Source organism: Callionymus lyra, chromosome 2 (assembly GCF_982586985.1).
Source record: "Callionymus lyra chromosome 2, fCalLyr1.hap1.1, whole genome shotgun sequence".
NCBI classification, from domain to species: domain Eukaryota; kingdom Metazoa; phylum Chordata; class Actinopteri; order Syngnathiformes; family Callionymidae; genus Callionymus; species Callionymus lyra.
This window is the reverse complement of record NC_141819.1, coordinates 40,314,503-40,599,933: the sequence shown is the minus strand read 5'-3', so window position 1 is coordinate 40,599,933 and position 285,431 is coordinate 40,314,503. Positions and strand designations below refer to the sequence as shown.

At 38.0% G+C, this 285,431-nt stretch overlaps 22 protein-coding genes and 1 pseudogene across 34 annotated transcripts; 12 read left to right on the top strand and 11 right to left on the bottom strand.

Moving 5' to 3' along the window:
- Positions 1-8,122: 8,122 nt before the first annotated feature.
- LOC148087023 (E3 ubiquitin/ISG15 ligase TRIM25-like) lies at positions 8,123-8,852 on the bottom strand (annotated as a pseudogene).
- Positions 8,853-11,109: 2,257 nt separating this feature from the next.
- Positions 11,110-12,652, bottom strand: LOC148087022 (tripartite motif-containing protein 16-like). The gene is made up of 2 exons (XM_087785223.1): positions 11,370-12,652; positions 11,110-11,296 (listed from the first exon to the last, which is right to left on the bottom strand). Exons 1-2 carry the CDS (start codon positions 12,650-12,652, stop codon positions 11,194-11,196), a joined length of 1,386 nt encoding a protein of 461 aa, XP_087641349.1. The 3' UTR covers positions 11,110-11,193.
- A 25,772-nt stretch (positions 12,653-38,424) lies between these two features.
- On the bottom strand, positions 38,425-50,586 carry LOC148087021 (histamine H3 receptor). The gene is made up of 3 exons (XM_087785222.1): positions 50,138-50,586; positions 49,606-49,772; positions 38,425-44,362 (listed from the first exon to the last, which is right to left on the bottom strand). The coding sequence occupies exons 1-3, from the start codon at positions 50,373-50,375 to the stop codon at positions 43,508-43,510; spliced, it is 1,260 nt and encodes a 419-aa protein (XP_087641348.1). The 5' UTR covers positions 50,376-50,586; the 3' UTR covers positions 38,425-43,507.
- A 4,278-nt stretch (positions 50,587-54,864) lies between these two features.
- impact (impact RWD domain protein) lies at positions 54,865-92,469 on the bottom strand. Its single transcript, XM_087783079.1, has 12 exons — positions 92,449-92,469; positions 92,314-92,379; positions 85,108-85,236; positions 84,978-85,030; positions 84,798-84,860; positions 84,597-84,682; positions 78,795-78,914; positions 78,637-78,731; positions 77,936-78,009; positions 75,196-75,286; positions 59,159-59,293; positions 54,865-55,181 (listed from the first exon to the last, which is right to left on the bottom strand). The coding sequence occupies exons 2-12, from the start codon at positions 92,356-92,358 to the stop codon at positions 55,122-55,124; spliced, it is 951 nt and encodes a 316-aa protein (XP_087639205.1). The 5' UTR covers positions 92,359-92,379; positions 92,449-92,469; the 3' UTR covers positions 54,865-55,121.
- Positions 92,470-92,739: 270 nt separating this feature from the next.
- Positions 92,740-129,923, top strand: osbpl1a (oxysterol binding protein-like 1A). Of its 4 annotated transcripts, XM_087785227.1 has the most exons (31): positions 92,740-92,977; positions 93,774-93,812; positions 93,887-94,039; positions 96,554-96,683; positions 96,741-96,826; positions 96,888-96,962; positions 97,024-97,135; positions 97,223-97,308; positions 97,684-97,828; positions 97,905-97,972; positions 98,046-98,090; positions 99,646-99,719; positions 99,815-99,878; positions 99,937-100,038; positions 101,302-101,427; positions 101,493-101,574; positions 101,822-101,928; positions 113,373-113,535; positions 115,910-116,087; positions 116,995-117,070; positions 118,683-118,817; positions 118,885-118,982; positions 119,066-119,248; positions 120,477-120,584; positions 120,671-120,760; positions 123,107-123,233; positions 125,321-125,428; positions 125,500-125,623; positions 125,691-125,781; positions 127,700-127,720; positions 129,312-129,923. In XM_087785227.1, the coding sequence occupies exons 4-31, from the start codon at positions 96,560-96,562 to the stop codon at positions 129,412-129,414; spliced, it is 2,901 nt and encodes a 966-aa protein (XP_087641353.1). In that variant the 5' UTR covers positions 92,740-92,977; positions 93,774-93,812; positions 93,887-94,039; positions 96,554-96,559; the 3' UTR covers positions 129,415-129,923. The 4 variants fall into 4 exon arrangements, with proteins under 4 accessions (XP_087641353.1, XP_087641351.1, XP_087641352.1 ...); XM_087785225.1 differs by lacking the exon at positions 93,887-94,039; XM_087785226.1 differs by lacking the exons at positions 93,774-93,812; positions 93,887-94,039.
- A 12,913-nt stretch (positions 129,924-142,836) lies between these two features.
- cts12 (cathepsin 12) lies at positions 142,837-145,495 on the bottom strand. Its single transcript, XM_087783030.1, has 7 exons — positions 145,382-145,495; positions 145,200-145,319; positions 144,297-144,461; positions 144,015-144,236; positions 143,164-143,332; positions 142,998-143,103; positions 142,837-142,936 (listed from the first exon to the last, which is right to left on the bottom strand). The coding sequence occupies exons 1-7, from the start codon at positions 145,493-145,495 to the stop codon at positions 142,837-142,839; spliced, it is 996 nt and encodes a 331-aa protein (XP_087639156.1).
- Positions 145,496-150,148: 4,653 nt separating this feature from the next.
- ankrd29 (ankyrin repeat domain 29) lies at positions 150,149-155,870 on the top strand. 2 transcript variants are annotated; one of them, XM_087785209.1, is made up of 10 exons: positions 150,156-150,285; positions 151,539-151,652; positions 151,731-151,829; positions 153,285-153,383; positions 153,463-153,561; positions 154,219-154,317; positions 154,395-154,493; positions 155,363-155,458; positions 155,522-155,620; positions 155,682-155,870. In XM_087785209.1, the coding sequence occupies exons 1-10, from the start codon at positions 150,274-150,276 to the stop codon at positions 155,763-155,765; spliced, it is 900 nt and encodes a 299-aa protein (XP_087641335.1). In that variant the 5' UTR covers positions 150,156-150,273; the 3' UTR covers positions 155,766-155,870. The 2 variants fall into 2 exon arrangements, with proteins under 2 accessions (XP_087641334.1, XP_087641335.1); XM_087785208.1 differs by having other exon boundaries at positions 150,149-150,285; positions 155,363-155,620.
- A 618-nt stretch (positions 155,871-156,488) lies between these two features.
- LOC148087016 (vacuolar protein sorting-associated protein 4B-like) lies at positions 156,489-162,350 on the top strand. The gene is made up of 11 exons (XM_087785206.1): positions 156,489-156,662; positions 158,366-158,477; positions 158,552-158,696; positions 158,880-158,938; positions 159,006-159,125; positions 159,536-159,692; positions 159,778-159,926; positions 160,818-160,899; positions 160,979-161,198; positions 161,357-161,497; positions 161,571-162,350. The coding sequence occupies exons 1-11, from the start codon at positions 156,645-156,647 to the stop codon at positions 161,670-161,672; spliced, it is 1,305 nt and encodes a 434-aa protein (XP_087641332.1). The 5' UTR covers positions 156,489-156,644; the 3' UTR covers positions 161,673-162,350.
- Positions 162,351-163,849: 1,499 nt separating this feature from the next.
- plekhb2 (pleckstrin homology domain containing B2) lies at positions 163,850-167,740 on the bottom strand. 4 transcript variants are annotated; one of them, XM_087785213.1, is made up of 8 exons: positions 167,590-167,740; positions 166,989-167,034; positions 165,948-166,100; positions 165,759-165,861; positions 165,609-165,648; positions 165,393-165,479; positions 165,161-165,275; positions 163,850-164,217 (listed from the first exon to the last, which is right to left on the bottom strand). In XM_087785213.1, the coding sequence occupies exons 2-8, from the start codon at positions 167,023-167,025 to the stop codon at positions 164,081-164,083; spliced, it is 672 nt and encodes a 223-aa protein (XP_087641339.1). In that variant the 5' UTR covers positions 167,026-167,034; positions 167,590-167,740; the 3' UTR covers positions 163,850-164,080. The 4 variants fall into 4 exon arrangements, with proteins under 4 accessions (XP_087641339.1, XP_087641342.1, XP_087641340.1 ...); XM_087785216.1 differs by having other exon boundaries at positions 165,393-165,461; XM_087785214.1 differs by having other exon boundaries at positions 166,989-167,094; positions 167,590-167,699.
- A 139-nt stretch (positions 167,741-167,879) lies between these two features.
- On the top strand, positions 167,880-172,862 carry ing5a (inhibitor of growth family, member 5a). Its single transcript, XM_087785210.1, has 8 exons — positions 167,880-168,035; positions 168,644-168,715; positions 170,568-170,734; positions 170,819-170,921; positions 171,258-171,357; positions 171,453-171,588; positions 171,806-171,867; positions 171,946-172,862. Exons 1-8 carry the CDS (start codon positions 167,999-168,001, stop codon positions 171,983-171,985), a joined length of 717 nt encoding a protein of 238 aa, XP_087641336.1. The 5' UTR covers positions 167,880-167,998; the 3' UTR covers positions 171,986-172,862.
- cep19 (centrosomal protein 19) lies at positions 172,801-173,594 on the bottom strand. Its single transcript, XM_087785220.1, has 2 exons — positions 173,349-173,594; positions 172,801-173,279 (listed from the first exon to the last, which is right to left on the bottom strand). Exons 1-2 carry the CDS (start codon positions 173,476-173,478, stop codon positions 172,933-172,935), a joined length of 477 nt encoding a protein of 158 aa, XP_087641346.1. The 5' UTR covers positions 173,479-173,594; the 3' UTR covers positions 172,801-172,932.
- A 269-nt stretch (positions 173,595-173,863) lies between these two features.
- On the top strand, positions 173,864-175,308 carry pigx (phosphatidylinositol glycan anchor biosynthesis, class X). Its single transcript, XM_087785212.1, has 6 exons — positions 173,864-174,180; positions 174,284-174,374; positions 174,442-174,577; positions 174,648-174,861; positions 174,933-175,024; positions 175,099-175,308. The coding sequence occupies exons 1-6, from the start codon at positions 174,087-174,089 to the stop codon at positions 175,237-175,239; spliced, it is 768 nt and encodes a 255-aa protein (XP_087641338.1). The 5' UTR covers positions 173,864-174,086; the 3' UTR covers positions 175,240-175,308.
- Positions 175,309-176,539: 1,231 nt separating this feature from the next.
- On the top strand, positions 176,540-184,108 carry pak2b (p21 protein (Cdc42/Rac)-activated kinase 2b). Its single transcript, XM_087785204.1, has 15 exons — positions 176,540-176,740; positions 178,550-178,869; positions 178,944-179,050; positions 179,645-179,795; positions 180,318-180,349; positions 180,425-180,535; positions 180,599-180,734; positions 180,807-180,870; positions 181,554-181,602; positions 181,770-181,882; positions 181,952-182,069; positions 182,137-182,236; positions 182,313-182,509; positions 183,640-183,777; positions 183,865-184,108. The coding sequence occupies exons 2-15, from the start codon at positions 178,680-178,682 to the stop codon at positions 183,949-183,951; spliced, it is 1,593 nt and encodes a 530-aa protein (XP_087641330.1). The 5' UTR covers positions 176,540-176,740; positions 178,550-178,679; the 3' UTR covers positions 183,952-184,108.
- A 1,052-nt stretch (positions 184,109-185,160) lies between these two features.
- rpp21 (ribonuclease P subunit p21) lies at positions 185,161-186,515 on the top strand. The gene is made up of 5 exons (XM_087785221.1): positions 185,161-185,288; positions 185,383-185,483; positions 185,763-185,845; positions 185,938-186,072; positions 186,229-186,515. Exons 1-5 carry the CDS (start codon positions 185,232-185,234, stop codon positions 186,315-186,317), a joined length of 465 nt encoding a protein of 154 aa, XP_087641347.1. The 5' UTR covers positions 185,161-185,231; the 3' UTR covers positions 186,318-186,515.
- On the bottom strand, positions 186,509-188,525 carry aqp12 (aquaporin 12). The gene is made up of 3 exons (XM_087785211.1): positions 187,931-188,525; positions 187,144-187,260; positions 186,509-186,699 (listed from the first exon to the last, which is right to left on the bottom strand). The coding sequence occupies exons 1-3, from the start codon at positions 188,523-188,525 to the stop codon at positions 186,578-186,580; spliced, it is 834 nt and encodes a 277-aa protein (XP_087641337.1). The 3' UTR covers positions 186,509-186,577.
- Positions 188,526-190,443: 1,918 nt separating this feature from the next.
- Positions 190,444-200,953, top strand: slc35d1a (solute carrier family 35 member D1a). Its single transcript, XM_087785207.1, has 12 exons — positions 190,444-190,720; positions 193,360-193,393; positions 193,450-193,536; positions 193,608-193,675; positions 193,740-193,811; positions 194,962-195,030; positions 195,151-195,253; positions 197,001-197,093; positions 199,124-199,191; positions 199,258-199,336; positions 199,393-199,475; positions 200,277-200,953. Exons 1-12 carry the CDS (start codon positions 190,611-190,613, stop codon positions 200,380-200,382), a joined length of 972 nt encoding a protein of 323 aa, XP_087641333.1. The 5' UTR covers positions 190,444-190,610; the 3' UTR covers positions 200,383-200,953.
- A 1,031-nt stretch (positions 200,954-201,984) lies between these two features.
- On the bottom strand, positions 201,985-208,291 carry LOC148087007 (transmembrane protein 205). The gene is made up of 4 exons (XM_087785219.1): positions 208,209-208,291; positions 207,684-207,805; positions 203,463-203,626; positions 201,985-203,394 (listed from the first exon to the last, which is right to left on the bottom strand). Exons 2-4 carry the CDS (start codon positions 207,781-207,783, stop codon positions 203,092-203,094), a joined length of 567 nt encoding a protein of 188 aa, XP_087641345.1. The 5' UTR covers positions 207,784-207,805; positions 208,209-208,291; the 3' UTR covers positions 201,985-203,091.
- A 963-nt stretch (positions 208,292-209,254) lies between these two features.
- Positions 209,255-217,960, bottom strand: dhcr24 (24-dehydrocholesterol reductase). The gene is made up of 9 exons (XM_087785203.1): positions 217,603-217,960; positions 216,376-216,531; positions 213,436-213,541; positions 213,042-213,160; positions 211,858-212,121; positions 211,660-211,803; positions 209,996-210,193; positions 209,755-209,933; positions 209,255-209,690 (listed from the first exon to the last, which is right to left on the bottom strand). The coding sequence occupies exons 1-9, from the start codon at positions 217,831-217,833 to the stop codon at positions 209,537-209,539; spliced, it is 1,551 nt and encodes a 516-aa protein (XP_087641329.1). The 5' UTR covers positions 217,834-217,960; the 3' UTR covers positions 209,255-209,536.
- Positions 217,961-219,383: 1,423 nt separating this feature from the next.
- LOC148087005 (uncharacterized) lies at positions 219,384-221,367 on the top strand. Its single transcript, XM_087783078.1, has 2 exons — positions 219,384-219,725; positions 221,119-221,367. Exons 1-2 carry the CDS (start codon positions 219,409-219,411, stop codon positions 221,354-221,356), a joined length of 555 nt encoding a protein of 184 aa, XP_087639204.1. The 5' UTR covers positions 219,384-219,408; the 3' UTR covers positions 221,357-221,367.
- Positions 221,368-221,941: 574 nt separating this feature from the next.
- Positions 221,942-228,047, top strand: LOC148087004 (uncharacterized). Of its 2 annotated transcripts, none has more exons than XM_087785197.1 (4): positions 221,942-221,959; positions 223,272-223,596; positions 223,670-223,977; positions 225,866-228,047. In XM_087785197.1, exons 3-4 carry the CDS (start codon positions 223,721-223,723, stop codon positions 226,080-226,082), a joined length of 474 nt encoding a protein of 157 aa, XP_087641323.1. In that variant the 5' UTR covers positions 221,942-221,959; positions 223,272-223,596; positions 223,670-223,720; the 3' UTR covers positions 226,083-228,047. The 2 variants fall into 2 exon arrangements, with proteins under 2 accessions (XP_087641323.1, XP_087641322.1); XM_087785196.1 differs by having other exon boundaries at positions 221,943-221,959; positions 223,686-223,977.
- A 906-nt stretch (positions 228,048-228,953) lies between these two features.
- On the top strand, positions 228,954-232,090 carry bsnd (barttin CLCNK type accessory subunit beta). The gene is made up of 3 exons (XM_087783077.1): positions 228,954-229,169; positions 229,426-229,496; positions 231,878-232,090. The coding sequence occupies exons 1-3, from the start codon at positions 228,993-228,995 to the stop codon at positions 231,981-231,983; spliced, it is 354 nt and encodes a 117-aa protein (XP_087639203.1). The 5' UTR covers positions 228,954-228,992; the 3' UTR covers positions 231,984-232,090.
- Positions 232,091-234,036: 1,946 nt separating this feature from the next.
- On the top strand, positions 234,037-250,758 carry pcsk9 (proprotein convertase subtilisin/kexin type 9). Its single transcript, XM_087783076.1, has 12 exons — positions 234,037-234,333; positions 244,269-244,460; positions 245,417-245,549; positions 245,613-245,746; positions 245,808-245,949; positions 246,011-246,207; positions 246,273-246,456; positions 247,428-247,598; positions 247,653-247,801; positions 248,761-248,926; positions 250,157-250,323; positions 250,380-250,758. Exons 1-12 carry the CDS (start codon positions 234,163-234,165, stop codon positions 250,548-250,550), a joined length of 1,977 nt encoding a protein of 658 aa, XP_087639202.1. The 5' UTR covers positions 234,037-234,162; the 3' UTR covers positions 250,551-250,758.
- Positions 250,759-251,849: 1,091 nt separating this feature from the next.
- On the bottom strand, positions 251,850-284,460 carry usp24 (ubiquitin specific peptidase 24). Of its 5 annotated transcripts, XM_087785202.1 has the most exons (68): positions 284,043-284,139; positions 282,421-282,526; positions 280,824-280,992; positions 280,490-280,557; positions 280,248-280,391; positions 279,612-279,737; positions 279,308-279,343; positions 279,167-279,232; positions 278,166-278,231; positions 277,962-278,036; positions 276,613-276,771; positions 276,434-276,548; positions 276,255-276,358; positions 276,055-276,162; positions 275,866-275,961; positions 275,265-275,426; positions 273,496-273,588; positions 272,857-272,964; positions 272,632-272,781; positions 272,029-272,160; positions 271,324-271,435; positions 271,164-271,240; positions 270,874-271,014; positions 270,706-270,759; positions 270,314-270,429; positions 270,163-270,229; positions 269,991-270,101; positions 269,815-269,913; positions 268,860-269,033; positions 268,702-268,787; positions 268,434-268,563; positions 268,217-268,372; positions 267,810-267,907; positions 267,608-267,703; positions 267,300-267,522; positions 267,065-267,227; positions 266,319-266,480; positions 266,180-266,250; positions 265,948-266,108; positions 265,819-265,880; positions 265,460-265,651; positions 265,194-265,308; positions 264,064-264,208; positions 263,878-263,997; positions 263,689-263,814; positions 263,209-263,307; positions 263,049-263,131; positions 262,814-262,955; positions 262,625-262,744; positions 262,333-262,547; positions 261,224-261,348; positions 260,946-261,087; positions 260,718-260,868; positions 260,544-260,639; positions 260,337-260,440; positions 258,973-259,086; positions 257,216-257,423; positions 257,060-257,149; positions 256,850-256,952; positions 256,667-256,785; positions 256,477-256,590; positions 256,334-256,399; positions 256,193-256,259; positions 256,040-256,118; positions 255,239-255,314; positions 255,060-255,146; positions 253,912-254,022; positions 251,850-253,804 (listed from the first exon to the last, which is right to left on the bottom strand). In XM_087785202.1, exons 3-68 carry the CDS (start codon positions 280,951-280,953, stop codon positions 253,742-253,744), a joined length of 7,569 nt encoding a protein of 2,522 aa, XP_087641328.1. In that variant the 5' UTR covers positions 280,954-280,992; positions 282,421-282,526; positions 284,043-284,139; the 3' UTR covers positions 251,850-253,741. The 5 variants fall into 5 exon arrangements, with proteins under 5 accessions (XP_087641328.1, XP_087641325.1, XP_087641326.1 ...); XM_087785199.1 differs by lacking the exon at positions 282,421-282,526 and having other exon boundaries at positions 284,043-284,460; XM_087785200.1 differs by lacking the exon at positions 282,421-282,526 and having other exon boundaries at positions 268,434-268,542; positions 284,043-284,460.
- Between the last annotated feature and the right edge of the window lie 971 nt (positions 284,461-285,431).

The window sequence follows — 285,431 nt, the reverse complement described above, 5'->3', positions numbered from 1 at the left end:
ACCAACAGGCCGCAGTATGTGAGGCTGCAGGACTGCAGGTCTGAGGTGACCATCTGCAGCACCGGGGTGCCTCAAGGGACAGTGCTGTCACCTTTCCTTCTTTCCCTCTACACGGCGGACTTTACCTATGACTCCAGCAGCTGTCACCTCCAGAAGTTTTCTGACGACTCGGCCATTGTGGGCTGCGTGTCTGGGGGGGGCGAGCTGGAGTACAGGTCAGTCATCAAGGACTTTGTTGACTGGTGTGAGAGCAACTACCTTTGCTTAAACACCGGTAAGACAAGGGAGATGGTGATTGACTTCAGGAAAAAGTCCCCACCACATCAACCGGTGAGCATCCAGGGCTCGGACATTGAGCTGGTGGACAGCTTCAAATACCTGGGTGTTCACCTCAACAATAAACTGAACTGGTCCACACACATCAACGCCGTGTATAAGAAGGGCCGAAGTCGCCTCCACCTCCTGGGGAGACTGAGGTCCTTCGGAGTGTGCAGACCACTTTTAAGGACCTTTTATGACTCTGTGGTAGCCTCTGCTATCCACTACGCTGTGGTCTGCTGGGGAGCAGGCAGCACGGACCGGGACAGGAAGAGACTGAACAGGCTGGTCACGAGGGCCGGCTCTGTCCTGGGCCGCTCGCTGGACTCGGTGGAGGAGGTGGGAGAGAGGAGGACACTCTCCAGACTATCCTCCATCAGGGACAACGCTCTTCACCCACTGCACCTGACCGTGGAGGAGCTGGCCAGCTCCTTCAGTGGCAGGCTCAGGCACCCCCAGTGTAGGACGGAGCGTTATAGAAGGTCCTTCATCCCAACTGGTGTCAGGATATTTAACTCTCTACTTTAAATATCCTGATGCTAATCCGTAGTGTGTTTTCCGTTTTTTATTCTATTTTATTTTATTTTTATTCTATTGTATTTTGTTAATAGTGTCAAATTTCTAATTTTGTAAATAATTTGTATATTCTTAAGATCGTTTTTATTTTGTATTATCTCTTTATTATTTCTTTTTTCCTTGCACTTTATTTTTTTCAACTGCGCTGTTGTGAAAGTGTGTTTCCCCTCTGGGGATGAATAAAGCTTTTCTATTCTATTCTATTCTAACACCTAGGCCTTCTTGCAGGCGTCCTGTGACGTCGGCATTTTCCCGTCCTTTGATTGGATGTTCAGAGAAATACTAGTCAGAGCATCTATAGCTAGCGGCACGAACTCAAATATTTTGCAAGTGGATTTTATAGCTTTTTTAACAACCCACAATGGCTGACGGAGGAGAAGAAATTGATTTGGTCGCACTTATGCTCACAAAACCATTTTCAAGAAGGACTTTTCCAGAAAAACTGGACATTGTGAAGAACGGTTGGCAGACTCCGAAGCTTGCAAGTCTGTCCCAGTCGGGAAAAGGGTTTGTCCGCCATTTTCAATTCAGCAACTACGAGCGGTACCCTTGGCTCACAGCCTCTGAGCATCACTGCAAATTGTCTGTTATTTGCAACTGATTGACTTGGTGTTCGGAGCTACCGTGGGTTTTCAAACTTGAGTTGTCTAACCAAGGCAGCAGGAAGACACGAAAGTACGGCCGGACACTTAAAAGCAACGGTGCTTTTGAAAACTTTTGGGGAAACCCGAGTGGATCTACAGCTCAACGAACAAGTGCACAGGGAAACGGAGCATCACAACGAAAAGGTGAAGAAAAATAGGGAAATCTTGAAAAGACTGATAGATTGTGTCATATTTTTGGGTAGACAGGAACTTTCATTTAGAGGACACGATGAAAGCGCGGGATCCACAAATAGAGGCAACTATTTGGAGCTTCTTTCTTTCCTTGCTGAAAACAACACGGACTTGCATTACCACCTGACCACTAATAAAGTGTTTAGTGGGACGTCAGGCAAAATACAAAATGACCTAATTAGTGCTATTGGTGAAGTGATGAGAGAAGAGATAAAAAGGGAGGTTAATCAAGCACCGCCTGTCGTTGTTATGGTGGACGAGACGACAGACGCGAGTAATGCAGCGCAGCTCGCACTGGTCCTGCGTTATGTGACGGACTCAGGTGTCAAGGAGCGGTTTGTCAGTTTTGAAGATGTAACTAGTGGCAAGCGGGCCGATGACATTGCTGCTCTTATTCTCGGTTTCCTGGAGGAATATGAATGTCTGGATAAAGTTGTGGCACAGTGTTACGATGGCGCAGCGGTCATGTCATCTGGATTAAGTGGGGTGCAGTTAAGGAGAGGGCTAAAGTTAAGGAGAGGGCTCCTATTGCCTTATTTATACACTGCCATGCACATCGACTGAATCTGGTACTAACTCAAGGGGCCTCAAAGCTGAAAGAATGCAAGATCTTTTTTGCCCACCTCAATGGCCTGGCTGCATTTTTCTCCAGATCCCCTAAGCGCACGCAACTACTGGATGATATTTGCCGGCAGCGTCTTCCTCGTGTGGCACCAACGCGCTGCCAATACACATCGAGATTGGTCAGCACAGTGTTTGAGAAGAGAGATGCCCTAAAGGAGCTGTTTGACCACATACTGGAAAATCACGACGAGTACAATGAGGACTCTTTGCGTTCTGCTGATGGATTTAATGCACGTCTGAATGATTTTGAGTTTTGTTTTTTGCTTCACACATTTAATGGCATTTTTGAGCATTCAGATGTGCTTTTTGCAATACTTCAGAGCAAAACATTGGATGTACAATTCTGTCTGGCAAGGGTGAAGGAGTTTTGTGACACCATTGAGCGAGAGAGGAGCCGGTTTGATGAGATCTACGAGGCCACTGCGCGCATCTCAAGCGCTCCGAGCGCACGGAGGGGCCCGGCAAAAGGAGACGTTTGCGCACATTACCACCAACTCCACAGCAACGTTCTGGACAACATTATTTGCCAGATACGGAATAGATTTCAAGACCACGAACAATTGATGTTTCTTTCTCTCCCAGCAGTTCAAGACATACCGGAAAAATTTTCCGCACACAGCCTTCTCCAGCTTAACGCACAATCACGGAACACTGTTCGATCTGTCCCGGCTGAAAACAGAACTGACTGTAATGTATGCCATGACTGGTTTCGAAGGGAAAAGTCCCACTGATCTCCTTGATTTCCTTCAGAACAAAAATCTGGGTGAGAGCATGGCGCAGCTGTACACATTGGCATGTTTGGCGGTGACCATCCCGGTGTCCACTGCTTCTGTCGAGCGGACATTCTCCGCCCTGAAGCGAATAAAAACTTATTCCAGAAACACGACTGGACAGACTAGACTTTCAGCATTAGCCTCCATGGCGATAGAAATAATAAATAAAAAATAAAATTCATCATTGTAAACAAGGAAGACAAATATTTATTTAAAATACTAGTGGCAGCCGCTAAGAAGGCCATTACCAAAAAATGGCACAATACGAAGCCACCAACAGTTGAAGAATGGACTCACATTGTCAAAGGAGTTTTTGAAATGGAACTTTTAACCCACAGGATAAGGACACAAGAAGACAAATTTATTGAAAAATGGAAAAAGTGGACTCTGTTTACACAACGACACCTGTGAAATACTTGGACTGTATCAGTGTGTACTTTATATATTGAAAGATGCATGTAAGAAACATGAACATGTTTTTTATTTTCTGTGATGTATGTGTGTTTGCCTTAATGTGGAAAACTCTAATAAAACTTAAGTTTGAAGAAAGGGACTTATTGTTGGAAATGAAACGCACAGATAAACTGTACAACAGAGCAATCGAACTCTTCTTGAGGAAAGAAAGGAGGATGGACTTTGCTTAAAAATAATCAGAAGTTTTGGTGAGTAATGCATTTTATTTAAACGTTTTAATATTTTTGTCATTTGATTAGGTTAATATTGATGTTTCTGCTGATGCAGATGATGTATGTATGGCAGTCCTAATTGGGTTTCTTGCTTTGGTAAAGACATTCTTTCTTACATGAGATACCGTTCTGTGATGCAACGCCTGTTATACTGCATTTCTGTGTTATATTGATGGTTTCTATAGCCGTGGAGTCATAATGATGGCATTAAGAGTCTGATTAGTTCATGTTGGACACCAGTGAAGGCCTAGGTGTGAAATGCACGGCCCGCCACTGGTTTCGTTGCATTATAATTCTAGGATTTCATTTTATTTTCCGCGTTTGTGATGAGTGGGTGGAACATGTCTCTTTGTTCAGTCAGGGATGAATGAAATGAAATAGATATTATGAATATGTAATTGTCATCAAGTTGATATTGATAAAGTAGGGATAGGAGAAGAGTTGGGCCTCTTTATGTTGTGGTCACAGCAGTCTGCTGTGTTTTCCTCCTCCTGGTCTGCCACTCCCCCTGTCGTCTCACCTCACACCTGGTCCTCATCTTCAATCATGCTCACCTGGTCTTGATCCCCAATCAACCCCCTTCTTAAACCCTTGGATTCCCCGCGGTCGGTGCCAGATCATACTATGCACAACCTGAGTTCTTGACCAGCCTGGTGCTTAAATCAGATAAAGTGATTATTGTTGGTGACTTTAACATCCATGTGGTTATGGTCCACGATAGCTTAGCTAACAGGTTTAACTTTATCCTTGAGTCATTTGATTTCTCTCAGTATGTACATGAACCGACTTTTAAGCACACATTAGATCTTGTCCTAACATACGGACTTGATATTAAAAATGTAATTGTCTCTTCTCAGGATTCACTTCTTTCTGACCATCGATTAATAAATTTTGATTTTATCTCAAATGACCCAAGTCTACAGAGCAGCTGCACTCTCAAAAGATGTCTGTCTGAAAGTGCCATAACCAAATTTAAGGAAACAATTCCCTCAGTGCTCAGTAAAATGTCTAGCCTCAGTGTGTCAGGAAACTCTACCCATAGTCACCATGACATTGATAACATTGTGGACAGTTTCACAGACTCGCTACAAAACACGCTTGACTGAATTGCACCACTAACTCAAAAGACTGTTAACAGAAGTAGTCGTTCTCACTGATATACTCAGGAACCAAGTAAGTTAAAACAGGATTCTAGAAGTCATCAGTTGTCATCAAAAAACTATGAATTCTCTTTTCTCTGGTTCTTCATGTCTTTTGTATAATATGTCATAGTAAGAAGCAAATGCAATTTATTTAGGTTGTAGTAGTATTATTGATGATTTATCATGATTATTTTTAGGACCTTTAATTTTGTGCACTACTCTGCTGGCCTGAGATTTACGTAACTGGTAGGCCAGCAGACGACCTGCTCTGGACTGGTCCCTTAGTTGTCTTATGTATCCAATACATTTTCTAACTTGATAGGGCCAGATGCCCGATGTCTCCTGGGCAGAGGATGGTGACAGTTCCTCCCGGGGTTCACACACCGAGTGTGAGTCTGCAGCTGTTGTCAGGTGCACTTAACAGTCGCTGCGCTTGAGGAAAGAATTCACTTTCAGAGCTGTCATAAAGCTCCGTCAAAAAGTGAAAAGATATAAACGTCAAAGTCATCCTAACTATATCACAGTGAACTACAAAAGTTTTTAAACTCTGCATATCCGTTTTGAGGAAAGAGTGATCACTCAGGCTCCTGGAACAAGGCTTTAACATTTGTGCTTGTCAGCACCGCGGGCCTCGCTCCTCGTCTCCTCCCGGCTCTGCTCCATGAATCGCAACCGCTCAGCTCCCGCTCCATCCAGTCCCTTTCGTCCTCTCGCACCTGAATGTCAAGTTCCTGCGGCTCTGGGACGGCATCGGTGAGTGAAGGTAAAATCTTCTCGCCGTCGTCCGTTGACATCTTCAGCTGTGCGGGGTGGATGCACCTGGCTGTGACGTTTTTGAGCTTCAGCTGTTTGATCACCGCTCACACGCTTTCGCTGCACCTCGCGAATAATCGTGGTCAAAAAAGATCGGCTTGTTGTTGTACAGGACACGTCTTTGACTCCAAGCATGTTTAATTACAACTTCTTTGGTAGAGAAGTCCAGAAACCTCACCACTATCGATCTCGGTACAGCGTCAGGGTCGCTCGGCTTGGCAAATGTCGCTTGATTTTCAAGTTCTTGTCCAATTTGTCTTGACGACTTGTTCCCTTTCCTCTGGATGAGGTTGCCATGTTGTCTTTGTTTTTTTGCTGAGTTAATTCTGTTTAGTTAGGACGTTTTCTTAGTTTTAAGGACGGAGCTGAACTTCTACGCTGCTGCTGTGTCATGGCACCACCAGAAATCCTCTGTGCCTCAGATTTTTAAAGTTGCAGTAATTAAACCTCTGCTTAAAAAGCCCACTCTTGATCCAGAGGTTCTCACTCACTATAGGCTTATCTCTTATCTTGTCTTCATTTCAAAGATTCTGGAGAAAGTGGTAACAAGTCAGCTCTGTGATTATCTCCATGACAATGATCAATTTGAGGTGTTTCAGTCTGGTTTTAGGGAACACCACAGCACAGAGACCGCCCTGGTAAAAGTAAGTAACGACCTACTGATGGCCTCTGATCAGGGCCATGTTTCAGTTCTTGTTCTTCTAGATCTCAGTGCTGCATTTGACACTGTCGACCACCAAATCCTTCTACAGAGGCTAGAAAACCTTATAGGCATATGTGGAAATGCTCTTAACTGGTTTAAATCCTTACTGTCAGATAAAAAGCACTATGTACTGTCTTCTGTCAGGCTGTTCTAAAAAGTCTCAGAACTCTTCAGCTCATTCAGAACTCTGCAGCTCGTGTCCTGACTAAGACTAAGAGGCACAGACATTTCCCCTGTGCTGTCTTCTTTATATTGGCTTCCAGTAGAATTAAGAATACAATTTAAAATCCTTCTCTTAACCTATAAAGCTGTACATAGTCTAGTACACAACATGCATAAAATATCTAATTCAAATTTATCAACCTTCTAGGACCTTACGATCCTTAAACTCTGATCTATTAGTTATACCACAAATCTCTAAATGTACATTTGGAGCCAGGGCCTTCAGTTTTCAAGCCCCTCTGCTGTGGAACCAACTACCGGCTTCAGTCTGGAGGGCAAACACCCTCTCTATGTTTAAAAACAATCTTCAAACCTTACTTTTCGATAGTCTATAATTAGGACTGACTCAGGCTCTACCTAAATCAGCCTTATTTGTTTTTCTTAAGTTGCTTTAGGCTTACATTTCTGGATGTAAGCCTAAAGCACTTTAGACACTGAGCTCTGTATATCCTTCTTTTCTGCATCACAGTCATCAACTGTGCAGTTTAAACCCGCACTTTTTATTTCTCTCCCGGAGCCCCAGGGCTCCACCTCCAGAGCTGCTTCTGATCCAGGACCTCCACCATGTTTACAGATACAGAATTCTCTCCAGCACCTCCATGGACTCTTCTATACTCTCCACCTTTTTTTTTCTCTCACTGTATCCTCCCTCACTCTTCTCTCCGTCCATCTGTCTCCCCATCCTTCCTCCCAGCCGGTCACAGCAGGAGGCCGTCAACAATGAGTCTGGTTCTGCTCGAGGTTTCTGATTTCTAAAAGGAAGTTTTCCTCACCAACGCCACACTGTGCTTTACTCATTATTAAGTTGCTGGATCTGTTTTTACTTTCTCCACTATAGACTTACTTCAACTGTAAAGTGTCTTGAGATAACTTTGTTATGATAAGACACTTATATTAAATTGAATTGAATTGGATTGAATTGCCAGAATTCCTTCGGGAGGACCAGTGAACCAGGATGAAACAAATCAGGAGAGTGAGGAGGCAACACGGTTGAAACAGAATCATTAAATATTAATACAAGTTTTGAAATAATCGATTGATACTATTCTTCCCACTGTGGGGGCATTTCAGTTGTCTTAGCAGTCTCAACATACACACTTTATATTAGGACATACAGTACATGTATTATATGACATTAATACAAATAAATGAAAATTTATTTGAATGATAATTTAATGATAGATACACAAAATCATAAAAACACAATAAATAAAAGAATAATGAATATTTTATATTTGTATTAAATTAAAGCAGTATAGCATGACTGCAATATTGATAATATCACAGATGATATCCAATGAACATGAATAGGAAAATTGCACTTGAGACAATAAGGTATTTAACACTATCTAGTTACGTTGTGGTTTGAGGAAGACTAATGGGGACCTTCTATGACTCTGTGGAGGTGTCTGCCATCTTCAATGGGATAGTATGCTGGTCAGGGAGCATCACAACCTGAGCAGCACCTTCAGAGTTCTTGTAGGAAACTGCTACTTTAACTTTTCCTGTCATCTCCATCTCAAAGTCACAACGTCAATACAGAGTGCAAGCCTCAAGACCTGATGTGTTTCTTAGGAGCTCTAAAGGTCACAAGCTTTCTGTTTTTTCACAGATGACCTGCTGGTCTTTGCGTCAGAACATCTTCTCCTCATCATGTTCAGAGCAAATGATCTCCTGGAGCAGCTTGGATGGGGGGACCAGCTTGTGCCTTCTGAACGCCCGAGCTTCTAGATGAGTCTGTAGGTGAAATTCACAGTAGGAGACCTGACACACCAGACAGGACTTGAGGGCTTTCAGCTTCCTCCCAGTGCAGACGTCACAGGCCACATCTTCAGGTTCAGCAGCTGCTCCAGTCTTCATATTCTCTACCACCGCTGCTAACAAGAAGTTCTTTTTCAGGTAAGGTCTATCTCTGAAGGCATGTCTGCACTGAGGACACTTGTAGATCTGCTTGTCACACCAGCAGGTTTCAACACAGATCTTACAGTAGTTGTGTCCACAGGTAAGACTGACTGGTTCCTTCAGTAGATCCAGACAGATGGAACAAGCGAAAGAATCACTGCTCAGAACAACTCTGGTCTTATCCATGTCACTGCTAACTGACGACTGACCGATGGATCCTGGTCAAAGTCAAGGTTGTTTGTTGTCAATTCGGTAAATATAGATATAAAATATAGATGATTAAAATGACTGTATTGAAAAGTGCTCACAGTGCTTCAAAACCAAGACTTGTAATGACAGAAAACAAGCTTTATTTATAAAGTATGTAGTATATATAAAGGCATTCAACATGTAAAGACATCAAAGATAAAAACAACAGAGTTCAAAATTACATCGTATGTAGTAGTGGGAAAACATTTAAATAGATGAATGTCAAGTTATTGATTATATTGTTAAGCCAAGCAATTATTGAACAGGTGATACAATACATCAGATTATCAGAACCAGTATTATCAGACAGGTCTTGTGAAGACCATTCTAAATATAATTTCAATCAAGGGAGTTTTGTCGAGTAAAAATTTGAAAGATGTGTTTGTGTTCGTCTGTACTGGATCAAAATGTAGATATTCTTGATAAACTAGGACATGTGTCTTAGGTCATCAGTATTATTGTATTGTGGTAGGTACAACTATTTCCCATGAACGAGGAATTCCCAGTAAGCGCGGGTCATAAGCTCGCGTTGATTAAGTCCCTGCCCTTTGTACACACCGCCCGTCGCTACTACCGATTGGATGGTTTAGTGAGGTCCTCGGATTGGCCTCGCCGGGGCTGGCAACGGTCCTGGCCGGTAATACAGCGGTTAGGCAGGTATTCAGTTTGTGTGATCAAACGTGAAACATGCTGATGACCACTGCCGATATCCAGGAAGTGACAAATACACACATGCCTAATAATGGAATCTTTATTCTTTCTTTCTGTTTGTTTTGGGTGTTGTTATATGGTTACGTCCACTTTGAATGGCGTTTGTCCATGGTATGGTGTTTTCCACCAGGAATCAGTGTATACCAGGTGTGGAATTAAATGCCAGGGTTACCAGTGCATCAAATAATAGTTACCTCTCATGTGCAACCTCTACATCGTTAAAAGAAAGGGGGGAAAGATGGCACAACACAATGTTCATCAACTTAACAAAAGGGTGTTACAGGTTGTTCTAACATGGGATACACTCAACAAGACCACAGTAGCTGAGAGATGTGATGCTTTCTGTACCTGGTGGATATATGTCATGTCATTAGGAACAAACAATGTTGGTGAGTCACATCATCATCTGTATGTGAGAACAAGTCAATGTGCTAAATTCCTGCTTCCTGCTTGAACAAACACCACAGACAAAGTGTATAATCCTCCAATATACTCTAACCAATCAGAGTTTAAAGCGTTTATTTTTCAGCGAGTAACATCAGAAATTACCATGGAAACTATAGTTTTCAATTACACAAACAGATTCTCTCTAGTCTTTTCAGGAGAGGCAACTGGTACCGTAAAAGGATCGCAGAATAAATCATCCAGGATCCTAACATCAACTATCCAGTTAACACCTTGTAAAAAGCGAGACACAAAGTCTCCTTAGGACATGATCTCACTCCCATCTTTTCCTTCCAAATACATTTTTAAGTATAAGGGTCAGATTTAATTTACCTTGGCAGACCATAATAAGGAATCTTCGTCAACTACCTTATCACTTGAACTGTTTATTCAGTTCTGGTAAAAAAAAAAAAAAAATCTAGAAAAGACAAGAATACCTTTCATTTTCTATCGCTTATTACCTTATGGTAGTCACAGGGGTCTGGAGGCTATCTCAGTTTCTTTGTATGAAAAGGGGGGGAAATCCTGGACAGGATGCCAGTGTGTCACAGGGAACAAAAAGACCAAGTAGACCTTAGGTTGTTCTGTGGACAAGCCTGGCTCTCCAAAACTGTATGTTCATCAACTACTTTTAAATTTAAATATGGATGCAGATATTTATTTTAAACATTACTAAAGAAAATAATCTTCCTGTCACTGACTGTTGAGCTGGACATATGTTATGCAATCAGATTATATTTTCAACCAAATGTTCTTCCTTTTTTCTTTCTTGTTAAAGTAGCTAGATACAAGAATAGTTTATCCCCCCTTTTTCCATTCCAGGTTTATTTTTTGAATAAATTTGACTAAAACAACCGATGTGTGTTTGATTTCTTCGTTTCTTAAAGTTGTTATTTTCTCTGCATGTTGCATGACCTTCTTGTTCTTTTTTTTCACTTCCTTTTCTTCCTTCCTCTCTTTTATTTGCCTCTTCACACCAAAATATGAGATACCTTCTTGTTCAAACTTTTTAAAATATATTTTAGGGTATGGTTACTGAGCTTTTCACATTAACAACAATCACACAACATACACAAATCATATGTAGACGACAACACACTCAACAGTTCAGATTGACAAACTCACAGGAGGTAAACACTTGGACTCCAGCATGTAGAGGCTGAGTGAACGTGGTCTGGACTCTGTGGAGGAGGGTCATGGTCTCAGAGATGCTGTAGAAGGACAGAAGACCTGCAGACTGATCCAGGTACACTCCCAATCTGGAGGATTCATCACTGGAGAATCCAGTTGTGACTTTGTTGTGTGTGAATGCATAATTACATTTGTTACAATGTAGAGACCAAGATTGGTCATTAAATCCAAATCTACCTTCTGGTCCTGATATGCTGATGTTCTTGTATGAAACTGCTACTCTAACGCTTTCTTCAATCTCTACCTCAAAGTAACAGCGTTCATTCAAAGTCTCCTTACTCAATGCCTGGGGATACTCACGCCCCGATGGATTATGAAGAAGATACCGATCTATGCTCATGTTGTCAACGTTTCTGTTTCCTTTAGACAAGTTCAACCTTCGGTCTGCAGAGTTACGGTCCAGGGTTATGTACTGTGAGTATTTTAGGAACTGGTCTCTAGTCTTTGGCTCTTGGGCAAACACCAGTGAGATGTTGGTCCACAATGTCCTCAGGAGATCCGGTTGCTGGTCTCTGCAGGCTGACATGGCTGCTGTTACTTCCTCAAAGCAGTGGTGAGGAAGGACGTGGGTCCTGGATGAGAGTGTGTCTTCGCTGACCTCTGAGATTGAGGTCAAGTCCTGGAGGAAGACGGTGAGAAGGCCATCAAGTGACAGCTTCTGCAGATCGGCATCTTTCTTCTTCAGGTCAGTGATCTCCTGCTCTAGCTGCTCCTGAAGTCCTCGGACTTTAGCAGCTTTTTTCTGCTTCTGAGATCTGATCTGCTCCTCCACATGAGACATTCTTATCTGGAGGATCTGGATCATCTGTTTGAGGGTCTCACGACAGTCCTTCACTGCTTTATCACCAGATACATTGATGTCCTCCTCCTCCTGCTGGAGCAGCTTTACTTCTTCCTCTCTATCCTGGATCCTCTGCTGGATCTTTTCTCGACTCTGATCGACCTCTTTCTCTCGCTTCCTCCTCTCTGCTGTGACCACGTCTTGGTCTTCGTTTTGGTCCACAGCACAGAACATATTCTCATTGTGTTGAGGGCAGATGATCTCCTGGAGCTGGTTGGATGGGGGGACCAGCTTGTGCTTCCTGAATGCTGGAGCTTCTAGATGAGTCTGGAGGTGAAAGTCACAGTAGGAGACCCGACACGACAGACAGGACTTGAGGGCTTTCAGCTTCCTCCCAGTGCAGACGTCACAGGCCACATCTTCAGGTCCAGGAGCTGGTCCAGACTTCCTCAGATTCTTCACTATCTCTACCAACACAAAGTTCGTCATCAGGCAAGGTCTCTCTCTGAGGGTATGTCTGCACTGAGGACACTCATAGATGTTCCTGTGTTGCCAGCAACCATCAATACAGATCCTACAGTAGTTGTGTCCACAGGTAAGACTGACTGGTTCCTTCAGTAGATCCTGACAGATGGAACAAAAGAAATATTCTGTCTTCAGATTTACGCCGGTCTTCTCCATTTCTCCAACGGCTGACTGCTGGAATCTGGTCAAAAGAGGTCAAAATAATTTATTGCTAATTCTGCTGAATGTACTAAAAGGTTTAAAACGACAATAATAAGGAAAGAAAACAAACTATACTTATAAAGTAAAAAGGTATAAAGGTATTCTAAATCTAAAGACATCAAAGATAATAGATAAGCAGCATTGTGCAACATCAAAGATAAAACAAGAATGTGAACATTACATGGCAGTATGTATTGGAGTGCAAAATATGACATGAAATAAAAACAATAATGATAATAGGAAGAAATATTCCCCAATGACTGATATGAGCAGTGAGACAAAAACCCATGATGGCAAACAGAGGTGGAGGGAATCTTGCAACAAAACATCAACTGGTAACTAAGTGAGGAGTCTTACCAAACATAACGTTTTATTGCATGGGTTATGTTCTGAGACGACTGCAATAAACCTCCCGCAATCAGCGAAATCTGCACAATAGTAAGCATTTAATTTTTCACTATTCAACTCTATATTAAGACTACCAAACTTCCATTAACATTTTACACATTCTTACACAGTTCATACAAAAACCTATATCATTGTAACAACATTAGCTTCTAAATGATTACTGAGCCAGTAAAAATTTGTAGCGATGGGGTTTAAGGTTATGATTGGTTTTCGGTTTACAGTATTTCATAGGTCAGTTAAGAAATAAGCGGCCATTTTGTGTTAAACCTCTCAGCAAGTCTGTTGCCCATTGGATGGGTCCCCCATAAGATACATTTACAAATGGGCTCTTTTATCTGAATTTATTAAAATGCAGAAAAGAAATTCCAAAATTGATGTGCTACATGTTTAGCTGACCAAAGACGGAATGTTTAAAGAGCAGTAGAAGAAAATCTAATTGTGACACCATGGATGTTGCTAAATAAACAACTAGCTGGTACAAGTTCAACCGAAACAGTGTCTTCAAGGGAATGCATGAGAAATGATAAAACAACTGATAAAAACGTTTATGATTTGTCAGCTGATGTCAATGACGTCAAAACACACCGCTTTAATACGGATTACATCAACTCAATAGTAAAATGGAATTCATAAAGAAAAACAAGATAAACAACTGACAAGAATAAAAAAAATACAAAAACAACAACAAAACAGACTAAACCAATAGATAGATATAAAACCAAACAAACAACAAAATCAAAATTAGGAAAAGGAATAAGGAAAAAACATGACTAAAACCAGAAATAACACACACAAAAAAGTAAAACCAGGAAATCAAAATTCAAAGCCAGAATACGAAGAAAATAACAGAAAAAAATAAAACCAAGATTTTTTTTTTTTTTGAAACAACAACAATTAAACCAACAAAAAAACCCCACCAAAACAAGAATGAAACCAAGGAAAAAAACTAAAAGCAAAATGAACCTAACCCAACAAAACAGGAGAAAAAAATCACAACCAAAAACCAATTTCTCAGATCATTTCAAATCAAGACACACAGACTTTAATGCTTTCAAAAGGGGATGACCTGAGCATCTGAAGTTGCACCAGCAACACAGCGAAAGACAGCCGTACATGGTTAATGGTATCACTCTCCATCCCACTGCAGAAGAATCTCTGCAAGGACACAGTACAAATAAACATTCTTTGAAGGACAGATATGTTCAGTAAAATAAGGAGCTCTTTTCACTTCTTTATTACGATTATAAGTCAGACTTCAGAGGAGTCAGTGCCTCACCAGCCATGAACTTCTTCTGGTTATCCATCTGCTGGAAAGCACTTTTGGTGAAATGACATCTCAAGAAGCTCTTAAACTGCGACCAGGTTTTATTTTCTTTCATTAGTTTTGCTTCGTTACAAAGTTTGGCCACAGGATGACAAAAGTTATGATTTATTAATCACATTAGTGGGAAACTACTGCGCTGGGACTCATTCTGTGCACTCAACACAAAAAGTAACGTGTGTTTTATTCTTTTGTTGAACTGGATAAAACTCTGCTTCCTTCAAATCTCTCAGGCACAGAGTGTTTGGAGGAGCTGCAATGTGATGACAATGCTTGCTTTATGACTCATGCTGCATATTGTTTAGAAGCCTCAACAAGTGAGAGTTAGTTTTCGTTTGCACAAAAAGGAGGTCGATGCAGGCTGCCTGCTGATCTGGAATAGAAAGTAAACCATTAGACTCTTTTGTCAGACTTGTCCTACATAAAGACAGCAGAGTAAATGATGATTATGTGAATTAAATGTTCTAGATCTAGAACATCTGGCCAACAGTTCTGATGAAAGGTGAGGTGATGATGAAAGAATTGTTGCTGATTTGATTCACAAATAATTATTGTATGGCTACTAATATGAAAACCCAACTCACCTGACATGTTTCAAATGTTGAAGTCTTCCTCTCCAAGATGCACTTAGTCCCTTGTCATGATAAAGTTTTGGAGTTCTTACTATATAGATTTCCACATTTTGTCTGAAATCTTGGCAAAAGAGAAGAGAGCGGAGCCCATTATAACAGAAAATATGAAAACCAAGACAAAAAGAAACACAAGATATAAACCAATAGATAAAAAAACATAATTAAAATCAATCAATAAAAACTGGATCTTCACTGGGGTTCTAGTAAATAATAGACAGTCGTCATGTGGTATATGATAACAACACTTATCAACATACTGTTGAAAATACTTTAAAATAGCAATACATTTTATATTTCACCACATTTCATAAAGTGACAATCTAGTCATAATTTGACATAAATACTTGACCATTGACCATTCTACTAACATGTGTATATTGCGGATCAAGGTGGGTTGTAAGAAGAAAAAAAAATCTAAATAAAACAAATAAATCGCTAATAGTGACTGCCATTGTCCACTTTCTAAGTATTTAGAATCTGGCGATTATTCATCATTTCGGTTAGATCTAAACTGTATTAAAATCATATTAAATATTTAAAAGAAATATTGTTGTCCCTGGCCCATTATTATTTGTTATATAGCAGCCCTGGCGACTCCAATAATGAAACAAGATAATGAATGAATAAACGATTCTGCGAGGAACTGGAGGTTTAGTCCATACATGCACTACGATGAGTGATGGTGTTAGGGTTTGAACCTGCAACCATCCGATCGATAGCTGAACTCTTAACAGTCCCTGTGATCTTATCTAAGTGAATCTAATTGCGTGTTTAAATTCTCCTTCACAACTCTGGCCCGATGCAAAGATCTTGATCAGTGTGAAGGTTAGAAAATGTTTTAAAATGTTTTTGCTAGTGTGATGGTGCCACACTAGCTGAGCTTGTGGATTACTTAAAAAGTTTAGAACTGTTTCTAGCTAGCTAGTCGATTACCCTTAATGTTGTTAGCATTACTATATGACCTGAGTGCAGGATCAACAAAAGAAACCATGTGGACGGCGACTGAGGAGACAAATATCTGGGAGACTCCGGAGAATGACTGAAGTTAGAAAGCAGCAGACGGAGCGATTAAAAGGATTATTGATCGACTTCCAGAGATCGCGCTGCTTCATGCACTTAGCTGAGCTGCCGTCGGATCGTTGGGACTTTCCTTTTTTTTTTTTGAAATCATACAGAGATGACCCTTATAAGAGTTGTTTCAACAATCAAACAGTATTGATTATCTGGACCCATCCATTCCATGCACAACATGTGCGGCAGCTGTCTGATCAGCTCCATCTGGAGTTGATTGGTTCCTTCACCCGGGAGAGTGAGCTCTGTTAGATTCTGTGGGCTGGCGCTAGAGGTGATGCGCGTCGACCGCGACGTGAGAAGCTTCTATATTTGTGCTCTCAGAGCGTTTTATTATGTAAACCTCCATAGATCAGACGGTGATGAGACAGCTTAAGTAGAAGGTTTACTTCTTGTCTGATTCATCAGCAAGTCAGGAAGTTTAAGAGCGACGTGAGAAAAGTGTGATCGTTGCGTCGCGTTGCGAGGCTGAAATCTCACTGATGGATTTTTACTGTGACGTTATCCTTCAGCCAGAAGAGGGGCTTTTACGATCCAATCATGGATTCATCTCTGAAGAGGAATTAGAATGGAGGTTCAAAATTCACCAGGACGTTTAGCAAAATTACATTTTCCCAGCTAAGGTGAAATCAATTCAGTGATGCCAAAAAGGCAATAGGTGGATTTATTGGCAATATTGTTGATGTTAAATCATTTACGTCAATGTTGATTCTCTTTCTACCTGTGGTTAGTGATTAGTAATATGTTTATGAGGCTTCATGAAACAGCTGAAGAGGTATCATGATACAGTGTCTTCATTTTTACTTTCAGTTTAAAAGTGATGTCAGGTTTTATTGGATTAAAAGATCAGCGCCAAAGATTTTAAACAGAGTGACATCTAGTGGTCGTTCAAAATGATCATCAACTGTTTCAAGAAGCCTCATCAACACATCACTAATAAAAATCCTTCTTCTTTTTAAGCCTGAAATTAGATTTTTTAATAAATAAATATATTAGAACAAAAACAAACAAACAGATATATAGATCTGTGTGCTTCTCAACAAATTGTTCTTGTTTGAAGCTAAAACCACTTGCTGTAACATTTAAGTTTTTGCAAATCTTTTTAAATAATACAAAGATTACTCACTTATACACAGATAAATGTTGAATTTGCTATCTTTGAAAAACTGTTGTTGGACAATGGATACCTCACGACAGGATGAATACAATACTGTTATACCCTTAGTTTTTCTTATATCTGTTTGGAACTGGTGAAGGTATACTTCTTTTACTTTTACTAGTTAAAAAAAATAGATTTAAGTTTTTGCTATAAATTAGATTTCGAATGCTAAAAAAAGAAAGTTAATGTTATAATGTATATGTTAAATGTTAAATTTACTTTCTATTTTCTTGTATTCTGGCACTGTAGGTTTATGTATTTTATTATTATTTATTTTCCTATTTTACCAACTTTCCTCTTGTATTTTTTTATATCATATTATTATTAATTTATTTTTACCGTTTTATTGTTATTAAGTTAGTTCCATAAAATTACTGACACCTGTGGTTGTATTTCAATGATTGCTAAAAGAGATATTTGAAATGCTAAAGAATACATGATATAGAGCAAAATGTTGGTTTTCAAAAAGACAATATTGGTTTATATGAGTAGCTTGCACTAAAATATCGACATTATCAAAATTCAATATAAGTATGGAACAATTTTAATCAAAGATAATAATTTAAATTTACTTTCCATGTTTATTTGTATGCTGGCACTCTGTATTTATTTAATTTACTATTATTATATATTATTTGTAATATTATCTTTTCCTCTCGTAATTAGGATGTTTTTTAAGTCGTTTTTTAAAATGTATTTAGTGATGTTGTTTTTCTTTACGTGTGGTATATTTATGTCTGTAAATGAAAAACATAATTTGTCTTTTAGCTAAAGTTGGGAGCAAATGCCAATTTTTAAGCGCCAACAAAGCTAAGTAAGTCTGGGCTCACTGACAATTGGTCAAAGGTCACAGGGCTATATGAGAAATTATCCTGACCTTTTTTTAATTGGCCGGATGAGGTTTTGATCTGGCAAAATCTTCGTGGGGATCAGGGACTCATAAATGAATCTTGTGGTTGTGCCCGTGATTGATCGATTTTGAATTACCTGCCACTTCGTGTGAGTCATTTAAGGTCTTCAAAGATGTTCTCCAGTAGATAAAACTATTTAATGCCAGTGGTTTCTGTTGTGAAAATGCTGGTTAAATACCCAATAGAAGATTGACATGATTCACATGGGGTCTGACGTATGCTAGATGGAGTATTTTGAAGACCAGTACGGACTAATATAAACATTGTAAACTAAAAGGTATTCTTGCTAGCCGAACTGGTCGATAACTGTGCTAGCTGCAGTAAATCTCAATCTTTTGCAAGAATATGTCAAAACATTACGTATTATGATATATGGATAACAACAAATAAATATAAATAATAAAAAAATATATATTTTGTTTTGAAAACAAAAATATTTTTCAAACATCTCACCCAAAAAACATGTATTTAGTTGTTTTCTTAACAATTAACATGCAAATATTTACAATTAACATGCAAATATTTACAAAGATTGTTTTTGTTTAGCATGAAACTTCTGTCATTACGTCCTCCTCAGCTGGAGAATTACATCAAGCTCCGCAATGACTGAGGATGAGAGGATACAGTCGACTCACCTCATCAGCTGTTTCCTGAGGCCTCATCAACACATCACTAGCATCCACACTAATGAAATCTTATAAGAAATCTCTTGTGTGACTTTTTAAAAGTATTATTATTACAATAAAAAATTAATTAAAAATACGTTTTTAGGATGGTTGAATTATACAATTTATAACAAACACCATGAGCCAAATTAAATCTGAAGATGGGATAAAAAATTGACCATCAGACAGACTTTGGACAAGCATAAAGTAAACACTGTGATAAAGAGAATGGCTTTGAGGAAGATGTATTTTATAGATGGTGAAGATAATAACTTTTTGGATAAGCTTCAGGGTCATAATCTCCTTCAGGTGTGTGGCCCTGGTGTGAACGTTGTGTTGAATTTGCTGAATAATTAATGGATTGTAATAACATAGTCCATTATCTCTGCCTGCGCTTGTTCCCTCTACAAGTTCAGTCGGAAACACAAGTCCTATCAAGCGGTATCTCCTGAAACCTTCCAAGGGATTGAAACCTTAGAAACGAGAAAATGCCATTACCTTTGGGAGGAAAATCAATATAATAAAAAAAAGAGCGGGAAGTTTTCTTCGTCTCTTTGTTTGACCTTGCTGAAAGTCAACGCTCGGAAAGAGCAATTTGTTTTTGTCTTCTTTTATGCAGCGAACTGCTAGCCGTGAAGGATCCAAACTCCCCTCGGTGGCGTCTACGCCGGCGAGATGATGATGAGTCTAATTCCTTTTATCGAAATCTGTCACCTTGATGGTAGAAATGTTATTAGTGTTGGATTGAAACATGCGAGCGGCATCTAAACGTTGTATTTGTGGAGGCGCGGCGATAAGTCGTACATATAACGGTGATTTACAAGCGGACAAACAGTGTTACTATGATATTATCATGTCAATAACTCAGAGCCAACATTAGCGTGCTCGTGGGGAGGGAGTTGCATGCGCCGGTACTATCAGAGGCTTCCACTGATCCTGATAAGTGAACATGACACCCCCCACCACCACCACCACCACCACCAGCCCAACCCCACTGACACGACGTGTTAAAGGGACAGATGGCAACGGCGACGAGATAGGAATGTCATCACCCAAACATCATTTGGCGATTTATTACGTCTGAGCGTCCCGGCCATTGGTTTTTGTTTCTCCCGTTGGCTCAAACCCCACGTGAGGCGGAATTTACATATAAACGAGGTCAAACACAATCAGGCTGCAAATAGAAAAGCGTCTCGTGACAGTGAGTGACACCCGGCAGGTGAGTCAGGGGTTGATGAAGAGCTCCGGAACATCAGACAACCATGAAGGTTTTCCAAAACCAACCAGCAGCTGGGATTTTACATGAATAGTCAGGGTTGAAGACTCTATTTAATTTTGCTCAGAAGAGTGATTGACAACACAAAGCCTGTGTGTGGCACCGTTACGACCCCGAATTCTTATGCGACACACATTTCGGTTTAGTCGTTATTTTGAAATTCAGGGCACTTTCGTTTGAGAGGGGCTGTGAAGTGTGACGATGCTGCTTGTTGTCTACCTGTGATGGAAGAGGCAACTTTTTATGTGCCAAAGACTTAATGAGACGTTGTAGGTCAGAACTGAAACCAATTTTGATAGATTTGGGTAAAAGTACAGTTAAAGGTGGGTTTGGTTAAACATAGCATCACCTGGCCACTGGCACTATCCTACCTTATACTAGTGATGTGTTGGCGAGGCTTCATGAAACAGTTGATGAGGTATCATGATACAGTGTCTTCATTTAGAAAGACCACTAGATGTCACTCTCAGTTTGACAATGATGTTGTGTTTCATTGAATTAGTAGATCAGAGTCAAAGATTATAAAGTATAGAGTGACATCTAGTGGTCTTTTATAATGAAGACACTGTTTCATGATACCTCATCAGCTGTTTTATGAAGCCTGATAAACCAATCACTAGTTAAGGTAAGGTAAGGTAAAACTTTATTGATGAAATTGTTTTTCCCAATAGCCAATACATACAGCAATTTTTTATAAAAAAAAAAAAAAAAATCAAAATAAAATAAGAACAAGAGAAATAAAAAGAAAGAACACAATTACACAATCTAAGTCTAAAGATAAAGTCAAAGGATACAAAGACTAACATAGAGAACACACTAACTAACTAATTTACTCTACCTAACATGAAAGTTAAATGTCCTAACATGAAAGTTACTCTTTGTAACATGAAAGTTACTCTTGCTAAGATGAAAGTTACTCTTGCTAACATGAAAGTTACTCGTCCTAACGTGAAAGTTACATGTCCTAAGATGAAGGTTACTCTACCTAACATGAAAGTTAAATGTCCTAATGTGAAAGTTACTCTTGCTAACATGAAAGGTACTCTTCCAAACATCAAAGTTACTCTTCCTAACATGAAAATTACTCGTCCTAATGTGAAAGTTACTCTTGCTAACATGAAAGGTACTCTTCCAAACATCAAAGTTACTCTTCCTGACATTAAAGTTACTCGTCCTAATGTGAAAGTTACTCTTGCTAACATGAAAGGTACTCTTCCAAACATCAAAGTTAATCTTCCTAACATAAAAGTTACTCGTCCTAATGTGAAAGTTACTCTTCCTAATGTGAAAGTTACTCTTGCTAACATGAAAGTTACTCTTCCTAACATGAAAGTTGCTTCTTCTAACATTAAAGTTACTCGTCCTAATGTGAAAGTTACTCGTCCTAATGTGAAAGTTACTCTTTCTAACATGAAAGTTAATCTTCCTAACTTTAAAGTTACTCGTCCTTATGTGAAAGTTACTCGTCCTAATGTGAAAGTTACTCTTTCTAACATGAAAGTTACTCTTCCTAACATGAAAATTACTCTTCCTAACATTAAAGTTACTCATCCTAATGTAAAAGTCACTCATCCTAATGTGAAAGTTACTCGTCCTAATGTGAAAGTTACTCTTCCTAACATGAAAGTTACTCTTCCTAACTTTAAAGTTACTCGTCCTTATGTGAAAGTTACTCGTCCTAATGTGAAAGTTACTCTTTCTAACATGAAAGTTACTCTTCCTAACATGAAAATTACTCTTCCTAACATTAAAGTTACTCATCCTAATGTGAAAGTCACTGATCCTAATGTGAAAGGTACTCTTCCTAATGTGAAAGGTACTCTTCCTAACCTGAAACTCTCTTGCCCAGGCGAGAAAACCTGTTTACTTTTTAACGTAAAATTAATTTTATATGTTCAGATTTTTTTCATTATTTTTTTTTTTTTCTCCAACACGGATGATTTTTTGGCTAAGATGAGAATCAGCTCCTCTAATCCAAGACCATGGTCCTCAGTTGGAAAGAATGCCCCAAGATACTGTTTAGGTATCTCAGTGTCCTGCTCACAAGTGAGGGAAGAGCGACAGGTTGATCTCGGGCAGCAGCCTCAATCTGTATGTCTTGGTAATGAAAGAGCTAGGCAAAAATAATATTATTATCAACCAACAAAAGCGTTGTGTAGTGACCATAATAAGACCACGGAGACACAGGATGTGCTGACTAATGACCTAAGATCAGGAAATGACCTTAGGAGGTACTCAAAGTAGAAACACCTCTCCTCCCCATCGAGAGAAGCCAGAAGAGGAAGCTTGGACCCCTTTTGTGAGATGTCTTCTGGACGCCTTGGTCTGTTCAGGCATATCCAAATGGGAAGAACACTCAGGGCAGACCCAGGACCTACATCTATTTTATCCCATAAGAGCTGGACGAGGTATCTGGGGAGAAGAAAGTCAGGATCTCTTTGGTCTAAGTGAGGTAACAGATGGATAGAAAGGTTTCTTTTAATAAGTTATAAAATTGCCACTGTGTCTTTTAGACTATTCTTGGATTTAAGTTTAATGTAGCCCCTGACAAGCCCCTGATGGTTTGTTATTTTTGTATGTTTTTGTATATTTTCTTAATCTTGATTAAGTTTCTTTCATCTGTATTTTTTCCCTGCTACTCCCATGTGTGCAATTTTTTTTTTTTAAATTAACATCTTCATGTTTTTCGGGTTTGAGAGGTAATCTGAGTCCCCCCAGATGAAACATACATAACATTTAAACTCCATACAAGAAGTTATCGCCCTCAATAAAGTGCCCCAAATTTGGTACAGTCTATAGATCAGATGCCACACCAATTATGGTTTAGCCAATCTAGAAGATTTTCCATTAAACGATGGCAAATATTTAAGTTCTACAGAAGCAAAACCAGAGGAAATCAGGGTATCCTTGGCCTTTAAGCAAACTTCTGTTCGCAGTGGGTCTGAAAAAAGCATTTTCCCACCATTCAGCACTTCAATCCATTATTTCCACGATCACGTTTGACCTTCACAGCTGGTGTCTTTGGAACACAGTTTGGATAATTTCGATCAAAATTCTTTGCTCAAGCATAGATGGTCACATGACGGAGATGAAATAAGTTGATAATAAAATAGGACAAGGTCGATACATATAAGAAATAAATCTTTGCATCCACATTTGGACTCATGAAAATGGAAACAAGCGTAGTAACTGACTGGATTAGAGTCACGGCTTAGATACCATTTCGCATTATTAATCATTCTTTTGACTGAAGGTTGTGAGGTTTTTTTAATGTGCGCCAGAGATAGTTTTAATGTTAAATTTAGATTGAAATATCCCAGAAAAAACATTGACCCCAAATCACCAGAAATGCCTACCTGACCTTGTGTTAGATTTATTGATTTGGATATTTTAGGGAGAAAAGTACATGCAAGTTGTAGGTTACATCATATCCATTTAATTAGCTGTGTTTCCTGTGTCAATATGGTGTTTAATTGTTTTTTATCCAATCATGTTTCAGCTAGTGTGTGATTTCACTGACAGTAAGCGGACCACATAGAGTAGATCCATGATGGTGAGTGCAAGCGATTGAATTGGTTATTTAAATATCTTTTGATGTTTAATTTTTTTAGTAATCGATTAATGAAGTAGAAATAAAATTATTTAAAAAAAGGGAACAGCTGCATCCACAGGTTTAATGGTACTACGGCTGCATTGTCATCCGATTAAAACCAAATAAAAAACATTTATTTTTGAGATTTTGCAGATTCGTCCGTGTTATTGATTTCTACTCTTAATGGTGAATGTGAGCATATTGAGTGATCATCTCTGGAAAAAAAAAAGTGTGGCTTAAACAGATGTGTAAGTGTGATGTATGATTCTCTAGTCATGGTTTCATATTGATGCTACTATGAGGTGGATTCATTTAGCTTGGCCTAGGGCTGAAATGCTGATATTATTTATAACCTGACTAGTTGCCTGGGTAATCAGGAATGTAGTTTTGCTATAGTAACAGTCAGCCCCCTTTGAGCCCCCCTGACCTAATTGACTTGATCTTCCGCTAAAACACATACGTGCATGTGTGACACACACAGACTCACAAACACACAGGCTAACACATACAGACTTACTCATTTAATGTATAAATAAATATAAAAATGTAGCTTCAAATGATATTTAAAAAATGTCCATTCATTTTAGCTTAGAATATCCTAGAGTTTGATTTATTAATTATTTTGCTCAAATGAACTGGAGAAACCAGCCTGAACCTGATCGTGCTCACACAGCGAAGGAGCCACTGTGACAGGCGATTGTTTTCCTTTTAGTTAGTGTGGACAATCTTCACGTCAAGAGCAGACGCTCCTACGTGTCGTAATTGAAAGATCTATTCCAGTGAGTGATCTTAAACCTTTTGCCAGACAGACGCGAGGAACGTCGACGGCACCACCTGTGCAGTAAAAGGCATCCCATGATGCAATTTACTTTGACAATTAAAGAAACCGATGTGAAATAAAATGGGAGATGGTAGTGATTTGACCCCGTTTTGTTCCCTATAGAAGTGTTTGTTTCAACCGGAGCAGTAAACATAATGAGCGGCACGTCAGCTGCAGACCTCAGACTGTAATCATGTGGAACAAAAGACTAAAAGCTCACATGCTCCATTTGCACCGTTTAAGAAATAATAGGCTGTCAAACATCCACTTTTGGTCGGTTTTTATTGTTTAACGGACGGTCAGAAAAAAAGACCCCTGAATGCGTCACACGTCACACTACAATACCTAAACCAGAGAAAAAACACAACTCTGTCACCACCAGGAAAATTATTGACGGTGAAAGATGCAGTTCAGGGAGAATTTGGGATTTGGAAAAGGCAGCTAAGAGCTGTAGGGTCACTGCATTAGAGGACACGATGTCCATTAAGACCCATCAGCAGCTCATTCCTGGCAACCCCATAAACTGACTTTTATTCAGGGGCGAGACTCAAACAAAATGTATTCCGTGTATGAAATTGCGTAACAATAACAACGTCTCTTTTTGGAAACTGAGCTCTAAACCTGGCGAAGGTAAAAAAAAAAAGCACAATGACTTCACGATGAAAGATTTACTTTTGTCTTGTGCGGTTTCCTATTTGCAGTCGGAGCAGTGAATGAAAAAAAAAATCTGCTGCCAGGAACATCTTGTTCTTACTTCTCAACTCCAAAAAGATGTCACTCATGAGAGGGATAGAAGGCAAGAGAAAAACATCCTTCCTGTTCAAATCTTTTTGAACAAAACAACTTAATTAGGTTGACACGACAGCTTCAGTTCCGCACATTAAAGATTCATGACAATAAACCTGATATCGACACCTTCAACTTGCTCTGCCGATGTTGTCTGGAGAGCACTTTTGCTCAATTAGTCAGTTAAAGAAGTAAGTTCAAGTCTTGGATTGGAATCTTTAAAGGAACTTTGTTTGTGTTTATACACTGTTGTGGCAAACACACACACACACACACACACACACACACACTTTTACTTTCAGAGCTATTCATGGTCAGGCTCCTTCTTACATCACTGATCTGATCCAGCCTTACACCCCAGCTCGGGCTCTGAGGTCTGTGGATCAGAATCTACTGATGGTTCCTGAACACGGTTCAGGACAAGAGGAGAGAAATTCTTCCAGGCTGTTGATCCTAAGCTTTGGAACGATCTTCCTCTCTCTTTGCGCTTGATGGATCTACTGACTCCTTTAAGAAACATCTTAAGACGTTTTTATTTGTTCAGGCTTTTCCTTGATTTTCTGGAACTCCTGTTGTGTTATCAGTTTTATCTTGTGCTTTAAAGTATGTACTTTATTGAATATTGTTTTGATTGTTTAAGTGCTTTGTGACCCTGGTCTGGAAAAGCACTATACAAATAAAAATTACTTACTTACTTACACACACACATAACATATCAATGGCTCTAATGCGATCAATACAAATTGAAAGTCAAGTTGTTGCAAATGTTTAGGTTTTTTATGGGGTCTGATTGAATGTTTTCCACACGCTTCTGAATGAGTTAAAGAAGTATTCTTAACCCCCTTAACAAGGCCTCTGTTTAGAAACAGTATATTGATTTATTTAAAGCACTTAACAACCCAATTATTTCAAACAAAATAACAGCCCATATAGTTCTATATATAAATTCAGGTTTTCTTTTAACAAAATACAATGTAATATATCTGTTCTAGTCTAAGAAATGAAAATGAGAAAAATTAGGTAATTCAGTGACTTTAGATTGAATTTATTAATTCCTTCTCCTTCTGGAAATTAGGTTAGTACATACTCTTAGGACTTAAGGAGAAAACTTACCAGCATAAATTATGGAAGAATATAAATAATACCTCTAATGTCTAAGGCAACAATATAAACAATTACTCAACAATTGAATGTGTGTGTGGTAAATAATGTAGTGATGGACATTTCCGATCTGTTAACTGGGCGGCAAAGCACCACAAGACCTGTTCAGGTTGATTTCGGGTCACAGATACTGAGAGCTTTGTTGTGGATGGCACCTCACAAGCAAGGTCACTCTTAGGTTTTACTGTTGTTCAATGATGTTTCCTTTTCATGCAACTCTGAAGAAATGTATAAAAACACTTTTCAAAAGGTTGTTTTTTTCATCTTCATCAAAGATCATACGTTCTTCTTGTGAGAGTTTGCAGCAGGAAAGGGTAATAGAGGTAATGGCTACACTCACAATCAATCGATAAACAGCAATATCAATGAGAGAAACTTGTGTGCCTCATAAATGTCCCTTTTCTGACTGTTATTTAAGATAAAACAATTGATTCATTGATGTTCTTGACTTAAGTGTAGAACATTAATATATGGTAAATATCTATAAAGTGTCCCGTTAAGAGTTTATCCTTTGCCTGCAGTTGATACAGAACTCTGCAGCGAGAATTCTGACCCGCTCTAGTAGAAGAACTCACATTTTTCCAATCCTTAAAACTCTTCACTGGCTGCCAGTTTCTTTCAGTATCAATTTTAAAATTCTGCTTTTTGAGTTATTCATGGTCAGGCTCCTCCTTACATCAGTGATCTGATCCAAGTATTTATTTTATTGTTTTTTTTTTGATTGTTTAGGTGCTTTGTGACCCTGGTCTTAAAAAGTGCTAAATAAATACTAATTACTTACTTACTTACTTTAAAAACAATCACACACACTTGTGTAAGGGAGTCAATCCAGCTTTATTTTTACAGTAACTTAAAATTAGTAATTAAGCTTTTGTTTTCAATTCCCGAGATCAAGGAGAAACAAGTCAAAAGGATAAATACTCACTCGAACCAGGACTAACCGGTTGTACATTCAACTATCATAATGAATTTCATGGCAGAATAACTTCCTCCCGGGATGTCATACGATCAGATGAATGTTGATGCGAAGAGATAAGAAATTGTACATTGCTGTAATATCAGGCCTTGTTTTTGTCGGGTCATATTCAGCACTGATGAAATCAACACTGAAGGACTTTTCTTTAATTTCCTGATCTGAGCTTTTTTCCTCTTGAATGATTTTTCAACAACAGATAGAAAGTGTGTCTTGCGCATGTTAGCTTAGTTTTGATGCCAGTTTATATCTCATCCAATGACATTTACAATTCTCATCAGCAGCCTTTTTTTCCCCGTTAGGTTTTACTGTTATTTTACTGCAATGATGTTTGCTTTTCATCTGTGTTTTTCTTCATCAATGTGATTTTGAACTGTATTTGAAATGTTGTCGCTAGAAGTTTGATCTTTCTTTTGCAATATTGTTTTTTAATTTAATATACTTTTATAGGAGTTTCCTTATATGTAGATGATCGTATGATCCTCCGTAATAATCAGTCTTTCTTTTAAGTAAACTTTAGAAACAGGGAAAATAAAAAAAAAACCGATTCAATTAGATCACAATATGCTTTGGTTCCGATCTGATCTGCAAACAGTTTGATTTGTCACTCTTTGTGGTGAAGCGGGAGCCCCGGAACAAGCGCCTATTATCAGCACTGTGTGTGATGTGCAAGTAAGTTCAGAAGTGATTATCGTCATAGATTTCAATGATATTTGTAATGCTAAAATCTATTACATTTTAAAATAATTATTTAAAAAAAAGTCTAAATATGTTTATATATGAACCGTAGGTCTGAGCTCTCTTAATGCTTTGCCAGTTTTTTTGTATTAACTGTTGTGGTTTATCTTACAAATTAATTTAGAGTATTTATCCATACAATACATTTGATGGCACAATGAGGTAGAACTTGACCTCAAAGTTGTTATCTTTAGCAAGGCAGGCTCTTCAGCTTTTGGACGAAACATTCTGTTCTCTACGTAGCAACTTAAACTCTGCTTCCTCGTGTTAAAGCTTCAGCGGCTGAAGAGATGTTCCACCTTCCCTCAGAAAGTCAATAGAAAGTAAGTCCAGGTCACTCTTGTGTCGTCTAAGACCACAAGTGCTTCAGAATGTTGTGTGTGACTTGACATTGACATTTATCTTGCTCGTGACTCCTGGAACTTTTTCACAATGAAGCGTGTCCCTAAAATAAAAATCTATACGACTAACACATGCTTCCAGAACCATCTGCCCTTCTCTTCCATCCCACTAATTCAAGGATGTCCTACACGTGAACTTGCGCAACATTGATGTTGCACTAATGATAGATGCTGCAGGGAGAGAAAGATCTTTGTTAATCACATGAATGCTTCTGCACAGATGGTTTTATTTCCTGAGGCTGTTAGTGTTCAATCCTGATGGCTTGGCGGCTCCTGTTATATTGCACATGTGGATATGATTGACAGATGATGTCAGGGGCAGACGGGTATGTTCTGGTAATCATCGTTACGGCAACACTTCCTGTCCCTGGGTGTCACCGGGGAAAGAACAAACAAGATTTGAGGAAAACACTTTCAGTTTTTCTGTGAGCTCATCAGAGTTCAAACCTTGGTAAATGGGGGCCCCGAGGGGCACATGTAGCCCCTTTATTGTATTATGTGGTTACCATGAGGTACAGAAGACTGTCTGACCACGAAGAGCTAACTGTTGCTAGCTTTTGTTAGTTAATTTTCTTTCTGGATAGAAGTGGTTCATATTATATTGAACTGTCTTGTTTTTCTATAAAGGTCATTTAGAAACATTGCTTTAATCAAAGAAAATATTTTCACCAAAAAAATTGCTTTAATAAAACATTTTCAAACAAGAAAAGTTGCTTTAATAAAAATGTTTCAAACAAAAAAAGTTGGAGGATGAGAACTGTAATCTGATGGTCAAAATGGAAACAATAAAAGGGGATGTGGGAAAACCTTCAAAATTAGCAGAGGCCCCAGGGTCCACCAGGCCAGAATGAAGTGTCTGGAGAGAGTTGACGCACCACTGCGCAAAGGTTTCAGATGAGATGCAGTAGGAGTTGGGCCAGGAAGAAACCCACAGAGCCCTGGGCTCACGTGGCACAATAAGTTATCCCTAAACACCCACTGGCAAAGCTGCGCATCAATATTTTTTGAAAAGTTGATGTGGATCAGAGGCTCCAGGCAATGACTTCTATCATCATCAGTCTGGCCCAGGAGAGGCTCAGTGTGCTGGAGAAGAAAGTTGTCAGGAGGCCTTAAAACATGAAGCAGAGGACAATAAAGATCCACAAGATCTGCCAGAAGCTGAAGTCTCTCAAGAAACAGTACAAGGAAGCAAGGGAGGCGCAGAGCTGCCGTCCATCTTTAGAAAGTGACTGATGCTGTGTGGAGCAGAGTGGTCCTAGAGGCGACGGAAAGATAGATCCTAGAAGGGTGTTACTCACATCGCAAATTCCTTTGCCTTCACCAAAATTTGTTGGGGAAGAAACATGGTGGAAAATTGGTCTGTCCAAAGGAGGTGCTAGACTTGCACATTCAGAACACCTACAGCGACCCAAACAGGCATGCACAGGTGGGCCAAAGTGAAACCCTTGTAGAACCATCAAGGTCTTCAATACAAGGGAACCACTATTGAAGGTAGTCCAGGAGATTTAGAAGAATGCTAAGGAACGGTATCTGGAAGAGTAATATTGAGAAGAGGAAAGGTGCCTCAGCAGAGGAGATGTGCCGAAAGAGTCTTGGTTCCACCTTTAGGATGATTTCCATACTTAGCGTAGAAGATAACGTCTTGATTCGTATTGCAGCAAGCAGCTGTCTGACTTCCTAGCCAATAACAACTATATATGGAGTGCAGAAGGTATAGATCTCTCGAGCGCAGTGATGTCTAGAACCAACTAAAGTGGGGATGCAGCTCATGGGGAAGGCCCAGAAGAACAAGGGTTCCCTCACCGTACTGTGGCTAGCAAATGTATTTGGCTCCTTCCCCCACATGCTGGTCGGGACCACCATGACCAAACACCATGTGCCACAACATGTTGAAGACCTGATCCTGAATAACTATGAGCAGTTCATATTGAGAATCAGGGTCCTTATGGATGACCTGACAGTAACCACAAAGTTGCTGCCAGGGTGTAGATGGATGATGCAATCATTGGAAAAGAGTATCCAGTGGGCTCTGGTTAGTCGTAAACTATCCAAGTCCAGAGAAATAGTGGTGTATAAAGGCAAGGTCAGTAACAGGTTACGATTCATTGGGCAAGTTTTTCAACAGAATACTTGATCGATGCAGTCCACATGCTATGAACTTGATAGCTAGTTAAGAGAAAGTAACAAATCTGGCCGGGCAAGGTTTAAAGCATAGATGACGGCCGATTCTCACTTATGAGGGCCACATGTCCACTGTGACCTTGGAGAAAAGGATCAGCAACTGCCTCAGGAGATGGTTAGGGTTGGTCTAAAGTCTCAGCAGCATCACCCTCTATAGGAATGGCACAAAATTAGAAATCTCTGGAAGAGAAGATCAACGTCACCTGGACAAAAGTGACGCTGATGTAAAGGGACTCAAGAGACCCAAAGGTGGCCAAGTTTATGGTAAAGACAAGAAGGAAGAGGCTGCTGTTCCAGATGCCGGCTCCATACTGTGGCTAAAAGATCTGGTAGGCGTTTTGGCTCATGGCACAGCAGGCCTTGGGCTGGTTCAAACACTTGTGCAAAGGGGTGAGACAAAGCTTATTCGAGAGAAGTTTAGGGCTACATGGGATTTAAGGAAAGAACAAGCAAAGCCATCTGTCTGACAACGTAGGACCAGACTGGAGTGGAAATTCACCTGGACAGACATCTGGTAGGCAGAACCACATTGAGTAACCTTTCTGATTCGGGGAGTGTACTACGTCCTGCCTAGTGGGTCTGTCTCTTCAACAGACAAGCTCCTACCCAAGGCTGTTACACCTGGCGCAACAACCAGGTACTAAAACTTATTTCAGAAGCCATCAGCAAAGGTCTCAGCAGCTTAAGATTATAACTGGCGCAATAACTTTTGTTCAGTCAGGAGTTAAACCAAGACCAGGACACAGGTCAGTGGCAGCAGGGATTCTGTCAGGATTGGCAGCTCTCAGTGGACCTGGAGAAACCACTGAGGTCCCCTCAACATATCGTCAGCACCACCTTGGGGCCAGTTCGCTTGGGTGAGGCCCATGAAAGAAAGAGGACTAAATATAAACATCTAGCTGTCGAGAGCAGGGCTGGAAAGCAAGGTTCATGTCACTTGATGTAGGCTGCCAAGGTTTTGTGGGCCAGTGCAGAGGAAAGGGGACAAGTAAATGCCACCTGAACGCACACCACGGTCCGACCAACCGTGGTGGGGTCGCCTGGAAGAGGGTGTATGATTGTTGAAAGATCCGAGGCATGGAAGAATCCAGGTAATCGGTGATGTTCAGGAGCAACAGTTTTTTTCTCTTCCATTTTTCTTTTGTTCTTTTATTCAGATGGACAATAAATATTAAAAAAAAAAGAAAAATAATTATCAATATTAGAATGTATTTAGTTATAATTATAGTTAGACAAAGGGTCGCACTTTTCCCACTATAGTTCTAGTTGATATAATAATAATAATGTCAAAATCTTACATATTTTTTTATCTTAAGGATGTTAATGGCTTTGATTCGTCTTTCAACAGAACACATTTTGATGTAGCCACTGAGAAAATGTTGTTGGCGGCCCTTGTTTTAGATCAATCGCCAGTCACACAGAAAATATTTGACAGTCATGTTTGATGCGCTACTTGAAGAAGAGCCAGCTCATAAAATGGAGTCATCGTATGCCAGGCTGAGAAGCTCAAAAAAAGATGAGTCAGATTTCTAAAAGCAACTTCAGAGATTCACTGGAGGAGAGCAGAAGAGGAAAACAATCAAAGACAGGAAGTAAATCAGACGTCAGACAAGCTGCAAATCAATGCCAGGATTAGAGCCACAGGTTAGATCAGAGCTATTATGCACGGATGTTGTCTGTCGGCCGTCAGATGCAAAGCATCCAAAAACATTTGATTTTTCAGTGTGTGGGTTCCACTCAGGAGGAGGAAAATAGAATCCGTCTGTCACGGCGTGTTCTGAAGTCTCCGGCAAGAGACTTCGAAAGAAAAAAAACACAGTTTTTTCTCCTCAAAGTTCACATGGAAATGTTTGTTATTGCTAGTGTAGACGACGAACAGCAGGGGGCCAAGACTCTTCTGAGGTCTGAGAATCTTTTTCAAACTCCAAGAAATCATTTTTCTTTCTATTTACTTTCTTTTGTTGCCATTTTTCTCATTTGTGCCTCTTTGTGCCTGACACAACAGCAGTGCTGCTCGCTTGCATTGCACACTACAATGAGAACATGAGCCGTGATGAAGGATATATAACAGCAAACAATAATCATCTTTCTCTTTACACTTGGTTGGTTTTCGTAGAGAAAATAAGTGTGTTTGTCACATTCATGCATTTGTGGGTCATCACTGGGCACTCACTGGTTTCCTCCCACAATCCACACATTTTTGAATTGAAGACCCAAACTTGGTCTAGTTTGTATGTGCATGTGTGTGTGTGTGTTTGTTACTGCATGAATTTGTATTTGTTCATGTCTGAGTTTTTGTATGTTTTTGTAACTGTGTGCATGCCTGAGTTTGTAAGTGTGTGTGTGTGCATGAGTGTGTGCATGTCTGTTAATGTGAGTCTGTGTGTGCTTGTGAGTGCATGAGAGTGTGTTTGTGCCTGTGGGTGTGTACATGCTTGAGGTTGTAAACATGTGCGTGTGTGTGAGTGTGTTTGTGTGTGATTTGGTTATTAGGTCATGCCTGAGACAGTTAATGCGTGTGTGTGTTTGTAACTGTGTGTTTTTTGGAACCTGTTTGTGCATGTCCGAGTTTGTGTTATTATATAGGTTTTTAATCGGTGCCAGTGTTCAAAGAATGAACACAACATTTGTCCACAAAAAGGGAGTTTTCGAAAAATGTTCAATAATATAAACTAACTGAAGGTGTTTCCATGGTAACACATTTTTTCTGTCACTTCTGTCAGTATCATTTTGGGGTAACATTTTTACCAGTGAATTCTGACGCAAATCGAGAGAACGACTGTATATTTTAAAATACACATTGGATATTTATGTTTTTGGCAAAGCAAAATATAAGGGAATATGTCACTTTAAAAGGGTCTGAACCATGGATTAAGGGTGATTTACTAAGATAAAAACTTTCGCGAACATCTACTACCAGGAAATGTTAGCTTGAACCAGTAATGAAACTGGAGCACACAGCTTCACCTTCACCTTCAAATACCATAATAAAAAAGGAACATAAGGATATTGAAACAACAATTGTAATTGCAATACAGAGAGTGACAACTAAACACAAAAAGCACCAAGGGACTTGAATTTGTGGCCCCTGGGTTAAGACCCATAATATGATGTTCTGTGACCCTTTTTTTGGTGTCTAAGATAGGAGTGGGTACAGAGGTTTTTTTTGTTATTTTGAACACAAAAACAAATTTGCCAAATTCACATTGAAATTTCGCTTACATCCGAGAGAACTTCAAACAACATAATAAAAAATTTGGATCAAAGAAATTGACTATGGCCCCCCGACCAGTTGAGCTCCCGATCTAGACCATAAAATGTGAATGTGCGCCCTCTATTGACAAGACACTGCTTTAAACGCAGACTATTTTGAACAAGGGGAGCCTGTGAAGAGGTTTGGCTCAATAACAAGGAGATGATGCTCATCATTTGTGGATCCCAGAGCTGTTCAGAAACACGAGAGCAGCTTCAAATTTTCACTCTCAAAGACTGTGAATATCAGCTTTTGTTCCCCCACGCAGAGCACAGACGCAGCGTCAATACCGCCGCAGAGCAATTTGTTTTCTATTTGCAAGTCAACCTGAGTCTCCACACAGGTCACCCAAATCCCTGTCTCTTCCTCTCATCCTTCGTTGACCTCCGAAGAACCGACCGTGAGAGGGAGGAGGAAGAAAACTCCTCTTGTGTTTTATTCACCTTCTTCATTTGGAAGTGCTGACAAAGGTGGAGTCTCATGCGTTTCCTCTCATCCCCGGTTTCACAGCCATTTATAAGCAGTTGTTGCATGACAAACAAGTGTTTAGGAGGGTGAGAGGCAGAGTCACGCCATTTCTTACACTTCAACATGTCTATTCAGACAAAAGCTTGATTCTTTATCACAGGAAATGTTTCTAGAACCTGTGACAGGTTCTGTCTTCAACGCTGAGATGAACCTCTCCTCAACTGATCAATCTAACCAGGAGAGACATTAAAGGTGCTCATATAAGGAAAGGTAAAATGTTAACAACTTCAAATCTCCTGGCGTCAGCAATACAGTGATCTTATCAGAAGAAACTCTGATCCATGACCAGCCTATGAGCAATAAGATAGTGTTAGTATTATCTTCATGACATAAGTTGATCCTACCTGACAACTGTATAAATATCTACCTTTGTTTCATTCTGTCAAGACCAGGGCTGTCCAAATTGAGTTGAAAATGGTTCGATTTCAATTGAAAATGAGTTTGAGTTCAGTTAAGGATTCTTTGATTTCAGTTGAAAAATGTTTCATTACAATTGAAAATTGGATTGATTTCAGTTGTATATGGTTTGATTTAAGTTGTAAATGGTTTGATTTCAGTTGAAGATTGGTTTGATTTCAGTCAAGGATTGTTTGATTTAAGTTGACATATGTTTGATTTCAGTTGAGAATTGTTTGATTTCAGTTGAGAATTGTTTCATTACAATTGAAAATTGGTTTGATTTCAGTTGGAAATGGTTTGATTACAGTTGAACATTTTTCATTACAGATGAATATTTTCTTATTTAAAATGAAAATGGTTTTATTATAGTTTAAGGTTCATAGATTTGAGATTGTTTGATATTGATTGATTAATATTTTCCTTTTTTAATATATTAATTAAATGAAAGGGTTTGATTCCCGGTCATCTGTAGACTTTTGCTAAGTGATATTATGACAAGATTGATGAAGGAGATGATTTGATGAACCGATAGTGATCCACGTGTCACCACCACCATCATTTCCTCTGTATTTAAATGCTGGATCTTAAGAGGAGAACTGCTCTGCACTCACTGTCGTAAACAGCTTTTCTCTCAGGGCGTCAAAGAATTAAAAGCATCATTTGAAACAGTTCCATGCACTCGGTGCCTTCAGGGTCTTGGCTTACACCTCTGTAAGCCAAGACCCTGAAGGCCGACCTGATGGGTGAATCTCAAACATCTCTGCTCAAATGATATCAAGGATTAGCTTCATGATGACTTTAAAGAGACGATTTAAAGAGAAGCTCCTTCCGTTAAACTCTCATGAATGTCGCCAAAGGTGTTTGATACTCAACAACACAGCGTCATTTTAATCTCAGGATTCCTCTGACCCCATTAATGCAGTCTATGATCTATTTCGTCTTCAGCATCGTCAGTTATACATGTTTGATTACCGTTGAAAAATGTCAGATTTCAATACAAAATGGTTGGATTACAGTTGAAATCTGTTTGATTAAAGTTGAAAATGGTTTAATTACAGTTGAAAATGGTTTAATTACAGTTGAAATCTGTTTGATTACAGTTGAAAATGGTTTAATTACAGTTAAAATCTGTTTTATTACAGTTGAAATCTGTTTGATTACAGTTGAAATATGTTTGATAACAGTTGAAAATGGTTTGATTATAGTTGAAAATGGTTTGATTATAGTTGAAAACGGTTTGATTATAGTTGAAAATAGTTTTATTAAGCTAATAATCCAGTCCATTCTCTCCATAAATGGCTGTCAGTGAATGTTTTCTTCACAGTTTTAATATAATCATCAATTTGAATTACATTATTTTCCATTCGCCCCTGAGACAATAAACAGTCGTCTTCAAAACAACTTCTTCTCTTTTAATAACTAATTAGTATGATGTGTTTAATTAACTTCAAAGTAAACAGTGAACATTTTAAAGAGGGATCCGGGGTCAATCCCTGCAGTCGAGTGTTGATCATTCCTGAGAGGTAAAACTAAATGGTCCTTATAAAAGCACGGAGTGTCACGCAGGTCTCGCCCTGTTACGACTGCGCTCGTATATAGCCAGGCATTGTAAACCAGGGGGGAAGGAGGGATGAAAAAGGGGGAGGAGTGTCTCAGCAGGAGAAGAAACCAGAGTGATGAGTGGAGTCTGTGGAGCAATGTCAGGTGTGAGGAGTGCTGAGGTGACTACAGACGACCTTCCATGAGGCTGCCTCACTAAAGAAGGTCGAGGCAACTTTAGGAACAAATCCCCGGGAAGTATATCAGTGGAATCACAATATCGAGTGAGAATTTCAAATGCAAAACTTTGACCACCACGATTATGTCAGAGGGTGTATGTATGTTTGTGTGTGTTTACGAGTGTGTGTGTGTGCATGTTTGAGTGTTAAGTGTGTGTGTGTGTATACATTTTTGTGGGTATGTTAGGCTGTGACTTGTCTTAGAGCTACCTGGTCTTGGTCTTGCTTTTGGCCTTGGTCTGGGTTTTGGTCTTGGGTCTGGGTCTGGGTCTGGGTCTTGGTCTCAGTCTTGGTCTTGGTCTTTGTCTTGGTCTTGCTTTTCGTTTGGTTATGGTCTTGGTCTTTATTTAGGCGTTTGTCTAGGCCTTGGTCTGTTATGGCTTTCCAAGGTGTTGTCTGGTCTTGGTCTTGATCATTGACTTGATCTTTGTCTTGGTCTTAGGCTTTTTCTTTGGTCCTTGGTCTAGGCTGTGACTTGTCTTAGTGCTACCTGGTCTGGGTTTTGGTCTTGGTCTGGGTTTTGGCCTTGGTCTTGGCCTTGGGTCTGAGTCTTGGTCTCGGTCTTAGTTTAGGCTTATTCTCTGGAGCTTGGTCTAGGCTGTGGCTTGTCTTAGTGTTGTCTAGTCTTGGTCTTGGTCTTGGTCTCTGTCTTGATCATTGACTCGATCTTTGTCTTGGTCTTAGGCTTTTTCTTTGGGCCTCGGTGTAGGCTGTGACTTGTTTTGGTGCTTCCTGTCATGGTCTTGGTCTGGGTTTTGGCTTTGGTCTTGGTTCTGGGTCTGGGTCTGGGTCTGAGTCTTGGTCTTGGTCTTGCTTTGGTCTTGGTCTTTGTTTAGGCTTTTGTCTAGGCCTTGGTCTGTTGTGGCTTTTCAAGGTGTCGTCTAGTCTTGATCTTGATCATTGACTTGTTCTTTGTCTTGGTCTTGGTCTTGGTCTTGGTCTCGGTCTTGGTCTTGGTCTTGCTTTGGGTTTGGTTATGGTCTTGGTCTTTATTTAGGCTTTTGTCTAGGCCTTGGTCTGTTGTGGCCTTTCAAGGTGTTGTCTGGTCTTGGTCTCTGTCTTGATCATTGACTTGATCTTTGTCTTGGTCTTAGGCTTTTTCTTTGGGCCTTGGTGTAGGCTGTGACTTGTTTTGGTGCTACCTGTCATGGTCTTGGTCTTGGTTTTTGCCTTGGTCTTGGTTCTGGGTCTGGGTCCGGGTCTGGGTCTGAGTCTGAGTCTGAGTCTGAGTCTGAGTCTGAGTCTTGGTCTTGCTTTGGTCTTGGTCTTTGTCTAGGCCTTTGTCTGTTGTGGCTTTTCAAGGTGTTGTCCAGTCTTGGTCTTGATCATTGACTTGATCTTTGTCTTGGTCTTAGGCTTTTTCTTTGGGTCTTGGTCTAGGCTGTGACATGTCTTAGTGCTACCTGGTCTTTGTCTTGCTTTTGGTCTTGGTCTGGGTCTGGGTCTGGTTCTTGGCCCAAAAATCGATTCTTTTTTCTTCCTCTTATACTTTCTCCTTTTACCGCAAACTTAAATCAGCCAAAGGAAAAAACACATAGAACCATCTCTCTGTATATAAGCAGGTTCTTTGAAAGGCTGGACCTTCTTTCTCCACACTATACTGATAAGGGGAAGAAGGTGAATGAATGAACACAATTGATCGTGTCTCTAGATCAGCTGGAAAAAAATCTTTATTGTGTTTTAGAGTCAATTCAACAACAGGTGTTCTTCATGACCATTTCAAGTGCAAACAGATGAACACAATGACAATACAAGAGCTGAACAACATCTCTACGATTCTTCCAGGGACTCAAGTACAGTCACAGCTGTCAGCAAATCTGAACTGTAAGATCAAAAATCTGTGTTCATCTCCGTCTACAACTGAATTTGGGACAAAAGTCAATGCTCAGCCCTCGTACAGAAGTTTCATTGTTTTATTGGCAACTTTTAAAGAAAATCATTTTGACGAACCAACCCTTTTTATATGTTAGATGTTTGACATTTTTTTCAGTAAGTTGCATACCTCGTATTCAGAAGTAAAACAGTAAAAACTACACCTTGAAGCTTTTTCTTTTGCGAGTCAGAAGATTGTCAGAGCTTCAACTTTAATTACTCAATGAAGTGAACATCATAATCGGCTCTCCAATCCCAACAAGCGCTCGTGCACTTGAACTTGAAGGGCGGCACTCGACCCGCTTAGGTCTTAAGGCAGGTGCAGGTGATTACTTACTCATATATTTTGGGATATGGGACAGTTAAAGAGACCGACTGGGAATACTTGTGCCACATCTGAGGATGGAGGACAGAATCCATCATCATGTCATCAACTTAAGGTGACTTGAAGACACAGATGGTTACTGCTAAAGTCACCTCTCCATTTTTTTTTTTTAAACACATTCAACTCCTAAACTCAAAGGTTGTCAGTCTTATTTTTTCTCGTTTTATATTCCTTCTTTGGCTACTCACAAAGACATCTAGCCAAATACAAAGTCAAGTAAACGTTTGTCTGGTTGGAACCAGTAAAGTCTTTGAGTAAATACTGCATTTAAAGAACACCATAATCTAGTTGGCATAGATATTTTTGTACAAAAATTGCCTTCACATTATAGTGTTGTACACCATCAACATAAATAAAAATCAAGTGCAAATTCAGCGTCGGCAGATGTCACTTGCAGTCGCTCACATTTTTAAGATAACTCATGAAAAACGTCACAGATAAAAACAATACAGCATCATTTTTCTTTTCAAGCTCTTCAAACGTTCCACTATATTAATTGTATTGCTGCAGGATGAAAAGCTTTAATCATCATCTTTGAAGACTAATAATGGATATTTTCAAATGTGCCGCGATTTTTTCTCTTTCTTCAAGAAGACAGGAAAACCGCCTGAGTGACAGCAGAGTGAGAGCAAGTTAAGACGAATAGATGACGTTCTTTTTCTGTGCTTTCATGCAGGCGGACCGTCACAAGCTCTCAATGAAACATCTTCAAGATACGTCAGTCATCATGAGCCCATGCATCGAGAACAATACATTTGCAGTTTACTGGAATAACATTTCTCTAACCCTCATGCCTACAACTACTTTAGCTTTATCATGATACTTAATGCTTCTTTTTTTATTCTTATTATTTAAATCCAACCACATATAACAAGAACAACTCATGACGTGAGAATGGACACCTTTAAAAAGTACATTTAAGTAATAGTCTTGCTATACCCTCCTTTAATATTTAGTGATTACATATTATGATAACCAAATGAAGACAAAATGTAATGTTTTATTTTTTATTTGAAAACGTAGCCGCTTTTAAGACACTTTGTGATTTGTATAGCTAAGTGCAGGGGTGTCAAACTCAATCCCGAAAGGGGCCAAAACAGTTGTGGTCACTGGCCGAACGACACGTATTTACTAGCGATGTGTTTATGAGTCTTCATGAAACAGCTGATGAGGTATTATGATACAGACCACTGGATGTCACTCTCAGGTAGAAAATAATGCCAGATCTCAATGAATCAGTAGATCAAAGATTATAAAGCATAGAGTGCCATCGAGTGGTCTTTCCAAATGAAGACACTGAATCATGATACCTCATCAAATGTTTCATGAAGCTTCATCTACACATCACTAGTAAGTATTTACTTATCTGTGACAGTATTTATATTATAATTTATATTTGCCCACTTTAATGTAAGAGACACTTATTTATTTTCTCATATGCTACTTATTTATTTTAAATCATTCATACAATTTCATAATGTATTCAAAATGCCACAAAAAAAAGCCTGTTTTGTTGTTACAATACTGGCTTATAAATGTTTTCTGATCTGATTTATAGATCAACATGGACATCAATCTAATTTGAGCAAACCATCTGACGGGCCACATTAAATGACTTGGCGGGCCAAATTTACCTTGAGTTTGCTACATGTGGTTTAGTGTATAAAAATATTATCTTAAATATACAATCAGAATCCTGTCCAAAGGCAGCTCTGGCCTCGTGGCTCCAACATCTATACACTCTAACTTGACCAGGGATCTCATATATATGTGGTGTCTTTATTCTTCAGGAGAAATTAGACACCCAAAGGTGAAAGGAGCTGCCAGGTTGAAAGATAAGACCCATTGGCTTGGGTGACTCCCGAGGCAAGTCGAAAGGTGTGTCACTCTGGATGTCTCTCGGAGCAAAAACCCGAGCGCAGGTCAAATTTTATGGCGGCTCAGAAGCAATGCTAGGTCAGAACTGAGTTACGTGAGACACTGTTGACCTCGACTTGAGAGGAAGGTGGAAGGGATGAGGAGCTCCTCAAGAAGCACTGACACAGCATTGATTCAAGAGACCCAAACCATCACTGGAGCTGAGGTTGCTTAAATCTGCAGTAGGCAACGTTAGAACTAAAATCTTAAAGCATAGAAGTGTTGTTTGTCTGATTCTAAAATCAGTTAAAATCACTTATTTTAAGACAAATTGACTTAACTTGCTTGTAAAGAGTTATAAGAAATCTAATAGTGTGAGATTTTTTTTAAGATTTTACTTAAGTTAAGACATTGTTCTTGTTTTGTAACATTTTTCTTACACCGGTGGCAGATTTTTGTGTATGAGAAATACACAATTTAAGAAATTCAGGCATCATTTTTATCTTAAAACCTTTTCTGGACTTGTCATGTGAATGTAGCTCATCATTCAATCAAATAAGACAAATTGAAGTTAAAATAAGAGGCAGACGCTTATATTTCCATTTTTGCGTTGTAATTTTACACTATTTTAACACATCTTTCTTCCAATGTTTTCAACTTAGGTTAATAAGTGGGGGTGGCAATTAACTGGTAGAACCAACAGGCTACTGAATTGGGTGCATAAGCAACGTTAAGTGATTTTTTTCCAATCTTACGTACTGCAGCTTTAAGTAGCTCAAACAAAAACCTCCTCAGTGTCAATGCCCTTGGGGAGATCTGCCGAGAGCACCTTAAGACAAAACATCTTGTCCATGAGTGAGGGAAGGATGGAGCGTGAGATCTTCTGTCAGGATGAGCTGCGCCGCAAGACCAAACCCTCGATCTACGTAGATTCTCAGTGACCAAAACAGCTAGAATTTGTTACGTTGAAAGATGATTTTCTCGATATTCTGATTGAAGTTTCTAATCCTTCCATGTTGCTGGTATCATATACTTTGGAAATGTTTTCTTGAACATAAATTTCTCAAAATGGCAACAATTTTGAATCAAATTGAAGTATTTGTTACATAGATTATACTTTTATACTTAATTGTCGCAGATAATTAGTTAGAATTATAACGTGATTTAGGTTTACAGTATTAAAACAAACATATACACCCAAACTATGAATTATAACTTTTCTCAATTTAAATTGACATTTCCTGTTTACAAAGCCTGCTGGAAACACCTCAGTATATCCTTCAAAGACGCAAAATAGTTTCCTGTGGAGACGTTTAGTTCTCTTCTTCACCTTTGACCCAACCTTGGATTTATGGAAGATTATGGATTAGGAGAAAAAAATATATCATAAAAATATATCAACCTTTTTTTTTTAATTTTTGTGTTGATTTGTTGACGTAAATGTGAGGATGTAATGCAAGAAAAGACAATTGTATGGAAGTGACGCGCTTACTTAATGCTTACTTAATTACCTAATGCGATCCTAATGGAATCGGCTGGAGGGCATTTAATAAAGAACTATAAATATTAAAAACTCTTTTGCAGTGTGCTCATGTGTGACCAGGAAATGCATCATTGTAATTTAAAACACAGTGCTGAGGGATCTCTGTTATTCCTTTATATTTTCCTCTTAAAATAATTGTCCTATTAAGTGAAGCATGCATTCATAAAAGTTTCATCATCAAGGGCTTGTAACACTGTGTTACGTGAAAGCGCTGTGTTACATGAGGTCTGGTTTAGCAACTCCTCAATGACAGTAATATTTCTCCTTTTGATTATTTTAAACATGTGCATTAAGCTCTTCATTCACCAGAATCACTGCCTCATAATTTACCGTATTTTTCGGACTACAAGGGGCACTTCAAATTCTTTGTTCTCAAAAAACAACAGTGAGTCAGTTAGACATATGTAACAATTCTAGTTGTGTTCAATGAACTCAAACAAATTTAATATGGCCCAAAAACGGTACTAAATATTTTAGTACACCTTACTTAAGCTATGAAGTCACACCACGAAGCTTCGTAATATTACTCCGTGAGACTAACGACTAGAGCGTAGCGGAGAGAATTCAGCATAATACGTAATGGGTACTTTACCCAAGTATGATATTGTGTCTATAAGGAATTACAAATCAAAGCTATCAGCCACGCAGTGTACGCCTTATATTTCCGTGTGCCTTATTTTCCGAAAAATGCAGTATAAAACCGACCCAGCAAATTATTTTTCAATTATAATAAGACAAGTAAATATAAGTAAGAGTAATAACCAACTTGTAACTATGTTACTGTTACTTGTCATCCCTCACAACTACCAATAACCTAATTGTGACACTATAGTGTTCATAAGTTCAATATGTATTCAGAGCTTCTATGTAACACAGTGCTACAGGTGCTTTAGTTATAGCATAAATAGTATAAACTTCTTAAACATATTCAAGGTCCGATGTTTCGCTCCCTCCTCGCACCGTATTGCTTCGATCAGGACGGCTCAATTGTCGCGGAACTCCAGTTCTCCTCCTAACATCCGATGGAAGAACAGTATAGCTTCTTTACATTGGTGGATCATCGCTGCATTGGTAAAGCTTGGAAGTGCAAAAGAGACCATCTAACAAGACTGGATCTCGATCTGAGGCTGGACTGATTGTCTTTTCGGACACAGGATCTTAGAGAAAGCCCTTCGAAAGCTGCTGTGGCAGAGCGGGTACAAAAACGGGTTGATGGCGGAGTTCAACCACAGCAGCCAGAACGTGATCTCGTACCAGTAGTCGGCGACGCACGTTCCGCTGCACGCTGCCCGGATGATCATCAGAAGGGTGTACGGAGCCCAGCAAATTCCGAAAATGCAGACAATAATGGCCAAAGATTTCGCGATCTTCTTGTCCCGCGTGAGGCGAGATCCTTGCGCTCTGCGTCTGGCGGCGATGCCAGGGGTCAAGGGTGGAAACATGGTGGAGTCCTTCCTGCATGGGGAGAACTTCTCCCTCTGGATAAAAATCTGACTGGTGGTGGGTTCCCCGCTGGAGGAGGGGGAGATGATATCGTCGTCCTCGATCACCGCCGAGATAGCGGTGGGCTCGCTGGACGACACTTTTCGAGTCTTGACGAAAAACACGGCCAGGCCGGCTCCCTCTTTCCGCTTCTTCTTGCTCTTTTTCTCCGTGGGAATCTCTTCAGAACACACTCCCATCTTGGTCCTCCGGTGGATGTTCAAGTAGATGCAAAGGTTGAAGAAGGCCACGGACACGAAGGGAGTAAAAAACTCAAAAGTCGAGGCGCTGAGCAGGAAGTACCATGTGAAGTAGAACTCGGCGTAGCACTCGTTGGCGGGGACCACGCTCCGGCCCACCATCGTCTCCCAGAAGATAATGGCGGGGCCGTAGAGGAGGAAGGCCAGCGCCCACACCGCCAACATCTTTAGAACAGCATGCCGGGTCATGTTCCTCTGCGCCCGGTATTTAACCTGCATCAAAGCACAAGGTGTACTGTCAATGGAGTGCACACACGCTGAGCAACACAATTCAGGAGATTTCAAACACAGCTGCTTCCACACTATCCGGCGGATAACACAAACGTGCGTCTTCAGAACGAGTCCCTGTTTTGTATCGCCAGTGATTCAGTGAATAAAACACACTTACAGGGCTCTCATTTCACGGTGTGTCAGCCAAAAAGGAGGAGAGGAGCGTCGGGCTGGGATTCACATCCACCGCTGCCGAATGTGAAAGAGACAGCTGCTTTCTCCCAATCCACTCTTCCTTGTCATCACCGCTGATTGCTCGCCTGGTTCTCATCACACCTCTTCTCCGGCTAAACTCTATCATTCCAACTCCATTTTTCACTCTCCTCCATTATTTTTTTTTTTGCGCTTAGTAGTGAGTCGCTGGCCTGCAGTTATGAGAGCACGGCCGTGTGTTCAATAATTCGTGACATTCCCTTTTGTCGGTAAAAAACAGCTGAGCTGGTGATTTATTGCGGCCACGTCTTCAAGAGAAAGCACAGCTGTACTCACTCACTTGACATCATAACATCACATTAGGATCTTTCTTTTCCTCCTGTCCCATCAGGATCTTTCCCAGCATTTTGTGACCGTCGACATGGTTACTTCATGTCGGCTCGAATTGACTAAAGTCGTAGTTTGTGCTGTATTTGTGCGATTTCTGAAATGTTGGGGCTTGACCACAGGTTTAAGGTGATTCACCAAGATGATGCCTACAGATTAGCGAACAAGTGTTGGATGCACGTGATCAGGAGCTAGGAAGCGACAAAATAAAATGACAAAAGAGAAAAACAGGTAAATAATCTGAGATGTAATAGCTGGCGTGTAAAAGTGCAATAATACTAATCTTTTCAAAATGATCTTCAGAGATTTGTTGGAAAAACATTAAAACATGAAGAAAATGGTGACATTTTAGGAAGGATTAATGTAGTTTTTTTTCTTTTTCTTCAAAAATGTGCACAGTTGTACAATGCTTTCTTCATGATGCCTTTAAATCAATTTAATAAAACTCATCTTCCATGCCAAGCAACAACAAACATTAACTGTATTTCAAGACTCCGTGCCCTGAGATGAACTGGCAACCTTATCTGACTCCTTCACTCAACATTTCAGTTCAAGTTTTTGCTGCTTGTTAGAATCTAAAGGTCAAGCTCACTGAGCCTACTGTAGCTCAATCGAAATGAGAGTCCATGAGTTCCATCCCAAAAACCTAATAGCGCTTCTCCACTGCGCCAGTTCTTCGAGGCACGCAACAGCGCCTTAGCAATTTGTGGTTTCGACCAGCAGTGACATTTCACCCTGTTTGAGCAGTTTTTCATAAAAAACGCTTGGAGAAAACTTTATTTTTTGGCCGAATGCCATCTAGACTTGTAATTTCCTGGTCCAATGAGGGGTTATACGGACAGAAATATCTCAGCTAACCTAATAATATTATTATGTTGGGCCCACAACCTTCTTTATAAATTGTATAAGTCAACCATAGTAAATTATTATTTATTATTGTTTTTTTTAGATTAAGCTTTTTATGACGAGATCATAAATCAAACAAGATTTTAAAAAAAATGTTGTTTCTTGTCTGTTTTCGACTTTGTATTGGACTTGTTCAAGATGGCTGTTCATTTCAATGTTATACTTTTAACACGTTAACTTTTCCTTGACCGTTATTATAAATAAATACACAAGAAGAAAGTGTTCTTTATTCTTGATTTAAATGTTTCGCCAGATCTTTCCCAATAAATTCACCACTTAAAACTTCAATAGTTATTCATCTTATTGAGAATCATATGAATCGAATTATATAATATTGAACCAAATAATAACACAAGGGCCATTTTTAATGTTATGTTTTAGTATAATTATCTTTGTTAATATTCTGATTTACTGCATTTCTTTTCCAGGTTCATTTCTTCCGTCTTTTGTCCCAACCTCAGCCCAATGCATATGTTCCAGTCTTCAGATGTGGCTTAGTTCCGTCAACTTATGTTAAAGAATGTTATCTATTAATGCGGATTGACAAGCGTAGTTCCAGAGTTCCATTCAGCTAACAGTTTAATCTGATGATGCAAAACTGTGTCACGAGGACACGATGTTCAATGCTATAGTCAAAAGATCATTTGAGGAATAAGGATCATGTGAGTTCTTATCATCCACATTCCACCTAAAGTAAACTCAATGAAGACTTTGTTTTGAGGTGACTTTACAAACGGGTGGTCAGGATGCGGGGAGTAAGAACCCGAAAGGCTTGGTTTTAATCAATGGCTAATGTGAGTTGCTCTGGGAGAACCGTGTGGAAGCATCATTAACTCGCTGCTTAAATCTCTTGATACTACAATAAAATTTGCTGAATGTGATGAATTGATTGTGTTCGGAGTAAAAGCCGGTGGTAATAGTCGCCTGGAGCAGTTCACTCGCAGGAGACTCATGAGATCTAATCAAAGCCGGGAGCGTCTGAGATCTCCTGGAGTTTACTCACTCGCACACTCGCTCGCTCACTCAAAAAGAACGAAAGAAGAAAAAAAAAAAACACTGCTTCTTTCACTTTCGCGTCTTCGCCACACATCTCAAATTTACACGCCGGCTTTGATGTCGGCTTCAGACAGAAATGATTCATTCTCATCGGGACATTTCTGGATGAAGAGCTGGAACTCAGCGAGGAAGTCCTCCAGCTAGAGAAGTGCTGGAGAAATATATATGGAGTGGCTTTTCTGGGGCAAACACCTGTTTGTTCAGAGACTTTGGGAGGAAAGCAGAGTGCTCAGAGGACACTCAGTCCAGGGGGAACAATGAATCTCCACACACCAGGGACTCGGGTTCGGTCCCACCCGAGGGGGACTTCAAGTTTGATCAAGTTGCTGCCATGCTTCAGTATTAAAGTAGATTCATGTTCATTTTGATAGAATTAGCTGTAAAGATGTCAGTGTCTAAGATTAAAAAGAAGGGATGTCAACAATAAGAGAAAAACTGATATAAAGTGAAATATTACAGAGATACTTCATGTACATTTGAGCCTCAAATAATGAAAAGACACTATATATTTTAGTCTCCTACTTCCCGTCTGGTAAATATACGTTTTGTTTTCGGGCCTCTGCTCGATTGAGCTCGACACCCCTGATGTAAATAAATCTAAATTATAGTTGCAGTATGTTCCGGCTCATATAGAGAGAGCAGACAAACTATTTAGATATCATTTTATGACCCGTTTTAGTGCTCTGTTTACCGCCTTGATGTGGATGTATGTTTTTCTTTAATTGACTTTAATTTTATCAGCTAAATTGGAGCTTATCACCGTCCGTGGAAGTCAGGGGTGTGCATGTGTTTAAAGAGGGCAAGATTTAATGAGGTGCAAATGCGCAGGGGCATTTTTTCATCACGTGGAATTAAATGCAAATGAATGTTTGATTGCAAATCAAAAGCTTTTCACGACTTTTAAGTGTAAGTCCTCAGGTCACATGATGACATGTATCTTGTTTTATTGCGTGTCAAAATTTCACTTCAGCCATCTTATTAAGAAGTCAAAAACCTGAGAGCTGAAGAAGAGTCAAGGCCATTGAAAACACACCCACATGTAAGACACATACACCTGCAAAAATATTCAATGAGATCATTTTTATCGCAACATATTTTATAGTTAGTTCATCTTTGCCACCCAAAAGAAATACCTTTGTTTAAGAAGATGAATTTCCTTTTTAAAATTGACTGTAAATAATGTTTGGTTCATTAAATGTTTTTTAATTTATAAAATGATCTTAAAAAATGTAAGAGAAAATAAAGAGCCTCATTGTTGACGCTAACGTTTAAAAACATGAAAGTAAGTTTTTATGATACAGGGTTGTACCTACCAGAAACAGAAAATAAGCAATATCCAAATGTGTGTGGTCATAACTTGCTGGAGACCTTGGCTCCTGCAGAATCTAAATGATTTTCTTTTACTCAGAAACAAAAGTATACTTGTATTAGTCAGAACAAGCAAATATTACAAGGTACCAATAACATAAAATTAAAGAGACCTTGGCTCCTGCAAGAATTTGAGTGAAGTCCTTTGCGCCCTTGAATAAGTTACAGTGTGTTCGTGTTACGGGGTGATATGTAAAACTGCTGGAGTGTAAAAACAGTACTTTTTTTTACGCTAAACTAACCTACATAATGCAATCAGATGGAATTGGATGGGTTTACATATTAAATCCATTGAACTGAATAATACTTTTTTAGTGTACCTTTGTTTTATCTTTGTTAAGATTTTGTAATGATTTTCAGTGATGTCCTTTTACTTTAGAAAACTGTCCTTGTATTAGTCAGAGCATTCACGTGTAACAGGGTAGTAACTACTAAAGAATAACAAAAAAAAAAACAATTTCTGATTGTGTGAAAATATGCCTTGCTTAAGACCTTGGCTTCTGCAAGTATTAGGTGATGTCCTATGTGTCCTTGTAGGGGCGTGTTACAGGGTAAAACAGCTCATGAATCATATATTTGTGTAAAAGAAAACTCAGAAAATCTAACATTGACTTGATGGAAATTAATATATAAACTTTTTTTGAGAGCAAAAACTAAATTACAGTATTATTTATTTTATTTTCTAACACTCAACTAACCTAATAAAAAAATAAACATTAAATTCAACTGAACTCAATTTAGTGTACATTTATTAAAAAACATATTTTATATTTTAAATGGTTAAAAAGAAATACGTTTTTTCCTTGTAAATGTGGGGAAAAAGAAATAGAAAGGCACGATATATAATCTTTTAATAACTTCAATATCACATTGAAGTGACCGTTTTCATAAAACACATATTTAATTGTTACATTCTTCACCTCTCTGTACCAGTATTTGAAAGGTTTTAAGTATGAAGCCATTAGCGTCACTGATTGATTTTCATTTGACTCGAAGCATCTTTTAAGACTAACGTGAAAATATATCTGTGCAATTTGTTGAATCAAACACTCTGTGAATGGCATCAAAGAACAGTTCCATGGCCGACGGAGGGACCAGACAAAGAAGAGCAAAGACTTGGGAATCACGTGAACTGTTTACTCCTCTAATGAAGCCCACTGGAGATATTCACGCCAGACCCCCTTGAGAGTGTGGAGGGGATTTAAACGACTCCTCTCTGTGTAGCCTCGAGGCGTGACACCCCATTTTTTTTTCTTTTTCAGTCTCCAGGCTTTGACTCGAGGGTCAGCCATGTGTGTGACAATGATTCCACTCACCGCTCTGGTGACGGACAGGAAACGGTCGTAACTGATGAGGACGATGTTGAAGACCGAGGCCGTGCACAGCAGGTAGTCCATGACCAACCACACCTTGCACAGACCCTTGCCCAGGATCCACCTGCCGGTCAGGGTGTAGGGAATGTAGACCGGGATGCAGAAGGCACCTACACACGCACACACGCACACACACACACACACACTGCATTATAATTGAACCTCCACAGGGACTGAGAAGTGGAAGACATTTGGGAAAAAGAAGGGAATGGAAGTAAAGGTCAAACTCAATTAAGGTATATTTGATGAAAGACTGATTTAGAAAGAGAGAACATCCAGGTGTCATTAAAGGGAGTGTCTTGCGTAAAATTGACCTTTAAATCCTCCTTATCTCTCACTCCATAAAACAGGTCTGTGCCGGGGTCAGTAATACTAGTCAAAATTAGGATTTTTTGGGGGGTCTCCCACACACGTGAGAACAAAAGATTTTTTCTGGTCAGCGTCAGACACAAAGAGAGAGGTGGGAAAAACTCACCCACGAGGAAATCAGATATCGCCAGGTTGAGAAAGAAGTAGTTGCTCTGAGTTCTGAGGGTTTTATCCACCACGAAAGCCATGATGACCAGCGCGTTCCCCGCCACCACCACCACCACCAGGGCCACCATCAGCACCGACATGATCACCACCACGTAGCCCGGGAAGACAGTCCAAACCCCGGGCGCGGCGGGCGTCAGGTTGCTGCTGGAGTTGCCCTCCAGGATGTGCGCGCCCATGGCTAGACCAGCTCCCGGTCCTCCTTCATGGGCTCGGATCCACGTGCGTAAAGACGCGGCACAAGTTGAAGCGCGCTCCCCGGCGATCCGCGCCTCATGCCCGCGAACAGGTGTGAAGATGCCAAAGGTTGCAGGTTCGATCCCCAGTCAGTTGTGCGCAGGGACACAAGTCTGAGTGGAAGCTTCATTTATTGGCAGGAGGGTGGCGGAGACGTGCTCCACGGAGGGCAGTGTGTGTGACAGCGGTGCGCGGAGCGCACACCCGTTTTTTATTTTGGGAGTAGCGTCAACGCCAAGTGGAACAACAGCACCGCATCCGGTGGATTTTCAAATTAAACGCGCATCAGCGGGATTTTTTTGAATGATTAATATATGGTAATTGATTCAATATTTGTGAAAGGAAGCAAATATCGCCCTCACACATGTAAAGCCTTTTCTAAATAGTCTATTTATAACAGTTTAAAAGAGTAAAAGCGTTTTAACACTGGAAGTTTACTCCGTATTCACGTTCTTATCAGATACAAGTTTGTGTTCATTCATTCAGTTTAACATTGGTTTTCTTTGGACCAGGGTGGTTGATGAGCGCTTTTATTTTCTTAACTTCATTTTGATGTTAAAAAAAACTTCCTAAGGCATTTTCGAAAAGTTAATTTATTTTTTAAACACCAATATTGTTTGTACAATTGATTCTGATTCTTATTTTCCTTCATGCGTTTCCCCATGAAAGGTTTATCAAATCATATATGCCTTAAATTCATATTTAACCAATTCATGTTATCAGCCACTTTTTTGGAATGATTAATAGATACAAATATATTTATATTTGAAAACTTTGTAAAGATCGCGCTCACAGATGTATAGCTTTTTCTAAATAGTAAATTTATAAAAGCATCATCAAGAGTTAAAGCGGGTTAACAGCGAAAGTTTATTCAGTATTCAACTTCTTATGATCAGATTTAAGTTTGTGTGTTCATTCATTCAGTTTTACATTGATTTTCTTTGGAACAGGGTGGTTAATGATCTCTTTTATTCTATTGAATTGAATTGAATGTTGAAACCAACTTATTTCCGAAATGTTTATTTGAATTGTTATTGTCAAATAAACAATATTGTATGTACAGTTGCTTTTGATTCTTATTTTCCTTTATGTTTAGTTTTTTCTCCTAAGTAGTCTATTAAGTTATTATATGTTTGAATCATATTCAACCAATTCTTTCACAGCGGTGAGAGGAGGGATGTCAATCCCAAGGTAAACACGGACAAATGATTATTGTACTATTACAGTATCATTTTATGGTTATTCAACTAGACTGATAAACTGTGACTAATTAATGAATTAACTGTGATGAATTAATTATTTGTATATGTTCAAAGTTGTTAGTAAGCAATTAGTAAGTTAGTAAAATAAATTGATTTAGTAACATAGAGACTACAAGTGTGAACAACAAACAAACTTTATTGCTCCAATTTACAACAATGATCTTTGGAATAGTTTCATTTCTTAAATAATAATAATAATAGTAGTACTATGAGGGAACACGTAGTGGTTAACCAGCTCACAGCAAGAAGGTTAAAGGTTTGCTTCCAGCTTTGAGGCAACATTCTGTCTGTGTGGAGTTAATCCATGCTTACTCCAGGCACTCTGGTTTCCTCCCACAGGGGATAAAGGCAGTAAACAATTATAAGTATTTACAATACAATAAAAAATGTTTTTTTATGGATAAGATCTCAAATTAAATCATTACGCAGATTTAGGTCAGTGATTGATATTCATGAAAACCAATTCTTTTCACCACAGGGATACTCTCGAAAACCACTTTTAGACATTAAAGATGGATATTTGAAAAAGTGAAAATAATCTATATTTAAGTGCATACAATCAGTAATAAAAAAAAAATCTGCTATCATTTAAAGAGTTGATATGGACATAATAAAGAGTAAATCCACAAACTCCTTAAATTGAATATGTTTTAGTGGTAAAATATGTGATACCTTATGATATATTTAAACTCTGATTGTATCTAGGAAGTCTGGATCCTACGGTAAAATAGTGATTTTTACTGTCTGGTTAGTCTATTTAGCTGTCGGTATATATATTATATAAACCCAATGTTGACACAAATGTAACATCTTGAACCTAAATATATCCAGGATGTCGAGATTCTATGGCATTTGAACTCAGGCACTTCCGGCAAGGGGTCTGGTCCCCCGTGGTGTCTGACTGGCTCATGTTGCTTCCTCCCGTGGCGAAGTTGGTGTTTGCGAAAACATCTCCCTCAAGAAGACTTCTCTGGGTTTGTGTGAACATCTGAGAGAAGTCGAGCTATTTCCTGTTTTAACCAAACACATCGTATCCTCTTCTTTAGGGATATTGAATAGTTGAATTTAACATTTAAAATGTGTAAACTTTAAATTATTTTATTGAAATGTTTTTTTTAGGCAATTCATTATTATTTTTGGAATAATTGGATTCAATTACTGTCATATTGAAAGGTTGAATTCCTTTCTTTAATAATTGAATATAATTATTTTTATTTTTAAGTAAATGTACTTTTTTTACATACGGTTTCATATTTTAATTCCAATAATTAAAAAATACATTCTCTTAATTCAATATATTTAAATTGTAGACTTTTAAATTCTAAACAAAGATGTTGGTATGATAGTACTACCAGACAATATCAAAGGAGTACAGAGCTAATTGATCAAGCTTTCAGCCAATCATGCGACACACAGACGATCACATGATGACGTAAATACATGTTAATTCATTATGTCTGATCTAAAGAAACTGTATTTTTCCTGTGTTAATTTTATACCAACATTTATATTGAATTAAAAGTCTACAAATTAAAAAAATATTGAAGTTTTTTCGGGGCAAGAGGCAGGGGACACCCTGGACAGGACACCAGTCTGTCGCAGGGCACACAAAGACAGACAACCATTCACACACTCGTACCTATATACAATTTCTCCAATTTGCTTAATGTAACCATACTACACCTGGTATGATGAAAATATGTAACCAATTTTACACATCTTGCTCTTGTACAAGCTCAAAACATCCAAGTTGTCAAAGCAGCAGCAAATCTACTGTTCATTTTTCCACACACAAAGATCATTTACGTGATGAGAAGTTCGGCAAGAAGCCGAGAAGTCATTTGCTCTCTGAGTCTGCCCACCCGCCACTAACCCAGATTCTTGTGTTGAGAGAATCTTTAATGACATCACTTTTCGGACCAATCAGGGGTCCACAGTCAGTTGAAGTGACATAAATTAATATTAGTTCAACTCGCTTGGAACCACAAAAGGGGAGGTGCTAAAAAAAGGACATTTTTCGCGCAAGTGGAAAAACAAAATAACCGGGTAGAGAGGAGGTCAATCGTGCCAAAGCAAGCTAGTGGAAAAGGGCCATAAGTAACTCTTATAATAAAAAAGAGGTAATAAATGAATAAATATGTGGTTAAAACTATAAGTATAAATATAAGTGGTTTTGGTATTTTATTTTGAATGTAATCCAACACACGTCCAGTGAAATGTGAAGACAGTCTTAACACCTGCTTTTTCTAAACAACATATTTTTGTTTTATTATGGCATTAAAATGAGTGTATATGGAAAGTACCACCCACAGCTCTCAATAAAGATCTAAACTACTGTGTGTTTTTCAGTCAGGGGAGATTTTTTTATGTCTACTTGACGCAAGTGAAACTTATTTATCACACGGATTCTTATCAAGCAGAAATGCTCTCAGAGCATAGTCATCAATTCTGTAACACTGCTTTAACCAAGTTCTTATATAATCAAGTTGCAACATTTCCGGGAGAAAAGTGGCAGGGTCTTTTATGCCACCTTAAAAATCAATTCATCCGGGTTTGGTCAAATTACAGCTCGACGATTATTCCTGAAGAATAGATGAATCAGCAAGCTCAAAACATCCAAGTTGTCAAAGCAACAGCAAATCTACTGTTCATTTTTCCACACAAAAAGATCATTTACGTGATGAGAAGTTCGGCAAGAAGCCGAGAAGTCATTTGCTCTCGCTAATGTTTACTTTCAGCTCACAGACCCGCAGTGTGTGAACATAGCGTCGGCTGCAGTAACACGGTGTACTGTAGTGGCGATGCATCTCAAACATCCCAGCGAGGAACTCAAAGTCATTTTTCCCCCCTCCACGTCTTAATAGGCAGGTTGCGGCAGTGAATTCCAAACTGCCAATTGCACAGATGAGCCCTGGATATTTTTAGAAGGCAGTCCTCAGCTGCCTAAAGCCAACCCAGGAGTTGTTAATATGCAGCCCAGGCTTTCTCAGGGATTGAGTGGCACCAAATCGAGAGGTGAGGCGAAGCCCGGAGGAAGACCCTGGAGGTAAATTCTGGCAGACAACAGGCAATTGAGAGAAGTTGAATATTTAGCAGACATGTCGCGTGAAATCAAGTCGACGAGAAAAGATGAACACGCGACTCCTCAGAGCTTGTCAAACCTCATCCTTTGACATCCATATTCATTTAATAACATTGTCTGATCGCATTTGCTGCAAACACAGAATAAATTGTGGCTGAATTTGATTCACATGCAGATTCTGAGAAACTCATCACGTCGTGGCTTATGTCCCCGAAAGTCGTCACTTGAATTGATAGAACAGCTTTTTATGATTGAGTCACTTCTTTTTTTATTAAAAAGTCAAACTTTAATAGTGACGATGGCATGAGTGGACAGACGTCCTGCTCAGTCACGACCAGCTCTCGTCATCTCGTCTTCTTGGATTTTGGCTTCTTGGTCTTCCCCCCGGATCTGGCCGAGTCCTCCTGTGAAGGGAAGACAGAGGACTTAAGCTGAGAGTGATGATCCCACATTAGTATTCCACTTAATTCAGCCACAGTTTTCCACACTCTGCATCGGAGAGCCGCTTTACACCTCATGACTCAATTTTTGACAGACACTTTAGTCTGAACTCCCACCGCGATATTCGGCTTACTGTGGAAATGCAAATTACAGAGCGCTGATTGGCACGCGGCGCTCGTTTTAATGCATTCTTGTAATTGCATCAAACCAAACATTCCACTCTTAAGCACTCTTCAAGATCTCCTAATTATTACTCTTAGAGTGGAGAGGACTTCTCAGGCTCATCGGTTGGCGGCTTTGTTGAATGAATCACTGAAACGGGGGAAAAGTGTTGCGTACACACACAAGCCAGCGGGTTACACACCCACTTATTGATTCAGGTCAGTGAGGAAGGATGTTTAATGAAGTATTGAATAAAGTAATGAAGGCTGAACCGGGTTATCGTAACATTAGATTTTAAGCAAACAACACCAGTGACATTTTTACATTTGACGTCAAGGTAGAGGGGATTATAGTAGGACAAAGTTTGAACTCTCATTTTCTACTGACCATTACCTCAACTAACGGGTGGAATCATTTTTAGAGTAGTAAGTTCCTTTTTAGAGTTATAGACTGTCCAAATATGTAGTGTAATGTCCATAGTGCTCTTCTGTGATGTCGCTCTTGTATTGAAGACCTGACAGGAGATTGTTTTGATTTTTTTTTTACTAGACAGTAGACACTGGGAGCTTACGCAAGATTTAAGTATTGAGTATTTTCCTTCTGTGAGGTGTTAGCATTTCAGCTAACGCTATAAACAAGATTGTATTTTTTTCAAACATATTGTCTTGCTGGGGCTTCCAAACACAGAGGAGCAGTATGGACACAAGGGTGAGTAGAACATTTGTGAAATTAGAATTTAAGGTGAACTATTCCTTCACGATACAACGAATGATGGGATGATGAGGCTTCATGAAACAGTTGATGAGGTATCATGATACAGTGTCTTCATTTTCAAAGACCACTAGATGTCACTCTCTGCTTTATAATGTTTGGCTCTGATCTACTTATTCAATGAAACCTGACATATTTTATTAACAGACAGTGACATCTAGTGGTCTTTCAAAATTAAGACACTGTATCATGATACCTCATCAACTGTTTCATGAAGCCTCGTCAAACCGTCATCAGCTACTATGTCTAACGTGTGTAGATTGCGACATGTTTGGGATCTGGTCGTATCTTCAACGGGTTCATTTTCAACTCAAACGACAAGTTGTTGTGCACTGACCAATCAGAGCCCAGCTAAACTTTAACATATGGAGAGATGACAAGGTTCAATCCAAATGTGTTGAGCAAATCGTTCACGTGTAAAGTCAATGTAGTGGTGCAAAAGATGAGAGAAGAGAAGGGTGTCAAGATTAAAGGGGGTTAAGATGCTCTTGCCATTGACATTCTTTTAGAGTCCGGGGATAGTTTAGCATATTCAACGTGAAGGATGTCTATTCTTTGAGAGCTCCCCTTAAGACCTTCTCCCGGCAAACGGCTCACTTATGACCTGTGATTCAATGTTCAGCCTGACGTTAGCTGTGACCACTCAGGGACCAGAGAGTAGTCAAAGTCCTGTTTGATGCTAACAGATCCCTAGAGACCCAGAGGAGAGCTGTTCTTAGCTACAAATGTTACATTTAAAAACTAACATAGGGTTGGAGTTTGTATGTTCTCCCTGTCTGTACACCAGGTACTCCAGTTTCTTCCCACAGTCCAAAAACATACAGTACTTTAAATTGTCTATGTGCATGCATGTTTGTGTTTGTCTTTGGGTCTGCCCACCCGCCACTAACCCAGATTCTTGTGTTGAGAGAATCTTTAATGACATCACTTTTCGGACCAATCAGGGGTCCACAGTCAGTTGAAGTGACATAAATTAATATTAGTTCAACTCGCTTGGAACCACAAAAGGGGAGGTGCTAAAAAAAGGACATTTTTCGCGCAAGTGGAAAAACAAAATAACCGGGTAGAGAGGAGGCCAATTGTGCCAAAGAAAGCTAGTGGAAAAGGGCCATAAGTAACCCTTATAATAAAAAAGAGGTAATAAATGAATAAATATGTGGTTAAAACTATAAGTATAAATATAAGTGGTTTTGGTATTTCATTCTGAATGTAATCCAACACACGTCCAGTGAAATGTGAAGACAGTCTTAACACCTGCTTTTTCTAAACAACATATTTTTGTTTTATTATGGCATTAAAATGAGTGTATATGGAAAGTACCACCCACAGCTCTCAATAAAGATCTAAACTACTGTGTGTTTTTCAGTCAGGGGAGATTTTTTTATGTCTACTTGACGCAAGTGAAACTTATTTATCACACGGATTCTTATCAAGCAGAAATGCTCTCAGAGCATAGTCATCAATTCTGTAACACTGCTTTAACCAAGTTCTTATATAATCAAGTTGCAACATTCCCGGGAGAAAAGTGGCAGGGTCTTTTATGCCACCTTAAAAATCAATTCATCCGGGTTTGGTCAAATTACAGCTCGACGATTATTCCTGAAGAATACATGAATCAGCACGTTTCATTTCCTTCCCTTAATGGGCTTTAAATGTTATATCTTCCTCTCTGGCTGTGGAGAGAAGTCTGAAAGTCGAGACAAAAAGAAGTGAAAGGGTTCTTTCCAAAGTGCATGATTAGCACATGATTAACAGGAAAGCCCTCTTCCGAGTCTCAACCCTTTCATCCGGTGAAAATCTGCAGAGAGTGAGAGACCAGATGATGGTCCTGCACGATGCTGTCAAGACGGGAATTAATCAAGGGCCACTTTTTACAGTAAGTGAAGGTTTTTTGATTGGCAGCGCTTTAATCTGTTGACAGCTCAAAGGTCGACGGTGGAATCTGAGGGAGTAAGTTATCCGTGCCAAAAAAAATTCCACTTCAAAGCCAACCGGACACATCTTTAGGCCAGCGACAGGCGCGCAAGGAAGGAAGCGTTTGATCTTAGGTACATGTCGAACAAGACTCAAGTGAGCCAGTATTCTCAAATCTGACTCAAGAGGTGAGATCCAAGATTTGTGCAGTGCAACGTCACAATTGAGATGTTCCATGTTTTAGAAACAATAATATACATAATATCAATCACGCCACAGGGGCAACGATACTTTATATTATGAAATATTGTGATACTGTAGTAACAAGGATATATTTGTAGTATTGTACTTGACTCTGGTGTTGCAGAATTTACAGACCACATGACTCTTGACAAAGTCGTAACTGCTTTCATTTGTTTTCAAACCAAAATATGTCCAAACTCAAAATCAGCTTTAAAAGATGCTTGAATCAACTGCATCTTCTCGTCCTCAGTTATCAGTCAGATTTCATTGTAACTTAGCTGTGGAGGACACAATGACTGATGTCATCATACAATATAAGTCAGAACTAAATTGATATTTCCCTAACTTTCTGTAGTGGTAAGTATGATTAGACGATGTTGTCTTGTTGGCTCGTTCTTTCCTAATAACCTCAGGTTTGTTACTCTTTCCCAAACCAATTTCCTTCAACATAAGTCATTGGAAGTCTCTGTTTTCTGCTCCTTATCTTGTCTTAAACACTGGTATCTTTCAATATCACAAAAGTATATGAATCTACTTTGTGTTTATCATCTGCTGACCCACATAAAATGACTTGGCGGGCCAGATTCTGCCTGGACTTTGGTCCTAATCTAAATAGAATAAAAGTTTCATGAAATTATAGTTTATGGAATGCAGCTGTACATAACTAAAGAAAAGAAATCCTTGTCGTTGAGTGAAGAACTCAAAACACCATGAGCTGTTGATCAGCTCGGACAAGCTAAAAGACAATAATCATCCGTGGACCAGGTGTTTGCAGCATCAGAAAACTGTCAGCGAGGACAAATGTGATGGATGAAGTGTCAGGGGAAGATGACAGAGGAGAGCATCTCACCGTGGACGCAGTGTATCCCTCCTCCACCAGGATGTTCCTGGCACAGTTGTTGATGTGTTTGAAGCGGTCGGGACCCAGTAAAATCCCTCCATACCACCGAGACACCACCACCATCACATTACGCACGTCCAGGATCTGTAGAGACCAACAAAGCGTGAGCACGTTCTTCCACAAACAGAGTGTCGATGACAAGTCGGAGGAAAAGTGTGGTGGTGTTACTCAGTGACGACAATGGTCGGATGAGAAAGAGCTCACGTTATTCTCACTGAAGCTTGCAGCTCTTCTCTGCACCTCGGTCGATGTGCCGCATTGAATCCAAAGTTTTTTATTGTATAGTCAAGCAAATCAAACAAGTTATGTGCCAAAAAAAAAAAGAGATTGCAGCAGGAGAACGATCGATTCGGAATTAAAACTGTAGAGCAGTTTTACTCAGTGGGTTTGACTTTGTCAAATGTCTCATTACCTTTTTATCTGCAATGAGTGTTCCATTGCTTGATTTTAAAGACCTGGGCCGGGGCCTGTTATCAGCCATTGAGGCACGTGTCAATGGGCCACACAGAAAGAAGAAAAAAATGTATATATTGATGAAAATTACAGATATAGTTTGTGTTATCATATTTACTGAACCACACATATACACTTCATTCATTCAACCATTGCTTATTATGAGATGGAAACAGGATGTAGGGGAAGCCATCAGCTGTAATTCATTCTAGTCTGGGTTATTCCTGGCGCTCTTGTGTGTTGGATCGGATCAATAAACTTACAATAAAGTGTAAAGTAAAAAGATTAGAGTCTGGTTTACAAAATGCTGCTGATAAGTTTTCGTGAATTTGAATAAAAAGGTGCGTAGGTTGACTAAATTGACATAGTTTCATCTCCCTATCATAACTTACCATGTCCGAACCCTGACCCTTGAACGGAGGGGTTGGCTGAACTAGAAAACTGAATCTTTAAGAATGCACAATAACTTCAAAACAAGAAAAAAGGTTGTAAAGTCAGACACACAACGTTCCATATTTGATACAGTCTATAGTCAAGGCGATTGTTTCGGTCAGGTTCCCTCAAGAAATTATGCTGTTAACTACCACAAACTAACTATTTTCAAGCATTTAGTTGCATAGAAATAGCACAGAGCTCCTGCTGATTCAGCGTTACGGTCTGTTGTATTTTTAATGCACTTAAAAATCCATCGTACTATTTTATTTCTGCTATTTTTTTCACCTTAAAGTCGACCATTAAAGATGATGGTGACATTTAAATGATTTGTGGTGCATAAAGTGTTGGGGGCCTCCAAACTTAGCATTGTAAGATTAACCTTTCACATGAAACAAATGTTGAAAATTGTAATTCAGTTGACTAGTTTACTAGCAGAAACACAAATAAAACCAGAAAACTGGTTTGACCCTGCTCATCTGAAATTAGGTATTTCTTTACTGCCTGCTGTTCCAGGTCGAACTGTGCTTCTGTCCTAAATACAGAGTCCCTTGTCCTTTCGGTGCAGGTGGACTGCCAACTCTGGTCCCGAAAGAAACCACTCCTCCACTGGTGTCATGTTCTTTTTGGCGTGCTCTTCTAATGTTCAAGTTCGGACAATCCTCGGAGGAGCGCACTGGACCGTATGGATAACATTGCTCTTCTTATGTTCTGGGGTCTCGTCCTCGGGGTGGACAAGTTTCTGCCCTCAAAGTACAGCAGAGTTTGATGTGCAGAAGGATGAAGGGCTTTATTCATGTCATGTCGGAAATGGTGCTGCTGCGTTGATGTTTATTTAATTATCATATTTTCTCTCTTTTTAGCATAACCTTTTCTTTTTTTGCAGTACGAGGTCTCCCCAAGTCCATGAAGATGCTTTGATGTGGGAGTTTTTCAGTCAAACGCTCAACACACTTGAAGTATTGTTTGTTTAAATATCACTTTATATGGGTTTTAAAGTTAGGTGGTACGATTATTAGGTAAGCAATTATATTCCTAAGGGGCCAAATTATAAACTGGGGTCAAAGGTAAAAATCCTGGAAATTAAAGGAAAAGCAAGTACATGTCATAATATACCCTAGAAAATAATGATAAAATGCTAAAACTATGGATATTTCAGTTTGAACACATTATCATTATTCAGCAAATTACTTTTGCTATTAAAGTTTTACTTACTTTTCTAATAAATTATCATGATTTAAACACCCCTCACAAGTTCTACTTTTGTAAACAGATTTGGTACAGAGTCTGGCTCAGTGCTGCAGTGCCTTTTTATGTATCCTTCAGAGATGGGAAATTAAATTTGCTAACGGTGTTAGGAGGTGCTGTCAAGGCAAAAGAACAAAGGGATAAAGAAAAAGATTTTTTTTATAATAGGAAAAAAAAAAACGCAAAATAGAAATAAGATGAAATGTTGTCAGAGAGAATATCACAGATCTTAGCCTCAGGAATTTTTGTGACATATTTCCAAGTAATTTTTATTAATTACTTCTTACAATCTGCAGGGTTTTTTTCAAACATACAATGTTCTAGTAATTGCTGCTGCGCTACCAAAGCACCAAGAACAGGTTTAACTGACAAAGTGGTAAGAAACGAGTGCCTATAAGACGCAAAAACCTTGAGGGAACCAGTCTCAGGGCAGCCGGCTCCATTAACCAGTCAGACCAAACAACAGATAAATAACCCACAGGAGGAGAGAGTGAAGAAGAGGGGTCATGAAGGGAAGCAGAAAAATGAGCATGAGTGTGTGAAAGCAGAGAGAAGAGCTTCAATGGGGTGTGTGTGTGTGTGTGTGTGTGTGTGTGTGTGTGTGTGTGTGTGTGTGTGTGTGTGTGTGTGTGTGTGTGTGTGTGTGTGTGTGTGTGTGTGTGTGTGTGTGTGTGTGTGTGTGTGTGTGTGTGTGTGTGTGTGTAATGAGAGTAAAAATATTTTTTAAAACTGGATTTAACCTTTATGTGGATCCATTACGAAGGAGTACGACTTAGTAACATATTAGTGCTTGAAAATGGGGGAAAATACATGATCAAGGATTGTAATTGGGCTCATGAAACTGGACAAATAAAAAGACACAAATAAATAAAAGTGATGCCTAATAAAGAACGCTTACAAATACATATATTTTAGAGGGAAATGAAAGCACTACATTTATAACAATTATAGTAAAAAAAACAAAAACAACGTAATATAGTCATGTCACCCACAAACTTGTATTAGATTCTGTCTAGAACTTCTCATTATTTTTTTAACAATATATATATATATATATATATATATAAAATATAAAATAAAATATAATATATAAAATTGTATGTGACTTCACCACTAGCAGATTATGGGACACGCCTTGTTATAATAAAACGACATGCTAATGGAGCCGATATGGTCTAATTCTGTGTGCAATACACATCATCACCGATATCTTCATCGCCAACATTAATGCACTGAAAAGTCATCGTCATTAAAGTTTCATTGCAGTCTTCAAGAGTAACTGTATTCACATACAAGTGTTTATTAAACTTATACTCTCACTACTTTGGGAAGTTTCTCTACTGTGGGTGGTCCTGGAACCTTACCCCTATACCACACTTGATGTGTATTCATTACATTTCTGTTCTGGCGGTTATCAGCTCAGTTTCCGAAGTCTGTCTAGCCCTTCAGACATTTGGACTCGCGAGGACTCGCCTATCTCCCGGGTTCCCGCATTATCGTGCAATATCACAGGAGTTTTTCAACCATAAAACGAAGAACATTTGTAACCTCGCCTACTCCTCTGGGGAATTCAAAAATTGAAACAGGTCAAGTCAGGATTATAGTTTTGGGGATCCTGGAGCCTTGGAGAGGTCGTACAAGTACATGTCAATCACGGCGTCACGCCAAACTCAATCAACCATTGAACATTTAATTGACTCTTTCTCTCTTCTTAAACCTTGAGCACTCGGGACTTAGGGAATTATTCATTATTTGCTGGGCTATTGGAATTCAGTTGAAGATATTTTGTGTTATTGCTTCTCTTTGGAGAGAGTGATTCATTTGTGTGTTTGTTGCGTTTGTCTGAGCGGACGCAGATGTCAGCGCAGCCGGACCGTCTTGGTTGCATCTTGTTTATATAATACACCAACTAGCTCAACTCATAACGCGTTCTAACTTTCATTATTTGGTTCATTTTATCGATACTTTTAGGGGGACTTACCCAAAATGTGTGTGTATGGTGTTAGTCAATCTACTCCCTGATTGCAGGAGTTGCCATTAAAACCCTCCATTAATCGCTCGCCTTAATCTTGTTCAAATCAAATAAAAAAATACTATTTAACTTAGGGTCTGACAATAATAGTTTAGTTCTGTTTCTTTTTTAATCTGCTTTGCTGGTCCGTCGTACATTATTAATAGTACCTTGGAAAAAAGCTTCCAAGGGCGACAGAGCTTTACAAAAAAAAAGGCTGCGTTGAAGAAAACGGGTATTCATGCATTGTAATTCAGGGGTTACACCTGTGATAAACAAGAGTACTGTACACTTTAAAGCACCTTGGGACTTCTGTGGATAGACCCAGAGCAAGGAGCTTGTGGTCCACGCATGTTATACGTGCCATACAACCGCATTATTGGCTTAGCATTACATGTTTTGCTTTGCATAGCATTGATTTTCTTCAGGTGTTTTGCAGCGTGCAGTGGCTGGTGCTTTGCTTACATCATCGTGTTGTGTGTTGTGTTTCACTGTTAAAGTGATAGTTCACCCAAAATTCCAATTTCAATCATTTTCTACTCACCCTCATGTCGACTAAGGGTTTGGATTATTTTCAGAGTAAGTAACAGTTATAGGCCAAATGTATGTTCATTTTATTGTAGCGACTGGAGCTCAGTGGCATTATATTTTTGCCTGTAGTTCCAAATAGAATCGTATTACTCAGAAAATAACTAAAGGGTGAGTAGAAAATTAGTGAACATTTTCAGTTGCTGGATATCCCAGTGATTAAAACACCCCACAAAAAACAACCATTTACATGATTGGATGCAACTATTTTTTCAATGATGCAAAACATATATATCCCTCACAAATGATCAACCCTCTCTTTTACAGTTTACGTCTCAAAGCGACGACAAATTGTGTTGAAATAAAGGAGAGAGGATAAAATCTAGAATCGCGTACACAATCCTCTAACACTGATCACTCTGGTCTTTGTCCCTGCATCACCCTGAGAGAATTGATGAAGCAGAAGGGAAAGTTTGACAAGGCAGATATTGAAATATACTTTTAACTAAATTCTGGTCACTGGCAGATGAATCATTTCAAAGAGTGAAATCTTGACGCATGAGCCAGATCCTACGTGGGAGTAACAATGCCAAGCATCAAAGAGAATGATGAAAAACCTCCTCAAGATGTCCTTAGCAAGGAAAAGTTTCTGGATTAAGACAGAAGCTGGCCTCGAGGACACATCTTACACTCATTTAATGATGCAAAAACTCAATGGCAAGTGGTCCAGTGAAAATACACAAGAGCTAAAGCAGGTCCAACGCTGCATAACAACATTATTCAGGCAAGAAATAACACTTTCTTATCGTACATGACGAGTTTTTCTTGTGATATTTGCAAGTTTTCTTGATGCCGTGTCTCCATATGTGCTGCTCCATAAAAATAAACATCAATTGGTTAAGCTTTCAGATGTGGCTGATATAGACCCAAATAAATCCCTCAGCTGTCAGTGGGGACCAAAATCAAACCGCACAAGAAATGGCAGTTTTTGACTTTTACTCACCATCCCGGGGAAGAACACACAATCGTACGACGAAGGTTTGCGAGGAGTCAAAATGAGACCTGGCGGTAATCTTACTCTCAGACATCCGGTGGGACGTTGTGAAACTGCACCAGAGATGTTTATAAGTGATAACTGCTGCTGTTAATTAGTCTTCATACATACACGCTAATTAAACCACAGCCAAACATCCGCAGCCATGGAGTCAACAACAACTTTTGTTTTGTGAAAATGAGGCAAGGATGTCCAACCATTCTGTTGACCAATCATCCATTTGCATTACAGATTAGCGTAGCCACTTAACTCAAATAGACATACAGTGGTCCCTCTTTGTAGTCTTTCAGTTTCTTTCTTTGGGAAATTTGGACCTCAAATGCAATGTTGAATTTACAAGAAATTAAATAAAAAATATAAAAAATTCAAGCCTACAATCAATTGTCCTTTGACAATAATGTTGTTAAAATTATAAAGACTTTTACGAGTGTGCCAGAAAATCTAGTGGAACTAATGTGAGAAAGTAAATCTCCTGTCTAACTCAGATGTTTTCCTCTCAAAAATGCAGTGAGTCCCTAATCATGACGATCGGCGAACGAGAGGTTACGAGAGCAGAGAACGTAATAATGGTCTTCACTTCTCCTCTAGCCAGCTGTAATCACGCCCCGCTTTGTTTATACAACAAGTTCCTTGGAGGTGGAGACTTCATGGATTGATGACATACGGTAAGAAGCCCTCAACACTTGACCAATCACAGCCGAGTGGGCGTGTTTATGGTAAACTAGGTTTTATCTAAAAATTAAGTGTTGGCAGTGGGCGGGGCTTAAACAAATTGTAAATATTTCAATGAAAACTTTTGTACAAACAGACATATACTGATGAGTACAATAGAGGTCCAGCATCTACATAAGACACTCAAGACAACACATTAGTTGACCTTTAATGACAGTTTAGGAAAGGTTAATAAAAGGTAAAACGTAACCCCCACAATAAATGAGGGACCATTGTATTTAAAAGAAAAAATTAATAAGAGGAATTTGTGCTGAAATGTTCAGTGTTTTACTAACTTAGTAAACTTTACATTTTGTGGTTTACAGAAAGCCCCAAATTATACAGTTCCTAACAGAGACATAACTTAATAATTTGGCTTGTACTGACTTTTAAGTTTTTAATATTGTGTGTGTGTCTGTGTGTGAATGGGTTTCTGCGTGCGTAGGTGTGTGTGTCTTTATGAGTGTTTGTATGCAAGTCTTTGTTAGTCATTGTGTGCATGTGTGTGTGTGTGTGTGTTTGCCCGGTTGCGCATGACTGCGTCTTTGTGTGGGTTTGTCCGTCTCTAGGTTTGTGTAAGTAAGTTAGCAAGTAATATTTGTTAGCGCTTTTCCAGACCAGGGTCACAAAGCCCTTAAACAATCAAAACAATACCCAATAAAATACATACTTTAAAAGATTAACACACATAAGACAAACACAGGAGTCTCAGAGAATTAAGGAAAAGCCTGCACGAATAAAAATGTCTTCAGATGTTTCTTGAAGGAGTCAGTAGACATAATCAGGTGCAGAGTGTTTGTGTTTTTGTGTGTGTGTATGTATGTATGGTCCACACACAAAAAATGTGATTCACATAAACCAATAAGAAGTAAACGCTTTACACTCACACTCTATTCTATTATCCAAGAGCATCTTAAATAGATCTGTGTGCTTATCCTTGGCACAACCCAGATAAACTTCAGTGACAACACGATTATAACTTCATCACAGGACGCCACTGAATATTAACTACTCACCATAGATCATCCAGTTTATGGCTCGTGAGACTGAACTGTCATTGGGCTGAGATCCAGACATTGTTGAGGCTAAATAAATTAAAGATCCTCACAACAGCTCGATTTACAAACACTAACACACAATTATAAAAAACACAGATGGATCAGAGAACGCTTCACTTCACGCTCAATCAGAGGCGAACACGACTGTATTTGATATTTGAATGAAGATAAAGTATCTTCTCATATCCTCCACACGCTGCGTGGTTATTGTTTCTGAGCCGGTCACTTCAGGACGCTGGCCACTTTACACCTGACGCCCCTGTTTAAAGGAAATATCAGATCAGAAAAGAGCTGAATTAATCCTTAGTGTATGCAAATGAGGCATGTTACTAACAGAAATGTGCGCCCTGCTTTGTAACAGCCAATCTGTATATTGGAAGAGCGTTCTCCTATAAAACCAGCGTCACTCAGGGGAGCTGAAATGGACATCTGCTCCAAATTCAACTCTAGATCTGCGTGATATGAGCTCTGATGATGATCCAGATAACCAAGGGAAAAAAATGGAATCTAATAATCTTAATTAAATTGACTAATTTGATTAATAAAAACACACGTTTGAAGCGAGCGATTCTTCTAAAATGTCCGACTGCTCGAACAACAGGGGGGACAAATTGGCTCGCTGCGCAGACTCGCAGGGAAAAAAAAAAGTGCAATCCGTCATTGGAGGGATGTCATCCACATCTGGCAGCCGCCGGCATTCATCAGCCCCCAATTTTTATTCATCACCTTAAACTTGCATATCCACTGACAGAGAGCACACGCCAGGAAATGGGGATGCTTGTGCAGATGAATGAGATTAGAGAAGCAAAAGATAAAGGAGAGAGCTCTTCGTCAAGTAGCAGATTAATCAGCTGCGATGGATGAAGAGGTCCAGATACTGGCGCTGCACTTGCAGGCGGTCAGTGAGCTGTGGCGGCCCGATGAAGCCCAAAGCAACAGAACACGCACCAATGAACAACATTACTTCTCTAAATCAGATAACCCGGAATCTTCCTCATAATGGAGACAAGTATTTTAATACAAGTAGAACATTTAGTCTGGGACTTGAACATTTTTTATCTACACGGCGGTAAAATCAAATGTACCCGTCATTTTCGAAGGAAAAGGTCACTCTTTGGAATTCTGCTGAGAGAGCATGCGAAATCAGCATTTTTCTGGTTCATCATTTCATCGGGTGTGTCTTTGTCATACGAAACAAGATACAAAAATAAAAATAAATCGTTTGGACATTACAAATGAACTACTCCGAGAAGCAATACTATGCGTCTTTTGGTGTAATACTACAGTGACTTGCTGAGAAGTACTATGATGACTTTCAGAGTAATACTAAGGTCACCCACTGAGTAAAACTACAGTGACACGCAGAGTACTACTACAGTGACAAGTATAGTAACACTGCGGTGAACCTCAAAGTAATACTATGGTGAACCACGTAGTAATACTACGGTGACAAGCGGAGTAATACTAAGGTAACCCGCAAGAGTAATACTATGGTGACCCGCAAGAGTAATACCACGGTGATTCACAAGGTAATACCAAGTCGACTCTTACGTTATACTATGGTGGCTTGCGGCGTAGTACCATAGTGATTTGTAGAGTAAAACTACAGGAGTCCTGGAGACATACCACGGTTGAGGGAAGTGTAGCAGATTAAATCCATTCATCAAGATCAGTAAGTATAACCAGAATTAATTCATATGGATTATAAGGCGTACTATTGATTTGTTTTAAGAAAATAAAAGCATTTTAAGTGCGTCTTAATTCCAAAGAATAAAGTAAATTAAGTTGTGTGATTCTTCTGTTATGTTGGTTCTTGGGTCTACAAGAATAACTTTTTTTTATCTGATAAGTACTGGAAGGGCTTTGCTCTAAGGGTATTAGGTGATGTTACAATAAACGTTGTATAGTATGATAAACACAACATTTGATCATGTATAAAATTACGCCCAGCCTACATATCAGAATAAAATGTCCCTTTTTAAGTGTGAAATAAAAAACCTTAAATAACACAGCACAACACAAAAAAAGACAAATTTTCACAAATTAGACTGCATACATCTAAATATAGATGGCTACAATGGGAAAAAATAATATCTTTTTGGACATTTAAATACAATCAAAAAATCAGTGTGAAAGGTGTTTCATTGAATTAGTAGATTAGAGCCAGACATTGTGCAGAGAGTGACATCTAGTGGTATTTCTAAATGAAGACACTGTATCATGATACCTCATCAACTGTTTCATGAAACCTCATCAAATAAAATCACTTTAGAAATAAAACTTACGTACAGGTACAACTTTATTTGATAGCCCCTAATTCTCATGTTCGAAGGAAATATTACAGATGCCGACCCTCAAATGATTTATTTATTAATTCCTTAAAGTCTCTGTGATTAAAATCTAAAAGCGTCTCTGTTGACCTGCAGCCCTTTTGGGGGTAATTTATAACAGAAGCAGCTCGGAAATCCAATGACCTTCACACCATGAAGTGAGCAATGTGCTGTGAATAATTCACCGCTGATATTTAACCTTTCTTTTAATTGGAATCAAATAATTATGAGCATTTTTTAACTTACAACTTACAACAATATTGTAATTATATTTTATTGTAAATGTAGATTTTGCTCGGGCTATGACTTTGGAGTAAAGGATTTTGGTGGAATACTCAAGAACTTCACAACTCGAACGAATGACTAGGAATGGGTAACAATTATGGCTCCAGTTCTGCTATAAATGTTAGTAACCAAATAGAGAAGAAATTGTCATTTCATTTTGGTTTCACTTTAGAACATTTAACATTTTATAAAAACATAATATGATAAATACATGCATTAATACATGGTGGGACTGGTTGATAAAAGGACAACAAAGTATATCTGGAAACACATTTTTGTTAGAGTGTGATATATTGTTATAAGTGATCTTAAAGTGGCGTAGACTCAGAAGCCATTTGCCACACGCATTGTTGACACTGTTTAATCACAAAAAACATCCAAGCTGATTCGTTCCGGCAGCAGTGAAATTGTTGTGAAAGTGTCTCCGGTCAAATGTCAAACGTGTTTTACATGCAAAATAATAATAATAATACATTTTTCAAGGTCGCTGCACAATAAGATCCCATTTACAAAAAAATCACATAATGCAATAGAAGCACACAGTACAACAAAAGCCCGATGGTAAAGGATAAAAACAACATCATAGAACAAAGTGCTAGCAGTAGATGAAAGGGGTTAGTACGCAGTGCGGAACAGGTGAGTTTTGAGTTGTGATTTGAAGAGGGGGAGAGAGTCACAGTTGCGTAGGTCAGGTGGGAGAGAGTTCCAGAGCACACAAGTACGAAAAAAAGACCTAAAAAATGAACAAGTTATATTCAAGTTTACCAAACTATATTTAACAAGAGGTATTAAATCGTAATATTGTATTTCCATTCTTGAAAGCTCGATCAATTAGCGATGTGTTGATGAGGCTTCACAAAACAGTCGATGACGTATCATAATAAAGTCTTTTCATTGTAAAAGACCACTAGATGTCACTCTCTGTTTGAAAGTGATGTCAGGTTTTATTGAATAAGTAGATCAGAGCCAAAGATTTTAAAATAAAGAGTGACATCTAGTAGTCTTTCAAAATGAAGACAATGCATCATGACACCTCATCGACTGTTCACCCATCAGTAGAAGATAGATTTGAAATTGGATAGAAAAGAAAGAGAGAGAAAGAGTGACACTGTTCACAAGAGAAGATGAGCAGACAGACAGATGTTTTAAAATTAAAGTAGATTACCCAAGAGATGGAGGTTTTTGCCTGGCTAAGCAGCAGAACTTGTTTTATATACCGTGAAATACACGTATGCTTCTTCAATACATTACAACCAATCATGCTCATGATGTGAGGAGAGGAGAAGCAACATTTTCGAGGACTCACGTGAAATTATCTTGATTCACCCTAATAAGAAAGCAGATTCCCTTTGATGTTCAGCCCATATATTAATGACCTCTTGCTTTTATGTTACAAATCTCTCATACTATTAACATGCAAAGAGTTTTCACCATTTGATCTAGAATGTCATTCACCGAATTATTTAACTTGGACATGAAAGCCTTGATATTTAAGGACGGTCAGGATATTTGACATGTTTTTTTTTTTCTTTTTTAACTTTCTATTCAATGATTAGTATTAAAAAGGAAGTATGTTTGTTTATTTTCCTTTTCAACTAAATGAGATTTAAAATAAGAAATGTGAATATTTATATGTGGTGGGGTAAAGGGGTAAAATAAAATTCTGCTTTTGAGTTTTTATATAGCTTTGATTATTAAAATTAGTTAAGATCCACAACTTTTTTTTTTCCAGTGCAGACTAGTTAAAAGTTGGTATAATATTTAGTGACTGACCTTGTAAAAACAAACCATACAGAGTTTGTGTATATTTGAGAATATTTGACTGAGACAACCCATGAGTCACTTGATAATGGAAGAAAAAATGATCTATTTTCAAATCAGAATACATTTCAGGCAGTAATAATCAACAGAACAGATCCGGCCTCATGGACCGATACCAGCCCCCGGACTAGGAATGGGGACCACAGGTTAAGAAGGCCGATAGGAGGAGGGTGTTTCTTGTAAACAAAAAGCTAATTCACAGTGAATCCATAGAAAATTAAATAACAAAATATAAATCCAATTTGAATGAAAGAAATGTCAAAACAGTCTAGACAATAACTGACCTCTGGTGACCCCAAGACCACTTGTATCCGAGTCCCCTGATCTATAGGCTCATATAGTTTTGCTACAGATGCATTTATCTATATTATTTAAGTCAAAACCGTCTCTGTCCCAATTTCTTTTAACCACACAGGAACATAAATAAATCTAAATGACAACTCAAAGACTCAACATTAGCAGCATCTGAAACCCTCCAAGCCGGAAATGTGGCTCTTGCCTCGAGGGTTATGGCACAGGAAGAGTGGAAGTCAGCAACAGCTTGATTCATCGGTATTCAGCGCACAGTTTTGGGGTTCCAGGGAACAATTTCACACCGCTTTATCTCAAACAAGATCACACAGGCACAGACGCTTTCCATCATCTCTTGAAAAAAGATGAACTTTGACAGGAGTCATGGATGTCAACCCGGCAAGATGGGACACGACTCGACACACGGCCGCTAACAGAACTACAGCGGGTCAACATGGCGCTTCGACGGCAGGACACTTCTTGTTTGGTCACAAATCCTTAACTGGTCTTCAGTCAAGATTAGAGCCAAACAACCCCGTGTGTGGGCAGTTGGTCGTGTGAGAGTGATGTGGGTGTATTTGTGTGAATCATAGCACCATCTGACACACCAGCCAAAAGCAATCGCAAACTAAAAGATGAAATATGTGCCAGATGAGTGACGAGGGACTTAATAACCCTCCGTGCAGGAATGTCATTTTACACATAAATATTAGTTCAGAGATGGAACTGCACAGAAAAGCCAGTGAGTACATAGAAAATAACTTCTTTGATATCAAGGATTGTAAAAAAAAAAAGATGATGCTGAGTGACTTAAACGAACATCCTGCCAGTTAAATAATCACACACATTGAAAGATAAATATCAAATCAAGCTACATTTAACACACATCCATAGACTGTTGATTATATTCCTATGAAATTACTGTTTTGGTGCGCGAATAGAAAATATTTCCACAAAATGGTATCGACTATTTAATCTTGATTCATTAACTGCCTTATTCGAGCAGCAGATATATTTTGTGTTTATTTTAGTCCTCCAGGAAGTTGAGTCAAAACTAAAAAGAGTAATGTAGTCATGTAGTGTAATCAACTATAAATAAACATCTTAAGTATGATTTTAAGAATTAAAAGTATAAGCTTTGATAAACTGGGAATTCTAATTGCAAATATTTCCTTCTATATCAAAGATTCCTCTTTAAAATGCCTTTTTTCTACATGCGGTGCATGTGAAAAGTAAATCACATTACCCCAATGATGAAGCCTCGCTGTACGAAAACAGAAAATGTATTAATAAACTGATGCCACGATCTTCTCACGGTTATTTTAGTAACAACATTTTTCTCAGTTCTTGCTTGAACAAATCTGCGCGCTATTCTTGCCAAATTGGACAAAATGTTTCTATAATGTACAGTCAGGTTTCGTTGATGAAAAGGGAGCAGAACCAATTTGTGTGTAAAATGTGAACAGCAGGAAATGTATGGGATTTTGTCAATAATCAATATTTTAGTAGCTGCGATCTTGCCAAAATCTACACCTGCTTCTGAGCACATTTTAATTCTTAATGGATTTGTTATGCGAGTAATACGCAGACGCCTTGGAAAAATGTGATTTGAACATAACGAAAAAGGAAATGTATTACATTTAGTTAAATTAGTTTATAATTAGCTGTAATTTATTGATTCAAATTGACTCAAAAGATTATACATTCAATATGCTGAATGTTTATACAAAAATCCTAATAATTGAACATTAGAATATGCTAAATATGCTAAAATAACAAAATATGTAAACAAAGGTCAGGTATATTTCGTGACAGAGAGGTTTACTCAATAATGTGTGCGATGTACACGTCAGCAGGTGATATTTGAACTGTGAGCTCATTCCTGTGGTTTCTTTTGTGCGTTTATTTGACCCCAGTTCCATGTTAAATCATTAACGTTTCATCTGTGATATGTTCTCTGCTATAAACGGGCAAGATTAACAGCCCATGTTAAAGTCAGTTTGATATAAATATTCATTCCTGAACCAGACGAGTCTTCGTCCTTGAAATTCCGAAATCAGATCAATGATCACAGCTGGTCAAACTCTAGAGCTACAGCTTTTTTGCTTTCCTGTCACAACTAACCGAAGAAATACAATGCGTTTCTAAACTCCACAAAATTAATTTCACCTCTGTTTTAGAAAAGTTAGTTTCTTTGTTTGTTTGCGTCTGAAAGGTTGGCAGGATCATCTTCACCTCCTCATATGGTCATACATGGGCGGAGTACGGTGTACATTTTAGGACATCGTCAGGTGTCAGACAAAACGGCTTCATCCGTCAGACGAAGCAGCCTTAGACAAAACGGCTTCATCCGTCAGACGAAGCAGCCTCAGACAAAACGGCCTCAGACAAACCTCCGTCAGATCGAACTTTGTCAACCTTCAAAATAAAAGTCCCCAGACAAAACTACATCAGAAACAAAAAAAATCGCTCCTTTTTATTTCAAATAAAACAGGAAATGCATGTGATAACGACGTGATATTAGACAAAACGACATCAGATAGCATCTGGGGAAAAAAATAACGTACCGTTTTATTGCGAATGAAACCAGAAATGCACACGATAACGATGTGATATCAGCCAAAAGGACATCGGATAGCATATAGAAAAAAAAATAAACGCATCATTTTATTTCGAATGAAAACCAAAATTCATGTGATAACTATACTACAAAATCCGATGGCATGTTGACGTGTGACGTCACATGTATTTCCGGTTTTATTCGAAATAAAATGGTCCGGTGATTTTTGTTGACAAAGTTCGATCTGACGGAGGTTTGTCTGAGGCTGCTTCGTCTGAGGCTGTTTTGTCTGACGCCGCTTTGTCTGACGGAGGTTTTTCTGAGGCTACTTCGTCTGAGGCCGTTCATTCTGAGGCTGCTTCGTCTGACGGAGGTTTTTCTGAGGCTTGGTCTGATACCTGACTATGTACATTCCCAAAGTTAGCAAAACTTTGTATTCTTGCTTTTTATTTTTTTTAAATGTGTTCATCTGTAAATCTTCTGCTTGAATTGTGAATTTCCGAACTCAGATAAATAAAATTATCTATTTAATTATCTATCTAATGTTGTTTTGTATGAAGCCTAAGGCTGCTTCGTCTGACGGATGTTTGTCTGAGGCTGCTTCGTCTGAAGGATGAAGCCGTTTGGTCTGATACATGACGATGTCCTAAAATGTACACCGTAGCGGAGAGTTACGCTCATGACTCATTGAGCTGCATTCATCAAATACTCACGTGTTTACGATCAGATCCGAGTGTGAATATCTGTGCGGGGACTTGCTTCATGAATGAGACCCATTATGTGAAGGGTTGTGTAAGAAACCCTGTTGTAGTGATGATGCCTCCGTTTCTGACATAACAGCACACAGGTTTTATTTAACGTGTATTTTTTTTTTTAAGTCTGTGCAGTTATATACGAAAAACACTTTTGTTATCTGAGGGTCAAGATCCCTTTGTTCACTTTGACCCTGAGACAACACAAGGAATACCTCAAACACATTTGCTTCAGGTCACCACACAGGCCCCATTTAAAAAGTACTGGTTGCGCACAGGCACAGAGCTCAGTCCCTGGGAAACACTACTGAAAAATATATGTTCGTACACCAAAAAAGTAATTTTCAGATACAGTGTAGTGCGTTTATGTTTGTGTTTAGTTGTCATATGAAATCTTTACTATATTGGATGCTGCTTGTAAACGACTTGTGTTACATAATCTGGGCAATCACCTGCAGTAAATGGAGTAATCTCCCCCCCGCTGCTGTTTCCCCGTCATCTTCACAGTCCTGGAGGAAGCTTTGCTTATCTTCGCAGAAAATTCTACAACAGACAGAATCACAGCAGGTCGGTATGATGGGGAGTTAAATTCAAACATTGAGCAGAGAGAGTTTTCGGATAAATTTCTCTATGGAAACTTTTTTTTTTCTTCCTAAGTGGTCTAAATGTCAACATCCCCTCTTGGTGAGTAATGACCACACAGGCAGTGCATCAGACGCTTGACGCCGACCTCATTAAACCAGGCGCGAAAAAAATACCACAGAAAACAGCTCGCGGCGGCAGGCTTATGTCAGCAACACACTGACTGGATATTTCTCTACACCTCTGCGCACAAAACCATAGACACATACACTGTCAGGATTCTGACTATTCCCAGAGTTGTTTTGAGCGGGAATCAACAGCATGAGATGGATGTTGTTTGTAGTAAATTACCTCAACAAACTTGTTACTTTGCCAGATGGATGGATCAATAGCATTTAAACCTTTTTTCCATAATACTATATAAAAGTATTTTCAGAAGTTCTAAGATAACCATTAATGTTTTTTTTGTCCTTTGAAGACTTTTTCCACACGATTCACGTGATTTTACTTTCCGAGCAGCTCACTGACTACACAAGTATGTGTGTGTACCTATATATATATTATATATATATATATATATATAAATATATATATATATATATATATATATATATGAATTGGAGGCTGAACCCTCATCTGAGCCAGCAGAATAGCATTAAATGTAGGAGACCAGCAAAATGCTCACACAGCTGTTAAAACGAATACCCTTGGCTTCTCTGCACCTTCCCATTTGATTCAAGGCACTTTTTCATGATGGCAACTGCATATTGCCAAGACAGATCAAAACATTTGAGCAGATCAGGTACTTAAAATGTACGGGAGGCACCTTCGGGTACGATCAAGGAAAACAGAGACAAATGGCAGAGACACAAAATGAGGATTAGTGGCTGCAGCAAAACACAATGAGGGCGTCATTATTCCAGACTTTGGCTTTTTGACTGGTTGTGGGTGTAAAGCAGGGTTTTTCAAACATGTGGCCCGGAGGCCATTTGTGGCCTTATGTGTTTTCATGAAGGGTGTTCGAGCAAAGGATTCCATCTTTTTATAATGTCAAATAGTTAAGGAATATCATTGCATCACATGTTATCATTAATAGAGCTTTGATTTCCCCCAAAGAAACCTGCATAGAATGACATGAAACTTCACAAATAAACCACACAAGAATACACAAAACATTAATCATCAAATATGAATCAAATTTCGATCATAGACATAAATAAATAGATCAACCCTTGTGTTATCTCGAAAAAAAAAACTCCACCACTGCATCTGTTTTTATGGAAGCCAGGGAGGTCAAGTCACCTTAACCCAGAGACAACACAAGGGATACCTCAAACAAATTTGTTTTCAGGCCTATGGGTCGAATTGAGATAACACAAGGGATAAGAGCATAGCAGCTGGTTTATGTTTGTAGCGATAGACTAATTTTACAATATGCTTCTATACAATATATTCAGCTCACAATACAATATGAAACAATATATTTTGATACACTTTAACAATTTATGATTTAAGGGGATACTGAATTTTAGTGACATATTGTGATGGTTCCTCTTTTTCTTGGAGTAATTATAAGAACTGAAAACCAAAATATGCCGGAGGTTTAATTTCAACACGAAAAGGAAAAAACACTGTGAATATTTACCTGTAAATTAAAAAAATAATAATTTCTGCGCAGATTCAAAACATGACTTTATTCAAAAAAAAAATTGAAAAAAAAATTCTAATCAAATATTAAACATATGATCAATTCTTTAATAAGTGTATTTTTTGTACTTATTTTTAAGAAAAGAAAATATATCAGGTTCAAACCAAATTGTTCACTCAAAAATGTTATTGATTGTGTATGCATTTGTAGTTGCATAAAGTGAAAATCAGTATTTTTGGAAGTTTAATTCCATGTGCACCACATTGATGTGTGTGGTACCTACAAAGATAACTTTTCATCTGTTATTGTAATAAATAGACATGAGAACTTACCCTAATTTAATCATTAATCCCCAAAAGAGGCTAACAACTGTCTGTACCAATTACTAATCATGTATAGAGAAAGCAATTCTTCTATTTTATTATTATTATTACACACAAGCTAACTATAGATCATCAGCACTTGAACTAATACTGGATTGCTGTCAACTATCATTAAGATATTGATGTGTAAAAAAACTCCTTGAACAATGTCATAGAAAATATCATTGTTAGCCTGATGAAGGCATCTTCCATCTATATCACCCACTCACTTGGATGTCAGGCCAAAACCCACTGAGATAGAGACGCGACACACTGAGGGATTTATAATTCTAATCACCATGGAGCACAACAAAGTGTCTAGATCACCGCTGTGATTAATTACATGGACGTGATTCTAGAAGCCCTCGGTCCCTCCAGCACAAGTTTGGCTAAATCGCACTTCCATCAATCTTCTTCTGACATACCAGTTGGTTGCCTGAGATTGTTTCCACTTCATCTTCAAAAAGCCTCTTAGATTTTCCAATTCTCTAACTCAATTGAAATCACTGAAGCTAATCCATTGAATATGAACAATAGACTTGAGTAAAATAAGAGAGCGTTAGATCTCAGGTTGCAGAGCTTTGACCGGACATGACTGACCTGTAGGCGTAGATGTTGTGTGTGGCACTCGCCACCTTCTTGTTTTCGAGCAGCTTCTCCAGAACCATTTTCACCTGAAACATGACAAAGTTGATCGATGCACAGTGTTGCTGAGCACCGTTCTTCTATGGAATGAAAAGTGTAGCGCAGCTGTTTTTCTTTCTTTTTTTAATAATTGCTCACCTCAGGTTCATTCTGATAAATTACAACAGCAAACTATATTTTGTTGCAAACTATAACAAAAAAGACATTTTATTAAAAGTTCGAGCAAAAGTCTCCAATCTCTTTAAAACCGCAGACGCAGTTGATGTTGACATTATATTCACTTTAGATAAAAACAGTAAAATAAAGTAGCCTGACCAGCAAAAAAAAAACGTTCTAGGCCTGAAAAAGACATAATACAACAATGCGGCGTCAGAAGGTGTTCTATATTGTTTTTCTATAACAAGATGGTCATATATAGAGACCATGTGTCACTCATTGTCACAAGTTTACATGGAGACTCATGGACCAGTACCAGTTGGGGACAACTGAGATACAGTGCAATTATTGTCAATTCTGATGCACACCATTTCATTTATTATGATGTAACAATAATACAAAATAATAATCATTTTAATTAGATAATTATTAGTTAGCTTTTATTTGTATTCTTTACGAAATCAAAACGTCAGTCATCTGTTCTGAGTTCTTCTCTTTACCTGTCTGGGCGTCACTACTGGAGCTAAATGAGGCTGGAAGGTACTTCGTCGGTCGCTGATGCAAACTCCATGTTTGATTGGTGGAATTTCTTCATCTGCTCAAAATAAAAACGGTCAAAACCTTGAGGCAAGACACGTAGCGAGAGTTTGGGTCATACCGTGTGGATGGTCTATGAAGAGATGAACGTTGTCGCTCAGTTTGAGGCTACTGAAGTCTGGCACTTCTGGATCAACATCAAGATCTTCCGCAGTTGTATTAACTTTTTCGGGTTGATCCACTGAAAAAAAATTAAATATTTAAATATATTTGAGTTAAAGTCTGACAGGGTGAGAGAAAAAAAAATGATGATTTCAAGTGTTACATTTTCTTGTATTTCTGGCAAAAAAGATTTTAGTCAAGTAATGTGATCATAAAAGAAAACCCATGCAATTTTTTTTAAATCACTTGATAAGAGCCAAAAAAAAGGAAAACTTTATGTGTTTCAGAGACTGTAACATAGACTTTAATGTTGCCAGCAGGATGTTTGAATGTCCTGGTTTGGACTAAAAATGTATATCAAATTAAAAAACTGGTAAGTCAAAATGATGTCTAAACCAATTTGAACATAACCTGATAAAAGGTTGAAAGGCAATATATAGGTCTGTGTTGACATTATAAATCAGAAATCAGAGAGCTACATTTAATGGAGTTGATTTGTCTGCACATTCAATTTTTAGGAGTCACAATGTGATTGTGATGAGGAAACACTCCTTTGAGCAGAACCAGATTCAGTGTGAATGGCCTCCTGCTGTGACTGACTGGGATGGAGAAGAGACAACTGTGTAGATATGTGATGGCTCAGCCCGAAACAAATCCAAAACTCATGACACTGGCACTTTTTTATAATCTAGTTTCAGAATGGAGACATTTTGACACAAGTTGCCTGCAACATAATTTAGACCTACTATTGGACAAGTTGGACACTTTTGTTGAGATGTTAGTTTGGTGATAGAGGATATTCGTGTTTAAGTCACTTCCATAAATAAGAGCATCTTCTCCTTTTATCCCCAAACTCTCTATACACGGACCGTGGCCACCGACTGATTCTCAATTCACACTTATAAAGGATATGACATACAGCTGATAAAGTACTCATCAAAAGGGAGACTCGAGCCATTTATCCTACAAATCCAATATAAAGAGTATATCATGGTGAAGAGCCTGTCTGTGTTCCAAACAACTGAGCCGCCACTGCATGAAAAGGTCTCCTGTGTCGACAGGCAGCCTGGAAGCCTGACATTAAAAGACACATACCGAGCGACTTATTACCAAATTACCATCACCTGACCTTAACCCTGACATTATGATTGTTTTAAGACTAAATATAGCCAGGCAAAAAATTGTAGCACCACAGCAATTACAATCACTAACGATACCTTTCTGGAGTCCATTATTAAGGAGACATAACAATGTGTACTACACTTGGTAGTGGAAAAGCCTCACGTCCCCCTTGAACTGATCTAGTGGCCCTACCGCCTAACAGCTTCACAGAGAGATCTACATGCTTCATACAGTATACAGCATGTAGACTACTGATCTCTAGTGAAGCGGTTATTAACATTAACATTTTTAATTTTATACACACTTTATTGAAAATAAAGATGAGGATGTATATCGTAACGATAGGGATTTGGCAAGATTTTAATGTGTCTGTTTTTTTTTTCTTACACCACTAATACATATGGCCGAAAATTGTGGACACATTTGAATCTTCATTAATGTCTTTCTCACTTGCACCTGATGAAGCTGCCCTCCCCACGTAAACCTTCAGCGAGAGCTCAGTAGTCTACTTCCCCTTTTTCCAAGAAGAGTTATCAAGCAGTCAGCAACTCAACAAGACGTTGAGATCATGCCGACACACTCATAAATACAGATAGAAGGGACTATATAGCAAAATAACTATAATATAAATGATGATCATATACTTAGGCATCAGAGTTGAGAATCAAACTGGTTGCAACCATTCAGTTGACTCTGTGGTCTTGGAACATCTCATGGTATTTTAAAGATTGTTGACCTCCAGTCAAGCCTTTGAGCAGATACAGCGTTTTACTGTGGGCGTGTCTCAAAGCAGCCATGACAGACTCATCGATAAAGTTAAATATGAATCTTAAAAGTGTTTTTAGAACCACAGTTGCAAGTCCTCCTTTCCGTATGATATATTGTTATTGATTCACAATGTAGTTATTCATAAGTACAGTCCTCTTTGGAGGATATTTCTCACCACCTGATTTTCTCTCTGATTTTAGTTTATTCTCTTGGCTTGTGTTTCTCCACGTAAATTGTAGACAGTAGCTCTGACATAAAGACAAGAAGAGTTAGAGGTAGCAAACTTGAAGAAGCTCATGGTCTAAACAAAAGATGTTAGTGACAGAAACCCCGGGGAAAAGAAGAATAAGACAACCATGAGGTTCATCGATGTGGAGAAGGAGGACATGAAGAGGAAAGGTGCGACTAGGAACAATGATGTTTTCCATGGCTTCATCCTGGTTCATTTTATTCATGGACGAATGCACTCCTGATACCGCAATCATAGTTTTTAATTTAGTCCCATGTAGTTACTACTTTAACAAGTATGAAGAAGAAATTGCTAAAATGAATGATAATTAAAACCAAATTAGTGTAATTTATAGTAGCTAGTAGCTCATTGATGGTGAACTTCCCTCCGACAACTGTAAATAAAATTTAATGAGGTTGTAGTGAGTTGTGAGTCCGCCTCTGCACTGAGCAGCAGGAAGCCGAACTGAGTTTATGTTCAAATCGCAGCGGAGTAATGAGGAACGCGTCACCCAGAGCAACGGAGCTCCGCTTTGATGCCTTTTTAATTGTTAGACAAATAGAAATCTCTCCTTGACAGAGGAATAGTCAGGTAATCTGGCAAACACAGGCAATATTTGTTAGTTTTTCCTTTGAGTCCCCAACTTTAGCACTTTAATAGGGGATAACAGGATGTAACATAACAGTATCAATAAGGGCTCAGTCAAGCTGTTTATGTATTCTTACTGCTGTTCCAGAACCCCAAATGTCACTTCACTGCTTCCATGGTAGCTTTTAATATTCCAGCAAACGAACATTTAGTAATTATACTGTATATATTATCTTTCAAGCGTACAACTGGATTTTGTCCTTTTTCATTAGCTTTCTTTTTTCACATCCTCTTTTAGGAGCTCTTTGCATCTTTGCAACCGTCTCCATCTCCTCTGGGTACGATAAAAGGGTTCCAAGCCAAACGGACTCTTAAGAAGAAACCGACTGAGACTTATTTCCACATGAATTGACTCGGAGATGTTTGAACCAAACAACAATGGTGCTGTCAGTTCCAGTTTCCCTTTATCTCCTCAAAAAAGGGTGTTTTGGCTATAAAATGGACAATCCCCCCATTACGACAGAAGATATACCAGACACCTTTGAATATCTCTTTTTTTGTAGAAACTTGGAGAAAGTCATTATTTCGGAATCCTTTACAATTCCAAAATCACTGTCAAGGAAACAGGAGGCATTAAACAGATATACATCTAAAGTCAATGCAGTCACTCAAAGTCAGACATGAAGGAGTTATTTAATGCCCTACAGGCTTTTGTACTCATCTTATCTCTGACTCTGACCGCCTCACATCCCTGTAATAACAAACCAGTATCTCAGATTGAAGATGCCACTCAAAGAGAATCCACGAATGGAGTGAATGATCCAATACCAGTCGACAGAAAGTTGTAATCGTCTGAGTTTTGCTTTGACACGGACATTACTGTGTGTGATCATTGTAATAGACTCCTTTTAACTTGAAAGAATATTTAGCTTATTGTTCCAGTTTGTTTTGAATGCTGCATAACTGAAACTTCATTTCAATGGAGCTGACAGACGAAGAATTCTGGGAGAAAATAATTCAACGAGCCAATGCAGACATTTATCCATGCGTTGATCATTTCTTATAGCAGTGTCCCAAGAAAACACATTCACCATTCCTATAGAACTTGGATACTTACCAGGTCCCGAGAATAAATCAGTTTGAGGTAACCCTTGTGTTTTTGTCCTTAAGAGTTCATTTTAAGATTTTTCTATTGGCTAAAAAAAATCTATTATGGCCTTTGTCCTCCCTACATATCCAATTTGCTTTCACCCTTGCAGTCCTTATCTTTGAGTAAAACATAAACGTGTAAAAGCTGGTTCCAGTTATTACAGGCCGTATCTATGGAACTGAGTACCTGATGACTGGAGGTCTAAGGAGAGTTTTAGTATTTTCAAACCCAAACTTAAGACCAACCTATATATTGTTGCTTTTATAAACTAACCAAACTTTTTTTTATTGACTATCTATTAAGTCTGGCATACCATCCTTAAATGATACATGGATTATGATCGAATCACTCACGATACATTTTAATACATTATGATTCGATGAGATGGGATGCAGTTAATGCAACTGTGGGAGGAAAAATAATCAAAGAGAAATTCATTAGAATGCTTAGAACAATCTTTCTTCATTTTCAAAACAGACTGTTGCTATATTCACTCAAAAAAGTGAAATTAACAACTTTAGTGCATTGCAATAATCAACTTTGCAACATTCTAAATAGCAATACCTAAATTGTTTATAAATCTGACAAAAAGAAGGGTGGAAAGGAAGGAAACAAAACACTTGGATAAGTTACCATCTGTACAGTTGTTTTCTTAAAAAGTAGTAATTATATAGAGAGCATTTATAAAGCAGTCAAGAGCAGGTGTCTGATCACCATATTAACCAACACACAAGATACAGTAAAGTGAAATAAAAAGATCCTCTTCAACTGCAATGGTGTCTCCATGCCATCTCAATAGGTAAGTAAGTAAGTAATGGTCATTTGTAGAGCACCTTTCTAGACCAGGGTCACAAAGCACTTTAACAATCAAAAGCAATACACATTTGAAAATACCTACAAATAAAAAAAAAATCTAAAAGGCCAAGACATAAGACAAACATAGTCCCAGAAAATAAGAAACAAGCCTGCACGAATAAAAATGTCTTAAGATGTTTCTTGAAGGAGTCAGTAGACTCCATCAAAAGCAGAGGGAGAGGAAGATCTTTCAAAAGCTTAGGAGCAACAGCCTGGAAGGATTTCTCTCCTCTGGTCCTGAACCGTGTGCGAGGAACCATCAGTAGATTCTGATCCACAGACCTCAGAGCCCGAGCTGGGATGTAAGGCTGGATCAGATCAATGATGTAAGGAGGAGCCTGACCATGAATAGTTCTAAAAGTAAGAATCAGGATTTTAAAATGGATCCTGAAAGAAAATGGCAACCAGTGAAGAGTTTTAAGGATCGGGGAAATGTGAGTTCTTCTACTAGGTGAGTTCCAAGATAGCTCTTGCTATGGATATTAATAATCTATGCTTTACACACTCTACAAATGGCCAGAACCTTATCCAACTTAAGTTCCTATTCTTGTAAAAAAAAAAAAAATCAAAAAGCTTAAGATACTTTAAGATTGGGTGGTGTGTTGTGACCTGTGCTTGTGTGGTCTGAAGAACTGTTGTTGTCATTACACTCCACAGCAGGAGAGTGGCCATACAGTGTACCAGAGCTTCGATCCACCTATACTTACATTTTACAAACGAAAAGAGACCAGTCTACTTCCTACATTTAAATCAATCCAGATATTCACCAAACTATTTATTCATCATCATCATCATCAGTAAAATACTTTGCCAACAGCTCCTACAAAGATCTATGGCTCTCTGACTTGCATTTTCTAAATGGATGTCTCCTAAAATTCAACCTTATAAGTACAAAGTACATTTTCTCTTCCAAGAACTTTTTACCTGTGATAAATGGAAATACATTTCTACCGCAGGCACTGAAGGTAAAACACCAAATGCAGTATTATATTTTTAAGACGCCAATTCAAGGGTTTGACTCATAAAATTGAAAATAAATCTCAGCTCACCCGTTCCCGAATCCTTGGATTTCTCAACGAGGAACTCTCGAATTTTCTCCACCCACATGTAGAGGATGCTTTCTCCAGTGTGCTCGCTGTTGAAACAACAAATGCCTTTGTCAGATTAAATGGAAACAGTAAAATGAAGAAAAGCTTCTGTTCTCTCTGCACATCTTCGTCTTCAGAAGTCTGCGATTACGAAGCACTCACATGTAGAGGTCTTCTAAGCTGTTTGCCAATTTAGTCCTCTCTGGGCCTCGCAACCAGCCCGCACTACAAGAACAAACGGAGAGTTATTGAGCAAGACAAAGAGTGGGCTTTGAGTGGCTTGTTGTCCGATCAATTGAGCAGATTGCCTCAAGATATCATTTGAAAGGCAAATAGACTCACTTGATCTGGTAGATCGGTGGGGAATCGCTGGGATAATCAGACGGGAGAATTATCTGACAAGAGAAATCATGAACTGGAGTTTAAACCAAATAAGCAGACAGAAATCGCTGGATCAACTTTATTGATATACCTGCAGACATGCAGTCACCTTGGGCTCCTCCATATCATTGGATATTTTAATGCAAAATATTCGGGAAGCCTCGTCGATGACACACCATTCATCACCGTAAATGGATGAGAGGGCCTCAACCTCTTCAATCTGGAGCATGGAATCAGATACAAGCTAAAGTTTAACAACACTTGATATTTATGGGAAGTTAGACACCAAATACATCTTTACCTTGACTGTGACTCTGAAACATTTAAGATTTGGTGGTTTTATCAGAAAGAAAACCCAAAATGGTGCCTAAACATTAAGTTAATAAAAACATTTTGTATGAAAGCATTTGATATGTATGCATAAGTTACTCAACAAAAACAGTAAATACAGCAACATTGACCTAGTATTGCTTTTAAAATACCAACTACAGATTATATTCATGGATGTTTAGACAGGTACACTATAAAGTTAAACCGCTCCCTCCTGCCCACTGCTGCCAGGTTACACAATAAAAAATAAGCAACAAGGCTGACTGGGTCTTAACAGTAACTTCTTACAAATAAATTAGTGTTTCTTTTAACTCCCTCCCTCACATCTCTATTTCTACTACCCTTCTCTGAGGATTTTTAGTTCAGTGCACTTTCTTCTATATATGGTTATAGTATATTTATACAGAGTTGTTATCTTTATTTGTGATTTATTTTCAATCTGCTCTTCACTTGTGCAATACATGCTTTTATTATGTAAACCCTATGAACAGTTATGAGATATGTGCTGCTAATACTGTTCAAATGTCCCCACTGTGGGACAAATAAAGGTTTAGCTTGTCTTAAAACACGCATAAGTCACTTTCTTTCTTACTGAAATGTCTTTACTATTCATAAAACCGATACCTTGCGTGTGCCTGGTTTTTAATGACAATGCAGGATGATTCAAATTGTTCATTGAAGTGTTCTGAATTATAGTACAGTTGTATGCAAAAGTGTGGGCACCCCTCTAAGATTTCACAATAATTTGCTCTAACTTTAGAAGAGAAGATCACAGCAACAAGATTTAATTTCCTACAGAGATTTAGTCATTTGAGTGTTTTCCAGACCAAAATTCTTAAGAGCATTACATAGTTTTATTATGATAAAATTGAATGTAAAAAATAAAATGTGCAAAAGTTTGGGAACCCTTTTAATCACATTCATTTCAAGACCTGTAGGGATTTATAGCTGACAGGTTGCAGCACAAAATTGCTTTGATTAGTTTGTGAGACCTTGCATTACAAAGACAGGTGAAAATATGAACGAAAATGCTGTTTAACAGAGGTAATTGCTTGCTGTTCTTGTCCTAGGAAGGGTACAATAAATGATCAAGAAGGTTTGGACTGTCTGTCAGAACTGTAGTGCAGAAATGGAAGGCCACAAGAACAGTCCTTGTGAAGGAAAGATGTGCTAGGCTAAAAAAATACAGGAAAGGCACAGAACAAGGATGGTTAGAATGGTCACAGACAAGCCACAGACCACCTTCAGAGAACTACAAGAACATCTGGCTACAGATGGTGCAGTTGCAAAAAGCCTTTCTTGAGTGTTCGTCACAAGAAAAGTCGCATGAGGTATGAAACTACATCTGGACAATCCAGAAGCATTTTGGAAAGGAATACTGTGGTCAGATGACACTTAGATGCAGTTATTTGGTCAGAACAACTGGAGGTATGCATGGAGAAAAAAAAAACATGGATTTCTATGAGAAGAACTCATTGCCTAATGTGAAATTTGTGGAGGGTCCATCATGTTATGGGGCTGCGTGGCTAGCAGAGGGACTGGAAACCTTGTTGAAGTTAAGGGGCCACATGAATTCCTCTCAGTATCAGCCGATTATTGACAACAATGTTCAAGAATTGGTCACAAAGTTGAAGCTACGCCAGGGTTTGATCTTTCAGCAGGACAATGATCCTAAGCACAGTTTATAAATCCACCATGAATTCAGTAGCACAAGTACAATCTACTGGAATGGTCATCCCAGGCCCCAGACCTTAACATTATTGAAAATGTATGGATTGATTTGAAGCAGACTGTCTGTGCACGGAAGCCAAGAAACCGGACTGAACTGGAGGTTATTTCTTTGGAGGAATGGGCCAAAATACTGCCAGACTTAAGGGAGTTGTCTGTGGCGATAGGAGGCATCTACATGCAGTTCTTGCAGCAAAAGGAGGCTCTACTAAACATTCATGGAATTATTTATTTTCATTTTGTTGTTCTTTTTCCTAAAAATTTAATGAATCTATAAAAAAAACTCGAGCATTGGATTTTTTTTTTATATACGGAGCGACAGAAGCAGTTAATTCATTTATAGTGGTTTCTGAGGTTGCCTTTTGCGTTCCCATCTTTACTAGAGTCTTCTGTGCAGTTGTTGACTGACATGATGCATAAAGGTCCTTCTAGTGGTTCCTAAGGTGGCTGGGTAGATTTGCAGCGTTGCCCCTCGGCAGAGAAAATGTTTTTTGGGATATGTCGTCTATATTGAAACCAAAATAATTCCAATTCCCTGAGGTACCATGTCTTCTTGGAATAAGTTGCTCACAGCTTTCATCAACATTTCCCTCCTCGTCTTCCACTAGCTTGTTCACTACACACACCCTCCGCTGAGGCTGAGCGTTTGCTGGTTCTGTGCTGGTCCAGGGATCTCGCGCATTTAAGGACGCGTCTGATGGTTGAAGTGCGCATTTAATAATTGCTTGATTTATACAATAAATAATTGTAAAGTATTGCACATGTTTTTGATATACATATTGCACGTGCCAATATCCCAATCTCAATATTTTCTATATATATTGTGCAGCCCTACTTTGGGGTGCCCTAAGTTATGCACATGCATGTTTTTGCTTAAATGCACATAAAAAATTCGGTTGGACCAATAAAAATGATTTAACTAATGAGATGTTTCCGTTTCATAGTATAACATATGTTAAAATAAAGTTGCTGCTTCAAAAGCTCAACAAGTGATAAACTGATGCAGTGATTTTCCGAAGGGGTGCCCAAACTTTTGCATACCACTGTATGCGTTTCCTTTTTACTGTAAATATAAATAAGAATCACCTTTATTGAACAAGAATATGTCAACAATCATACATGGTAGACATCTACGGTTGTTTGTCTCATCCTCATGATGTGCATAAAGGAGATTGATGACAAATGAAAAAATTAAATAAGGTGGAATAAAATAGAACAATATACAAAATATATATTTTTAAATGTACAAGGAGATCCAGTGAAAAAAGAATTAAAGGGTAGATAGTAGCAGGTGACTTGGGAATTGATGAATGATAACTTGATAGCATGATTGATGTCTGTCCTCACAGTGGCATCACAGCCAGATGATGACATCACTCAACCCCTTGCAGGGGCCAAGGACACAAACAGGAAATTTCCAACGGAATTTGAGTTATTTTTAACTTCTATTTAAAGTGAGGGAAATAGTTAGCTAGATGATAAACTTTCTAGCATTGCTGATTGCATGCACTTATTCTGAAATGGTGTGTGTTAACAAATTGGGTTAGGAAAAAGGACAATATATAGGAATAATATAGGAATTGATGCCTTTGTGATTCATAATCAGATTGGCTTAAAGAAAAGTTTGTCATAATTATTTGTTGTTTTCTAGTTAATTATCTGGTGGTGAATCTAAAGAAACATAGTATGACACATGTTTCACAATCCTCTCTAAATCTGTGTATTAAGAGGACATTTATGACCAAGAAAAAACACACACAGATGTATCAATTTCTTTTACTTAATCCTGAGAGTGATTTATTTCTTGCCAAGGATAAACTAGATTGATTTTGTCAAGTTTACATTTTTATTAAATATTCCCGAACGATTGAACTTAAAATAGAGATTTTTAAATGATTTTGTTCCTGCGCAAAGTTTCCCCAAAGTAACAAAAACTTTATATCAAACAATTTGAAAGAACTTGAAATTAAAGCCAAAATAAAAACATACAATATACTGTATACTATTTTCACGGACAGTCTCAGCGGACACTGCATGTGTGAGGAATTTCTGGCCAATTATTTACATTTTCTCCATTGAAATATAAACATCAGGGGAGAAGAACTTTCTTCAGTCCAGATATATGTATTAATAAGGCTCTTGTTAGAACTGAACACAGCATCGGCATGAAGCGAGATGCCAAGTAGAGCAGAGAAGGTATAGAGATTTGACTTTTTAGATGAAAGAGAATCGACAATAATTGTTCATATTCTTGTTCTTCAAAGAAAGAACTGATTAAAGTCAATTGAAAAAGGTGCTTAATGGGTAAATTGCTTATATAATAATCAAAGTAAATAACATGCATTATTGCTACTTTCGCATTAAAAAAAGATAAAGGAAGAGGTGTGTGACACTACTTGATAAGCACCAGCAGATATATTTCTTAGATAAACAAAATAGTTTCAATCCAATTAGATAAATGAAAAGATTCTCCTTGTTGTCTTCCAAAAATGTGCACATAATTCTTTGTTTTATAAACTCTTTTAAAACGAACAACAGACAAAAAACATCCCTCTCTTTTTGATCGTTACCCAGTCTTAGCTGGTACCAATACCTTCACATCGCTGCCGGTTCCTGAACAATTCTTTGAAAAATAATGAGGATTCATATCTCTAATTACAAAATCATCCTTATTTTATATTAGCAAGAATCTGGCGATATGATGCGTATCACGATACAGGGCCAACGATGCAATATATTGCCATATATTGCATAGAAAGGCACTATATAAATAGAGATTATTATTATTATTATTATTATTATTACTGTAGGAACCAAGATACATTTGTAGTTTTTTCTTCACTCTGGCGTTGCATAATTTACATACTACACTACTCTTGAAGAAATCGTAACTGCGTTCAATTCTCTTGAAACCAAAATATGTCCAAACATCAGCTTTAAAAGCTACTGGAGTCGACTGTATCCTCTCGTCCTCAGTCATTGAGAGGATCACGCGTGAATTCATTGTTCTTTTAGCTGCAGGTGACATAATAAATGTACGCCGTAAATATTTGCATGTTAATTGTAAATAAATGTATCATAAAATATGATTTAAAAGAAAAAATATAGATAAATAAATAAATGTTTTAATCCTTGTGTTATCTCTGGGTCAAGGTGACCCAGAGTCTCAAAAACATTTGTTTTTTGGGTCACCTTGACCCTGAGATAACGCAAGGGTTAAAAAAAAAGGTTGTTTTGTCTTTATAATCGATACAGTGATATGGAACATTGATAAAATATATAAAAACATACATCGCCATATCTATATTTTCTTACACCACTAATATCCACATATCATTTCCAGGTTACTAACCCTAGAAATGAACAGACCCCAACCACAGGAATATTGTTAATATATATCAGAATAATAAAATGTATAACAGCAGGGAAATAGTTTAAATTTTCTCAGATCAAAAGTAAGGTAAATGTTTGTATATTTTGATAGTTATTCTGTGGAAAACCTTTATCCGTGTTTACTCTGCAATTCTTGCAGAGTTTGTAGCAAGTATAGAGTAATATGCTGCATGTTTATCTCTTTCTATTACTGTGATTAAGTTTACCAATTTAGTACTTAATTAGACCTTTTTTTTATCAAGCAGCAAAAAAAACATCACAGACATTAAAAGAAAGTGAGACAGCTACAGAAACAAACAACATGTCTGAAAAATTGAAGGCAAAACATCACAGTCACAGCTCCACGTAGGTGGCAGGAGTAGGACGTGAAGACAATAACAAACAGATATTTCTGAGCTGAGACTAAGAAAAATGTGAGGAAAAAACTCAAAAAAACTATTTTCTTTTTTAAAAGATTTCAAAGAAATGAAATTAATCACGCTCAACAAATGTCCATATCAGTGGGAATGTGCAAGCATCCTTTGCTGCAGGTTGAGGGGGATTTGGCGCACGATAAACACAAAATTGCAGCCAAGATTTTTTTTTGTCTGTCGGAGAAAAGAAGGTTAATGAGGACACTTGTGCTAATTTCTGTCAATATTCTCCTGTTGTTTGGCAGACTTACTTACTTTTTATCCAAGAAAAATACAGGATTTTTTTTTTGGGGGGGGCTTTATTCATTCTAGATAAGAACTGAATCTCTGATATTTATTTCTAATAAATCCCACAGTGTGAATTGTAAAATGCTACTTACAAATTATTTAATTTAGGTGTATCAAACTCAATCCCAAAAGAGGCCAACTTTAATGCAGTCCAAGTCAACGGCCGGAAAATAATTTGAACAAACCATCTAAAACAGGAAGCATGGGTCTGATTGTCTATAAATAACCTTCTATTCTTCTAGGCTTAATATATCTTATCTTATCTTTGTGTTTGTCCTCCTTCAGCAAACAACCAAACAAATTCAGTATTCCAATTTTTCGGAGGTCCCTGCATAATCCTTGGAAAAGTTAATCTGTTCCTCCTTATCTTAATAACTGATATCTTAATAGATAGAATATAATCCTGAACATTAATCTGTTTTGATAAAGAGTCCTTTTGATTTTAATTAAACATTTTTAGACAGCTTTTATGTTACCTAGTCTAGTGGTTTTATCATATGTTTCACTATTTTTACTGTAATTCATTTTATTTTTTAATGCAAAAGCATTATTATTATTATTACTTCTGCGAAGGGCTGTTAGTATAACTGTATTACAATGTACTTCCTAAGTCGTTTATTTTCTCCTTATTTCATATTAGAACTACACTTTAAACCAATATGGCAAATGTTCTATGGGAAATATTTGTGTGAAGTTCATCCTAAAGGTTACATTCAATGTAACTTACTGTATATGAACATAAAAATAAATCATACTGTTCTATGCAAGAGAAACGCTTATGAAGCAGAAGTACTTTTAAGGCTACTAAAAATAAACAGTGCCATGTGGCCCAGTACTCCTTAAGCATGCTTAGTTACTGTGCATAGTTCATTCTGAAAATGTAAAAAAAAGTATAAAAAATAAGGGTCTTTTCATTGCTGACAAACAATATACATTAGATTATAGACTGAACAATCTGGGCAATGCAACACGCAGTTTTATTATTAAATTAGTTGACAAATAAATAAGATATATAGATTGAATTCATGTAAATATACCAGTAAAATTGTGTTGACAACATACACAACATATATATTTGGACCTTTGGACTATGACACATTAATATCGCATTTAAGTGCCAAAAGGTTGAGAAAAGATCAGCTTACTTGAGCCTGTAGATCCCCCTCATTCTCCTGGTTCATGTCATCCATTGACTCATTTCAATAAAGTCCCTATAATTTAAAAAACATGTGTTATTCAACAAGTAAATGGTTTCTTTACGTACTCGAATAACGTGCCACCTCCACTGTTCTCGGCTTCCGGGGCAAAACATGCTTTCCTGCCTTTGCGAAAATATAACAAAATAAGACACGTTTGTAATAAGTATTAGTGTCAGAAAAAGGACTACAACTTTTCGAAACACTCACAAAGTGTAAAATTTAAACAAATTATATATTCTTTCGATCATAAACACGGGGTGCGTCCGGAATATATGATTTTCTACGTAGACACAGCTACGGATGCTTTTAGTTTGAAATATTCAACTTTACGTGTCTACAACTTCCGCTCAGTGTGATCAGCTGACACTTGTAAACAGAAAACATAGGCGTGTGAGAGTGAAATTGAATTGGTGATGTATTTAAATTGTCAAACGACCAAATAAGTATAGATGTCAAATTTATCAACGCGTTGAAGCTGGAAGAAAATGATCAACGATGATCTGGCCGGGAACTGCAGGATGTAAACGGAGGTCACATGCTGACAGTTAATTTTGAGTTGAACTGGAAAAGTGGGTCTGACTGAACATCTGCCTCTGAGCCAAGTGAAGCAGTAAGTGTGTTTTCTATCTGTGCATCGTGTACTTCTGTACTCTGTTCAAAATAATACGTTCTAAAAAGGATCTCTAACCTGTTTTTTAAAAATCCTTTATAAATGTATTTATTCATCCAAACAAGCTTGTGAATGATCACTTATCCTTCAATGACAAACTCAACTCAAGGGTCTTAAAATTAAATTTTAAAATGACCCTGATGATTTCTTGAACATTTTTATGACTTTCAAATAATGATTGGTTTTGTGAAGCACTGTTTAAAAGATTGTCATCCAGCACCCTTGACAAGATCTTACTTGTCTCTCTGTACGTTGATAAAGGCTGAGTCATCATTAAAATCCTCCCACTTGTCTACTTACCCAGAGGCTCAGGCTGGAAGTTCCAGTGGGAGTCCACGTTGATGAAGTTAGTGTGGATTCAAGGGAAATTCTGAGTGACTGATTAAATCACAAAAGGAAAGACGGCATTTCCTTTTGGCTCTATATTATCAAGTATACACGTAAGATGTTGTTTCCAAACAATAAACTTTAAAATACATTAACCTAGTTTTACATTTTCTTAAGGTTATTAAGTGAGGCATTTGATACCAGAACACACAGAGAGATAAAACAAATAATTTAATTTCTGTTCGTGTATTGATATCCCTGTCTAAGAGGTGTATTATGTTTTTGAAAAAGTCATTGACCCTTGACATGTCAAGACGCTATTTCCGTCAAGTTTATTAAAAAAAAAAATTAAAAAAAAGGTTTAGTAGTGAACATGAGTTTGACTCTTTATGGATTTATCTTGTTGCAGAAAATCAAACCCGGGGGTTTCTACTGACTCGGCATCATGGTCAGTTGTATTTTTGTGGATTCAGAATTTGATGTTTGCAGGTTGTGCCATTTTATTTTTGTTTTCATCTGAAGATCAGTCCTTGACACAGCTGGTCCGCACTCCTTCACGAAAGAAACAATCAATACTTGATGCCATACTTCCTTAAACTACTCAGTCTGGTGGCTGTTATTTCCACATCACCATGTGATTGTCTGCAATGCTGCTTGAGATAAGATTTCACGCAAGTATGAGTCGGCATACCAAAGTGTGATTTCACAAGACAACTATCATTGGCTGTTTGAAGAGGAAAAACTGATTTCCTGTAAGGCTAGTCTGGTGACTGACGACTTTTTCTTGTCACTGCCTTTCTCCTGATATGACGAAGTATTCAGCGCAGCATGTGACTTTTCACTCATGGGTCTTGAACAATGTCACGCTGGCTGAGAATTCTAACAACTGCTCCAGGTTTCTCTGTCTACCGAAACCAATGTCAATGCTGTGCATGTGTTCAACCCCTAAGACATACTGGATTCTTATCTTTCTTATCTTAAAATGTTGTTTTAGTACAGCGCACATGGATGTCAAACTCAACCACACAAGAGGCAAACATCTTTAGGCAGTTTAAGTCAGGGACCCAACAAAAATATATTTACCTAAAAGGAGTCTATACATCTTTTTAGTCTAAAAGGCTCAATTTAACTTAATTATTGTTTTGTTTTTTTCCTATTTCACCAACAAATTCCTTACCTTCGAAATTGATTTTACACACTTTGTTATTATTGTTGACATCTATAATTTATGTCCTGTATTTTATCTTACTTGTTCCCGTATCAAAATATATACAAATATACAAATTATTCTAATATTGTAAATAATTTGTATATTTTTAAGATCGTTTTATTTTATTTTATTATCTCTTTTATTATTTATTTTTTTCCTTGCACTTTATTTTCAATTGTGCTGCTGTTGTAGAAGTGTGTTTCCCCTCTGGGGATGAATAAACATTTTATATTCTATTCTATTCTAAAATGAACTTGAATCCACTTTCATTTGAGATAACCACCTAGCAGAGTTTGACACATGTGCAGGAGTTTATCTAAACTCTAACCATCTTGAATATTTTTCTTAGCAGCAGTTGTGATGTGTTGATGAGGCTTAATGAAACAGTTGATGAGGTATCATGATACAGTGTCTTAATTTTGAAAGAACACTAGATGTCTCTCTCTGTTTGAAAATGATGCCAGGTTTTATTGAAGTAGTAGATCAGAGACAACAATTATGAAGCAGAGAGTGACATCTAGTGGTCTTTCAAAAAGAAGACACTGTATCATGATACCTCATCAACTGTTTAATGAAGCCTCATCAACACCGTTCTGATTTTTTTTCTTTCCTTATAACACTTTTCAACCCTGCCTTCACCTTCATAAACACTTACCATTCACTCCATCACATGTTTTTCTGATACTAGATACCCAGTGAATAGAGAGAACATTGGAGAAGATTCATCCCTCAGATGTTTTGAAGCACGATGTTATGGATAGGGAATCTTAATGTAATTGGTGGGTGAATAATTGAACATTTTAAGTTGGCCTGGCAGCCTTCCTTTAAAGATTTCCCAACAGAAAAGACCCAAGACATCGATGTTTCCCAGGAATATTGGCAGTGAGAGGTGGCTTGAATCCACTATTGTTGTAGATTAAAGGTGGCTGGAATCCACCCCTCACTGCCTCACAGTTACCTGTATCTACATTTTACAGCAGGGGTGTCAAACTCAATCACACACGCGGCCAAAAGCTTTAGATGAGTCGCCGGCCGAGCAAGAAACATTTTAACAAAACTGTCCTTACCAGGAAGTTCGAGTCTGATTGCGATTCATTTTATCTTAAACTTTGTTTTTGTTTTAGTGATGATCGATTATTTTAATTTTCCTCAATAATATGATTTAAAATGGAATTCTTTTTTGTCCTCTGTTCATGCTTTCTTCTTCTTTCTTCTAAAATAATAAATAATTCATATTACAATAAAATATATTTCTTTGTGATTGTTAAGGTAAAGTGATAAAGCCAATGTTAAGTTGAAAGCAAACTAAGCATCCATTGAAATCAATGGAGAAGGTTTTTTTAGTTAAATAAATCACATTGATATATAAAAAAAAAAAAACACTTAAAAATACAAGCCTTGTTTGATATCACTGCAAAAACATTAATGTTGATTTGCCAAGAATAGAATTAACATAACATTTGAATATAAATGCAACCTTTGCGATTTGAAACACACTTCTTTTTTAATTGGGGTTATATCGCAAATGAAATTAATCATATGGATCTAGTTTGTTCTCCGACACTCAAACACGTTCCTTTTGTCAACACAAGTTTTCTTAACACAGGTCTTCTATGTTCCTTATCTTATCTTAAACACTGGCATCTTAATATGTCGAAATATCAACATAAACATGAATCTCCTTTGGTTTCCAACCATCCAACGGGCCACATAAAAGACTTGACTGGCTAGATTTGGCACCCGGGCCTTGAGTATAATGACATCATTTTCAAACTGAGAGTGACATCTAGTGGTCTTTCAAAATGAAGACACTGTATCATGATACCTCATCAACTGTTTCATGAAGCCTCATCAACACATCACTCACATTTTTTCAGAAGATAAATATAAAAAGCGTTTTCTTGTGTAAATATACACAATGAAATAATGTAAACTTGACTCTCTTTCAAGTCGTTCTCTCAACACCGTGTTGCCTTCAGGGGTCTATGGAGGAGCTGGAGCCGGAGGAAATGTTCCTACGATGTGCCAGGAATGGAGACCTTGCTGGAATTCAGAGGCTTCTCATGTCCGCGATCAAAGAGGAACTACGGATCAACATCAACTGCAAAGGTTTGTTCACGACCTCAGAAGGTCACTCTGCTTTTTTTTGAATATCGTGTTCTGCAGGGAAGAGCAAGTCTAATCTTGGCTGGACGCCTCTTCATCTGGCCTGTTACTTTGGACATAAAGACGTGGCGGAGGTACTCCTTGAGGTAATATACGCTAACACATGTTTAACCGGAATTGTCTTGATGCATGTGTGGCATGTTTTAGAACGGCGCTGATGTGAACCTGCCCAACAACATGGGAGACACTCCTCTGCACAAAGCTGCCTTCACAGGAAGAAATGTAACTTCTTCACACACTGAGGTGTTTTGGTTGCTCACTGTTGACACTTTGATCTGGTCAGGAGGTGGTCATGCTGCTGCTGCACTTTGATGCATGTGCCACGGTTATGAACGGGACAGCACAGACTCCCAAACATGTTACAGAAAATGCAGAAATCAGAAGCATGCTAGAAGGTGGGACATATAAATACTTATTTAGGACATCATTAACAACTAGGTATATTTTCAGGTGACTCATTTTATGTTTCTCACCGCTTACAGCGGCTGAACGTACGGAAGAGAGAAAACTGGAGGAGGAACTCCTGGAAGCTTCAAGAGAAGGAGACATTTCAACTCTAACACGTCTAGTGAGTGTCGATGTTTTTGTTCTTTTCTCGTCTTTTCCAGGTGCAATTTTCAACTTAAGTCCAACATTTAGAACTGAAATCAAACTATTTTTAACAGTCACCAAACAATTTTCAACTTTAATCAAATCATTTTCAACTGTAATTAAAATATATATATATATTTAATCAAACTATTTTCAACTGTAATGAAACAATTTTCAAATTTCATAACTAACCAAAATGACCAACATTTTCTTTGAAATCCTTTAATCCAATTTTGAGTTATTTTGCTAACACGCCTGGGTGGAATTAACAAAGCAAGTCAAGTTTATGATGACGTACATGTCCTATACATTTGTTGTGTTTCTAAATGACACTTTGTCTCGCCGCATGTAGCTGAACCTGAAGAAGTGTCCGGACCTCAGCTGCACTGATCTCCTGGGCAACACACCCCTCCACTGTGCAGCGTACCGGGGTCAGAAGGTCTGCGCACAGAAGCTGCTGAAGACCGGAGCCAACCCCAGTATCAAGAATAAGATAGGTGCTGAAATAAACCAGACGAACGCCTCATAATTGAAGTCGTGATCAGCCTCTGATGGTGAACATTATGTTTGCAGGTCAGACGGCGTCGGACTTGGCCAGCGACACGGCCATGATTCAACTTCTGCAGGGACACTCTCACCGAGTGAGTGTTCAGCTGCTTCCCTATTTCCCTCCTTCCTCAATTATTGGCATTCCTAAACAAGTGTCTCTCCCAGGGTTTCACCCGCAACGCTAAGAAGCACGAGGGACAGCTCTACAAGGTGAAACTTTGCTACACCGCTTTTCTCGTTCATCAGGATGTGTCACTCATGACTGTAAAATGTGTTCCAAAACTTTTCCTTTCCTGTTTCCTCCTGACTTACTTCTCACTCCTCTTCACCTATGAGTCATTTATGCAGCAGTTTCTCGGGGAAAAGCAAGCTCTTAGAGCTCTCTTATATCCTTTTGTAACCACCAGAACAAAATTGTTAACCAATAAGATGATCTTCTTGAGATGATAGAAGAAGATGATTAAACAATTAAATAGTTTCTTTGATGCTTTAAATTACTTTTTATTCATTTCAGTTTTTACCAATCTTTGATGTGTTTATTGTCTTTGTGTAAGTAGTTTTTCACTGGCTTTTTTTGGTAGGAAAAAAATGCATTTTTCCAGGCTAGTTTTGGAATTATTGGAAACGCAGGAGCAACCGTTTTCCTCATGTTCACAGTTGTTTAAGAGTGTTTTGAAAACCATTTTAAAGTTTCTTTTTATCTCGATTTATTTGGCTCTTGCAGTTAAGAGACGAGGAATTTGGAGATAAAAATACCTGTATAAATGATATTGATTAATATTTTTAATGATAATTTAATTGTTTATGAGTACATTAAGTTAATCCACTGATATTTAAATTAAACCATTTTTTTTATTGTATTTATTTTATTTTTATTTTTGATCGAAACGTTTCTGGAGAGTTTTCCCTAACGGCATTTTTTATAATAGATTTAAACAGACCTATGCTATATTTATTTTTAATATTTTATTGTACTTTTAACTCTGCTAGCTTTATTTTATTAGTCAAACATATTTTGTTGCTCTGAGTGAGTTTTAATTGAGTGAGCAACGGTTTTAAGGTGAATACACAGTCACCTTGGGAATGGAGTTTTTACGGTTTAGTAAAATCTTGTTAAAACATGTTAAGTTATAACTGGGTTATGAAACCGCTCCACTTGAGTTGAGGTTAGGGCGAGTGAAACAAGGTCTCCTTTAAGTCAAGTCAACCACACCTCTTATTATGAAACTAATGAATCGGAATATATGATCAAGAATAAAATGTTGGAAATCGATTCAACAGGTTGTGCTGATACTGAAATGAGTGCTTAAGACCTAAGATGTATTTAACCAGCCTGTGTGTACGTGACTTCGATTCTGATTCGATTTTTGACCAGTTTATTGTAAATTTTATATTAACGGATCAATGGTTTTCAAAAAGAAAATCTTCTAAATCTATATCTCGAATTCCAAAGTCCAACCCCCCTCTTCAGACTCTCCCCTTAAAGCCACTACTCCTGAGAATGTCTTTACAGGAATACAAGTCCCCAAAGATGTCAAAATCTTTTTTTAGTTTTTTCGTTTAATTGAATGGCGTGAAGATGATGATGAAAGAATATAGTGAAAAGTCTTCTGTGACCTCTTACATTCAAACTTCTCTCTGTTTCTTAAATTTTCCATGAAAGCCTCTCGTCTTGTTTCCACTCGTGCGTCGCTCTCAAGTGTCTCTTCTCTCCCAGCAGCCAACAAAACAATCACTCGTTCCCTTCTTCTTTTTTGTCCCGCAGAGTTCCAGATTTTTCGGGTGGCATTCGTACTGGGCGGTCCTCCAAGACGGAGTCTTGTCGTGGTTCCCCAAACAGTAGGTGTCGCCTCGACTTTGTTCGTCGTCCTTGAACAGTTATCTGTTTACATTCGATCCTTGAGAGAGAAAAAACTTTGTGTCGTCTGCAAAAGGTGCGACGCTGATGCCAATAGGAGACGTCAGGGAAGCAAGTCTCTCACACACTCTCAATGTTTGGTGAGTTGTCTAATTCATCAGGTGAGACTTTTATCAATTTCCATCTCTTCATTTTCAGATCGGAGCCAAAGACATCTGTATTTTTACTCTCAAGTGTTTCGACGACAGTGTTCACCACTTTAAAGTTTCACCCAAAAATGAGCCAAAAGCCACAAGAAAAGTGAGTTTTTCCTCAATTTTTGTTTAGCCAATGAGTGTCAAATCAAAGTCGTTTTATGTGGCCCCTTGATGGCTGAATGGCAAAGTATATTCATTTATAATGTTCATATTGTGACCTTTATAAAGTTATGGGAATGATAATGAACATAGATTGTGAATGTCAACAGTTAGAAGTCACTTCTATAATAAATGTCAATGTTGAAAGAGCAGTAGAAATTTAGTTCGGCCCACAACAACTTTTAATTTCATCAACAATATGTGCAGCGTCAGCTAGCTTCTTAAATTTGGCTTCTACTTGTTTTCTGTTGCTACATGCTGGAATGTTTTTGTCTCTCTGTGGGAAAACCAGAGTGCAAGACAACAGCCTCGCACTGATAACCTTGGAGGGACACTCTGAACATTAGATCCTGGGGGACAATCAGTCAACTTGTGGGACTCCAACGATAGGACAGTAAATCGACTCTTATCCCATTCCAGAGCTTATGGAAGGAAAATGTAGTGTGCTTTGTCCTCTGCTAATAATCTTGTCATCAATTTCCCTTACTAAATTCAAAGTTCTTCATATTGATCAGATCTATTAAAAGTGTGGCCAATTGGCCGTTCAAGACCCACCAGATGGTTACTTGGTTAAGAATCAAAATTAGCTGCAATTTCACAATAAATTATGTTCTAAGTAGTCAGATGTTACTCTCTGTTTTATATTCTTTCACTCTAATCTACTTATTCAATAAAACCTGAAATCATTTTTTAAACTGATTGAAATGTTAGATTATTTGCATTTTGTACCATTGAACATTTTTTGTTACATGAGTACATTTCATATTTTATATATTGAAAGGTTGAATTTTTGAAAAAAAAAAAGATTACATTTAAACATTTAGATTTTTTTTTAAAGAAATTAATTTTCTCATTGCAATAATTTTTACATTGAATTCAAAAGTCTATTAATAAAGAAATATTCAATTTACAACATTCTTTTTGTTTATGATTTCGTTTGTTGGCCTGGAAAAGCGCTCTACAAATATAAATTACTTACTTACTTACATTTTTCGATAAATATTTGATTGTTTAAAAATTCTAAAATCACAGTTATACTTCCACACAGACCAAATCAAAGCAGGTAGTGGATTGTTTTGTTTCAGTTATTTACCATTATTCCACCGGTCTCGCTCACTTGGGAACAGGTTTTCCTCCACCTGAGCTAAAACAAGTGTCACACCTCTTGTCCTGATGAACTCATCTTGTTTTCCTGATTGTGTCTCAGGCCTGGCTGGACGCCGTGGAGGAGCACGCCGCCTTCAGCACTCACTACTGCTCCCAGGAGCAAGGCAGCGAGGAGGAGGAGGAGGAGGACCCCGTGACACTCTGCGATCTCGCAAACTCACTACAGGTGACCAGAACCTAAATCCGACCGCCGCCGGCCGTCTTCGTTAATCTGCTCGTCCTCGTCTGCAGGCGGCCGAGACCAGCCAGGCGAGGCTGGAGAAGGAGGTGGCAGCTTTCCTCACCGCGCTGAAAAGCGACGGGCTGGCAGAAAGTAAAACATGTTCCTTCACGCTTAATTACCTTCTAATGTATATTGCAATAGGTGGCAGAGTGAGTCCTGAGCGCCACACTGTTCGAGAGGATATATACGCCATGTAATTAAAATGACAAGCATCATTAAACTGATTCAAACGGTTCACAGCCGCGCAATGAAGTCTGAGATCCTTGTAATGAAGAGACCTCTGAGTTGCCTTTTTGTTTGCTTCAATCAGTGTTTTTTTTCTCCCCCCTCACCTCAGGGTTTCCGTCCACTATCCTGCAGAAAATACAGGATATCGGCGAGCTGTCCAGGGAGACCAGCTCCAACCTCAGCATCTGTCTCGGCCTCTTCTCCAAGCAGGAAGGGGTGAGTGTCTTCCCTCGGAGCGCCTCTTACCGTGCCAGCGTTTCTCATCAGCGTTCAGGCTGACGGAGAGGAACACTTAATCCGTCACTGCTCCCAATTATCGGCGATGATAGTCTTTCATGTCAACACATTATTCGGCTGTCTAGGCAAATAAATGAGGGATGAAGTTTCCAAAGTGTCGAGAAAAAACTCAGCAGTGTTTAAAAGGCCTCGATATAAATTATAATTATAAATATAAGAACAAATTTGCAGTAAAATAGCTTTATTTTACAACTTTTATTTTAATTATAAATATGCATTCATTACATTTAGGAAGCAGTTGCTGGTTCAGTCCAATTGATAGCGCATTGCTTTCTCTGGCGGTCTGGGTTGCGGCCTAATTCCATCAGGGTTTGATCATTAATAGAGTGTTGAAAAAGCAGAGATACCACTTTAAGAGTAAGATCTAGTGATGTGTTGATGAGTCGTCATGAAACATTTGATGAGGTATCATGATACAGTGTCTTCATTTTGAAAGACCACTAGATGTCACTCTCTGAAAAAAGCTGCCAGGTTCATTGAATTAGTAGATCAAAGATTATAAACCGGGAACTGCTGCCTTCCCAACCTGTTCTGTCTGGGGCAAACAAAAAGGAGAAACATAAAAAACTTGAAAACTCCACACAGAATACATTCGATAGGATGTTTTTATAAAGCAGTGAAAAGAAGCCTTTGGCAGAGATGTGCCCTGTTTCAGTGCTTTTCTATTCTACTTATAATATTGTCATCTATTGTGCTGGACTGTCCAACTGAATCGTATAAAAGGGTTTAGTGGGTGCAATAGTGCAAGTGAGCGAGTAGATCTGGTCTTAAGTTTGAGTTGAGATGCCAAGATCGTGACTATGCTCTAAAAAGGTTGAATATTTTGATACAATTTAAGTAAACAACATGTTCAAGGTTTTCAACAAATGAAGTGTCAAGAGATGACTAAGAAGACAGAACAGTTGTTATTAAGTGATGAAAGAAATGAAACAGGAAAACAAGCATAAATGAAAATAAAAAGTCACGATATCCTCGCTGACACACCCACAGTGTTAGCTCTTAAATACATAACCTGATGCGTAACAAAGGAAGTTTAATGTGCAATGGTTTGATAACTCAGATAGTGGATGGCTTATATATTTAATGGAATATTATTTTTCTTAAAAGTGGTCACACACTTGTTTTGATCTTTTTGCAATGCTCACTGGATGTATACTGTATGTGCATATGCACATTTTAGCATCTGTTTTAGTTTGTTTCTGCTCTTATAATGATCTTGTAAAATCGTCAAGATCTCTAATCACTGATGTGTTGATGAGGCTTCATGAAACAGTTGATGAGGTATCATTCATACCTTCATTTTGAAAGACCACTAGATGTTAAGTAAAACCATAAAGAAGTTGTAGTAGAGACAGTGAATGTTTGATGAGGGAATCTTTTCTAATTTTTTCTTCTTTTACCCTGGATGTCTCTATTTCTATAACGCTTGATTATTAACTCATAGTGGCACTCCTGGTTTTCCATAACTTATGGATCTTGATTTCTGAAAATTTCCCCTTTCCCTTCGCCATTCAGTATATAATAAATATGGTTTGAATTTGATAAAAAGTGGACGTATTTGAAACTTCATCGGTGCCTTCTATCCCCTTTCTGCCCACTTACAATTAACAGAAGGATCTGAAATTTCTCTTTTTCCATTTTCCCATTTAATATATAATAAATATGGTTTAAATTTCGATTTGATGTATTTGAATTTTCATTGGGGACTTCTGCCCCCTTCGTGCCCCTTTCCCTTGACCTAATGGAGTCGCTCTACTGTCTCAAATCTTAAACAATAGACTGCATCCGCATTTTTAAGACATTTTGGTTGAGCGGTTTGTGAATCTATTAGGATCAGGTGGACACACACACACACACACTATTTTATATATATATATAAATGATTCATTCATATTTTTCCAGTTAGAATATCTGGACTTAATCTGGTGTATTTATTTAATGTTTTAAACCTCCATCAAGATATTAGTGTCAAATTAAAGTAATAGAAGATTTAGGATTAGCTTCAATGTTCTGAGACCTTATTAGGAATACATTAGGCGTGGGATCCGAGCCAGTCGTCTCATTCACTCTGGCTTCCATCCCAGCTGTCCTGCGTCACACGCGGAAGCAGCATTGAGGAGGCAGTTGTGAGGAGCATGGACGTGAGCGCCACAACATACTGTGTTTACGAGCGCAGATGTCGTCGCCAGAGCTTGTGACACTATATCAGCGTATGTCAAAGATGCCGTGTTTATGGTGCGTAGAGCAAATAAAACATACACCTACTCAATATTCGACACAGATGTCAGATCTCTGAGCGCTTTGATGTCGATTCAACCAAATCCACAAAATACACCCCCACACTTCTGCCTGAAATATTTACAATTTCTATCTAGAAGTTTTCATTAATAAAGGGAACGTGCTATAGTTTTGTTGTTGCTGCGTCAACTGTGTCAAACCAAACGCCTGGAGGCAGTCAGTCCAAGCATCAAGTCCCATAGTTTGTTTCTTCTCGTTTGGAGTATTGTAACAGTTTGTTTTCATGTCTTAACAAGAAGGATCTGTCTCGCCTGCAGTTAATACAAAACTCTGCAGCGAGAATTTTAACCCGCTCTAGTAGAAGAACTCACATCTCTCCGATCCTTAAAACTCTTCACTGGCTGCCAGTTTCTTTTAGGATCAACTTTAAAATTCTGGTTCTTACTTTTAGAACTATTCATGGTCAGGCTCCTCCTTACATCACTGATCTGATCCAGCCTTACACCCCAGCTCGGGCTCTGAGGTCTGTGGATCAGAATCTACTTATGGTTCCTCGCACACGGTTCAGGACCAGAGGAGAGAAATCCTTCCAGGTTGTTGCTCCTAAGCTTTGGAACGATCTTCCTCTCCCTCTGTGTTTGATGGATCTACTGACTCCTTCAAGAAACATCTTAAGACGTTTCTATTTGTTCAGGCTTTTCCTTGATTTTCTGGAACTCCTGTTGTGTTATCAGTTTTATCTTGATCTTTAAAATATATACCTTATTGAATATTGTTTTGATTGTTTAAGCGCTTTGTGACCCTGGTCTCGAAAAGCGCTATATAAATAAATATTACTTACTTACTTACTTACTTACAATAATTGAAGCTTTTGAGGAGCAATATGATTAACTTTCATTTGATATCCTTATAAAAGTGAGAGGTTTAGTTTAATCGTCTTCCATTGACATTGAAGTTCAACTGTATTTGGGATCCACGATGATGTAGAGTGAGTGAACGAGTGTGAACACACAATTCAGTTCAATCGAAGTGCTCACAATCGATTGACAGACACCAAGAAAATCAACTTTGGCTTTTGCATTACACATCAAGGAATACCTCAATAATTACTAAAAACCCTTCAGTACAATCGCGCTGTGGATTAAACATGGATTAAAGAAGACAAAGGGACAGATTTTTTTCCTGGATGGATATAATCTTCTATGTGTTAACAGGAAAAACAAAGGTGGAGGAGGAGTGGCCCTATTCATCTACAATACCATAAATTATGAGACTTTACAAAGCATGTCAAAAGATCTTTTATGAAAGAGAATATAAACAGAATCTTAGAGGAAATAGGAATTTCAGACAAAAGAGTATACGGACTACTTTAAAATCCTTTTCAATATCGGTCACAGGTTAAACAAGGAAGTCAAACATTCAGCAACACTTAATGTCTTCAAGAAAAAGTTTAAAAATTCAACCATTGACCAGTACAGAATGATACATGATGGCTGATAAAGGTCAGAGAAGCGTTGTTGAGACGGCATGTCTTATCATTCGATTTAAATTCCATCCTCAAAATAAGTTTCTCCACTCTGGGCTTTAAGTTTTTGTTCTCACACCTTCCCACTCGAGGTTAATTCACTCCGCCTGAAGAAGATGAAAACTTTATATTTTTTTCGAAACAAAGTTAATATTTATATATAAGACAGTTTTTATTTTACTGCTAACCTTTATTTAAATTAATCCGATTTCATTTTGACGTACAGTATGACGTGTGGTTTGCGGGCCACTGACTATCTGTATGTGGCCCTCAGAGTACAACTATAAAACTAACAACTACCAGTTGTTTTTGAAGTTGTAAGTTACGTTTTAGTCTTTTCTTATTTCTTGTTGTCCCTCAAAAAATATTGCAAGAAAATGGAAATAAAGTGACATTTTACATTTTCACTGATATGGAAATAAACAACATCTAATTGAATAATACGATTAAATAGAAAGTTTTTTAAAAAATTGTAAATTATCTTAACTATCGTTACGCCTTCTTACTGAATATTCAATTTATATTATTTTTATTTTTATTTTTTTTGGCTTGACTGATCCTCCCAACTCTTAATTCCCCATATCCATTATTCACATAAGGTTGCGTAGTGGTTAGTGCGACAACATCACATGAAGGTTGTCTTTTTTTGTAGAACGGGCACTCCGAAAACCTGGTTTCCTCCCACAGTCCAAAAGACATCCAGAGGTTGATTGAGAACTCTGAAGTTCAAGGTGTGAGTTTGTGTATTAATAGTGGTGTGTCTTTGCTATACTGCTATAGCCCTTTGACCCTTGGTTTAATCAGATTGGGACACCCTGGAAAGGTTGTCCTTAATTAACTGTTTACAAAGAAACTCTGATTCCGTTCAGTATGGCACAAACTGGAGCTCAGGGATGATTTGACATAGTTGCTACTGATAAACCAACGATGTGTCAAAATGTTGCATTTCATTGCCGCTATCTTGCTTTTACTTTGATTTAAAAATGTTTTTTTTTAGATCTGACTCGACAGAGCGGAACCCAGAGTTCAAGACTCGTGAGGCTGTTTCTGATGCTGATGGAAACATTTCAACTATGACTCAAAGCTCTGTAGATTTTTCATCATGTCTGTTATCTCCTTTTAAAATCAAGTTTAATAAAGGAACACATGGTCGTACGCAATGATGCGCACATCCCTTCTTTTTTTTCACGGTATTTATGGTTTTCTTAGCGTTGGCGATCTCCGAGGATGATACCAGCAGACAAATATCATCACTTTGATTTTTCCCAAAGATTATATTTCACTTGCTTGCCAACTTCATTTTGAACAGCAATTCATCTATTTCTATTACGGATTTTTATCTGAGAAGTAGAACACGAGTTAGTCACAGTTGCTCCCCGCTGATGCCTTCTAATCTCGATATGTGGCGTTCCGATGTGCGGCGCCGCCACGTTTGACAGGCCCCGTCTCTTATTGAATATTTAAATGCCTGTGTGTTCACTTGTGTCGTTTTGCCGCAGCGAGGCAAATGATCGGCACACAGAGACCGTTCAATGCCATAAATATTCCAATAGCAACAGCCCGAAGATGTAGCAGCAATTATTTAAATTAGTGGCTGTTGGCCTCAATTACAACAGTTCCAGTTCTGCTGTCTTGTTTCTCCCTCCCACTCACTGACACGACTCAACCCGACACTTCTGCAGGAGAAGCAACAATCCCGTCTGGGCTCAAGTGTAGTCCCACTGTTTTGCTCCACGATAATTGCATTTTACATCTCCTATAAATATACACTCGAACCGTGAGCTCAGTTTTGTATCAGATTCTAGATTTTATTGTTTCCTAATGATTGACATTAGGTAATGTTTTCAAACAAACGTTATTAGAATTTAACAGTGTCATTTAGACTCATTCATTCTTATCTATTCTAAATGCAATGTTTTTTAAGTCTTTTCAGTCTGCACAATCACAACACACAAACAGACAACACACAATCACATGTGATGTTCCTTTATCTAGTTTTAGAAATCATTTATTAATTAGTGATGTGATGGTGCGGTATCACAAGACAATGTGTTCATCCTTCTAATTGTCACTCTCTGTTTTATAGTCTTTGTCTCTATCATTTTCGAACAGAGAGTGAAACAGTTGATGAGGTATCATGATACAGTGTCTTCATTTTGAAAGACCACTAGATGGCACTCTCTGTTTGAAAATGATGTCAGGTTTCATTGAATTAGTAGATCAGAGTGAAATATTATGAAGCAGAGAGCGACATCTAGTGGTCTTTCAAAATGAAGACACTGTATCATGATACCTCATCAGCTGTTTCATGAAGCTTCATCAACACATTACAATTATTAGATCAATATTTTGTATAAAGGACAAGCTGTGGTTAACATAATGACAAGCATTCAGTTGTATTTCAGAAAATGATCTCCCTAATAAATGTTTATTTCAATCCTGTTTTCTTTTAGCCACTTGTTCATATACAGTATTCTGAATATCCTCCACTAATCTTCCTATTAATTATGTGTGCACACAGAGTTGTAGTGGAAGTGTGTGTTGCTGGGGTTTACTTGTGGATTATGGGTGTGTCCGTACGCATAATCCGAGCGGAATGTGACACTAATCAATGTCTGTCTTTGAAGCAGCTGCGTGCCCTCAGAAGTTGTAAACGGAAGCTTAGAAGGATATCAGGAGTTGATCGAAGCTGTAATTGTAATCAGAGGCTGTGTCGTGTGCACGCTCCATTCAAATTGAAACAACTTTAGAATCACACCTTGTTATTTATAAGCGTGTCTTTTTTTGTGGAAATGGGGTGGAGCATTTTGGCGACAAATGTCTGTAATCCCTGCTAGTCAGACTGTAAAATGTCTTCTAATAATGGTTTCCATGATAACTTCACTATCTCTGTTGCATCAGTCACAGTCTACTGACTGACAACTCCTCACTCGCATTTGAACTCCTATAGGGTCATTCTAGGACACCTGAGCCATCTTCACTTCGCGTTAAATATTCTTTATATCTAGGATCATGTAATACTCATATGGTCTGCAAATTACTCAACATGAATCTTGATTTAAATGCTTATATTTATTGCAGAGACATGAGACATAAATGAAATAGGAAGAGGTTTTAACACAGGGTTGATATTCTTATCTCCTAGAAAGATACAAAGTGTTACAGGGTCATAACTTTGACTCAGCCGAACTAGCGTACTAACAACTATCTAGGGATTGATTAATGATGGATTGATGGAGGGACGGACAGACTGAAGGAAGGACAGATTAATGAATGAATGAATGGAAGGTCGGACAGATGGATGGATAGAAGGACTGATGGATGGATGGATGAATGGATGGATTGTCGGACAGATGGATGGATAGAAGGACTGATGGATGGATAGATGGATGGACAGCCCTGTGGATGGATGGATGGATGGATAGATGGATGGATGGATGGATGGATGGATGGATGGATGGATGGATGGACAGCTCTGTGGATGAATGGATGGATGGATGGATGGTCGGACAGATGGATGGATAGAATGACTGATGGATGGATAGATGGATGGACAGCCCCGTGGATGGATGGATGGATGGATGGATGGATGGATGGATGGATGGATGGATGGATGGATGGATGGATGGATGGATGGATGGTCAGACAGATGGATGGATAGAATGACTGATTGATGATGGATTGATGGATGGATTGATGGAGGGACGGACAGACTGAAGGAAGGACAGATGAATGAATGAATGGATTAATGAATGGATGGTCGGACAGATGGATGGATAGAAGGACTGATGGATGGATGGATGGTCAGACTGATGGATGGATGGATGGATAGATGGATGAATAGAAGGACTGATGGATAGATGGATGGATGGATGGATGGATGGATGGATGGATGGATGGATGGATGGATAGAATGACTGATGGATGGATGGATGGACAGCCCTGTGGATGGATGGATGGATGGATGGATGGATGGATGGATGGATGGATGGATGGATGGACAGCCCTGTGGATGGATGGATGGACAGCCCGATGGATGGATGGATGGATGGATGGATAGATGGATGGATGGACAGCCCTATGGATGGATGGATGGATGGATGGATGGATGGATGGATGGATGGATGGTCGGACAGATGGACAGATAGATGGATGGATGGACAGCCCTATGGATGGATGGATGGATGGACAGCCCTGTGGATGGATGGATGGATGGATGGATGGATGGATGGATGGATGGATGGATGGATGGATGGATGGAAAAAGATGGCAGTTTTTTCCATCAGTGTTAGTAGTGACGTCTACAATCCACTCATCATTTCCTTAATAAAGCAGTTCTATTGAGAAGATGATTTAAATACAGGAGTACATCAGGACTCCACGTGCACACATGTGGGTGAGTCAGCGAGTCATTGACAAACTATGATTCACCATCACTTGACGCTGCACTGGCTGGAGCACCTGTGGAGGGTTGAAGCAGCTGTGTGAGCGCCCCCTCTCAGGTTGACCGAGGTTTCAACTGCACATTATTCCAAACACACCATTTCCACCGTCTTGTTTTCTTTCTCAGATAAACACCATCAATTATGCGTCACTGACAGCTTTTTGTCAACATTAGTATAAGTATTCCAGGACCGGAGGAAGAGACGGTATTCTCTAAAGTATGTGCAGCTGCAAGGTCTTAATTCACTGTCAATATTAGTCGATAGTCGCCGCCGGGTTTGCCGCGGAGGCCGAGGCCGTCATCTGATACACTTTCTGGAGTCGTGTTCCAACAGAAAAGCCATTTGAGACGGCTGTCCTCCATTACAGATAAACACGGCTGGTCCCTCTCAGCTCTATCTCTGTCTCTCGACGTAGGTCTGATAATGAGAGGGGAGCACAGGAGGGGGAGGACTCATCAGTCAACATTCTGTTTATCTACGGAGGCGCTGTCATCACAGCAGCGGCTCACAAATTACACACTTTTCTGCTCAATGAGAGCCAAGAAACCCTTACTATTGTGAGATGCTCAAGTTGCCATGAAGAAAAGAGGACGCCCTGCTTGATCCAGGCTGTTGCTGCTTAACATTTGCTTGTTTATTGATTGGCCGGTGTCACCGAGCCATCGAGTTGAATTCGACAAATAAACACGATCGATGCTGCCGCTTAATTCTAACAAATGCACAGCAAGTTTCTCTGAAGCGCAACTGAGCAGTCTGCTGCCCTTATGGGAGGCTGTGGAGCTCAATTTAAAACTAGAACTTGAAACAATATGTGTGTGTTGTCAGCAGACCCAAGACACACTGGTGGAGGTTCAATGTAGTTAGAGTCAAACCTCTGAGGATGTTGATGTTTGCCATCTGACTTTGAATAAATAACACTGAATTTTTACAGCTATTTCTTAATACTGAATGCAAAACAATCCAATGTAAAAAAAATAATATACAGTATATATATATTTTTTTAATGTAAAACGATTAAGTGTTAAAAAATAAATTGGTGTAAGAAATTCAGTGTGATTTTCCGTGCCACTAAGAAGTATGGAAGCAAATGTGTGCCATCCGATATTGAATATGAATTTTTTATCACTGATAAAAATCAGACTTTGGTCATTTTTAAAAAACATTTTATTTCAAGCACTTTTATTTCAAGCCTTCTTCTTTTCAATGTGGATATTTTTGTACATTTCATTTTTCACATTACATTTTTTAAACTGAATACGTTCAAACAACTCATTTTACAACAAAAAGAAGAAAGAAAAATAGAAATTCATATTCAAAGTCTGACCACACACATTTCTTCCATGAACATCCACCATTAAAGCTGGTCAGTGGTATTTTCTATTCGATTTTTATTTATTGTTTTTTGCTTTATTAGTGTTGTTGTTGCAACTATGTATTTGCAGTGAATAAATGACTGTGAATGTAACACAATAGAGTTAATATTAACACTATGCCAGAGATCAAATGGTCCCACTATACAGAATGTTAAATGTACACTAAGTGAAGAGTTTAATTCAAAACTGTCGGTGTTAATATTCCATACTACAATAAACTAGACTTCACTTTGGTGAGAGGAGTCGGGTTTAACACTTAACTCTGGAACAGTCCTAATACTTTTGTCATTTTAACACTGGAAAATGTACCATACATATCAAAAATCTGATATTTCAAAATGGACCATAAATAGGGTTTAAATACTTTTACTTTTATATTTCTTAGCCCATTTCATTTAAATCAAATTTAAAGTGGTTGAGAAGGGCTGGTTAATTCCATCGTTGCAGAAAAGTCTTTTTCCGGCATCTGACCAGGAGTCTAATGTGGCTGATTAAGAAAATTGCTCAGGATTACTTGATCAAATTAAATCTAAATCTAATAAACTGAGGGTTTTAGCGTTCAGTAATCTATTACAGCCTAAGTGTTGAAGCCTCTGGTTCCAAGTCAATTCAATAACATGAACTGCTGATTCTTCTTTTTAGTTTTTTCTTGACCTAAAAGAAAACTTGATCCCTTTTACCCCTGTCTTAGGCAGGGATCTGCACCTATTTGGAGAAAAAAAGTTATTTATATGAACTAATAAATCCCATTTCACTTATATAACTCTTTAAATAAGTAGTTATTAGTGGTTTATGAGTACAGTTGGTTCCACCACAATCAAAAATACTTGACACCAAGAAGTGTTATTTGTTATAGATTCACGATATAAAAGAGGTTTAATATTAAAGGTGTATGAATATAAATGTAAAGATTTATTAAATAAAAGACCCAGGTGCTCAAGGGTCTGTTTTCTCAGTTCATAAACAAAAGTCCATGAAGTCCTACAAAATGTCCAAGGAAAAGAGAAAGACAGTTTAGGGTAGGTGTGGGTGCAAAGTGCAAGATCCACTAGGGGAGAGAGGAGAAACAAAAATAGAAGGCAACTCCCAGAAGGAGAACCATAATTGCTGACTCAAAAGGCGGTCAGGACAACAATCGAGGAACGAGTAAAGAGTTGGTATCCAGAAGGTCAGGCAGGAGCAAGATTTACCGGGTATGAGAAGCCACTTGTCGACGCTGACTGTCTGGGCTTTATCCCTGGATTGCCTGATTGTCAGCAGCTGTGGATCTGGCGGAGTGCAAACCAGGGAACCGTCCAGAGAGAGAGGGAGAAGGGCAGGGACCGGAAAAACAAAACGGGACGAGACAATAAAAATGTTTGAAAAAAAACGGTTCCTAGAAATTCTATTTTAAAAAAACGACTCAGTTTTTGTATCAAGGATCTTACTACTACGACTTTAAACTACATGAAATTCAGTCCATCGGTCTGATATGTGGCTATGAGTGAGTATCCCTTTTAATGCGGAATGATGCAAATTTGTTCTTTACACAATAAAGTTTGCCAACTCCTGGTTTAAGGTTTGGAGGTTTTGAAAGAAGTTGAAGGTACAAAACTGTTCCTTCAAAAGGATAATAGAACCACTCAATACTTGGTCTTGGTCTTGGTCAAGTACATTCCAATGCAAACTGCCAATCGTTTGCCTCCTCACCTTTCGTTTCCAATATAACCTTGCGTGTGTGTGTGTGTGTGTGTGTGTGTGTGTGTGTGTGTGTGTGTGTGTGTGTGTGTGTGTGTGTCTCAGGTGCGCAGTGTGAAACTGGAGCAGGAGGTGGAGAAGAACAAGATCCTCTCCGAAGCGCTGCAGACTCTGGCCACAGAGCACCACGAGCTCGAGCAATCCGTCGTCAAGGGATCCTCACCTGGAATTGCCCTCAGCGAGGATGAGTTCCACGACGCCGTGTCTGGTGAGTGGCTTCAGGGACATCTTGTGATGGGGGTCCTCCCTGTCTTAACTCTTAATCTCTACTGTTCACTCTCAGGACCAAGGCTGGAATATTTTTTCCGACCGACCACTGTCTTTGATATGTTCTGGCGCTCCTGGAACGTAAGATCAGGTTGCCTGGTTGTGGTTCAATAACCCTGATTAATAAATGATTGGAGAGTTTTCCGACTCTTAACACCTTCATTAGGAAGTTTTTGCACGTAACGTGAAAATGTTTGGGAACTACTTTTCATTAAGATCATGCATGTGTGTGTTTTATATTTTTTAAGGTAATATATTTCCAAAATAATGGAATTTTCCTTTTCTAGGGTTTTTTAAAAATCTGTCTACAAATAAAATATGTGTCAAATACATTCATAAGAAGCCAGCCTTAGTCACTGTCTGATTGTTGAGGTATTTACCTGATTTTTGATTTTTGATTCACCTGGAAAAGTTCTAATGACAAGGCTGATAGAAACATTCACGATATTATAACTTTGAATAATGTGGTTTGGCGTGATGCAATCTCTTATCAGCATGGTTGTGTGCTATTTAAATCTATGTTTAATCAAACCATTATTTGTTAATAACCTTCAAAACTATTTTTACAGTAAACAGAGGAACGGAAACAGAAAGTTTAAGCAGGATAAATGAAACAAAGTAGCCAAAAGACAACTTCAACAGATCTATTTAATAATCAACTTAACTTAAAAATTCTGTCAAATTGGTTTGAAATAGATTTTAAAGAAGACCCCCTTTCGAATTCAGTCTTAAACTTGGGGACCATCACAACAACCTGGAACACATGTTTCAAACAGAAGGGTCCGGGGCGGGCAAATCTGGCCAGTCGTTTAATGTGGCCTGTTCTATGGTTTCCTTAAAGTAGATTTATATTCATGTTATATACATGATATGGTGATCTGTAAAGAGGCTAATGTTTTAGAAAAGATAAGGAACTAGGATGGATGCCAGCAATTATACAGATACTTCCATAAGAGAAAAACTAAGGGTGAAGTAAATGAAATTAATGGAAATGGTTGCGAACAAAAAAGTGAAACTTTAGAACAGGGGTGAGCAATTACATTTCCTCAGGGGCCACATTATATACTGGGACTGTTGTAAGGGGCCGTCAAGCCAATGGAAATTAACGAAACCTACAAAGAGAGAAAACATGTAACAAAGCTTAATGACCTTCAATTTTTCATATTAATTTTTATCAATTTAAATATGATAAGGAAATACTAAAAGAAAAAGGAAAAATTTAGGGGGAAGGGTCCCATAACAAAAAAACATGTTATAGTGTCTCCTATATATCAAAATGAATCATACAAATAAATACAAAATTAAATTGTAAGATCTTTTAAGGGCCACATACATACAGTTAAAGACCCCTGATTTAGGATGCTACTCAGCTCATGAGCCACACTAAGACGAGCTGTAAAAGTTCATAATACATTTTTAAAATCAAATTTATAACGGTCAGTATACTGAAGGTTAAACTTGATGATGAAGTTTTCCTGAATTGAAAGAGTTCCAGTAATCAGTATTCCACATTTTTGATCTTTAGTTCTATTTGATTCAGGAAAGTTTCATGATTCTACTTGGGTTCCTCCTATACACTGCTTCACCTTGCTTCGTTCTGAACTAGCAAAAAAACTGTGTCGTAACAAAATACAATGTGTTTTTGTTCATTAAGCATTTTTGAGGCAACAGTATATGGGGTTTTATTTTGCCCCCACTTGGGATGTCATTGTGACTCCCATGTAAAACCGCACATGGCATTTCTAGCTTGGTTGATTGTATGTTTTGTTTTTCATAAAGTGAGGTCTAATTATTTTTTCACTTCATTACACTTTTACTAGTGATGTGTTGATGAGGTTTCATGATACAGTGTCTTCATTTTGAACAACCACTAGATGTCACTCTCTGCTTTATGATCTTTGGCACTGATCTACGGATTCAATTCATTTACAAACAGAGAGTGACATCGAGTGGTCTTTCAAAATGAAGACACTGAATCATGAAACCTCATCAACTCATCACTAATATAAACATAGAGTCGACCAGCTACCTGCGGCAAAAGGTGGGCGTCGTCTGTCAACCTTAATAGGGAACCAAAGATTATGAATAGCTGGGCTTAACACCCTGTTTCTACGCTCTGCAACATTATTATCGACTTTTGACTTGAGAATTTAAGATCAGAGCCTTTTATGAAAGAGAAAATCCATATAGCTGAAGGTGTCGAGCAGCAGGAATGTTCAAGTGCTGAGGCCCGGTCATGCGTGTGGATTCTAAACTGTTGAGAAAATATATGTACACATCTTGGATTTAATGTGAACGTGTTGTCTCTCTGTCAGAATCGGACTCTGAGCATTCACTGAGCGGCTTCGAGACCGTGGCCAGTTACTCCTTCGACGAGGACGACGAGGGCTCTCTCGTGTTGAGCGGTCATTACAGCAGCCCCATCAGTATGTCGCAGGAGGATCACCATGGCGACAAGGAAGAACCTCAATTCAATGGGATCACAAAGTATAGGTCAGGCGTGTGCCGTGTGCCCGCACACACTCTTAAACAGTTTAACAGCTTCTTTGTCACCCCAGAAATCACTTTTGTCACATTTTCCATTGAAGCAGTTTACCTGTTTGAATAAGTGATCTTTGTTGTCATTTTGAGGCTCCCTCGCCCCCGTCTTCAGGACATAGTGTAAATTATTTAAAGCCGAGGCCAGGTGAGATTGTATTGAAAGACCGCAGCCTCTTAAATATTGATGAATTTGCACAATAATGTGCCTAAACTCTTCCAGGTGACTCGAGAGGATAACGTTCAGACATTTGATTTACTTTGTAATATCAGAATTGTTTGTTTTAGTAACTGATAGTTCAGGGAATTTAACAAATCTTATATTTGATCTTTAAGTCTTGACATTTTTTTAAGTTAATATTGTTGACTGTTTTCACCATTTCTTCTGTTTGGTTGATAATGTTTTCTTGTTTACACCTAATTCTTTAATTTTAACTTCCCTTATTGGATCCATTTATGTTTGTTTTTTTTAGTAAATATCGTTTGTTCTTGTAACTTAGAGCACAGGGGCTCTCTATATAGAAATATATTAAATATTATCTTTAATTAAATAATACATTCATAATTTAATTTTAATTTATTGTTTATTTAAATGTAATGTGTTTTTTTATTTGCCCACCTTAATGTACAACAATGTCACTTTTATTTTATCACATTTTATTTGATTTTGATCATTCTATTATTAATGTTACAAAACACTAAAAAATAGGCTTGTGTTTCACAATACTGGCAATAAAGGTTAACTGATTCTAAAATATGAACTTTTCAACATACTTAATTCCAAAAACATTGTAATGTTTAATAAATACAAAAATAAGTGCTACTTGAATTGTGTACTAATGCATTTGTGTTACTTTTTCAGGAGTAGTTTACCTGCACCCATGTTCTCAAGAAACGACTTCAGTATTTGGAGTATTCTTCGGAATTGTATTGGAATGGTAAGGATGTTTTTCCTGGGGCTTATTTTATAGATGTAAAGAAACAAATAAGTAATTAAATAAATTGTGTTTGTGTGTGCCTGCATGTCTGTGTGTGTCCCAACCACACAACAGTTTTTTTAAATGAGATTGAAGAGCAAAATACTAGAGACTAGGCATGTGTTTTGGCAAGACTTTGGTGATATGCATCACGATACAGGGGCAACAATAAAATATATTATGATATTATAGGAACAAGTATATATTTGTAGTATTGTCGAGTACTTGACTCTGGAGTTGTAGAACTTACAAACCACATGACTCATGATGAAGTCGTAACTGCTTTCATTTGTTTTGAAACCAAAATATGTCCAAAAATCAGCTGCTGGAGTCGACTGTATCCTCTCATCCTCAGACATCGCCAGATCTCACCTTCATCTCATCTCTCTCTTTCTTTATCTGCGAAGGACATAATGACTGCTTTCATCTAGTGGCCTGAAATATATTTGCAACACAAAATTGAACCAACTTTATTGAAATATAAAACATAGAAATATCATAAAAATAAAATATGACATTTTGTTCAGGGTGTCGCCTCTTTAGGATGAAACTGGGATAGGCTTCAGCCCCCTGTTACCCACATAAGGGATTAAGTGGAAAATGAATGAATGAATAATTTGAAAGTGAAATATACATATGTTGATACTATGCTGGGTATGATCGATATTGTATACTGGGAAAAAAAAAATCCAAATTTTAAGTTTGATATGAACTTTCAGTGAAACTTTTTTGGAGGGCAACTCCATCGTGGAAAAGGAGTGCAAGGGGGGTAGGAGACCACCATTAAAGTTTATCTATCTATCTATCTATTAGAAATGTCAATACATCCCATTTTAATTTAATCCAAACAATGTTTTTTACATAATCCATTAGAAATATTTCCAAGTTTTCATCTCTTATGAGGTAAATTGAAAATATGTCCAATTTCAATTAAATTCATGCTATATTTAATATGTAAATTACAATAATGGCCAGAATTTCAACTCCTTCTAGCAATTATAAGACCACCTAACCTTCTCCTCTTCTTTCTCGTAAATCTATTTATGGATAATGTCTGTGTCACAAAAGAGTTACCTAAAGCCACGCTGTGAGTTGATACTATAATTATATGCAATAACCTTCCGACTTGTACCTGCAGTGCACTTGTTACAGTCACCCGTCCTGATGTTGACATTTTGATCACAATCTGAAGCCCTGCTGGAAATACAAATCTGTATAGTGATTCATGTCTTTCTGTTTTTTAGCAGATGAAGATCTGCTGACACTTGGCTTTTGTTTTTACATTTGTGCTGCAGTTTGGGCTTTTGCTGTGTAATGAAATCGGTACAATGTGGAAGTTGTGTCTCCCGCGAATATAAAGTACAAGCGAGGACAGGGGTGGCTCGGAGAATGATTTAGAACTTCTATTAGAGACTTTAAAATAAATAAATATAAATGGTGTCTTTCTCAGAAATCATCAGAGTTGATACCAGCTCTTAATCAGTCATCCGCTCTTGACCCCCCGTGACCCCATCCGGTATAAGCTGTATAAGAGGGATAAATGGTAATGAATTCTAACCTTGTTCTCCTCCAGGAACTCTCTAAGATCACAATGCCGGTGATTTTCAATGAGCCGCTCAGCTTCTTGCAGCGTCTGACCGAGTACATGGAGCACACGTACCTCATCCACCGGGCCAACGCCTGCTCCGACTCCACGGAGAGGATGAAGGTGAATAAACGTCCTTCAAGTGCATCCAGGTGTGACTGAATTCAATTTGGGGTCTCCCGTTTAACAGTGTGTGGCTGCGTTTGCTGTGTCAGCTGTCGCCTCCCAGTGGGAGAGAACTGGGAAACCCTTCAACCCCCTGCTGGGAGAAACCTATGAACTGGTTAGGTGCGTGGTCACGGCCGCTCTTGTGTGATTATCCGAGCGGAAGGATAGCACCTGACAGGTGAATTTGGTTTGTGTTTCACCAGAGAGGATTTGGGCTTCCAGCTCATCTCCGAGCAGGTGAGCCACCACCCGCCCGTCAGCGCCTTCCACGCCGAAGGTCTGCAGAAAGACTTTGTGTTTCATGGATCCATCTACCCGAAACTTAAATTCTGGGGCAAGAGTGTGGAGGCCGAGCCACGAGGGGTTATCACTTTGGAGCTGCCCAAGTAAGGGGTTTAATGTTATGGTTTTGTTGCACAGGAAGAAAAAGATATTGTTTCTGTTTGGTTGATGATTACTGTCTGAAAGATGTTTTATTTTGACACGTCATTTTAAATAAATTTAGTCAAAAAATAAAACTAGTGAAAATGAGTGAAACACAAAACTGTTTATAATAATATACAGTATATAATAATATAATAATAATAATAATTTATTTTTACTGTATTTTTCGACAGGTCAGTCCGTGAAATTTAATGTCGACATCCAACTGGTCCATGTTACAAAAAAGATTGGGGAGCCCTGATTTATACGACCTGAAGTCTTGTCGATGTCGTTGAAAGAAAAATAGAGTTTGGAGAAGATTCGATTTAAGAGCATTGGGGTTTTTTAAGACTGCTATCATTTCTGAATTACTTAATCTTAAGTGAAAAACTGGAAAGCAGAAAGTTTTGCCTATACTCTGATATACATTACTGTAATCTTGTAAACTTTTTTTAACTTGGTACACTGTTGATTCATATTTATTTAAAGATACCATATTTTACAATTATGCTTTTTGTGATGTTTTTTTTTAATTTATTTTTATTATTAGCACAGTCTGGGAATAAATCTACCTTAAGTTGTGTAACCATTCAGAGACAAACTTACTCAGTTCGACAAAATGAGGAGAGCTAATATATATACAGTTTATTATACTTTCATTTTTTCTCACTATTTTTAAAACCAAAAGTAGGCCAAGTGGCCATATTTAGCCCTTAAGTAGGTCTTAGAAGGACATATAATCTTTTTTTTTACAGTTCCATCAATCGTGTTTTAATGTCCCACAAGCCTTTTATCACAAGATCATATAAGTCAAGTTTATTATTATATTATATATTTAAGTATTTTTGCAGTTTCCTAAATAGTTAAGACGTTTTTTCTCTGTGAAGAAGTTCTGGTTTACGCTTTCTTTGTTGAACTTTGCTATATGACAGCTGTTGCTATGATGTCACTGTTTACATTTGGCCCCACTCTCTCAGCTGGGATTAGCTACATGTGACCCAGATAAGGCAACACTTATGAAAGCAGATGTTTGCCATCAGACTTTGAATATGAATCTCTAACACAGAATGTTAACATCATTCAAATCAGACTTTGGATTTTAAAAAACATCAAATTTCAACTTTCAAGAATGTTTGATGTACATTGTTGTCGTATCTTTGAGCTACATTCCATCAAACTTTTTCCCTGCAGGCACAACGAAGCGTACACTTGGACAAACCCCACATGTTGTGTTCATAACATCATCGTGGGGCAGCTCTGGATCGAACAGTATGGAAGCATGGAGATCATCAACCACAAGTTAGTACATCAGATGCATTTAGAATCCTTTTTGCCATGTTTTTGTTTTTTTTAACACAAATTGATTCTCGTCTGTTTTTACACAGGACAGGAGAAAAGTGTTGCCTGAATTTTAAACCTTGCGGGCTCTTTGGTAAAGAGCTCCACAAAGTGGAGGGATTTATTCAGGATAAAAGGTAATATACACTTTTAGTCTATGTAATATGGTAGGACTTTTTGGAAAAACTGTTTTTTAAATAATATTATATTATATTATCCAAAAAATATTGTCTGACAATAAGTATTTATTAACGTGTAGTTAGGGCTTTAGCTCATATTGCTAAGCTAGCTAGCATATCAAGTAAAAGCAAAAAATATGGCAAGCTTGCATTAAGAGAAGTAAAATATATATATGTGTTGCATTGAATGTTATTAATTAATTTATTAACTGTCACAAATGGAAAAGTGTGAATTAGCTGCTAGTAATCTTTCCATAACTTCAAATGCTGTCTTTGCTACATTGTCAGAATTATACAAAAAGTACAAATTTGTGAAATTCGTTGTCACTTTTAGGGAGAAGTTTCTTAAAATAGCAACACTATAATATAGGATTATTGATATTTATTATGTTTTTAACAATAATTCCTATCCATCCTGTTTTTTCCACAACTTTCCTCTGGGCATCAATATATAATGTAGTGTTTTCTTTTTGAGTCTTTTTCCTAAATGAAATCAAATTGAAAACACAAATTTGATTACATTTTCTGAGTTTGAACATGATGCAGGTTTCATTAAAGGTAGGTAAAACTTTATTGATCCCTCAGGAGGTCTCCTTTGGGAAATTGTTTTTTACCAATAGCCAGCAATTTTTCATAAACAATAAAAAATAATACATAAAAAATAAAATAAGAAGAACATAAAGAGGAAGAACAAGATGACACAATCTAAGTCTAAAGACAAAGACAAAGGACATAGGTCAAGGAAAGAAAAACAACAAAGACAAAGATACAAAGACTAACATGGAACAGAACATCCAGATACTTTCACTCCACTCCTGCCCCCGAACTCAGAATTGTACAATTTAATAGCCCGAGGGATGAATGAGTCCCTGAGTCTATTTGTTTTGCACCTGGGTAGGAGCATTCGTGCACTCATTCTGCTTCTCTGCTCACTGATGACAGTGTTCAGAGGATGACTGTCATCATCCATGATGGCCAGTAGTTTGTTCAATGATCTCCTCTCAGCAACTGTCACCAGTGAGTCCAGCTTCATTCCAACCACAGAACCAGCCCTCCTGATCAACCTGTCCAACCTGTTGACACTCCTCTTGGACACATTTCCACCCCAACACACCACAGCATAGAACAGGACACTGGCCACCACAGACTGGTAGAACATGCAGAGGAGCTTCTTGCAGATGTTAAATGATCGAAGCCTCCTCAGAAAGTACAGTCTACTCTGAACCTTCTTATACACATGGTCTGTGTTGCAGGACCAGTCCAGTTTACTGTCCATCCACACACCGAGGTACTTATAGTTGTCCACTATCTCCACCTCGTCGCCTCTGATGGACACTGGACGTGGCTTTGTCCTGGACCTCCCGAAATCCAAGACCAGTAAATCAGTAGATCAGACCAAAATATACAAAGAAACTGAGAGTAACATCTACATCTACAGTGTCTTTTAAAACAAAGAAACTGTATCATGATAACTCATCAACTGTTTCATGAAGCTTCATCAACACATCACTACCAAAATAACTTTAGATCCTCGTCTTTTCTATGAATAACAAGAGTCTTAAGTTGTTATTAGTGGATTTAAAGTGTTTAAAAATACTTATATAAAGTTCATTTTTTGAAAGTGACGAGAAGTGAAGCGGATATGTTAATAATAATGTATTGGTTTTAGAGTTTATTTGGTTTTAATTGTAACTAGTAATGGACTGGTGACCTGTACCGCACCTGCCCTATGTAGCTGGGACAAGATCCAGCACCGTGCAACACCTCATTAAAAGACCAAGTAGATGATAATTAATGATTATTTTCTCTTCTTTCTGACTATAGAACAAATGTTTGATACTTGTTGTGATTTACATGATAATAAAAAAGTGCATTAGTTATTGAATCAGGAGCAAACGGTTAGGTTGTCTCACACACAAGACTCTTCTCCGGCGCTGACAGGTCTCATTACGGAATGAAACCATCATGCAAATGATTAATCAACAATTCTTTCAGGGAACAATTCCCGTAGATGAAAGCAGCTCTTTTGCCGGCTCAGAATGCTGCGCCGGTGAAAGGAAGGATTAATGATGATGATGGGAGATGTGTTAGAAGAATGACATGGAGGTTCATTCTGTCGTGTGACTCAACACTTTCTGCTGAGGAATGAAGAAAAAACCGAGATGAACGTAGAAGCACGAGGAGGCTGAGAAGCAGACGATTATATATATCAAGGGCTGAACAATACGTTGTGTTTACTGATCTGGAATGAAAGGGAATGATTGTTGAGGCTGAGAAAATAAATGTGGGTATGTTTCTCTCCAGCAAGAAGAAGCTGTGTGCTCTCTACGGGAAGTGGACTGAGTGCCTGTATGTCGTGGAGCCGGCTGCCCTGGAGGCACATAAGAAAAACGACAAGAAAGGGACTGAAGACAAAAAAGGCTCCAGAACGGTGAGGATTGTTTCAAGCTGTCAGCATCATACAAAGTTGTACAGGTTTTTTTTTTTTTTTTCAATCTCGCCATGATATTCGGTAATGAATTATTTATAGCAATGAAACTTGAAAAAGTGGCAACATGGGATCTTTTCGGGGAAATTACATTTCAGGCTATGGTCTCGGAGGAAAAAGTGTTGACGACACTTGAAAGATGAATTGAGCAGTGCAGCAGTTGAGGTTATATCCAATTTACTAAACAACTATGGACATGTTTTATATAATCAGGTGTGGTTGAATCCCTGCTCTCTTATCAAAGCTGAGCAGACGGTTCCCTGACGTGTCTCGTGACCGTTCTTTCCATCTTCCCTCTTGTTGTTTGCCATGTTAATTACATTTTGTGACAAGCACCATGAGAGAGAGTACACACAGCAGTAAATTGCAATCGATTTTTCCAAATAAAATATTGACGTGAGTTGCAGCATGTTTAAGAGGACCTCTGTGTTTCCTAGTTTGACGAGTTGGAATGTCCCGGCACCTTAACACAGCTAAACATTAAACACAATCATAAAAAACAATAGAAGATTTATAAGACACATGTAAAACTATAGACACACACACAGTAATTGGAAAAATAGGAAGGGTAAAGAAGTTAAATTAGCCAAAGAGGGAATAGAAGGGCCCTCTCTGGAGCATCCCTTCACTTCCTGTCTCTCCTCCCAATGTACCTCCCTCTCCATCCTCCTCTCACTCTTCTTCCTACCGGCTGCTCATAGCAGAAGTGTGTTCACAAGGGGTGTAAGAAAATAATTATACACTTAAATTAAATTAAATTTCAGGATGTTTCTCTTTCCTGATATCAAAACTCAACGGCAATTATTTTTCTTTTGGACGTTCAAATAATATTTTCCTTTTTTTAATAACCTCCTCCGCAGCTAAAGGAACAATAAAATACTGACCATGACTATTGACAAGAGGATACAGTCGACTCCAGCAGAAGAACATTTGAAAACAAATGAACCCAGTCAAGACTTTGTCTAGAGTCATGTGATCTGTAAATTCTGCAGCACCAGAGTCAAGTACTCGACAATATTACAAATATATACTTGTTCCTCAAGTATCACAATATATCCTATTGTTCCCCCTATGTCGTGATACATCTGGTATCACCAGATTCTTGACAATACACACCCCTACTGTTTCCACTAAGTCTGGTTCTGCTCAAGGTTCCTGCCTGTTTTTCTCTTATAGTGTAACATAAACTGTGTCTTTACATGTAATTGAACGGATAAGTAGGATAAAAATGATTTGGAACATAGATAAAAATATATTTGAGGTCAGAGTTAATATCATAAAAGGCAAAATAGTAACATAAATCGATCTTGAAGTTGCTGTTGGTCGCTTGAAAAACAAACAAAACTGTCAATAAAGGGCTGTAATAAATTGCATCAGAATTATTATGAACTTAAACATGGACAGAATTTATGATTCGTCACTGAAACTTTGTTCAAATATTTTATTTATTTTATTTTGTTTTATTTTGCTTGAACACATGCTACACAGCTGACAACGAAAGTTAAAAGACATAAACACTCTTTCTATCCTCCAGATAGTCCGATTCAGTTCCACAGATATTGACTGTAACAGTTACAAGATGGATCTTTGAATATTTTCAGAGCAGGGGCTGCTAATACATTGGTCTTAAATCAGTTACAGATCAGTAAAGCATGGGTTTCAAAGTCAAACACACGAGGGGCCTGAATCATTTATACCTCTAAGTTGCAGGACAAACTAAATGTATATTTACCAAACTGTCCGTAACAGTAATTATGAGTCTGATCGCGATGTCATTTTTTAATTCTTGACGGCTCAATAAATCATAGTTTTCTCTGTGTTTGTGTTCCTCTAGGCTATTTTCCTTATCTTTACTTAAACAATGACACCTTTCTAGGTCAACATATCAACATTGAGCTACCATAAGGACAACCACCAGGCCTCATAAAAGGCCAGATTTAGCCTAGTGATGAAGTGATGAAATAAGCCTTTTTACCCTGATTGTGATCAAGAAGGTTCCAGTTTGATTTGTATTGTGATATGTTCCACAGGGCTGCAGTGAGGGGGAGGTTCCTCATCAGGCCGTGGACAGTGTGGACATGATCCCCGGCAGCCTGCTCTTGTGGAGAATTGCGCCCAGACCAGTCAACTCGGCCCAGGTCGGGACCGATGGAGGCGTGAGGGGAAGTCGATGGTCTCTGAGGCTAACTGTCGCTGTGTCTGACTCCAGATGTACAGTTTCACGTCCTTCGCCATGCAGCTGAACGAGCTGCGTGGGGAGATGGAGGGAGTGATTCCGTCCACCGACTGCAGGATGAGGCCGGACATACGGGCCATGGAGAAGGGCGACATCGGTAATAATGACAACAGACGCTTGGACACACTGAGTATGTAACACAATAGCTTTTGTTCTTCAATCAGATCTGGCCAGCGAGGAGAAGAAGAGGCTGGAGGAGAAGCAGAGAGCTGCTCGCAAAAACCGCTCCAAGTCGGACGAGGATTGGAAGACGAGGTGAAGGGAAAAATCTCCTTTGAATCGATAAATACGCTCTGATTATGCACTCGCGCCCTTAATGAAGTGACCAATCAATTACTGCCCTCTGAGAAAACTGCCGTCATTATTATAACCACATTTGAAAAGTGTTTAATTTCTTCAAGTGTTGTGTTTGATTGCAGATGTTATTGGTAATGGTGGCTATTCATTTTCCAATGGAAGAGAACATTTATTGGATGTTTTTCCTTCCTTAGATGACCTTATTTCCACCAGTATGGTCTTTTTAGTGCCAAATCACTGCGAAAAAAGACCCTTATCCACATGCACGTCACTCTCTCTGTCAGTACATGATCCTGGACATCTGTGCGATCCGTGAGAGCGTATCCCCGTTTCAAAAACACAACTTTATTCAGACAGCAGATGATTTAAATTTTCTCTCAAAGTATCAAAGCATCCATTTTATGAAACATGAAAATGGGAATAAATAGTCGGGTCTATATACGATCTAGTGTTTCAAATCAACATTACTGTGAAGACATCTAGGAAACAGTTTTTGTTGGCCAGTGTGTCGGTTTTTCAGAAAACATACTGTGAACTCCACAACTGTGAGTCTGTTTCAAACCTTGTAATAAAAGAGTTAGACCGGAAAAATGGTGGTTCTACTTGAAAGCTCACAGTATATCAGAACTAGTTGTGTCATGTCTCTTCTATTTGTACAAAGCAAAAGACCAAACATCATGGGTTCAAGACTAAATGTACATAGACTACATTGTTCATTTTCCTCTTCATCTTTCATAAAATCGATGCTTTGAGACTTGAAGAGTCATTTCATACTCGGATAAATCAACTGAATTTCCCAAATTGTGCCCTGATACTAATATGCATTACATTACTAGTATGTACTTTTTGTATGAATCAGTTTGCCGTTAAAACATGGTGGTGTGAAATAGGCCAGTTTTCCCTGATCATGTACTGATACTCTCCACCAATGTAGAGAACTTCCTAGTTCCTGTTATTCACCTGTACAGAGTTTCCTTAAGTCCCTCTTGACCAGGGGCCACAATATATACTGTGGCCATCAAGCCAAAAGAAAGAAGGATTCAATAATAATAAAGCATTTTATATAAGGTGTCTTTCTAGACACGCAAAGTCATTGACTAAAGAGAGCTTTTATATGATGAGAAAACTAGAATTTAAAATCGACATTATTTATTAATGATTGTATAATGTTGTATTTCTCATTAGCTGTGTTCCAAAATATTGTAAGGTAAAAGAAAAAAATATATTATGCCATGAAATTATTTACATTTCCTTTCATATTTTACATTATAATAAAAAATTTTAAAAAAAGTTAGTTTGTAAAGAAAATACCCACAAAAAGGGTAAATAAAAGAAAGAAAGTAGGAAGAAAAAACTCATTTTAGTAGTGTAGTAGTAGAGTTATACCCAGAGTTGAACTAGTAATAAATAATAAAAGAGCCTTCGGGGAGATTTTGATTTCACTTGGTTAGCTTTAATGTTTGATCATGAGGCCCTGAGGGCCGCATAAGTCCAGTCAGAGGGCCACTTGTGGCCCAGTTCTGCTCTTGACAGTGAAGTTACAGGCGTCCTCTAAAGAGGACTGATCAACCTTTTAACCTGGGTTGTCCACAAATCTGTCCCTATTGATATATTTAGATCAAATAAATACTATCACAGAGTTTTGGGCACGTGGATTGGTGGTCGTGTACGTACACACATGCAGGAGTTGACACTAAAGTAACATTATACACACACATCTACCACTTTGCTATGTATCTTCTTCAACATGTTCACTCATTTCTTCTAATTGTTGGTTCGCTTCTCTTCTCGTGCTGCTTTCAAACGCCCAGACTAAACCCCTGTGTTTTCCCTGATCTTTTTTTTTTCCGTGGCACCCGCCTGCTGGGATGTGAAGGAGTCCTGCACTTGGCCCCAGGTTAGAGCCGCTCTCTGCTTGACTGTGACGTGTGACGCGATCAAAGTCTCTCTCTTCTTTCACCGGCTGTCATATCTGATCTCTTCCTGTCGCGGCTTTTGTCGGCATCAGCTGGAAGATGTGATTCATCTCTCGCCCTCACCTGTGCAGGTGCAATGCTCTGGATAGTGTTTAAAAGGCACGTGTTGCCCTCTAAAGATGCCAGTGTTTAAGATAAGAAACAGATACTTCTAGTAAGAGTTAAACTGATGTCAAATAATGAATATAGATTGAATGACAAGACAATGTTAAAACAGACGTGTACTTCCTGTTGAAGACGCTACACAAACTAAATATTTTAGTCACTCGTGCGATTGTGATGGACTGCTTCAAAATAATGACACATCAATACAAAGTTCAACGACAACCCTGATAAATAATTTTAAATACTTACCTTCACCGAATATAACTTCAATTTGTCCGTTGTAAGGTCGTCCGCAATATATGTTGTGTTAATGACTTCAGACAGATTTACGTCCAGATCGTATCCATGTTTCACTTTAATTGACGCCCAAAATATGTGGGATACTGATCAATCATTTTTATAGCTATCTATAGTAGTCTTAAAAAAGTAGTTAACGTCTATTATTCTTTAGTGTTTTACAGCCCCTGTTACCTGCTATAAGGCAGTAAAAAACTGAAAGCGTACTAAAACAAATGTCACATTGACTGCTGCCCGCGAAAAAATGGCTTAAAATACATAATCATGATCTTAAAAATTCCCTATATAGTATTTGCCTCATAATATCACAATTTATATCAGGTAAACAAAATGTTAATATTAAAAAACCTTGGTTATTAATAATTTTGGGCGTCACTTCCTGGCTTAAATTTAGACCTAGCATGACAAATTGAAATGAAATACATTTTAATTTTGTGACCTATGAAGAAGATTAGAACCAATGTTTACAATCATACAGAGACTTCTAAAAAAAGTAAAACTGATAATGCAGGAACTAAATTTGTTAGGCGAAAGAATAACAAACCTAGATAATCCTGATAAATCGAACCTCAAAAAAATAAAATAAAAAAAATTACTCAGACATCTTGCGTTGTTAAAATATTTTGGCCCATTTTGTCATTTAGTTTATCACCCCATTCTAGGTAATAATAATAATACAATTACTTTAAACCCATATGTTTTAATGAAAAACTTTTATTTTTTTAATTTCTATCAAAAATATTTTTTTGGCAATCTTTCTAATTTATTAATTTATCTCAAGTTAAGACACTAATAGACTGTTTCCGAATATAAATCCTTCATCAAAAATTAATTAAATGTAAAATGGTCTAAACTTAATACAACATTCTCACTTCACTACTTTGCAACTTGAGATTGTTTCTTTCTTTCTGTCCTTTACCAAATAATATCAATAGAATGTTTTTTATGAGAGTTAACTCGTTAAAGTCACTGTATATATTGTTGCTTTTTTTGAAGCTAGTTGTAGTATATTGACTGATGAAGGATTTGATGCTTTTTAACACATTTTGAACGTTCTTCTTGACTTTCCCATGAATTATTTATAGCATTCAACTTGATCATTTCTTCCAGGTGGTTTCAACAAGGAACTAATCCTCACACCAGCTCCCAGGACTGGATCTTCTCCGGCGGCTACTGGGATCGGACTTATGGTCAACTGCCCGACATTTACTGATGAACAGAGTGAAATGACCTCAGCACTGTTTGCTCTACTCAAGAGTCTTTTTGAAAGATAAATATATATATATTTTTATCAACAATTTACTCTAAATAAATATGCACTTGGTGCCTTCTATTCGTACATGAAAACTTCTCAGTCAACGCTAAATACTCAAGCATGTTGTGTAGCTTTTTGTGTTAATAAATATGCATTTCTCTTTTAGAATGTTGATTTGTACATATATATACTCATTTTAAGATTTTAAGTTGTGGTTGCTCCTGATGTGTTGTACTTTAAAAGGTCATTATTTTCTGCAAAAAGTTGCTTAAAATTGTCATTATAAGATAAATGTTGTTTGAAGGTTGTATTGGGTTTTTTATGGGAATATAAGATTTAATTTATTTTGGCATTTAAATGACTCAGCCTGATAAAATCAAACATTCGATAAACTAATCTTAAAAAGAAATGACCAGCAGTTTTCAACTGAGCCTCATTAAAAGTATCAATGATCAATATGCAGAAAATGTGGTGTTTCTTTGTTGGTTTGTTTTTTTAATTGAAATGAATCAGGACGTGGAAGCTTCTAAAAGAAAGAACCTCTTACAGAAGAAAAACATCGAGAGCGACACCCGATGGTCACAGGAGGAAAAGCAATGTTAGTTTACGTTTATATTCCATAACGTTTGTAACTGTTAAGGTTTATTTTCAATGTTTCCCCAAAATGTCTTGAAAAGAAACTATATAATTATTTTCACTTCTCTTTATTTCGTTAACTTTTTATTCATGCATAAGTTTTTCAATGCTCTGATTCAATTACATTCTACTTTGTAAGATACTTTTCTATAGTTAAAGTTTAAGTAAAGTTCAAGGACACGTCCTGAAAATGGAATCAGAAGCTAAATCATTAAAATATACTCAAGTGGAATAATTCATCAGCCTCACACAGGCAGATAAATCTATCCCAGGAACAGCCGGTTCTTCCAAAAAACTTTACTGCTGGCATCAGACTTCTCTGGAAGGATATTGTTCGGTTTAAGATTCCGTATGCAGCCCAAAATACCGTTCGTGGGAATGCTGTGTCCCTGAGAGAGGGTGAGGTAGAAGTGAACATGCAGTCCAGGTTATTCTTGTCAGGAAGCGTTCCCATGCTGGCTTTGGTTCTCTCAGATTCTCCTCCCAGAGACAAATGAATGAAACGACGTGTTCTCCACACTGACCTCTAGCTGTAGGATCACAAAATATTCTCTCTTTGACTTCATTATTGAGCCAAGTAGTGTCAAACTTGTGGGCTCTCGAGACGGAAGGGATGATAAGGTATCATGATACACTGTCTTCATTTTAATGACCACTAGATGGCACTCTCTGCTTTATAATGTTGATCTACAAATTCAGTGAAACCTGGCATCAGTGCCAACTAGTGGTCTTTTAAAACGAAGACACTGTATCATGATACCTCATCAACTGTTTCATGAAGCCTCACCAACACATCACTATGAGGCGGTTGCGTGCGGGTGTAGCAAGAGACTCTTTCTTTGTACAATGGGACAAATTGACAAAACAAACACAACATTAAACAACAAAATGTAATTTCAATTTGGATCTAAAACTGATGAAAGACCTCAGCCTGTGATCCAGTCTCGACAAAAAGTTTAGAGTTTAAGCCCCTCTAAAGTAAGACCCAGGAAGTAGACAATCAAAACAGCGTATTGAGTTTCAATTTAAAAAAAAACATTTCTAATAGTTTACGAATCATTAGCATTAAATGAAATCGATCTTCTAATCGTATTATTGCGGGAGAGTTCGGCTTGACCAAACCCATTTTCCCATCCTTTCGAAGGTCCTCCCGAGATTCTCCGTCAGTGGATCACCAACCTCATGACAGACGGGAGTCAGCAGGTGGCGCTGGGGAAATCAACAATTCCATCCAGCTCCAGGACAGATCTGACACAGGGTTCCCTGCAGGGATGTCTTCTCTCTCCTCGGCTCACTGTGTGGATCGACAGGCCTGCTCTTTGGTGCATTCAAAGGTGTGGGAGTGATCATCTCCAGGTCCCTGCAGACACTGAGTTACCTGCAACAACTGAGAATGTACAATAGAGAACCCCAGGCCATTACAGAACCCAACTAAATAAACACATACCTCCTCCAAGTAGATACTTTCACACATCAAGTTTATGAATGAAGACTTGTGTTGTCTAATGGAAAGCCCATTGTTCCATATAGGGACTCAATCTCAAGTTTGAGAGCAGAACTAACTACTTTATCACCAGTTGCATTTCCATGTTTCTGAATCTCTAGATTATAAAGATAAATTGCACCTCAAAGAATGAAAAGACAATATCAACATCAGACTAATACTTCCTCTTAGGTAAGTATATATTTTGTTTGGCCCACGACTTGGACTGCTGAAATAATGTATTAAGTTTTATTATAATGGAGCGACTAACTTGAAAAAAGTTGATTTTACAATAACAACACATTTTGTCGCTATAGTCACAGGAAGTTGATACATCTTTGATTCAAAGAATTGTGTGAGCGACGACCCTCTGGAACTATTAATGAAGTTGTAATTAATTAAGATGTTATTATGAATCTTCTTCAATTAGTTATATTAAAATGTTGTTGTCTAGTAAGTTTGAAAACTCGGGAAAATTGTTTACAACAGTTGAAAACTGTTTGTCTACTGTTGCTTTCTTGCCGTTACAATGTTGAAAGGTTTGAGATGATGGTTCATAATTGTGAAATATTTACGATAGTAGAAAACTCTACAATGTATATAATATATACACAAAAACTCGACGACCAACTGGAACTATTAAAGTAAAGTTTGAAATGAATTCAGCTAAACAGAAGTTGATATGAATATTGTGCACAACAGAGTTGTGATGGTGATTCAACTCTCAAACAATTCTTACTTCATCTAGTAAATAGAGCGCAGCCCAGTAGACGGACTTGGCAGGTCAGCGTGACTGAGGATGATCTTTTTTTTCTCCTCCTCACCCTGTGTGGAGACCATTTCCCCAAAACTCAGAGGTGAAGAAAAGTCACCTCACCTGTGCCAGTTCCAGTCGTTGCTCTTCTACATGTGGAAGATGATATGGTTCATTCTCAGGGACACTTTGACTTTGCCGTTAGCCAGCAGGATGACTTGTCTCCGCGCCACATGGCGGATCGGCCCTTTCCAGGCACTGGTCTTAATGTCACCCCAAAAGTTGGAAAAGGAAAAATAAGAGCACATCTGGTGAGAGACGAAAACAGGTCAAGGTTATTCCACCACAGCTAGAATTCTGGGATTTTAAGGATTTAAAGTGTGTATTGTCAGTTTTTTATTGTTAAGATATTAAATACTACAGCTAAATACAGGATATAAACTATTACAGAAGAGAACAGTAGTGACATTATATGTACAGTAAAGTGCTAGAAGTAAAAGTACAAATAAGGTAAAAATGTGTTGTGAAAAGTTTGCAATATGTACAGTGTAATGTATAAGCATGAGGCATTGTGGGAAAAAAATTGGCAACCTGGAGGTTCTGTTTTTCACTCTTCTAAACCTCCGGCCAGTGAGCAAAAATGTGCCAAGTGGCCCAAAAGGCCTTGCTGCTACCCTCCACTATTCCCTCTTCTACCTGGAAAATAAAGACTCCTACATAAGGATGAGGTTTATTGAATCCTGCCAGCTTTTAACGCAGTGATTCCCCACAAACTCACCAACAAACTGTACCCACTTGGTATGCACCTCATCCTCTGTGACTGACTGGACTTTCTGACCGACAGTCTGTCGGGATTGGGAATAGTATTCAAGCCAGCTTCTTCAAACACTGGCAATCCACAGGAATGCGTCCCCGGCCCCATTCTCTTCACCAGGGGTCATAAACCTTTCTTGAACTGGGAGCTAATCCAATGGCAAGATCTACCATGAGTTTGGTACACACACATGAAACTAAAACCTAAACTTTGCATTATTATGGTTATCAGTAACAGTATGTTCCTCTAATACACTAATCACAGCATTGTTTCTTCGATGATTACTAACAGAAAATGGAACACAACAATCAATAAAGTTCTACCTAACCTAAATGCCCCAGGCACCAGGTTGGTAAACTCCCGCTCTACACCCTGTTCACCTACGACTGTATGGCCTCCCACAAAGACAGCACCATTCTAAAGGTTGTTGAGGAGGCAGCACTCAAGAGGTAGGGGCCTAGTGTCACGGTGTAAGGGACACCCTCAACTTAAACAAAGTCTCAACAATGCAGTTGTAAAAGTTGACATTCTAAGCTCTGTAAGCCTTCCTACCAAATACAGCCGCTGTTGGGCCCTCTTAACCAGGTGTGATTTTGAATATCAGTTATGTGCAGGCCAATCTCTCCACGTCAAGCCCCTGGATGAACAGAATTAGGTTGTTCTCTTCGCACCATGACTCTAGACTGGCCACCTCCCTCCCACAGATCTTCCTTCTCTCAGAGATGCATTCTATCACTCATGTGTTGTTCACAAACTTCAGGATGATGTTGTTATTTTGGGAGGCGACACAGACGTGGGTCAAGAGGGTATAGAGGAATTTGTTTTACACATACCTCTGGGGTGCCGTTGTTTATGGCAATGCCGGCTTAAGTACTATTTACAATCCTGACTGACTGGGGCTTGCCAGTCAGAAAGTCCAAGAGCCGGTCAACGAAGGTAAGGTGAAGGCCCAGTGTGGGCAGTTAGGAGCATCCTAATGTAGGAGTCTCTATTTTCCAGGTTGATGAGGGAATGGTGGAGATCAATGGTCAGTTCCATCTGACGGGGACATGTTGGGCCGTTCCAGGTCCAGGGTTTTTGGTATACTGCTCTTAATGTGGGTCAGCACCACTATCCCAAAACAATTAATAACAACATAATGATTAGCGTGAGTGCACTGGGTACTACAGACCAGTCATGCAGGTGGGTGATCTTTTTTTAGAGAGGGGGCAGTTGGTTGTAGATGGACGTGGGAACAACAGCCAGCTCATTGGCAAATGCCCCTGAGGGCAGCTTTGCAGGGGTTGATCTTCCTAATGGCTTTCTGTACCTGGTCTCAATATATGGTTGGTAGTAGGGGTTGAAGGAGTCCAGGAGTGTTTGTGTTGCCCCTCTGCGCTGTAGCTGGGTGTCTCGAAGCCAGTCTAAAAGGAATTGAGGTCTTCTGATAGACTGTCTGTGGAGCTTGTTGTACTGGTGGTGGTCCTGTAGTCAGGGATGTTCTGCAGGCCTTGCCACATCTGTCTGGAGATGGCAGTGGAATGGAAGCAGCTTCTCTTTGCCGCCTCATGGTCGCTGTGATGACCTTTCTCAGTCCGTACTTCACAGCTTTCTACTCCGCCTCACTGCGAGACCTGAATGCAAGAGAGTGGGCACGCAGCATGGGGCATGTTCATCAAGTTCCTAAAAAGATAAAGGCTGAGAGAAGCTTGAATAATGTCAGTGTTACCATGGAAACATAAAGCCTTATTTTGCAAGAATCCATACAAAAGTGTCATTTTTAAAATCGTGAAAGTGAAACAGGAGATGAAAATGCTGGACTCCAAGAAAGTTACAGGAGATAGAAACAGGGACAATGTCCTCTGTTTAGAGGACTCTGCAGATTTATGACGACACAGCTGGACACCCGCCGGATGTGCCGACCATTAAAACATCATTTAACATGTGTCACCTGTCCTCGGGAACTTGTGTATTACCTGAGATTAAGGTTTTTTTTCGAGGTTATATATGAAAGCCGGCTGTGCACGCTGGGGAACTGATATCCACTGCGGAGTCCTCAGCAGCTGCCCGAGACTCCTGCTGGATTCTGCAAGTGAGCGATGAACTGCGCTGCCATCCAATAATGAATTCATTAGCCCTAAGTGGAAAAGACTTGCTCACAGGTGTGTGCCTGCAGAGACTTGCTCTCAAGGGTGTTGCTAAAGTTCAGGTATTTACACTGAGGTGACTGAGGTCTTCATCTGTTGTGTTTGAACGTCAGCGTGTGTCGAGCCAGCATTCATAGTTTAGCCTCGTCCAATGAGAGATGAGGTTTGACAGACAATCCTTTTCTTTCAAACATGATTTACATTTTGGTTTTATCTTCAGGATGTATATCTTCATTATATGTTGTTTGCTAGCTTATATGAAACCACAATAACATGTATTTGTTCCACTTAAATAAAACAATATTCAATATTTGATGATTTCAAGTATATCAGTGACATCAGAATATTGAATCGTTGAATTTAACATTTTAATTGATTAAAAAAAACACCTGGTTTTACTCTATTGTGTGACTTTATTGTATCATGTGATTTTATCGTGAAGTGATCTTGAGTCTCTTAAAGTGCACTTTTAAATCAAATGTATTATTATTATTATTAATATTATTATTAATATTTTAAGGTAGCAAAAGAGCTTTGTACTAATTACCGCAAATTTCTGAATACTTGTTTTTCTGAATCGTATCACAGCCATGACTCAACGTAACCAATCATCAAATCATTAAGATACTGTAGATCGTAATCAGACTTTGAAATGAAGGCGCTGTCTCGCCTGCAGTTAATACAAAACTCTGCAGCGAGAATTCTGACTCGCTCTAGTAGAAGAACTCACATTTCTCTGATCCTTAAATCGCTTCACTGACTACCAGTTTCTTTCAGGATCAACTTTAAAATTCTGGTTATTATTTCAGAGCTATTCATGGTCAGGCTCCTCCTTACATCACTGATCTGATCCAGCCTTACACCCCAGCTCGGGCTCTGAGGTCTGTGTATCTCACACACTTCTGTACCAGAGGAGAGAAATCCTTTCAGGCTGTTGCTCCTAAGCTTTGGAAGCTTTAATAAGCCTAAATCCAGTAATGTGCAGGCTAATCTTCACCAAATTGGCTTATGGGTTATTCGAAAAGCTTTCTGGCCAATCAGCGACATTTTAAACTTTTTTTTTGAACTTCTAAGTGAAGCGATGTTTTCCACAGGCGGTGAATGAAACCATTATCAAACCATTAAGACGATAAACTGATCTCACACTCAGGAAGTAGGTGATTGGATCCACTATCCAACAACAACAATTCCCAATGCATACAATACTCTTTTCGTCGCTTTTCTTTCTAGGTGGTGAATTTAAAGGTTCTGATCCACATCTCTGCAGCGTGATCCTCATGTTTGTGTATTTTCTCTATGTCGAAGGAATCTGGATTTCAGGGCAGAGAGCTGCTGGAACACAAAGAATAGAAGAGTGATAGACGTGGTGAAGTCTTCGAGGTTTTCGCCCACGTAGAACACAATTATCCGAGTCCTCGGCTCAGGTGTCGGTAAAGTTTTGTAGCGGCGCTGACAGGTGGATGTGTCTTGTTTCTTCAGAGTCCTGATAAAGCCTGCAGGAGAGAAATGTCACACGGATAACTGATGACAACAAGGTGAAACGTCATCATGAGTTTGAGATATCGTTGAAAAATGACTCCGTAAAAACTGTTGTTTCAGTCTCCGGCTGATGGACCACTGATGGACGACTGATGGACGACTGCATCCGATGACAACACTGATATATATTTATCCACAAAGTCACCTGACGCCTGTGGATTTAGAAGAGATCTTTCATTATAAATTACTGAATGACTTCTTTACATCCCTCACATCCGAGGAAATAAGCCTTTCTCCTCTCCTTTAGTTTGGTCTCTTTGGAAATGAGTTAATGGAGATTTAGAAGCAGTAAAAGGAGCAGGATCTTCTGAAAGAAGCATTTCCACTTGAACATGTCTATTAAATAAAGTGCGGTTGAAGTGATTTTATTATCCATCCATCCATCCATCCATCAAAATATAAATTAGCATACAGCTATAATTTCTTGCCAAGAACTATGAATTTTGGGTGAACTAACCAGTTTAACATGGCGATGGCCGATCATTCATTATTTCAAAATAGGTGATTACATATTTTTTTGAAAGGATCATGGGGTCAGAAACAGTTTTAAGTAGTTATTTAGCATAACTGTGGAAGAAATAATATACTTCATTAAATCTGTTATCTTTTCCAGTTACGACCTTGAAGAGAAGACACTTTGTTGTTGCGAAAGTTAATCGAGAGAATCAAACGCACAATCAGCAAAAGCCCATTGTCTGTTTAACGATGGAGTTACACACAGAATACACAATTAAGCCACAAACACAGATTTGACACATACACTATCAACAATTTTCCAAAGGTTGATATCATTTGTAGGATAAATATAATCCACTCAGTACTAGTAAGGTAAGGAAAAGCCAGAAATCTACACAAAAAATTTAGAAGGAAACAAATGTGTTGATTTAAGTGTGTCTTAAATAGATCTTTGACTCTATTGTACTCGTCAGTATGTGTCTTTGTAGAAAACTGTTAGGCCCCGCCCACTGAAAACGCTTTGTTTTTCTGGATCAATCAAGGAGGTCTCAAATGGACTCATTGTATAAACAAAGCAGGGCGTGATTACAGCTGGATTCAGGAGTGAAGTCATTATAATCTCATACTAGGCTTCACTCTCGTAACCTCTCGTTCGCCAATAATTCAGACCGGGGACAACTTTATAAGGCAATAACTTTAAAACATCATGATGAGGGACTCATTGCATCTTGGAGAGGAAAACATTTGAAACATGTTTACAAACTCTCAGACAAAGTTACAATTTCTGAGAAACATCTACAAACTCTGATACAAGTTTACAAACTCTGAGACAAGTTAACAAAATCGGGATACAACTTAGTACTACGAGACACATTATCAAACACTCGACACATTGACAAGTTCTGAGACAAGTTTACGAACTCTTAGACAAATTTGCAAACTACATTTCCAATTCCTTAAGACACATTTATAAACCCTGAGACAAGTTTACAAGATAATAAATTATCAGACACCTTTTCAAACCCTCAGACACATTTACATTCACTTGTTCTGTGACAAGTTTATGAACTATATCACACATATCCTAACCAATAAGACATATTTTCCAACTCTAAGACACATTTAGAAAATTGGAGTTTTCTTTGTTCAAGAATTTGTTTGTTTTTCAAAAATATTATGCAAATTTGTGTTGCGCTTGCCAGCCACTATACTATCTTTCTTTGGAGGAATACAAACGGCAACCTGTACATAATGCAGACTTTGCCTCCTATACCTTGTGCAGCTGTTGCACTGGATATGCTTTTATGAAGTTGAATGAGCTTTTGTTTTGGCAAATATTTACCTTGTATTTAATTAAGCTACAAAACCACATTATACTAAACCCCAGGTAATCAAACCCTCGATGCAATTTAAAAAATATGAGATTAAAGGAGAAGGCGGGAATTGAACAAGTGTGCATTCAATACACCTTCTGTGCTCATGCTCCATGAAAGTCTGGTCTAATTTTGTGTTTGTCAAATTCTCAACAAACACAAGTTATTTTCTCACCTTCACACACTAGCTGGGAGCTGGCTCGAGGCCAGACTTAGCGACACAGTCTCATCCGTATGCCGCATGCATCCCTGTAGACTAATTCAGTTTGGAGTGGATCACTGCCTCTATTAGCCTGGGAACCGACTGGCAAGGACGTGGTCGTAGCCTCAGTGGGACATATGTTTTTAAACCTGTTTAGATTTGTACCTCTTTCTGCTTAACAATAATTCCAGATTGTCCTGCAGTGATGTTGGTGATTTCAACACTGAGACTCTGCCAGACAAGTCAGTTGTCGCCCAAAGAGAAAAAAGAAATCATTATGATAACAAATTATTTTTACCAGTGACTCTCCAGCCTTGCTTGATCATTTTTAGCTCCACCTCAAAAACCTGTAAAATATGAGTGTGTGTGAAGTGTCAGAAGGAGTTTTTATTTTTTATTACAGTTGAAAAAAGTTTGATTACAGCTGAAAATTGTTTGATTATAGTTAAAAATAGTTTGTTTATAATTGAAAATAGTTTGATTACAGTTGAAAATAGTTTGATTACAGTTGAAAATAGTTTGATCATAGATGAAAATAGTTTGATTACAGTTGAAAAAGTTTGACTATAGTTGAAAATTGTTTGATTATAGTTGATAATAGTTTGATTACATTTGAAAATGGTTTGATTATAGTTAAAAAATAGTTTGTTTATAGTTGAAAATAGTTCAATTATAGTTGAAAATAGTTTGTTTATAGTTGAAAATAGTTTGATTATAGTTAAAAATAGTTTTTTTTATAGTTGAAAATAGTTTGATTATAGTTAAAAATAGTTTGTTTACAGTTGAAAATAGTTTGATTACAGTTGAAAATAGTTTGATCATAGATGAAAATAGTTTGATTACAGTTGAAAAAGTTTGACTATAGTTGAAAATTGTTTGATTATAGTTGATAATAGTTTGATTACATTTGAAAATTGTTTGATTATAGTCGAAAATAGTTTGATTATTATGAAAATTGTTTGATTACAGTTGAAAAAGTTTGATTTTAGTTGAAAATTGTTTGATTACAGTTGAAAAAGTTTGATTTTAGTTAAAAAATTGTTTGATTAAAGTTGAAAATTGTTTGATTATAGTTGAAAATTGTTTGATTATAGTTGAAAATTGTTTGATTATGGTTCATTACAGAAGAAAATCTTTGATTGTATAACGATGTTAAGGACAAGATTAGATCGAAATGAATAATAAACATTTTTGCAATTTATCTTCTACACTTTGTGCCCTTGTGAATGAAAGAACATACAAATAGTTAATAGTTAAAATAGGATACATTACAAACAAATGAGGCTTGTATCAAACGTGACCAAAACTGTTCTCTTTGTTGGTTCTAGTTTGAGGCTGAAATAATAAATACATCACATAAAGCAGGTTATGTGAGAAAAAAATGGATTCTCACGAACAACATTGCATTAGATGAAGCCAGGTCGCTCCAGGAACCTCCTCAATCACTTGACTCAAGTCGACACTGATTCTCTTGTCTTCTGCTTCCAGCTGTTCAACCTTCAGGTGTGTGGCAACACTCCCTGAGTGTTTGCTCTGATTCTTGCAACAGCAATGAAGCCAAGGAAGACTTTCAAACAAACTCCAGAGAAAACATCTTTTAAAAAAAAAAGCCAGGATTGTTTCAGATTGAGTATTAGTTTTTATATTATCACGTGATTTAGTTTAGCAACATTTGTCACTGATACCTCAAGCTTGTTTCAGTTGAGGAGGTATCATGTCAAAAATGATATACAGTGTATGTGTATAGTATAAATATGTTCTGTGGTCCGGGTGCATGTGTGGTAACTTTGTGTACCTGCTCCATCATGTGTGCTACACACCACATTGATGATTTAAAAACAGAATTCTGGCAATTTGCTCCAAAAAAAACCCAGCTCTGCTGTCACTGCTGTGGAAGCTGATGCACTATGTGCGATGGTAATAGTGCCCATTACACACACACATACACACACACGACAACAGGATAGGCTTTTACTGCTTTCATTCAAATCATCACAAATATTAGAGTCCGCAGGCCTGTCATCTTCCTCCATCTGTCGCCATGGCAACCATACACACGCCTTGAAGAGTTGTTGCAGCTGAAGTTGTACCTCATGGTGCTCGGCCCTCTAACCGAGGTTACTAGGTGTGGGTCTTTGAATTCGTCTCCCTCTCCCGTGGCTGTGGGCCACCCGGTGGCCTCCTGCGCTCACTACAGCTATGTAGACGGGGCTGAGAGGATGCATCTTTTGCTAACATCTTCGGTGTTAACCAAACTCAAGGATCGGTTAGAGGGCACTATAAAGTACAACCTCTGGGTTATCTCAATTATAACTTCTGGTTCTATGAATAGTGTAAAGCCTTGTAACCACGTCGCCAAGCTGCCCTTCCTTTCTTAGCTCAGTCTGAATAGGAGGAAGAGCGGCTGGTATTTCCCGTATATATGGGCGAGAGGGCTGCAACCAGGATTAACTTATATAAAGCTCGGTTAGAGGGCTTTGCACCATTTGTAGAACCTGAAGTTATGGATAGATAACTCATGGGATTAGTGGTTGTTGTAATTGTCACTTATTAATTGTTGCTGTAGTTGTTGTTGCATCTCTAGCTTTTTGTTTTTCCAGCTACTGGTGTAAGTAAGTAAGTAATATTTATATAGTGCTTTTCCAGACCAGGGTCACAAACACTTAAACAATCAAAACAATACTCAATCAAATATATACTTATAAGGTGAAGACAACACTGAGACAAACACAGGATTCTCGTAAAATCAAGGAAAAGCCTGCACGAATAAAACTGTCTTGAGATGTAATGGTTGTTGTTGTCATTGTGTCCAAACCATCTGACTGACTTCTCTTCAAGGTTGACACCCAAAGTTAAATAAAAACACAAGAATATTTATTAATCTGGTTTTATTAGTGAAACAAACCTGAGTTACAACTTTTCTTTTTCTTGCTTTATCTCCTATTTAAAGTCCACAGTCACAACCACGTTTCTCCGTCAGTCAGTGTGCTATTGTGATGGAAATATATGTAGCTTGTTGTCTTCGTAATTTAAGTTATTACAAAACAAAAATATCAATTAAATTACACTTAATGTTTTTATGTTGGGAAGTCAACAGTAAGTATATTTTAAAATGTATAATCCTACTAAAAAAACTAAATAAATGGTCATTTTGGTTTGATATTTCATTTATAAATTAAATTCAGCCTTAAGTGAAACAAATATGATCCTTTAATAAAACAGTGAATCTGGACTCTATATGCAGTGAATAAATAAAAACTTGTTTGTTCCTCTTCAAACTGATCAAATAAAAAGAAGATAATTAAAATAACATAAACAGTTTTTAAGGTAAATAATAGAGATAATTCATTATTTTTCTTTCTTTGGCTTAATTTTTTTATATCGCTTTTATGGGCCATTACTAGATAATACATGCAATTAAACTTAAAAATGTATATGGTTTTATAATTAAATCTAGTTGACAAAAAATATTCAAATATTTTTTGACTGTACATGAGAAAGTATGACACCATTTGTAATACAACAAAAAAAAAGTTACAGACAATAAAACAATGGTTTCTCTATTAAAGCTAAACATAATAATATAAATAAAACTGACAAGAAGGAATAAAAAAGAGGATTTTTTTTTTTGTTTTTTCTTTCTTACTCCGATTCGGTGTAATGATGTGGAGCTAATATAATAACATAATTAGAAATTTAAATCTGAATTATTTCTGTTTAGTTTGACTTCTGTTGTATAAAGAAAATAATTGTACATGTCCGAAAAGATGAGTACAGGTTTGAAGTTGTAGTGTGTTGTTCAGTTGAAATTAATATTACATTTAGTTTAAATGACCCTCGAAATACAGAACCCTGTTTCACCTAAATGTAGAGTTGTTGTAAATAAACTCGTAGTTTTTGTGCAGGGTTTTTTTTTCTTGAAACGCTCCAAACTGCACTACAACAATAATCCTCACGAGACATCCTCATGTTAGAGAAGGATTAAGAACCATCACAATCACAAGACTGGATACATAGAGTAGCTGGCTATTCCACAAGTGTTTCCACCGTTCCGGACCATCCTCATGAAGCCTCCTTCTCCCCAGGCACTGCCCCAGCTAGAAGAGAAACAAAATGTCAGTTTCTCAACAAACTGGAATCATCTTGACTTCGTCTGACCTGTTTTTGATGATCCAGTAGTCTCTGCCTCCTTCAGAGCCGTAGCCCACGAGCACCACCGCATGGCTCAGGTTGTTGGGATTACAGTTGGGCTCGTCGTAAATCCCTGCGAAGACAGTCCGTCACATGCTGTAGTCCACGCGCCGAGACTGTATTTATTTCAGACCTGAGCTGTAGAAGAGGAAGCTGGGATGGTCGGCATCAACTGCCACCGTAATTGGCCCAATGGTGGCGACGGCATCCGCCAGAGCCTGCTCGTCTCCTTTGGGAATGAACCTGTAGTCTCTGATGTGAGCCACGGCCTGGTCACGGTTGTAGAAGCAGGGCTGGGTGTCCTGCGAGACAAGTGGCCGTGAGAAGCAGGTCCAGCACATAATGGACTTCCTGCCTTTGGCTTGTTTCTCAGCAGTTTGACAAACTCAAAGGTAAAAGATATTAGTCCTCAACCAGGCTTGATACGTATGTTCATGTATAAGATGTTTTTCTGTCTCATGTAGTATTAGCGCAAATAAAGATAAAGATTTATCTATGTTTGCAATCCATTTTTCTTTTATGCTAATGTTATTGCTGCTGAAAACAGGAATCTTTTTTATTATCTTACCTTCAGAAGGTCAAAAGATAAAGAGATAAAAATGAGACGTCCTCAATGAATATGAAACGTAATAAGTAATTTTACCATATTCTTCGTCATGTCATGAAATGATGGCAATCATATTTATATAATATTTTTTAGTTATGGGATACATTTCATTGATAATTGGATTAATTTTAGGGAGGTCTTCTGCACCCCTTAGGATAAATATTAACTATTTATTATCTAACAAATATGGTTGAAATTTGATCAAAATTTGTCTTTATTCATTGACTGCCTGTGCAAAGTGCTTTGCTTGGTCTGAACTCATACAAATGAGGGCCAATCAAACGGAGGGCCACATAAAATCATCGCACAGGCCTTGTTTGATGAGAGTTTGAAACCTCTAATCTACACAGTGGACTATGACGTCTGATGTTCCTCACCACGGAAGTGTACGGGTAGCTGCTGGTGGACTGGAGGCCATTGTGGACCACGTAGTCGTAGGCGTTGGCCATCCAGGCACCGCTGCAACCGTAAGTACCGTAGGGTCTGGAACAGTCCACCAGGTTCTGTTCACTCAGGGACACCAGCTGACCCGTCCTCTTGTAGATCTGTCCCTCGATCGCTCCAGTGGTGCTGAAGGCCCAGCAGGAGCCGCAGAATCCCTGCAGACGCCAGCCAAGTCACAATCCAAAGGACTCACAGTGACTTTCAAATGGTCATACCTGATCTTTGACCTCCGTCACGTAACCCAAGTTCCTGTAGTCCACAGTTTTAGCCTTTAGCTTCTTAGCGACGCTGCGCAGCCATCGAGCCGAGACGGTCTTCCCTCTCTTGGCGAAGTAGACGTTTATCATGGCGCCTTGTAGGACCTGGTATTCCTGTCTTGTCTGAAAAAAAGAAGAAGAGTTTTAACAATAAAAATAAGAGTTTCAGAAGGTAGAATCACAAAGAGAGCAACAATATTTTTGTTGCGTATTAAGATCTTTGTGTCGGAGTTCCTTGGCAGCAGCTGAGGTTTGTTCCTTCTGCCAGTTTTCTAAAGATGATAATGAAACAGGTGAATGTAAAGTCATGAAACAAATGTTCTCAGTGTTCGTTTCTTTAACCAAAAGTTTTTTTCTTTAAAGAAAACAACTTTTGTTGAGGGTTGAGTTACTCAGAGAAATAAAAGTTTCTTTGTACAACAACACAGCATCCTAATGTAGCTCCTACTGAATATAATGCCAGCCATCTTTATATTATTATGTGCAGTTGTTAGCAAGAATCTGACCATACGTATATGTATCATGATTCAGGGCCAAATATACGATATATTTCTGTATTGTAGGAACAAGGATATGTTTATGGTAACAGATTTAATTTGTTTTTAAACCAAAACATGTCTAAACATCCGCTTTAAGAGCTGCTGGTGTCGACTGTATCCTCTCATCCTTAGTCATTCCTGGAAACTTGATGTATCTATATTTTTTCGCACCCCTAAATAGGAAAGCAAATCCCATAATGCATTGCTACAATTTTATATATAAATATGTATATATAATCGATCAATTTAAAATGAAATAACCATTCATCTTGTTTTTTTACCACTCCTCTGGGATAGATTACTCTTGTCTAACTGGACTCACCAAGTCTCCATATTTGTTCATGGCCATAGAAAAGGGCCTCATCCCCACTAAAAACTCCTGGTTGTTGTCCTCGATCATCTTCATGTTCTGCTGCCAGATGGCTCTCCTCTGATGCTCGTCCTGTCATGACAGAAAGAGAAGCTGTAGGAAGCAGCATCTTGTCGCATCACCGCTCGTCTCACCAGGTCCTCATGGCCGACGCCGTGACTGTTCTTCCACACGTGCCACTCGCCGTGGACGACCTCGTCCGATTCCACCGCAGCTGTCGGCGCGCTGCACAGCAGGACGGCCGACATCGTGGTCCACAGCAGGAGGTCCATGTGTAACACTGCAGATGGGAACCAGATGTTTAAACTCTCTTTAATAGTTGTGGTATTTAGAGCTTTTTATAGAAGTAGGTCCTAGTTATCACAATATTGAACGGTTATCTCTTGACCAAGAGACAAAAAAAGAGATACGACAAACACATTTGTTTTCGGGCCATCGGGTCACATTGACCCTTAGATAACACGAGGGTTAACATTTCAAAAATGTTGATTGAAATGTTGTCGTTATATTTAAGTATTAGAAAGTACTAAATCAATTTTATTGATTGATTGAATTCAATGATTTCTATATTGAAATGTTGATTTTGTTATATAATTAAATTGGAAGATTTAGTTAATTGATTTTAAATTAATTGTCACTATTATACCAACACTTTATAATATAATTTAAATGGATATTGGTTAGGAAAGCTTTCATTTATTGGAATTACAATATAAAATGATTCATTTATTATTCATTTATTTTAAATGTATATATATATATCTATATATATATATATATATAGATATATATATATATATAAATGCTCAGAGCACATTTTAATAAAAATGTTGAACGGTAAATTCAACTATTGAATATTTTACTTCCATATTTGTTCATTCATCAAAGATTGTTAATATTTAATGTGTACATTTCTCTTTGGATCAAAACATGATATATCTATCTATCAACAATCCTCAGAGAAGAGGTCAAAAAATCAAAACTACGAGAATAGATGTGAGTATTTGTAAGAGCACTGGGGATTTCCAGGTACGTTTTAAATAGAAGGGGTTTACGGTGCATGGTGAGCTCCTCAAGTGTAGGAGCAGCGACCCCACAAGACTGTATTCTGCTACTGCGTATAGCTGTGGAAATCACTAACATTAAAAACACCCACAAAAATATTGTTCGAAAATATACAACAAAAAATGGCTTCAAAGAATGTTTGTTAAATGATATTTATACATTTGTATTACGCATTCTTACATCAATAAGGTTCATCATTTTGAAGTAATGTCGCTCAAAAAAACATTAGCCTGGCTAATTATTTTTAACAAAAGATGGAATCTACCTCTCACCCTAAGTAGCTGGGATGTGCTCCAGCACCTTGTGAACCGTAGAAGAGATAAAAAGGGTTCTTACTATCACATCTACAGTATTGTTTCTTCTTTAGAAGCCTGAGACATTGTGACAAAAAACTATTTTTTTCTTTCTAACGATGTTCGAATTCAAAAGTAAAATATATATGTTCCCTGTGTGTACATTAGCTAGTAGTGCTATGAAGATAACACATATTCTGCGCCATCTAACTTCACAACATCAATTATACAAGTTTCTTCCCCCCGCCAGAATTTATGTCATCCCAATAAACAAGGAGGAAAATCTCCCTGTAGGCTTATTCTTGTTACTGTTTTTTTGTTAGTTTGTTTTTATAAAGGGCACATTCTGGCATAAAAAAAAGTTTGAAAAGCAAAGTACAAGAGTGCAGGAAACAGACGAAAGAGTATGAAAAGATCTCACAAAATACATTAAAAAAATAATTTCATTAATTAATATGAACATCTGGACAAACATTTACACCTCGCAACAACATAGAATCATTAATCGACCTGTAATTTTTCTGAATAAATCCACTCGAACACAGGGGGATCAAAACTAACGCCACGCCATTGCCTCACCTGACCAGCAGGAGGCGATAACACACATTTTAAATAATCCACAAAGTCTTTCCTTGAGTCGATTTGTCCCACTTTAAATAAGGTTTCCATGAGGACAACACCCTCAGATTTGAAGTCAGCTCCACCTTCTGATATCAACTAATCCAATGAGGCTTGATTCAGCTCCAGAAACCAGGTTATTGTCCAAAAAAGTTGCCGTACAGAGGTTTAAAAAACCGGAGCAGTAATAACACAAAGCTTTAAAAATAACCTTCACCAGCACTATGACTTGTTATTACTACTTTTATACTTCCACAAAAATATTTTAGCTGCTTTGAGTTCAACAATAAAATGTGTCTCACCTGTGTGTTTTTGATTTCTCCTCATGACTTATCGGCAGAGACGTTGGTCAGTTGTAGAGGAAGAGCCTCTTTATATAGTCTCCCCCTCTCTGTGTTCCACTCTACCCATCAATCAAGAGGCTGAGAAGAACAGGAGTCAACAGAAAAAAGATCCCGACTCCTTCTTAATAATGCACCTGTAATCGTGCTCGGATAGCACAAGCTGCAATATTCCCGATCCTTTAATGAGCAGTAAAACAAGTCTAATAATGACTTACAACTTTTCATAATTATCCACTGAAGTAAGTGCATGATGCGTTCAGGAACAACCAGAGCAAACAAGTGCAGGATAATAAAGCACAATGCTGTTATATGTTGTTTATATCGATATATTGTGGTTTTCTCTGACGAAGTCACAGCAGGACGGTGGTTATGACGAAAGGAGGGAGTTTGTGACCGGTTCTTGTCATTGTTGTGCAAATCTTTATTGACACAATACATCGACATCAATTGGTGTTTTGGGCATTTATATGTCAAGTGACCTCATGTGAGAAGTTTGGAAAATAATGCTTCAGTTAAGGACTGAAACAAACATGATCATTTTATCATCGTGTGCACTCACCAGGGTAAAAAACACATTTAAATATTTTTAATACATTTATTTAAATATATTTGATTATAAAAGATAAATATATAATATACTATTAATTAGTCTTTTTTAAACTTTAATAGAAGAATTTACTGTCATGTGTCACATTATTTAAATGTTTACTTTTGATCAGTGTTATTCATTAATTTAAACTAGATTTTCTTATACTACAATATTTATTTTATTTTTTTGGAACTTGTTGGTGTTTTTTATTTGTTTACTTAAATATTGATGTTCACCTTCCTTTTGTTGATCTTTGAAAAATACTTGAAGAAAAACACACTGAAGTTGTATTAATGATTAATTTATTTCGCTGAAATATATGCATGTGCAAAAGTGGTTTTAAAATAATTTAACTTGTTTTCGTTGATTGATTTTCAATTTATTGTCTGAACCACCTTTATTCGTCTCTTACAGATGTGTGTGTATCTTAACACCGTACCCGTTAACAAACGTTAACCAAAATATTCATGAGAATTTGTCTTTTGTACTGTAAAGTGTGACGGGATTTAGACCAAAGAGAAACTATCTCTAAATATTTTATTTTCCACATGAGCAGCAGCAGTGAGAAGCCACAAAAGTGAATAACAAATCCTTAAAAACCCTCCTGAATCCAGTTCTATTCTGAACATTAATCACAAATCCTGATATTCTGTGAAAATGTATTTGCAGCGTACCCTCCTTCGCAGAAGCAACAGACCAAATATGTATTCATGAAGAATTAAGTTTATTGTCTTTAAATGTCTTTTTACATGTATTTATATTTAATCACAATAATTATATTATAATTATATATTATATTATATTGTTGTTTTTTTTCTCTATGCCTGTGTACCCATATTTTCAAGTACATATATTAAAAAATCAAGTATATATGAATGTATATACAGTACTTAACAAAATAGCCTTTTTCTCCATGATATCAGATAGAATAGTCTATACGTGTAAAGCTGCAACCTCGTGAACTGCACTCACCTAACAAGCCCTTACTCTGAAGAAACACAGAAACCTTTTTAATTCATTTTAATCCCTTTAAAGACAAGCTTCTCCTCCAAGCTAGAGGTTCACTGAAATGACTTCTCCCTTACTTACTTATGAATCTACTCAACGTCTAGAGTGGATTAAAGAGCTTCTCACTCAGCAGCCTGCAAGAGGGTCGTGGGTTCAAATGTAGTTTAGAGACGACTCATGTTTGCATAGGATTTCCCAGAGTACGAAAATATACAGAGGCTAGATATTTGACTGTTATATGGGGCTGTCAAGCCAGTAGAAATAAGGGTGAGTTAAAGGATTAAATATGATGGGAAACTTGAAAAATTAATTAAAAAAGGTAAAATTTAAACAAAGCTTTAGTCTTAATTTGATTGTATACAATGTATTTCTTTAAATTCATTGTATTTAACCCTTGTGTTATCTCAGGGGAACCTCCCCCTTTTTTTAAAGGCCTTCCCGTCACCTAGACCCTGCCTGATGTAAGGGTTAAAGATTATATAGAAGGGAAAACAAAATGCATATTTCATATATTTACAATTTAAAATGGAACAACTGCATAAATGGTGTTATTATACCATAAAATTAATGTAAAATGTTACATGTTAATGTTTTTAAAATCTGATTGAAAAGCACAAAGAAAAATATTAAACCTACAATACCCATAACAATAATAAATACACTGAAGAAAATAGGGGGAAAAATGTTTAAAATGTTTATATTTTTAACAAGTTATATATAGAGTTGAACTGGTATCAAATGGTTAGATCTTTTTTCTTTGTCACATTCCTGAATTAATCGTTCGCATTAATAGAAAGAGGTGATTATAAAAACGATATATTTTTATTACGGTTGCAAACGTTATATGGTGACTATAGCTATTATTTATGAAAACAGATGTTTATTCTGTTTCCATAGACGTGATGCACGAGTCACGTCGAGCAGCGCCCCCCAGCGGCCTCTTGTTGCGTTGCTCCGCGCAGCACTGCGGAGGCTGCGCTGAGCTGGTTATTATTATGTCCGCCAACACCCTACACTCCTGCAGCCACAACAACAGCACAGTCTCGCTGCATCCTGTCTGATGGTCCGCGTCTCAGGGAGGAGGATGAGTCACCTGTGAGGTCTGGGTCATGTCTTTCAAGGTAAATCTCTCTTCTCCATCATGCTAGCAGCCTCGGAGGCCACACGCACACACACGCGCACACACGCACACATACGAACACACACCTGCTCCCGTCGTGTTGTTGTGTTGTTGTTGTTGAGAAGCTTGAATGACTTTACAGATCCTTTCATCTTCTGCCACACGATAGTGCGCACGTTTGATGTGCATGTACATGTGTATGATAATAATAATAAACTATATTTATATCGCATATTTCAAAACATGTATAAGTTACAAGGTGCTTTAAATAAGCATAAATAAAACAAACATGAGTCATTAAAAATGACTCATATTTGTGTTGGACAAAGAACATTGTAATAAATAAATAGTTTAAATATATAGTATTATTCTTTAGGAGAAGCTGTTAACAAAATCCTACAAACTCCTTAATTTACAACTTTAAAATAGTAAATCGAAATTATTTGTTTCAATTCCTCCTTTTCAATTGTTTTTTTATGCAGGAAGTTCAACATTACTATTGGCAAGAATCTGGCAATACGTATCACGATACAGGGGCAACGATGCACAATATTGCAATACTTTAGTAGCAAGGGTATATTTGTAGTGTTGTCGAGTACTTGACTCTGGTGTTGCAGAATTTACAGACCACATGACTCTTGATTAAGTCGTAGCTATTTTCATTTGTTTATTAACCAAAATATGTCCAAACACAAGCTTTAAAAGCTGCTGGAGTCGACTGTATCCTCTCGTCCTCAGTTGTCGCTGGGATATGAAGGTTCCTTTAGCTGCGGAGGATGTAATGACTGCTGCCATTTGCAGCCAAAAGTTTAATTGCAACACAAAAACGAAGAAAGTGTGTTAATATTTGCATGTTAATTGTTATTGGAAAAAATAGAATTATTTTGTTTTATGCACATTTTATTGCAATGTAAATCATAAAAGAACTAAGATACAAATAAATATAATGAAAGCAAAAATAAACAAACGATACAGTGCTGTTGAGTACCCATACAGTATTGTGCAAAGAAAATATTGCATCATTCAGTGTATCTATTTTCTTACACCTCCCACGAACAGACACATTAAGATTCAACCAGAAAGTAAATATTGAAATAAAAAGCTCACGCGGTCTTTAAAACATTCAAAATACCCTTTAATACTTTTATTTTTGCATGTTCATGTCCAGATTTTCCACTTTTTTTCTATTTGTGACAAAGAAAAAGTCACGTAACAAGAACTTTCATTGTTTTCTGGCTTCTATCCATCCTGCAGAAGGAGACCCCGCTGGCTAACGCAGTGTTCTGGGCGGCCCGGAAGGGAAACTTGGCTCTTCTTCAGCTGCTGCTGAATAGCGGGCGAGTGGACGCCGACTGCAGAGACCACATGGTGACAGCATGTCCAGATGTGACCTCAGATTGTTGCACGAGAATGAAGTCGGTTCTTTTGCTGATGTTTTCCATCTAGTACGGCACGACTGCGCTGATGGTGGCGTCCGACAGCGGCCACGTGGAGTGTGTCAGAGAGCTGATCATGCACGGGGCGGACATCAACTACCAGAGAGAGGTTTATGTCCACACTATTGATCGACACATGCTGCAAACAAGAGTGTGATCATTTAACATCTTAATCAACATCAGCAGAATCATAATGAAGACATTGTTTCCTTATTAATTTATTCAGTCACCAAAAAGTTACTTGTGTCATATCATGTCATGTCAACACCAGCAGCAATGAGCCACATCCAAATATTAGTTATTATTATATTTCCCAAAAATGCATGATTTAAAATTCTTTTATTTTGTTTCTTCCTACAATGCCGGTGTACAAACTGTTAAGGTTAAAAAGGTGTTTTCGTTTTATGTGGCTTAGTTTATCCGATGTCTGGTTTGTTGGCAGCAGACTTGGCTGGGAGGCACAAATTATCTCTGAATACAGGCCTGTTGAATTATTATTTTTTTAAGAGTGAAATCATAACAGAGTTATCTTCAGACACTTTACAGAATAACAAATTACACTAGAAAGAAAGATTAATTAGGTTGAAGCGCATCCCATTGAGCGACAGCAATGAGGAAAAACTTCCTTTTAAAATGGAGAAACCTGGCAGAACCAGACTCAGTGACCAGCCGGGAGAGAGAAGAGTGACAGTGGAGAGAGAACAGTGTAGAACAGGGGCAATTGTAATCGTCATCTTTCAATAAACAACTGCTTTAAATAATAAAAAATATCTGGGAAATTTGTGGTCTTAACATGAAATTTTCGCTGTCAAAAATGTTAAATAAATTGTTGCGTGGAAAGTTGTTGTTATTTTTAAGTTAATCTACTTTTGTTGTTATTTTAAAAAATATAAACCTTTTTTAACGGCCTATCTTGAATGAAAATGATCATCATGATGTAGCAAGAGATGCCGGTGTTGACGATGCTAACTGTACAGTATGACTGCTCTAATAGATTATTCTCTCTCTGGGAAAGGTTGGAAAATGTTTTGCGGTGAAATGGAAACGAGCGTTAAGTGTTTGTCAGCAAGTGTTTTTACAGCTGCAGAGCCACGAGTGTCAAGTTACTGACCATCTCTGTTGTTTACTGCTTCCCACAAAAGGGATTATAGGTCATAGGTTCAGAATGATTTTGTTCATGATCTCATTTTTATTTTATATTACATGAAAAACATCGACATTGGAATATAAAAACACAAGAATATCTATGTTACAGTAATGTGTTGATGAGGCTTCATGAAACAGTTGATGAGGTATCATGATACAGTGACTTTATTTTAAAAGACCACTAGATGTTACTCTCAGTTTGATAATCTTTGTCTCTGCTCTACTAATTCAATGAAACCTGACATCATTTTCAAACAGAGAGTGACATCTAGTGGTCTTTCAAAATGAAGACACTGTTTCATGATACCTCATCAACTGTTTCATGAAGCCTCATCAACACATCACTAGTGGGTTACATAAACCTTTTCTCAAAATACAGCTTCAGAGTGTAAATGAATGCCTCACTTGTTCTCTCCAGACAGGTTCTACTGCTCTGTTCTTTGCCGCCCAGCAGGGACACAATGAGGTCGTCAAGCTCCTCTTTGAGTTCGGTGCCTCCACAGACTTCCAGACAAAAGTAGGTGCCTCTTGTGCAGTGATGTCATCTCTGGATCCTACCTCAGCTAACAATAGCATCAAACCATGTTTATGCTCAGGACGGCGGCACCGCTCTGACTGTGGCGTCACAGTACGGCCACGGGAAGGTGGTGGAGACGCTTTTGAAGAACGGAGCCAATGTTCATGACCAGCTGAACGTGAGCAACTTGTTCTCTGACCCTTTGTGAGCAGGGATTGGCAGGAAACCGCTGAGTCAGCTGTAATTTGTGAATATTAAATGTTTGCTAGCCTTATTTAAACCTTTTTTTTTAAATGATGTACATTTTCTGATTCATTGATGCTAATGTTACTTCAGAGAAAACACCATACAGTAATAATCAATTGATTAGATATAATATATATATATATATATTTTTCTTCTATACCACCCTGTAACAAAAGCCTCACGGACCGTTAACGGCCCCCGGACCAGGGGTTGGGAACCATTAAATCATGAGACGATCAAATATGGTCATTAATGAAACGTACAGTAGTTTGTGTGAAGTAAATACTTGTACACAATGTGGTGTATATATTTCTATGATAATTGTACCATATTAAAATTGTATTGGTTAAGGTACAGTTAAGGTAGCACTTAGAATCAAAGTAGATATAATGTTCATGTTGATATGGTGACCATTAGAGATGCCAGTGTTTAAGATAAGATAAGGAACAGAGATTATGGATGTGTACAATTAAACATGAAGAAACGCAGTTGAACTGCATTTGATTCTATTTGTGTCATGTTTACCTGATTTATTACATGATAATAGCATTACTTGTACTGGACTTCTTGAACTAACCCTGTCTCTCAGGATGGTGCGACTGCTCTCTTCCTGGCGGCCCAACAGGGACACTTGGCAGTGATTCGACAGCTGTTGGCGTCTGGCGCCAAAGTGAACGAACCCAGAGATGTAACATTCCAAGATTCACTAGACAAATAATCTTTTTTTAATTTGGTTATTCAGAATAATTTGTCACTTTTTTTCAGGATGGTTCCGCCCCCTTGTGGATGGCAGCTCAGATGGGTCACAGTGACGTGGTGAAGGTTCTACTTCTGCGTGGTGCTGATCGGGACGCTGACAGACAAGTACGTGGTTATTTTGGGATTATGAGAGGAGGCAGTGAAAGTGTTTACGACGAACAATAGAAGTAATTGGTAGGTGTCTCCCCGATTTCTTCACAAACATGTGAAAACACTTCTTTTATTTGGCTCGACACCTTATTTGTAAGATGCAGTGGCAGCGCCGGGGATTTTAAGTTGCAGGTGCTATTGTGAGGTTCAACACTTGAGTAAGGAAAGGTGATTCTAATTTTGTATTTTTTATTGTGGAGGTCACATTAGACCACACTTGGTATATATACGCGTACACGTCAACATTAACTTCTTTTTTTAAACAACATAGAAAAAACATTTTAAAATGACAATAAAAACAAAGTAAACAATGTAAATACGAAAAAATATTAAATACAAAAAGAATCACAGACATTTCTTGGTGATGGGTCCAATGGCTCTTAAAGGGGTAGCTACAGCGCCACCTAGCGCCTTTTCCGCGCCACCACTTATTTACCGCTTATTTAGAACAGTAAAAATACTGGGGTACCATCAACCTGCAACACTGCATTTATTAAGTAAAATATGAAGATTTTGCTTTTATTTCTTCAGCTTCTTTTGTCTCAAAATATTCTTGAAACTTCTTGAGCCTTTGCTCAGGAATTATTCCTAGTTATGTATACTTTTAAATCCCTTTAAAACACACTTTTATGGACTGGCTTTTTAAGAGGTTTTGTCTTAATGTGTAGCTGGATTCACTAATGGATTGTTTTATATTTTTAAATGAATCGTGTTTGTTTGTTATGTAAGCACAGTGTGAAATTAAACTTCAGAAACATGCTATATAAATAAAAAGTATTATTATTTTCTTAATTAATATCAAACTCATAAATGTTGCACCTCAGGACGGGACCACTGCGCTGTTCAAGGCAGCGATGAAGGGCCACAACGAAGTCATCGAGGAGCTCCTGAAGTTCTCTCCTTCACTTGGTCTTCTTAAGGTGCTTCTGAACACTCTCTACAAAATACTATTACACGTGTCAATATTCATCTGTGTGTCTCAGAATGGTTCCACTGCTCTCCACGCTGCAGTAATGGGGGGCAATGTGGCGACGGTGCTGCTGCTGCTGAGGGCCCACGCTGACCCCGGTCTACCAAACAAGGTAGCAGATTTGTGCCAGTCTCACGAGACTTGTTACAGATGCTGTGCTCTTTCTTTTCCAGAACAACGAGCTCCCGTCTGATTTTACGAAGAGCGATCGAATCCTTAGAGTTTTACATCCAAGACTGTTGAATGGAGAGAGCTGATGAAGGTGTGCTCTAGGACAGAATGTAAAAATACACCTGATAGTTACAATGCCATAAACTGTAATTAAACCTGACGATCAATAAACTGGATTATATGAAAGACAATTCATCTCTGTTGTCATTTTATATCAATAATTTAAGGTTATCTCATGGTTATGTATGTATTCTTAGTAAATTAAATGGTAGGTTACAGTCCATCCTTTTATTTCAAACTAAACAAGAATTACAGGAATACATATATTGGTAAATATATAAAGGTGAAAATATTCATAATTAAAGTAATCTATTGGGCTTGTGTTGTAAATATGTTTTACGTTAAAACTGAATACATTATTTTATGTATTTAGCTTGCATTTGGACTTTTTTATATCTATCAATTCCATTTATTTATTTCTATGATAATTCGAGAAAAATATATAAATCTTCTAAAAAATATATATATAGTATAGTAGCAGATTTACTGATACCTTTATAACAATAACTCCTGAATGAAAATATATCAAAAGGATTACATCAATAAAATATATATTTTTTAAGATTATTATATTTTATCTGTTAAATATCGTTTTAACGGTAATAGAAGTGGCGATCTCAATAATGTGTTTTATTTTCCATCGGTTAGAACTTCTTGTGTATGACAGAAAAGTACTGATCCAAACCAGAAACTGGGGCGTGGAGCCCATTGATGACAGACAGCGACGACATGACGTCAACACCCGGAAACGGCATTCAAGCGTTTGTTGACGCGGAAGTTTTTTTGTTTTATTTATCACTGCACTTGTTTTATCAATATAGACGAATATTGATCTGTTTAAAATTGTTTACGTCTGTCAACATTTACACCGTTAATGTTCGGCAACCATTTGAAATAGAACAGCGATGACTTCAAACTTACAGGTGAGTTTTAAACCAACAGGTTTTAAACCACAGGTCCGTCAACAGGTAATACGTTAATAAACTCGTCACTTTTATACATCGATCATGTACTAACTTGATCCACAGTAAAATTAAATGAGGATTACATGTTATTTTATTTAGTTTACTTCAATGTATTATTTGACTGATGGGTTACGTAACCTTTCCTAATGAATTTACCTTTGATCTATATAAATAAATAACCTTTATTCAACAGTTATTTTTACCTGATCAAAGCTGGCAGATAAATTGTGGGCCTCAGATTTTTTTTTTCTCATCAATTTTACACAACACAGTGGGCATTATGATCAAAGTTTATCTTTTTTTCCAAATGTTTTAGAACACATGCTTCTATATTTGTCTTTGTAAATATGTTATCAGCATATCTTGCGCTAGAAAGCTTTGAATAGGACCAATTTAGCTACAAACAAACAGAAAATGCTGTCTCTAAATGTGTTGTTTTTTAAGCTGACCATGTTTTTGCTTTTTTACCAGTGGGCCATACACTAATATATATATATTTTTTTATTTACTTATTTCTTATTTATTTCTTATTTTGTTATTCACAATTCCTATTAAATATACTTTTTGTTTTTGGTATTAATTTTTTGTATTGTGTATTGAATAATCTGCTGACAGCACAGCACTGTCAAAAAATAATTTGTTATTTTTCTGACAATAAAAAGATTCGATTATGTTCTAAATTCACAGTCACTAAATAAATATTCACAATACAGTGGGAATTAAAATCAAAGTGCATCTTGTTTTTAATATTTATTGAAAGAAGTACTATATTTGTATTTGTACAGATATTAACAGTATACATTGTGATTTGATTTTTTTGATTTTAATGCTTTATTCTTTATCCTGTATATGTCGATTAAAAAAAACAATAATAATAAAACAAAACCAATTAGATTAGAGAAACAAAGATAGTCAAAACAATAATAGTCAAACAATAATGATATGGACTCAAAGGTCCGAAAAGGAGTAGGCTGAACCATTAGCTTATTTAGACCTACCCCTTCTCCACAACGCATTTAATAACAGCAAACTGTTATTAAATGTATTTTATTTTTTTACATATTTATATTATACGTATTTAAAAATATGAAAATTAAACAGAGTAAACAAATGATACGTAAATTAAATAACCCTAGTTGTTAACGACCTTCTTCTGCCCTGAACCTTGTGAAAACCATGTGTTTGAACCGCTTTTTAAACTAGGTCATGCTTGTGTGGTTCTGATTTTTTAAAAGTTACCAGGATTAGTTTTAATTCACAAGTTGTCTGTTAAATAATAAACAGGGACTTACATCACAGATGTGTGCTAGAAATCCTTCATTCAGCTGCTTTTTTTTAATTTACCAGTTAGCCTTTACTAACAGACATGTTAAGTGCCGAAGAACGGCTGCCTTGATGCTTGGTTCTGTTTTTCTATTTCATTCTTAATTCCTATGTTGTGTATTTAACACTGGCAATAACAGTTTCTGATTCTAATCAATATCAATGAAACTAAATTGATATAATAACAAAATGTTCCTGCTGGGCTTTGATAACTTTGTGATGACCAGATAAAAATTAATTCAAGTTTGTATATGATCTTTTAACAACATGAACTAAGTGAATTGTCTATGTTTTTCACTTTTTAAGTAATGTATTTCTATCACAAACAACTTTCTCAGAAAGCGATCGATCTTGCCAGCAAAGCAGCCGAGGAGGACAAAGCCAAAAACTATGAAGAGGCTCTTCGTCTTTACCAGTCTGCCGTGGGATACTTCCTCCATGCCGTCAAATGTAAGGAAACATTCAGTCTTTGGTCTCAAGTGCACCATAATCTGAGCTTCCTATTGTGTGTGTGTGTTGTTCAGATGACAATAAGGGAAACAAAGCGAACGAGAGCATCAGGATGAAGTGTAAGGACTATCTGGAGAGAGCTGAGCAGCTTAAGCAATATTTGAAGAAGAAGGAGAACGCTCCTCCGAAAAAACCTGTCAAAGATTCTGGAGGCAAAGGGTCAGTTGGCTTTAATTTAAGAATTATGTTTGTCTCGAGTGAATTTAAATATAAAGTAATGTCTCAATAATCTGCCGTCTCTGATCCCGTCCTGATCCTGCTTCTCCAGTCACATCACAGATCTAAAAGTTGATAAATGAAATGAAATAAACAAATAGACTTTCATTTCTTTGTTCATCCCAGGAATGAAAGTGATGACGGTGAAGACGCTGAGAAAAAGAAGTTCAACGATCAGCTGTCGGGTAAGGAATAGGATCAAACTATCCAAAAAGTTTCAGATTGTAATGTTTTTAACCATTTTCTCTGCAGGGGCCATTGTCATGGAAAAGCCAAACATCAAGTGGGACGATGTCGCTGGACTGGAGGGAGCCAAGGAAGCTTTAAAGGAAGCCGTCATCCTTCCTATCAAATTCCCTCATCTGTTTACAGGTAGACTAACCCTCCTTGACCCACCCTGAACTCAATTTAAGTTGAAGAAGAGAGTAAGTTCAGGCGGATAATGGAGATGGAAGCTAAAATTCAACTTTTTTTGTACTTTTGTTTTAAGTTTCTTCAGAGTAATTATATTTAGTAAATTGTGCACATTTAACTAATAGTATTAATTTGAGGCTCAATCATTCTTAGTTTTTTATGAACACAGACATCTTTATCAGTCGCTATATGAACAAGAACAATAATCTACTTTGATTTTGAGACAACCATCCAGCAGACCATATGAAAGTCATCACAGTCTTTTTTAGGAAGGCATATGAGCCGATTATTCCTGATAATGAAACTTATATTCCATAAAATCAAATTCATTCCTGTGCTTCATCTTTGGGGTGTGCATATTTGTCCAGGAAAGCGAACCCCTTGGCGTGGAATCCTTCTGTTCGGTCCACCGGGAACAGGAAAGTCCTACCTGGCCAAAGCTGTGGCAACAGAGGCCAACAACTCCACCTTCTTTTCCATCTCCTCCTCAGACCTGGTGTCCAAGTGGCTCGGGGAAAGTGAAAAGTATGATCAGAACCCTTTGGATCACCATGATACTGAACGTGACATGTCAATTATTCGTGGCTTCTCTCTACTTCGACCTCCTCAGACTGGTGAAGAACCTCTTTGATATGGCTCGAGAGCACAAACCGTCCATCATCTTCATAGATGAGATCGACTCCCTCTGCGGCTCCAGGAGTGAGAACGAGAGCGAGGCGGCGCGAAGGATCAAGACCGAGTTTCTCGTCCAAATGCAAGGTAAGAAAGAGAATCGTCTCCACTTATCGTCGCCATCGAAGCAACTGAACCTTGTGAGAAAGTTTTCGTTTTAGTTTGCGATGAACTCGAGCCCAATTTATAAGTTTCTGTGGAAATGAATTGGTAATTATTATCTGAACTTTCTCCTGGGCTCAGGGTTTCATGGTAGTCATGCGCTTCATAATATTTGTCTCTGATATACTAATTCAATGAAACGTGGCTTCATTTTCAAAGTGAGAGTGACATCTAGTGGTCTTTCAAAATAAAAACACTGTATCATGATACCTCATGATACCTGGGATTCATGAAGCTACATCAACATTTCATTCGTTTCTAGGTATTTTAAATAAAACATTTCAAGGTCAAGGTGGGTCTGTTAGTGGGAAACGTTTTCCATTTATCCTTTGTATGTTTGGTACATGTTAAGAAAAACAATACAATAAAGCTGACCTTGACCCTTGACCTTGATTAAAAGGACCGTCTTTTCCCCTGGATGTCGCTATTTCCAAACACTTATAACTAATTATGGCACTCCTGGTATTCCATAGATTTCATTTATATGATCCTTTTATTATCCTGGAAAACAATGGAACACGTGTCAAACTCATGGCCCAGGGGCCAAATCTGGAACACCAAGTCATTTTATCTGGCCCATCCGATTATTTGGATCAACAATAAGGGACAAATTGATGTTGATGGGAAAAAAAACGTTGTTTGGTGAGGGAGGACAATCACAGAGATGATTAAGATAAATTGAGTCTCAAAGAATAAAAAGGCAAAATAAAAATCTGACGCCACGTTATCCCGTCTTTGTTACCACTAGACACACAAGAAAAAAAACTCATATTAAGGTTAAAATAAACTTTAAATTGGAAATGTTTTTATTTGCAGGTGTTGGGAACGACAACAATGGAGTTCTTGTTTTAGGAGCAACAAATATCCCGTGGACACTGGACTCGGCCATCAGGAGAAGGTCAGATCCAGACAGAGGATTGAAAAACCAAGACACAAATGAATCCAAACCATTTGTAAACAAATGTGTTGGTTCCCAGGTTTGAGAAAAGGATCTACATTCCTCTGCCAGAGGAGCACGCCCGCTCCTACATGTTCAAACTCCACCTGGGCACAACGCCCAACCAACTGACGGAGGACGACTTCCTCAATCTGGGCAAGAAGACGGGGGGATATTCCGGGGCAGATATCAGCGTCATCGTCAGAGACGCCCTCATGCAGCCGGTCAGGAAGGTCCAGTCTGCAACTCACTTCAAGAAGGTATGGATGGAAGCTTATGCTTCATTGTGAGAACGTAAGTGTTGTTGATCGTGTTTTTCTACAGACTTGAAAGACATTATAAAGGATGTAGCAATTTATAATTTGATCATCAATCATTATCATGCTTGACATTGAACTTTTTAATCTTTAATCTATAGGTTCAGGGCTCACCTTGGAACAACCCAGGCACCCAGGTGGAGGACCTCCTGTCCCCGTGCTCGCCAGGAGATCCGGGCGCCATACCCATGAAGTGGATGGACGTGCCTGGAGAGAAACTTTTGGAGCCGGTGGTAATCATGGTAATGGGATAAAATGATGATGGACTGTGAAATTAAAACGTCTGCTTTAGTTTTAAATGATGTCCGTTTCCAGGAGGACATGCTGAGGTCTCTGTCCAGCACGAAGCCCACCGTCAACGAGCAGGACCTGGAGAAGCTGAAGAAGTTCACCGAAGACTTTGGACAAGAAGGATAAAAGTATCTGATCGAAGTTTAGAAGTAGGTCAACAGAGGGTTTAGGGGTGAATCCAAATGTTTACATATCAGAATAGACAAGCAAATAACATATCTAATTATCAAACTCTGAACTTAATTTTTTTAATCATTCTTTTATGCACTTTCATTTGTTGCTCCACTCATCCTCATTTGTCTAACAGATTTTATGTCTAACACTATTGTTGTAATGTATTTTTGAGAGGTCAAGCCGTTACACGACAACAACTGGGGATTAAGAAACGTCTAAGAGAAACTAATATGTGAGGCCTATATGAATCAGTTAATTTACACGTTTTAAAAAATTATTCTCAGTGTGATTTTGCCTGTAAGGCAGGCCATTTATATAATAAAGGTGGAAGATGTCTGTATACTTTTGGTACATTATTTTTGCACTTTTGTGTTGCTGCCATGTTTTGCAGAGCAAATCTCAGGGTGTATCACGAGGTCAACAAGCTTACATATTTTTCTGCACTTTTATTGGTGTGTAATTACATTTAGACAGAAACGGTTGTCACCAGACACCCTGACAAGAAATGTGTCTTCCTGCGGGTCTGGTTTATTAAATTTGATGTTCTGTTGTGTGTGAATGTTTGAGTGTATAAAATGCACAACTTTTTGAGAATGAAACTTGAAATAAAACAAACGTGATGAATCTTTGGATCATTAATTTTTTTAAATACACCTTAGATGTGTTCATTTATTAAGTGCAACATAGATTCGATAACATTTGTTAAGAGAATAAAACCAGATATCTGGTCATCTAAACATCTTTAAACTGTTGAAATAGTGTACAAAAAAAATTGTGTCACTTATCATTTTAAGTGATTGTTCACCCAAAATTCAAATTTCACTCTTCTTTCTTCTCACCCTCAAGTTGAATAAAGGTTGGGAGAATGTTCTCAGTAATCTGGGTCTTTTTTGAGTAACAGGTAGAAAGTATATCCAAAAAGACACATCAAAAAACATCCATACTGCTCGTCTGTAACGTCCCTCAGACAGAACAAAGTGTTGAACTCTATCTTAGGTTTGTTTGTGGTGGAAGGTACATTTTGCAAATCCACTAAAGCCGTTATATGAGTGAAATTTTAATTTTAGGTGATCACTTGCATTATTTATCATTACTAATGTAGCAAAGCAGTACAACAATGGTGTTATTATTTTAAGGGTAACAATACTTGAAACGGTCATAAATGTAAGGACAGAAAACATGATATATAAAAATGAAAATACAATCACGTTACAGTAAGTAAAATGTTTGACTCAACAGCTGCCAAAATCTAGACTTGCATGCACAAGCTATGAGCTTGTACCTTTAAAATGAATCCCCAATAGAAAGTAAGTAAGTAAGTAATTTTTATTTGTATAGCGCTTTTCCAGACCAGGGTCACAAAGCGCTTAAACAATCAAAACAATATTCAATAAAGTATATACTTTAAAGATCAAGATAACACTGATAACACAACAGGAGTTCCAGAAATTCAAGGAAAAGCCTGAACAAATAGAAACGTCTTAAGATGTTTCTTAAAGGAGTCAGTAGACTCCATCAAGCGCAAAGAAAGAGGAAGATCGTTCCAAAGCTTAGGAGCAACAGCCTGAAAAGATTTCTCTCCTCTGGACACGAAGCAAGAATTTGTGAAGCAACCCCAAAATGATACGAGTAAACTTCAGTAAGGAAGTGATCTGGATTTGATTGATGGCCGATATGACAGATGGGTAAAGGCAAAGAGTCTCCCAAAATATGTTCACCAAGTAGTGATGATGAGGCCTCGAGAAACAACTGATACAGTGTCTTCATTTTGAAAGACCACTAGATGTCACTCTGTTTTATGATCATTGATCTACCAATTCATTTTCAAACTGAGAGTGACAACTAGTGGTGTTTTAAAACGAAGACACTGTATTATGATACCTCATCAACTTTAACACTACTAAGAAGTTACAGCTTCAGCTAGGAGGAGAGAATTTGACTTTGGTTTGATTATCATAGTTTAGCTTCTAATAGTAGCTTGAGACTCGGCGATGAAAACACATGATTTTGTTTGAGCTATACTTGAACACAATGTGAAGAAATGTATGCTCCTCAGAGTAAAAATCTAAAACACTAGTAGCCAACTTAATGTATACAAAAAAAAAAATGAGGTTAAGTGAAAGAATATCTGAAATGAACATCTGTATTTGGAGGAAGAACATTCATATTGACAATGTGAGAAAGTGCATTTATATATATACATTTAACTCTAAGACAGGAAGTGAATCACCAGCCCATCAGTCATGCTCTAAAGCAGTTAAATATCTGACAGACACATTTTCACTATAGTATGACTGCACAGAGAGGAAGTTAAAAGGTGCTTAAATAAGGGACGGTGTTCTACTAGTACGGTGGAGTTTTTAAAAGACTGAAAACAGAGAGCCCAGAGCCAGACCGGTGGCAGCTCCCGTCAGCATCCCCATGGCTATATGATCCCCGTCACCACGCCTGCGCTCGTGAATCACCACATGGTTGGCCCCCGCCACCGGATAGTCTCCTGAAGAGAAAAATGCAACCAAGTAAGCATCACAAACAGTCAACGGTCAAGCATTTATGACCTTATTAAGCACATCTTAAAGTGATGACAAACATTCATCTTTGATGTCGACGGAATCTGTCTCTGGAATTTATTTGCTGGGCCAAGACGACTCACGTACTGCGTCTTGTCATGACCCCAAGATAAAAAACACATGCCAATTGAGAGAAAATTCCTTCTTTTCAGACAAAAATGTAATGGTTTATCAATGACATCACAATATTTTAAGGTTGAATTTATCATTTCACACAAAACTTTGTTGGGAATTTTTTAATTATTGAATTAAATTGTAATAATTCAATTAAAATATTGAATAGTTTCACAATGATTTTTCCCCCCACATATAGTTTTATATTATAATTCCAATAAATATATATATATATATAAATACAATTCATAAATTAATGTCAATAGTTTTTCATTAGTGGCCTTTTAAATATGTACATTTATATATATATATATTTTTTAATCAAACCATTAATACAGGAATTAAAATTAAAAAATATTGAATTGATAAAAAAAAAAGTTTTATTATTTGTAATAAAATATCAAACTTAACATGAAAAAAATGTTAATTCGTTTAAAAATGTATTGCATTATTTATTAAAACACAAATTAAAATATTCTATAAACAGAAACAAAGAAAAACACAAAAAGAAAAAAAAATTAAATCAAAGTTTCAACAGTTTAAATATTTTATTGAATCCTTCAATATTCTAAAGGCAATGATATTAATTTAGACAATAATAATAGATAAAACCGAAATAATTTTTTTCTTCCATTGGGACCAGTAACGAATAAATCAAACATTTGTTTCGGTTTTTCTACCAGCATCAGTCAAAACAATGAACATAAGATGTTGTATCACAACAACCCAAAAAAAGGAGAAGATAGAGCTTCTTACCCTGGTATTGATAGGGATTGGCGACAGTGTAGGGCTGTCCGTGAGCAGTGTACATGATCTGAGTCGGGTGAGGAGTCACTGGCACGTAGTCTCCATATGGCCCTGGAGTATAGACCTGGTGGAAACCCAAATGTGTTTCATATACATTATCCAGTTCAATGATGGCAACTAGTGTCATTTTTATAAATAATTTAAAAAAGAAATTCATTATCTTAACTTTGTGCATATTTACCTGAGGTGAGGGAGTGTATTCATAGTACGGAGGAGGAGCTGAGGCAATCACTTCCTGTGCAAATCCAATCTGAGGAGGAGCAACCAGCTAAAAATAAACCATTATCATTATTTAACTACATAGTCACTTTACTATTTTTAATAAGAGCATCATTGAACTATGATGGTTAAGATGATGAGGACAGATTAAATTATTAAAGACAAATTAATATCTTACAGTATTGATCCTTGCATCCTGTAGAGCCATGGTCCAGGCACTGAAATGTACAAAATAAATGGATTACTACTATAATAAAAATAAAAAAATAAAAAGGTTTTAAAAAAGCAAATAGGAATAATATCTATGTATATAGACAAATGATCTTACAGAGCATCATCTGAATTGTCAGCACACAGACTGATGACTCTTCCATCTCTGCAAACGATCTGCAGCAAAGCTTCGCGCACCTTTCCGTCTGGAGGGTTCAGCTCTGGAGCGTGACATCACAAAAAATGCATTCCAAAATAAATAAATGACTTTTCAGGACATAAAGGTGGTTGGTTGACATTAAGATACCTTGACAAGCAGCAGAGCTGCGGATGTTGATACAGTCGACTTTCATGTGCAAGTCGTCCTCCATGTCACATCTGTATTGGTCGTTGTAAAACACAAGTTGACCATCAGCCCACAAGTCGAACCAGTTCCTCTTCCACCGTCGCAAGATTCTGCCTGACAGGAAATGAAACCAAAAGAACACATCAACAAATATAGTTGCTGCTTTGTATACGTGGACGTACACTTGAAGCCAGATCATTACACACCCTGAATTTGCGTTTATCTAAAGGGTTTTGAGGCACTTAGAAGTGACATTAAAAAAAAATTGCTTTCAATCTTCATGTTTTCTGGACAAACTGGTCCAGTTTTGAGGTCATTTATAGGGCACGGCATTGCAGGGGTCCCCAACCACCCTGTTATCATTGAAGCATTTGTTGTTTATATAATGAACGTTGTATTACTGTATTACTGTTACACGTCGAGACGCTGGTTAAAGTCATGTTTGGTAAAAATAAGCCTGTAACAAGTGAAAATTGGTATAAAACTATCCCTTAATGGGACCATCTTGTTGCAGATTAAACTAGACATAGACATCAGAGTAGCACTGATCCTAGACATGTAGAAAATGTTTCTGACAGCTAACAGTTTGAGGTATTCTTGCATTTGTTGATAAAACTTTAAGTTATTTTAGACTATTTTCCCTTTTTTCGTTATGCTTTTGTGAATACTTCTCACCCTTCAAAAATCATTTGATTGAATAGATTCAGATTATACATTTAAAGAGAAAAAAGTTATTTCAGATAATTTTAATGAATAATTTATACATATTTATTGTTGTTGTTTTTCCCCTTTTTGCTTTTTGGATTTGGGGATTTTCTTGACAGCCCCGCACAAAAGTCACAGTATACAATGTGGCCCCTAATGAAATTAAATTGCCCAACCCTGACTTTAATGCTTGTCAGAATACTATGGAGATTCGAAATCTCACATGTAGAAAAAAAAAAAAGCTCTATTGGCAAACGTTTTAATCACAATATGTTAACAGCCAAAATACAATCTTACTTTGTCTGTGGAGCCAGCCACTCTTCGCCAGAGCCATGTTGACTTCCTGTGACAACAAGCAGGAGTCAGTTTACTCTGGGGACATCTTGGTACACTATGGAAAAAGCTAAAACAGGACGAGCCAGGGTAGGAAACATTGGGATGAAGAAGGGAATGCATTTTTAGAAACATGTCTAAAGACCTAGCCTGACTAATCGATGAGTCATAAAGAGGTCCTTGTGACTGTCAGTCTGTGAAAACTAAGAGCAGATTAAAGAGGTTGATCAAGTCAACACCATGAGATCGAGCACCCCTAAGAACACATGAACTGACAATATTACATTATTGGCTAATGCCAGACGTTTGACCTGACAATAACAAACATTAGCTTATGTAAGTGAGGCCTGAATGTGATGTCAATACCAATAATGCTCCTCATAAGACTCGTCGTAGAATAAATACAGGTATTTAATTATATTTAATAACTATTATACTAGTAAATGAACGTAAGCAGGCAGCTAAAGCTAGCTAGCTTTCGAATGTTACCGCTATAGCCACACGCGCCGGAGAAAGTGGTGCTAAAGGACTAGCAACATTTTAGAGAGTCGTGATAAATACATACGTTTCAGTCGTCGGTTATCTTTTCACGCCCACTTTCGACGACAAATGTGCGCAAAAACAAAACCTCGTCAACCTTTCTTCTCCTTAACTCACCGAAGCCCCGCCTGACCCAACTTCAACAAGCACGGGGCGTTTGTTTATGTGACGCAGCAGCATGCTAACCCCTGACACTATTTAATGCTGTTCTGGAACAAAAATACTAAAGTGATTTAAAGTTTCCCAATTTGTTTGAAAACCCGATTACTATCGTATTTATGGCAACATTTATTTTCTTTTTTGTGCTTTAGTTGAGGGAGTGGGCGTGTCCACGGGACATTTTCCGATCATCTTCGGGACAACCTGTGAGACAAAACAAGCGCACACTTATCCGGTCGCCAGAAGTACGCAGGAGCGGCGGAGCTAGAGCAGAAATGGCGACGGCCATCTACTTGGAACATTATCTGGACAGTAAGTTCGTAGAAAATAACCAGCCATTTTCTTTCGATGAATTTATTTTATCCGACGTTTGTGGTTGTATGCTGGCTATTCAAGTACGTGTAACATGTTAGCTCGACCCCATATTAGCAATGTTGCTATTAAGTTATTAACCAGGAACTAACAACAGTCTAAACATGTTTAATATATACACTTTTTTCATCATATCAGTTTTTATCATTTGTAATTGAATTTGTGTTGGTGTTAGTATTTTTTTTATTTGCAACCTGTTGGTAACCGCGTTTTCGTTAACCGTTTCCGCGCCGTCTTGCCAGTTGACACAATATATTATTCTTGTATTCATTCTTCTTGAATATTTCACTCTCTAGATAAGTGTCTTATTGAAATTCTATTATCCTAACATGGTTACTATTAACTGAAATTTCGAATTGGAAACTGATCTCATTTTGTCATGCGTTAGTAGTTTAAACTAACTTAATTTATATTGACGATGGATTCAAAGTTGCTTTCCTTTTTTTAATAATGATAAATAAATAAATAAAATGATCTTGGGAATTTAGCATCACCTATAACATTACCATGTACAGATGTATTTAAGACTTGTTTTCTCTCTCCTGCAGGCATTGAGAACCTGCCATGTGAGTTGCAGAGAAATTTTACATTAATGCGGGATCTGGACAACAGAACAGAAGGTAATAACAAAAGGATTTGACTGTAACTACTCTGACTTTTTAGTTCTATTATGTTTCCATAATATTCACTATGTGAGCAGAGAAAATATATTAGTAGTGTCACTTAAATCATGTGCTCTATATATCGGGCGTCCTGCTCAAAAAAATAAAGGGAACACTAAAATCAACTCAAAATTAAATTGAATTGGAAAAACAGATGATTCAGCTTTTATGTAATGTCCTTAAAACAAGTCTAAATGAGGCTCAGTTCTGTATGTGACCTGCACGTGCCTGTATGACCTCCCTATAACGCCTGGGCATGCTCTTGATGAGGTGGTGGAGGAGGGTCTCCTGAGGGATCTCCTCACAGACCTGGACTAAAGTAAACACTGACTCCTAGACAGACTAATGCAACGTGAGGTTGGTGGATGATGAGACATGATATCCCAGATGTGCTCAATTGGATTGAGGTCTGGGGAACGGGCGGGCCAGTTCATAGCACTGATGCCTTCATCTTGCAGGAACTGCTGGCACACTCCAGCCACATGAGGTCTAGCATTAGGAGGAACCCAGGGCCAACCGCACCAGCATTTGGTCTCACAAGGGGTCTGAGGATCTCATCTTGGTTCCTAATGTCAGTCAGGGTACCTCTGGCGAGCACGTGAAGAGCGGTACGGCCCTCCAAAGAAATGCCACCCCACACCACTACTGACCTACTGCCGAACCGGTCATCCTGGAGGATGTTGCAGGCAGCAGAACGTTCTTCAAGGCATGCTTTCACCTGTGAAGAGCCCAGGACCCCAATGGTGAATTTTCCAATCTTGGTGTTCTCTGGCAAATGCCAAACATCCTGCACAGTGTTGGGCTGTTGGCACAACCCTCATCTGTTGACGTCAGGCCCTCATACCATCCTCATGGAGTCTGTTTCTGACTGTTTGAGCTGACACATGCAAATTTGTGGCCTGCTGGGGGGTCATCTTGCAGAGCTCTGGCAAAGCTCCTCCTGCTCCTCCTTGCACAAAGGAGGAGGTAGCAGTCCTGCTGCTGGGTTGTTGCCCTCCACGTCTCCTGATGTACTGGCCTGTCTCCTGGTAGCACCTCAGGAGACCACTGTAAAAGCACCGCCAGCATTCAAAAGTGACCAAAACATCAGCCAGAAAGCATAGGAAGTGAGAAGTGGTCTGTGGTCACCACCTGCAGAACCACTGCTCAATTGGTGGTGTCTTTCTTGTTGACTACAATTTCCACATGTTGTCTATTCCATTTGTAGAACAGCTGGTTAAATGGACTGTCAGTCAGTGTTAATTCCTAAGTGGACAGTTTGAGTTCACAGGGGTGTGATTGACTTGAAGTGACATTGTGTTGTTTAAGTCTTGCCTTCTTTTTTTTGAGCAATGTGAAATGGCACTACCTGTAAAAATCCAACGTAAAGTGCATAGAAATACATCTTATCATAACGCTGAATTAGCAGGAGCCCCAGGCTGGTATCTCTGGAGCAAAATTAAAACTGCCAGTTTCAGTTTTTCGTATTTGACATTTCTCTATCTTTTCAATCTTCTCTTTTTGTTAACTTGACCGAAATAGTGTCTTGACATGCCAAGTGTCACATGCTTGTATGACTATCATTTCAAAAATAAACAACTATCAGACGAAAATAATCAAACATGTGCACATGTGAAAACAATAGAAATTAAATAATTTGTTTTCACCTTCTGCTCGTCAAATGTGTCTGGTAAGGATTTTATCATCATATTTTGCCTCTAATTTGAGTTTGTTTTGTCAATATTTTTAAACTGAGTGAAAATGTATGACCATCGAGCTGTACTCCCAATGAACACTGTCTCTAACAATATCTTGTCTGTTCCTTCCCCAGAGAAAAGAGGAGAAATTGACAAACTAGCGGAAGAGTATGTGTCAACCGTGAAGAACTTGGCGTCAGAACAGAGGGTCGAACACCTGCAGAAGATCAAGAACGCCTTCAGCAAGTGTAAAGAGTTCAGTGACGATAAAGTTCAACTTGCAATGCAGACGTATGAAATGGTAAGAAAGGCAGCCCCACCACCGCTCCGTATTTACTATCCTGAGATGTATTTAGAGTCTAAAACAATGAAACTGCACGTGCAGGTGGACAAGCATATTCGCAGGCTGGATGCTGATCTGGCACGGTTTGAGAACGAGCTGAAAGAGAAACTGGAATACGAGAGTTCAGAGGGGAGAACGGCGAAAAGTAAGTGCTGTGCCAGGCCTGCTGGATGGTTGTCTCGACACAATATATATTCATGTTCATAGGGTGACCATTAAGATGCTAAGTGGTTAAGATAAGACAATGAAAATGGATGGATGTCAACAGTTATGCTGAGACTTCAAATAACGGTACAAAATTATGTTGAAGAAAATAAATTTGCTTGAAGGACAAAAATGGACATAATTAAGATGTATAAACTGATTTAGATCTCATTGATGGCTGATTAATATTGCTCGATAGTTATTGCAAGAAGAAAATAATTCCACCTTTTAGATAATATTGAAAAACATCTAGACTCAAACTATTCACCCCTCGCAGAAGCTGACACTCGGAGTCTCCGTGAGAAACGTGGGTCCAGAGGAAGAGGACGAAAAGGTTCTGAAGAAGATTCCCCCAAGAAGAAAAAGATGAAAAACAGGTTCACGGATGCCTCTGTGTGATACACACACTGTTGCATATTGTTTTAAGTGTTTGCCTCTGATCATATTCTCTTTGCCTTTTGTGGACCTAAAGCCCAGAGGTGAGCGACGCACTGTTACCCATGCAGCCATCAGATGTTTTGGACATGCCGGTGGATCCAAATGAGCCCACGTACTGCCTCTGCCATCAAGTGTCATATGGAGAAATGATTGGCTGTGACAATCCAGATGTGAGTTTTTTTATATAATTCACAGTTCAAATATAACTGGCTTTTTAATGCAAACTTATTTTTATATTTTGCTTTAAAGTTGTTAAGATTCAAAGTGATTTCTTGTTCACATGTATTTTCTGTTGCAAGCTATTTCAGGGAATAAACGGGGAATTCATTTATTTAGGTTTTCTCTGCAAATGTCAAGATGGTGACGATAATTCTGTTTTTCTCTCAGTGTCCAATTGAATGGTTTCATTTTGCCTGCGTGGATCTCACCACAAAACCCAAAGGGAAATGGTGAGTGTTTAAATAAAATAAATGACTCAATTCATGTGTTAAAGTTGGTCACTCATCACTGTTATCTGTATCCGGCAGGTTCTGTCCAAGATGCAACCAAGACAAGAAGAAAAAATGAATTCCGTTAGTTTCAGAATATTCTATTAAATTCTATGTAGATTATTTGTGTAATATATACAGATATATATTTTAGGTCCTGTTGCTCTTCTTAGAACTGTGGGTTCGAGCCGCTTTTTAAACCCTAATCCAGGTCTAATCTTTTTTCTGTTTGTTCATAAATTTCACGTTTGTACATTTATGAACTATTCACATTTGTCTTGTTTAAGGTCGAAAGCTACTCATAAATACTGGATTGTGGCATAATTATACTTGAAATGTAAATGTAAAAAAAGCTATTTTTTAAAGAGAAGTGTAGAAGCCTGCTGAGAAGTAACTACTTTAAACACCAAAACGCTTACCAAAAACAGGTGGTAAAATCTTTGTGTCATAATTTTCAGTTGCCTTCCTCCAGAGGGGAAAAAAGCACATCCGTGCTGCATTAATCGTTGGTCACTGGTGTAAAAATTGTCAACTTCAACCAAAATAGTTTGAACTTCTGACATATTTGAATGTACGTCGTCTTGATCAGTCTTTTACCGTCAACTTAATACGATTTTAAAGCACTTTGTATGAATTTTGTTCCCACTGAGGTTTGACACTGTCGACATGGTTCCATATTGTCACCTGTCTTTTAGCCACATAGTTGCTTTGTGTAAAGTATAGTCACATGTATTTGCTTCTTTTAAATCAAGTATATTTTGATGGAAGGTGTTTATTCTACGGATGTCTTGTTACTCTAACTGATCGTTAATTTGAATATATATTTTGTGGAGGTCAAGCTTTCAATCACTTTTCGCCTCAAATTGATCTACGACACAAATGTAAATGCCAAAGTTTTTGTTGTTTTTTCCTTGCAATTCCAGTATTTTACTACAAATAAATAGCATTTTATTCAATTTGGGTATTTGTAATTAACATGAAGGAAACATAGTTGAAGAAAGTCAAGGTTTCTAACCCGAAAAAACATTAAAAGTCATCATCTGAATCCTCATCCCAGCTACAATTTTCCTGTGCATCTTCTTTAAATTCAACTCTCAAGTCGTACACAAAGTTAGGATCGTCTCTGTGCTTCCGGTTCTTCTCAAACAGTTCATCCATTTGACCCTTCTTGCGAGCCAGCTTGTCATCATCTAGTTTGTTGAGGTCCTCATGGGGGTCCAGCTGAAAGGAAGCCAGGGTCTCCTCCAGCGTGAGGCCTCGCAGATTATCTCTCAAGATGATGTGAAGCCTCTCCAGCTGGATCTGGGAAACACCTTCCAGATACTCTCTGTGTCGAGGATGGTTTTTTAACTTCTCTGCAGCCATGCCAGACTCTGGAATAAACGACAACTGCGCGTCAGACATATGTATTCTTCTATATGACGTATCTTTGTATGGTTTACCTGAGTATTTGGAAAAGTTTCGGACTGGAATTGTTCTTCTCCGAAGTTTTTTAGTTTCATAAATTTCATACATGAGTACGATAGCTGGAGGGTCGAACTGCACACCACAGCGCCTGGCTATGTAACGCATGACTTGTTTAAATATACAACCTATTCAACGATTTAGCATCAAAGTTAAGGCACAACAATTATATTTAATCTTTTTTAGCTCAATAAAATATGGTCGCTTAGAGCCGTACAAACGTTGCTAAGGTGCATTATTCTGTCCCCATGTTTTTAGTTCCTTGGGATGCGCCTGTATAAAAGTGTATAAAAAAAAAAGAAGGAAATATCGTGATTTCTACGTGAAAAGTGTGTATATGTTAGTTAATTATGCGTAGATGTATTTCAGCACACTCGTTTTGAATTATACATTTTCATTTAACATTGCAATTCGAACTTGTTTAACAGGCTCCATACGGCGCTAAAAGAGAACTACAAATGGGTCCTTATGGCATATACGTCACTTCCGCAACTTGGTCGCAAAAAGTTCTGTTTTAATTTTGTAAAATTGTGTTACCTGTAGTAGCTTAAGGTAGTGTTTATACAACATGTTTTAAATTCCATCACGTTTTTCTAGAGAACCTCTGTAGCTAAACAAGCAGGGTTTGCGCGGAAACAAGCTGTGACGCAAACAGGAAACAAAAGTTTTAAACGTTACTGTGAACGAATCTGTCCAAATTGGATACAGTATAAGCTATGAGTATAATTTACAAATGTTTTTTATATAATTTAACTGTAAATTTTCTATTTTCTGTATTGTTTTCGACATGCCACAGCTCAGCCAGAGGCGGTAAGACATGTTTACTGTTGTGTTTTGAATCTAGGATGAGTTCTCGTGCGTTTGTGATATACATTTTTTGTTGTTAACAATATTTTTTCACTGTGTCTTCCAGGTGACACAGATGAGGATGTCTGTAAATCTCTAAATCAGTATGTTCAGTCTACCTCCTTCTCAGTGCTGATCAACAACAAGGGTTTCCACAGGTGCGTCTCGGTATGATTTCAGTAAATGATCCAAACGATGGTTTTAAATATTTGTACTGCCTTTCAGAGAGTTGGAGACTATAGTCAGATATCCTTCTGGTTTATTCACTGGCTTGGAAATGTTGCTGGTTTATCGATGGCCCAGTGGCATCTTTGTGGACCCATATCAGCTTTCCAACTTGAAGGAGCAAAACAACTGGCAGGTAGTATTTCTCAATCCTAAAACCAAAATACTGACCCAGATAGTGACGCCGTACTTGAATTCCTTGTAAGATATTGCTAGATTCAGCTGTTGACCTCGAGGCGCCGGCTCACAAGACAACAGGATTCATCACCTACGTGTTCCCTGACCTCAGTCGACAAACTTCCCAACAACTTCATGTCTGCATTCCAATACATGCTCGCTACCACGAGCCTTCCACTGATGGGTCTGCGTTCACAAGCGTGGACATTGGTCCTCCAGAACTGCTGGTGCGGGTGGAGTCATGTGAGTGTGTCTTAATTTACTTTTTTCACTCTGAATTTTTTCACACATTAAAGTCTTAATATTGTTTACAGGTTCCCAATTAGAACCTCAAATTATGTTAGATGCACCGTGTACTGCCGACAATTCCAGTATGTGTCATTGGCGTCAAATAAAGAATCTGCAGGTGATCATTTAAGAAGCATTTTAATACTTTCTTAATAAAAATGATTAACTATTTTGTCCAACTCTTGTATCCAGCACAATCCCGAACACTTGCGTCTTCAAGTCCCTGTGGGTGATGGATCACTGGTCACACCTGTGTGTGTGGGAACTCTTCTGGTCACCATGATTTGTTGTGCAGCACTTTCTAAAGTTATGTGGAAACATCGGATTTGTTAAGGACACTTGCACATTTTTTTTAAATGTATATTTCATTACATGTAATAAACATTTGAGGTTGAGCAATAACTATTGTCATTTGTGTCATTTATTCCACTTCAATAGTATCTTTCCTGTGTTTTTACCTCATTAACAGTTATGTTCACTCGCAAATATGCATTTCCGCTTTAACCCTCCTTATTCAATATATCGTTATCTTGACCCACATACATATCTTCAGATGTGTGCGTGACAAATGTAGTAGATCCTAATCAGCAGCGATGTTTAGGTTATTTGTTTCTTTGATTGCACTTGGGTTTGCAAATACAATGTGTGATTTGTCTCTATTGAAGGCTAATATAGAGAAAGGCCTATTAAGCAAAGCTTAGACTGTATTAAGTAAAATTGGGTATATATATTTACGCAAAATACACACTTGTTTCAAATGTTGAAGTCTTCCTCTTGAAGATGCAATAAGTCTTTCATCATGCTGAATGACAATTCTTTTTTAAAATATACAGTATATATTTTTTTCGCAAAGATGTAATGTTTTTCCTGGCCTTTGAGATGAACATTTCAGATTTTTTTCTAATTTATTTTCGTCTTTTTTACAGGCGAGATTATAATCTCAGATTTGTATTATGGTAATATATATTTTAATTAATTTTAATTAAATCAAACAAGGGCCTTATGGTGCTTAAAAGCTGTTTTTATAATGGCCTAAATTAACCCTATGTCAATTTCTGTAGAGGTGAAAATGTAATTTATTTATGTAATGTATTATATCAGAACCTCTATTTTAAGATAACAGAGTGCCACGTGTTTTTCTTCCTTTTTATCAAATCAAACAAATGCATGATTGTCTGTAAAACTGTATTTTCTATTGGCCAAAAATGAACGCTTTATCAATTTTCTGAAAAGGTAAAATAAAAATCTCATATTTTTATTTTGATAACTTCAATTTTAAGAATTAAGATTCAAATGTTTAACATATAATTTTTCAATAAATCAAACAGGTGTGTAAGCACATTTTCTATCATCCAAAAATAAACCCTCTATATAAACCCTCTATCAATGTATATACAGGTAAAAATTTCAGGTTTTATAGTTTACTAGATTACACTATACTTTTATTTCAAGGTTTTTTGTAGTATATTTTAGGAAAACAATAACATCTTCTTAAAGCTTGAGCGCGGGGTGTGTCTATAGTGTGTATGATCATTTATAAAATGAATATAATGTAAAGTTTGAGACTGTGGTGCTGGACTAGCAGACAAACTTGTGCACCATTCATTGAACACACTTGGGTTGGGTCGCTAGTTCCGCTTCCCCTTCGCCAGAGCGGAATAGTCCAAGGGCCGAAAAAGAAAAAGAAAAGTTTCACTGTACATACTTGTCACGTTTTTACTCTTTTATTGACCCCGAGGCCAGCACGGCCCCGCGCGCCACAGGAAGTAGTTTTCCCGGATTCACAGTCGAGGGGATCGTTTCTAGTTGTGTTCAACTTGGTCTGGATTCTCCGGTGAGAGCTCGTTAGTTAGCCCGCAACTCGAGCGGATTATCGGTGAGCCCTGGCTGCTCCACCGCATCTGTACATCCGTCCTGGAGTCGCTTCGTCCCGGGGCGGAAGACTCTCTCGATGATCTGTCAGCGCGGGCGAGAGACGGACTCTCTTCTCCAATAATGTTGTCATGCTAACGCTAGCTTGGAGCTAGCACACTTGTTGGCCGGGAGGCTAACGTTAGCATGCTAGCCGCCCCTGTTGATACTCATTTGAAGGGCGTTTTTAATTATACTGTACTAGTATTAAACTGAAAACTGAACACACACAATTATATCAACACAAATCCTGGAAATGTTTTTTCAGCTGATGTTTACTTGTGTGGTCAGTCATTATCCTTCCATTGTCATCTGCACTGGGCTCTGAACCTGCCACTTACTTTCTAATAGTTACCAACGCAGTCTGGTAGATGCAACATATTTGTACTTTAATATAGATTATTTTAACCACATCTTTTTTCTCAGACATTGAATCTTTTTATTGATTTTTTTTCATTTATTTTTTTAAGCAATCGGGTTTCTTTTAGTAATTGAAGTCTATCATTCATGCATTGTAAGGTTGAATATGTTTTTCAGTAATTCAATCTAATTTAATTATTTTATTTTTTCAAATAGAGTTTGATATACCAATTCCAATCGTTCAAAAAGAATTGTTATATTTTTTTCAGTTCGTAGCCTTTTAAATTCAACATAAACGTGTATTTTCTGGTTGTATCATACCAACATTTTAATATTGAATTTTATTGACTACGAATTTCGAATTTTTTTTTTTTGAATTATTGGAATTAGAGTATGAAGCTATACGTGTGAATAAATATATTTGTATAATTTTTAATTCAATTTTACGAAAAACTATAAGAAAATACAAATTATTGCATTACATTATTCCATCTAAACAAAGTCAACAGGTGGCAAAATATTTGTACTTGAATATAGATTATTTTCACCACATCTTTTTCCTCAAACGTTGAATCTTTTTATTTAAATGTTTTTACTTTATTTTTTTAAGCATTTGGGTTTCTTTTAGTAATTGAAGTCTATCATTTCTGCATTGTAAAGTTAAATATGTTTTTCAATAATTAAATTATAATAATAATTACAAATGGAGTTTGAAATTTAAATTTATCAAAAGTAATTATATTTTTTTCAATTCGTAGCCTTTTAAATTCAACATAAACGTGTATTGTCTGGTTGTATCATACCAACATTTTAATATTGAATTTATAGGCTACGAATTAAGAACTTTTTTTTTAATTATTGGAATTGGAATATGAAGCTATATGTGTGAAGAAATATATTTGTATAATTTTGAATTACATTTTACGAAAAACTTCTAAAATAAAAATTATTCCATTAAAACCAAGTCAACATTTCAACAAAGAAATCTCTGATTCAATTTTTCAACAAAACTGGTTTGATGGAATGGAACTGATGTACTTTGATAAATATCACACAAATGTAATATTGTAATACTTCTAGTGTAATTTGTTTAATTGTATTACCAGAATATCAAATAAATGGAGAAATAATTTTAGATCAGACCAAGACAAAGTGGTCAGAGTGAACCTTTGCGGACCTGTCGTGTATGAATGTTTCATTAAAATGATAATTTACCCAAAATTTCATATAATATAATGCATAAACACTGATTATATAGAACATTCCTTTGGGAAATTATCTTGCAACCGATTAAAACCATAACGTTGTTTTTTAATTTAGTACTTGGAATTCTTCTCACTGGCCTCTAACCTGTTGTTTGTTGTTCTTGCAGACAGTTGCATGAATACACCTAATGCTGATGTGAGCGCCGCCTCGCCCCCCCTGCCCCTCTGTCACCCTGTCCGTCTTCGCACTTTGGCGTGGTCAGTTCTCCCGCCTCGTGAGGCCTTCTCTCTAGAACCATGTGCGATAACGGGGACCCAGAGGACAAACCCCCGGCTCCTCCGGTCAGGATGAGCAGCACCATCTTCAGCACAGGTTCTGGAAAAGATTCCCTCTCAGCCAATCACAGTTCCAAACCACTGCCATCTGTCCCGGAGGAGAGAAAACCTCGAAACAAGATCATCTCAATCTTCTCTGGGGCTGAGAAAGGTGATATTGGAATCGCTGTTTGGGCAAAAATAATGACTGTCAAACTGAAACCGTCTTTAATTCTTCCCTCACAGGTGGTAGAAAGAAAGACCGTGACAAAGAGCGACCAGAGATCTCACCTCCGTCAGACTTTGAACACACTATTCATGTTGGCTTTGATGCTGTCACCGGGGAGTTTACTGTGAGTTTCATTATCTTTTAAACGTCTTCTTTAAAGGGATCATTATTTAAATTCCACTTGTTTTCTACTAACCCTTATGTCATATAAGGGTATAAACTATTTTTAAAGTAATCCATTCTTGGGGGGAGCTACATGCACAACTGTATTTCCATATGATGGTAACAACCAAGACTCACTTTTCCTTGTCGATAGAGGCACACCAAAAAAAAATCCATTTCCGTAGGGCTAATTTGTAATGTCACTCTTGTATTGAAGCCTCGACATGATAATGTGCACAGTAAAATTAAATGACACTGGCAATGTGCGTCAGTGCAGATAAACCAGTAGCTAATGGAAGATAGGACACTGGGAGCTTCTGCTAGAAACAAGCTTCAGATATAGACTTTTTTGTTGTTGTTGTTTTGTAACAATTTACAATGTAGAACCTACAGTATGAGAGGGACATTACAGACGAGCAGAATATGGATGGTCCTTTTGGAAAAAAGAAAAGTGACGCCAGGGCTGCTACATTAGCATGAACATGCAATACTGTATGTAACTGTAGAATTCTTGACATGTAATAACGAACACTGTATTGTATCCTGGAATTGTTAGGGGATGCCAGAGCAATGGGCACGACTACTCCAAACCTCAAACATCACCAAGTCAGAGCAGAAGAAAAATCCGCAAGCTGTACTTGATGTGTTGAAGTTCTATGACTCCACGGGCAATGGTCGTCAGAAGTACCTCAGCTTCTCTTCTTCTGGTAGGACACATTGTTTCCCTGTAAAAATACTAGTTTTCTTACGGATTTGTATAATTACATGTTTTGAATCAGGGGTGTCAAACTCAATCACCAACATCTTTTACAACTCAAGGTTGTAGGGGTGGAACGCATTTGTATTAAAAAGGAAGTCTGTTTGTAAATAATTATAAGACTTGATTTTCCTTATCTCATCTTACACGCTGACATCTTTACAGGTCAACATATAATTATCAAAATGAATCTATTTTAATTTTGAGCCTACCATCTGGCTACCACATTAAATGACTAGACAGCTGTCATTTGAGCCCCAGGCCTTGAGTTTAGCACGTGTTTCGGAGAAATGACTTCCACATATAAGCCTTTGGTCATAGCTTAAATGTGTATTGTTTATTCTGCTCTTAATTCTGTTATCAATGGCATCTAAATTAAACCAAAATGATGGAGAATGAAAATGATATCATCCATGATTGCGCTTGCTGAATAGAAGCTGAAATATGTCATTTTTGCAATTTTTTTCAACAGAAAAAGAGCCATTCACTCCAGGGCCACAATCTGTAAGTAGTTTAAATCAAACATGATAGAGAAAATAAGGTTACACATGTCACAGTTCTGATTTCTTTCTACATCAGCCTGTCAAAAAAGGAAGTGAACCTTCATCTCCTATCAAAGATATCGATGATGATGACGATGACGAAGCACCACCTCCTATTGTCGCCCCAAGGCCAGAACACACGAAGAGCGTAAGCACCTGGTAACTTGTGGAAAAATGTTATTTTATTTGACTATATTATCCTCTTTGTTAGGTGTACACTCGCTCTGTGATTGACCCCATCCCCGCACCGAGCACCCTCCCAGACGGAGACTCCGCCTCTAAAGCTGCAACTGACAGACAGAAGAAGAAGAGCAAGATGACAGATGAAGAAATCATGGATAAACTGAGTAAGAACCACTTTCTCTCGTACAAATCCATGTGCAGGTGAAATCCTAATTCATCATTTCGTGTCATTACAGGAACCATAGTTAGCATTGGAGATCCGAAGAAGAAGTACACCAGATATGAAAAGATCGGCCAGGGGTGAGTGCAGAACACAAATGCAAGCACAGATTTGATTGTGTTACTTACATATTTTAAAGAAGGCACTGTATTCATTCAGTCATTCATTTTCTGTGCCACTTAAGGGATTGATACATGTACACCAATCACTTGTTATATAATGAGCTCTAGTCCAGAAACTGTCTACCCTCAACGGATCTGGACCAATATACCAAGAACACCTCATGATTTGGTCTCTCTGATTTCTACAGAATGTTGAAATCACCCTTCATAATACGGTTGTCAACAACTACATGTGTAAACAGTTACACAGATAACAAATGATAACCATTTACAAAAATCATTAACATTTTTTTCCTCTTCCTCCGCATTTACTTCTCGCCATTATTTACATGCTTGCAAGTGACGCAGAGCTGCAAAGAGGCGTGTTTATTTTGGTCATGTGATATGGGACTCATAAAACACCATCTAGGGTTTTTTAAAAATAAAGACACTGTGTCAAGATGCCTCATCAGCTGTTTCATGAAGCCCCATCAAACCATTGCTACGTTTGAGTCAGCGAAGCTTGGTTAATCACTTTAGTTTCTTTGCTCAACATATTTTTTCAGTTTGTTATCTCTCTGTGATTGTTGTACAAGTTGTTTATTTTATTTGTCAACAAACTTAACGTGAAGTAAAAAAATGTTTGTTTTTTTTTACAACAGGGCTTCAGGAACAGTGTTTACAGCCATTGATGTTGCTACTGGACAAGAGGTGAATGATCCTCTCAATAAACATCTTAAAATGTTGTTTTGTCATATGAATATACATTCTGAACGAGAGAAATGTCAAATATTGGTCACATCTTGAATTATTCACAAATTATTTTTCAGCAAGATATGATTGGACGATGCAGTTGTAAATACTCTTCATTCTTACAGGTTGCCATCAAGCAGATCAACCTGCAGAAGCAGCCGAAGAAGGAGCTGATTATAAATGAGATTCTGGTGATGAAGGAACTGAAGAACCCAAATATTGTCAACTTCTTGGACAGGTTAGCTCACACTAGCATGTCCTTCTCATCCTTGTGAACAAGGCTCAACTGTGTGTTTGTGTTGCTCAGCTTCCTCATGGGAGAAGAGCTGTTTGTCGTGATGGAGTATCTGGCCGGTGGCTCGCTGACGGACGTGGTGACGGAGACTTGCATGGATGAAGCCCAAATAGCTGCCGTCTGCCGAGAGGTACGACGAGATCAACGCACCTGAGCTTCTCGTTTAACTTCTTTCCTTTTTTCTTTTGTATCTGCAGTGTTTACAAGCATTAGACTTCCTTCATGCAAACCAGGTTATCCACAGAGACATCAAGAGTGACAACGTATTACTGGGGATGGATGGCTCTGTCAAGCTCAGTAAGCAGCTCCTGTCATGGGATGCTCAACTCAATTTATGAGTCTAATATCTTCTTTTTTTTCGTCCTCTCGACAGCCGATTTTGGCTTCTGCGCCCAGATCACTCCAGAGCAGAGCAAACGCAGCACCATGGTCGGCACGCCGTACTGGATGGCTCCAGAGGTCGTGACCAGGAAGGCATACGGGCCTAAAGTGGACATTTGGTCTCTTGGTATTATGGCCATTGAGATGGTTGAAGGAGAGCCTCCGTATCTGAACGAGAACCCACTTAGAGTGAGTAAAAATTGTTCAATGTCAAAATGGAACAGAAAGTTTCTTGTTTATTTTTTCTGAGGGAGAAACTTTTAATTTGTAACAAAAAATATAATCAAGTTAGGACCTGTACTCTTTCATTCACTTGTTTATATAGTTATTCTTTTCTCAAGTCATGTGACGCAGAGTTTTGATCAACCACACCAAAGCAGATCAGCACTGAAACGCTTGAGTTGTCAAAGACTGTTTTTTTTAGCAGTATATGAAGGAATGTTTGAAGACAGTAGTGAGAGATTGTTGAAACAAAATATTAATGGTCCATAGGAATCTTATTGATTTAGCAATGTGTACAAAAGTTAGTACTATTCCTCTACCCGTTTTTTTTAATTGACTCCAATAATATCTTTGAATTTTGTTAAGGATTGTAGTACACTTTTCTGTCTTGCACTTTATCTCGGTACTTTCTACTCAATTTCCACTTTATTGATGACTCAAAGCTGAGTATAATTACCACTCTATTAATAAATTTAAGAACCAAATGTGACAATTTCTCAGTTTAGCAATATTTTCTGAAGAATCTCATATGACTGCGATAAGAAAAAATATTACTGAGAATATATGACAAACAAAAATCCACATGTAGTCATGAATATAAGGAAAAAATATGAAGTCTGATTTTTAATTTCTCCTGGAATTGACGATGCAGAAGGTGTCCGAGAAATAATTATTAGATTGAAATAAACCACTAACTTATTGTAGCCATTGCTGAAAAATGGAAAAAAATAGAATCAAGAGACTTGGACTGATTTGCTCTTACAAACAAGAAAAAAAGGTCTTTGGATTCAATATTTATATTACACTTGTCATTTAACGTGCTGTATAAAGGGGACAAGCATGATTTATACAATCACGCCCCTATATTGGCCTCCAAAAATTTGAAATGACTTTTTAATTCACGTTGTCTTTTTCACACTATAGCTTAGAACATTTATTAAGTTCACGAATATGATCAATTATTAATTATTTAAATTGGGTTTAACTGGATCTTTTGGATTTAACACCACGTCCATTGGTTACATTTAAGGTATGAAAAGTATTTTGGTCTTCATCACAGGTTGGTGGTTCCTTACTTTTCTTTTTTTCCTCTCCAGGCGTTATATCTGATTGCCACTAATGGAACACCAGAACTTCAGAATCCAGAAAAACTGTCTCCTAAATTCCGAGACTTCCTCAATCATTGTCTGGAAATGGATGTGGAGAAGAGAGGGGGCAGCAAGGAGCTGCTGCAGGTTTGTGTTTTCTCTTTGTGTTCCCCTCAACAATGTTAAAGTGTTCATTTTTTAAATTTCTTTTTCTCTCTTTTCTTGTTTGTGCAGCATCCATTCCTGAAGTTGGCAAAGCCCCTGTCCAGCCTCACGCCTCTAATCCTGGCGGCCAAGGAGGCCATGAAGGGCAGTCGTTAGCAGGCGATACAGCAGTGATGCCGCTCACTCTATGCTGTGCACAGACACGTGCCAACTCTTTAGATTTCGTGCCAGACAATAGGCTGCCCGAGTCCAGCCGTTTCTAATGCACCAGCCTTAAAAAGCCCTGACGAACCTCACTGTGAAGAAGACCAAATACATATGAGCACAGCCCCACCGTTGTTCGTATGAACTATTCTTACTCGGATGTCTTTGACAAGTCAAAGTGAAGTGCGTAGTTTAATGTCGGGCGTAGTTATTCTGTACATCAAATCTCCTAGTGAACCAGTTAGAACTAGGCTTGTATTTAACGTTAAATGAAGAAGCTGCCTAGTTCTGTTTAGTGTTTTTAATCAGCTGCCTTAAACAGATGTTGCCTAATGTATTATTGATTTTTGTCAATGTTTCTTTTTCCTGTGATTTTTGCTACCTTTGTAATTTACTTCTTTTCCAGCTCGTCAGTGTCTGTAGTTATTTTGATACTTGAATTTCATGTGTTCTCCCGTCTTGTGGTATCCCACGTCCATGGACATTTCTCAACTGGTTTTATAGGAAACATTTCAGTGTAATTGCCTTCAGGCGTTTTTCTCTTTGCCGAGCTGACGGAGCTACTGTATCGGTCGCTCCCCCAAGTATCACCTAGTCTCTGACATCAGAGGTGCACCTTACATGCAAATTAATATAGATCTACAGGGTTTCTACTTTTCTTTTCCACTGTTATTAAAAAGGAAAACTCTATTAAAAGCTTTCTGTGTCCTTTTTGTTCCAACTAGAACCAAGTGAGGGTTGAACTCTCTTCAGCAGAGCAAGTAAATATATTCAGATGGTCACTACACTTTCTTTAACAGACGTTTAACATCCACATTTTAACAAGTGATTTAAGTTTAATCATGTTTTTCTGTTTCGTACACACACAAATTCATACTGTGTAGACGTAGAATTAGTGATTAGGTCTGACACCTAAAGAATAGCATGATAAACGAGAATAAATGACCCTGAAAAACAAACCAATAAATATATTACACAGAAAAAATGAAATCAATAGCAAACAAAAATAAAATACCATAGAAAACATAATAGTTTATTTTCTTTTGTAATGCAATGTGTTGCCGAATTACCACACTCTTAATAATAATTACTTAAAATTAAGGTCTGAACTTTTTTATTCCGTAAGTATACGGCGTTACTTGATCCGGAAGTGACGTTAGAGGAGCGGAAATGACGCATATTACATTTGACAAGTCTCCCATGCGAATTTTGTTCATTTTTAAAACACAACTATGGCAGCACATCTTAAAGACAAGGAAGCTTACCAACGACTCAACTTTCTGTATCAGGTGAGAAAACGTTTTCGAACCCGGTTGATATGTCACTGCTGTCCATGCTAACATGTTAGCAACAAGCTAACCAGCTCTCATGTTTACACGTCAGGCTGCTCACTGTGTGTTGAGTCAGAACCCAGAGAACGTGGAGCTGGCTCGGTTCTACTGCTTCACTCAGAAGACTATTGCCAGACGTCTGGTGCTCAGACAGTGAGTAAATTATTACTAGTCATATATTCTGCTGAGAACCTCTTTAATTGTAGAAAGAAAATTCATCAGGTGATGATCACAAAACTTGACAAGAGTGTAACTTATTTATGGAACAAAACAATTGAATTGTGTCCTATCAAATATTGTCCTAATTGTTGTTGATTCCAGCAAACCTGTCGTATCTATTTAGTAACTAAGGTTCATAGTAATACGATTAATAAAAGATGCATTTACTACTGGAAAAAATAAAATGGATGTGCTTTCTGTGTTTGTTTGCAGAGACCCCTCTGTAAAAAGAACAATATGTAAAAAGTGCTTTTTGTTACTTATTCCCGGTGTAACGGCAACAACACGACAAAGAAGTAAGTAGTGTTTTTGTCTGTTTTTTTCCGAGGATGGGATTTGTTTCCTGTGATTGAGTTACTAATTCTCTGTTCATTCAACCTGCTATCAGAAAAAAATGGCAAAGGTCGCTTCACCGTTGTCCGATGTCTCAGTTGTGGGGAAATCAAGAAATTTCTGAATAATCCAGATTATTGTCTGTGGGCCGACCGTCCCGAAGCTCAACAAGCACAACAGACGCAACCAGGTGAACATTCACTAGAACACAACATATCTTTAATTAATAAAATGAAATAAATATTTAACTACTTTTCTAAGACTGATTTCTTTAAAAAAAAAAGTTTCCACAATGATATCTAATCTAATCATCTGCTAAATAACGTGTACTTCTTTTCACCTGCAGCTAAAGCCTCATCCTCCAAAACACAGCAGAAAGATGTCAAAACTGAACAGTCAACAACTTCCAAACCTTCCACTTCTGGAGAACAATAGATACCAGGAAGATCCTGAGTGACACATGCTTACAGGTGTTTTTCGTTTTTAGTTCTTAATTTAAGTGAAATATCTATTGAATAGTTATTTCAGACATAAACGTTTTTGATTCTGATTTTATAGTTGTTTTATTAACCAACTTGTGTTTATTTATTATTTTTCATTCAACTTTGGACAAGAATAAAGCATTTTCAGTCATTTGTTTGTATAAATGAATTTTATTCGGTGGACAGAATGTTGCCTTATTAGCAAAAAAATGTTCATGAGGATTTCTTCTTTTCTCCTTTTGGCCCTTTGAATCGTGTCTTCGATAAGTAAAGCAGATTTTTGGCAAAGATCCTGGGAATGTGACCCATGTAGAGGAACAATGCTGCCGTCATACCTGGAACACAAAATGTATTTATTTTATTTTTTGTCATGAGATCACCTGGAAAAAAAGTTAAGACATGGCTGTTTTTAAAACAGAGAAAGTCCTGCGTGTTTCAAAATGTTTTTATTAGAGAATACGGTTATATCTAGGTGCAAGTAAAGTATTTTCTGTAGAGACAATAGGCCATCATACTCGGTAGTCAAGTGTTACAACTAGTGATGGCTTAATGAGGCTTCATGAAACAGTTGATAAGGTATCATGATACAGTGTCTTCATTTAGAAAAACCACTAGATGGCACTCTGCTTTATAATATTTGGCTCTGATCTACTTATTCAATGAAACCTGGCATCATAAGACACTGTATCATGATACCTCATCAGCTGTTTCATGAAGCTTCATCAACACATCACTAGATAAAACCATTGCTGGTTGATGGATCAGTTCAAATGTTTTACCAGTGAAAGAGCCCAGCCAGTAGACGAGGGAATACTCGGCGAAGTTGAATCCTGAACAGTAGAAGGTGATGCCGTACGCCAATGCAGGATTGACGAAACCTGAAGTATAGCCACGAGCTGGAAGAAAAAAAGATACGAGATGGATACAAAAAAGGAGAAACTGTCTCAAATGTGATCAACACTTAAGTTAAATTCATATTTATTGTATTATCTGTTATCTTAACACACTTAAAAGTTAAAATAAACTATATAAGACAAAGAAAACCAGTTCCCAGCTCACTATTGCTTTCATTTGTTTTGCTTATTTTGCAAACAATGTATGTAATTCATGTACAACTGTGCTAAGGTTATATGAAATCATTCAAATTATGAAACACTGATGTTTTTCTGCTTTAAAAAAATATTGGATTTCTGTGATGTCGGGTGTGTCTGTGAGAAGTAGGTCAAGTTTATTGTTTCTTTATCAAGATGGTTAAGTTGACACCTGATATCCTGCTGACATAGAAACACTAGATTGTTTTTATAGAGGAATCTTCCTGCCAATGTCGGCATTGAAGATGAAACCTGTTAAATAGTGATGTGTTGATGAGGCTTCATGAAACAGTTGATGAGGTATCATGATACAATGTCACTCTGATTCTTTGACTGATCTACTAGTTCAATGAAACCTGGCACAATTTTCAAACAGAGTGACATCTAGTGGTCTTTTAAAATAAAGACACTGTATCATGATACCTTATCAACTGTAAATGAAGCCTCGTCAACACATCACAACTGTTAAACGTACCTGTAAAGGACAGGAAAGTCAGGAGCAGAGCGATGAAAGGAATCCGGATGAAGACAGATCTGTGTCTGAGGTTGAGGTGGATCAGGTGGAAGACCAGGGCACAGACCCCCTCAGTAAAAAATCCCTGCACCAGAGACACCAGCAGGGAGGAAGTGCACTCTCTTGCCATCAGGTTCTTGATCATGTGCATGTCGGTCAGCTCCAGGCTCCAGTAGTAACCAGCTGCTAGGAGGGCGGCGTGGGCCCCGGCAAACTGGGACACCACCGCAAGGAGAGTGGGCAACGCCTTGGTCTCCATCTGCAGGAACTTCATGAGACTCACATTGGAATTCCCTGCAGCGTTGCCACAAACCACCCCGTGACTCAGAAGCACCACAAAGAGAATGGTGAGCGTCACATCAGGACCCAATCCTCCGGCCCACTCGCCCACCTCCATGATGGTCTGCACCTCCAGGCAGCAGGCCACCAGCATGAACGAGGAGGCAAATTCTAAAAGGAAGCTGAAGCGTGAGTATGATTTCAGGAGCGTTCTGACTGAAGCTGCTGAGATCACACAGGCCAGGAAGTATCCCAGAGACGCATTGAGTCCCGACATGGCTGCTCTCCTCTGTGGAGGCTTCCCAAAAAAGAGGGTACAAGGTTTTTTCTCTTGAGGGACATGCTCTGTCTGTCAACGTGGCACATGCAAAGGCATAATTCTTATCAGAGACACGTCAGTTTTTATCCCATGACCACCTGCCAAAATACACATGGCAATCTGCTAGCTCAGGTCAGGGCCTAGTGGTATGTGGACCCACCTTCTCTGCTCTTATGGCAGGGGTCCCGCGGATCTTGAAAAACTCTTGAAATACATTCAATTCACGGATCTTAAAATATTGCCTTGATTGTCGTTAAAATGTCTCTGATCATTATTTCAAAAGTATTAAATACATATTTCGTAACATTTATTTATTTATATTTATTTTTTGAATAAACATTAACATGCAATCAATGTGCTGTCCAACCAACATTTCTCTATACGGCTGAAATATTTTGTGAAAGATTTGGGAGTCAAGGAAAGCTTTTCATTGGACTAAAATTATTTAAAATTGTATGATAAAATAAACATTTGATTGTCAATAAACATATGTAATTGATATCGGTTTGTTTTATTTGTCTTATTTTGGTTGATTGTCGATTTGGTTTAAAATTGGATTTCAAATGGTTATTAAAAAAGTCTGGAATTAAACTTGCCTTAAGCTGTATGTGGTCCAGTAAAGTTTGGCTTTCAGGTCCCATGTTTTTTTTAATATATTTGACTTCAACATAAAAGTAAGATAAAGTGGATCAAAGTAAATGTTTAGTTGATAGCTGCGTTAGCTGCTGGCATTCACATTTAAAATTAGATAACACTTTGACTATGTTAAAGGTTAGAATCAAAATTCCACAGTTCTTCAGATAACAAAAAAAAACTATAATTCCAAGTATAATATCTTCAAACATACTTTCAGGGCATTAGGTTTTCTTACTGCACTAAATGTGCACTATGTTCTGTTTGTATATTAATTAAAACAGTTTTAAATTTTCCAGAACGGATGTTTATTTTACTCTGGTTATTTTGTATTAAAAATAAATGGCTTTGGGTTTTTTTTGTCTGTTCATGTCACTAAAAAAAAAGGCAACTAACAAAAAAAAAGTAGGACACCAGGAAGGATGACGGTGATCAGGCAGATGAATGAGATGTCCCTTATTTGTTTTAAAGGGAGTTGGCAACCTTACTTGTGCGTCTTCTCTTTGAAAATGACACATTGACAAATGACACACACAAAAAAAATATATATATATATTTAATGACGATTGTAATAAACTATATTTCTGGGTGTCGCGTAAAAAAGGATTATTCTAAATTTAAAAATTCAAACTGATTATTTTTCAAGCATGACCTGCATAACTTTATTGAGAACTGTACAGTCGGTCCATTTATTAATCTCAGAACAACTTTAAATTCCCTGCTTGCACTAACATATTCTATTATTATTAATATCATTGTTTCAGTATAACGGCTGAACTCATACCTTAAATAGTCCATTTTTGTGTAGTTTATTTTGCATAATCACGCTTTTTATATTCGTATTTACTGGATTTTATTTTTAATGTACTTTTCCTAACAAGGCTTCTTCATATTCATTACTTTGGTGTTTTGGTTTGTCTGCCCTTCACAACAGACACAGTATATAATGTGGCACCTCTGGAAATTGAACTTCCCAAAGTTTAAAAATCTGCAGGATGTTACAATAATTGTATCAATATTTATGACGAAAACAGAACCTACAAAATAATAATGCCGTTCTTTGAAAATAAAGACATTCTTTTCGGATCTAAACACATTGGTGTACCGACATTTGTTTTAATACAGGGTACGGACACTTGGTGGCGACAGAGAGCCAATTCCGCATCCAAAATGTCTCCTGTTTTTTTTTTTGTTTTTTTTAATGACAACATAAGATGTTTTCGATTTTTACTAACTTAACTTTCCATCGTTCAAATGTGCAATTTTTTCCTTTCTTTAAAAAAGCGGAAGTTGTGAACCGACGTCGTGGGAAACGCGCGTGCGCACGGACGTCCGCCCCGGGGAGCAGCGATGATGGCAGCAGCAGGCTAAAGTGCTGCCGGGAGATTTGCACCGAGAACTTTGCCGGGGATGGCGGACCAACCTCTGACGGTGTTCGCCAGACTCTTCGCCGCCGGATTCTACGGCGTCAGCTCCTTCCTCATCGTGGTGGTCAACAAGAGCGTGCTCACCAACTACAGGTACGAGTGACCGGTGCCTTTATTATTAGACCGGGAGTTGGACTGAGGGATAGGCAGACTCTAAAGACCCTCCAGACTCTCCAGACCCTCTTGACCCTCCAGACCCTCGAAGTCCTTGTGTATCGAGGGGAAAACCACAGACTCGTCGGTTTTCTATTTCAAACTACTGCTGCTGCGTAGCTTCATGTTAGTGAAGAGTTTGTTGAACCAAGACACAGAAGAGTCTTTGTAAAGTATTTAGAAGTGATGACACAAGAGCACACATTTAATACATTATTGTAGTACTTTGTCGTGTATAATAGGAAGTGACAAAGTTTCACGCCATAGCAAATGGATAAAATATAACATTTTTCTTTTACGATAATGTGTCTTTATTCACCAGTACTGTATCGATTTTAGTTTTTTGCCCCTCAAATCTTGTTTATTTAATGCTATTTATAAATGTGTGTAAAATAACAAAATACTGTGTGCAAATGTACAATTAACGTAGATATATTACTATTTAAGGCTTTTGTTTATTTTTGTATTGCGATTCAACTTTCGACTGCTAGATGGCAGCCAGTATTATATACACCACTGCTAAAGGTACAGTAAAATCTGTAAGAACCTGGCGATGACTGAGGACGAGAGGATACAGTCGTCTCTAGCATCTTTTAAAGCTGATGTTTGGACATATTTTGCTTTCAAATCAAATGAAAGCAGTTACGACTTCGTCATGTATCTTGTGGTCTGTAAATACTGCACTAGAGTCAAGTACTGGACAATACTACAAATTGATCCTTGTTACTACGGTATAGCTATAGTGAAAGTAACTGCTGTATCGGGATACATATTGTATTAACAGATTCTTACCACGACACAGACACCTATTAACAAAACTCTACTGAATGTGGCCCTCAAGAGCTTAGAAATTAAAAGTTAGCTAAGCTATTTGCTAGCATCGTAAGAGAAACCTTAAAAAACCTTTGTTCTTTAGCCAGCTTGACTATAAGTATATCGAGAATGTTCCTCTAAAGACTGAAAGAAAATAATAGAAAGTCAATCATCTCATAGATGCTGAAGTTATGATACATTTATTTAAAGACTGGTGGCAGTTTTTAACACGCAACAAATATACAGTAGATTCTGTTTGACCCTTAATCCAGATTGTGGCCCTTGGTGTGATTGATTTTGATTGATTTTGTCTGATTTCAGTGCTAATGTAGCATTTTATGATGAATCAGACTAACAATGAAAATTGTTTTAAAAAAAAAATCGAATTTTTACAGGCAGAAACCTTGATGAGAACCAGACTAAGTCTGGATGGTCTGCTGTGACTGACTGGGAGGGAGGAGAGAGACGGAGGGGGAGGGGGAGAAAGAAGGGGAGAGAACAGTTTATCACTTCATCCTAACCCGAGGCCACAAGGACATTTCTTAACAGCTTCAGAGAAAGTATCCACAGTGAGCCAGAACCACCATTACTTACTTACTTACCTCCAACAGATGACTGCAGATGGCTACAGTAGTTTGGAAATCAGGGTGTCTGGGACGTTCCTGCGTCAGTGTAGCTGTTACACTTATGTAGAAATATCTCTTTAAACATTAACCATGACCAAATGAAAGGTCTTCATCAAAAAAAATGTTTGCTTTCTTCAGTCCCTGGAATGTTGTTGAATTCCTCACCTTGTACTCAAAAGACTGTGGCGAGAGCAGGATGGAAGTTAGATTTTATTTTAATATTCATTAAGACTTTTGTACTTTTTTCATCAGCGTTCTTTGCGCCACGGGAAGGTTCAAATGTGTTTGTGTTTCACTCGCTTTTACTAGTTCACAGGTTTATTCTTTTAGTTTAATTGACTGAAACAAGCCGCTTGTCGTGTCAAGAGTCAAGGTTGTTACTTCACAGAAAATACTGTCTTTTTCAAAATAAAACACCTTTCAGACTTATTATCAGTTTGTATAACGTGCTTTTTTTCCTTTCTGTGTGGAATATTGGGTTTGGAAGGACAATATATCAATACCCCAGGATTGAATGGTTCAATTGAACCTTTTTTTCCTATTTTTCAAGCATTCAATTATTTTCATAATGGAAATTAAAAACGTCTATATTGAAAGGTTTTTTTATATAAAAATTCGTATAATAGTGCCATAAGAAAATAATCAATTTAAAAGGATATGAATAAAATAAAATAAAAAAGCAGAATTTAGAAAAAATATTTTTAAATCATTGGAATAAGAATATCAAACGAATAAATAAAATATATATTTTTAGAAAATATTATAATCAACAACAAATATAATAATAGCATACTATTTTATGTTAATAAATATAAAAATATAACTATAATATAAAAACAAATTAAACCTTTGAAAAAAAAAACTTTCAGAATTATCTTTTAAGTATTGGAATTGGAATATCAAGGATAAGGTATTTAAAAAACAACAACATTCATTTTGGAAATTTTTAATCCGATTATTAAAAAAAAAAAAAAAAAAAAAAAAAAAAAAAAAAAAAAAAAAAAAAAAATGTATAACATTTTTTACTTTTGAACTGTTTCAAACAGTCTGATGGCACTGATATACTTGGGGCCAATGAATTGAAATAATTATTGTGTTATTTGAAATACATTTAAATCAAGATTTTTCTTTTGCTTGCAGGTTTCCGTCCTCACTATGTGTTGGAATAGGTCAAGTAAGTGAAACTTTCTATTGAGTGATGTGCGAGTTGTGACATGTGTGTGTGAGCAGATGCTGGCCACCGTTGTGGTGCTGCGGGTGGGCAAGACCGCCCGAGTGATCAGCTTCCCAGACTTTGACGAAAGTATCCCCCGCAAGGTGAGATCGCCTCCATCTTTCCTCTCCTCCTCATCATCTCACTCTTCGTCTTTGAACTTCTGCTCATGCAGACATTTCCTCTACCTCTCCTCTACGTGGGGAATCAAATCTCCGGGCTCCTCGGTACCAAAAGGCTGACGTGAGTTCTCTTGTCTCTGACCGGTTTGATTTATAAAGTTCAATTAACATCCTCTTTCCACCAGTCTGCCAATGTTCACCGTCCTCAGGAGGTTCTCCATTTTATTCACCATGTTGGCAGAAGGTCTTCTGCTGAAGTGAGTAAACAATATTACTTTACGACTGCTGACGATCATGACTGAAGTCATACTTCCTCGGTCACTGACATTTACATGACAACTTAAATAACTACTGGTACTTTAAATACAATACTCACTGTATGTTTACAATCACTGGTACAAATACTACTTCCACTTTCACTATCCGTCCAACGACTTCTCCCGCTTTTTATGACCTCTAACTACACCTGTGTCGAACTCCGTCAACTGTCGAGTCATTATCTGTGGCCAGAAGAAAACCTTTTTGTATTTCATATGTTTAAAAATATATTTTAAAAAAGTGTAGTTATGCCATGACGTCATAAAAAAAGGCTAAATAAAAATTAAATTATTAATTTTAAATACATTTCATTATGTGTAACATGTAGCATTTTTTGTCGTATGTAAGTTCAAATCACTGCTCCAATATTTTTAGAAAAACCTTTAATCTTCTTCTTTATTCCAACTGACTCCCAGTATCAATAGTTACTTGTATGTTTATCCATGAACAATGTACTCACTTTAATGTAAGCGTGACAGAACCTCTGGTTACCCGAGTGTAACTTCAGTTCTATGAGTCAATACAATTCCCCAGGGGCCATTTATCGATTAATAAAGCCATAATTGGCATCAAAATGTTAAATCCTCAAAAAGTCTTAAAAATGTTAATATGTGATCAACAATTAAGAGCTTCACCATGTCTTAAATGTCTTAAACTAATGTCATTGTTTTATGATAAAATAAACATTTGGGTAGAATTGTGTGAATAACTAATGTTTTTTTTTCAATTTGATCTTTATTAAAAAGTATTTAAAAAGCCTTTAATTTAATTGCATTAAGATGTTAGTTCTTTTCTTTTTATTTGAACATTTTTTCCTGACCTTTTGGGGTTTATTTTGACTACATCTTAAATTCTCCAATAAAGGACAAACTAGTGATAAATAAAACAAACCAACATTTTAGTGAAAAACCACATTTGGTCCGTGGACCACACTTTGTCATCGTCTTATATTTTAATTGGCTCTCCTGTCGCTCGACGACCAACGATGTCACGACTGTTGCAACTTTGTGTGACCCAGCTGGATTGTTTAAAGTTGGAATGCAAAATAATAATTTCCTTTCGACGACATTTTCTTTTCATCTCTTGCAGGAAGAAGTTCTCCCGGCCGGTGCAGCTGACAGTATTTACGATGATCCTCGGGGCGTTTATAGCTGCCAGGTGAGTGATCCCAGCTGCAGATGTTTGGACCCTAAAACTACAAAGAGTCCTCAGTAATGATGCTGTCATTCCCCACGTGTCGTATATCTAATCCTCCTCCCGGTCGCTCTCCCGGTGCAGCGCCGACATGTCCTTCGACCTGCAGGGCTACCTGTTCATCCTCCTGAACGACGTGCTGACGGCAGCTAACGGAGCCTACGTCAAGCAAAAACTGGACACCAAGGTATGCACGGCTGCATGAATAGTCTGCATTGTTGAGTCTGACCCTGAGATCCTGAGAACGCAAAACTGTCCTTCGGGTTCTGGAACATTCCAGGTTTTTTTTTCTTTTTGATGATTTCACGAGGACAAGACACAAGACAAAATATCAAATTTGAGGCGCCAAAATCTAAATCATTGTCTTCGGTTTAATTTTAGTTAACCACTGCGCCACCGTGCGACCAGCATCATTTTAATTTGTACATTTCTTTACTGGTGACATCAGCAATCTTTGTTTCTTATCAACGTGAACAGTGATCTGCATGAACTCAAATGTTAACATGACCCGGCAGGATAGATCTCAGGCAAAGTTTCTCTGGAGTTTAACGCATGTCATTTAGAATATTTAGGTGCTAGTGTCACTTGTCCACTTTGAGGGTTGAAGTACCAAATTGTGCAGTTCACCAAGTGTCCACTTGAGGCTGGCTTCAGAAAGAAAGTCACGCACACGCCAAGCCAAAATAAAAACAGCATATTTACCGCCTGAACATAAATAACATTTGGTCTTAGACATTATTTTCTCATGAACATTCTAAAATTTCCTTTTGGATTCCAACGTATATGTTTTCCAGAATTTGAGTAATAAGGGTTGATTGGCAGGTGAGCATAGCAAGATGGCCGCAACCCGGAGTTGGCTCCAAAGCTGTTGCTATGTCCAGAATACATACAGTCTACGAGGAAAAAATGTTTTTTTAACCTTCATATCTATGAGAGTTTGCTATTTTAGATATTTTATTCTGGCCAAATACGTTTTTTTTGTTTTGAAAGGGGGCAGGTTTTATGTTGATTTAATTTATTTTCTGGCAGACCAAATATCTGCTATGTATTTTGACTTTGAAGAGTTCAGTGAACATTTTGTGCTCCTGACAATCTGTTTATGGAGTCGTCAGGGACACTGAAGGAGTCACGGTCAGATTGTGGTCGTCAACATGAGATTAACACAACCAAAGACACACACACGAGCACATTCCCGTAACGAAAACCACGCACACAGACACACACATAACCAAAGACACACAAACACACACACGCACACACAGAGGCACAGACACAACCACACACTCACACAGACGCATACACACACGCACAAAAATGACCACAGTCACACAAAGTCACACACACACACACACACGCATGCACAAACAACCATGCACACAGAGACACGCGCACAACCAAAGACACACAAACACACACGCACACACAAAGGCACAGACACAACCACACACTCACACAGACGCATACACACACACACAAAAACGACCACACTCACACAAAGTTACACACTCACACATAGACAGTCACACACGCATGCACAAACAACCATGCACAAACACAGACGAGCACACTCTCACATGCTAGCATAGATTTACACAGACGCACACAGACGAACACAAAACACAAGGGCACACGCATCCAAAGAGACTCACACAACCACGTACGCACACTCAACCACAGACAAACACAATCGCGCACACATCCACTGACGACTATGCACATGTAAAAGTAAGCGCACACAGACACACACAGAAGAGTGTGTGTACACAACCACAGACACAGACAAGCATGTTGACCAGTATCAAGCGTGTATCAAGCGTGTATCAAGCGTGTATCAAGCGTGTGTCAAGCGTGTTAGGATGTCATAGTAAATGATAGAACCTGAAGAACCTGCAGTGACCCGACATTCTTGTGCTTCCGCTGCATGTGTTCCACAGGAGTTGGGGAAGTTTGGATTACTCTACTATAATGCGTTATTCATGATCCTGCCCACGGTGCTGCTGGCCCACGTGACCGGAGACGTGCAGAAGGTGCGTTTGTTTTATGTGTGTAGTTTGTGTGGAGGACTGCTGCTGGTCCACATCAGGCCCTGGGGTCAGAACCTCACAAAGATCCTATTATGAGTGGAGTGACTCCGGAGCTCCGCCCTCCTGGAATAAGCGGCACCTTTTCTGAAGAAATACTGCTTATGTTGTTCACCTCTGGTGCCGCGAGCACGACGCCCACAGACCCGCATGGTTTCAGCGCTCAGGAGGGAACAAGCGTGTCGTTGATTCAACGGTGACTCACCCACTGATCCAGGGTTGCTTCAGAGATACAAGGAGCTTCACAGATGGACGAGTCAGAAACCCTAGCCAACATTAAGAAAGTCCATCTTCATTGTATTAAAAGACCACTGGACTCAATAATGATGACGTCAAGTCTTCCTGGGGGTCTGTGGCTCAAGAGTCTTCCTGGGGGGCTGTGACTCAAGAGTCTTCCTGGGGGGCTGTGACTCAAGAGTCTTCCTGGGGGGCTGTGACTCAGGGTTTTAGGGGCTGCTTCAAATCCTTCACTTGTTTTTGCCTCAAAATCATTCGTCGATTTTCTAGCTCTGACTCTTTTAGTTCTGACTCTTCTAACTCTGACTCTTCTAACTCTGACTCTTCTAACTCTGACTCTTCTAACTCTGACACTTCTAACTCTGACTCTTCTAACTCTGACTCTTCTAACTCTGACTCTTCTAACTCTGACTCTTCTAACTCTGACTCTTCTAACTCTGACTCTTCTAACTCTGACTCTTCTAGCTCTGACTCTTCTAACTCTGACTCTTCTAACTCTGACTCTTTTAGTTCTGACTCTTCTAACTCTGACTCTTCTAACTCTGACTCTTCTAGCTCTGACTCTTCTAACTCTGACTCTTCTAACTCTGACTCTTTTAGTTCTGACTCTGCTAACTCTGACTCTTTTAGTTCTGACTCTTCTAACTCTGACTCTTTTAGTTCTGACTCTTCTAACTCTGACTCTTCTAACTCTGACTCTTGTAACTCTGACTCTTGTAACTCTGACTCTTCCAACTCTGACTCTTAACTCTGACTCTTCTAACTCTGACTCTTCTAACTCTGACTCTTCCAACTCTGACTCTTTTAGTTCTGACTCTTCTAACTCTGACTCTTCCAACTCGGACTCTTCCAACTCTGACTCTTCTAACTCTGACTCTTCCAACTCTGACTCTTCCAACTCTGACTCTTCCAACTCTGACTCTTCTAACTCTGACTCTTCTAACTCTGACTCTTTTAGTTCTGACTCTTGTAACTCTGACTCTTCTAACTCTGACTCTTGTAACTCTGACTCTTGTAACTCTGACTCTTCTAACTCTGACTCTTCCAACTCTGACTCTTCCAACTCGGACTCTTCCAACTCTGACTCTTCCAACTCTGACTCTTCTAACTCTGACTCTTCCAACTCTGACTCTTCCAACTCTGACTCTTCCAACTCTGACTCTTCTAACTCTGACTCTTCTAACTCTGACTCTTCCAACTCTGACTCTTTTAGTTCTGACTCTTCCAACTCTGACTCTTCCAACTCTGACTCTTCTAACTCTGACTCTTCTAACTCTGACTCTTCCAACTCTGACTCTTCTAACTCTGACTCTTCTAACTCTGACTCTTCTAACTCTGACTCTTCCAACTCTGACTCTTCCAACTCTGACTCTTTTAGTTCTGACTCTTCCAACTCTGACTCTTCCAACTCTGACTCTTCCAACTCTGACTCTTCTAACTCTGACTCTTCCAACTCTGACTCTTCCAACTCTGACTCTTCTAACTCTGACTCTTCTAACTCTGACTCTTCTAACTCTGACTCTTCCAACTCTGACTCTTCCAACTCTGACTCTTCCAACTCTGACTCTTCCAACTCTGACTCTTCCAACTCTGACCCTTGTTTTGTCCTAAGAACCTTGACTGTTGCTACTACACAAGCATGTTTGCATAGATCCATGTATTTAATGATGAGCTGAAGTGTCAAAGTTGTCTTGAATATTTGTTCTTGATTGAAAGTGTACTTTCTTGTCATATTTCAGGCAGTGGAGTACGACAGCTGGTCAGACATGTTTTTTGTCTCACAGTTCGTCCTCTCCTGCATCATGGGGTAAGAAGTGTCTCCGCTAACATGAGGAGTAAAAGTACTTAATGTTGGTGTAACGTGTCCCTGCAGGTTTGTTCTGATGTACTCCACAGTTCTCTGCACGCAGTACAACTCTGCGCTGACCACCACCATCGTGGGCTGCATCAAGGTTTGAACCTTCACCCTCTCTTGTCAAGAAAGAGTCTCTCATGACTTGTCCTGCAGAACGTGCTGGTGACGTACATCGGGATGGTGTTCAGTGAAGACTACATCTTCTCCTGGACCAACTTCATAGGGCTGAACATCAGGTGAGAGACTTGTTCATGACCTTGGACATGTGTTTAACCTCTGGAGACCACAGCTATGCTTTGTGTTTTGGACATTTTTTCTCTGAGTATACAGAAAGTATTTTTTGAGTAGTTATTATATGGTATGTCAGCGCTATCAGAATATTGTATTATCACATTTTGAATTTTGAATGTTTAAAAAAAAATAAAATTGAATTCAATATTGAATTATTTAGTTTTGAACAATGCAAATGTAAAATTGTTGGCACTATTATACCAACATTTTATATTGAATTCTCTTAAGTAAAACATTAACATTTTTTTTCATTAGCCTTGTAAGATCAGACTCTGTGTATAACTTTTGTATTCAAATATTCCTTAAAAACTAATTAAACATGGATTATTAAACTCATTAATTAAAACAATTCCATGGTTAAATTCTTACAATCAAAAATTTCAACATTTTAAATGTGGCAGTGAAATACTTCCATATTACTACTATTATAATCTTAGTGACTTTTTAGGCCAGATTTTGATGCCAAAAGAAAATAATTATTTATTTGTGTTTTGACACAAATATGTGTTGTTTTGTGATGCGAGATTGTGTATCTAAATACTCAATACTATATTTGTTAATATTTTTTTTTAATGGTGTCTCAAGACATTTATAAATTCATCCCAACTTTCAATCAAAAGCTCTTTATATTCAGCTGCTGATGACGTCCATGTTATGTTCCCAACATTCTGGTGAGATTCTGTGTGAATCCAGACGTGACTCGTCTTGTTTCCACTCTTTCCACTCATGACTCATCCATGTTACAGTATTGCTGCCAGCCTGGTCTACTCTTACATCACTCTGACGGAGGAACAGTCCAGCAAAGCTCCAGAAAGCTCCAAACTGGACATCAAAGGCAAAGTGGTCGTATGACGGCGATCCTGGAGAAACCGTTTTTTAACACCACAGATGCTTTATTGTCCAGCAAAACCCTCTTTTGTGGGGTTTAAAGATTTTCCTTTAAATAACTATATTTTTAAACCGAGCTCAAAGGGAAACAGGGAATCCAACTTATTTATGTCAAGGACGACATCGAAGACGATGGAGCGAGTTTCAAGCACAAATTTGCAACAAAAAAAGATTTTCTTTTCAAAGGTATTTTTGGTTTTATTTTTTAAGTATTTCTGTGTGCAACTGTTTACGAAGAATTTGACTCGGGCACCTTCTGAGTGACGCACTGACTTCACCGCCTGTTACATGTTCTCACTGGTTCACCAGGACGTCGTCACCGGATGAACTCTCGTCAGTGTTGCTCTGAGGAACTTCCGTTTACATTTTGTTCTGCGAGTGTTATTCGACTGACTGGCGCCCCCTGGAGGCGTCAGTTTTTGTTTTTTTTTATTACCTGAAAACTTTTAATAGTTGTTCATATTTATTACTATTTTTGGACGTTTTGTAGGTGGAGTCGCTTCAGGAGATGTCGTCCCAAACAGCGACTCACACTTTCTAGCGATATTGTATTTTTACATTAAAAGTCTTTATGTGAACACAAGCTGGAGTTTTTCTTAAGTAACATCTTTTATCGTGGAGTCTGGAGCTCAACAGTCCTGACCATGACCTTCTGACACTTGGATGACGGTTAAAATGGCCGCCGCATAAGTTACACCTGAACATCTGAAATGAAACTGGGCGAACAACATTCAGTCTCACTTAAGATGGTTATTATTTTAGATACTAAATGTTTCTTCGCATGTTTAAAAATACATTGATTTTATTATTCTATGTTCAGTGAGCAAACTTTTAAAGATCACGAGCATAGAAATCAAACTTATGGCTGAGAATAAAAAATAAGAAAAATATTGCCTTTAAAAGAAGAAATGTTACAAGATCATTTTGGTATTTTTCATAAATAAAAATCAGTGTTCAGAATAATTGATAGCGATGGTTATATTTGTGCTGTTGTTCTTATGCTCTTAAATGTTGAATTCACCTCCTTTTACAGTGTTTGTTAAGCTGAGCTGCTCATTTCTCATGCACATTGAAAAAAGGCTACAAAACACTTAAGTCAAAAGTCAAATACGTGAATTTTTCCAATACTTCTTTCCAAAAACCTCAGGGCGCTGACAGAGCTTTGTGTGGAGCCGCAGGTTCCTGACCCTTAATCTAGATCAAAGGTGGGTAATTACATTTCCTCAGGGGCCACATTTTAAACAGCAGCTGTTTTGGGACCGTCAAGAAAAAATAAAAGGAGCGAAAACTATCAAGTTAAGTAATAAAATCAGGCTAAACATGCTACAATTCTTATTATTTTGTTGTACTTTACATAATCTCAAATTAAAGCACTTTTTTCCCTAATATCTTTTTATATTTACATTAACTCTTTTTAAAGCAACGAGCCACATGTGGCCCCCGGACCGCACAAATTCTGTTTCGAAATAAAAATTAAATGTAGACATTTTATTTCTTTGAGATATTATTAGCTGTAAAAGTGCAAGCATGGTCATGTAAAAGAAGTAGAGACGTGCAAAGGTTTGATATAAAACATTTATAAACCCACAACCCTGAACAGCTCTGACAGGAGAACACGCTCAAGGTACAAAAATAAAGCTTAAGAGCGTTTGCATTGTGATTGCATGAGAAGATATCGAGCTGCTGACGTCTTCTTTGGTTTGCATTGATTGATGACATGAGACTCTCATGGAGTGTTTCAGTGACAATATAATGAAACTGATGCATCAATGAAATAGCTTGAGCGACTGTTCGTGTATTCCTATGAATGGGAAATTAAACTGCAACATTTTTTTTTCGAACTTCTTTTCAAACTGATTCAACTTTTATTTGATTAATTTATTGTGACGTAAATCCATCTTGAAAATATTAAGTCCTCCCTAGGATTTAACCCAGAAGGTGCTCTGAGAATTTTTGGGAGGAATTCAATTTCTCAATCATGACAAATGATACACTTGATGAGGTATCATGATACAGTGTCTTCATTTTGAAAGACCACTAGATGTCACTCTCAGTCTGAAAATAATGTCAGGTTTCATTGAGCTATTAGATCAGAGCCAAAGATTATAAAGCAGAGAGTGACATCTAGTGGTCTTTCAACAGAAATACACTGTATCATAATACCTCATCAACTGTTTCATGTAGCTCATGAGGTAAACATGTGTTTAAGACAGAATGGAGAGTTAAGGACTTTCACATGTTTGTTTGGACTCCCTCCCTCTGTGCCTTCATTTTAATTCAAGATAACTAACGTGAAATCTGTCATACAAAACAAAGCACCAAACATCGAAAACAAAACATTCAGAATTTAAATATTGACCAAAACACTAGTGATGTGTTGATGAGGCTTCATGAAACCGTTGATAAGGTATCATGATATAGCGTCTTCATTTAGAAAGACCACCAGAAGTCACTCTACTACTACTTACTCAATGAAACTGAGAGTAACATCTAGTGGTCTTTCTAGATGAAGACACTGTATCACGATACCTCGTCAACTGTTTCATGAAGCCTCATCAACACATTCCCACATAAACACCCATTTTCAAAGAAGACATTTTAAATACATAACTTACTGCTATGGTACAATTGTAGGTCTGGGGAAGAGGAGCGGGAGAGGGTCGGGTCACAGGGTCACAGGGTCACCAGGTTCTCAGCAGTGTAACACAGACTGTAGAAGTTGCAGCCGATGCAGCAGAAGTTGCAAAGCGATGACAGCAGCCGGTAGAGCCACAGGCGGCTGCTCAGGTGTCGGTATTTCACGTCCGTCTCGCACAGTTTCGAGTAAGCCTCGCGGTTGGAGGACAAGCCGATGTCCAGACCCAGACCACAGGCCTGCTCCACCAGGTGCATGTCGGCCATGATCTCCGAGGTCATCTGTCCGAACCACTGCGCGTTGACGGCAGCCACGGTCACGGACACAAAGAGGATGAAGATCTACGAGGAGAGATGAAAAACAAGCGTAAGACGTCAACTTCCTCCGGATCATCATCCACACTTCAGACCTGGAAAGCTTCTCGGTCGTCCAGCAGGTCACTGGGGTGGTAGACGGCGTAGATGGAGAGGTTGAAGAAGGCACAGGCTGAACCCAGGTGGAGGTAGAACGGAACCAGGCGGCTCTGAATGAACCCGTAAGTGTGTCGGTTCAGATGGTTGTCCATCACGAAACCTGAGGGGAGAGACGAGGAGACGTGTTGTTGACCAATTACTGAGAGGAAAGAAGCAAACACACTCGACTACAATGACAATCTGTTGGTTCAAGTGAATATCCTGAAACAAAACTTCTAAAAACTCTCCATCAAGCATCAGGAGATTGAATATATAGATTAGATCTAACTTTATTAATCCCACAAAATAATTAACCTTTTACATATCTTTATATCTATATATACTGTATATCATTTACTTACAGAAATACCTGGGGACTCATGTACTAAATAGTCGTACGCACAAAAAACGCACGGAAATACTTTTCCACGTCAAAATCCATATGAATCAATAAGGAAAAGAGCGTAAAAAAGGAGTTGAAGTTTGCGTACGTACAGATCAGCTGCTCAGATGCAAGTGTTTGTAGTTACACGAGTGGATATTAAATTATTCTTTAATTTATTCTTGGTGTTAAAAACGGTTTCTCTTTAATTTATACTTCTAAATATGTTCTCATTCACCAAACAGATGATCTGTATTTATTAAGACAACATCAATCCTTTTATAATAAATATTTGAATCCGCTATTTCACCCTATACAAAAAAAATGTAAAGCTTGTTTTTATAATATAACGAACAAACAAACAAAATGAATGAAAGCAGCTAAAGTTTCTCTCATGTGATCACGTGATACACATTCAGGTCCTTCTCAAAAAAATTAGCATATTGTGATAAAGTTGATTATTTTCCGTAATGTAATGATAATAATTGAACTTTCATATATTTTAGATTCATTGCACACCAACTGAAGTAGTTCAAGCCTTTTATTGTTTTAATATTGATGATTTTGGCAAAAAAGTAAAGAAAAACCAAAAGTCCCTATCTCAAAAAATGAGCATATTTCATCTGACCAATAAAAGTGTTTTTAATACAAAAAAGTTAAACTTCAAATAATTATGTTCAGTTATGCACTCAATACTTGGTCGGGAATCCTTTCGCTGAAATGCTTCAATGCGGCGTGGCATCAGCCTTTGGCAGTGCTGAGGTGTTATGGAGGCCCAGGATGCTTCGACAGCGGCCTTAAGCTCATCCACAGTGTTGGGTCTGGTGTCTCTCAACTTCCTCTTCACAATATCCCACAGATTCTCTATGGGGTTCAGGTCAGGAGAGTTGGCAGGCCAATTGAGCACAGTAATACCATGGTCAGTAAACCATTTACTAGTGGTTTTGGCACTGTGAGCAGGTGCCAGGTCTTGTTGAAAAATTAAATCTTCATCTCCATAAAGCTTTTCAGCAGATGGAAGCATGAAGTGCTCCAACATCTCCTGATAGCTAGCTGCATTGACCCTGCTAGTGGACCAACACCAGCACGGACTGTGGGTACTTGACACTGGACTTCAGGCATTTTGGCATTTCCTTCTCCCCAGTCTTCCTCCAGACTCTGGCACCTTGATTTCCGAATGACATGCAAAATTTGCTTTCACCCGAAAAAAGTACTTTGGACCACTGAGCAACAGTCCAGTGCTGCTTCTCTGTAGCCCAGGTCAGGCGCTTCTGCCGCTGTTTCTGGTTCAAAAGTGGCTTGACCTGGGGAATGCTGCACCTGTAGCCCATTTCCTGCACACGCCTGTGCACGGTGGCTCTGGATGTTTCTACTCCAGACTCAGTCCACTGCTTCCGCAGGTCCCCCAAGGTCTGGAATCGGCCCTTCTCCACAATCCTCCTCAGGGTCCGGTCACCTCTTCTGGTTGTGCAGTGTTTTCTGCCACACTTTTTCCTTCCCACAGACTTCCCACTGAGGTGCCTTGATACAGCACTGTGGGAACAGCCTATTCGCTCAGAAATTTCTTTCTGTGTCTTACCCTCTTGCTTGAGGGTCAACGATGGCCTTCTGGACAGCATCAGGTCGGCAGTCTTACCCATGATTGCAGTTTTGAGTAATGAACCAGGCTGGGAGTTTTTAAAAGCCTCAGGAATCTTTTGCAGGTGTTTAGAGTTAATTAGTTGATTCAGATGATTAGGTTAAGAGCTCTTTTAGAGTACCTTTTCATGATATGCTCATTTTTTGAGATAGGAATTTGGGGTTTTCTTGAGCTGTATGCCAAAATCATCAGTATTAAAACAACAAAAGACCTGAAATATTTCAGTTGGTGTGCAATGAATCTAAAATATATGAAAGTTCAATTATTATCATTACATTATGGAAAATAATAAACTTTATCAAAATATGCTAATTTTTTGAGAAGGACCTGTATACTTATATAAATAAACCGTCACATGATTTGTACATTTGTCATTGGTAAACAAAACGCTTTTATTGTTTAAACGTAACAAGAACTCGCGCGTGTGTGTTGCAGCTGCGCCACACATTCGTATAAAGCTCAGACAATCAGACCATCTTCACATCATCATCACTACTCAGCATTTGAAGTTACGGATTCACAATTTTATTCTTGTTAAACTACATTTTAAGACGTTTCAAATAAGCCCCTGATCGTCTGTTAATAGTAGCGTCAATAACAGTGTATGCAAAATATATAGAGCTTGTCTGCACTCATTTAAATGTAAGTATGTGATCCATGTCAGAAATGTTTTAAATGAACTAATATAAACTGTTAATCACGTTAAAATTCATGTTTTCATTAGTTTTTCTGAACATGGGGCGAAAAATCAGGGACTCTGGTTCATTTAAATATGTAAATTAGAGAGTGGAAAGGAATGAACAAGTCTGCCATTAATTCCACGATGATTGGGATGAACAAGGAAAAGTGTTTATATTTGTGTGTACGTGCAGATTCATACGTCTGGATATTTTTGTACGTGCATCATTTTCTGGATTTCAGTGTTCGACCGTTTTTAGTAGAAAATCCATGAACTTCTTTATACATGAGGCCCAGGTGTTTCCCAGGTGAGCTAAGGTAATGTTATATGGCATCAACAATAAATATTAAATAATGAAAATCATCCTAATTTGATACATTTTAAATATAGTATAATATGCATTGAAATTAGAGCCTGATTTAATTTTCATGGGGTATTCATCCTAATTTCTCCCCCTTACAATTAATATAAAGATATCTGGTAGTTCTGTTTAGATGTATTACTTGGTTTGTAATACATATGGTTTAGTTATTTTATTTAGCCATTAGAATGTTACACAGGGTTTTTTCCCCTTTACCTGATGGAGTTGACCTTTGACCAGCCCTCCACTAAAACCTTCACTGAGAGTTCAGTTCTACATGATCATATTACACACCTTTTTTCCAGCGGTATGACAGTCTATAAGACATTAAGATCAGGCAGAAAAAACTTATTTAACCATTTATAGCTATTGTTCTTAACATATCATCAAGGTTCATTTTTATTTAATGGCTGTAAAATGCAAAAATAAATAAATAGACTTTAGACTTTTAGACTTCTCTCAGTGAGCACTTTGTCACTTTTCCCAGCATAAGTTACAAATGTAATATGTTTAAATATAAATTAACTCAATTTACAAGTTTCACACTAAAGAGAAATGTTGTTATTTAAGCTGTAAAGTGTCTTGAGATAACTCTATGTTACAGCAAATTAAAATGAGTGGTAGTGTTGGAAAAACCTTCATTTAACAGGCAGAAACCTAGAGCAGAACCAGTCTCAGTGGCAGTTAGTCAATATAAGGTTACAGTAGTTTAATAAAAACACTAGATTTCTCAATCTTTTTAACACAAAATAACCTGAAAATGCAAAGTGAGATGATGAATAAAATAAACTGTAAACAGCTACAGTAACAAACTGCACTTTCATTGTACAGATATACAGTACTATAAATATAATATTATAAAAGTGATGCATAGGTAAATTTAGGTGTGGTGAAAGTCAATCTTTATGGACAAAGGTGTCAATAAAGGGTTAACGTCCACTCATGGCTGTTCTCAGTCATGCAGGTGTTTGAGGATTTAACCAGGTCTGGTTCTCGCAAGGTTTCTGATCGACCGGTTCCGTTGGTTTGTGTGGTTTTTTACATCAATGGACCCAACCAGGTGGGTTTGTACGCGTTTTCCATTGAGTGTGAGCACAGATAGTTTGCTGGTACTGACTTGAGATGAAGGTGACCCAGATCTGCATGCCCCAGTACGTGGAGAGCAGAACCAGCTGCAGCAGCTTGACGGTGAAGGTGGGCTCCTGGTCTGTGGACATGGTTCCTCCTCCACGAGTGTCCCTGTGAAACCACAGCATGCATGACACAACTACACATGACGAACGGAGAATTAACTATTTATAATGTCGTTTGAAAAAACTTTATTGAGGATCTGTCTACACATGCAACAGGTCGTTTTCATGCTGAAATGTTGTGCTTCCGCATTGTTGTCAAGGAGACCAGAACCTCGATACCACTATATGTGGACCTTAACTGTTTAAAGAAGATTCAGAACCACTTTAAAAACATTGTATAAGCACTACTATGGGCGGTTTCAAAGTCACCTCGTCTACAGTAACTAGCGAGAGTTAGCAGTCCACAACAAGCTAATTCTACGACACAAACCTGTCAAAAAGTCGGGATTTAATGTGCTAAAAAGCTTTATAACATTGCACCAAAGCGAAGAAGTGTTTTTAAAACTTACCTGTGGGTCCAAGTCTCAGCAGAGAGTGTCAGCGGAACCAGTTTAAACCCACCGAACCTGCTGCAACTGTTGCCGTCTGTCACCGGAAGCAGTTCCACAACCTCTGCTTGACGCGCTCAGCGCAGTGTTCTCACAAATACTGTCAATAAAGTTGCGTGAATCCACTTCTACATACTTTTATGTACTTTAAGTACTTTACTTTTAAAATGTTATTAATCAACACTTTCTGAATGTAAGACATGCTTGTAGTTTGATGGGAATGTTTGAATGAAATGTGGATTGATCCTGAATGAAAACCTGTTCAGCGAGTAAAAGTACTTTAAGATCATACTTGACAGTATTGACGGATGACCCTGCAGGTCAACATTGATTCATTCAGCCAAGAAAAACAATGTGCATCAATTCAAACAAACATACATATTTAAAAACCTATAGACAATATGGGATTATTAAATTAAATGATACATGGGTTTTTAAAGCATTGAATTACTTTTTCTTTTTTTTTTTTTAATTTTTCTTTGAACTCAATAATTCGTATATTGGAAGGTTAAATTAAACAATTCCAATGTTTTTACACGTAAAGATTTATATTAAAATTACAGTAAAAAAACAACAACTACGTTTTAATTGGTAGCCTTTTAAATTTAATTTGATAGTATTCAAATCATTTGAATGCATCTTTTACAAAAAAAATTGTTTCAACAAACAAATTATTGAATACAATTATTAAATAAAAACGAATTTAACATTTAAATAGTTGAATTAAATTATTAAAAAAGAAATTGATTAAATGCTTAAAACATAAATTCAATACAAAAATTAGAACTTTTAACATTCGAAATGTTAAATTCAACCATTTAATATTCGAATCAGTTTACTGACAGTTATCAGAACTCTCCACGTCACAAAAGCAAATGGTATCAGAAGTGGGATGTAGCATGAATAAAGTGCCTTATTCAAGCCAGTGAAACTTGTCAACTATTTAAAAAAAATAATATACCACGACAATACAATGGAGCAGTGTGAAATCGTAAATAAAACAAATATGACATCTTATTGTTTATTGAAGTATTAAAATTTCTTTACTATTTATTACAATTGTTGGCAAAGTGTAAAAATATTTTTGTCTTCGGGATTATTTTGCACACAGAACTAACATTTTGAGCAGAAGTTCAGGTGTCCAGAAGAACAGCTTTTATATTTCTGAGTGTGGCCTTTTTGGAAGATGGTCTTAAGCAGCATGAGATGGTCAGATAAACCTCCTCATTCTTTTTTATATCGTAAAAATATAATGTTGGAATCTCCACAAAGTGATCCCATCACGTCGCTCAGTGTCGAGCGGATTTACAGATTTTGTCGTACACTTCAGGGAAGGCGTCCTGACAACCCAGTTCCTTTCTCAGTCTGTGATACAGCTCCCCGTCGAACATCTCCCAGAACTCCTGACGATCCATGTACACGTCCGCGTACAACATCTGGAACCTGCAGGTGGAACATGAGCACGATGAGCACGAGGGAGGAACGTGGCTAGTTTTAATAGACGTACCCGTGGACGTCTCTGACGAACTTCTCCAGTCGACGTGACGATGCTGTCGCCTCAAAGTGTTTCACTCTTGGTTCTCCGTAGGCGCCGATGTCTACGTACAACTCACTCTCTTGACCTTCAGGATGGACCATCCCTCGGCCGGGGGGCAACAGGAAGGGGCAGAGCCACAGAGGGTACACCTGTTAACGCAGGTACAAGCTTTAACCAGAGTCAACGTGAGGGTTTAGAAAATATGTTTTACTTCAATGTCCTGGTGAAATCTGGTGATCGCAGCCTGAAGGTTCTTCATGGGCACCAGCATGTCCTGGACCACGTGATGCTGTTCATAAAGCTTCCTGATGGTTTCTCCCTGAGTGAGCTTCAGCAGCGCAATCTTGGGAGGAACCATCCAGCCGAAGATCCAGCGGAACACAGGGTTGTTTCCAAAGGGAATGATGTCCTGCACACAACAACATAGACAGTCAATAGTTTACATTAGTCATCAGGGATCCTGAGATACTTTGTTCTGGCGTAAGGTGAGCTATGTGGCCCTAGATTAGACTAGACTAGAGTAGGTGTGTCCAACTCAATCACACATAGCGGTGTGATAAATCTTGATACAATTTTTTTTAATGAAACCATATAGATAATCAACAGCACTGTATCTTTTTTATTGCAGGGTTTCAAATCACTTTTTTTTTATTATAGTTATTTTATGGTTATATATTAAAATAAAGTGTATCAAATAAACTCATTAGATTATTTTTTTTTTATTTTTTTTTTTACAATTGACATGCAAATATTTAAAGCATTTGTTCATTTTTGTGTTGCAATTATAATTCCGGCAGCCAGATGGCAGGAGTTGTGACGTCCCACACAGCTAAAGGAAGAGCGAGGTCCCAGCATTGACTGAGGATGAGAGGATACAGTCGACTCCAGATATCCTCAAAGACAAGGTCACGGGCCAAACAATGTATCAATATTTAATAAGCTGTTACAATTTATTGTTTTGAAACCAGAATATGTCCAAACATCAGCCTTTAAAGCTGCTGGAGTGTATCTTTTCGTCCTCGGTCATTGGATCTCACCGTATTCTTTATGTGTGGAAGACGTCATGACGTCAAGTTTAATTGCACCACAAAAATGAACAAACGCTGTGAATATTTAGATGTTAGTTGTACATTTAAAATATCGAATTATTTTATTTTGTACACAATTTATTAAAAATATAAAACTATAAACAATAAATAGAAGAACGAAGATACAAAATAAATATGACTGCAAAAGAAAAAAGAATCGATACAGTGCTGTTGAATATTAATAAAGTATTAATTTTAAAAATTGCAATATATAATTGTAATGATATTTTCTTACACCCCTATCACTGCGGCGTTTTTGGGGGGAGCAACACCAAGTGACACCAAGAACCAGATGAAGGGACATGTTCTCAATTCCGAACCATAACAAGGAACACTTAGAAACACGTGCACGGATTTGAAATGGAAGAAGACACGATGAGCATTAACCTTTAAAGATATTCTGAAAAATGAAAATGTCATTTCGCTCGTAAGGCTTCTTTCCGGTAAAAAAAACAACAACTCCGTTTTTAAAGGTCAAGATAAAACATTTCATTACTCTTACCCGCCACTAGAGGGCAGTCTTAACTCACACCCATCACTCATCGCTGATACAGCGACACCATCAGCACTATCTCATCAAGACGCCCAGAGGATCCAAAAACCCCAGAGGTACCACTGCAGATATCCGGCCCAAATGATCTCATGCATAATTGATGGCACTGTTGCTGAACACCCAGCATGCCGAGCAGCTGCACTAAGAGCTAATGGGCGGGCGAACCAGAGCATTAGTGGGTTATAAAGGAGGAAGAAGTGTCATTCTGCAATTTTAAACAAGTCAAGTGAGTACCTGGAGCTCCCAGAAGATGCTGCGTGTGTGTCTGTGGTAGTAGTGTCTGAGTGGGATGTACTCCACGCCAGCCCGGCCTCTTGTTAAGAAGCCCTCCACGTGTTTAAAGAACCAGGGTTTGAAGTGCAGGCCGATCTTGTTGATCTAGAATTCACAGAGTTACACGTCATGTCAGCCGTTTCAAAACAACCTTCTGACCTTGTCGGGCTCAGCGTGGTCCTCCATGGTTCCCGTCATGATGACGGCGGAGTCGAAGGAATACTGGAGACCTTCCACGAACGTGTTCCCTTTGTTTTGTGAAGCTTCTGTGAAGCGCTTGCAGATGTTCTCCAGCCCTTTGACCGGCTCGTAGCGCAGCTTCACCCAGGCTTTAGCAGGCACGATCTTGATCTCAGCCGCCACCAGGAAACCCAGAGTTCCACAGGACCAGGGCACAGCATGGAAGAGGTCCGAGTTCTCCTCCTAAGAGGCAACAAGACAAGTGAGAATTTAAGCTGAGGGTCATTACATTAGTAAAAACTCTTTAAATGCTGAATTCATCAGCAAAATAATGTTTAAATGTTGCTCACTATTGTGTTTAAGAGATAAACATGTGGATAAACAGACATATGTAGCAATATTTGCTCAATTGTTTGTTACTACAATGACTTATATATTATAAGTATATAACCAACATCAGAAACCATAAATAAAAAGTACCTTAATTTAAGTGTTTTTTTTCAAGTGACATTTTTTATTTAATAAAAATAGAATAAATGTGTGTCCTAAATAGCTCCTAAAGATTTTTTTTTATTCCAAAATATAACAGATTGAACAGAAAGTACAAATTCTGGATTATTTAAAAGCACAAGATACTTTGCCAGGCAAGACAGAAAAAAATAATTTAAAATTAGTTGTAAACAGGAGTGCAAACATTGGCTTATCCCAAATAGTTGAAAAATATAAAATGTGTAAATGGCTGTGGTTTTGCAGAATGACACGACTGCTTTACAATATTTTCCTGTGTTGTTAAAAAGAAGGTTCGATAAATTTTTTATTCTAAATAAAATGTTCAATTTAGTGAAGCTCTGATGCGCCACAGAAGAAGAACCCTGATCTTGAGAAGGTAAACAAACATGCAGACCAGATTCATTACACATTAGAGAAATAATGTTGATTAAAGAAGTACAAAAGTGGGTAATTGTGTCAGTGTGTCTCAAAGATTGCTGGCTTCTGTAATACAAGCCTTTAAAGGGAGGAGATTCTGCAGAATTAAATAAATATTCAGCAGTAATTGATTGTTCAGAGGAGTATAATTAACTTCCTGTGTGCTGCGGGGGTTACCATGGCTACGGTGGCGCAGATGAAGCTGAAGCAGACAGAAGCAGACGAGCGACGCTCACCTCGGAGCAGCGGACCAAGCTGCCGTCGGCCAGGACCAGCTCGAACGCCACGCAGATGTGCTGGAACAGCCCGTGAACGTGCGAGGACGACTCGATGCCCGTGCCCATCACCAGACCACCTGAGAGAGAAGCATGTTTGTTTGGCCGGGATTGAATTTATCCATCCAATACTAGGATAAACCAATGTAGTGCAGCTGGGCGGGAAAACATTAGCTTGTTGATGTGCCGTTTATGGCATCAGGAAATCCATTATGAAACCTGATGCTCCTCGCAGCAGCCATTTCCTCTCAGATGTCAGCAACACGTCATTGCTCTGACTCGATTACAGAAGTCGCCGCCGCTCTGAGAGCCCGGCAGCTGTGCAGGCCTGACAACATCAGTCCAGACTACCTACCCACGGTGAGGTCGTCCAGCTCAGGGAGCACCGGGAGAGTCCAGCCAATGGAATTCAGGAGAGCGGTCACCTGACCCATGTTGGCCAGAGGTTCCACTCTCACCACCTGAAATCACAACAAGATCCAAGAAGGTTCATATTTTGGTTGAAAACTTTTTACCACTTTAATTGTACTGTCTGTGGGCAGTTCCAATTCAAGTGAAGTTTACTTAAAGGTCAACTAACATGTTGATTTAAGTGTCTCTTAAATTGATTCTGGACCCGTATTGAACTCATCAGTATGTGTCTGTTTGTACAAAACTCTCTTTTCATTGAAATATTTACATTACACAATGTGCTTAAACCTCGCCCACTAAAACAATTTATGTTTTTTTTTTTGGAGAGGAAATCTTGTTTACCATAACCAAACCCACTCCGCTGTGATTGGTCAAACATTGAGGTTTGTTACCAAGCATCATCAATACTGGAAGTCTCCAACTCAATAAAATATATACTTTAAAGGTCAAGATAATACTGAGAACAACACAGGAGTTCCATAAAATCAAGGACAATCCTGCACAGATAAAAAGGTCTTAAGATGTTTCTTGAAGGAATCAGTAGATCCATCAAACACAGAAGGGAGGTGAAGATCGTTCCAAAGCTTAGGAGCAACAGCCTGGAAGGATTTCTCTCCTCTGGTCCTGAACCGTGTGCGAGGAACCATCAGGAGATTCTGATCCACAGACCTCAGAGCCCAAGCTGGGGTATAAGGCTGGATCAGATCACTGATGTAAGGAGGAGCCTGACCATGAATAGTTCTGAAAGTAAGAACCAGAATTTTAAAATTGATCCTGAAAGAAACTGGCAGCCAGTGAAGAGATTTAAGGGTCAGAGAAATGTGAGTTCTTCTACTAGAGCGGGTCAGAATTCTTGCTGCAGAGTTTTGTATTAACTGCAGGCGAGGCAGATCCTTCTTGTTAAGACATGAAAACAAACTGTTGCAATGGTCCAGGCGAGAAGACACAAACTAATGGATTACAAGATCCAGATCATGTTGTGACAACATTTTCCTAAATTTAGTCCAAGGGACCCGTTGTATAAACAAAGGGGGTGTGATTACAGCTGGCTGAAGGGGGCGTGAGGCCGTTATTACATCATAATGGACTCCGCTCTCGACTTTATATAAAAACAGTGATGGGTCAGTAGTTTTCAAACTTAGAGTGACATCGAGTGGTCTTTCAAAATGAATTGTATTGACATTGTATCATGAAACAGTATCAGCCGTTTCATGAAGCCTCATCAACACATCATTGTAAAGTGGTTTGGTCACATGACACCCAAAGACCCTTTGGGCAGGTCGCCCAGTTCAAGGAGCAATTTTATATTATTGTGAGAGAGTTCTACTACAAGAGTCATGATATAAGATATAATGAAAAATAAAATAATAAATATATATGAACGTGTCAAAATGTAAGATATTGTTACTTTAAAATCCCCCTAAAATATATATATTTTTTAACGTCTCATGAAAACATCAACACAAATTGTCGAAGCAGACCTGTGATAAAGTTTACAATTCATTTCTCTGAAAAAGATAAAAAAGGAACAAGTGACGATGAGAAAGAAAATCCTGAGAATGAGGCTGTTTAAAGAGCTGAGAGAGGATGGTTCAGTGGAAGTCAAGTAAATCCCAGGAGAGACTAAATATGCCTGTTGGCACATGACCAACACTAGATGAACTAGGATGAGGAAGAATGACTGAGAGATCAGACACAGAGCCATAAACCTTCCGGGGAAAAAAAGATAGATTGTTAAATGGAATAAAATGATAAAATGGGGCTGCAGTAAAGAAAAAAAAAATCAAATTCAATCATAGGATTTTGAGTCACTGAAATGGTTGGATCAACTTTCTTGTTAATGTAATGACTGGAATAACGACAAAACATGTGTTTGGACAAATATAATAATGAGGCGCTTATAATAGTTCAATTTAAGAGCCGATATCTTCTCTATGGTTCCATTGATAATGACCACTTCAGTTCTTCCATCAATAGCTCTGATATTGTACCTACAGAAACGGTGCTTTTAGGTTATTCCATCTGATCACATGATACACACTGGAGTTACTACTTGAATGATGGACTTTTTCTGTTCATGAACAAGGCTGTTGAAATCATTTTTATAACTTATATGACTTTGGAAAAAAAATGAAGAAAATAAACTGTAAAGAGGAGATAGCAGGAGAAAAAAATTAATGTTGGAAATTATTTGTTATCAGGGGTTTCAAACTCATCTGTTGGGGTCAACTAGAGGTCAATTCTTGTCCAGAAAGGGTTGTTGTCACCACATGTCATCAATCCCCGGAAGTCTCCACCTCCAAGAGACTCATTGTATAAAAAAGGGGGAATGATTAAATCGTAATGGACTCCGCTCTCGTAACCTCTTGTTTGCTGAGATTTTAGACGGGGAAAAGGTTTATAAAGTAATAACTTCAAAACACTGTCATGATGAGGAGCTTACTGCATCTTGGAGAGGAAGACTTCAACATTTGAAACAAGATTTGGGTTTTTTATATTATTTGACCTGCCTATGAACATTAATATCCATGTATGTTCTTATTCAACTAGGTCATGGGAGAGACCACTGACAAGATGAAGTTAAACAAACAAACAAATAAACAAAACAAACAACAGTGGAAAAATTTTGTTTGTTTTCTGGTTCCGGCTATAAGAACAAATAGAGAAAATGTTTTCCCAGTTTCGTAAAATTCCTTATAGTCAGTGATTACTTGAATAATAAGAGTAAAACACATAAGAGCAACCATTAGCTAACACAACTTGTGAACACAAAACAAACAGTTCTGTACCCATAATTTAGATTTTACTTTTTTAAACACAGAAAACACACCTTTTCCAGGTGTGTTTTGTTAGAACTTGTCAGTTTACACAGCTACAATCTCACCTGCCTCTGTGTGTCCACCTCCAGAATGTCCATCATATTGATCATGATGTTCTTGTGCGTTTTCTTGTACTTTCCAACTCGGAGAGACACAGTTAGCCAGCCGGGGCGACCGGTGCACATGAAGGACTTGGAGCCGTCCTTCTTCCATTCTCGCACCTGAAACACGAGGAAATGTGATACTTTGAGAAGGAGGCAAGCTATACTGACATCAATTATTTCACCATTTAACAATATAATTTCACACCATTCTGAAATAGTACAATTGTGAATTAAACTTATTCTTATTAAGGGAACTGTGACCATATTTATCAAACAAATCAGCTATTAGACGATGAAATTCTGCTCCACAATTGAAGCAAGTGCCTTTAGAGTGTATGAATGACAAACTGTACATCCTTCAGCTGGATTCCTGAACACATTTTTCCACTTTGAATAAGAATTTGTTATTTTCGATTTTGTTATAAGAATATTAAAAACATTAAAAAACCATTTTATGATCATACATTTGTGAATAAATTGGTGTTTGATTTCCTCGACTGATTGTTTGCTGAAATGAATAATCGTTGAAGTATAATGAAGAACACTGTTTGGAAAACAGAACACATACACCGACGGTCAACACATTCATCATTCTAGTGAAATAATTAATCAACAAAAATAAATGTTTTTCATCTTCTTAAGTGAGTTCTGATATTTTATCTTTAAAATTAAAGGAGAAAAAAATGCTTTGAAACTTTATTGTTTAGAATTAGAAAATGCTTACTACCAGTGTCTTGAACACAAATGGATTTTTAATATGACAGTATTATTAAAATAATGAAATACATGAATGACTGAATAAAATACAATAATAAAATAAAATCTTACAAAATACATTAAATTAAACTAATGGAGCAACCAAACCTCACTGAAATCACATAACTGTCTATTTTATTGTATTGTTCTTGTTCTTGTTCTATTTTAACTTTTTATTAATGTATGCATGTCTTACACGATTTTGTAAAATAATGTGAGGCCGAGACATTATTTTTCTTCTTTGAAAAATGTGTAAATTGTATTGCCATATTGTTTTGCATACTTGGGAGAAACAAAAAGAAAAGCTACCATTCAAAAAGCTGGTGAACCTTGAACTGTTCAAATGACCTTTAACCTCTACAATAAATGATCATGGCCAGATAAGAGCAGTGATGGATCAGAATGTTGTGACACTTCAGAGTAGTTAACTACCTGTCTCTGGATGTCTCGAACACGCTGGTCGTGGAGTTTGGGAGCAGAACACATCTTGAAGATGATCCACGCGCGGACAGAGTAGTAGACGTCAAAGATGACGGACAGGGGGAGCAGGAAGAGGCACACGAAGATCCAGCGTTGGTGGATGATGACGTAGTCCAGACCCTTGACTCGGATCCACAGCAGGAACATTCCCACCAGGACAGCGGCAGACAGAAGCAGCTCCATGTTCAGAAGACGGTCCTTGACACCGGAGGAAAGTGGACACCAGAGCAAGGAAGTTGCTGCTGTGGACCCCCGAACTCACGCCTGATCACCCCTTCTCCACGATAGGTGACAGAGGCGAGGTGGACCCCGACTCCGCCCCAAGCCTCGTCCCTATTGGCTGGTATCAGTGAAGCGGCGGGACCAGAAGTACACAACTTAGTTTGATTGGTCGAGAAGAAAAGTCTGGCGCAACAGCTTGCCTGCGTCTCCACCAATCAGAGAGAAGGAAAGCCATCACACCACCCACCTCATGGCTGCTTGTAAAGAGCCTGCAGGAAAACTATTATTGTTACCACAAATGTTATCGTTATTTAACACTTCAGATATGTAATTAAATCTAATTATTTTTAGTTTATTTGTATTTTATTAATCCTTGTTAATTTAATTTATGTATTGATATTTAATGTATTCTATTGTTTACTGTCAACACTACAAAACATGTTATGTTGACACAACTCTGGCAAAAAACATCTTCTTCTTCTTCGTTTTCACCTTGGACTTCATATCAGCCTTCGTCATCATCATTGCCTTCATCTTTTCTACTTCTTCGTCATTGCCTTTGTCTTCTTCTTCTTATTATTATTATTATTATTATTATTTAAACAACTTGATCTAAAGAATATCTGATTCTTATGTGACAATTATTGTTTTATGTTTATTTTAGCGATAGTTTCTAAGCCACATTTTTTTATTTAGTAATAAACAATATCTACAAATTTCATGTGTATTCAAGATCTCCTGTTGTAATAATGTTGCAGTAATGAAGATATTTAACTATTAATCAATGACAGTCGCATAATAAATACGATAGAAATACATAAATGACTTCTGATTTTATGTATGTCGAAGAATGGTGCTATTTTTGTGAAGATAACCATTTATTTATTTATTTGGTTAAATATTAATGAGTATCTCCTATGTCTTTATAAATGTATTTATAAATATGTCATTTATCGTCCCTGACTTAAACCAGTCTCGTTTTGTAAATTATTGATGAAATACTAAATAAACACCACAAATAAATGGCAAATTTTGTCTATGTAATGTCTGTCTTAGAGTATTTGTACATTAAAATACTGAATAAAGATATTTGTGTGACACCTGTGTGTGTTTTAAATGATGAAAAGTTGACTTTGAAACTTGTTAAATGTCCTCATAAAACAAAGATGTTGTCTGTGCAAACACACACACGCACACACACACAGAGGACTAAAGTGGTACCCTTCAGATACATTAGACGGAGGAGGGTGGGGCGCCAGTAAAGATTTCTTAATGGGCTCGGCAGTCCTCTCGTCCATCTGCCCTGATGATAAACACAGCTCGGCCTCACCAGCTTCTTGTGTTTCACAGATTTCTTCCCGAATTCTCCTGAAACGACAAGTCGTGACACTTTCCCTGAAGATCTTGGGATCGACAGATAAAGGACTTACACATGGACGATACTCGCCGGGCGTCACATCGGTATGACAGGTGACGGACACGACTGACTCATGAATGGATTTCTGACCTGAGATAGAGTTTCAGTCCTGGAGGAGGATGCCTTCCCTGCACCATGGAGCCATCTTCATCGGATCCTTCCTCATTGTCACAGGGGGCTCCACAGCCTTCCTGGCTTCGTCCCAAAGCCGCCTGCAGGCGTTCTCCCTCTGCTGCGTGGTGCTGGGGGTGGTGATGCTCATCCTGGGACTCTTCTGGGCCATGAACAGCAAAACCGTCACCAACTTCAACCACCAGGAGTTCGACCCCGACTGCCCGCATTATCCATACAATGACTACCCCAACTTCAGCAGCCATGCCCTTTTCACCCCCCCAGGGAGCCGCTTCCCGGAGTCCCAATCCGCATTTCTGCCTCGGTGAGTAAAGAAGAGATGCACGTCAAATACTTTCTATCGAGCCTCTTGATGTACCTGATAATTCTGATACAATACACTCTTGAAGACTCACTGTTTGAACCACTTTTACCTCAACCAGGATTCAAGTCATTAGCAAGATAATGCACTTCCGGTGGTTAACTTTGGTGTAACTAACCTAGGTATGATTAGAGACTCTCAACAACAAAGACATCTTTGTCATCATTTCTAATTAATAGCTATATGTTCAAACGGTCATAAAATACACATTTATAATGAAATAATGCGTATATATTACTCACCAGAGTCAGAATTGAATTTATAAAATGGCAGCTAAAGTATATCTTCTCAACCCTTGGTGAACCGGTGATAATAAAACAAATGTGTTTGGGGTATCCCCTGTATTGTCTTAATGTCAAGGTGAACGACCTGAATAGTAAGTAGCAAAAAACAAATTATTTCTAGATATCTTAATATCTTAAAGGAAGGTAGGGAATTATTTTTTTTTTAATCTTGTTAGCTACAAGCTAGCTACACAACTTAGTATTTTTCACGTAAATGTAATGTAATAATTTATAGTGCTGTAGAACAATAATCAAGTTTTAAACTTATTAAGAATGCCCTTTAAATTTTAATAAAGTGAAGTTACAACACAAAGTTATCAACCCTTTAGCATTTTAGAAATCAGTGGTTTTAAGTTGGTTTAACTAATTATGATGAATAAATACTATAAATGCTTTATCAAAATTCCACAGGATCCATCCATCCATCCATCCATCCATCCATCCATCCATCCATCCATCCATCCATCCATCCATCCATCCATCCATCCATCCATCCATCCATCCACCCATCCATCCATCCATCCATCCATCCATCCATCCATCCATCCATCCATCCATCCATCCATCCATCCATCCATCCATCCATCCATCCACCCACCCATCCATCCATCCATCCATCCATCCATCCATCCATCCATCCATCCATCCATCCATCCATTCACCACCCAACCATCCATCCATCCATCCATCCATCCATCCATCCACCCACCCATCCATCCATCCATCCAAGAGTAAAACATGATTAAATTAAAATGCTACTTAAGATACTCACCTTGGAAAATAAAGACACATTAACACATTATAATTGTTACTGGTCTAGAAAGGCGCTTTACAATTAACTATTACTTACTGACTTACTTATCGATCCGTTCTAAGTAATAGTTTGTGCGTGTTCGACAGTTATGCTTGTAAAGGCAGCCGATGAGGTATCATGATACAGTGTCTTCATTTTGAAAGACCACTAGATGTCACTCTCTGTACGTTGGGGTCAGAGCTTCTGTAGATACTGGGTGTGATTTTATGTTCTCTCCTTCTTTCTTCTCCCAACCCAGACCCCACGAGCGCCAAAGGCACACGGGCCGTGGCGAGGACTTTGACTATCCACCCATGGAACCCTGCAGCTTCAGCCCATCGCCTCGGCCCCCTCCGTGGCTCGGACCTCCACCCCCGTACGAAGTGGCCATCAAGACCACAACCAGCTCCACGCGGCTGCGGCGGGCCTACTCAGACACTCACCTGGCTTCAGAGCCACTATTTGGACAATCCAGGGAAATCAGCTTTGAGGTGTAACGACCTGAAGTCCAACAGAAATAAACAAATATGTTCAGGTGGATTTATAGCATGGCATGTATCCAGATCATTTTCAAATCTTTTACTCTTTAATTCCCCGACATAAAGGTCTGTAAATAAAGTGTTTATACAATTAAAGGCCACCAAGCTTCAAAGAAGATAGAAGAGACATAAAGTAAGCACAAATTGAAACACATGGAGTTACACAACAAAAGCACACATGATTTGATCACACTGTTGTTATACTATAAGTGTGTGTCAGCAACACAATATATTGTGCGAATGGAATTAAAAGTATTATTAAAACTGCAGTTGTTCTTATCTTTCATTCCTAACAAGGTTTGTGCAATCTTCACACAGCTGTGTCGGGAAACCTACACCATTAAATGTACTCAAAAGTTCACATGAAAGGGTAAATAAGTTTGACTTTTTTGATCACACAACTGATGATTTTCACCAGACGTCCCCAGGGTTGCATCATTTTTATGTTGTGAGTGTAACTTTAAGAGCTATAAAAGATCCTTTCATAGCACACCTGCACATATCTGCCCGCTCCACTCATCACATCAACGTTTCCAACTTCTCTCACAAACTCTCAGTGAAGTATGAAAACCTTTTCTATTCCAAAGTCAAAAACACACTTTAAAAAGGAAAGAAATCTTGTATTATTATTGCTTTTTATTTGTATTCAACAATAGGCACTTTTGTGTATCTCCTGTCCTTTAAGTGCTTATGTATGTGACTTTTAAAATTATATTGTTTTGTGTGTTTGTAACGTGCCTTGTGAATATTTTCATTTATTTTAGCGCAAACATGTGCATCATAATTGAGGTTCTGTTGAAGTTCTTTATGTGTTTTGTCTATGTTTGTTTGGTTTTAAGCCTTTTCTGTGCAGTATTTTCTTTAGAAATGTAAATAAACAAATATCCTCATGAACGTTTAACTATCCTAATGTCTTCTGATATATTTTATAATTCTGTGTCTCGTTTCCTTGTTCTGTTTAATAATAATAATAAAAATAACAATAACAACAATGATAATAATAATAATAATAATAATAATAATAATAATAAATTAAAATAAAGATCAACATCTCAGAGTTTAATTTATATCACAAAATTTGATGAAAGTGATAAAAATCTAATTATAAAATAATCTTCAAAGTAAAAAAATACTTTTATATTGGAAAAAAAAAAAACGTAAATATAATTATTATTTATTTGTATTTACTGCCAACAACGTTTGTGTGTGTTCTGTCTATTTGTGCTTATGGTATGTGGCATTTAAAATCATATAGTTTTGTGGGTTTTTGAAGTGCCTTGTTTAATATTTTAATACTTTATGTATTTCAGCAGCCATACATGTATCATAATTCAGGATTTTTTTTAAATAATAATTTTATTTCAGAACACCTTTGATGACCAAGGACACTTTTGTGCGTTTGTTTGTTTATTTTCTGGGTAGTAAATATTAAATTAAATGTGTAATCTCATTAAAACTGTTGACTATCTTATTGTCTTGTATCACTTTCTCTGTTCTGTTAAATGATAACTAAAAAAAAAAAAAACAATAAAAAAAACAGGAACATCAACCGGACAATTGTGGATCATAAATAAGATTTTTTTTTTACTCTGCAGAGTGAGAAGTTGTTCATAATAATTATAATAATGGACAGGAAAACATGTTTTCCAGTCTCTACGCCACACCAATCGTTCAGGTATGTATTATACAATAAAAGTAGAGAAATGGTGCTAATATATATTTACCCCCAAAAATAACTTTGTCTTAAGAACGTCATTTCTATTATTAAATCTGGAGTCTGATGAATCCACTCATGATTTGCAACGTTTTAAATCCATGTATTTAGTTTTGAAAGTGAAGTTTAAAAATGCTTCTCCATCGACTCCTCGTCCAGTTTCCTGCTTCCCGCGGAGCTCCACCTCCTCCAGAAGAAAAGCAGCAGAATCCTCTTCCTTCCCTCCACATTTTGGAATACCTTATTTGGGAACAGGAACCCCCTTCTCGCGTCCAGAGGTGCTCCGTCCGCCCCGTCTCGTCACGCGCGAGAACACCCCGACGCTCTGCTGCCCCACCAGAACCAGCCACGACCCACTCAGAACCGGACATGCGTGGGAAGAGAGGGGAGTCAAGAGCGAGGACACGATGAAAGTTGAGGAGCGGAGGGAGAGAGATGGAGACCCCTCTACACCCCGCGACTGCTGAACGCGCCCCGAGACCAGGTAGAGATGATCTATGTTTGAGGAGGGTTGACTCCACGCGGACCATCTTGGTCAGGGATGGTTGACTCTCCAGTTCGTTCTCCACGCAGCAGTAGCCGAGGTTCACCAGCAGGCGGCGCCAGCGATGCCTGTCCCCCAGGGGGTGCTGCTGTGTCTGGGCATTCTGCTGCTGCTGATGGGGGGCTTCCTCGCCCTCTTCATGGGCAGGTCGCCCCCGCTGCTGGTGGTGGGTCTGTTCCTGGTGCTCATGGGCGTCAGTCTGCTGGTGGCCGAGCTCTGCATGGCCATGAAGAACCTGCAGGTGGCAGTGCCGGGTCACTTCCTGCTGCACCCTCGTACAGGAACACGCTTCAGCCCGCAACAGGCGCTCTCCATTCAGAGGTAACGTGACGTAGAACGATGACATCATCACGAGTCTTGTCGTATGTTCTTCTCTTCTCATTCTACCAATCTGCTTTCTGGATGCACACACTTCAGAGCAATTATTTTACTGTGTTATTATGTCTAAATGATGGATTAAAGCCAAATATAAAACCCCACTTTTTATAAAAGCTTAGGCAGAGATTTTCATAATTTAAAGTGCATTACACATTAAATGGTAAATGGTATATGGTCAGACTTGGTTTATGTGTTAATGTTTTATGTAATTCATCTTATTTTATTTTGATATATGTATATTATTTATTCTATACTGTCAACATTACAAAATACTATTGTGTTGGGTTTACAATAGTGGCAACACACGTGTTCTGATTCTGTATTAGTAAATGATGATACGAAAATGACTGTTAGATATCAAAAAGCATTAAAATGTTAGTTATTTAATAGGAGATTCAATGTATGTCTTCAGAATATAAAGATTTACAAAGTCTTATGTAACAGAAAATGTTAACCTTAGAATACCTTTAACTATGGGGTTAGAACAGTGCTAGCTTAAAATGGCATTGGAATAAATATTGGTTGAAAAAATGAAAAGAAAACAAAGTTTAAAATTCAGCAGCCAAAAGACTAACACATTAAATAATCTAAATCTTTATTGCAGAGGTTTTTTTTAATGTGAATTTAAGCTGCAATTTTCTAAGCCTGTGTGAACTTGTATAATTTATGCTAACAAATATATCATTAATAAAAAAAAAGGTCCTTAACTTTAATATACAGTTTGGTTCTAATGCTATGGAGGTACATTGCAACCAGAATATTGAGGGGTTGAATGCGAATTTTCAAATATTTATTTGTATTTTTTGGTATCATTAATTAAACATTATGAGGCAAGTTGAAGCAATTGTGTGGGAACTTGCATGCTTGAGACACTGGCTCCTGTATGGGTTAAAAAGAAACAGTGTCTTTGTAATTGCCAGAACATATAAGCAATGAATTAAAAGTGCAGGGATTTCTACTCATAATGACATTGAATCATGTATTGTGGTTAAAAATACTTCATAGTTCTTATACTTTTCATCATCTTTTTTGTAACTTGACAACATGTGGGTGGAAACATAAACAATACAAGTCATTATACATTTGAACTGTCACCATCATTTCTGTTATATATTATCAAAAGAACATGAGATAGAAGGTTGGGAATGTTTGAAGTAAAGTGGTTTTGAGACACGCTGCAGAGGATGATCAGTGTCTGCTGGTTCGACGAGAGTAAACCAGAGTCGATTCTAAACAGGAAGTGCTCTGCTCACTGTCCAGATCCTGGCTCTGCCTCACATGGATGTTCCTCAACCTGCAGTGTTTATTAAAGCTAGCTGTCTGTCATGGGCCTCTCTTTCTCATGAATAGTAGTTTTTGGCAAAAGGCTGCCTTGAAAAAGTTGATGTCATTCATGAGTCTATGAGGACTTATGAGCCAGGACTTACTCCTCCTCCAGCCAGCTGTAATCACACCCTGCTTTGTTTGTACAATGAGTCCCTTTGAAGTGGAGACTTCCAGGATTGATGACGAAATCAGATGCTTGACCAATCACAGCAGAGTGGGTGTGGTTAAAAACAAGTGTTACAAAATAGCTTAATGTTGTAAATCAAACTATAGTTCAATAAATATTTTTGTTGAGTTAAATCTTTAAAGAAAAAATAGAGTGAGATGAGGGAATAAAAGGTATATCCTGGTGACAATAGCAGTCTTTATTATGGTTCTTTGACCTTGTTTTTCTTCACAAAAATATTGTCTGGAGTCGGTGATAAAAGCTTTACGGTGGAATTCATTATCATATTTTTATCAATTTTTTACAGAAGAGGTCATTAATATTTCATGTCCTCCTCAGGAGGTTAGACCGAATTCGCAGAGAGATTTCTGAGGACTCGGTGTGCAGGAGACCCGAGCCCGAGGCCGCCCTCCCCTCCACCCCTCCCCCCTGGACCATGGAGCCGCCGCCGTCCTACGACACAGTGATGAAGATCCAGGAGAACGCCGGTGCTCCGGCGCCGCAGGCGGGCAAAGCAGCAAACTCAAACACCTGTTACCAACTGAGCGAGCAGTGATGCCTTCACTTCCACTTTGATCTGAAGGATGATCCTGGTGCTTTTCAATCTGGGTCACGTTTTAAAAATAGAGTCAGAATTCTATTTTCAGAAAAGGTAAAGAATAGAAAAACAAGATGATGAAGAAGTTGCTTGTTTTTGTCACCAAAGTCTTTTAATAACTCAAATTGACGACTACTTTTATGGCAGGAATCAGGCTATTTTATCAAAAACTAGATGACTCGTTTTTTAGATCCACTTAAACAAGACATCCAAACATTGTGCGAGTATCTGAAGTAGGGAACAGCGAGACAATGTTCTGTGAAAAGAGGAAATGATGGAGTGAGAGTTGACTGCAAGAGACAGAAGAAACATAAGCAGAAATAGATTGAATTAAAATATGAAATGTTTCTTTATCCAAGGTTAATAAAGTAACATAGATAAGGAATCAAGAACAAGGAAGTGAGTTCAAATGTGTCTAAATGATGAAGATGGAGCAGCAGAAGTTACCAATATATATATTTTCGTCTGTGTTGTTTGTGTGTGGTTGATGTTTTTTTCCTGGCGTACATTTTTTTTGTCCTTTTATTAGGTATGAGCATCAATGTGTGCGTGTGTTTATGAAAATGTGTGTCCTTGTGCTCTTTTGTATGTGTTTCTGAATGTATTTTTCTCTGTCATAGGAATGTTGTTTGTTTGTCTGTTCTTTGTCTCAAAGGTTATTGTGTCTAGTGCTTTTTGTCCTTACTCTAATTTTCTGTTCTAATTTGTGTGTTTTTATGCTTATATATGTCCATCCAATGTGAATGTACCATTTATCTGCAACTTTAACTTCAGGGCTGTTAAGTGCTGCAGTGTTGTGATGATGCCGACGATGATGATGATGATGATGTGATGATGATGATGATGAGCAAGAGGATGACACAGTAATGATGATGATGAAGAGGGGTGGAGAAAGAGGAGGTGGAGAAGTAGGATGATGATAATGATGAGGGATGGAGGAAGAGAAGGAGAAGATGTAGGAAGATGATGATGATGATGAAGCAGAGGAGATATAGAGAAGTAGGACTCAGATTAGTGTCAGATTAAATATATATATTTATTTTTTTAAAGCAGCAAACCAGTTGAGTAAAACATGGAATGATTCTTCATCTCAGATGAATAAAGTTATGTGGAGATGGAAGAGGTCTTGGTGACACAAACAAGCTCTGACATCTAAAGACCTTTGACGTGGTCCAGCTAACAGTTTCCTTATTAACATCTCAGAAACCACCTCAGTATCTTCAGTACCACAACAGTCCTGAGACCTAAAGTGACTTTCAACCTGGACCCACAGATGTCTGCACGTTGAGATCGGACGTGAAGCAGAATTCCAAGCAACACTTTTTGCTCCACTGACCACACGACTCTAGCGTGACGACAGTGTTGTGAAAGAGTTTTGGCATCGGCCGCCTGCTGACGCCTAAGAAGACTATTTTACTGCTTGAATCCATGTGACCTACTACTGTGGCTGCACTGCTCTCGACTGTTTCTAGCCTCGCTCCGTCTACTTTGCACGAGATCCATCGGCAGCTCGCTGCATTGCAAAGTGCCTTAACCTTTAACCTTTGACAGCTGAATGTCAACAATACAGTGTTTGTGTCTTCATTCATGTCAACCTGAGCTCTGATGCAACAAATATAGGAAGGTTCTTCATATTTATACCTGGCTCTGGTCCAGCCAAATAACCTTTAATAAACATGTATTCTCACAGTAAACATATCTTTGTTCGATTGTATTCTCATTAGAAATACAGTATATCTTCATTTATCAAAGCTGGCATTCGGAAAAATGAATTTAATTTGAGGAAAAGAACGTAATGTGATCACAAATGTCTCAACAACTGGACAGTTTTATCCAATAATAGTGAGGTGGAGGTCATGTGACTGAGAGATTCCCTGTTGTTTGTACATGTTTTTAATAAACAATAAACTACACAATAGTAAATATTGTTCTGTGCAGTTCACTTTATATATATACAGTATATAATGAAAAAACACTGCTATTGATAAATAGCGAGTGTTGCCAGGGAATCAAAAATAATCGTAATAAAGACAAGAGTGTAGAGGGGGAAGTGAGAAGAGAGAAATTATTATCTTGATGCATTGTGATTTAATTGTGATGCTGAGGACGAGAGGATACAGTAGACTCTAGCAGCTTTCAAAGCTGATGTTTGGACATATTTTGTTTGCAAAACGAATGAAAGCAGTTACGACTTATTCAACAGTCAAGTGGTCTGTAAATTCTGCTACACCAGTGTCAAGTACTCGACAATACTACTAATATATCCTTGTTCCTACAGTATCACAATATATCGTATTGCTGCCACCGTAACATGATACGTATTGTATTTCCAGATTCTTGCCAAAACACCCAGACACACAGTCTAATATAATTACATATACCGTATATATACAGATGTATTTTATCGCCCTAAAATATGTTGTTTAAATAAGCCATCATTTATTAATCGGCTTGTAACATCTAGATATTATTGTGACTATTGACTATTAACCCATGATATTTAATATTTAACTCTGTGTGTTCATCAATTCAATTTGTATTTGTTTGGCTCTCATGTTGTTATTATTACCTGTTTTTACTGTGTGTTTGCTGTATGGAGATGTTTGTACAGAGTATAAAGTGGTAAACATAATAAGGCAGCTGAGATGAAGAGTCGGTCAGAGCTCCGCTCACAAGCTCTAATCAGTGATCAGAAGAGCTCTATCCAGAGGGAAGGTGACCTCGGAGGTAAACACACCTGCAACTGTACACCTGACCTTGTCCACAGAGTCTGCAGGCTGTAATGAGCAGCAGACTGGAACCTGCACCCGCGCCCCACAGACACACACATGTTCACACTGTACAACAGGTTCTCTAGCGGACTGGACCATGGTGGAGGGAAAACCATACCGCTATGGGCTCATCGTGGCGGGCCTGTGTGTGTCGGCCTTCGGCCTGTTCATCATGACTCAGGAGAGAGTCCACGTCTACGTCACCATGTGTGTGCTGGGTGTCACCATGATCGCTGTCGGGACTGTGTGGAGCCTCTGCCAGTGTTACCCCAAGGTAGATGCTGTGCGTGTGTAGTTGTGTGTGTAAGTCTGTGTGTGTGTTAATCTGTTTGTGTGTGTGTGAGTTTGTGATTTTAACATTAAAACAATTTTAAGATTATTTTTTTTTCTTACGAAACATATAAAATATGCTTCTTTTCATATTGTATTTTTGAAATATTGCATGTGTGTTTTTATGTGAGTGTGTAAGTGTGTGTGTGTCTGTGTGTGCAAGTGTGTGGTGTATCTGGTAACAGGAGTCTGTTCACTAGGTCATTTTGACTCCTGTGATGGAAGGAGTGAATCTGGAGGAGCTGATGTGCACTGATACCAAAAAAGAGAGGTAGTGAACACTCACATACACAAACACACACACACACACGAACACACGCCGACACACACACACACACAGAAACACCTACACATACACAGTGATACACACGCACACACACATCGACAGACACACACCCACGAACACACACACACCGACAGACACACACACCCCCACACACACAGACACACACACACAGACACACACACGCACACATCGACAGACACAAACACACACACACACCCACACACGACAGACAGACACACACACACAGACAGAAACACACACACAGCCCATTAATATTATATAAGGCGACGGCTCATTTGAAGAGGAAAGAAAAAGAGAAAATGGTCTCACAGGGTTTGATGGATGTTCAAACATCACTCATCAAAGCAGGACTATTAAATATTAATGGAATTAAAGACATGGAAAATACTTCCTGGGTTTCTTCAGGGATTACTAGGCTTCCATCTTTTCGGGGCATTTTATCCAGACCTGACTCGAGTCTGAGGCAGTTGGAATTTAATCACCATAACCTGGTCCTGCCTCTGCAGGGTGGTCTGGTACCAGTGATGCGTGAGAGGAAACTGTCAGAACCAACTCCCGACCCACAAACCAGATCGAACCTCTGATGTATTTTAAAATGCTTGATGTATACCTGCCACCAAGGAGCTCTGCAAAGTCCAAGTCCCACAATGCAATGCCACAGTCAAACACTTGAAAATAGTCATTGGTGGAAAGAATGAATTGTTAAACTACTACTACTACTAATATAAACTGCATGTGAGTTAAAAGATTATTACACCTACATTAACAATGATATTTTAATCAATCAAGTGGAAAAACAGTTGGATTAAGATATTGTTTTATTCTTGAAAGCTCAGTTTATATTTACTCATTCACCAAACACTCAAATTACTCTCCTGCAAAATGAGTTTAAATCTTATTCTCTGTATAATATTTGAAATCCATTTGATCTGATCCTAATCTTATATGAAACAATGACATCTTGACCGTATCAACATGAACATTCATCTGCTTTGATTTGACCCAAGTATCTAGAGGGACACGTAAATAGACTAGTTGGCCCGGATTTTGGCTCCTTAACTATCAAATATAACGCCACAATCTCATCTGGAGCTGGGATTGAACCAGAAACTTCTCAAGCCACAAGCCAACCACTGTACCATCTGAGCTATGGCGTGAAAGACCCCTAGATGTCACTCTGCTTTAGCTCTGATCTCCTAATTCAATAATCAGACCTGGCATGATTTTTTTGACTGTGAGTGACATCTAGTGGTCTTTCAAAGTGAAGACACTGTATCATGATACCTCATTAGCTGATTTATTTAGTATGATATGATGTCTCAATTTAGTTTCAAAATGTTTTTAACAGATTTTAGTTCTAATAAATATCCCATGAATACAAATCACAAAGGTAAATATCTCTGAAAGGTTATTTTCTACAGGGATGTGAAGTCATCAAAGGTAGCCCATTCAGTGCATAAAAACACGGCCTCCACTGTTTCATGAGACATTTGTTACAGTGTCACACAGAAAAAAAAAGATTTTATATAATTTCGTTCTATTGATCATTACTGTCTGAAAGTGTTTTATTTTAGAAAAACATTATCATGCGATTTATGGCACATCAAGACACTTGTTTCCGTCAAGGTTACATAAAAGACTAACCTATATACTAGTGAAAATAAGTAAAAAAAAAGAAAAAAAGTATGATTTATTTGTACTGTTTTTATCAAAAGTTCGGGCTGTGAATATAATGCCAATGTTGAACTTGTCCATGTTTTTTTTAAAAAAGGTTCTTCATTCGAGGATTGTATCTACTTACTCCACGTTTTATGGACTGAGGGAACTCGGCAGCTTCACAAACTCAAGCTAGAGAGCTACTAGTTTTACACCTACGCTTCCACACAGAGGTACTGATGCTGTGATGAGAGCTCGCTCATCCATTAGTGACTCTCTGTGGTACGTCTGTGGCTCCCTCCGCCTAATGTGTTTGAATCAAGGTAAAAAACCCGAGCACGCTCCATGATTCCTCCACTGATGACTCCGGCAGAACGAGAGGGAGAAGTAATAGCCAGAAGAAGGTGAATGAAGGGCAGGGAGATTGAAAAAGTAGGGGGTGGAGAGAAGCTTTTCATCAGTCTCTGACTGTTATTATGGCTTTGATTAAAGCTCTTGATCTCCTGGTTAGTGATGAGAGGTTGTTGAGCAGCGTGTGAACGTCTCCAATTATCCAAGGCAGGCCTGATAAAGACGTGCTCGCTCAGCAAATCGCTGGAAAAAATGAGGCTGAAAAAGCTGGACGTGTTCTTGTCTATTTCCATCTTTACTCTCATCTCCCGCCCACATTATTCTTGATTATGTTTTAGACACGCTGAGGCTCAGACGGCTGTCGTAGACCACAAGTGGAGCAGCCCTCGTCTTCTCCCAGAGGTTCTGAAGTCACACAGCTGTCCCACATTGAACCTGCTCTGACACCAGAGGACCTACAGATCTGAACCCCCAGATCTTTGGCTGAATCCTGTTGTATTTGGTGGTATAGGTGGTTGGAAAAAAGCTTCATTTTAAATTAAATATTCAAAGATTGACAAAAAAAAAAAAATTTGCAACGCAAGTTAAATCCAGTAGAGGGCACTAGTATCTACATCAGAGAAATTGTTGGAAGACTGCTAAAGTCGGAGCCAATGGAGATAGATTTTGAAAAAGAACGTTTAAATAGAGAATATACCTTTTTTAATCGAAAAAAACGTGATATTAAATAAACGTATATATATATATATATATATATATATATATAGAAGAAGAGCAAGAGAACAGAATAATATGCAGTGTACCGGTATATATAATCATAGTTATAAATACTTCCTCAGTTAGTGACTAAAGACGATTGAGATAATAGATTTTCTGATATCATTTAAGCTCATGAATTTTATTTTTTTGTTTGTGTGGAATGATTTTTGCAACGACTACGTTATTAGGAAACTCCTGTTCTACCAAATACGATTTGTAAAATATATATTTATTTTATAAACTACTTGTATTTGATCTTGGTAAAGCATGACAATATCAAAATATACCAACTTCCATTTTTTTTCTTTGTAACACCTTAATGTTCTTCATTCCACAAGTTGAAATTTAAATTGAAGAGATAAATAAGTGAGCATGTCATGCTAAGTATTAATGTGAGTCATCTTGATTTTCACAGGTGTGTTGGATAATGCCTGTTCAATCCTCTGCGGTGCTACTTTAAAGTATGTTTTTCGTTTTCAAAGGCAGCTGATCCGCAGGTTGACACGATAATGACCTACTTTTTGAAATAAGTATGACATTTATGTTCAATGTATTCCATTGGCGCACAAAATAAATGACAACCAAAACTACAGGCAAAAATGAGATCATTTTGAAGCAGTGCAGACTACATTTTTAAAACTACTTCCAAGCTACTACTACTACTACTACTACTCATCCAAGCACTCAAACTCTTGTGCTATTTTATACGCTTAATTTAGGAGTATTTTCTCATGGTTTTACATGTTCTTAGCTTTCTTATTGTATTTTATTATTGATGTTTTGTATATTGTTGTTTGTTTTATTCACTTTTGTACAACACCTAGTGGCCAACACATGTTTTAAAGTGCCTGAAGAATAAAATATGCATTGGTATTGTATCCATTTGTTTTCACTGTCATGTTAGTGAATATCCTCCAACCAAACAGTTTGGTAGTCGAGCTGTTAAGTTTGCAGATGAGCTTTTACAATCGCATGTGTATGTCTTACACAATGCAAATGATCACATATAGCACCTGCTATGACTCCAGCACTACATGATCTACACATGTAGATTTTTAATGGTATACCTCAAAGCAAATGTATGTATGTTAGTTACACAAAATAAATAATAAATTCTACCACCAATCCCCCCCTCCCATAATCCTTTGCACAATTTACTTCTGTATCACCACAATAATACAGTTACCCAATGAAAAAAGTAGTTATATGTACTTAAAATAGATTAAGTATACGTATACTATGGTGTAATATTTTAAAGCATAGTATGTCAAAAATAAACTTCAAATATACTTCTTCAGTTTTAGTATTTCACAAGTATACTCATATTACACTTTATTATACTTATTTTTGCTAAGGGATGTAAAAAAAACAACTTTATACAGCTTCAATTTTAGTATAAAATGAGTATACTTTCCCCCCTAAGCTTTTCAAAAGTATATTTGCAAGAATACTAGTTCAATTTTAGTATAAAACAAGTGGTCCGCATGAATATACTTTATTTGCTGAAGAAGTCTCTGAATAAAGTAGATCAAAAATCAATCAGAAAGAGCAGGATGAAAGTTCCTGGTGGTCATAATGAAGTCAGTAGAAGTGTGCAGATGTAGTTCCTGCAGGAGGAAGACTCGTCGGACCTGAAACTCGACTCCTGCTCTGAGGTGTTTTGTTAAATCACGACAATCATTCGATACAAAAGCGGTGGCGTGAGCTTCGGTGACGTCACGTGGCCCCGCCTCCAATTATAAGCTTCAATTGTTGGATCCAGGAGGACAGATGCTCGCAGCCCAGCCGACACTCACTCGGAACCGAGACCTCCGGACACAAGTCAGCTGAGAGTTGCTGGTTCCGCGGGACGACAGTGGAGAGAATGCGTGTCACCTCCGCGTGGGCGGGCTGGACGCTGGGTCTGTGCGTGTTTCTGGCCGTGAGCGCGCACCACGAACCCGAGGATGACTTGATCCTGGACCTGATCCACGAGGACCAGACCCAACCTGAGAGCGGGTCCGGACCCACCGCAGAGTTCCTCAGGTGCAACAAGGTACCAGACTGTCATGTGCAACACAACTGTGTCTGCTCCGCGTCCAGACGAGATTATAAACGTATTTACAGAAAATATAATTTTACCTACGAATTCCATTTCAACGCATGACGTCACAGCAACCATAGAAATCACTCCAGGTACTTTACAAGTTCTCTTTGTATTCAACTTATGGATTCCAAGTACATGAGCCGAAAGGTGGATCATCTTACTAATCATTCTGATCTAAAGTGTTGGAAAAACATATCATGTTAACATGTTATGTTCCACTGACATTCTAAATATAATTTAACACTTTTTAGTCATTTTTACAAAATACATGGACTATTTTTTTGATGCCAAGAAAGACAAACAAGGATATGTTTCATGGTTTAAATAGAGATTTCGTATATTGTGGTATTCATATAATGAGATGTTCATAGTTGTCATAATCCTATCTTGTGATAGTCATATGTTGATATCTCGTTATATTCATAAACCAAGATATTCTTATGTCTTGATAGTCATAACTCAAGATGGTCGTATCTCGTTATATTCACATCTCAGGACATTCGTATCTCCTGATATTCATATCTTGAGATGTTCGTATCTCGTTATATGAATATCTCAGGATATTCGTATCTCCTGATATTCATATCTTGAAATGTTCGTATCTCGTTATATTCGTATCTCCTGATATTCATATCTTGAAATGTTCGTATCTCGTTATATGAATATCTCAGGATATTCGTATCTCCTGATATTCATATCTTGAAATGTTCGTATCTCGTTATATGAATATCTCAGGATATTCGTATCTCCTGATATTCATATCTTGAAATGTTCGTATCTCGTTATATTCACATCTCAGGACATTCGTATCTCCTGATATTCATATCTTGAGATGTTCGTATCTCGTTATATGAATATCTCAGGATATTCGTATCTCCTGATATTCATATCTTGAAATGTTCGTATCTCGTTATATGAATATCTCAGGATATTCGTATCTCCTGATATTCATATCTTGAAATGTTCGTATCTCGTTATATTCGTATCTCCTGATATTCATATCTTGAAATGTTCGTATCTCGTTATATTTGTATCTCCTGATATTCATATCTTGAAATGTTCGTATCTCGTAATAGTCATATCTCAGGATATTCGTATCTCCTGATATTCATATCTTGAAATGTTCGTATCTCGTTATATTCGTATCTCCTGATATTCATATCTTGAAATGTTCGTATCTCGTAATAGTCATATCTCAGGATATTCGTATCTCCTGATATTCATATCTTGAAATGTTCGTATCTCGATATATTCATATCTCAGGATATTCGTATCTCCTGATATTCATGTCTTGAAATGTTCGTATCTCGTTATATTCGTATCTCCTGATATTCATATCTTGAAATGTTCGTATCTCGTTATATGTATATCTCAGGATATTCGTATCTCCTGATATTCATATCTTGAAATGTTCGTATCTCGTAATAGTCACATCTCAGGATATTCGTATCTCCTGATATTCATATCTTGAAATGTGCGTATCTCGTTATATGAATATCTCAGGATATTCGTATCTCCTGATATTCATATCTTGAAATGTTCGTATCTCGTTATATTCGTATCTCCTGATATTCATATCTTGAAATGTTCGTATCTCGTTATATTTGTATCTCCTGATATTCATATCTTGAAATGTTCGTATCTCGTAATAGTCATATCTCAGGATATTCGTATCTCCTGATATTCATATCTTGAAATGTGCGTATCTCGTTATATTCGTATCTCCTGATATTCATATCTTGAAATGTTCGTATCTCGTAATAGTCATATCTCAGGATATTCGTATCTCCTGATATTCATATCTTGAAATGTTCGTATCTCGATATATTCATATCTCAGGATATTCGTATCTCCTGATATTCATGTCTTGAAATGTTCGTATCTCGTTATATTCGTATCTCCTGATATTCATATCTTGAAATGTTCGTATCTCGTTATATGTATATCTCAGGATATTCGTATCTCCTGATATTCATATCTTGAAATGTTCGTATCTCGTAATAGTCACATCTCAGGATATTCGTATCTCCTGATATTCATATCTTGAAATGTGCGTATCTCGTTATATGAATATCTCAGGATATTCGTATCTCCTGATATTCATATCTTGAAATGTTCGTATCTCGTAATAGTCACATCTCAGGATATTCGTATCTCCTGATATTCATATCTTGAAATATTCGTATCTCGTTATATTCGTATCTCCTGATATTCATATCTTGAAATGTTCGTATCTCGTTATATGAATATCTCAGGATATTCGTATCTCCTGATATTCATATCTTGAGATGCTCGTATCTCGTTATATTTATATCTCAGGATATTCATATCTCCTGATATTCATATCTTGAAATGTTCGTATCTCGTTATATTCGTATCTCCTGATATTCATATCTTGAAATGTTTGTATCTCGTAATAGTCATATCTCAGGATATTCGTATCTCCTGATATTCATATCTTGAAATGTTCGTATCTCGATATATTCATATCTCAGGATATTCGTATCTCCTGATATTCATGTCTTGAAATGTTCGTATCTCGTTATATTCTTATCTCCTGATATTCATATCTTGAAATGTTCGTATCTCGTTATATGAATATCTCAGGATATTCGTATCTCCTGATATTCATATCTTGAAATGTTCGTATCTCGTTATATTCGTATCTCCTGATATTCATATCTTGAAATGTTCGTATCTCGTTATATGAATATCTCAGGATATTCGTATCTCCTGATATTCATATCTTGAGATGCTCGTATCTCGTTATATTTATATCTCAGGATATTCATATCTCCTGATATTCATATCTTGAAATGTTCGTATCTCGTTATATTCGTATCTCCTGATATTCATATCTTGAAATGTTCGTATCTCGTTATATTCGTATCTCCTGATATTCATATCTTGAAATGTTCGTATCTCGTTATATGAATATCTCAGGATATTCGTATCTCGTTATATGAATATCTCAGGATATTCGTATCTCCTGATATTCATATCTTGAAATGTTCGTATCTCGTAATAGTCACATCTCAGGATATTCGTATCTCCTGATATTCATATCTTGAGATGCTCGTATCTCGTTATATTTATATCGCAGGCTATTCATAACTCCTGATATTCATATCTTGAAATGTTCGTATCTCGTTGTATTCACATCTCAGGATTCGTATCTCCTGATATTCATATCCTGAAATGTTCTTATCTCGCTATATTCGTATCTCGTTATATTCGTATCTCCTGATATTCATATCTTGAAATGTTCGTATCTCGTTGTATTCACATCTCAGGATATTCGTATCTCCTGATATTCATATCTTGAAATGTTCGTATCTCGTTACATTCGTATCTCCTGATATTCATATCTTGAAATGTTCGTATCTCGTTATATTCATATCTCAGGATATTCGTATCTCCTGATATTCATATCTTGAAATGTTTGCATCTCGTTATATTCGTATCTCCTGATATTCATATCTTGAAATGTTCGTATCTCGTTATATTCGTATCTCCTGATATTCATATCTTGAAATGTTCGTATCTCGTTATATTCGTATCTCCTGATATTCATATCTTGAAATGTTCGTATCTCGTAATAGTCACATCTCAGGATATTCGTATCTCCTGATATTCATATCTTGAAATATTCGTATCTCGTTATATTCGTATCTCCTGATATTCATATCTTGAAATGTGCGTATCTCGTTATATGAATATCTCAGGATATTCGTATCTCCTGATATTCATATCTTGAAATGTTCGTATCTCGTAATAGTCACATCTCAGGATATTCGTATCTCCTGATATTCATATCTTGAAATATTCGTATCTCGTTATATTCGTATCTCCTGATATTCATATCTTGAGATGCTCGTATCTCGTTATATTTATATCTCAGGATATTCATATCTCCTGATATTCATATCTTGAAATGTTCGTATCTCGTTATATTCGTATCTCCTGATATTCATATATTGAAATGTTTGTATCTCGTAATAGTCATATCTCAGGATATTCGTATCTCCTGATATTCATATCTTGAAATGTTCGTATCTCGATATATTCATATCTCAGGATATTCGTATCTCCTGATATTCATGTCTTGAAATGTTCGTATCTCGTTATATTCGTATCTCCTGATATTCATATCTTGAAATGTTCGTATCTCGTTATATGAATATCTCAGGATATTCGTATCTCCTGATGTTCATATCTTGAAATGTTCGTATCTCGTTATATTCGTATCTCCTGATATTCATATCTTGAAATGTTCGTATCTCGTTATATGAATATCTCAGGATATTCGTATCTCCTGATATTCATATCTTGAGATGCTCGTATCTCGTTATATTTATATCTCAGGATATTCATATCTCCTGATATTCATATCTTGAAATGTTCGTATCTCGTTATATTCGTATCTCCTGATATTCATATCTTGAAATGTTCGTATCTCGTTATATTCGTATCTCCTGATATTCATATCTTGAAATGTTCGTATCTCGTTATATGAATATCTCAGGATATTCGTATCTCGTTATATGAATATCTCAGGATATTCGTATCTCCTGATATTCATATCTTGAAATGTTCGTATCTCGTAATAGTCACATCTCAGGATATTCGTATCTCCTGATATTCATATCTTGAGATGCTCGTATCTCGTTATATTTATATCGCAGGATATTCATAACTCCTGATATTCATATCTTGAAATGTTCGTATCTCGTTGTATTCACATCTCAGGATATTCGTATCTCCTGATATTCATATCCTGAAATGTTCGTATCTCGCTATATTCGTATCTCGTTATATTCGTATCTCCTGATATTCATATCTTGAAATGTTCGTATCTCGTTGTATTCACATCTCAGGATATTCGTATCTCCTGATATTCATATCTTGAAATGTTCGTATCTCGTTACATTCGTATCTCCTGATATTCATATCTTGAAATGTTCGTATCTCGTTATATTCATATCTCAGGATATTCGTATCTCCTGATATTCATATCTTGAAATGTTTGCATCTCGTTATATTCGTATCTCCTGATATTCATATCTTGAAATGTTCGTATCTCGTTATATTCGTATCTCCTGATATTCATATCTTGAAATGTTCGTATCTCGTTATATGAATAGCTCAGGATATTCGTATCTCCTGATATTCATATCCTGAAATGTTCGTATCTCGTAATAGTCACATCTCAGGATATTTGTATCTCCTGATATTCATATCTTGAAATGTTCGTATCTCGTTATATTCGTATCTCCTGATATTCATATCTTGAAATGTTCGTGTCTCGTTATATGAATATCTCAGGATATTCGTATCTCCTGATATTCATATCTTGAGATGCTCGTATCTCGTTATATTTATATCTCAGGATATTCATGTCTCCTGATATTCATATCTTGAAATGTTCGTATCTCGTTATATTCGTATCTCCTGATATTCATATCTTGAAATGTTCGTATCTCGTTATATTCATATCTCAGGATATTCGTATCTCCTGATATTCATATCTTGAAATGTTCGTATCTCGTTATATTCGTATCTCCTGATATTCATATCTTGAAATGTTCGTATCTCGTTATATGAATATTTCAGGATATTCGTATCTCCTGATATTCATATCCTGAAATGTTCGTATCGCGCTATATTTGTATCTCGTCATATTCGTATCTCCTGATAGTCATATCTTGAAATGTTCGTATCTCGTTATATTCGTATCTCCTGATATTCATATCTTGAAATGTTCGTATCTCGTTATATGAATATCTCAGGATATTCGTATCTCCTGATATTCATATCTTGAAATGTTCGTATCTCGTAATAGTCACATCTCAGGATATTCGTATCTCCTGATACTCATATCTTGAAATGTTCGTATCTCGTTATATGAATATCTCAGGATATTCGTATCTCCTGATATTCATATCTTGAAATGTTCGTATCTCGTAATAGTCACATCTCAGGATATTCGTATCTCCTGATATTCATATCTTGAAATGTTCGTATCTCGTTATATTCGTATCTCCTGATATTAATATCTTGAAATGTTCGTATCTCGTTATATTCATATCTCAGGATATTCGTATCTCCTGATATTCATATCTTGAAATGTTTGTATCTCGTTATATTCGTATCTCCTGATATTCATATCTTGAAATGTTCGTATCTCGTTATATGAATATCTCAGTATATTCGTATCTCCTGATATTCATATCCTGAAATGTTCGTATCTCGCTATATTCGTATCTCGTTATATTCGTATCTCCTGATAGTCATATCTTGAAATGTTCGTATCTCGTTATATTCGTATCTCCTGATATTCATATCTTGAAATGTTCGTATCTCGTTATATGAATATCTCAGGATATTCGTATCTCCTGATATTCATATCTTGAAATGTTCGTATCTCGTAATAGTCACATCTCAGGATATTCGTATCTCCTGATATTCATATCTTGAAATGTTCGTATCTCGTTATATGAATATCTCAGGATATTCGTATCTCCTGATATTCATATCTTGAAATGTTCGTATCTCGTAATAGTTACATCTCAGGATATTCGTATCTCCTGATATTCATATCTTGAAATGTTCGTATCTCAGGATATTCGTATCTCCTGATATTCATATCTTGAAATGTTCGTATCTCGTAATAGTCACATCTCAGGATATTCGTATCTCCTGATATTCATATCTTGAAATGTTCGTATCTCGTTATATTCGTATCTTCTGCTATTCATATCTTGAAATGTTCGTATCTCGTTATATGAATATCTCAGGATATTCGTATCTCCTGATATTCATATCTTGAGATGCTCGTATCTCGTTATATTTATATCTCAGGATATTCATATCTCCTGATATTCATATCTTGAAATGTTCGTATCTCGTTATATTCGTATCTCCTGATATTCATATCTTGAAATGTTCGTATCTCGTTATATGAATATCTCAGGATATTCGTATCTCCTGATATTCATATCTTGAAATGTTCGTATCTCGTTATATGAATATCTCAGGATATTCGTATCTCCTGATATTCATATCATGAAATGTTCGTATCTCGTTATATGAATATCTCAGGATATTCGTATCTCCTGATATTCATATCTTGAGATGTTCGTATCTCGTTATATTCGTATCTCAGGATATTCGTATCTCCTGATATTCATATCTTGAAATGTTCGTATCTCGTTATATTCATATCTCAGGATATTCGTATCTCCTGATATTCATATCATGAAATGTTCGTATCTCGTAATAGTCACATCTCAGGATATTCGTATCTCCTGATATTCATATCTTGAAATGTTCGTATCTCGTTATATGAATATCTCAGGATATTCGTATCTCCTGATATTCATATCTTGAAATGTTCGTATCTCGTAATAGTTACATCTCAGGATATTCGTATCTCCTGATATTCATATCTTGAAATGTTCGTATCTCAGGATATTCGTATCTCCTGATATTCATATCTTGAAATGTTCGTATCTCGTAATAGTCACATCTCAGGATATTCGTATCTCCTGATATTCATATCTTGAAATGTTCGTATCTCGTTATATTCGTATCTCCTGCTATTCATATCTTGAAATGTTCGTATCTCGTTATATGAATATCTCAGGATATTCGTATCTCCTGATATTCATATCTTGAGATGCTCGTATCTCGTTATATTTATATCTCAGGATATTCATATCTCCTGATATTCATATCTTGAAATGTTCGTATCTCGTTATATTCGTATCTCCTGATATTCATATCTTGAAATGTTCGTATCTCGTTATATGAATATCTCAGGATATTCGTATCTCCTGATATTCATATCTTGAAATGTTCGTATCTCGTTATATGAATATCTCAGGATATTCGTATCTCCTGATATTCATATCATGAAATGTTCGTATCTCGTTATATGAATATCTCAGGATATTCGTATCTCCTGATATTCATATCTTGAGATGTTCGTATCTCGTTATATTCGTATCTCAGGATATTCGTATCTCCTGATATTCATATCTTGAAATGTTCGTATCTCGTTATATTCATATCTCAGGATATTCGTATCTCCTGATATTCATATCATGAAATGTTCGTATCTCGTTATATTCATATCTCAGGATATTCGTATCTCCTGATATTCATATCTCGAGATGTTCGTATCTCGTTATATTCGTATCTCAGGATATTCGTATCTCCTGATATTCATATCTTGAAATGTTCGTATCTCGTTATATTCATATCTCAGGATATTCGTATCTCCTGATATTCATATCCTGAAATGTTCGTATCTCGTTATATTCGTATCTCGTTATACTCATATCTCCTGATATTCATGTCTTGAGATGTTCGTATCTCGTTACATTTAAATCTCAGGATATTCGTATTTCCTGATATTCAAATATTTAAATGTTTGTATCTCGTTATATTCACATCTCAGGATATTCGTATCTCCTGATATTCATATCCTGAAATGTTCGTATCTCGTTATATTCGTATATCGTTATATTGGTTTCTCCTGATATTCATATCTTGATATGTTTGTATCTCGTTATATGAATATCTCGGGATATTCGTATCTCCTGTTATTTATATGATCTACTAATAATCATATATAAGTTACTCGTATCTCTTGATATTCATATCTCAATATGTCTTTACCTCGTGATATTCATATATCAAGATATTCATACCTCCTGACATTCGTATTTAGTGATATTTATATTTTGAGATATTCGTACCTCCTGATAATCATGTCTTGTTATTTTCATCTCGAGATATTCCTTTTCGTACCATACCTCGAGATGGTTGAGTATCGCTCATATTCATATCAACCAGCTAACAGTTCATTTTGGTGACGAGTCCGCTTCACGAATCATGAACAAGTCTTTTTTTGAGTCATGTACCTCATGTTCAACACTGTCGTTTTTAGTTTAGCCACTAGGTGGAATCACCATTGTTTTTTTGGGGAATTTGGACGGGTCCTCTTGTGACAGTAGCAGGTTCAAGCTCAAATCTAAAGGCAAGAAAATGTTACCCATCTATCAATGATGACGGCAGTGCTACAGCTGGAGGCTGTGTATCGCAGTTTGGTTCTTTTGTGGCACAAACCAAAATGCTTCCTTAGCACCGACTATTGAAACATGCTTCTTCTTTCAGTGCCAAGTTTCTTTACCCATGCTTGATAAAAACGTAATCTGTGGATTTTTCTGAAAAAAAACCCTACTAATTGTGGCACATGATCGTTGTTTAAAGATGTGAATCTCCAAAGATAAAAAGATTACATTCATGTCACCTCTTGGGTTACGAAATAATGTGTACTTTTTATCTATAAATATAAAATAATGTATTTAGCAATCCTGATGTCCGCACCATCCTGTAATACATGTTCTGGCTATTACGAGATCATTATGTTTTCAAGTGTCATTACTGACATGTCATAGGGCGGCCATGACCTGTAGTTGTAAAAGCGGAATCGTTTTGTTAAATGTGAAAAAAAACTATTATATGCTTAGCTAGTTAATAAGAACGTTAGCAGCAATTGCAGTTCACAGGGTTACATTTACGACTTTGTATATTTTTAAAATTGGACTCTTTTTAACTATATAAGAAACATATGATTCTTTATAACAGGAAAACCATTTTTTTTTTACAAAACTTTTGGAAATGAATTAATGCATTGTTTTGTCTGACATAATATGACTGTTAAAATGGCTAGTCCAAGAAAATAAACAAATGAATAAACCACAAATCAGAAATGTGTCTGTATCGACTGATGCTTGGTTGGAAGTATTATTAATATTTGCCATCATGTTTGTATGAGTGTTAGCATTAAAACATTGAGTCTCTTCTCACCAACACAGGCAACATGGCGGATGCCAGGTCAGTACCTGGTGATGCTGCATCCAGGCTTACACGAGTCTCACGTCCAGAGGACCATCAGGAGGCTCACGGCCAGAGCGGCCAAGAGAGGGCACCTGCTGCAGATCCTGCAGACCTACTCGGGGGCTTTACACGGCTTCCTGGTCAAGATGAGCAGCGACGTCCTACATCTGGTAAAACATTGTGTAGAGCCTATGATGTTTTTAATTATATTCCACAGAAGAAAAATGCTGCCATGGCGCCTCAATATCACCAAATTTGATCTGGACCAAGTCAAGCGATAGCCTCACAGAACACTTGATATTTTCAGCTCGCCTGGATAAGTCGCTGCTCTCATCAAAAGAAATGTCTCTTAAGTCTCAGTGGTTTCGCTGACCGATGCAGATTCATGTCTTTTATGCTCGACAGCAGCTCTGTCACTCCAAAAAACCCAGTTCAGATCCAAAAGAGCAAAGCAGAACATGGGGTGATCAGGGGTGCCCACACTTTTTAGGTCCGCAAGCTACTTTTAAAATGATCAAGTCCAAAAGATCTACTTTAATCAAATTTGCTCAACATAAGTCAGTACATACATTACTCAGATGACTTGCACTGAATAGACTGATAATCAGTCATGATGAAAGGATGTGGATTTAATCATCTTTACAGAAAATTCAAATAAATAATTATAGTTGGATATTGCAGTCAAGAAAGTAACATTTTTTTCATATTTGCTCACATTCCTCTGTAACGTCCAAAAATGTCCATAAGTCTTGGCCTTAAGCTCAGTGTCAGCAACATCCTCCACTGCAGACCAGTTCAGGAGCCTCATGTTCCAAGAATTGATTGATTTCCTTATAAAAACACTCAAACCCAGAAAATGATGCACAAAAATATTCAGATGTTTTTAATCTGTGCGTGACATGAATCAAAGAACTGTTAATCCAAATCAAGCTATGATTCAGACAAGTTGATCCCTTTTCACGCCATCATTTGAATATGTCAATCATATTTAGATGAAGCACGAGACATCCTCTCTCCGTCATCATGAAAAAATAGCTTGAAAACTTAATAGATGAATCAGGAATAATATCTTCAACAACTTTATCATCAACTAACGTCAAAACCAGAGAAATGTTTTTTCTTTCAGGCTATGAAACTTCCTCATGTCCACTACATAGAAGAGGACTCGTCTATCTTCTCCCAGAGCGCCCCCTGGAATCTGCAAAGGTTGCTGCAGCCACACGGGGGCTCTTCTGAGAATGGGACCTACAGACCCCCGAGTAAGTGACTCACAGACTCCCACGCATGTTTCTTTTCAGCCGTAAAACAAATGTGTTGAGCAGACGATGGAGGGATGGCGGAGGTGTACCTGATGGACGGCAGCGTTCAGACCTCTCACAGAGAGGTGGAGGGACGAGTGCTCGTCACAGACTTCAACAACGTTCCGGAGGAAGATGGAGTCAGAGTGCACCGACAGGTAACAAATGTACATTTTAAAAATGTTTTTTTTATTTGACATTGTTTGTTCTTCACTCTAGGCGAGTCAATGCGACAGTCACGGAACACACATGGCGGGTGTGGTGAGTGGGTCAGACTCGGGCGTGGCTCCGGGCACCGGTGTGAACCTGGTCCGGGTCCTTAACTGTCAGGGGAAGGGGACTGTGTCTGGAGCTCTGGCAGGTCTGCTCGTCCATTGCTCTGACTTGTCAAGCTAAACTGATCCGTTCTTATCGGCGCTCAGGCCTGGAGTACATCCGAGCCACTTTACAGTCCCGACCGCCGGACGCCGTCATCATCCTTCTTCCCTTCATCGGCGGCTTCAGTCGGTCGCTGAACGCAGCGTGTCGGGACATGGTGGCGAGCGGCGTGACGGTCATCGCTGCCGCCGGGAACTACAGAGACGACGCCTGTCTGTACTCGCCAGCGTCTGAACCCGAGGTCCGTCACACCCTCCATGAATCCACCCTCTCTCACGCCACCTACTGACTCTTTTGTACGTGCAGGTCATCACCGTGGGGGCGGTCAACTTCTCTGACCAGCTGATGTCACAGGGAGCGGGGGGCAGCAACTTCGGCAGGTGTGTGGATCTATTCGCGCCCGGAGATGACATCGTCAGCGCCAGCAGCGACTGCATCACATGCTTCACGTCCCGCAGTGGGACGTCTCAGGCCGCTGCTCACGCTGCAGGTTAACAGCATTTACATTCTCTACTCCATTAAATAGAGACTCATGAGAGGTGAAGCTCAAATATTTTAATTAATTATAGTATGTATATTACTGTGTAATTAGATCAATAGATCAGTTTCAATGTTTGCTACATGTGTATGGTAGTATATCAGTGCCATCAGAATATTTCAAATTCTAATATTTGGAATGTTTTGTTTTCTTATTTTTAAGCATCAAATTAAATGATTTATCGTAAGAATATAACTCAATAATTTATATATTAAAAGGGTTAACATATATATATATTTTTTAAATAAATGTAATAAAAACAAATATATTCAAAATGAATATATTCTTTTTTTTACACATAGTTTGTAAAAATATTAAAAAATGCTAAAATATATATTTTTAAATTTAACATTTTGTATTTTGTAGTCTTTTAAATTAAATATGAACATAGTGTCAAAAGACAATATTAAAAGAGAACTGAGCTACTTGCGCATCAACATTGTCACATGATCATCTACACGTCGCATGATTGGCTGAAAGTTTGATCAAGTAGCTCAATACTATTTTGGTTATTGTCTGGTGGCATTTTTATACCAACATTTTTATATTGAATTTAAAAGGCTTAAAATAATATTGAATTTCGACAATCCTTTTAATGATTGGAATTCGAATATTGTACACTCTAGTTGTAAAAAGAATTAAAAAGAAAATAAATTAAATTATTTGATATAAACAAATCAAAAGTTTGAACACATAAATTGTTGAATTAAATTATTTAAATAATTAAGCACAAAGAGCAATATTTCAATATATCATTCCATATTCTGATGGCACTGATATACGTCCATACAAGTAGCCCTAAGGTCTGAACTATAGTGTGAAATGAATCATCAAGTTAGTGAAAATTGCAAAGTTAGATTATAAAAAAACGACTGTAAAGTTTGTTGTATTTTGATCAATGGCATCAATGTGTTCTTCTGCAGGCGTAGCAGCAGTGTTGCTGTCAGCCAATCAGAAGGCCACGCCGCTGCAGGTCCTGCACCTCATGCTGCGATACTCCGTCAGCAACACCATCAACCTGCTCTCTCTGCCCGACACTCAGAGGATCACGACCGCCAACCTGGTGGCGGCCATGCCTCCCGACAACTTCACGGGTCAGTGGCTCACACCACTCCATGTTGGACGATAACTTTGAATGTGATGTGTAGGTGGAGAGCTGCTGTGTCGGTCTGTGTGGTCAGAGAGGTCAGGGGTCGCCATGTCAGACAAGGCGGTGAGTCGCTGTCGCGGTCGGGAGGAGATGATGGGCTGCAGCAGTTATGCTCCTGACGGCGTGGGCGAGGGAGAGACTATCACGGTGAGCTTTGTCCTTCACCCACCCACACACAACTTGAAGTACGTTTACAAGCAGAACCTCACAACCTTCACAGTAGATCTTTGGTTTTAAAGTCTTATGAATAAGGTTACTGAAAGAAAAGTTATAAAAGTGCGTCACTTATTTTCTTTATACTGTTATTTCTGTTTTCATAATTCAAATAATAAGGATATAATTGGGAAAATTCTGATATTATATTAGGCCCAAAAACAAATGTGTTTCTTGTATCCCTTGTGTAGTCTCTGGGTAAATGGGAACGACCTCCCTGGCTTCCAGAAATACATAGGCAGTGGCAGAGGTCGTTCATCTTGACCCAGAGATAACACAAGGGTTGAATAAAAATATATTAACAGGAAGATCAAGAAATCACAAATAAAAACTGTAAATATTTTTTCAGAAAATCTTGTATAAGAAACATGTTTGTAATTTTGCACCAATTGAAGTGAAAATAAAGTAACTTGTTCAGGACTGTCAAACTCAAAATCTTTGAACCGTTTGAATAGCAGGCCGAAATGTTTGTAAATTTACAGAAATGTTTGAGAGAGGAAGTGTGATTGAAATATCGATTCCTTTCCTTCAACATCATTTTGAATTTTTTTGGAAGTTTCTGTTTAATTGTTGACATTCATCATCTCTGTTCCTAATATTATCTTATACACAATCATCTTTAAAGGTTATATCTTTAAACATATCAACATGAACTTTAATATACAACTATCTGGTGGCCCATATACTATAACCATGCGGGCCTGAATTAGCCCCCGGGCCTTAAGACACAGGTGAACTAGTAAATGAATACATAAAAAGACTGACCCTTGAGGACCACATTAATCTGGACAGAGGGCCAACTGTGGGCCCCCGGGGCACATGTTTCCAATATGATACACAGTCAAACACGAGAAAAGGCACATTGTAAATAACACAGGAGTTCCTGTCTGCAGGTGAACGGGGACCAGATGGAGTGTGTCGCCCACAGCGGTCCAGGGCGACAGGGTGTGTACGCAGTTGCCCGCTGTTGTGTGACGGGAGGCCTGCAGTGTCAGGTCAGCCCTAGTTCTCACCCGGGGCAAGACGCCAAGTGTGAGAATGTGCAGCAACACGTGTCTGGTATGTTACACACAACGATCAACAAATGTTTGACAAATATTACACTGAGATTTACATTTTACAATGTGATGCTGATGCCTTTTTAGTTCAGTGGAGGTCCTTAAATTTGCAGATATTTGAGCAAAAAGTGATGTTACTGTATATAATTTAGTTTTATACACTTTTTCTTTAAGTATGAATCTTAAAAGAATGAACAACACAATAAGTTTTAAAGAATTTTAACAACTTCTCTCCTGGTTTGTTATGGGTTGTTAAACTGAATCACACAAGGGGCCAAATGTTTTGTACAGTCCAGGTTATGGGGAAAAAAAAGTATATTTACAACTGTCTGTTACAGGAAGTATGAGTCTGATTGTGATATTCCCTTTTTACTGTCAATCAATCTTAATCATCATTGTATAGGTTTGATTATTTTTGGAACCTTTATGGGTCGTACTTTCATTTTCAGCAACATAATGCCATATAAAATGATGTGGCAGGTCAGACATGTGGTTTTAAATTCACAGGTGGAGGAATATTCTGTATCGTTTTTTTTTCAGAAATCAATTTAATTATTAATTAAAAATAAATAGAATAATAAAATAAACACATTTAATTAAAATAAAATAAGAGACATTACAATACACAGGAATTTTAATAATTAATTCATCAAATTAAAATATATTTTCCTTTTTACTCTTAAATTTATAATAAAAAAAACAACAAGTTATGTAGGTACTATAGGTACCTGTTCATTTTCTAATTGAAAATAGGATTTATTTGTTTAGTCCTTGGGAATTATGGGAGTAAAACAATGTAGGGGTTATTAAAATCAAAATCAGAATCTTTTATTGCCAATGTTGTAAACACAACACAGGATTTGTTTGTGGTGGCATTATGAAATAAAAGAATGAAATAACGTAAAATAAATAAAAAGAGGTTAATAAAATACGATACATTAAAATAACATAAGATACATTACAGTGACAGTGTCACATTTCCAGTTCTTCCATTTGAAGTACGTATGTGAAATAAGCTGATATCTGATAAAAAGCTTGATCTTAAATGTACGACAACCTAAAAGTGAAATTTTTACGTTGAAAAGATGTAAAAAAAAAGTTTTTTACAAGGTTGTGACTTTTTTCCCAATTTTCATGACGGTTTTCCGAATCTACTTGAACAGATGTATGTTTACTGGTTGGAAACACGTGTCTAAGACTTTACCTCTGTACTTTATCTCTTTACCTACAGCATGTCTGTCCCAGCCCACTGGAAGCAGGAAGTCCCAGTCTTCACCACATCCCAGAGAGAGGAGTCACTGTGACGCCCAGGGTGGCGTCGCCGCTCAGCTGGTGTGCTGTCACGCTCCAACTCTGGAGTGCAAAGTGCTGGAAAGAGAATCGCCCGATAAGACGATGGTAGATCACTTTCAAATGTAAATACAAGTTCTTACTTACTAATAACTTTTGTGTAGGCGGAGACTTCCTGTGAGGCGGGCTGGACCCTCACCAGCTGCAGGCCGGTGTCGGGCAGCAACGCTCAATCATTTGTGGAGGGCAACAGCTGTCGGGTTCGCAGTGACGACGCAGACGGACCGGTAGTCGGCGCCGCTGTGTGCTGTCGGGTCAGTCCACAGAAGCCGTGAGGTCACCATATGATAGTACTGTGGTGCAACAGAAGCAAAACAAGTATTTATTGCTTTGATAAGTCCAACCTATTGATCATGTATCTACTGTTTTGTCGCGTCACGCACTTCAATGATGTAACCAAATATTTTTGTATCTTTTTTTATTAAATAAAACTAGATTAAACTAGTATTGGTGGACATGATGAAATAAATATCTGATTGTTTATTTTCAGTCTTTTTTTGGGGGGATTATTCGGATGGTCTTTATAGACAGTGACACGCAAAAGAAAACGGATCAAATATATTTTATATTTAATTGAAACTTTTTGGGGGAAATAAATCCTCAGAGAAACGACAACAGCGGAGAACAAAAGTTCACCCAAACCCAATATTCATATTTAAAGACTAGTAATAAATTAATTTTAAGTTTCTACATCTTTGACCTCACAAGGGCCAAACCTTGCCCAGATTTAAATGGAAGGAAAACATTTAACGGAACAAAATAAAATCGAACACTTACCATTGAAGATTACAGGCATCAGTGTTAGCACCGACTCACAACCTTTTGAAGTAAAATAAATATAATTAAATGTATTTTTTGGAAGTGTATCATTTTTAGTTGTTAATAATTGCTAATTCTTAATTAGCATGCTAAAAATGCTAAACGTTGACAAAAAAAGTTTTAATAATTTAAGTTGAAACGTTAAAACTCCTAAAACTAAAGCCAGAATGTTATGTTGTAATAATAATTCTGTCGTGCTTCCAGTAGTTTAAGAGCAAAAAAAAGAAAAGAAAAGCTAACATGACTAAGCAGCTAATGCTAGCGCAGCTGTTGAGCCATTAGCCACATCTTTAAAGAACATTTTAAATATTAGTAAAACAATAACGGTAAAAACAGATGATTTTAACGTACAAACTGATTGAAGATGAAGATTTTTGATGACAATCGACGTTTCTGCTCATAAACATCAGTGCAGCAACAAGTTATCTCCCAGCACACAAAGCAAGCTAATCCATTGAGTTAAAGGTGAACATTTTATTTGGATTTATACTTGAATAAAAACACACTTTGACTGTCCTGAGCACTCAGCTGGGTTTTTTGCAGCTTTTTTGTTTACAAGTCGACAGTTTTGATTCAAATGACAGCCGTGAGAAAATCAAGTTCGCTCAGGATGGAGGACTTACATCTCAAGAGAACTGGAGGTGGTCCAGGTGCGTTTACAGGAGGACGAGGCATGGATCCAACAGATATATATACACAGATGTGGGGGCGCGTCAATCCATAAACAAATATGAAAAATCAATGTTTACAAAAGGTTGTGCATTCCAGTTTATTTCAATATCAAATTCCCCATAATCAAACGTCCTGATGTACAAATTAAAAACGAGTCGACATGCGATACAGACTCCTGCACTGATTGTGAATGACAGTAAAAACCCGTACAGGTGCCTCCCCATCATTAAAACTAAAGATTGCTCAGAAGTTTTTTTCCCCTCCTCAAGTGCTTGTGGCGATGAGGGCGAGCAGAGAACTCGGGTTTACTCTCTCTCTCTCGTGGCCCAATCACTGGGTCGACTTCACGCCGCTCCATCACAGCTCGCCGGCGCCGCTCGTGTGCCACGATAAGTGCTAATGATCACTTGCACGGCAAAACAACACGGGGGGCTGATTTCCTTTTTCCTCCGTCACACAGAAAAGAAAAAAAAAAGACAAACTTTCAGCACCACTTCATGAACCGCATGCAAATGTGCCATAAGAGTGACATTCACAGACAGAAAGCACACGCGTGTGATCGTGTGGAGGAGGATGATGATGATGATGATGATGATGAAGGATGATCAGGGGGGACTTGTAGGTCCTCGCACTGTAAACATGAGCCTGATGAAGATGATCAGGATCTAGTAAGCAAAAGTTGATCAACCGATCACCGACGTTTACATTCCGACAGTCCTCGGTCACACACACACACACACACACACACACACGGAGGAAGAGCCCTGTGGCGCTCCGACCGGGGACGCCGGAGCTGTTGTGGAGCGCGGGAGGGTAAAGGCACTTCAAGTCTCCCGGTAGTTGCTCTAGTGACAGTGACTTCCTTTGGGCTACATTTGGGGGTCTTCTATGGCAGATGAGAACAAAAAAGAAAATAAATCTAACCTGATAAAGAAGAGGTAACAGTGGGTCGAGGAGCCCTGTTTGTCAATGGATGCAGCATAACGGTGTGTCCTTGGCACCTTGAAATGAAGTATGCTTCTAGCAGAGGGGCCCCTGGGTGGACCCCCCCCTCTCACCCCCCGACAGATCTGAGGCTATCTTGCATAAGGCTTAAGTCTCTCGAAAACGTTTCCCACTCAAAGACACTAAAACAGCAAAGTAAAAAGACACATGCTGGATGTGCTGACCATGGCACATTTTGACTCGCCCCCCCTTTTGCCATCGCGGCGACACCAGGGGTCAAAGGTGAAATCGGAGGGGGGCGTTTGTGCGTCTGCATAAGTGGCACTGTCAAGTGTTCAAAAACCAAAGAAAAGGGCACAAGCACAGGAGGAACTGAGCGGAGCTGCTGTACTTCTTGATAGACTGAGCCGGACTATAAAGTGCATACATGACCCCCCACCCCCCTAAACCTCCCTCCTGATCCCTCCCACGTGCCTGTGTGTGTATTAGTGTAGGTGAGCCTGTACAAGTACACACATATCTGCACAGTCACGCGCTCGCTGTGACCCGGTACTACTTCATGGCTGAGCGCGGGAGGCTTTAAAATATTATCATACAATAATGAAAAAGAATCTTTACAATATCAATGTCGATACATTGGCAAATATGAGCAGAACATTGTTAAAACACAACCCGAGCCGTCCTCCACCGCGCCGCATTCTGATGAATGGATAAAAAAAAGAAGTGAGGATAAACCGAAGTCATCCGTGAGTGTGGAAGGTTCTCCGTCATCACCTCCGCTGCCCCTTAATGATAATGAGTCTCAATCGCCGCCTCGGCTGCTCGGGAAAGGAAGTCGTTAATGATTTATTCATAGCTCCTTCGTTGTCGTGGCGACCTAGAGAAAGAGAGTGTCCTGATTGGCTTTGTTGTGAAGTCTTAATTGTCCCGACCAATCAGAGGTGGAGTTCAGCCCTCCCTCCCCCCCCTCCCACTGGCTCTCTGAGTTCTGCTGGCTCCTCTTTTTGGATCCTGGGCCCGCGGGAGAAGTTTAGGGGTCCACGTCCTCCAGATCGCTCTTGGAATCCCCGAGCATCATGGGAGATTCGGACCCCTGCCAGGAAGACACAGAGTCAGTAAGAATGTAACGTTGATTTCAGCAGAAGGAACTTTAAAAACTCCACAGTTGAGTTATTAACGCGACTGTAAAGTTACATCTACCTGTCGAAGGCTTCGGTCTGCGTTTTCATTGGCCGGGCTACCTTCAGAACCATTGCTGCTGCCAGACTGCTCCTTTTCATTGAGCAAGGCAGTGGCGTACGCCAGAGTGTCCTGTGACATCCAAGCAAAATTTTTCATGAGATTTCAGCTCCAAGTTGAGAGATTTGGATTTTTGCAAACAGAAAACACGGCTGAAGTATTAGTGCCACTCAAAGAATTGTTTACATTTTTTATTACAAGATTAAATTCGTTTTTATGACATTTATATATTTATGATAAAGTACTTAACATTACATTTAATTTGAGATTAAAGTTTGATATATAGAGATAAATACAAGAAGATGTATATATTGTTTAGTTTGAGATTATAGCCATATATATTTCTCAATTAAGGTTGCTAATACTGCTTCTATTACAATAGTAAAGTTGTATATATTTCATTAATTACTAGATTTAAGTCATATATATTCTATTGCAAGACATTTATTACATAATATTAGGTCTTACATTTTATATATTTTTTACAAGATTAAAGATGCATTATATTGCATTACAAGATAACATTTAATTAAAGAAAAATAATGTATATACTGCATTCATTACAGTCATATTTTTTACAATAATTATTAGATCAAAGTTGTATATATTAGATGTATTATAAAAATAAGATTGACTTCAATAATCCCTCTGGAGATCTGGTCTTTATACATTTAAGTTTTATATATTCCTTTACAAGAAGCAAGTTTCATTTACATTGATTACAATATCAAAGTCTAATAAATAACATTCAATACTAGATTAAAGTGAATGTATTACATTTATTATTGGATTAAAATCATATATATTTATTATTAATAGATTCAAATTCTATTTATTACACTAAAAAATATCTGAATGGTCCTATTACACATCTGTACCAAACAAAAAATAATTTTCAGCTGAAAAGTAAGTTAAAAAATAATCTAAAAAATAATCAATCATTATGTTGAAGCTAGAAATAGGTCAAAGAAATTTCACATAACCATAAGAAACAATGTTATCAACAAAAACGCTTCAGTTATTTGGAATTAAACTAACATGAAAAGAAATAATGACAAACAAAAAGTGCCAAGTTTAAACCGAATGTGAATAAAATGAGTTGGTTTCACCTGTGCAGAGATGGTTCTCTGGAAGGTTTTGTTAGTGGACGTCTCATTGGACACGTTGCTCTGTGGTGTCCAATAGTGTTCCGTCATCTAAGCAAGAGAAGAATGACAAGGTTAGCATCAGATGATTGACAGCGGTAAAAGTTTCTAATAGATGAGACAATAAAAAAGTAAAAACTTACTTTCTTCTGAAGCCACTGAACTGCCCAACTCCAGTGTCCAGAGAGGTCCTTGAAGTAGTCCTTGGCTGGAGGACACCTGGCAAGAAAAGCTTTTGCTTAGTGGACATTAAGCATCACTTAACCCTGTTTTCTTTAGCATTGACCTTCTATGCACATGTTTGGATCTGGCGTTTTTGTTTTGATGGTTTACTTCAAATTCTGAGTTAGTGAGTAAAAGAAGTGTGAGAATAATCTGTTCTTTTACTGCATCCATTTGTCTGGCTTATAAATGGCATTTATTGTATCCTAGTCCTTTTTAGGGTTTATGTTTCCATAGTAAGTGTTCAAAATAAAATAATTAGATTTTTCCAATTTCCAATTCACATGCAAAGATTCACTGCTGTTGTTAATGTTTGTGTTGCAGTTAAGCTTCTGGTCATTAGATGGCAGAAGTCATTATGTCTTTCGCAGCTAAAGCATGTTACAGGAACACCACGGTATCCCATCCTTGACTGAGGACAAGAGGATAAAGTCAACTCCAGCTTCTTTTAAAGTTGATATGTGTACAGCTTTTGACTTTTAGTTAATTCAACCAAGTAAGAGTGGAACAATCTCAAGATGTTAAAGAAATTCAAAAATAGTTCAGAGAATTATACAAGTGCATCAAGTATATCGTATTGAACCTTATTATGAGCTGAACATATCGTATCAAATTTTGAATTTTGGCCCGGGCCTCAAGTTTTAGACATGTGCTGTAGATAGTCAAACAGTAAAAGATTTAATTTGACATGTGAGGTGAAGACAGGAAGGTTTGGTACTCACTTCTGGGCTAACGTGACCAGGAACTTGACACACTGGTAGCAGCGCCTGCTGTCCACGTTGTTGCTCTGATGCATCAAGGCTTCAAGAAAACATGCGTTAGATTTGAAGAAACTGTCTACACATTGAAATATGACTCTTGTTCAGTGGACATACCTAAAAGACCCTTCTCCGACTCAAAAGCGTACTTGAGTCTCTGGGTTTGCAGCGGGTCTTCCACAACCTGCACATCAAAGCGTACATTTACCAGCGAGAATTGACTGATGAGCTGAGAGACGTCGCGCCTCGGCGACTCACCAGGAGCTCCTGCAGCGTCTGAAAAACGTTCTTGAGCTCATGAGGCGGAGCAGACTCCAGCTGTGTCTGCGAGAGACAGGAGACTTACAGTGTCAAACCGAAGCGATCACGACATGCCGGCGAGCTTGTTATGCTTTTAGTACCTTGAGTAGCTGCAGGACCCCCTGAGAGAAAGGCTCATTACAGTACGAGCAGTAAGTCATCATCTCTATTAGGGGAGACAACGGACCTGAAAGTTCACGCATCGCAAACATCACCTGGAAGACGACAGAACGTTCATGAATGTTTATCAAGAATACGAACGCTTATAAATCCTTCAGACGTCAAAGTCACCTCTAATAGATATGGCTGCCCCTCTGGAGTAAAGAGCGAGGCCAGGATGTCCGGGTGAAGAGGAAGAAGTTGAGCTGATGACGAGATGCTCCGCTCCAGTGGTTTAAACCCTCCAACAGCTTAGTTTAAAAAAATATATTTAAAAGACTCAAACGTTTTAACAACTAAGTTAATGAGTCTCACCATGAGTTAGTTGTGGGCCGAGGTCTGAATGCAGGGTGATCAGCGCCAGAGTGCTGTGGAGGTGAAGAAACTCTCGAGCCTGAGCTGGACTCCAGCGTCGGTTCTGCAAAAAAAAGGCCCACATATGAGGCACTCATTCGTTCTTGATCATGACAGTGACATGAGATCTAGCATTTGAACAAGTGAAGATCTTCAATTAAAAAACGTTACCTGGTTGTTTTGTCGATTGGGCCCCAACAAGAAAATGAGCATCCGGCGATAAGCCGAGTGCTTCAACAGCAGCTGGCAAGGACCACCGCCCTGTAAGTACACGCCAAAAGTTGGAATTCCAGCTTCAAACATGGTAAGAAAATGGCTGTGAATTACCCTTTGAGCAAAGTTACTGAACAGGCTGAAGTACTGGGCACAGTTCTTCACATTCTCAGGCACATCTTTGTCCAGTAGAGAGAGCAGAGCATCCACAAGGTTGTCCAGTCCAGGGTCCCCGAATTGAAGAGCATTCTCTAGAGTCTTTTCCAGAATGGAAGCCACCACCACACGCACTTCTCTCAGACTACACTCCAGCAGACAAACCCTGATAAAGAAAAAATTAAACACATTATCCCATTAAAATGAACATGTGGCGTGTAGAAGAAAGTTGACTGAATTCCTTGGACTATAAGGTACATACTTAAATTCAGGAAATTTCGATAAAAATGTATAGTGAACCTTGAACCGATTCTATGTGATGCAAAGATCTGTCGAAAAGTTTTAGTACGACTTTGGTAAACTAAGAAGTAGCACGGCAAAGCTCTGTAGAATTACTCTGAAAGTAATTGGTAGTTTTACTCAGCAAGGGTTCTTAGTATTACTCCGTGAAGTTCTGTAGTATTACTCTGTTAATGCTTTGTAGTATTACTAGGTCAAGCTCTGTAGCATTACTCCGTGAAGCTCGGTACTATTACTAGATAAAACAGGATAGTATTACTAGATGAAGCACTGAAGTATTACTAGATGAAGCTCTGTAGCATTACTAGATGAAGCTCTGTAGTATTACTCTGTGAAGCTCTGTAGCATACCTAGATGAAGCTCTGTATTATTACTAAATGAAAACTGTAGTATTACTAGATGAAGCACTGAAGTATTACTAGATGAAGCTCTGTAGCATTACTAGATGAAGCTCTGTAGTATTACTCTGTGAAGCTCTGTAGCATACCTAGATGAAGCTCTGTATTATTACTAAATGAAAACTGTAGTATTACTAGATGAATTCTGTAGTATTACTAGATGAAGATATATAGTATTACTAGATAAAGCTCTGTAGTATTACTCTGTGAAGCTCTGTAGTAATACTAGATGAAGATCTGTATTATTACTCTTCGAGTCTCTCCCGCACAAAAAAGCTTTGTTGAATTGACCGACTACGGAGCTATGGGAGTTATGGGAGCGATACTTAATAAGTTCCTTTCTGGGTCCTAATACACATGAAACACAGTACCTATTAAGAGACATGCTTACATAGCAGATTTCAAACTCAAGGCTATCGGTAACAAAGTAGAACAAAATGTGTCTTATGTACAAAACTCCTGTACTTTCATTGATTTTGCATCCAGACACAACTGTGAATGCAGTTTTGTCTGGAATTGGGGATCAGTCTTGTCAGGGCACAGGACGTACTCGCTAAAACGGATGATGTATGAACAGCCAATCATGTCTCAGGGTGGAATGATCACCCCATGCTTTCGCCTGGATTATGTAAGAAAACTTTTCTTTTTTAGGGTGGGGGGGGGGGGTTATAATGACAAACACACTTGGAGAATCTAAGCCAGGGGGTCTCATGTTTGCATTCCTTTAAGAAGCATGTAAAGAAATAAATGTTTCTTCTCTGGACAAGCGTCACAGTGCTGCAGATGAAGCCGCAGCAAACAACTTGATTACTTAGCAGGGAGATTTCGAGTGCATTGATTGGACTAAAGGGGAAATGCAGCCAAAACACTATCACATATCACTTGGGCAGCTGCAAAATGTGCAGCAGCGATAAAATCCGGAGCTGGATGTTTTAGGAACTCCGTGAATCAGTAGGAAATGTTAACGTTCTAACCTGCTGTCTTGAAGATAGCAGCAGAGTTTGTGAGTTGACTGACCTTGTAATTTCTCTCCCCTCCTGCCCCACGAGGTACTGCACCATCCACTGACAAGCTTCACTGCTTTTGGTCAGCAGCGCCTCCACTGCTGCCATCCACTCCCCCGTGTCCACCCTGCAGCAGGGCGATAAAAACATCATGCTACTGAGAAACGACAAAATACTTGACAGGTAAAAATGTTACTGCTGTTAGCTTGTTATCAATAGCCTGTTTTTAGTCTTTGTTCAACATGGCCTAACACCTGGAGATTTCAGAGGCCGCATGAAACAGCTTACGAGGTATCATGATAGTTAGATTAGATAGACTTTATAATAATAATTAATAAAATATTCATAGTAGTAATAATAATAATGGTTAATAATGATAAATGTTATGATACAGTATTTTTATTCTGAAAGATCACTAGATTGTCGACGCCCAGTGCTTTATAACTTTTGGCTCTGATCTACTAATTCAATCAAACCTGGCATCATTTTAAAACTGAGAGAAACATCTAGTGGTCTTTGAAATGACGACACTGTTCATGATACCTCATCAACATTTCACTACTTCTTCAAAAGTGTGTTACAGTCCTCCTTCTCTGTTTGAACTCAAAGTAACAACCATTGACTGTATAGTAGTGTATATAATATGGACATCTGTGTCGCCATTGTCTGGTCGCAGACATTTTGTAAATAAAGTCTATTGATTTGAGTCAACCATCCAGTGGGCCACATAAATAAAAAAAATACAGCAAAACTCTAGAGTGTCATCCCTCAATCCTTATGTAGGGGGAGGAGCACTAATGCAGAAAACCCTCGACACCATGTGTTTTTCCTCCTTTAATAAATACTAAAAAATGTATCGTCTGTCCACCGATCATAAATTTAAAATGTTCCTTGATTTAAGTTAATGTCCTGGTGCATTAAGACCAAACACGTGGAACAGTAAGAATGGCACGTCGACCACATCCATTAGGACATTTTGCATGAAATCGAAAGGTTGAAAGCGTACACAGAAAAAGAGAAATCTAAACGCTGCAGCCAGATGTAACCGACAAAGAGCAATAATGATTTTCTTACCACACATAAAAAACATATCCATGACTAAGGGAGGCTTTTAATGTGGGTTTAACAAAACCACAGCGGGAACAATGGAAGTGAAAAATGGGGGGAAAATGTGACATGGTAAGATAAATATGGAATGAGGATGTTTGTGATGAAAAGACCAAATTAGGAAGAGAACAACGGCCTGTACATTATTATTTGAAAAACTGCCACTAGTAGTTTAAACACTGGGATGAAAGACAGATAAGTCAGATGTTAACCTGTAATTACAACAGGAGAGGCTGTAAACACACTTGGGATATTCCCGTTTGCTCATACCGAAGTTTCTTTTTGGTGTGCAGGTAGGTATGAAGGAGGAAGTGAACTGCCAGCTGGAGACTCTCCTTAGCCATTGCCTGGTAGTCAGGATGCTTGAGTTTGGTCTGTAAGGAACACGTTGCATTCATTCAGAGGACAAAATCATGTGGGCTGTTGAAAAATGTAACGTCTTGTGCAACAGACTTTTTTCATCTTCAAAACACTTACAGCATTAACAGAGGCCATCGAGAGCGTGAAGTTGAAGTAGTCGCTGTTATAGACGTCTCTGTTTCTCATGAACTTGAGGTTCTCGTCTCGCACCATCTTGAGACGAAACAGATGTTGAGCTTTCATCGCTTCTTTAAGAAGAGAATGCTGCGATCTGGTGGAGAGGTAGTTCACCTGATAGATGCTGGCAGGCATCTTCTCCACAAACAGGCCCTTCTTCTCTCCTTTACGGACCAGTCGAGTGAGGAGGGTGAGGCGGTCGTTGTTGGCCCGGGAGGGGCGCGGGGAGGATTGTGGAGACACATCAGGAGAAGATGGTGCAGATCTGGGAGATTCAAACATTACAGTTGAATGAAATGTTGAAAATTTTGTTAAGGGTAAGTAACTATTATTGACACTCACAAAGTGAGGTCTTCTGCCTCCTGCCTCATAATGCTGACTCTGCTTTTCTTTGGTACCACTGGTGAGTTTTGATCACTGATCTTTTGGTAGAACAGCATGTAGGCGTTCCAGTATCTTCTCCGCACATCAGGGTAGGGGTTTGCTGCACGGGCACCAACCGGAGAAGATTGACAAAGATTAGAGTTTATACCAGAAGCACAATCATTCATCTCATATTAATGCATGCGGCAGCAATGTTGTGATTATTTAAAATACATATGATTTAATCAACAGCTTACATTGATCGTATACTTTCGGACGGTACTCTCCTCCAAAGCACTCATACTCAAGGGTTTCATCGTTCATGTCAAACTCCTCCACAACGTTGTCGTTGAACTTGTACCATCGCCCTCGAGCGCTGCCGCTGAACAAAGAATAGTCAAAGTCACTTTTAGAGATCAAAGTTTCCTTCATTACTTACAATAGAATAATTAATTATGACAACATCTACAAAAGCATTTTATCAATGTCAGAAAACAACAGAGATAAACTCCCTTGATGCAATTTGTCAGAACATCATTTGTAATAAATCCATATTAATTATAAAAACCGTGACTTTGAGTTATGACATGGTTTGTGGCAGTGATTGTTGTTTGTGTACACAAGCTGTGCATTTGTGCAGTCTCCATTTAAGCAACAGTTGCTACATCGTTCATGATGAAAACAAAATAACAAAACCAAGGGAGTACACTAGTTAAGTAATCAATATGTTTTTGTAGCTCTTGATGGATGGTTTCAAGATACATATCCATGAGTAGGAACTAAACACTGAACAGTATTGATTATCCAATACGCTTTTACATGCACGTTATTGTCTGGTCAGGGGTGTTACACTCAATCACACAGGGGGCCAAAATCTTATTAGTCATGGGTCAAACAGAATGTTTATTTATCCAACAGGAAATATAAGTATTATTGAAAATGATGTATTTTCATTCTTGGAGTCTCAAACTATCCTAATGATCTCCAAGTTAGTCTTCTTTAACCAAAACATTATTTTAACATCAGTTTCACTATGCTATATAATATCTGTCCCCTATCTTACCATAAATACTGTCATCTTTATAGTTTAGGTTGCATTTAAAAACATAAAAATGCTGTTTAATATTTCATCATGAACAAAATTCTATTGAGTTATAAAACCACAACATTGCTTCACATGTAAAAGCTGCAATTTTCTGCAGAATTTAAAATACAAGCATCAGTGAGAGTATTTTTCTAATAAAGCAGCATGTTGTTCTGACGTTGATAGCATTAATTTTTGGGGCAGGTCTTGAGACTCTAAAAAGAATGCCTAGTATTGAAAGACTGTGAACAAATAATAATAAAGAAAAATAGATCCTCTCACCGTCTATCTTTAATAAAGGAGTAGTAGTGTCCCGCATGAGCTTGGCCACTGTGAACGACCACTCCCACCAGTTCATAGTTCTCAGAAATGGTGACTTTCTTCCTTGGAGAACTTCCTGTTGTCCCATCACCTCGCCCTTCTCCCCCCTCTCCACTGCAGTCTTGCCTGGCCATTCCAGAAACGGTGTATGGTTCCATATTCAACACCCAGGGAAACTGAAGAAAGTAATAGATGTTTAATTTCCAATTCATCATTTTATTTTAACTAGAAAAAGTACCAATGTCTTTCATACCTTAATCTGTTCATCATACTTGATGGATCGCCCGCTCTCCCAGTCAAAGCCAAAGCGCATGAGGTGGATACAGAGAACGCTTGGCAGAGACTTAATACAGGTCCTCTTCACAGTGGTTTTCTGTGAACAAGGACAACAAATGTATCTCAGCCTCATGTTGATTTCATGATGTTGACATTTGGCTCTAACCTTCTCCTTGCACTTCTCACAGTAGTACGCGTTGCTGCCCTCCAACACTTCTCCTCGAACAAACTGGTCTAGTGAGATCTCTAAACTCTGGCAGGAAGTTACTCCGAGATTCAGAGCCATGAAGGTTTCTTCACGTTCGTACCTGGGTGATAAACATCAAACATGATCCCCAGATTTGAAAAAGAAACAAAAAACAAAAGCATGAGATAGTGCTTTGAAATCTGAGACCACTCACCTGTGAGGACAGTCTTTGCAGATTTTCTGGTCTGAAAAAATACCCTGAAAAGTGTTCTTAAAGATTTGCTCTCGACCCATTTTCTGGGGATGAAGAACGTTTTCAAAGTGGTTATTCTTTATGTAAACCTCTCATCGGTTTGTAGGGATTCTATTTTTACCTTAAGATTCTCATCAAGCTGATCCACCAAGCTGGTGAAGAATTCGTAAGCATCTTGTTGTTCTCTGACATAAAGCTCTTTATTCCACATCTTGAATATCTGTAATGTAAAATACATTTTGAGAAATCAAGTGTTTTGTGTATGTATATTATCAGCAGATGATTATTTTCATCCACTGAATCGTGGGTTATAAATAGATGCATCACCCTACATTTTAAGCTCAAATTAAAATGTCTCAAAAGATGTATTACTATCACTACTTTTATTACTACAGCTGATGAGGCTAGATTTTGCTCTGCTTTATAATCTATGACTCTAATCTACTAATTCCAACCTGCCATCATTGCTAACTAAGAGTGCCATCTAGTGGTCTTTCAAAATAAAGGCACAGTATCATGATACATCATCAGCTTATTCACGAAGCCTCATCAACCAATCACTTCCATTTAAAGCTCTTCATAAATATCTGCAATCAAATACCTTCCAGAAGTTCTCAGGTACATAGTATTGTAGTTTGCTTTCCATCAGGTGTCCGAACAAAGACTGGACCTGGTAGAAGACGCTCTCCTCGGGTTGGTCTGTGTCGTCCTCAATAGACAGGAAAGCCTTGAAGGATTGAAAGAGGCGTGAGACTTGTGATGGATCACTATGTGATCTAGTGCGACAAACCTCCGCTAGGCCAGGCTGCATGTAAAGCTGCTGGAAAACAGCGTTCATGTAACAAGTGGCTCCGCCGTTCTTCAATCCTACGAAACCTGAGACTGAGCGGCTTTCTACGGGTGGAAGGTACTGACGAGAGAAGAGATGATCAGTGAGAACCATCAATTACAATTAAGATGAACATCAGCATCGTACATCAAACTCCTTGCATAGTGAAGGATCCGACTGATGGTGCATAGAGAGTAACTCTTTAGTGATGAGACGCAGGTTGGAGAGGGAGCTGTCTGCCAACATCACAAGCACCTCATAAGCTGCCAGCCTGCTGCTTGCACTGCTGCACCTGAAGAGACACAGAAGAGGCTCATAAAAAAGGACACATTCTTCAACTTTAAATAAAGCTTAAGCATGTCTACATAAAAAGAGTATAATAAAACCAAGTTCTTATTTGAAGAATTGCATTGGCCCACAAGAAAATGAGACCCAAACTAAAACATGGTTTTAACCACTGTCTCCCAAGAAACTGCTGCATTCCAGAAAATTTGTTTTGGTTCTGAACAATATTTGTAACTTTAGTCAAAGGAACAGCTGCCTTGAGTTGGTCATAATAATTTTCGTTTCCTGTCCATGCCGGTTTCATCATTTTACTTTTTTTTATAATTTGGTTAAACCACAGTTCAAAAGCAATATCTGATTTTTATAGTTTAAATATAATTAATTTGTTATGTATTATTACTTCAGATTCATGCCATTTCATTAGCTGGATTTCCCAGATTCGACTGTTATTAAGGACGTAAAATGGTTTTGCCTAATAATTAGAATAACAAACATTATTTAATGCTAAATGGTTTAGTCTTTGTGGTACCATTAACTCATATATGCAGTTTTTTGTGGAAGTCGTGCAATAGTAATTCAATAAAGTTTTTTTTCTTAATTTTGCACCGTTTTAGTATTTGTAATATACAATTCCTTGATTGATTTCAGTTCAGGACAATGTGCAGTTATATTAAAAAGATGGCTGCACCAGATTTAGCATAATGCTACTTTCCATCTGTAGTCCTCAACAAAGTTGCCGACAGTTAACTTAATAAATCACATACAAATAAAGCAAAAACACAATAATGTACAAAAACACAGTACAATCTAATAATGTCATCTGATGGAATCACTGATAATTTGGTCGCTAAGAAGGGTCAACTCGATCGTACATTACATGTTTAATGAACTCCTTAAACTTTCAGGAATGGGCTTATTTTGATAAAAAATATATATTTTTAAGTTGAGGTAACATCAAAACTCAAAAGAAAAAGGAATTTCAAGTCTCATACTTTGGGTGGAAGTCATGGCTCGGAGCTGGAGAGGAAGTGGGGTTGGAGCTGTTGATAATGATGCGTGAAGCTCGAAACAAGAAGTCATCCAACAACTGTTGGATCAGAGATGGACCTGAAAAACATGACGTTACGTTTAAAAATATGAGACTCATCTTGAATAGAAGAAAAGTTCATTTATACAGGGTTCCTACAGCTTAAGGGTTAATTCAAGACACCGTGCCTCTCAGGGAAGCCTGTTATATGATAAAAAACGAGTTATTCACCGAGATGTTCCTTCTCGTTCCCACAGAGCGACAGCAGAGTCTTTATGAGCCGCAGGTGTCCAGCAAGAAGGATGTTGTCTGCCTCGCTGGTTTCCATCTCAGAGGTCCAGCTGGGCTCAAAGTTGTCCAGCCAGGAAATCTCGTCCTCCAGCATCGTGGCAGTGCTGACTTTCGACACCTCCATCTCTGATGCTGAAAATACAACGAGAATGTGAAGAAAGCAATTAAAGATCAATAAAAACATTTAGAAGACAAATATCTTTTCTTAGACATTATACAATTATTTAGAAAATCTTTCATTCTATTTTTAGCTTGTTAAAAATAATTTCAACTTGGTCAAAAAGGAAAACACAGCTTACTAGTAAGATCGTCCAGAAGTTGACACCGAAGGTCAAAATACTCGGTGCACTGAGAAAGAAGTCTGTGAAGAAAACAAACAAACAACATAATCAAATTATGTCATTGAATCAAGTTTAATTGTGACCTACCTTTGGTTGATCCCCCTCATGATTGATGTGGGGCTCCATAACGGCAGCTGAGCAGTGAGTACGACTGCGAGAAGAAACAAGTTGGGTTTCTGAACATCAGGGAAGGCAGAAGTGTCCGACTGGCTCAGCGTGTAGAACTGATCACAAGCTACACGTCGAATCTGAAATCACGTGATAGAAAAAATATTAATTAGTGCCTCTGGTTATCACATTTAGTGTGAAGGTGTAACACCTCTCCACTGGTGGATCCCAGCAACACATCGATGATGAAATCATTGACGGAGGGAAGATTATAAAAGGAGGCTGAGAACAAAAAAACAAAACAATATCAGTTAACAGGTAAAAAATTCAACAAATTGAAGCAAACTCACATAGTTGTTGGCAGCGCAGTTGCAGACACGTCACCAAGAGTGACAGAGCTTCCCGGGCAATGATGGTATCTTTGATGGAGACACATTGTTGTCTGACACAAATACCAGCATGCAATGCTGTTGGAGCCGTTTCTCCCTCACTGCTCGAGCTGCAATTGCTTCCTGCAAACAAACAAACATTTGTTATCGTTGTTGTTTATTTTGGAAAGTTTTAAACATCATCACCCAACAATCAATTGACTACACTTTAATATTTTTACAACATAAAGTACCTGCAAAATATAATTTAAATACTTTTAAATTTGCCATAAAACATTATCCAAATTCCTTAAATGTCACATGACAGAATACAACTTCCTGATTGGACATTGACATTAGCTACCATAAAGCGAAAGTGACCAAAGAAGAAGACATACATTTTCTTTGATATATTATTTATATCATGAGAAGCCTCAAAAATCTGTGAGTATGACCTTGCCATGATATGATGTTGCAATGCTTGATGGATTGTTGGAGCATTGTTATTTTGAAAGTTATTGTAACTAAGTTTAACAAAGTTAGATTTTTTGTATCACTTAAGGCTCAGTATGAACCAATATACTGAAAATAGACCACAATGCGTCTTAAAAATAATTCTTAACAATTGTTTGCAAAATGCTTGAAGGGAAACTTTTTATAATATCTGGATAGAATTGATTTTCTTTTGGAAAGAGTTGGTTTGGGTGTAAAAGTTGTCATCATCTCACCTGTGCTGCTGACTCGTGTGCGGACACCTTGTGGCAGAAGCGCGCTATGCGTCTCTCTGATTGGCTGTGGACTTCCTACAAGATCTAGCCGTCCAGCCGCAGCTGCCCATGTCAGACGCATAAAACAGGCCACAGTGGACGTGAAGTCACCAACCTCCATCGTCTGAGATCGAAATGAGACAATTTAACGATCGTATCTGTGTTTTTCCATTCATTCATGAACCATTTGTATCACCTGAATGGCAACACGAGCAGCAGGAACGATCTCCTCCACCCGTATAGACGAGCGCTCAGACAGAGACATTTGTCTGTAGGAGGACTTCTCTGGTGTGCCACAAAGAGACAACTGGCGTCCGGCTCGTCCCGCGTTACGAAATGGACGAGACGACAGTGCCTCGCCATCCCTGATGAAATCATCATCAAGCAGCGCAGGCATACTCTGACCTACGAGGAGGAATCTGCAAGAAAATAAAATGAAGTGTCAAAATTAAATTGAAGCAAATCTTTGGTATTTGCAAGTAACCATGTATTAAAGAAGTTCACCTCGCTAACTGGAGACAGATGGAGTAAACTCCTTGTCTGGTTTCATAGTCCACCTCGGACGGGATAGAGTCTCTCTGCATCACATTCACAACCAGACTGTGGAGGAGGAAACAGATACTCGGGTGTCACTTAATCATTTTCCTAAAGCTTAATTTGAAAATACAGTTTTCCAATATTCTTGAAAAGGAGAAGGAATTGTTACCTGAGACCTCCTGCTTTAAGAAAATTCTCACAGAAAGACTTGCTGCTGGTTTTGGCCATTTCATCATCAGAGGTGGGCATTAGCTTTGAGCTTAACACCTGAGTGAAGGAAGAGAAAATCATAGGGACTATGAGAACAAAGAAACATTTTTAAACAGAAGCTAGACCGATTCGAAAACATCATTATTCTTATTTTTTACTAACAACAATCACCTGAAAAATATATATTTAAAATTCACTATCTTCAATTGTGATTTAACAAATTTAATTAATTGTGGTAAATACATGTTTTCATTACTATGCTTATGTATGGGTACATTTGCATCTGTGTCATAATTTTTTTTTCCCTGTCGTTGTTATCCTTAAACATTAAAAAATAATGTGTAAAAAAAAGGAAAAAGCAAGCACCTCGAGGTTGTAAAGCACTCTGAAGGTAGACATGCCCGGAGCTGAAGATCTGAATAGAGACTCCAAGATGGACGCAGCACTGGGCTGATGCTGCTGTTTAGAGGTCATAGATGGTGACCGAGAGCCGGTCCCTTGGCCCAAGGTAAACAGCGTTTTCTACAAAATTGAAATTATTATTATTATGAATGTCCATTTTAAAAAAAGGTCTCTAGTGTACCTGATGGCTCCAGACACTGGATTCTTTGGGAACAAAGTTGTCAAGTGCATCCTGAACTTCTGGATCAGTCGGTATAAGCAGCAAAAGCTTTCTTACCCGGAGAGTGATCCTAGGACAAGACAAAAACCCCCTACAATTGATGTCTCTTAGTCAGAGTCAGATTGCCATGTAGTCACACAATAATGGAACATTTACACATGAAAGAATTCATGAATTGTAAACATTAAGATTTACAGTAAAAAAAAAAACTTGATTGAAACTTGATTACCTGGTTTCATCTAAGTTTGCCAGCTGGTAGAGCATCTCAAACACATTACACACCAACGCCATCACAACACCTGGGAGGGATTTTTCCTACAAACACATTCAGGACATTCATGAATATGGAATTTATTTGAAAGATTGTCCTTTATCACCGGTCATTACCTGCTCCAAGGCATATGCAGAGTTGAAGACAGCAGAGCTGGAGCTACTAGAGGCTGAAGCCGAGGACTCAGAGCTGCCCGAGGGAGTACCAGTGCCTGAACTCTTCACAGTCAGACTCTGTTCGTCACTGAAGCCGAGCTGGGACAGCAGCTTCTGGTCCCGGTTCATGGTCAACTAACATAAAAAATGGAAAATAAAAAAAGTCAGCACCGAGGGTTGCTAAAGTTTGCTTTTTCTTTATCCTAACAAAAGCTCTCAGCAAGGAAGTACGAGTCACACTTCTGAGAGTATTTGCTGAGCTTGGTTTTTCTGACCGCAAAATAAACCTGTCACTGATTAAACACAGAAAGGAAATGTAGTGCTTTGAAACTACTGTGATTAATATACAGCTGTGTTTGAAATTGTAGCAAGTCAAATGGAACTGTTGGATGATTAAAAGGGAGCAACAGCATTCGGCACTCGGCCTGATCTTATTGGAAATCTGACAACCCCCCACCTTCAAAATGAGTGCACATGGAGTGCTCTCTCTGCTATAGCTAATACAATACTGAGGTGTTTTCAGTAAGTGTGTGCCTCATCTCATCTAGAGTCTGTTCTCTGTTTTTTAAATTCTAAACCACTGACTCTGACCTTGATTACGTGATTGCAGATGGATGTTTTATCTGTATTTGCATATTTTAAATTTGTCTTGTCTCTTGGTCCCCAGGTGTGTGTCTGTTCTTGATTCTCTGACTTGGTTAATTTCTGTCGTCTAAAAAAATGCAAAATCCAAGTAAATATTTTAAAAAGAAGAATGTTGTTGATAGAAGGTCTACAACGTATTAAGCTCAATTCTTTTGTCAGATTTGTTCTATATTTTTGGGTTTGATCTGTTATTGACAGGTCTAGACAGAAATAAAGATGTGAATAAAATAAAAAGAAGGTTCCTGTCATTTGCAAAGTCATCACCACTCACCACGCTATCGTTGGCAAAGATCTGGACATTATCCACCGGGCAGCTCAAGTGCTCCGATATCTTCCACCGGATACTCCCTACTGTCTCATTACTGTGAGTCTGGAGGACAGAAAACTTTGAGAGTCATTTCCTTTGAAAGACATAAAACCAGATGAAGGGATGAAGAGTATTTGTACCTCTAAAGTGAAAGTGTCTTTGGTGGACTCGTAAGTTATGTGAAGGGTGACTGGGTGTCCATTGAAGGAGGCCCCATGAGGTAGAATTGTGCGAGGAACAGAGTACATATCCTAGAGAGAATAAACAGATGTTAAAATCTCACATGTTCAATTGAAGTAAACAGCATCTCACCTCAATGGTAATGACGTAACGTTCTGCCAGTAACAGCAATCTTTCTATGATTACCAGTTTGGTGGATCTGAAGAAGATTGTAGGGAGGAAAATATGTGATGAATTGTTGTATTGTTGTCACAGATAAACGCCTATTATTAGCAGCTTGTACCTGGAAGGTGATTGTACAGATGTAGCCACAGTTGGCATGGCAGTGGCTGTCAGCATCTTGGTTGCCCTAGTAACAGCATGCGTCAAAGTTGGGCCTCCCAGCGCTGAACTTGCAGCCTGATGGGGAAAAACAGTTGAATAAAAGCATTTCACTTAAGATATGCAACTTTCAATAGGCATGACACTTCATACTGACACACAAGGAATTACTACAAATGGAAAACTCCCAGAGCTTGACTAAATATATACAAGCAGTCACAGAAAAATGACTCTCAGATTCAGCATAACAACAGTATCAAGGATCAGCGTCGAATGCAAACTGGTTGAATTCCTACTAGTTATTATGAAAGTTAACTTTTCCCACAAGTATTGTTGTGAGGAAGCACGACTCACCTCTAGTCTCTTGTAACAATCAGCAATAAACTTCTTGTGCAAAGACACAGAATCCTGCAAACACAAAATAAAAAATGATGACATTGATTGACAATAGCAAGCATTACATTTAATACCCTAGATTTAAAATACATGCATGAGGACCACACAGAGCAAGAAATAACCCACCTTTTTCATTTTTGGATTGAGGTTAGTGTAGCTGTATGTGATTATCAGCTGGATTGCTTCATTTGCGATCTCTTCATCGGGGGTTTCCATGGCAATACGCCAGATAAAATCCATCCCTGCCAGGTCAAGGCGCTCCACACACTGTAATCAGGGCACAGATGACGATATGACACATCATTTTATAGCATTTAGCCTCCATTTCCACATATCTAAGAGCATTATATTGCTTATTGATTTCACAGCAATCATTTTTAATAACACAGAGCCGTGGTGTGAGAGTGGAGACTGACCAGCTGGGTTCCCTGGCGTTTGAGTCGATGGTCACAAAGATTGACATTCTCAAAGAACGTCTTAAATAGATTAAAACCTAGAGGGACACATAAAAGAGTTCAATCAAACACTGAGCAGCAGCTAATTGTGGGAGGCAGAAGGTCAATGACGGGCTATTACCATTCATGGTGATCTCATAGGGCTCGAGCTTCAGTATCTTCTCCTTGAAGAGCTGCTGCTGGATGTCACTCTCAAGGTCATGTTGTCCTTTAGTGAACCACTCGAAGCACAACTGCACACATTCAAATGCACACTTTTAAAAAATGATTTTAGGGGAAAATGATATACACACAACCTGTTTGTAATGTATGACGCAGAAAAACTGAACCTCATTCACATTTAACACAGTTGGTAACAGGTTCAGCTGGTCGTCACTGAGAAGTGAGTGTGTAGACGATGTTCTATTTTAAACACAATCTGCCATTACTGAGAAGCTTTAATTGGGTGTGGCAGTTTCCTTTTATGTTCAAAATCATCAGGCCGATGACCAAAACAGACCATGAATATTCAGGATAAAAAAAGTAATAAAAAAAAGGGTTTTGTAGTGATTATGAGTGAAGGCGTTTTTTTTGGTAAAAACACATTTACTTCTTAAAAATGCCTGTAACGTGGCTAAGAATTAGTAAAACACAAACTCTTATTAACAGCATTTTGTTGAGATTTTTTATGCACTTAATGCTCATTTGTTCTGTTTTTCCTCCACATATTAAGCGCTGTGATAATGAATGCCAGAATTAATACTGATCTATGTTGCAAAAAAAGTTAAGGTCGAACATGAAGGTGCTTTCTCTTTAAAAACATGTACTTGGATTTAAGCTTTCCTACCTCACGATCAAGCTCACAAACATCTGGCCCGGATACTAAACACTCCCAGATTTCTTTGGCCCGGTTCCAAACCAGGTACAGGCTGGCTTCCTGGAGAAAGAAGGCCAAGAAGCGCAAGTGGCTGTCCAGGTACTACAAAACAAAATAACAAAGAAAGATATAACATATAATGAATGTTTGTTGGGCAATGACAAAGAAAAATTCCCAAGCTTTGCAGTGAACGATAAATACAACTTTAAACTACCATGTTTAAGGAACAAATCTTTAAATTGAAACAATTTGAATAGTATTAAGGCATAGAAGAGCACAACAGTAATCATTTTTTTATTACATTGATAAAACTGATTTTAACCCAAAAAGAATGTTCATTATTACCATTTACAAGGCTAACTAAAAAGATAACCTATTTTTATTTTTTCAGAGTTTAAATCTTATTTGTTTAAATTATAAATGGGAGGATTATGATTAAAATTTAAGAATTCAAAATGTTATAGTTCTTAAATTAAGATATAAATATAATAAACCATCAAAAATGTATTCGAAATACTACAGATACAATCGTTCACTATAAATTGACTCTTTTAAATGTTTTAAAATACAAACCTCCTGGTAGGTGTATCGTCCATCCACAAGAGTCGAGCCAGAGAGACAGTTGTTACCAGCAGCAGTCACAGCCAGGCGATGGCAGCAGACGAGAGAGCCTGTTATCAGTTTCACAATCTCAAAGTTCTTCTTCAGGTCCTGAATGATGCTCTGTAGAATAAGAGTAGCAATAATCATGACACAAATCTAAACTCCAGCTATTAATGAAATGCTCCCTAGACTCACCTTGTCCTGCTTCTGATAGGTCTGCTTGATGAAGGATCTGGTGATCTCGTGCAGCTGACGGAGAGCTGGAACCACCCAAACAGCCTGGGGACTGCTCTGCTGAGAGGCCTGTTGACCAACAACATACAATCAAGTCCTGGTCGAACGGTTTCATCTCTGAGCCCACGCAACAAAAATAGAGAAGATGTTGAATATTGTTGAACCTGCTTGGCTCTTTACAGACTGACAACAAACTCTCCATTCTGTGACGCAGGCTACGTGAAGAAAAAGTTGAGACCAGGGATGTAAAATGTTGGACCATCTTTAAAAGATGAATGATCTTTAGTTTAAATTTCTGTAGCAACATAGTTGTTAAATATAAAAAAAACGTTTATTTGACAACACTTTACATCCTTGGCATTGAATTGATTTAATTATTTTCAAGTTCAGTCAGCTCTCACCCAGGAAAGATGAGCACCCCTGTGTGATTAATGCCCAGTGACAAACCGCACACAGAAAGCCAACACAAAGTCTGCAATAATCAAGTGTAAAATTACCGTAAACAAACCCTTCATCTGTGATTAGTGGGCAGATGTGAATGATTAGAGTTGACACAGGTTGGCCAATGATATTAAAAATAGTTTGGGCTTCTTTGCTTACTTTGACTGATAAGTTAGCTTTCCTCTTTCCCCAAGAGCCAGAAAGAAAAGAACTGTGACTGTCGCTGACTTTACCATCGTCCTGAGTGTGAGTCTAGACAGCATAGTTTAACGATACAGAAACATGTTTTATTATCAGTCAGGGTTTTCCTACCGTTACATGCTGCACGTCTTAATGGAAGGATATCAGTGCCTTAACAATATTGGGTGACCGAGTTTAACATTTCAAATGTTAAAAGCTTTTTTAATTGAAATGTTTTAACCCATGAGTTATCTCTGGGTCAAGGTGTACCACCTCTCTGGCTTCCTGTTTTCGGGGCCTATGGGTTACCTTGACCCTGAGATAACGCAAGGGATACTACAAGCACATTTGTTTTAAGGCCACCAGGTCACCTTGACCCAGAGACTGCACAAGGGTTATGTATCGAGTTATTTCTTTGAATAATTGAATTCTATAGTTTCTTTATGAAGGGTCGAATTTGATTTATTAAATAGTTGAAAAAAAAAAAGTTTATTTATTTTTTACACAGAGTTTAATTTTTAAATTTAAAGAATTCAAAAATAACAGTTCCATTGTGCTAACAATTGATTTTTTATTTTTATAATTGAATGCCTAAAAAAAACATTTCAATAAAAAATTCAACATTAGGAATGCAAAATGTAACCCTTCAATATTCTGAGGGCACTGATATACTTCCATACTTCTTGAACCAGCCTCGTCTCAAAATATTTTAACAATGCATCTTCTTTCAGAACCCAAAACAAGATATAAACAGTTAATTTGTCTTAATTTGTTTTCAATGTAAGCTAGAAAATGTGAGAAATTCTTTAAGAATTTTTACCAAAACAATCTAAATGTCAAACTAATATAATCTAATTTATATATATATATATATATATATATATATATTTTAATATATGTATGGAGAAAAGGCAGCCAACACAACATGGAGGGCTGCCGTTTGTGTCAGACTTTTCTTGTTCAAACAGAACTACATGATCGGATTATAGAGATGTATATTTTTCTGTTTCTTCAGCTTTAATGATTAGTGGATATACTGTAAATCTGTTTTTGTGCAACACTGATCGGGCTCAACATGCAGAAGACATCCATTTCCAGTGTGATTTTCCCAGTAATAATGAAACATGCCGACGAGAAAATGTTGTCTTTTCTCCCCTTCTGTTTCTAACCGCCCCTCTTCCTCCCCTCTCATCTTCCTGTCTCTCTCCTCCCACCCAGCTGGCGTAGGTACCATTTCGGTCCGCCCTGTCATTTCGGTCCGTGCACTTCCTATGTGATGACGTCACACGCCTTATTAAAAGGTTTTAATGAGTGTACGAAACTTCAACTGAGCTATTAAAGGACTAAATATACTAAATGTATATATAAAAAAGTTGTTTTCCCCAATTACTGTAGCTCATCGTTTGTCTCATCTACATAGTTAAACTGTAAAGCATCTTGAAAAGAATTTGTAAGGATTTGACACAAATTGAATTGAATTGTCAATGCGAAGATCTCCAGAGGGGTAATAAAGTCTGTCTTATCTAAATCTTGCATGTGTTCTCATTTTATTGGGATGTGACCGTTGCTTTTTATCAGGTCTTCAACATAGTTTAAGACCATTAATACCGAATTCACCTTCTTAAACAATTGTAAAAAATCTTATAAAATAAGTGCCTTATTTCACTCAAGGTTGTACTGAATAGAACTCCATTTGTAAACACGTGTGTGTATATATTAAAAACACAACGATGTAGGGAACTTCTCACCTTCTTAATGTCCTCAATACATTTTATGATGTAACTGCGTTTCACCGTCTCCTTGACAGCATAGGCATCACTCAGGATCCCCAGGTGCTCCTCCAATGCCTGCTGGACGAGGCTGGTTGGCAGAGTGGGGAGATGTGCCAACTCCCAGAGGACCTCCAATACCTGAGCAAACACAAACAACGCACTCAAAACAAAGTATTCTAAAACCTTTCTGTTGCTTTAATTAAGTATTTAAAGATCCCATTAAGTTTCCCATTGGCTACATCGTATAAAAATGACAGATTATGGATGTTAATTATACAGACTTTCAATAAGAGTAAAACTAATATTTAAGAAAACAAATGTAAATATACAATATCACACTCATACTTCCCTTTGAAGAAATGTTGCAGATAAGGTATTAATATAAAGATAAAGTATAAAGTTTAAACATCATTGGAAGAGTAATCTTTAGGACGTCTACAGACAAATAAGAATAAAAGGGGTTTGTCATTGTACCCCTTCCATCAACGTGCTGGCCTTTGCCATTTGACTCTCCACTAACTAAACCACACAATTTCATTTCCATTTCTTTTGAATTGACAAACACACGGATACACACTTTGCCCGTCGTAGTCTCAGCACGAGCCTCTCTGCCAATCCTTCCGATGAGACTGAGAAGCTTCTGTCGTACTCGGTCGCTCTCGACCTCCCAGCTCTAACACAACAAGAAAAAGCAATTTTTTGATGAAAACCAAACATAAGACAAATTTGACCTGTGACTTAATAAAAGTTAACTTTTGATCTTGACCTTTTGGATGAGCACGAAAAGGTGGTTAAGTTGATCGAAGCTAAATTTCACAGCAGCAGCAGCAATGATGGTATGGATGTTTTCAATCACAGTTGAGGACTGGCCAGCCTAGAGAAATAAACACAAGAGAAGTTTGTTACAATATGGAAACTGAAGGGATATAGCCACATAACAACCCAAATAACTGTCATGGTGCAAACCTGTATTCTCCAGATTTTAGACAGTTCATCCAGGGATAGTTTACTCCCAAGAAGCTCAATTATTCCCTTTATTCTCTCGCAGTACTGCGCCTGATCAATATTCCCTAAAGAGAAAAAATGAAAGTCAATACATTGATCACCACCAAAAATATTTAATATGTTGAATTTAAGTGTCCAACCTTCCAATGCTATTGAGAGGACCGAGTTCTCCACGAGCCAATCAAGCAGCTTGTCAGTATCAATGGCATTTTTCACAGTTTTTGCCACCGTACTCTCTTCAATCAACTTCGTCACCTGAAGATAAATGACATCATCAGATTCTAGACTTAATTGAATAAATAATTAAATAAAAGTGGACCTCTTTGAGGGAGTTCATCTTGGTAGAAAAATGTGGTGTTTTCAGCATTCGTAGCAAAGTGTCCAGACGCAGGTCGTCCACCACGTTGACCAACTCTCTCTGGAACCTCATACATAGCAGCTTGATGGCTGACAGGAGGTCTGGGATGCTCACAAGACGCTGTGGGGGAAAACATCCAGTCGAAAAGTTGAATCGGTTTGTTGCATATCTTTAAGTGAATTATTATCATTAATTTACAAATCAAGCTTCCATTAGACATTTACATTTTGGAGCAAATTACCCCTTATTGCCCAAAGGGGCGAGAGTGATTTCTGTAAATATAGATTGTAGCTTAAACACTTAACATGATTAAGATGGAACAGGATGAGTCAGATGACTTAAACATGCAGAGAGAAGAGACATGTCAGGTGAAATGGTTCTTACTTATAAAGCGCTTTACACCAAGTCACCCATTCACAATCACACAATGATGGGAGTAGGCTGTGACGCAGCACACCATCAGGGTTAATTGTCTTGTTCAGGGGCACAACGACACAATCTTATCCGGAGCTAGGATTGAACCAAAAACTTCTTAGCCACAAGCCAACCACTTTACTGTTTGAGCTTTGCCGTACCAAGGGTAAAGAAAAAGAGAACCAATGAGGTTCATCGATATCATAAAGGCTGGTATGAAAGAATAGGTGTGACTTGCTGTGGCAACTTCTGTTAGGAAATAAAAATATATCACAAGGAAAATTGCATATAAATTATTAATGACGAAATGCATTTATAATGATAAAATAAAATATTTAGTTTACAGTCTTAAGCAGGACACATCAAGTAGGTTCTGTCGCTTTTCTTTTTGTACTGTTTTAATGGTAGTGGTCTTAATAAAATAAAATTATCATGAATTTTAAATAACTATGAGGACTTTTTAATCTCTAAGTATACATTCACCTAATATGTCAAAAATGAAAGCAGATGAAATACTAGATTTAAAGTTGTTGTAAAAAGTGGAGGCATCTACTTGTATTGCTAAAGAAGTGTTTCAAAAGTATTCAATCATATCAGTCTAGTTATTTAAGTGAGTTCAAACTCTTCAAAATGTCCCTTATCCATGTTTAATAGAAATAAAAAGCCTTTCGCTCATTGAATAAATGCAATAAATCTTCAACAACTTTTTATTCGACCGATTATATAATTATAAATAAATCACTATAGATTTTAAACAGTTCCTAAAAGGCATGTATGTGCCTTATTTTTGTTTCAAGGTTCACTTGATGAATGTCAAGTGTGGATGGAAAAAGAGAATTTGGTACACTTCTAAATGATGCTGAGTCAATTCTAAAATTAGATTTTCTTTACAATACCTTGTCTTTTAGGTCCTTCTCCTCCAGGTTCTGTACATACGTGATCATTTTATGAATGACAGGATCAAGCATTGGCTATAAAAAAAAGAAATTTCACCTTAAGACATCGTTTGAATTCATATCACAACAGTCATATAATATAAATAAAAGGAATAAAAAATGTAAAACGAAGATCCATTTTTGATAATAAATATCTAAGCTCACCTGGACGAGGCTAGGGTTAAGGTATTCAGCGCAGACTCCCAGAGGCTGAACCAGAGCTGACACACACTGCAGCAAAAACACAAGTGAATTTAACACATTTTAAAGCGACAATCATTCCTTATTCTTTGAGTGTCCAGTCCATGCATCGTCACACATAGTCAGAACCCATCATTACAGAATCGTCCTTCAATTATTTAACTGAATGCATTTGCTCTACGAGCACAAATAATCTCACACTGGTTATGTTAAAGTTAACATTCAATACACATAATGATCGTTTACTAAACAGAAACAATGCTACGGTGATTATAACAAACACTTGCACTCACATATGTAATATTCGGTAATTAAACAATGTTTTGTAACCCTGAATGACCTCTCTGTCAACTTATTTTTCCTTTATTCATTTTGGACAAGACATGACCTTTGCATGCCTCAGTACAAGTGTCTCTAATCACCCAGAAGGGGGAGCCAGCTGTGCTTTGTTATTGGGTGATAAATCAGATGTTAATGAAAGACTTCTTTCCTGTTCACTTTCCTCAACTGAGGAGAGTGAAGAGTTCAACTAAGTCCTACATTAACTAACTAAAGCCTCCATCTGGACTAATTGTTCAAAGAAAGCAAGTTAATTGGTCACTCAGAAGAGGCAACATTCCTTTCCTGCTCACTAAAACCTGCACTAGTATCCTTAAATATTCTGATCCTTGGAAACAGTGTGTGTTTTCCTGCGTGCTTAATCAATGGTGGAGGTTCCAATCCTCACAATCATTCCACAGCAGGAAAATTAAAGGTTTGACTGTTGTAGAGGAGAAAAGGGGGGCAGCATTCATCAGACTACAGCTAACAGCAGTGGGGGATAAACATAGGAGCCTTTTTCCAGAGTAAAGCCATATCAAAGTGTGTGTACGGTGTCTAGATCCACGACCACCAGGGTGAGGATTTCATCCCTCTGGAGACCTGCCAGGACATTTGCAGCGGAAATATGAGAAACAAAGTCTTACAGCAATTTCGATTTCCTCCGCGTTCAGTTTGGTCTGAATGGCGGTGAATCCACCCAGCTCTCCAAACTGGTAAAGAGGCAAAGATTTCATGTTAAAAAAAAAGTTAAAAAAAAAAGAAAAAAAAAAAGTTGCTCAACTTACTTGATTGACCAGATCAACCAGCCAACCATGCGGCTCCTGCAAAAGACAAATTTATTTTCGCTTATTGAGCAATGACACAGACTGCGATGACAGGACCCACAGCTGTTATGTGTCAGTCACATGTGTGAAGCTAGGCTTCCACAGTTGCACAACACACTGGCTTTCCAGGGGGTTGACAGGACTAGATACTGTCAACAATACAAAATGTGCTGCAAATTCAAGCATATTTTGTTGTATACTAAAGCCAATTGACAAAGATAAAGATGACTCATATATGTATTGGATTAGTAAAGGTGTGACTCACTTTTTGGTAGCTGTTGCTAGGAGAAACAGCAAACATATTGGCTTCCTCTCCAAAAACCTCAGTCCAATTCCTTTGGCAGGCCTTCATTCGATTTTTAAAATGGTATTCATTATCAGGGTTAAAGGCCTAGAAGAAGATTTGAATGCAAAAAAGGTTAGATAAGATTATTAAGCTCTACTGTCACAAAATGTTATTCTTCTCAGAATCATAATAAGCTGCCATTTAAAAAACACACACTCTTCAGCTTTTACCGCAAAGAAAACAGAGGGACTGATCATATAAGATAAAGAGGTATATAAACTTACATAAATAAACTCCTTACAATTCATGTTCACAAACGTTTTTTTTTAATTGTATAAGCTCTAACCCCTATAGCTGTTAAATTATAACAGATAAGATATAACAGTTTATTAATTTAAGGTAGAAGTCAAGAAAGGTGAAAAATAAACACTTAAAACATCAAGTTGTGTTTCTGACAATGGTAGATTACTAGTGTTCTCGTCTGCAGTATCAAGATTAAGATCTTCTGCAGAATCCCCGCAAACATCATACAAGTCACTCACACATAAGACTCCTTTGAATAAGAAGAACGACTCAAAATAAGCGAAGTGTTATTTAAAGCGTTGATGATCTCACCATGGCCAGGACACCCATCAGGTTGACGGGGACAGGGTCCTGTTTGACTCTCTCTGCCACCAGCTCCACCAACAACATAAGCATGTTATAGATTCCTTCGTGGATCTCTGTCCCCCATTTGTGAACTGCAGTGCTGGTGAGCAACTGGGTACAAACAAGATCGATGTAAGAAAGATGGAGGGGTTGTAAAGAGTCCATCAAGACACTGATTAAATCACGCAGGAAGGTTTGTAACGGCTCACCTTTTTAAAGGCTTCTGGCATGCACCGATCCATGAACCGCTTGCAGTTCTCATCTGCATCAGCGAGTCCTGATGGAGACCACATTGTTTAAAAATCGACATTAATAAAGATGGCTAATAAGAAAATACTCAAGTTTTTTACTAAACACACGTTTTTAATCAAACACAAAATGCAGAGAATGAATTAAAAAATGAATAAACATGCTACAAATATAATGCATGTATTTAACCATCACATTTAATTCAAAGCACAACATGTGATAGTGTGAAGAGTTTTCTACATAAATATATTTGTTACTAGTACACTAAAGAGGATAAAAAAAAAAACCTCTTACCATGCCTGGCGAGGCAAGTGGAAGCAATAAGACATTTGCCAAGGGACTCCTCTCTCTTGTAGGGAATGGACCAGTGGTCAGTAAAGACTCGACTCTCCAGCTCGTACAGGTTCGTGGTAGGGAACTCCATGCTCCCTCCGGAGCAATTTCCATTCTCATCATTGCTCCTCTAAATTGAAACAAAAATTAATTTCATGTGGATTTATTCATTTCTAGAGGTCACATGCATATCTGACCTCAATGGCTTATAGTTCTTACCCGCTTGTTTCTCGGACAATGCATACAAATCAGAGACAGTTTGCAACAGTAAAAGATTCAAATATGTGACCTGCATAAGACCAAAAAGCCATTCCTGACAGTAACATAAGGCGATTTAAATTTGAAAAGGGTAACATATTAATTCATGATAAAATGGCACAACTCTCTTTGGAAATAATGACACCCAGCCAAAACTATTTAGATCACATTTGCAGGAGAAAAGCAGGTCACTCCAGGATATTAACCTACAAGTCCTGACTGTTAAATTATGTAAAGAGAATAAGAATCATTTAGACCTTGTGAATGACTGCTCTATTTTATGTAGCTTTCTTCAAATTAATTAAACAATATATATATTTCCCCGGAGATATTTTGACCGCATGCAAGTAACATGCTGTTATATATCCGGTAAACAGAAATGGACTGCACATTAACAACAGGAAGGATGGTAGGGCGAAACCGATAGATAAGTATCAGGTTTCATCATCCTTATTCGGATAATATTTCAGAAGTTTCATGAGTGAGAGAAAGGGGAGAGATGACCCACAAAGAGGAAAATAAAATCTCAATGTAGCAAAAATATATTAAATATAGAGAAATATAAAGCAGATTTAAATGGCAAAGTTTTAAAGTAAGAACAGTACATGGATGGCATTGGATCAATATTCTCAACTGAAACATTTTCTATTTCTATAACCCTCGATTTGAAGTGCCAAAGCCCAGTAGGTACAAATGTTTTTGCACGATGATGATGATGAAGCAACGCTCTCTGTTTTGATGTCTCATTCGGACCCCCTGAAAAATTTGCATTGTGTTTTTTTAAACAATACTAAAGAGCTTAATTCACACAGATAACAGGAACCAACATTTCAAAGCTAGTTGTGCATAAAGTTAAAGACACCAGAATGAAAAATAAATATTATAAAAAATATATATAAAATTTGGCTTTGTTTACACAAAACTTATATGAATAAATTCTGATAAAAAAATCTTCTAAAAATATATTATATGGCGAGCAATTATTTATTATCAAATCTGTGTTGACCTTTAATGGGTAAAGCACACAGACAGCTATTTTTAAACTCCTGAACTTTTAAATACTGGTGTTGAAGCACATCATTTGAAGCCTGATGTTGTCGTGTTTTATATTCTTCCTCTAAAGAACAATTGATTATTTCACTCACCTACCGTAAAGTGCGAGAAGGTTATTGGAATGTTATAGCAGCTAAAATTAAAACCATGGATTAATTACCCAACATGTTACAATGTTAGATTAATTATTTAATAAAATATCAGATGAAAGCGAACACAATAAACTGTTTCATTGAAGATTTACAACCTTTCCTTCTCTACATCTAGGACACAAAATATTTCCATTAAGGAGTGGAGATGTAATCCCTGCAGCTGATCCTGACTCTGCAATCCTTCTTTTTAGGCGAGCATCTCTGGAAAATGTCAAGAAGGTACATTAGTTACACAAAATCTTTCCACCAACTGCTTTTGTGCTCATCTTTTCTTACTTGTGTGATCTTTACAGACATGTTTTAAGAGCAGAAAACAAAACTATTTTTGTCTGTGGCTTTTCCGTTTTACCACAAAAAGTGTGGTGAATTAAATTTCTACCTTTTGTTTAATACTTCCAATGCCTTGCAATTATTTTACGTCTCTTTTTTGAGTTAAAGGCCGCAGAGATAACGGTTGCTACTGGGGGTCATTTATTCATCATCCAAAAAGACACACCTAAAAAGCATCCAATTACCTCCATACTCTTGTACAGAGAGACTGTAAACTGTTTCTTATCTGGGGGCTTCAATACAAGAATGACATTACACACAAACAGTATGGAGGTATTTGGATGTTGTTTAGGTGTGTCATTTTGGTCGAGGAAAAGTGATCCCTGTTAGCGACAGTTATATGGACAATACTGCCTTCCTGCCTGTAATTTCAAAAACACAGATTACTGTCAAAGTCTCACAAACCTTCGTCGATATATGGTTGAGTAGAAAAGGGACATTTTAATTCAAGAATTATTACTTTTCTGAACATCTTCTGTTTACATTTGTTGTCTTCACTAGAGGCCTATATTAAGAGAAAAAAGAAACTACATTTGTCTGTGCGCCCGGTTTTTCCACGCCCCGAAAAGAGGTCTGGTATATTGAAATGCTAAATCAGTGGAAAACTCACTTTTTTCTCTTTTTTTTTTTATATTTCCAATGCCTCACCTACGTATTTAAATTGCATTCATAAGCCAAGTTGAGGGAATGAGGAAGTCGAAACCTACTTGTGCAATTCAGTGATTTTGTGTGGCATGTTGTCAAACTGCCCTTTAAACGAATTAAGATCGAAATATTTAAGAATGTGTTTGAGTTTAAAAGGAAATATTCTCGACACCTTAATATGTTAAAGGTAGGCCACGTCTACCAAACGAATTGTGAAAAGTCTTGTTGAGGAGGACAGACATTCTGACATGAGTCCAGGACTGACAGGACTCATAGCTATAGTTAGCAACCAGGATAAGTTGCATGTGGACCAATAGTTGTACTGGGAAATGTTTATTTACACACCTGTCTGGTGCATGTTTTGGTTTAGTGACTCGTCTGCAAGGCGATGAGTCTGTGAAGCAACTGAAGCATTGGAGCCTAAAATAGTGTTAGCTAGGTTAGCTAGCTTCAAGCTAAGTTGGCATGCAAAACGTCAAAAGCTATAAAGTAGTAAAGTGATTATAGATTATTGATGATTGTTTATATTGATGAGTAGCCGGTCACTTTAAGCGGACACCATGCAGTGTCACCGGGGAGAATCTGACAGCTCACGTTGGGCTGCTAGCATTGCAGCTAGCATCAATGCTAATAAGTTTAGCTAGTTAAATGGGCGAGTCCACACAGAATTCACGAGCCTCTGCACGTTCTTAGAAAAAATATAAAAATACTTGTTTTATCCCTTGAGTGACAGTGTTCGTACCTCGCTGTCTACGACGTCGTGGTATGCAGGCGGAGGGTCAAAGCCTCCGGTGCCGGTGCGTCCACTGCTCTCTCCGTCGCCAGTCGTAGTAGTGCCCGGCGCAGGCCCGCTCTCCATCGGCTCGTATCCATAACCCAGACCGGGGCTCTCGTTGGTGAGCAGCGCGACCGCCTCGTTAATGTCGTTCTTCGCCAACCGAAGCGCCTTCCTGATCACGTCCGGGTCCGGGAAGCCCATGCAGAGCAGCGTGGTGATGTGCTGCTCCTCTTCGGTCTCCATGTTGACGCTCGAATCCGTGTCTCGGCCTAAAAGTAACGGGGTGTTCGGCACAGCCCTGTAGCTGTGCACGCCGCCATGTTTACAGCCCGCTGCCTACTACTAGTCTGTCACGATCCACGAGCCACCACAACAGCGCCCACCCCGGGCCCGCGGACTGACGTCTGCCACCACAGAACGGAACCTCGCGTCAACCCCGCAGAAACAGATACAGAAATTACTTACAAAAACTTACAAAAATATTTTTATTTGATTTCGCCTTTAAAAAAAAACTTTAATATCACATTCACGTTAGAAATAACAATAAAAGTATGGACTTTAATTTTAGCCGGTAGATGGGGCCATAAAAGGCTCAGTAGATAAACGACTGGTGGCAATAAAATGAATTAAACAATTTAATTAAACGTGCATAATTGGACAGGCTTGAATCACAATAAAAAAAATCGTATCTATAGTTATACATTATAAATGACGAAAATATGAAACAAACAAAACAGAATTTCAACTCAGGTTAGGTAACTTGTATTGCTAATTATGTTATTTCATTTCAAGATAAAAAATTAAATGTCTTATCTTATTTTTACAATTATATTTCTCGGTAAATATTTATATTGTGTATCTACGATATCGGTGTTCATAAATTATGTTTTTTATATGGATACCATTTTAGTCGGTATATTGGCCTATCAGGGTTCTCACCAGCGCCATTCAGCATAGGGCCCCCCTACGCTGTGATTTTGATCCCCTAAGGTATGAATTAGGTTAGGTAGAACTTTATTGATTGATATAGAAATTGTTTTTTTTTCCAATTAACCACAGCAATACAGCAATTATTCATAAAAATAAAATAAAAACAAGAATTGGGCCCCGGCGCTGTTTCTCAAGCAGCGTAGGGGGGGATTTTCTTAATTTCTGCCTTTATTTCACAAAATGTGGCCCTAACAAAATGTGTTTTCTGGGGGGGATGCCCCTGGAATTCCCTTACAATACACGCGTGTACACATTGTGAAAAAATCCGGATGAGAACCCTGCCCATATACAGGCTCAGTAGATAAACAACTGGTGGAAACCAAATAAATTAATAGTTTAATTAAACTTAAGTAATTGGACCTA

What these genes read in the sequence shown, in the direction of transcription:
- bsnd (XM_087783077.1), top strand. Translation starts at nt 228,993, where the DNA reads ATGGTGGAGGGAAAACCATACCGCTATGGGCTCATCGTGGCGGGCCTG. An exon ending in TCTGCCAGTGTTACCCCAAG is followed by an intron (nt 229,170 to 229,425) that starts GTAGATGCTGTG and finishes TCTGTTCACTAG; the next exon opens with GTCATTTTGACTCCTGTGAT. An exon ending in ACTGATACCAAAAAAGAGAG is followed by an intron (nt 229,497 to 231,877) that starts GTAGTGAACACT and finishes ATTATGTTTTAG; the next exon opens with ACACGCTGAGGCTCAGACGG.
- osbpl1a (XM_087785225.1), top strand. An exon ending in AGCCAAAAGCCACAAGAAAA is followed by an intron (nt 100,039 to 101,301) that starts GTGAGTTTTTCC and finishes ATTGTGTCTCAG; the next exon opens with GCCTGGCTGGACGCCGTGGA. An exon ending in ACTCCACGGAGAGGATGAAG is followed by an intron (nt 118,818 to 118,884) that starts GTGAATAAACGT and finishes CCCGTTTAACAG; the next exon opens with TGTGTGGCTGCGTTTGCTGT.
- pigx (XM_087785212.1), top strand. Translation starts at nt 174,087, where the DNA reads ATGAGTATAATTTACAAATGTTTTTTATATAATTTAACTGTAAATTTT. An exon ending in AACAACAAGGGTTTCCACAG is followed by an intron (nt 174,375 to 174,441) that starts GTGCGTCTCGGT and finishes ACTGCCTTTCAG; the next exon opens with AGAGTTGGAGACTATAGTCA. An exon ending in GCTGGTGCGGGTGGAGTCAT is followed by an intron (nt 174,862 to 174,932) that starts GTGAGTGTGTCT and finishes TATTGTTTACAG; the next exon opens with GTTCCCAATTAGAACCTCAA.
- dhcr24 (XM_087785203.1), bottom strand. Translation starts at nt 217,833, where the DNA reads ATGGAGCTGCTTCTGTCTGCCGCTGTCCTGGTGGGAATGTTCCTGCTG. An exon ending in AGGTGGACACACAGAGGCAG is followed by an intron (nt 213,542 to 216,375) that starts GTGAGATTGTAG and finishes TTGTGATTTCAG; the next exon opens with GTGGTGAGAGTGGAACCTCT. An exon ending in GCTGGACGACCTCACCGTGG is followed by an intron (nt 213,161 to 213,435) that starts GTAGGTAGTCTG and finishes CTTCTCTCTCAG; the next exon opens with GTGGTCTGGTGATGGGCACG.
- pak2b (XM_087785204.1), top strand. Translation starts at nt 178,680, where the DNA reads ATGTGCGATAACGGGGACCCAGAGGACAAACCCCCGGCTCCTCCGGTC. An exon ending in CTTCTCTGGGGCTGAGAAAG is followed by an intron (nt 178,870 to 178,943) that starts GTGATATTGGAA and finishes CTTCCCTCACAG; the next exon opens with GTGGTAGAAAGAAAGACCGT. An exon ending in AGAAATCATGGATAAACTGA is followed by an intron (nt 180,735 to 180,806) that starts GTAAGAACCACT and finishes GTGTCATTACAG; the next exon opens with GAACCATAGTTAGCATTGGA.
- rpp21 (XM_087785221.1), top strand. Translation starts at nt 185,232, where the DNA reads ATGGCAGCACATCTTAAAGACAAGGAAGCTTACCAACGACTCAACTTT. An exon ending in GACTCAACTTTCTGTATCAG is followed by an intron (nt 185,289 to 185,382) that starts GTGAGAAAACGT and finishes TTTACACGTCAG; the next exon opens with GCTGCTCACTGTGTGTTGAG. An exon ending in GGCAACAACACGACAAAGAA is followed by an intron (nt 185,846 to 185,937) that starts GTAAGTAGTGTT and finishes ACCTGCTATCAG; the next exon opens with AAAAAAATGGCAAAGGTCGC.
- LOC148087021 (XM_087785222.1), bottom strand. Translation starts at nt 50,375, where the DNA reads ATGGGCGCGCACATCCTGGAGGGCAACTCCAGCAGCAACCTGACGCCC. An exon ending in GATATCTGATTTCCTCGTGG is followed by an intron (nt 49,773 to 50,137) that starts GTGAGTTTTTCC and finishes GTGCGTGTGTAG; the next exon opens with GTGCCTTCTGCATCCCGGTC. An exon ending in TCCTGTCCGTCACCAGAGCG is followed by an intron (nt 44,363 to 49,605) that starts GTGAGTGGAATC and finishes GCTTTGATGCAG; the next exon opens with GTTAAATACCGGGCGCAGAG.
- LOC148087016 (XM_087785206.1), top strand. An exon ending in GACTCGGCCATCAGGAGAAG is followed by an intron (nt 160,900 to 160,978) that starts GTCAGATCCAGA and finishes GTTGGTTCCCAG; the next exon opens with GTTTGAGAAAAGGATCTACA. An exon ending in CTGCAACTCACTTCAAGAAG is followed by an intron (nt 161,199 to 161,356) that starts GTATGGATGGAA and finishes TTTAATCTATAG; the next exon opens with GTTCAGGGCTCACCTTGGAA.
- cts12 (XM_087783030.1), bottom strand. Translation starts at nt 145,495, where the DNA reads ATGTCGGCCGTCCTGCTGTGCAGCGCGCCGACAGCTGCGGTGGAATCG. An exon ending in GCGTCGGCCATGAGGACCTG is followed by an intron (nt 145,320 to 145,381) that starts GTGAGACGAGCG and finishes CTGTCATGACAG; the next exon opens with GACGAGCATCAGAGGAGAGC. An exon ending in CTTCCTCTTCTACAGCTCAG is followed by an intron (nt 143,104 to 143,163) that starts GTCTGAAATAAA and finishes CTGTCTTCGCAG; the next exon opens with GGATTTACGACGAGCCCAAC.
- ing5a (XM_087785210.1), top strand. Translation starts at nt 167,999, where the DNA reads ATGGCGACGGCCATCTACTTGGAACATTATCTGGACA. An exon ending in CTTGGAACATTATCTGGACA is followed by an intron (nt 168,036 to 168,643) that starts GTAAGTTCGTAG and finishes TCTCTCCTGCAG; the next exon opens with GCATTGAGAACCTGCCATGT. An exon ending in CAATGCAGACGTATGAAATG is followed by an intron (nt 170,735 to 170,818) that starts GTAAGAAAGGCA and finishes CTGCACGTGCAG; the next exon opens with GTGGACAAGCATATTCGCAG.
- LOC148087005 (XM_087783078.1), top strand. Translation starts at nt 219,409, where the DNA reads ATGCCTTCCCTGCACCATGGAGCCATCTTCATCGGATCCTTCCTCATT. An exon ending in CAATCCGCATTTCTGCCTCG is followed by an intron (nt 219,726 to 221,118) that starts GTGAGTAAAGAA and finishes CTCCCAACCCAG; the next exon opens with ACCCCACGAGCGCCAAAGGC.
- usp24 (XM_087785198.1), bottom strand. Translation starts at nt 284,321, where the DNA reads ATGGAGACCGAAGAGGAGCAGCACATCACCACGCTGCTCTGCATGGGC. An exon ending in TCTGTACAATCACCTTCCAG is followed by an intron (nt 270,230 to 270,313) that starts GTACAAGCTGCT and finishes AATCTTCTTCAG; the next exon opens with ATCCACCAAACTGGTAATCA. An exon ending in CGGCCCACAACTAACTCATG is followed by an intron (nt 256,786 to 256,849) that starts GTGAGACTCATT and finishes TTTTAAACTAAG; the next exon opens with CTGTTGGAGGGTTTAAACCA.
- ankrd29 (XM_087785208.1), top strand. An exon ending in ACATCAACTACCAGAGAGAG is followed by an intron (nt 151,830 to 153,284) that starts GTTTATGTCCAC and finishes TGTTCTCTCCAG; the next exon opens with ACAGGTTCTACTGCTCTGTT. An exon ending in CCACAGACTTCCAGACAAAA is followed by an intron (nt 153,384 to 153,462) that starts GTAGGTGCCTCT and finishes GTTTATGCTCAG; the next exon opens with GACGGCGGCACCGCTCTGAC.
- LOC148087007 (XM_087785219.1), bottom strand. Translation starts at nt 207,783, where the DNA reads ATGTCCACAGACCAGGAGCCCACCTTCACCGTCAAGCTGCTGCAGCTG. An exon ending in CTGGGTCACCTTCATCTCAA is followed by an intron (nt 203,627 to 207,683) that starts GTCAGTACCAGC and finishes CTCTCCCCTCAG; the next exon opens with GTTTCGTGATGGACAACCAT. An exon ending in ACGACCGAGAAGCTTTCCAG is followed by an intron (nt 203,395 to 203,462) that starts GTCTGAAGTGTG and finishes CTCTCCTCGTAG; the next exon opens with ATCTTCATCCTCTTTGTGTC.
- LOC148087022 (XM_087785223.1), bottom strand. Translation starts at nt 12,652, where the DNA reads ATGGAGAAGACCGGCGTAAATCTGAAGACAGAATATTTCTTTTGTTCC. An exon ending in ATCAGCATATCAGGACCAGA is followed by an intron (nt 11,297 to 11,369) that starts AGGTAGATTTGG and finishes TTCACACACAAC; the next exon opens with AAAGTCACAACTGGATTCTC.
- plekhb2 (XM_087785213.1), bottom strand. Translation starts at nt 167,025, where the DNA reads ATGGCTCTGGCGAAGAGTGGCTGGCTCCACAGACAAA. An exon ending in CAGCTCTGCTGCTTGTCAAG is followed by an intron (nt 165,862 to 165,947) that starts GTATCTTAATGT and finishes GTCACGCTCCAG; the next exon opens with AGCTGAACCCTCCAGACGGA. An exon ending in AGGATGCAAGGATCAATACT is followed by an intron (nt 165,480 to 165,608) that starts GTAAGATATTAA and finishes GTTTATTTTTAG; the next exon opens with CTGGTTGCTCCTCCTCAGAT.
- cep19 (XM_087785220.1), bottom strand. Translation starts at nt 173,478, where the DNA reads ATGCGTTACATAGCCAGGCGCTGTGGTGTGCAGTTCGACCCTCCAGCT. An exon ending in AAACTTTTCCAAATACTCAG is followed by an intron (nt 173,280 to 173,348) that starts GTAAACCATACA and finishes CGTTTATTCCAG; the next exon opens with AGTCTGGCATGGCTGCAGAG.
- aqp12 (XM_087785211.1), bottom strand. Translation starts at nt 188,525, where the DNA reads ATGTCGGGACTCAATGCGTCTCTGGGATACTTCCTGGCCTGTGTGATC. An exon ending in GACTTTCCTGTCCTTTACAG is followed by an intron (nt 187,261 to 187,930) that starts GTACGTTTAACA and finishes TTTTTCTTCCAG; the next exon opens with CTCGTGGCTATACTTCAGGT. An exon ending in CTGGCTGGGCTCTTTCACTG is followed by an intron (nt 186,700 to 187,143) that starts GTAAAACATTTG and finishes TTTGTGTTCCAG; the next exon opens with GTATGACGGCAGCATTGTTC.
- slc35d1a (XM_087785207.1), top strand. Translation starts at nt 190,611, where the DNA reads ATGGCGGACCAACCTCTGACGGTGTTCGCCAGACTCTTCGCCGCCGGA. An exon ending in AGCAAAAACTGGACACCAAG is followed by an intron (nt 195,254 to 197,000) that starts GTATGCACGGCT and finishes TGTGTTCCACAG; the next exon opens with GAGTTGGGGAAGTTTGGATT. An exon ending in TTCATAGGGCTGAACATCAG is followed by an intron (nt 199,476 to 200,276) that starts GTGAGAGACTTG and finishes TCCATGTTACAG; the next exon opens with TATTGCTGCCAGCCTGGTCT.
- LOC148087004 (XM_087785196.1), top strand. Translation starts at nt 223,548, where the DNA reads ATGGAGACCCCTCTACACCCCGCGACTGCTGAACGCGCCCCGAGACCA. An exon ending in TGAACGCGCCCCGAGACCAG is followed by an intron (nt 223,597 to 223,685) that starts GTAGAGATGATC and finishes TTCTCCACGCAG; the next exon opens with CAGTAGCCGAGGTTCACCAG. An exon ending in CAGGCGCTCTCCATTCAGAG is followed by an intron (nt 223,978 to 225,865) that starts GTAACGTGACGT and finishes TGTCCTCCTCAG; the next exon opens with GAGGTTAGACCGAATTCGCA.
- impact (XM_087783079.1), bottom strand. Translation starts at nt 92,358, where the DNA reads ATGGATGACATGAACCAGGAGAATGAGGGGGATCTACAGGCTCAA. An exon ending in CACAACATCTACGCCTACAG is followed by an intron (nt 75,287 to 77,935) that starts GTCAGTCATGTC and finishes TGTCTGTTGTAG; the next exon opens with AATTTTCTGCGAAGATAAGC. An exon ending in AGGGATACACTGCGTCCACG is followed by an intron (nt 55,182 to 59,158) that starts GTGAGATGCTCT and finishes TTCCCTTCACAG; the next exon opens with GAGGACTCGGCCAGATCCGG.
- pcsk9 (XM_087783076.1), top strand. Translation starts at nt 234,163, where the DNA reads ATGCGTGTCACCTCCGCGTGGGCGGGCTGGACGCTGGGTCTGTGCGTG. An exon ending in AGTTCCTCAGGTGCAACAAG is followed by an intron (nt 234,334 to 244,268) that starts GTACCAGACTGT and finishes TCACCAACACAG; the next exon opens with GCAACATGGCGGATGCCAGG. An exon ending in TGTGCAGCAACACGTGTCTG is followed by an intron (nt 248,927 to 250,156) that starts GTATGTTACACA and finishes CTTTACCTACAG; the next exon opens with CATGTCTGTCCCAGCCCACT.